At 39.8% G+C, this 288358-nt stretch overlaps 4 protein-coding genes across 16 annotated transcripts; 1 reads left to right on the top strand and 3 right to left on the bottom strand.

The window, feature by feature from the left end:
* The first annotated feature begins 70823 nt into the window (after positions 1-70823).
* On the top strand, positions 70824-259881 carry CASK (calcium/calmodulin dependent serine protein kinase). Of its 8 annotated transcripts, none has more exons than XM_066314063.1 (26): positions 70824-71075; positions 121340-121452; positions 151318-151423; positions 157933-158010; positions 159320-159392; positions 177271-177373; positions 187320-187495; positions 189599-189721; positions 192026-192109; positions 193675-193774; positions 206448-206569; positions 222153-222230; positions 223556-223636; positions 228058-228246; positions 229436-229514; positions 231836-231921; positions 232984-233052; positions 238579-238647; positions 240030-240065; positions 242823-243019; positions 244218-244333; positions 249113-249178; positions 249272-249352; positions 250779-250981; positions 252792-252875; positions 258415-259881. In XM_066314063.1, the coding sequence occupies exons 1-26, from the start codon at positions 71017-71019 to the stop codon at positions 258589-258591; spliced, it is 2748 nt and encodes a 915-aa protein (XP_066170160.1). In that variant the 5' UTR covers positions 70824-71016; the 3' UTR covers positions 258592-259881. The 8 variants fall into 8 exon arrangements, with proteins under 8 accessions (XP_066170160.1, XP_066170163.1, XP_066170165.1 ...); XM_066314062.1 differs by having other exon boundaries at positions 70826-71075; positions 249098-249178; XM_066314066.1 differs by lacking the exon at positions 240030-240065.
* GPR82 (G protein-coupled receptor 82) lies at positions 164560-165707 on the bottom strand. Its single transcript, XM_066340085.1, has one exon. The coding sequence runs from the start codon at positions 165689-165691 to the stop codon at positions 164648-164650; it is 1044 nt and encodes a 347-aa protein (XP_066196182.1). The 5' UTR covers positions 165692-165707; the 3' UTR covers positions 164560-164647.
* Positions 170584-175703, bottom strand: GPR34 (G protein-coupled receptor 34). The gene is made up of 2 exons (XM_066314061.1): positions 175565-175703; positions 170584-173716 (listed from the first exon to the last, which is right to left on the bottom strand). The coding sequence occupies exon 2, from the start codon at positions 173692-173694 to the stop codon at positions 172546-172548; it is 1149 nt and encodes a 382-aa protein (XP_066170158.1). The 5' UTR covers positions 173695-173716; positions 175565-175703; the 3' UTR covers positions 170584-172545.
* A 15853-nt stretch (positions 259882-275734) lies between the features above and the next one.
* Positions 275735-284119, bottom strand: NYX (nyctalopin). 6 transcript variants are annotated; one of them, XM_066314056.1, is made up of 3 exons: positions 282168-284119; positions 281707-282031; positions 275735-278182 (listed from the first exon to the last, which is right to left on the bottom strand). In XM_066314056.1, the coding sequence occupies exons 2-3, from the start codon at positions 281801-281803 to the stop codon at positions 276783-276785; spliced, it is 1497 nt and encodes a 498-aa protein (XP_066170153.1). In that variant the 5' UTR covers positions 281804-282031; positions 282168-284119; the 3' UTR covers positions 275735-276782. The 6 variants fall into 6 exon arrangements, with proteins under 6 accessions (XP_066170153.1, XP_066170156.1, XP_066170155.1 ...); XM_066314059.1 differs by lacking the exon at positions 282168-284119 and having other exon boundaries at positions 281707-281757; positions 281880-282153; XM_066314058.1 differs by lacking the exon at positions 282168-284119 and having other exon boundaries at positions 281682-281757; positions 281939-282153.
* Between the last annotated feature and the right edge of the window lie 4239 nt (positions 284120-288358).

The following is a 288358-nucleotide window of genomic DNA, read 5'->3' as shown; positions in this document are numbered from 1 at the left end:
CACGCTGACACAGTAAAATTGATAACATCAAAATTGTTCTAGTTTTGCCTTTCATTTTCCTTTTTATTGCCTTCAATAATTTTGAGATTTCTTCATCTTTGAAACAGAAAAATGGAAGAGTCCCTTGTTTGTGTCACACTTCAAGCAAGAGAAAAACTTTTCTACGTTCCAATAGCAACCAGCAGCAGAAACATTTAAAAAAAAAAAAAAATTATGTGGGCAGAGGTGCCTCTTCAGCTTTCATTTTACTGTCCCCAGTTTCAAAGAAATATTTGACACTGTTAAAGTTTCAAAGCAATCAGACTTTGGTGTTTCAAAGGATTACAAGAATTCCTTTGGAAAAACTGTGTAGTGTCAGACAGAACAACGTTCAGAAAAAAACCCTGATGGTGGCAGATGCTGATTATTTGCATTGGAGTCCCAAAGAGCACCAGCAGAAATAACCCTTCCCAAATACTCAGAGAAGCAATGCTCTAATAAAAGGAAATAACTTGAACAAACCCCACAATTTGTCTCTCACAGTGTCTCCTCCTAACTGAGGAGATCTGGTAAGGAGAAATACATTTGTGACTGATTCTGCATGAACTCATCTTTGGACATGCAACATGTGGAACGTTACAGAGATCTGATTTTCACATGTCATGCAAAATCAGACCCTTCAAATGTGTTTCAAGTTCAGAGCCTTGAACCCACCACATTTCTTGGCCCATGCAACACATGCAAATTACACCATGATATAGACACATCTGCACACGATTCCACAGACCAGTACACAGAATTTAAAAAAAGAAAAAAATACAAGAATTCATAAACTGAGAGATTATACAAATGGAATTTCACAGATAAAAAAAAAAAAAAAGTCTAGAACCAAAGCATCCTCTTTTTATTGGTAATGATGCGATCTGATTTTGCACCAGTAAATTGGCTTTGATCTTTGTGTTGCCCTCCTGTGCAGACAAATACAACAGCTGATTTCTGCTGTGGTAGCAGAGGGACAGGGAAGGATTCAGGGCTCCTCAGGCTTGGGCTGGTGCCTGATCATGGATCTGCTGCCAGGATCTGCCTGGAAAAGGGTCTGCAGGAGTCTCACACAGCCCCTGCACAGGGATTGTACCTGCACAGTTCAGAGCACTCAGGTGGAACTGGATGTACTTCCTCAGTTTCCACATACTTTGTACACAGCCAAGAGATGGCCTGAGCCTCACAAGGCATGCTGAGTAAGAAAAAGGGTGGAATTTTAGAGTGGAAAATGTAAAAGGAAATCCTCCTTTGTGCCACATGCACAGGTGAAGGTGTATCCTTCAGTCAGCCTGTAGCTCAAAGCCTGTAGGACAGAGAGGTTTCCAAAATCAGAAAATATCCCAGATTTAAGCAGGCCTGGCTCACCTCAGAACAGCACTGTAATTTTTGAATCTGAGCAAAGCTTTTTTTTAAAAAATGGAAATTGGACAAAGTGTAACTGGGAAGCTTACAGATAAGTAAATACCAGCTTAGATGTACCCTAAACCCACCATGTCTTCCTGCAAGCAGCACAAAATAACACTCTAAGAGACACGAATAACCTTACTGTATCCTCTGCAATATATCTAACTAAGGCATTGACACCGTATCAGTACTTTCAGACTTAATGAGATGTCAATGCCTTTGTTGCATATATTGATCTGTTCACCAGACCACAAAAAAAAGGACATGTGACTACATGGTGAACATCTGCATTGGCTTTTTGGAGGACTTTTCCACCTTGACTTTGGCATGGGGAAAACTTGATATTCATACCATCATTAATATGATTTTCTCCATCTGATCTATGTATTAAGTAATCACAAGTTGCCACATTATTAATTTTTTTCCTTGGAGATTGTTTTTTGAACAATAAATCCTACATTACGTTTTCATGTTGCTGCTCCACATGAAGAACACTTTCTGAGCAAAAATTGCATGGATTTTTCAAATGCATTTGAAGCAATGAAGTGTCTGCACATGTAATCCCTGGGTCCTGGAACTTTAGCACCTCAATCTGAAGGTGAAGCAGTCCCAAGCTGCATGTCCAGGAGAGCGGGGGCTCCCTGTTAAAGTCCAAAAAAATTTCAGATGCAAAATTGCCCCTCCTATTCCGACAGCATCCCTCACCAATGGGTTAATGTAACATTCAATTGGCATGTCCAGTGCTTAGCTTGGCTTTACAACTCCCTCCCACTGTATGCTCAAAATCCACATGGAAGATTTTAACCCAGTCAAACGTCTGCTGTCACCAGGATTTACTCAGCTCTCTTCAGCTGTAAGGCAGGGAACAGACCAAAGGATCACTGGGGTCAGGACAAGTCTCTCACTGACTCAAACCACCTGGCAAAAGCGATTTCCTTGAGTCCAGGGCATGAATCCTACAAATGGCTATAAACTCATAAAAACGTACAACCTGCAGGAATGCGATGAAATAAAACAATGAGCTCAAGCTGTTGAACGAGCAGCATGGCCAGCCACTCCCCAGGATGGCTCCTTGATCAGCCAACACCAGTGCAGAAGAGCTCCACGTGGATAATTTATGGTTCACATAAATATCACATTATTACAACATTTTCCTGTTCACTCAGAGATAATAAGAGACGTACTCCAAATCAATATTTATTATTTTAGCTTTCCTTCCTCCCTGATGTTAAGCTTGACATCTTTCTCCTCCCCCATTTACAGCCTGCCATTGCTGACTGAACCCCTCCACAAGCTCTGAGACAAGTATCTGGAGGAGATTCATATATCATGATAGCAATAAACCAATCCTTCCAGACACATTTAACCACAATGCAGTACTGTCAAGCTCTGAAGACAAGTTGTTCCCTGAGGAGCAGAACTACTGAACCTTGATTTCCTGCAGTTCAATATCCCAGAGCTTTCCTTTTTAACCCCAAACAACACCTCTCTGCTTCCAGCATCAGAAGTTCACCACACGTCCCTTGGGTCCCTGTAATATTTTGCCTTGCAGTTATCTCCAGCTGCCTTCACATTTCCCAGGCTTTCTGGTGACTCCACTCATTTCTCCTTCATGCCATTGTTGCTCTTTTCTGTCTTGACACTTGGGCAGGAGACATTGGGATTGGGGTGGAAAAACAGATTGGAGATTTGTTCTGCCACCTGCCCAGCTGTGGGGCTGCCAAACCCAACACAGAGCACTCATTTGTTCAGACAAGAAATGAAGAAAACTTCTCTCCTGCCAGGTGGGACTGATAAATTAGGATGGCTGGGAAAACTCCTCCTTCTCAGGTTTGGTTTGAAGTGCCCAAGAGGGTCACAAGTCCCCAGAGGGCCATGAGACATGTGACAGAAAACCCTCACCTTCTTCTCCCAGTACCACAAAGCCAAAAACTTGCTGACCCACCCCACACTCTGTTTTTCACTCAGTAGTGAACTGACTGACACAGCTGCTCATGATCTTCACCAGACTAACCAAACTCTTCTTGAGGCAGTTTTACACAGCATCAATCACCTCTTTTATTTTGTGTGTGTGTCTAGTGCTAAATTTACACAAAATATATCTGTTGGTCACTATTGCCAATGTTGCTGGCCCAAATCCATGAGAATGTCAAACTTGGTTATGCTGCTGATGTTTTGCTCTCTCTGAGATGGAGCATTCTTTTCATTGTTGTGTTATTTACACAATTTCCTTGTTCAAAAAGAAAGGAAAAACCCACTAAATATTACTTGGTGCATAGGTAAAGCCTCAAAATGCACAGCTAAGGCAAACAAGGCTGCAGTGTGCACATTTGCTTGTGCAGCTCTTATAAACAAAGTTTAGCTGCCTGAATCCTGGTGATTTATACACTTTGGGCAAATATTGAGCTAATATGTGATTCATGTCCCCAGGCACACTCCAAAGCCTCACTCTGTTCCCTCCACTGTGTTTTAGATGTGTGCAACAGAATGTTACTGTTTGATCCAAAACATGTGTTATGACTTGCTTCCTTTTCCTTTGGTGTATTTGCAGAGGTTTTTTGGCAAACCTAATTCCTTTTCATAGATTTATCAGACTAAAAGGGTCAGATTATAATTTCACTTACTTGGAGAAAACTGAGAGGGTGGGAAAAATATGTTTTACGTCCCTCTGTGAGCCAGTAGCTGTCCCTGTGGGCACTCTCTGGCCCTGTCTTTCCTTCCATAACTTAAGTTTCACCTTCAAGCCTTGCCTTTCACCAGGAAGAAGTGAGAACATATCCTGAAAGACACTTTGACACCAATTGATCATTTTGCTCGCCTTAGACTATCATTTATATGCTAACAGAATGCTCAAGGCTGCCATTCAGCTGCCAGCGAGTCCCCAGACGGGTTCTGAAGTTTTGTTCTGAAGTTTTCTCGGGTCACCTCAGACTCAGCAGTGACTCAAGACTGACAGATCAGCCAGGGCTCCTGCTCCACTTGGGGTTTTTGGGAGGTGAAAAGCAGGCTGGGCTCAGTGGCCAGCTCCAGTGCAGCAACCCAGCTTGGAGGGTGACAAAGAGCATCCTTCTGCAGCATGAGGGACACTGCCCAGGGCAGCCCCTCCCTGAAAGGGGCAGCCTCATTCTCCTTTTTCTTCTGCTTCCCAATTCCCAGCAGAGGCTCCGTGGAGATCAAAAGCTGCTCAAGAAGGACAGCGTGCCAGCAACTGATGAGTTTATTGCTGGAGTGAGATTGAGGAGAAGAAGGGCTGGGGCCGTGGTCTCAGGGGTGGCGAGAGCTTCACTTCAGCCAGCTAAAATCACTCCCAGTGCTATGCCCAGGGCAGCACAGCTGTGTGTGGCCACACTGGGAGACACGTCACGGAACAGATCCAGATGGAAACAGCTAGTTCAGCTCATTTTTCAGATCATTAGACATTTCTGTTGGCAGCCAGACAGAGGGTGACAGGGAGACAGAAGGGACAAAGGAGGGTCAGCGGGGAGGAGTGAAAATGATGCTTAAATGGCATCATGCTCAGACAAGGGCACACAGGCCAGCAAAGCCTAAATGTTATCTTTAAGTCACTTGGCATTCTCCAGATATCACTGGAAAAATCACTGGATTCCACAGGCACACAGGATTTTTCTTTAATATTGCCCAGAATCCATATCCCTACCTTACTGTCATTTCATTTCAGCTTTTGGCCTGGGAGCACACAGAATGTGTGTGTGTGTACATATATAGCTGTTTGTTTGATTATATTTTATATTTATGTGTGTGTTTAATTGTTTGTTTGTTTATATTCCTGTACAAAATGAGCAATGAAAGTAGAAAACAGACAGGGTCCGACTGAAGTTTCCATTTTTTGTGGGTTACTTCAATAAATAAATCAATTTTTCTGGTAAGGACAATCCTCAGTTGGGACTCACAGCGATGTAGTTCACATCACAATATTACTGTATGGCAGATGTTTGACTAATGCTTGAGCAAGTGATAAAATACATGAGATTGTAACTTTTTCTTTGCTGGAAAACACCCCTACATCACAAAGAAGAGAGAAAGAGGAGGATGAGGAATCCACACCTCCCTTGACACTGTGTGGTGCATTTGAACTCTGGGCTTTCCTCTTGCCTTGTAATGAGATTTTTTAAGGAATCCAGTTATTGAAACAACTATAAAATCCTTTCTTTAGCTTTAAATAAAAATAAATCCAAACCCTACTCTCTGCAGAACAAAATGTGAGGGAACACATATTGTGCAGACACATATTGTACAGTGCTGCCAACAGCTGTTGCCATAATTAAAGAGAGTAGTATTTGAAGCAGAACTAAAAATTAGAAAACAGTATTGAAAAGACCACTTGTCACTGGTTTCATTCTGGCAGGCAGCTTCATGTGACACTCCTGAAGAGTAAGAGGCTGTTGCTTCTATTTCAGCACTGAAGTTCTGGCATTCTGAGCTTCAGCAGCTCTTGTTATCTTCATCTTCAGACTTTCACTATCCTTTATATTTATATGTTTTAGAAGTAGATGAAACTACTATCACACCAATATGGCTTTATTTTCTGATAAAACAGCATTGCCTCCACACTGGATAATGTGTTGCTGATGCATCTTAGTAAGCACTTACTCTTTTATGTAAAGTTTTAAGAAAAAGAACATTTTTTTAGTTATTGGGTTAATACGTTGATTAAGTTTGTCAGAATAAAACAACAGCACTTACATTAACAAATGAAAGATCCAGCAAATCTTCACAGGTATTTAGTTTAGACTGATTGTGGATATTCCACTGGCAAGAGATCACATGAAAACTTTTGCTGCTCTAATGATAATCACCACATAAAATCTCACATAATCGTGCCTAGAAAGCAGAATTACAGACTGAATTTTTAATGCAGCCTATAATCTGAAATTAACTGGCATTCTGTTATTGTTTGTAGACTACATTGTCCCATTGGTCTGAATGGCAGATTACAAATACAAATATAAAGTCTTTGTCCCAGGGAATTTGCACTCTACTCGATGAGTTAGCTTAGAAATGATAAAATAACACACCCAGCAAGTAGGGGGTTATTTCTTACTCATTTTGGTGATAAAACAGCACTGTATCACTGATAGGAATTTGCTAAATTTTCATTACTACTAGGCAAACACCTCACTAGAGCATCTGAGAAATGGCTACCATTACAAAAAGATTTCTGGTAATTAAAGACAATGATTAGCTCAACAAGTTGAATATTGAATTATCAGCCAGCACTTGCTGGATTTAAGATTGCTCATTTTAGATGGCATTGCTTTCATATGTAATGTTCTCAGTTATCAAGGCATGATAGACTCTTCATTGAAAACCTACTCAAATTTTCCCACCTGGGAGATCTAAATGAATCTAGCCTTGTTCATATCAGCCAATGTGTATTATTCAACTAAAACCAAGGGCAATTCTCCAGTTCCTTAGAGTTAAAGAAACCAAACATGTCAGTTTTTCTAACTCAGTGTTTTACAATGCAATCTCATTGCCATATAAATCGCCAGTAAATAATAATCTCCTTAACACTATCTTCACTTTCCATTAACCAAAATGTTCCTAACTTTAAATTGCAAAATTAAATAAAGGAATATTGCTCTATCTGGCATTACCTGCACTGTTCATCATTTTACTATTCAATAAAATAGAATGTAACAAAGCAATTCAAACTGAAGGTTCACTCAGAGAATTCTGATCAACTTCCATGTTGGGCTATTTAGCCGGAAACAGGAAAGTCTACAGATAAAATTTATATTTAAAAATATTTCTTGGTACAACTGCAATTTTATTTGGCTAACTATTCGGGAAAAGCAGTTACTCTTCAGAAGTGTAAATCAGTAGTAGCTGTCTTTTTACACAATTGCTGTTGACATTTCTGTTACTTCTAGTAACTCTGCATCTATTTCACATATGCCAATAATATATAATGTGGGCATATTTGCAATGAATTATAACAAAAATGTCATGTAACAGCCTAGCAAAAATAAGACAAATAACACAACTACAACAACAAAAATATATATCAAAACCTTCAACAGGCCCACCACAAAAAAAACCAAAAAAAACTAATGGTTAAAGAAAATGGTTCAGATCTTCCTCAAAGGCCAGCAAACTCAGCTTTGGATGACAGAAAGATTGCACTATTCAGTCGTGAATAAGGTGAGAAACTTCAGCCATTGTCACTGCTTGTCAAGAAAAATAGAAAATATGTGTTTCGGTGGTTTCTTAGTAGATTTCATCCGGATATAATCTTTTCTAAGTGATGGCTTGCTCACGATGAGAACATACCTAATGGCAGCAGCCCTAAATTTGATTTTTTTAAGTTTTCAAACACATAGTTCTAAAGAAACTCTTAAAAGACATGAGTACCCCATAAAATTCATTCCTTTACATATACAAAACCCCCACATATTTCACTTAATTTCCACTCCAGTTTTTCCCTTCTGCATCTTCAGCGAAGTTATTCTGAGCTCCATCTTGTTCTTGATAATTTGTATTGCAGTTGCATCCTCCTCTTTGCAGCTTCTGTATTTTCTTTTTACTTCAGTTGATAATGAAGGTACAAAAAGTCCTTGTCTTGGCAGCCAAGAGTGCACCTGCATTTGTTAAGAGTCACGGTAGTTCTGGATGTTGTAGCCCAGGCATTCCCTGACTGCAATTCTCCCTGGAATCATTTATCCAGCCATTCAGTGTTGGACAGGTGGAAGCAGCTCACCTGTTGCAAGCACCATTTCCAACTTTGTGCTTGGCAGAGCATTATCAGTGCAAGCTGCAGTAAATATCCATCCCTCATATGGCAGAAGATAATCAGAGCCTGTTTCACCCCATTTGTCACAGCAGAGTTGCAAACAGCAGTCACTGGTATCTGCTGGTGCAGCTTCAGGGGTGCACAGATGACTCAAGAATCCCTGCAGATTTTGAAAGCTGCGGAAAACCTCCTGTGTTTGCTCATGATCAGCAAAATTCTATTAAATATAACCCCTTTGCATAGGTTTTAAATTCTCAGAATTCCTCTGTCTCCAAAAATATCAACAGTGTTGCCTCTCTTAAAGGCACACAGACAACTGGTGGCTTGTCTGTGTGCAAATACGAAGCCAAAATATACTTTATTATTCTAAGTGAATCTTTCCCAGGTCTACATTCCGGTTTTCCAGTGCACTGGCAAGAAATAGATTTCCTGAACCCAAAAAAAGATCACTGTTTTCAGCAGTGACTGTGACTGTTTTAATGCACCATCCCAGAGCTGGAGGACAAGCGCAGGAATTTTCTCACCTGCCTCCTCACTGCAAAGTTTGAGGAGTTGAGTTCGTCACAGCGATTGCTGCTTGGCTGGGAGCAGAGACATGTGCCTGAGCTCTAGAGAGTGATGTCATCCCTTTATCTTCCAAATGCATTTTCCTCTGTCTCTGAAAAAGAACTGGATGAGGAGTGACTGATTCAATTTTTCTCCACTTCCGAGTCTTGCAACCCATATCTGCAGCCACAGGCTGTGTGTTTGCACTGGATGCGCCAAGGTTTTCCTCACCAGCCTCTGTGCTGCTGATACTATCAGTTATTTTTAAATGGCTTTGGTAACTGACTGGCTAATGAGTAGAACTGTCTTCCAAAATAGTTTATTATACATAAGAGTCCAGATCATCAAAGAAGCGATGGAATTTTAAAATCACAGCTGGCCTGCTTCTCCAGACAACTTCATTCATTACAATATAAAGTCTATTATATGAATGTAAAAAATGCAAAACACTACTAGGTTTTAGTTTTCAACACCTTTTCATTTATCTGCATTATACTCTAAACTGATTTATAAAAATGATTTATAAAAATGAGCAAAAAGGAGTAAAAGACTTAGTCAAAATGGTCTTGGCAGATATTATCAAAAACATTGTTGATCCATTCGAGCATCGCATCCAAGTGGGCAACATCAAATATAACTATTCTGTAGCCAAGAAAGGAATTCATTCCACACTAATCTAAAGAAGTGCTTCATCTCTAATTGTGTCAAGCCTGACAACACAGGTATTATGCCATCCCTTCAGCAGCTGCTGGATAAAGCCTCAAGCTGTGGTGCCAAATTCTACACCTAATCCTCATGAATGTGTCTCCTGGAAGTATTTGCCAATAGTAAACAGAAGATTGCAAATGGTTTTGAAGTCACCACCCCAGTAATGTTTCCGTGTCTGCTGTGATGTTATGCACATGGCCTTTGCACAGAGTTTAATCAAAAACATTTATATTGGCAGATTCAGCATGTTCAGAGTTGTTGGTACTTAGCATCCCTGCCTATTCCAGAGGAGATGGCAGAGAGCAGGTGGTCTGCAAAGTGCTGATTTATTGCTGGGTTGCTTTTAATATGACAACAAATTAATGTCTATGCCAGGTCTTCCCATGCATGCACCACATCCCTGGTGTGCTCTGTTGGTCTGTAACCTGAGAGGACCCATCCCACCCCTAACCCTGCTGGCTGTCTCTGACATTTAGTCTCCCCTGTTTATGTCTTACAGCAATAAATTGCAAGTTTTCTTCACAGAGTCTTAAATTTTCTGGATATAGTCTTTCAAAGACCAACAGAAAAACAACTCCCCTTACACAGTATCAGGTATTCTCCCAGCCACTCCCTGAGGACTACAGAATTCCTACACACACTGTTCTGGCACAGAAAAAAGCAGCAGCAGCTCAGTGCCTCACTGAGAAGTCAGTGGTAGAAGTTGCCTCCCTGTCCTGCTACTGAATGAGGCACACAATGGCCCAACCTGTTTAGTGTTTAAATGCTGTTCACACTCCTCATTGACCTCGTGATGTGAGTGACTTCCTAAAATGCAGCAGTAAATGTGCTTTAGGAGATGACTTTTTCCGTGTGTTACTGTAAGAACTGTAGTGGCTGAAGAAGTTGCAGTCTATCAAACGAGCACAGAAGGCTCAGGAGTCACACAATTACTGAAGATGAAACTTCTGATCCGCAGACAATGGTGTGAATTCAGGGGTTACTCTTCTGAGCGCCATCCACACTTGCAGTGGTGGGAGCTGTTAGTTGATGTCATGAAGGGCTAATCACCACAAGCACAAAGGCCTGGAGATGGGCAGAGTACCAAGCAGAGGAAACTCCACAGCACCTGGTCCTGGGTACTCCCAGGGAGCTCAGCACACGACAGCCCAGCCATGGTTTGGGTGTTGGACAGGAGCTGCTGTCACCAGACAGCCTTGCAGACTGAGCAGGGTTATTGAGGGTTATTGCCTCCAGGCGTTCAGGGCTCACTGTGGGACGGGCATCTGTGAAATGCTGTAAAATGCACTGCAGGATGTCTTAAGGGAGTTAGTGGAAATGTGCAGGACTTGTGGGGGTTTAAGGGTAAAGCCCAAAGGCAAGAAGAAGAGGGTGAAGGCTGCTTGCACAGGAGCAAGCATGGAAAATACAGAGATAAGTGGATAAAAAGAGGCAGTTGCATGTGAACAGGCTGATCATTACGCTTGTTTGGTCAGGCCATGATTTTCTTGTTCAATTGTATTTCTGATTGCTTTCCTGGGTGAGGGGCCATACTCTGTGTATATATTGTGTGTGTGTTTGTGTGCAGCAACTGGAGCCAAGCCATGGAGCAGAGGACCCGTGTGTCTGGGCACCAGTATCTGGAGAAACCAGTGTGGTTTTGTGTGCTTTTCCCGAGGGAACATCACTCCTGGGAGTGTCCATGCAGGACACTCTGGCTGCAGGGGAGGCTGGATACCAGAGAGACACCAGAGGTCTGGCAGAGAGACCCTGGCATGGCAATAGGTCTGCACAAGCTACAGAGGGACCAGTGTGGGCAGGTTTATGTGTGTGTGTGATTGTCTGGCTGCAGCAACCAGACTGGAGCTGCAGACTTGTCCCTGCAGTCACATGAATGTCCTGGCCTCCAAAAGATCAGCCAAGAGCAGATCAATGGCAGAGAGGCAGAGTTTGGGCAGAGCATGGAACAATGTCATGTGTGACCCGAGGACTGACATCCCCAGTCATTAAACCACCCCCTGAGCTGGGCACAGGAGCTGTGGCCTGGCAGAGAGGAGGGTGTCCCAGTTCCAGGTCACAAGGAGCACAGTTCCTCCCTGTGCAATTCTTCCCAAAGACAGAAGGAGCAAGGTCCTGAAGCAGGAATGGCCACACAAGAGCAGCCCCGCAGTGGAAGGCACACGTGGGAGCTCAAGTGCTTTGCAGGATTGCACTGCCCAGAGACAGCCTGTGCCCACAGGACACCCATGGGACAGTCAGAACTCACCTGTCAGACAGTCTGATGGAAAGTCTGGAAGTGGCCCGGCCGCTCCCAGGTGGCCCATGCTGTGTCCCAGGGATGTGGGCTGCAGTGGTGACTCAGCTCCCAGGACAGGGCACAGCTGTGAACCCAGGCTGTCCTTCCATCTCTGGCTGCAGTGGCACATCTGTCATCTCCTCACCCCACAGGCTGTTGGCACCAAACAGGACAGTGGGGACACTGGCCCCCAGGCTGCCCTGCTGCAGCTGCCCCTGTGCCCTTACAGGAAAGCTCTGTGCTTGCTGTCACTTGTAGCTGGGGCGCCGGTGCTGAATTCTTAATAAAACAGACTCCGATAGGTTGTAGCTAAGATGCAAACAGATGGCAGAATGCTTTGGGCTCAGCTGATGTGAAGAGCTGTCAGAAGGAACTAGGAAGTGCTTTCCCTTTTCAGGGTGGTGGGACGGGGTGGCTCCAGGCAACGCCACACATCCTTGCCAAAGGCATCGCACCTTCCCACTGCTGCATCTGCAGCTCTGGGTTCCCAGGGAGCTTCCTTGGAAGGCAGCAAGGGATGGCTTTTAATGCATGGAAAGGTGAGGGGCAGAAGATTTGCTTCCTTTAGCAACTGGCCTCACTCCAGAACTCCAGTCTGATCCAGGACTCTGTTCCTAGCTCAGGGGTAGAGGAGGATTTTAACTGCCCTGAATTTGGTATTAAATGGAGCACGTTAGAAAATCCTGTACACATCTGAGAAACCACAAGCCTAGGCATTAAAAACACCCTTCCTGAAAACTTGCAAAAGTAAGAATGCTCACCTTTGAGCTCTCAGTTACAAGCATTCAGGGGACAATAGAGCTGTGCAAGGAACAGGCAATTTGTAATTGATGTGATTTATTAGGTTGTTGTTCTGCTCTATGAATATCTATAAACCTGCTGCAACTGTTATGTGCATTTGTTTATTCAAATATATTTGACTAACTGTTCAGAAGCTTTGACAAGGTGGATTGATCATAAGTAATCAAAACCTGGGTAGTGTTGCACAGTAATTTGCTATAAGAAAAAAAGAAATGTGCTAACAAACGTGAAAAGCACAGAAGTACTTGTAGGTAGTAGAAGTTGCTTTCAGTGTTTGTTTTCTGTGGTTTCAAAACTGACTCCCAAAACTCCTGCCAGGATAACAATTGATCCTATAGACACAGCATGCAAACCTTGAAGTTGGTAAGCATGTTCCCTCAAACTGAATTCATTTAAAAACTCAGCCACTGTTTGCCTACTTTTAATTACATACAAAGAACTGGCAGTGCAAGTAACTGAAAATAAAGAAAAAAAATGCAAAGAGAAAAGTTATGCCTTAAAAATTAAGCTCCTTGTTCAAGCCCCAGTAGACAACATCAGAGCTGGCCCAGAAGAATAAAGAGCAGAAAAAAGAAAAGCAGAAAACTGTTCTCATTTTTCCCAACTTCCCAAGTTGCATCCAGCGAGCTTTCTTTGCTTTGCTCTCACTTTGTGCAGACCACTACTGTGATAGTGAAGCCATTTTCTTTGCCTGGAAAATGTGAATATTCCCTCTGAAGAGCACTTGAAGCTTAGCAGGAGGAAATACTGCAGGGAAGAGAGGTTTCTCTGAAACTAACCATAATGGATTCCTTTTCATTCCTGCACCAAGGGACTTGCTTCAGAGCAGAAGAGTAGCCTGGCTCCCTCAGAGATAATGTTCCCTGTATCAAATACAGACTGAAAGGGGAAATATTTTTTCCTTGAGGCACCTGTCTCTGGTCCTGCATTGTATAGGGCCAAGGCAGGTGAAGGATTTGTGGTCTAAGAGTTAAAGCAGAAGGAAAGAGAGACAGGACCCCTGGATTACAGCCTTTGCTCTGGCACAGAGGTAAATAGTCACTTACATTCAAATAAAAACTTCCCTTTTGAATTATTTTTTCCATTCCCTACCAATCCCAGCTTATCTCTCCATAATGGTCTTCACTTCTAAAATCAATTTATAACCGATCAGACAGCTAAAATAGCTTCTTACAGTAGGTGTCTCTAGTCAATGACTGATTTGCATTAAGAAAGATATGACAGCCAAGTGTGAAGAGAAAAGAATGATAGTTTAATTTTAGAAAAATTCCACATTCATCCGAGAAACGATTACTAAGCACTGTGTATGTTCATACATAAATTACTTCTAAAAATGTGAAAAAAAGATATTAAAATGCTAAATATTTTCTTGCAGCGGGAGCAGGAAGGCCCCAGATCAGATGCCGTGGCCTTTTGCAGGAGGGGATGGAGGAGAAGCACACACATCCAGCAGCCCTGACTGCGGCACTGAGGAGGGGAGCAGCTCAGGGGGATAGGAGCACAGGGATGCAGGAGGAGAGGGAGGCTGAAGGAGAGAGACCAAAGCACCTTTAACCCCTCTGGGGAAGGGGGAGAAGCCTCGTGCTCCATGTGTGAGCACTGGGACACCCCTCCAGAGCCCTGGGGGACAGCAGGGACATGGCACTGAGGGAACAAGGAGCCAGGTTCCCACCCTGGGAATGCCAGCCCCCTCCAGCTCCAGCCCCTCCAGAGCCCTGGGGACAGCAGGGACATGGCACTGGGGGAACAAGGAGCTAGGCTCCCATCCTGGGAATGCCAGCCCCCTCCAGCTCCAGCCCCTCCAGAGCCCTGGGGACAGCAGGGACATGGCACTGGGGGAACAAGGAGCCAGATTCCCACCCTGGGAATGCGAGCCCCCTCCAGCTCCAGCCCCTCCAGAGCCCAAGGCAGCGTGACACAGCCACAGAGGGACGTGCCAGGAGCCAGGTGCCAGCTCCCAAAATAAGTCCTACAGCTTGTCAACAGAGCTCTGTCATCTCTATCCAGAAAAAGACTAATAGTGGGCTGACGCCTGGCACTGACAAATTACCAGGTTGCTAGAGCTGGGGTTTGGATTGGCCGCGGAGGTTTGTTGTGATTTTTTAAGCGTGTCTTTATTTTACCAGGAAAAAGCTTTTTTTCCTTCGTCTGCTCGTGGTCCAAGCTGGCAAAAGGCAGCCTCGGATCTCCCACAGAGGAAGCCCAGCCCCTGCCAGGGACTGTGCACAGGAATTCAGAGACCAGCAAGATAAACTGGAGCCTCAGAGCCTACAAGGGAAGGGAGGGAAAGAGTCAAGAGGTGAGAAAGGGGCATGAGGAGGCAGAAAGACAAGGAGAAAGTCACTGCAAGACCATTAGAGCATATATTATGTTTTCTTACTAGATGTGTCTCATTTTTCAGTGTCAAGAAGAGGATGTGTATGCAGTGTTTGTCCTACACACACCCTGAGAGAACAGACATCAGTCACTGCCTGTGTCACGTTTTTATTAGCTAAGTTTCACAGAATCAGCCCTCCAAGTACGGAATAACTCCATGCATCACAGCTCAGGTTTGACAGGAACATTAAAGGCAATATGTCCTTTGATATATCAATCCAAATTTGGAGGCAGCAGAGGCCAGACTTGATGTAAAAAATTATTAAGATTATTTCTTATTAAAAGGTAAAGTTTGTGGCCCTGTAATGAAGATCTCACTATCTTACATAAAGGTCTGTTTCAAACAAACCAAACTTGTGTTATTTGACATTTTAATTAGTTTCATTTCGTTGCCTTGGATTCATCCTGTCTTCTTGCATTATAAGTCCTAGAGCGTTTGACACTCTAATGTATAAGATCATTTCAGAAAGACAGCAAACTTTTATTAATGTTGACTTGGTTTCTACACACTAAAACCCTGTTTTTTGACATATCTGCTCTGCACATCACTTCCCTGAAATGTAACAGGAAACTCTTTTCTGGCTTCATTCAGGAGAAGAAAATTATACTGAAAATTACTGTATATTTTCTGAGAAGGAAATACTGTATATTACTGTATAAATCACATGGAGGGCGAGATCTTTTAAAGATTTTTGCTCTTAGGAGACAACATAAAACAGGAACTTCTCTTCCCAGAACTGCATAGCCATGAGTACCAGCAGAATGGCTCCAGGTTTCCTCACACAGAATTCTCAATGCATTTCCTACTAGAGGCAGGAATAGATAATTCTTTCATATATGGACTGGTGTAAAGACTGAATAAGGCAATAGGAATCTCCTCAGCAGACTGGAGAGCTCAGCTCACTGAGAGCAGTGTGATGCCATTGTCTCAGTATGAGTGAAGACACTTTTTTGTGTTCTTTTGCAGATACAGCACTGTGTAAGGTTCTTCTTTGTCCCATGAAAGTAATTTAACTAGACCTTAAAAAAATCATACCATTGTAGCATGACACTGAACAATTTCAGTCCTTTCAGAAGCACTCTGAAACTATGGAGAACTCAAGCTCTCCATAGTTCCTCAAGTTTAAATGGTAAGTGCTTTATTTTGCACAATTTCATCTCAAAATTTTTAACGGATTTGTCTAAAACAGGCAAAGATGAGTATTAAGGAATGCATTTTAGACAACAATTTCACACACTCACAGAGAGGTCAAAATACTACATAACAGAATGATTCCATGGTAAAAGGATTATGCTGGCTTACACCAAAAGCTCTGTGTCTAATTTAGGACTTAAGCACTTTGAGCAATAAATTTAAAAAATCATGGGAAATTAAATTTTTTCATCAGTAGTGCCAAAGTTTTATAGGTGAGTTTGAATCAATTGACTGAAATTGGAGTTGAAAACCACCATCCCCCATCCAGCAATGGCTCAAATTTTCCAACCTTCAGGGCAGAGCCAGATTCCAGGAATTCACCTCTCCAGATTCACGTTTGTTAAATCTGTGTTCTTAGACACAATGTACGGATTTTCACCCAGGACTTCTGTGCAACAGAACATCCTCACTGCCTTTGTTTCTGTTGATCAATTATTGCTGAAATTACATTCCAGTGCTTTTGAAAACAGCTCAGCTGGCTGAAACCTAACAAGAGCCACATGCCAGAAAGTTCCTCAAAGATGTTTTTCCCTCTCTGGATGAAGCTAACAAAAAAACAACTTTTGCTTTCTTCCCTAGGTAGAAGCTTCTTAATCCACCATGTGGAAAGGAAATTAAATTATGTCTTTTCTCTTTAGATGGTTTGCTCTTTTTTCAGTGCTTCAGGAGGAATAGTTTGCTCTGGACCCCTGGCCCCATTTTTTGCAGCAACTGGCAGTGCTGATTTGATGGGCTGTGTCCCTGTGGGAAATGAAGGAGCATCCCTGGGATGGATTCTCCCCACCAGGAGTCTCAGAGGCAGGAGAAGGGATCCACTCATCTCCCTGTAAGTGCCCCAGGATGTAAAAAATGCTTTCAATCTTCTGCTGCTTGTCTGAAGGGCCTGTGTAAAAAATAAATGCCTTAAAGATGTGGGTGATTAATTTTTGCTCTTTTGTCTGAGAACACAGATACAAGGCAACTCCAGCTCAGACATAAACCCCTGGAGGTTTCCACAGGACACACACTGGAGGACTGGCTGCAGGTTCAGGGAGGACATTCCACCATCTTTCAAGGCTAACTCTGTGAGGACGGTAAAATATGACACATTTCTTGCTCTATTCTATTTGTTGGTGTCTGGAGGCAAACAAAACACATCCCTCACATTGCAGTGCCAAGTGCCCTGCCATGGTGTGCTCCCTGCTCTGGGAGCCTCCTCCTCTCCTCCCTGGCTCTGCACTCCCACTGTCAGTGTAGAGGCTGAAAACCCAGCCCTGGACACCCCCCACAATCACCTTAAATGACTGTCTGGCACAGCCAAACAAACTTTTCCAAAAAATCACCTTAAATGACTGTCTGGCACAGCCAAACATACTTTTCCTTTCCAGGCACATCTGAGCAAGGCTCTGGACTTTTCCGATGCAAGGTGACATTCTGTTGTTAATAAGTGACTCCAGGAGCCAAAATCCTGCTGGGTCCCACCGTGACCATGAAAGGTACCTGGCTGCATGAAAGCAGCACTGCCCTCCCATTTACCCAGCTAAAACTCAAATATTTACTCCCAAATTGAGCTGAGTTGCAGCTCGCTTGTACCAGCTGGTTATCCCATTGAGCAAAGAAAGGAGGGAAATAGATTTCTTCCTGTTTTCCTTGCTGGTCAAAAGATTAAAAGCAATATAGTGGTGTTGGTCCCTAGGTATTGTCTGATTAATACCCTGCTAGCCTGCTGGCAAATTGCCAGAATCACTTCTCTTTAAATGAAGTGCTGTTCCATGAGTTTAAATGGAATTTATTAGCATAACACTAATAATTCAGCACTTAAAACCCAGAGAAAATATTAAAAGTAAATATAGGCATGTGGTGCCTACTAAGGTTCCTTCTTTCTTTCCAGGTGGGAAAAAAACTAGAGTGCATCAGATATTTCACCACTACAGTCAGGTCAGAAGGGTCTAACTTCTACAGGAAAGGGGCTAGGAAGCCCAAAAGATAGCAGCCCTGAGAAATTAATTTTTCCCAGCAGCATCTAGCAACTTGTCCCGACTGGTTTTAAATGGTGTCAATCAGGTGAGGTGTAACATTGAAGTTTTTCTTCCCCTACCTTCAGTTTTCTTGGCCACAACTCAGACTTTCCCAGCTGAACCTCAGCTGCTGACCCATCTATCATCTCTTTCTCCTGCCTGGCTCTCCTAGCATGTTTCACATTAATGACCATTCTGAATTCTCCAGCTTGTCATTTCCTTCAGTCATCTTTGCAGCAGAGGTTTGTAGCCAAGGTCAGTTTAGAAACCACTGGCATGAGGCTGGAGTCAGCAGCCCATCAGGAACCTGAGACTGCTGCATTTATTCAGTGTTATTCATGTGTTTGGAAATGCAGCTATGGCAAGCCTATCTTTTGGCTACTGTCAGCATCAACCACTCATGTCAACAGGGATTTCAGAGGAGATAACTCCTCCCTGTCACCTCTAGCAATGGTTGCTTCCCAAATAATGCTCCCTGAGGGACTGACATGCCATAGAAGAAGATAAATATTCTGAGGACACTCACTAAAAATACCATGTGTTAATCCCCCAATTAAAAGCCTCTGGAGGAGAATAATGAGTGATCTGTTAGCAGCTCTGTAGGTTTGCAGTTGTCTGATATCCCACATCTGGGAGTTACTGCCCTCAGGTAGCAGCTAATTGGCCCCAGTTTCCACAGTGCCCCGCAGTCCTTAATGTATGTATCATCACTCCTGCTCAGTAAAGCAAAAAAGGGCTGATTTCAGCTCGACAGACTTGGAGCTGCATTTCAGAGAAGGCAGGGAACTGACTTTACAGCATTATACTCCATGTATAAATCACAGGACGAGGCAAAATCCAGGTCCTGACAAGTACTTTCTACCCAAGGGAGAAACTGGCTACAGATGTTTCTTTGGGTCAAATACATTTATTTACGAGGACTGCAAAAGTGCTGCTTCCCTGTCAAAATCAAACAACCAGCATGTTCTTCACCTAGCCCCTCTTGGCCAATTTTGTAACCAAAAAAAAAGCTGTTGCAAGGCCTTTTCTTGAGCAAAGATCCAGTGATTGCTCCGTCTCCTCGGTTTTGTGTTACTTTCTGCCTCTGTCTCTGCAGAAGTCCTGCTCCTTAAGCTCTGGCAGGCACACAAAGATCATTACCTCTCCCTCCAGGCCTTGCTCTTTTATTCCCTGTGTCATTCAGCTCTTGTGGGATCTCAAGAACTTGCTCCCACAGTTTTGGAGACTTGGTAAAACCAGAGATGGCTGTTATTTGTGAGGCTTATCTCTGAGCCCACTCACCAACCCCTGCAATGCACCCAGGCTGGAACAGTGCTGAGATACCTCAAGATATATATATATATATATATATATATATATATATATTTATTTATTTTATTATTATTATTTTTTAAGGACTCCATCTGCATTGATTTCAACAGGAGCTGGATGCCTAATCTGCTTATACACTTTTGAAAATCCTATTAAGTGCCTCTTTACTGCTCTAGGTGCCTAAATATACTTTTCTTAATTTGGCTCTAAGCGATCTGCATCCGTCATCGAGATTTTTGAGAGCGTGGCTCGAGGGGAGAGGCCTCTCTGTGACAGCCCCTCCGTGCAGTCTGTCACTTGCTCAGATCCCCAAACTGGGAGCTGAGCTCCTGTGAAGATGCTGTGACAGTGTGAAATGTCTCTATTAAACTGTGAACACTCTCGCTGCTGCTGTTGCATCCTTGTCCCTCCTGCGCTGAGCACACGTGTCCCCTCCCAGCAGAGCCCTCCCCATGGGCTTCTCACGGCCTCATCTCCCTTCCCACCACTGCCTCTGACACAAACTGTGTCCTGCAGCTGGAGACACAGCTCCCTGGGGAAAGGGGGGAAATGGATTTTGGAAGGAGGGAAGGGATGGTTTGGCTGCTTGGGGGCAGCAGCCAGGACAGCATCAGTGTCTCGCCTGGCAATCCTAGAGAATTCACTGCCTGTGGCTCAGAAATCCCTTTGCTCAGCTGTTCTTATCTTCCTTGGTTTGCACTTCCTAAAAGGAAGTCACAGGCAAGAGAAACTGTGAGAGGGTATAGATCTGAGAGGCTGAAAAGAGCAGTTTGTGCTAAGCACTTGTCAGTTTGGAGAAAGGGCACTGAAAATGGGTCTGTGCCTTCAGAACCAACACTGGATGCTTCCTGCACTCCCTGGACATTGAAGTGGGGCCAAGAAAGGAAACTGGCCATGGCCAGGCTGGTACCCACCTATGGACACTTTGGGAAAGATGAGCTCTGCTGGCATCCTCAGCAGCACTGCAAATCTCATCAGAAAGAAGGGAGGAAATTAGCACCTCGAGAATTACAGTTTAAACAGTCCTCAGAGCACCTTTAGCTGTTCTGAAGATGAAAAGAAACTTTGAAAGAGGGATTAAAGGTAGGATGGTCTGGTTTTGATACAGCAGAACAACTATTTTAAAAGAGCAATGAAAAATGGGAACATAATTCAAGATCTAAGCATACGCTCAGAGAAATCTAGAAAAGGGCAAATATGGAAATGTTCTGAATCTGGTCAGATCTTTCTCCTCTTTCAGGCCTTATGCTGCAGCCCAGAAATCCTTGATAAACCAGAGCCTAAAAGTCCACTTGGCCTTTGTTACTGATTTCTCCCTCTATTAATTGTTCACAACTAATCACAGGCAGCACCCGGAGCTCACCAGCACTCAGAGCAGCCCCATTAAGGATTCAGCAGTGCAGGATCCAGCCTGTGAGCTTCAATCCGCAATTCTGAGCTCTTGGATCTTTCTTTGCAAAGTGTCAGCTTGGGCAGGCCTTACAACACATCTGTGCTCCAGTCCCTTGTCTGCAATACTGGAGAAATAATAACAGTGGCCCCACGTATCCCTTATGGATGGTTTAGTTACCATTTGCAGTGGATATTCACAGCTGTACTGAGGACAAATCACCTTTCTGCAAAGAGTGAATTTAATGTCCATGCAAAAAATCTAATCAGTTACAACTTGCTGGTACACACTGAATAGGCAGGCAGTTCAAATCCAGAAAAAAACAATTTAAAAGAATAAAAAAATAAATTATTTGCTTGTCCTCCCATTGCAACTGTGCAATGAGCAGAGGGAGAAAGAAAAGGTTAGCCTTGTTCTTGATGGAAAGTGATGAGAATATTCCTGCCCTTGGATTTGCCAGGCTTTCAAGGAAGATCCCTGAGCTGGATATCCTCAAGGAGCAAATGTTAACTAACAAAGAGAGGGTTGGACAGGCTCTCTTTCTTGGGAGAGGAGCAGGGCTTCCCTCAATGCCACTTTGCATGAGACCTAGAGCCAGCGGCCAGAACATAACCTAATTAGGCCAGAAAGGGTGATTAGCTGTTTATTTTGAGGATGTTCAAACCATGCACTCACATTATACACTGCCCTGGGAGGAAAAAGGATGCTGTTTATAGTTCCAGGCCTACGGGATCAGCAAAGTTTATTTTCCCCTACAAATGAAGGCTTGCTCTACTTACATTCTTTCAACTCAGATTGGATCTGTTTATTTTCACTCATCTGCAGGAAATGAGAATATTTCAGTCTATTTTTTTGAGTCCAGGGAAGCAGTTTGGATTGCTTAACCATGGGCAAAGGCAAATTAGTCACAGCCCTCATGTGCTACCTCAAAATGTTTGTTTAATACTAGTACTATTAGTGGGAAAAGAATTTACAAAACTCCATAGTGCAAATTACGCTTCTTGAACCTTTTCTGGAATCATGAGAAACTTTGTTAAACCCCCTCAGATGACTGGTATTCCACTGTGGAATATGGAGATGGTCAAGTTGTCCCTCTTCCCAGCAGGCACTTCCATGTATTTATGAGCTGAGGGGTTTAATGCAATATTTTCAAAGAAGCTATCTGCTTCTTTATTGAATTTAGCTCCTGATGGTCTTGAAGGAGAGCATTGCACAAGGAAAATGCTGGTGGGGGAAAAGGGAGGTGCAATGATGGTCCACACATGTGGCTTCTGGTCAGAGCAGTGACAACAGGACAAAAATGTCCTCATACTATATGAAGCACACCCTGCCAAAAGCTACAATGGGATCCGTCTTCAGTGTTTCCAAATATTTGTTTGAGTTGGCTCATATTTAGTTATAAAACAATCCCTGTTCACTAGAGTATGTTAACAGGATTTGTTTGCGTGCTTTAATCTCTTATTTTTAATCATCTCTCATGTCCATGAAGCCTTTGGTAAGATTGTCCATTGATAAAAGTGCTCAAATTATAGCAAATGGACTCTGAGGTGGCAATGTATCTTAGAGAGGGGTTTAATTCCTTCGAAGTTAAGCTTTTTAGATGGTCAATTAAATTATTTTAATTGTATCTTACTTACTTTAAACTTGAATCAAGATCGTTTTTCGACTGCTGGAATTTAAAAATTCTGCAGGAGCCAGGCAACTGCAAGTGCTGTGAATGTAAATGTTATCTGTTGCATGCATTCGGCAGAAGAAACAATCAAAAAGGAACCAAACACTATGATGAAAACAGAAATTACTGGCATCCAATTATGAAGATATGGAGCAGCAGAAGGTACAGTGTGTTACATACATTATGGGGCTGCCAGAATAGGCTACTTAGGGATGTACAATAATAATTTTGATTGTTGATCATAATAATCTCAGGCTGGCCGTAACTGTCTGGCAGTTACTTTATGCTTCCCCAGACTGTTTGCTGGATCTGTTTGCTGATTTCTGCACTTGTTTATAGTTTGCAAATTGTTTGAGGCGAAGGGAATTTTGCTGTTTGTTTGTTTTGCTGGCTCTCCAGAAGGGAACGGGAACCTCCGTGATCTCCTTCGCTGAAAATAACTTTAAAATCCCTAATGGATGCTGTAAAAAATCTTCTCTAGGAAAAAAAAAACAAACTCAGCTGAACTCTAGCTAAATTAACTGATATCCCTCATGATCCACCAATTTTCATGATGGATTACATGAAGCTTTATGAAGTTCAGATACAGCATTGTGTTCTCCCTCCTCCTCCTCCTCCTCCTGGCAGGGTCCTGCTGGCTGCCAAACAAGCAGAACTTCCCCACTGCACTGGACATAACCCTCCAGTTCCCTGGTTTCAGGGAGCCTAGAAGGATCACTTTTCAGACTGCCTCCATGGGGTTTTAAGATGAGCCAGTGCTTGAGAAGTCACAAAGTGCCTGTAGCCTTTACCTGGGTGTTTTTTCTCTTTTCCTGCTCTCAGACATCCAATTTCCTGGGAGCAGGTTTCTCATGCAGACCCCTGAAAAAAAGACTTCCTTGAGGTGCACACATTTTTCTTGTTTGTTTTCTTCCAAATAGCTTTCTTTTTGGACTGTTCTTTTGAAAAAAAAAAAAAATATATATATATATATGTATCTATATCTTCCATTTTCAAATACTCCCTGTGATTGCCAGGACAACAAAATATACCCAGGAAGAATCAATTGATTTGCAGAGGTTTTGTATAGCTTTCTTGTAGAGATTTGGTTGTTCCTTGTACATGATCAAAAAGTCCAACACAGACAGTCATTTAATCAGAGGTTTGGTGTCAGCTCTTCTGGGGGAGGAATATTTCAATATTTCAGATTATTCTATTGTTCATAAGAAAAAAGTAGTTAAAATCTGATTAGCTAGTTAATTCTCTGGCAATATATGACTGACAAGTATTCATAATATTTACTTACAATTATTAAGTCATTTCTAGCCTTGATAAAAAATTTTTATATTTCTGTGGAATTGACTTGTAGGTTTTCTGAGGCATTTTGACAAAATCCATTGGAGTATAGCTGTTTTCTCCCAATACACATAGGAATTTATGCTAAATTGGATAACAAAGCTGCTTGGGTTGGAAAACAAATTAATCCACCCAGTCATATATGAAATGCCCAGAAGAAACAGAAGAATAACAGCTTTTCTACATTTTACTTCTGTGAAGAGAGAATGAAACATTCTTGTCTCCAGGGATCTTCAAGTCCCCACTCCCATCCTTCAAGTTTTATCTTCCCTCCCCAGATTCAGAACTTAAGGAGCAGAATTAAATGGGTTTAATGAGAAGAGGTGATGGTGGCAAGAAGGGATACTGTCAATCAAGGAACAAGTCCATGGCCACGTGAACATCCAGGATAAAACGCTCAGTGAAACCAGGCAGGCAGTCCAGGGACTGCTGGGGGAGGGCAGAAGTGGGATCTGAAGGTCTGATAATCAATGGCAAGGTGATGAGTGCAGTGATGGGGGTCTCTGCTCCTGGCCATCTCAGGCCAAAATAGAAGCTTAAATGCAGAGATTTCCCTCCAGGGACCTGGACCTCTTGCTCACATGAAAGCATCTGCAGTCAGCAAAACAAATCCCACCCTCTCCTAAGGCTGCCTGCATTCCCTGAATTGCTCAGGAGGGAACACTCTTCCCTTTCTCCTGCACTTGCAGCTGCACAAGAGGAGCGTGGGTGCTCAAACTTTGTTTTGCAAGAGCAGTGCCTCTGATGGGGAGCACTCGCCAGGATTAAAGGAGGAAGAAATTGCATGTGCTCAAGTAAAGAGTTCCTAGCAGAGTCCAAGGGAGACACAAAGGCATCAGAAATTCACCTCAGGGGAAATCCTAGGCTGCATTTTCTCCGAAAAAAACCACCTAAGCTTTATATCACGGATGTGCCTGACAAAGGAATCTGACTGGCAAAGTTCATCCACGTCTGCTGTTTTTAAAGAAAGGGGTAAAAGTATATTTGATGCAGTGTTCAGTTATTTGCTCTTTGGAAATCCAGTTCCCAGGGAGTTACTCTCTCATTCTGCTTTATTGGTTTTCACTGTCTCCCAAGATCTGTGCAGTTCAGCTCCATGGTAACTCAGGAACTTCCTCAGTCGCTTACATATTGATGTATACAAAGAAAGCACAGTGCTAATTCACTGTCTGAGCATCTCTAAGGTGTATTTAAAATATCTAAGAAGTGTGGCAGAGTAGGATTTATAGAGGATACAGAACAGTGCTGCCTTGCCTTAAGTGGTAGTGATTGTCTCTTGGGAAGATCTACCAAGTCACTGCAGGCTTTGCAACAACTCAAGTCAAGCTAAACTCCTGTCCACACTGGTAAGCAACATTTGCTCTCCCTGTCCTCCAGAGACTACAATAAAAAATTACAAGGTGCTTAAGAAGGGGAAGCCAAACAGAGGAAAAAGGACTTGCCCTGCAGTAATTAGCTGTGTCTAGGCTTACTAGACAGGTGCTACTGATTTAACAGGCAGGATATGAGCCCTGTAATCCTCATTCTCTACTGATCTACAGCCCACCACCACACTGCTCAGCCTGCCAGGCCTGGGGTTTTCTTACAAAGAACAGAAATGCTAAAGGGGCTGGTGCCTGTCCACCTTCTGCTCAGACATGTGCATGCATAATCAGAAAGCACTTCAGGCATTAGGAAACAGAAAAGCCATAACCATTCCCGCACAGACCTGAAATCAGATCCCTGGTTCCTAAGCTTTCATCCTGGTGCCCAGCTGGCTGCTCCTGCACATGACACAAGTCCAGTTGCTTTGAATATCTTTGTGTTGATTTTTATGAATTATGATGGGCTCCAGACAACAAAATGCTCGGTGCAAGCTGCAGTTCTGGAGGTGGTGTGGGGATTGATTAGTTAATGCCACAAGGACCTGGTGTAAAGCATTTAAAGCTTTAGCAGCATTCTGCACCTTCTCATGGTTGTTTGCTTTGAATTTCCTTGGGATTAATTTTTAAATACTTCAGAGAAGATGACTAGAAAAGTAGAAATGACTACCAGAAGGGGGAAAAGATTCCCACATGTTTTGGGAGAGAAATAAAGCTGCATGTTACCCTTTAAATCTTGCACTGAGAACAGGAGAAGGATCCCCTTCTACTGCTTCAGCTCCAGTGAGAGACCTGTACTGAGATATTTGTACAAACACAAGGGCAATGAGCTAAATATCTGTATTAACATGTCCTGAGAGCCTTTGGAATGTTTAACTTTTCGAGGAACTGTTCTTCACTGAAAAGCCCCCCTTTGAAAATTGGCAATGAGGTAACCAAGGATGTCAATCAAAAGACCCTTGCAGCTGGCTGCGCTACTGAACAACATGCCAGAGTGATCACAGGATCCCCACTCCCTCCTCTAACTGGCAAGCACATTCACTGGCTTCAGATCTGGAGATGGAGATCCTCCCTGGAGAGTCTCACTGAGACTCCAGCTGGTCTACATCCTCCTCCTGCTCTGGAAGTGCTTCCTTCTGAAGGAAAATGCTGTGGTACACCAGGGTCATTTGAGTTGAGGTTCAGCTGGTGGAATGCAGCTTTCTGCATGGTGTATGTTTATCTGTAATCCCACAGCTAATTTCTGAAGCTGAAACAAAGCCAAATGCAAAATAATAATAATAATAATAATAATAATAATAATAATAATAAAAGGTTGGGGTTTTGTCCACGTTATAAAGTCTGTACAGGCCATTAGCATGAAGCTCTTTATTCTTACTGATACTTCTGTTGTTATTATATTTTTCATTTTGAAGCAATAAGAAAAGAACTAGGAGTTCATAATTTATTTGATTAAAAGAAGGGAAACTTGCCCAAGTATACATGACATATATATATGTATAACTATACTACTGCTACAGAAAATATGTCTACGTGGCCAGAATCCAGATCCAGCCTGTGCAGATAAAAATGGGGAAAGAAAAGCTACTTTACTTCTGGAGACATCTGTTGTCTGCTGCTAAATAGGAAACTAACTTCTAATTAGATAGATGCTACAGAAGATGTTTGGCAATATTTGAGGCATCCTGCATGCTGCATCTTGTTAGAGCTACCTGACTCATCAACATTTTGCTTTTGCTGTTAAGTTTATCCACATGATGCTAAGGCAAAAATAGTCATCTGACCCGTAAGTAAATAACAATAGAGTCACAGGAGCTACTTCTTACTTAAGGTTTCAGAACAATTTTGGTTTTAAAGTTCATTTAGTTGGAATGCTTCAGCACATTCCTCTCTGCACAGCTCTGTGGTTAGATCCCAATCAGAGGAAAATATTTGAAAGTTGCAGGTTTTAGGAGGAGCTGCTCCTTCAGAACACAAAATCAGCAATTTTGAGACTCTCCATACTGAAAGTTTTGTGCATTTATAATTCAAAATAGGCAAAATTGAACAGAAGTTTTCTCACTGGTCATGCTGACAATGAAGACATGGAATAGTTTTTGCCAAGACCCTGGGGGAGAAATAGGTGTAAAAGTGATCTCCTGACCCAGTAAAACCCCATGAGAAGTTTAGTAAAAGGGTTAAAGTACATCACCTGTCCTGGTTCTAATTCTATCCTACTTTGATGGCTGGAGATACATTATATATTATATATGTCTGGGGGATTATATTAATCAAATTTCCACAAAAGTCCCCTAGCTCTGCCCTTGTATCTATCTAATAGAAAGTGAAGGCCTCAGCCTACAAAGATCATCCTGAAATTCACTTCTAGCCTGTCTCCTTTCATGAATATTCTTGGCAGATGCTGGCAATGAATACACTCAAGCAGTCATTTAAATTCTGCTGCTTTCTCAGGAAGGGAATTCTTTACAAATTATATTTGGTAGCATCTACTAATTCATTCATTCTCTTTCAAATGCCAGCTATAGCCTGATCCTATATGAATGTTCATGTAAAAACATCCCCTTTAAGCATTCAGAGTCTAAGATCAGCAGTGAAAAATACTTGAATTGCTGATTTTATTTTCAAAAAAAAAAATTATCCTGAAAACAGCACATTCCTATGTGATGTTTCCACCTTGATTAAATTACACACTTCCCAGTGGAAGAAAGTCCATTTTCCAATCTCTGTTTATGGAGGAATCAGCCCACCTTCCTGAGGTTTCTCTGCAGTTCAGATGAGGGCAGTTGGCACTTTTCACGAATCAGCTGTTTACTGCCTTAAAAAATTGGGCTTCTATAGGATGTCACCAGGCACAGGAGAGTCAAAGATCAGTTCCTGGGTCCCAACCAAGGGAACACTTTACTGTGCCTAATTTAATTGCTAAAGTCTATTTAAACCTTTCTCTGGCTTGGAGTTCTTGGTTTAGACCACAATTTAACATTCAATGGACAGCAGGTTTTGGTGAAAATGCCATTGTGCAAAAATCAAATGCACACTCTGGAGTGACATTTCCTGTGACAGCTAATTAAGGAACTTCAGCTGATAGATGATGGACCTGGGGTAAAACTAAGGGCATTGCAGACTTTGCACTGCCTGATTTCTAATACTTTTTCATCTTTATTAACCAGTTTCATTATTTTGAAGAACAAGAAATTGTTACAATTAAATCTTATTTACCATTATCTTGTTTGGGAATTTCTTTACGGATCACAGTCTTTCCTGAAATTACACAGGAAATATTATTACTTGGGAGATGGGATTAGTGAGTAAACAAAATAGATGCACAAATAGACATTCTTCAGTGAGCAACTTCTTTCTGAATAGTTCTGGATATGTCCATTAATTTGTCCTTCTGCAGGCAGTGAACAATAATTTCACCACCCCAATTCTGGACACTGAAGAGCAGAAGGCTTCAGCAGTCCTTAGGCAGCCTTTTAAAACCATCCACATTTTTAAGCAGAACATGAAATACTTTCTAAGCAGACGTCTCACCACAACATGCATTTGTTCAGAAACATCCGTGTGGTTATCATCCCGTAAGTGCAGTGTAACAGGCAATAAAAATCATGAAAACTTACTTACTTGCATCTGCTCAAGTCCTAAAATCACCCAATTGCAAAGCTAGTTATGAAATGAAGAGAGAGAAAGTTAGAGAAAACTACAATAAACTCTGAAGTCAACACTGACAGAAAAAGGTGGCAGGTGTCAAATTAGATGAAATAACTTGTGATTGCATCCCACGATGTGACTTCATTAAAGGTACAAACAAATTTAAGCCTGAGGTTATGGAATTGACTTTAATTTGTCTTCATAACAACATCTAAAACTTTCAGAAAATGTTGGCAGAAAAAGAAAATAAAGATAACTGTAAAGAAGCTCCAATTTTTTTTATTATTTTTTTTTTTTTGTCAGTACATAATCAAAATTGAAATAAGCCTTAGGTTGAAAATCAGAAATAAGATCTGGTTTCTAATTAATTGGGTAAAATCATGTAATTAGGTAAAAAATAATTTGGGCTACTTTGAGCTCGAAAAGAAAAAAAAAACATATCTAAGTGAAGAAACGCATTTTACTTGCTGTGCTCAGCTGAGTTCATGTTGCTTATCCATTCAAAGGCATTTATGTTTTTTTTACCAGAACCATGTCAGCAAAGGGAAATCTCTACTTTTTTAAAAGATACCCACCGATCCATTGCAATCACTGATCAGGCCCGATGATATATCACAGTTAACTCCTAATGTTTTGCCTTGAAAGTTCTGTTTTGGGCCGTTCCAGCCAGGCATTTCCAACACAGGATTGCTGCTGGGAGACACATTCTTACCATTTTATAAATTCAGGACTCAGCTGCAGAGTCCTCCTCATCTCCTTTCACTGAACCATCCAGGCATGGTCAGGGTAAGCTGCATCACTGCTTTTCAAGGGGTTTTCTTCCAAGGGTTTTCTTCAAAGAGTGATCAGGGCAAGGCTTTGCTAACTCAGCCACCCCAGCAGAGATCCTGCAGCACAGGGCTGCTGCTGCACCCTCAGCACAGGTATGGATCTGGAGGGTATGGCTCATTTTGCTCATGAAAATAGAGCCACTGGAAAGTTCCTAGTGTTTTTGTTTTGATGTGTTTTGCTTTGTTTTAATCAAGTTAAGCTACAGCAGCCAAGTTCAAGCTGCACAGCATAAACAGGGGGATTTCTTCAGCTCCTTCCCATCCATTGCATCGTGCCACACTCTTGCTAACATAAGATAGAAATACTAATTTGTGATTTTAAAACCCAAAACATGATTTTAAAAGCCAAAACTTTTCTTTCTGACTGGCTTCTACTTTATACAAATTCCACACACCTGAATACAAAGATCATTCCAGTACAGTTTTAGATATGAGGTTTCATTATTAAACATTACCGAGGTATTTAATCTCTGTTTGACAAACAAAGAATATTAAAAAAGATAAACTGGAGTATCTGAGCCACAGGAGGGTCTCAAAAGGTTCATTAGATTAAAAAAAAAAAAAAAAAAACAAAAAACAAAAACCCAGAAATTTAACTCCTAGCCCCAAAGGATAACAGCAAATTGCTTCTGTTGGCATTTCAGTCAGATTCTTTTTAGATTTCTCTACAGGTTAAGGAAAAAAAAAAAACCTTGGAAACAGTGACTCCTGAAACAAACTGAACAAAGATTTATATCTATTTGCAGAAGTATTAGTTCTCAGTGGGTCTGTCTGCATTCAGCAGTTTCTACAATATTACATAGTTTCAGTGTTGCCAGAGTCTGTTTGGTTACTGTAAATCTCTTTTCCTCAAGTATATATTTTATATCTGCTGATGGGAGAATCTGAGGCTTGTAACTTCCTGGGCTACAAATTCCTAAGTGACAGTCAGACATGAACAAAATTTCTTTCTCTCTTCAGTGCCTCAATAAACAGGAACATGGAAATGATACTTTAAATGTGAGCAGAAAGTCCTGATGTTAAAGTGTTGTTTCAAAAACTGTCAGGAAGAAACAATGAAATTCACAGCTATTCAACACAGAAGACTGAGAAAGGAGACTAAATTAATCTATTTTCAGCCAGAGAACATGACAAACTTTAAGAGGCCAGCAAAAGCTCATGAAATAGGATTCCTCTAGATGGAACTCTTCAATTTGAAAGATGACAGTCGTGTAACCAAAGCATCAAAACTTAGGGAATTATTCTCTTCCTTCACTGATTATTTCTCCTTCTGAAACACCTCCTTAGAGGAAAATGAGTGTATCTCACCTACTCAGCTCATGGCACGATGAGATACAGCTCTCCTGTGCAGAAGACTTGAATTCAAAGGATTTGAATAATGCTGTAAAATAAATAAGGTGATGACTGTGACAGAGGTTTTGACAGGTGCCAAGAGCTCTTTATCTGTGTAGTTCTTTTCATAGTGGCATTAAAGCTGCTAAACAAAGATCTAGATTTTACTCAGCTCTTGCCATTGAATTTCCTACTAAGACTTGTAAACGTGCCTGGACTAGAAAAAAGATTTTTTTAAAACATTCTTTTAATTATTCTGTAAGTAAAACAATTATATAAAAATACTTGGGAAGGTAATGGGCAACAAAAAACTCAAATTCACTTACATAGAATGTGATTTTTTCAAGTGATATGAAGTACTCACAGAGCCATAGAAAAGTATTCTACACCAATTTTGTATGCAGCATCAGAACAGTTCTGCAATAATCTTTAAGACAAGTGTGATATCCTTTAAAACAAATCATTAAAAATATATTGGAGAAAATGGGATATATCTACCAGTCTACGTGGCATCCTTCAGCTTCAGAAAAACACAAAGGTGCCAGCAGTAACACCTAGACACGACAAATATATTCAACGAGAACACAAGTGCAGATAAAGCACAAGTGCTAAAGCAGCAAAGAGCTTTGCAGGATAACGTGTCCCAACTGAAGCACTTGCAAGGTAAAACAAGATACTGTGAGGCAGCTGCTCTTAAAGCCTCCACACTCACACTGAGGGCCCAGGAACCAGCTGGATGTCAGAACCCTCCATCAGCACTGCAAGGAGAGGAGCTGCCACAACCAAGATCTCAGCACACGCTGCAGAAATAACAGAAACATGTTAGAAAACAGAACGTGACAACAGGTACTGACTGCTGACCTCTGCCAGTGGCTGTGCAGTTTTTAGTCTTTGCATTTTTAGCTTCACCCCTTGCCTGCTGAGAAACGCGTTTTCTTCAGGCTGCCTTTGGCACACACAGAGAAATATCACCTGGCAGAAAGCATAATGTGCACGACCTCCTGTGGGCCACACAAGCATGGCTGGACTCTCTCCTCACTGTCTGCTTGCTTCTGGCTGTGTTTGGAGGTGCCAGTCGCCCTCCAAACCCCCCACTGCATTTGGAACACAGTTACCTTCAAAAGATTGCTTCCCTCATCGAATCTCTCACAGCAGCAGCAGTGCTTTGGCTCCCTGCTCCTCTGGACACATCTGGAAATGCCAGTAGCCAGAGAATCTCCAGCATGGGCCACAGTCCAGGAGCTGCTTTTCCTCTCTCAGGGCTCCAAAGAGCATCCCAGCTCCTGCAGTCAGTGAAACATCCAGTTCAGCTGTACCTCACAGCAAGAACTGAAAACTTGGAATACATGTACAGAATCATTTCAGAGACACTGGATCATTGCTCCAGTGAGGAACAAAACCCTGCACACAGGAGAAAATGGTGGATCAGACACAAAACGTCTTAATTGATCTATTTCTACTCTGACCTGAGCACTGAGGAGGATCAAAGCCACCCTTGTGGTGTAACAGAGACCTTTGTTACTGCTGCCAGAGGAAATGTCCCTACCTGTGTGTCCCATTGCTCACCCTGGTGCAGAAGCAGATCCCAGCTCTGGTACAGCTTGAACCAGAGTTTGGTCTGGGCCCTGGGTGCTCAGCAGGAGCTCCTGAGCCAGCAGGTGCCCATCCAGCACACACCATGCCAGGTCCTGGCTGCTGCTCCCCAGGATGGGGCTGGCTTCTCAGGAGACGTTTTGTAATTGCCACCACGAGTTTCACACACATCAGCCAGATGCTGGAGGGGCAGGGAGGAGGGGAGAGCTATAAATCTACAGCTCAGTAATGGAGGGTTGGGCTATGAAATCCATAGATTAAGCTGGGAGAGGCTCTCTCGGTGGCTGCATTAAGGCCAGCACAGCGTGCAGCTGTTTATCGCTCCCAAACAGCTCCTGCTTCCCAGAGGCTGCACGGGGCTTGTCTGGCCTCCTGCAGGCTCCTCTCACACTCACCTCTGGCCAGAAAGAATTAATTCATCACTGAAATGGTATAATCAGGATCTCAGGCTTCACTAACACCTGCTTAAACAGTATGACTATGCCTCAAATAATATGACTATGCCTCATGTAACACCAACCCCTCTGGTCTCAGAGTGCAGCTCGGTGCTCATTGCTTGTCTGAGAAGCTTTGAGGGAACAACAGACACAAGGGACCACCTCAAACTTATTTCTCCTCTCACACTGAGCCTACCCTTGTCATCAGACACCCCAAGGTCACAGCAATATTACACACACTTGAGATAAGTCCGTAAGAGGATTTATTGGTCTTGCAGAACCACTTGTCTTAGATGAGCCACTGGTCTTGGATGAGCCACTCCTGGTTGTCATGTAAAGATGGATCTAAACCCGCAGGAACCTCTCCAGGTACTTCCTTTTCAGGGAGGAATTAAAAACTCCTTAAAGACACCATCAGCAGGCAGCTGCAGGATCAGAAGGTGCTGGTGCTGTGCCTCCTGGACCACCCAGCAGAGCCACATCCACCTTCCCAAAGATTCCTGCCCCACAGCCCCCTCTCCCCAGGGCACCACTGGGATTGCTGGCACCCCTGGAGCAGCAGCTCACCCAGTGGGAAGTCCCAAGCCTGTTTCTAGCCCGTCTCATGCAGGGACAATGCACACTTCTCCTTGTCCTGGTGCCCAGCTCAGCACAAGACCTTCCTCCAGGTTTCCCTGCTGAGGACAGAGTCCATGGAATGTGGGATCCTGCACTGTGCAGCAAAGGTACCTCACCGTCCAGCACCCCAATCCCACAACTTCTCTCCATCTACGTTTTTTCCTATCTCTTACCCATATTTTAGTGCTTCTCTGACTGATTATCAACTTCCATCATGAAAATATCCACGTGCTTTGTAGTCAGTCACTTTATTCCTCTGCCAAGGGTGCTCTCAAGCTCCTGTCACTGGAAGCACCGTGTGCTCTCTTTGTGCCACAGATCTTTAAATGCAGTAGTTATACATCACTTAGGCTGCACATATTTATCCCTAAAATAACACAGGCGTCTCTGCAGACCTTCACTGGGCCTTTGATGCACTCCAGACATCTTGCTCTCCACTCTATTATTCAGTAGCACAACTGAAATAATTGGTACTTTCCAAGCCTTGGCTGTGTTTTTTTGACTCCTAACAGTGTGAGTGGTCAGGTGTGATACTGAGCTCGGAGGGAGCTGGAAGAAAAGAGAATAGATGAGTATGTGAGGAATGAAGCTAGTTCTTGTTGTTTGCCTCTGTAGAGGCTGTGAGGCCTGCTGAGGAGAAAATCATGAATAAGTACCATTCTGAAAGCAAGTGAAGAAGGTGAATGAATGACTTAGGGTTAAATGTTTTATTAATAAAACCGGAGAAAGTCAATACATACCTTTTTAATGCAGTGAAGATTTGAAGTATTCTAACTTCAAGAGACAAATTAAAGAACTGAAGGGAAAAGCCACAAAAAAATCTGCTAAAAATGACCCAGAGTTCGAAATAGGATGTACTGGTTGCAAACATTATTCAGCTGCACCAAGGAAGCTGCCATGGGATATGCTCCTTACATGGTCTGTTCTTTGCCAGGTTTAAGGAATCAGAACTGCAAACAGAGTTGGAAAAAAAGATCCAGCTTCATCCAAGGCTGTCAGATAAAAGGTCAGGAAGTTTTTTGCTGAATTTGGGTAAGGGAAACTGGGTAATGCCGCAGGATTTCTTCTCAAGCAAAGTGTAGCACACAGTATTATTCAAAACAGAAAATGCTACATCCTAAAAAAAAAAAAAAAAAAAAAAGAGGGAGAATAACTCTAGAGGCAGGCTCTTGTTTTATTAGGTGTAAATCAGAGGTGATATTAAATCCATATGGTAAAGGTTAACATGTAAGAAGGATTACATATTGATTGCAGCACTTTAGAATTGGACCATTTTCCATTAACATTTTCTCAGCTTCACAATAGGCAGCAACAGTGCTGCAGAATGCCTAGCAATTAACCACAACAGTAAATGCTAATGCAAGTTTTATAAAGATAATAATGCCTCCCTTACATCTGTGACAGTAACAAACAAGAGTTCCCTAATAGCAGCATCAATTCTGTCTCACAAACAAGGAAGAACTAAGAGCAGAAAAAGAAACTATCTAGACCTACTAATAAAATCATAAAGCTGAAAGTAAAATGATTCATCAGCAGAAAAAAATGCAAGATCAATATAAAATATACTAATTATTGCCTTTTCCATTCCGCTGCATATATGTCCTACTCTGCTGCTTGCAAAAGCAGGAAAGATTGTGGTATCAGGGCTCCAGACTCTAAAGCTCATCTTTCTGTGGCTGAGCAATTGTCCCTGAAGACCACTAAATTAAACAGAGGGAGACAGAGCAGTAACACTTTTTTTCCAAGGATATCAGTGGATGGTAGGATTAGACATCTTCCTGGCACTCCGCTCAGTGGAACTGTAACACCCTGCTTCCTCTTTTTCTACATGTTAATATCTCAAACCTTTCAAAATTCCTCCCCAGTGGGTGGACTCCCCCTAAGCAAAAAGAGTTAGGTCAGACCCTGTTGCTGTGCATGTAAAGCTTGGAAAAATTCTCCTTTTGGCCTGCTTTCCCCCCACCAGCACTGAATTTCACCTGCTGTTCCACTACATGGTCATGCAGTGTCAACTCTGCAGACAGAATTGCACTGCCCTCAGAAATTTGGTACCATCACCCAGAGATGAAGTTATTTTGGCAAGTTATCTGAAATGTCTTCTTCTCTCCACAAAATAAAATCATTCTGTCAAATAAACAATCTCTCTTCTATGAGCACACCACTCCAATTAATGGAGGTTAATTGTCTATAACAAACAACCATTCAATGTATTCATTACACTAATGAGATTTCCTTTTTAGAGGATTTATGAGTTGAAAAATGCAGTTCTGTTCAGTCAGCTTTTAACTGCAGGAAGGAAACGTGCTTGAATTTGGGAAAATTTTTCACTCCAAGAGAAAATGACAACCTGCTCTTAAGAAAAAATAGATATTCATCCACTAGTTGTCAATTGGATATACCTGAGCAAAACACCAAAAGAACTGCTAATATAAACATATGTGATACCACAGTTGCACCCACTTGTTACAATGACTATGAAGATCTTTTTATTTTTTTAAAGCATAACTGACCCTGATGAAGGAGTCTGTCTTCTTGTGTCACTCTCAGATTGCCACCACAGAGCTGAAGTCACCCAGTTCTAACAGCAATGTGCTGGAAAGCCAGTGGAAAGTAACAGCTATGGTATTTTCAGTTCTGTTTCTTTAATGCTTCCACAGTTAAAATAATTTGCCTGATTAACCACTGCCTGTTAAAATTAAAAGGCAAGTATCATCAGAGAAATTACCCTGGGTTTGGCGCTGCTACAGCCAGACCACTACATCTTGTTAATTTACAATTAGGCTGTGGATTGCTGTTCTGCTCTCCCTTCACACCCGTGTCTGCAATGCAGACTATACCCCAAATCAGGACCTAGTGCTTTCAAGATTAATAAGGATATATTGAAACTAGTCCATAAGAAAAAAAAAAAAAAAAAAAAAAAAAAAAAAAGGTATTACTGTACTGGAGAAAAGGAGGCTCAGAGGTGATATTATTGCTCTCCACAAGTCCTTGACAGGGAGGGTGTAGCCAGTCTGGGGGTTGGACTCTTCTCCCAGGTAACCAGAAGGAGAAGGAGAGGAAATGGCCTCAAGCTGTGCCAGGTTAGGATTGAATATTGGGAAAAAATTCTTCACAGAAATGGTGGTCAAGCACTGGAAAAGGCAGCCCAGGGAAGTGGTGGAATCAGTCCCTGGAAGTGTTCAAAAGGACACATAGGTGGGGTGCCTGGAGACAATTTAGTGGTGAACCTGACAGGTTAGTGGTTGGACTTGATGACTTTGGAGGTTTTTTCCTACCTTAATGACTCTCTGGTTCTATTCTTAATGATTCTCTGCACAAATGTCTGTGCTGATCCCTCCACATCAGTGTGGGCCACGTACTGAGCCATTCTCATCAACAAGGCTCCAGGCTAAGCAAGGTGTTTGTTCTGCAAAGGCCTGTAAAGACACTTTATCCCAAGAAATTTGAAACTAAGAAATCTGAAAAGCGACCACAGTGGTGACAAGTTTTAGTCTCATGCAGATGACTTTGTGGTATTTACCTGCCACTGGCCCAGATTGTGCTTGGCATCACATTTGAGTCAAACTCACCATGAAGGGAAGTCCCTCCAGTGAGGCTGTCCCCATGGCAGTGGACATGCAAAAATCACTTGTTAAAGATGTGTGAAAGCTACATGACAGTGTATGAGGGAGGTGCTCTACAGCACTGAAAACAATTTCAATTTGTTTGATGATAAAAAAGACATTTATACCATGGCAAATATCAAGAGAAATGGGAGAGGAAAAATAAGAGAAGCCCCACAAAAAAGATAGATTGAAAGCCTCAGGTATTTCACTATGCCAGAAGTCAACTCATTCTGGCCACAGGGCCAGTTCCACTTATCTTTTCCAAATAATCTGTTTTCAGCTTTCAAGAAGGGCTTGGCTGTGGAGGCTGAAAAGTACCATGGGCCACAGGGCAAAGAATGGTGCATGAATGTTTATGAGCATGCCCACTTAAAAGTAAAAACTCACTTTCATTGTATGTGCAGGTTCATTTCTCACTCCAGCTACTTGTGGAGAATAGATCATCAAGAGCACAGGCATGAGAGATGAAAGTATTTGACTGCAACTAGTAAGATGTTAAACGGAATGAATGAGATGTGATGGGGAACACATCTCTGGGTTCCACCACTGCTCCATTTGAGCTGAAGGAAACAAATACCAGTTTAAAATCAATTGTTTTAGTCCAGGAAAAACTGCTGTGGCCTTATTCATTATGTTCAATTGTCCTTCTCTTCACATCTCCCAGACAGCTCCTTCTCCATGAATGGAGAGAAGAGCCAGATGCCCTCTGTCAATTGAATTACACTGTGGTATTTTTACCAAACACAAGTTCCAATATGTTCTTCCAGACAGTTCTGATGTAGAAATAGTTCTAATTATAATCCACTTCTCTCAGCCCCCCTTTCCAAAGTTGTCCCACTAGTTCCATAAGCAATAAGTAAAACAAATATGAAACATTACCACATCCAAATTTGTACTGACAATACATCCTGAGAGTCTGCTGCCATCCTGGCAGGACAGTTTCTAGGATAGCTTCTTATAGCTACCATTTCCAAACCAAACCTTTATCATATGCCTTAGATATGTGATGCCTTCCAGGTGAAGGGGATTGGGAATATTTACATTTTATTAATGCCAACGAAACAGCAAGAATAGAAAAGAGATAGATGTTTTAAAATGAAATATTTAGTAAGAGTAAATAAAAATAAAAAAGTGCAAAAAAAAACCCCTCACTATCGCTTGATGAGGTGATACTACTCTAATCAGCAAATTGCAATCATTTCAGACTGACGATTGTTACCACGAAGAGCATAAGAACAAACTAAATCATCACACTTATTTAAAATGCTGCAACACCAGCAAGCTTATTGCAATATAATACAGTAGTAAAGCAATTACGCTCTGAGATTAATATTTATAGAACATAATCAGGTTTTCCTTATTTAAAATTTTATTCAATAACTTGTGCGCCGTAAAAGCATTTTCAAAGTCGAAGTAGGTTTTGAAATAAGTCTTTAAGGAAAGGTACCAAAACCCTGGCAGGAGTCTGGAACAATGTTCACTGCCCCTGGGAGGCCACATGTGGTGTGGCCTCTGCAAGTCTGGCACTTCAGGATTGACGACATCACTTGTGACTTGAAGGAATAATCACAAGAGAGATCAGGGAATGGGTAAAAAAATGGCATGAATTCGGTGATGTGAAAGGAATTTGCAACATGGGACAAGTGGCCATTCCATGACCACATGAACACAAAAAACCCCAACAGAAGTCAGATGCAGAACCTCACTAGAAGGAGGGAAGGGAGGGCATTTTTTGAATCCAAAAGACTGTGACAGTGATGCACCAGCCAGAGCCTCAGAAGATTAAGTGTGGACCAGTGACACAAGGACACAGTGACACAGTTCTCCAGGTTTCTTCTCTCTTGGCTGGCTCCTTTCCCAAGCAGGAGCTGTTGGTCACTGGGCACACACGGCACAAAGCTGTGACCAGCCAGGGCAGAAGTCTCTGTGGGCTATTGCAACACAAACTCTGGGCAGTAATGGCTATTATTTCTGGAATACAGTTAAAACTAACATTGGAGAACTAAAACTATTCACTTTCAATGTGAGAAAGGTGTAGGCCTTGATGGGCTCATCTGAGTCAGAGCAAGAACAGTGCCCAGATCAGAAAAAGGGAGATGGAGCTACCAGGTAGCAAATCCCTTATAGCCACAGCACGGGGGATAAGTGTCTGCTTTCTGCCAGCAGGAACTGACAGTACTTTAAGGTTCTAATTGTCAGTACTGCCAATTCTGGGAAAAATGTCTTCTGCTGCAACAAGCTCTGCTTCAAATTCCAAAATGCACTTTATAACAAGGTGTGGGAGGGCTGTTAATTGCTTAACTGCACTCTTCAGGAAAGCATTTCTTACAGCTGAGTGTGTATAAATCCTGATCATTTAAACTTTTATCTTGTAATTCTCACTTCTTTTTACTGTGCAGTAAATTCCCAAAGGTCCTTACAAACCTGGTGTGTAATGCAACTGATCAAGGCATGATCTTGCTTTGCAAGCATGTGGGGAGAGTCCTTCCGTTTCCTTGTCTTCAGGGCATGTCCTGCTTATAGACAGGACAAAATATCACCTGGTTCTGGGGTGCTCAGCATCCAGTTTCTCTGGTATTTAAATAGAGATTGTCCAATCCCACTCCTGGGACATCTCAGTCACACTCAGTAGCCAGGTAGTGCTTGTCACTGTCCATTGAAACACGAGTTCAGCCCAACACCCCCTCAGGTCAGCCTGGTGAAAACCCCTCCTCTTATCTCTGGAAATGGTCTGTGGCAGCAGTGGAGCAGAAGAAAGACAGAGGAGCAGAAAGTGCAACCAAGCATCTTCATTGGGCGTGATGATAGGTCACAGCAGACACAGGAATTGAGAAAACAGAACACTTGAGATTAAATGAATTAACTTCATCGCTGACACAGCTTCTGGCTTCAGCAAACTTGTGTTTTCACATCTCACCAAACACACAGATCCTGAGCCTCCCTTTTTTTTTCTTCAGATTGTTAGAAGGAAAAATTTCTTGGGTTTTCTATCTGGTCAGCTTCCTGGCAGTGGCTGTCAGCAGTGCACATCCCTTGACACTAAGTGACTAATGGAGACAGCTTGCAAAGTATCAGAGCAATTCAGAGCAAAAAAGTCTTTTGGATTTCATTTTAGGAATAGAATGTAGCATCTGCCACGTAATTCCCCTCCACAGTCTCTGTTAACTGCTCAGAGGTTCTCAGTTCTTTGGAAACCATTGAAATAAAAGGGCATTTCCCTCCTGTGAGTTGATCCAGACAAGCCCAGGCTGACTGGGGTTGTTGGTAGAACTGAAAACAGTTTTATCCTCTGCATTTTTAAAAACAGCAGCCAGCCACATCAATCCAGCATTATTTGTGACACGAGTAGAAGCTACAACCAAGGCACTTCTATTGTTTGGGGTTTTTTTTAATTTCCCTCCATCAAACACTACTTTATTTCCTTACACCTTCATATCTTGCCCAGCACTCCAATGATTCACAAATGTATCTTTTTCATATCTTTAACAAAGATATTGTTGTAAAAATATTAGCCTGACTTGGGTGAACAATGCCAAAGTGTACTTCCAAGTGTTAAGTCTGGATTGAAAATCAGAAATTTCTTTGATATTCACAGCACCTTCCATCTCTGTAAATATTCCTATAAAGGCTTTATTGCAAAAAAGGCAAAGGCAAACAATATGTTTGCAAGTTCATGTGGAGATATATGGTCATAAACAATAACTACAGAACAAAACAAACGGCAGAGGACTTAAGTGGCTATTCTAGCACTGGAAAGAGTAAGGTACAAATGGATGACAATATAAATATTAACTCGTGCAGGAGAATAAAGGTGTGAGTTCTCCTCACCTCTGTCAATACATTAATCCATATCTCATATATATGGGTGAAACTAGAGAGGACTTGGTAAATTCTGTTTTCAGAAAATGGACCAGACTATTCTGGATGACTGATTCTGCACCAGAGCTCATCATTTCACACAACAGAATATCTCAAGCTGGAAGGAGCCCATAAGAATCACTAAGCCATTCTCCCTGCTCCTTTCAGAACTGCCTAGAATTAACCATATTACTAAGGATGAGGTCCAGATGCTCCTTGTCCTCTGATACTCTGGCAAGTTTGGTGCCACGATCATTTCCCTGGGGACCCTGTTCCTGTCACCAATCACCCTCTCCTAATGTCCAGTCTGAAGTTCCCTGGCAAATATTCAGTTCCAGGTATCTGCAAGCTTTCTTTTTAACTTTTTGCTTCAATTGTTCCTCCTTTTTCCCCTACTTCTTTTTTTTTTTTTTTCTTTTCTTTCCCTGTCTGAAATAATCACTTGTGTTTTGCATGTGAACCTGGAGGCTGCATCAGCCAGAGCATATTAATTTAACAGTTCGACTGGAAAAGTGCATTCTTGAACGTAGACTCATTCCAGAATGCCAGCTCCTGGTGCCTTGTGGAAGGTAGGGAGAACACTTCATGGTTTGTGACTTGTATCTTGAAGGGAGAGCCCTCACAGCTCCTGATGCTTATGCACTCCCCAGAAAACCATACCAGGCTGCAGACCCAGCAAGGGCCAAAATCTGAGCTCCTCACTGGAGAAGCAGGGAAGCAGAACAAAGCAGCACACGGCAGTGCTGCTGCAGCCTGCTCAGGGTGTCTGCCCCCTTCTCCTTCCTCCTCTCCACAGCTCAGTGATGAGAAGTCCTCTGCAGCAGGGAGGATGATGGGACCAGTTTGTGACATTTTTTTGCTGCCTATGAAATGTTTTCCATGAAGTCTTTTTGACAGGTAGAAGCTCCTGTGCACTCCAAAGCCTTCTTTTCTTTTCTTTTTTTTTTTTTTTTTCTTTTTTTTTTTTTTTTTTTTTTTTTTTTTTTTTTTTTTCTTTTTTTTTTAAGAGAAATCCTTGATTTTAACCGGAGGATATTGGCTGCTGCAACCAGGAGAAAGGTTATGTGGTGTCAATCTCAGATATGATGTGGAAGGAACTTGCACAGAAAACACTGCAGGCAAATTAATGCACGCTGTCAATCTAAACTCACTGTTGCCAGGCATTTATAGCCTGTATCTAAATTATATTAATTTTTGACTGTCCATACTGCCAGCCTGACAGATGACTGGTTCATCTAATTGTTGTGTTTCCTTCTCATTAAAAGATACTTGCAAAAGCACCTCTAAGCAAAATACACAAGCTGCACAAGGAGAAGGTGGTGTTTTTCCAGCAACTTTTGCACTGCACGTTTCTGACAGGTTTTTGCACCACATTCCACATCAATAATGCTGCAGCAACCAAAAGGCCATGTAGGCATTTAATCTCTGAGTGCTGAGGGCACACAGCTACGGGCCCAACACTCTGCAAACATTCTTCAAATTGTGCTTCTGCTCCAGGGAGTTGCCACTGGAGACTCCTCAAAGTCTAACTTAGACTCATTTTAAAATAAAGAGCTTTTTTGACACTAAATAAAACAAACTCCTAGCTTTATTGAATTACACGCAGTGCTAGAGAAAGAAGAAGAAAAATTATGCCTTTAAACCATATTCTTGTGTCATCTGAGAACAGCTACCAGAAGTAGAACTAAAACTTCCAAGTGATGGCAGGTAAAACACCCTTTGTCCCACTTATAATTTGTATCTACATAAATAAATGCAAGAATCATCTTTCTTACTGCACCCAACAGAGCCACATAACACAGGTCAGCAGGGGAGAAGGAGCACCAAGAGACAGGGGAGAAAGGTTATGGAATGAAGAGAGTAAGGGACAGACAGATCCTCTCTCACCCAAGAAGACTAAAGCAATATAAATTGTTTTCTCCAGTGGTGTCTCCCAGAAGATGCTTTTTTTGACCTTGCCGTATGCTTTGAGATTGTTTATTTCATTAGACCAATACACAAATACAAAAAGCAATTATTTTTGTGAAACCTGCCCCAAAGAGTGAAATATTATCGACTATAGCTGGTATCCATTCTATACACATTGCCAAAGTGCAATTAATCATAGGCAGACATTGTAAACATCACAGTTATCAGCATTTAAAATCCATATAAATGCTTTTCCAGGTAATTAATATAAGGAAAGTATTCCCTCAGTTAAGGAAAGAAAACACCTAAGGAATAGTATGGTAATTTTATATTATCTCAAAGGCAAAACTCTAAAGATTTTAGTGGTGACACTGTCTGAGTAATAAATGTAGGCTGCCTGAGATGAACACAGGAGAATACATATATATATATATATATGTATATAATGAAATTTTAAATAAAAGTTAGATTGTTGCCATCAGAAAAATAAGCGGGTTTCCATCTTTTTTTGTTTCTTTTGGTACTTTCTGACTCCTGAATACCATAAAGACGAAAAAAGCAATTAATAGTAAAAATTACTGTCATTACATAGCAAATAATATTATATACAATGCCTCTGACATTAAATCTTAGATAAAAAACCCATTCCACAAGAGGATCTTCTTGGAAGAGTTATTGTGCAACTGCAAAAAGAGACACAAAACCCTTGTTTTTTCTTCTCAGTCCCAGGAGCAGAAATAAAAATAGAAACTCCAGGGGGAGAAGGGCCAAGACAGCTCAGAGGGCGAGGAACTGGGTGGCCTTCACCTCTTCCCTCTAATAATGTCACAGTCATCTGCTCCTGCTGGGGTCCTAAGGATATTGCCACTGCAAGGTCCTTTGGAATAAAACCACTGTGGTTTAGCAGAGGGAAAAGATACTGAGAGTAATGGAGTGAAAGGACAGTCCTCCCTACCCATGTATACATGTACTATAATTCATGTGTGGTGTTTCCAGAACACCCAAGGACTTAGTCTTTGCATGTTCTTTGAAAAAGGAGGTGTAGATGAACATATGGCAAACATGCTCCCAGAAAGAAAGGCAGCTGCTAATAAACAAGCACTGTATGAGGCGACAAATAAACGGATTAGGTGAATTTGTCACTGAATTAGGTGACAAACCACTGCAGGGAGAAGCAGTGGAAAGATCAAGTTGTAGCCCCAGTGCACTGAGGGAGCTGGAATTGCTCCTGGAAGTGCAGCAGTGCAGGTCTGGGCTTGGCAGACCCAGCTGGGCTCAGAGCTGGTGGCACCGAGCTGCTGCAGCAGCTGTGAGAGTGGATTTGAGACTGACTTGAGCATCCTTCCAGCACAGTGCTGCAGGAGCATTGACTTCTGGCACTATTAAAAAGTATAATAGCTTTATACATAAAATAATACATAAAATAATGATTCATGTACAGCAGGTAGATGGATGTTCCTTGATTACTTTTTCACATAAGCCAGCACTAGGACAGTGTTAGTAAAATAGGAAGCAAACACTTCAGACTCGCACACAAGGCATAGTTACTGATAGAGTTCACATTGGTAGGCATAAAAAAATAAAATAATTCCAAAAAAGAGTACAAATTTGTATAACTTAAAAGAATAGAGTGGAAGAGACAGATCACATAGCATTAAAAAACACTAGCACAAAGCAAACAGCAAAAACTCCCTTTTAACTCTGAGAATTTAGGAAGACTACACATGATATATTTCATTGTTGTTTTCTGCACCATTTTCTAAATTGTTTGGCGTGGGCTGGTCTCAGAAATTGCCAGTGCAGTGGAAAAGGGGGGTTTCCACCAAGGGATTCCATAAAGGAAGTGCTAATGATGCTGGGAATGAGCACCACAGTTGCTCAGAGAGAATTCCTGAAGCTGCTTGTGAGCACAGTTCTCCTGTTGTGCAGTGATACATCCAACAGCCTCCTCTTTCACTGTACTGTTTTTATGGTCTTTAAAGGCCTGAATATGACTTTCCATCTTTTCAGCAGTGCTTTTTCTTTCTTGCCTGCATGAGTTGTTCCATTTCATTATCCAGTGGCATTGTAGATCTTCCTTGTTTTGACAGGGACTGTTCTGTTACAATTACCTGCTGTCGTTGTGGTTCAAGTGAAGGTGCTGCCAGCTGGACAGAGCTGTAAAGCAACATGAGTGAATTTCCCAGTGTTAAAGATTTTTTTTTTTTAAATCCAGGAAGCAATTAGCCACTGCTATATTTAGAAGCCTGCTTGTATTGTAACAAGACACTGCCAGCCAGAGGTTGGGAGCAGACAGAGCCTTGGTGCCTCCCAAAATTCAGAGATGCTTGACTTGCACATGACATTTAAAAACCCTTCCTCTCAGCTGGAAAATGTTCAGCATGCAGGAACATGTGACACTTCGCCACAAAACTACATGGGAATAAACTGCACTAAATCTTTCAAGAAGGATGTTCCACACAAGGGGAAACAATGAGCAGAAAGTGTTTGTTCATCTGATGGGCCTCAGCACCTCTTGTCTCAACTAATCAGAGTAGGAACAGACTCTGAGGGATTTCCAGCACTGCAGGCCTGCAGTCAAAAACACAGAAAGGAAAAGAAGAGGAGGTGGGATTTGGCAGTGTGGGCTCATACAGGTCACCTGCTCCTCTACCAGTAGAAATTCCTCATGCCCCTGTGCACTCTCCTAGAGGGACACTGCCTCAAGGACATACATGACACCTGTCACCTCTCTAAAGGTTTGCTCACGCACTGGAATCATGGAAAAAAAAATAATGCGGCCTCATTTTAACAAATGAACAAGCACAGCACAATATTTCAAAGCCACTTTTCTAAATGATGACTAGAAGGTGTTTGGAGGCCATGACAACCCCAAAGCCTTCTACCATTAAACCAGAATTCGCAACAAAACATGCAGCTTCAGCAACAGATGAGTACAGAAAGCTGAAGCCACACATGAGAGGCCATGATCCCACATGTGGAAGAGCAGTCTTGAAGAAAGGGAGGAATTTCAACTCTAATATGGTAACTGAAGCTAATCAAAATCTGGTACAATTATCTCAGTGCTTTTTGCCAAATGCCTCAATTATATAAATTATCTTTATTTGCCTCAATAGGACATAAGGATGGTTTTTGACATTTTTGCAACTAGTTTCTATTGAGCTACAAAGTACAGAAAAAATCTTTACTATCTGAAAAATGAAAATTAACCTGACTTACTAGTTAATTCTAAAAGTTCATGTGTAAGCTGTAACTACAATATTCTTTCCTTTTTGCAGAATACACTAGGAAATATTTTCCTTCTCCAAAGCAGCTTTGGTTTCATGGAAACCTGGAGAGATTTCTGTAATTTTCCAACTATTACAGTCCCCAAACACTTTACTGTTGAACACGATTATTAGATCCACCAGTTTTGTCTTTCATCTGTGTGTTCCTAACAGATGAGCTAGTTTTGTGCCCCATCATAAGCTTACAAATTAAACTCCTACATGCTCTCCTGCTTCCTAATTTGGTGCTTTGGGACAGCACTGCTGTTAGCTCTCTTAAGAACAAAACCATTATTCAGATGAGCTACAGCAAGTAGTCTTCAAACAGTAAACTGCAACTTAGAAAACAAAATTGGATTGCACTCGGTATTAGCTTCAACATTCAGCTGAATACAATACAAGCTTCAGAACATTCAATTTAACAATACATGGAAGAAATTCTTGCCAAAGAAGAAAAGCGAAATTTCCAGCAGAAGCCTGGGGTAACCTCGTGTTAGTGAAAATGTTTTCGATGAGTCGTTTACATCCAGGTTCATCACTGGTGCCCCTTTCAGGCAGTGATATGGGCAAGGGAATATGGGCAATTGTTCTCAGGAGCAGCCTATAATTGTCAGTTCATACAGAATAAATAATTGCTTAGGCAGCAAAAAACAATACACTGAACTATGCTTTCTCTAGATTCAAACTGGACTATTAGGTTTTTTTCAACCTAGAGAGATATATTGCTGACTCTCATTGGAGTGTGATCTAGTAATGAGGTATAAGAATAAGGAGACAAGTTAATCCATAAATCCTAGAGGCAATTAGAGTACCTGAAAGTGCCAGCTGCCAGGATGCTTCCAGTGGTGTTCCAGTAATGCTCAATAAACAGAAAATTCAGGGATAGCAAGAGCCATGTCTTTACAAGCTCCCGTATGCTCCAGGCCCAAAACCACCAGCCATTTTAGGGGAAAATAGAGTGATATTGGTGTCCTTGGTTACAGAGTAAGAGTGTGCAGGGTCAGGCTGAATCTTGCTTTTTCCCTAACCCTACACTCTTGTTATGTGTGGTCAGAAACTGGTCAGAAATATTTGGCTGCATTTTCTAACACTTGCATGACTGCAAAAAGCAATAATTATTGACACTGCAGAACCTGCTTTGCTTCCAGGCGGGTTCATGTGCCATGGGGAGGGAAACCCCCCATGGAAAAGGTTTGGTCCTTCAATTTCTTTCCAGAGATAAGATCAGGCATTCAACACTCCGGTGTGGGTCTACAGACTCAGGGACAGAAGTAAATTTGGTCTCCTGGTGGTGAGGTTCAGAGATTAAACAAAGGACCCACATACCAAGGGCAGCCAGGATGTGAATGTGATGTTAGCTGAATAAAGCCTCCATTTCTTCAATTAAGAATTGTTTTCCTTTCAGGAGAGACCTGGGATCCACAAACCTGAGCACCCAAGCTCAGGTCCTGCCTGAGACTCAGAGGAGAAGAGCCTTCCCCCTTCTGATGAACAAACTCGTCTGTCCTGTGTCCTACCAGGGTGGCCTCTGGACAAATCCCAAGGCAGGAGCCAGAACAATACTAGGCTGCTGAAAGAAGTTCAGTAATGAAGGAAACAAAAAAATACCACAAACAAATAGAAAAATCCACCACCCTCCAAGAAAAACCAACCAAAAAAAAAAAAAAAAAAAAAAAAAAAACCAAACAAACAAACAAAACAAAAAAAAAAAAAAAACAAAAAAAAAAAAAACAAAAAAAAAAAAAACAAACCACCCCAACAGAAACCCACCAAAAACCAAACACCACAACCAAAATGAAAACAAAAACAAAACAAAAAACCCCAAACAAGAAGCAAACAAAACCCCAAACAACCAACCCGGCATTTGTTAAAAACTCCAGAGCTAAAAAGTGGAACTTTGATTATAGAAAGTTAAAATCCTTCTCCTTCTGTTTCAAATGCTTCTTAGTAGGAGTACAGGGAACTACATGGAGGTTTTCATAAACCAAACAGCACTGCATTTATGAGGGCTTATGATGTGGCAATGCCATTTGAGTAATAATAATAGTCATGATTATCATTTTAGTTTTGTAAAAATTATCTCCTAATATGATTTGTAACTCAGCAAAGAAGCCTCTTGTCTAGACTGCAATTTAATTTTTCAAAAGAAATTACCAACTGTGTTAGAATTTGAATCAGTTGCTATTGAAATATACACAGTGCTTTAAGCACATCATTTTTCACACAATTTCATTTCATACGTGTGTATATATATCCTAGGGAGAAAAAAAAAAAGTCAATTTTGTCTCTTTGGACTGCTAGGTGATGGGTATTGCTCTTCTCTGCACCCTTATCCAGGGGAAATGAGGTAATAAAATCACTGTACCACAAGGAGTCTGGGCACCTGGGGTAGGGTTGACCCTCCTGTCTCCCTGCTCCTGTCCCCTCTGTGTCTCCCCTTCCACCTCTCATCTCTGTGAATCATATATTTAAGAATCATCATTAAAATCCACAACCTTCATGGATGTCAACAAACCCAACCAACCAAAAAAAAAAAAAAGAAAAAAAAAATTCCCCACACATAAAAACCAAAATATCATTGCAATACAGAACGAAACGGGCAATTTACACAAAAAACACTCCTTGACCTTTCACCACAATTACAACAGATGTTCCCTATGATCTTTCTACTCTCTAACATCGTTCAGCCCATGTTTTGCCCATTGTCTCTCCCAATTACTATGCTTGCTTCAAAATCCTCATGATACTAAGTTTCAGCACCAAAAAGACTGTGGGGGGCTGACCCTGGCTGGATGCCAGACACCCACCAAAGCCACTCTGTCACTCTCCTCCTCAGGTGGAAAGGCACAGGAAATATAACAAATGGTTCATGAGTTAAGGACATGGAGAAATCACTCACCAAAAACCATCACAGGCAAAACAGACTCAGCTTGGGGATATTAACCGAATTTATTAGCAACAAAATCAGAGCAGGATAATGAGAAGTAAAAATAAATCGTAAAAACAACTTCCTCCCAGCTCTCCCTCCTGTCCCCCAGTGGCACAGGGAGACAGGGAATGGGAGTTACGGTCAGTTCATCACACATTGCTCCTGCCACTGCCCAGGGAGAGGAATCCTTCCCCTGCTCCAGGGTGGGATCCCTCCCACAGGAGACAGCTCTCCATCAACTTCTGCAGTGACAGTCCATCCCAAAGGCAACAGTTCTCCATCAATTGCTTCTCTGTGGGTCACTCCTGCACGGGGTGAGTCCTGAGGGCACAGCCTGCTCCAGGGTGGGATCCCTCCCACAGGGTCCCAAGTCCTGCCAGGACCCTGCTCCAGGGTGGGCTCCTCTCTCCACAGGTCTGCAGGTCCCTGCCAGGACCCTGCTCCAGCACAGGTCTCCCAGGGGTCCACAGGCTCCTCTCCCAGCCCTGTGCCCCACTGTGGGTCTCCTCCAGGGGCTGCAGTGGGTCTGTGCCCCCCTGTGCCCTCCCTGGGCTGCAGGGGCACAGCCATCCCACCACGGGCTCCCCGTGGGCTGCAGGGGAATCTCAGCTCCAGCCCTGGAGCAGCTCCTGCCCCTCCTCTGCTCTGACCTTGGTGTCTGCAGGGCTGCTCCTCTCACAGCTCCTCGCCCTGCTCTTCTCTGGCTGCAATCACATCTGCACAACAGCTCCTTATCCTCCTGGAATTTGTTATCCCAGAGGTGTTCCCACCTTTTCTAACTGGCCCAGCCCTGCCCAGCAGTGGGTCTGTCCTGGAGCTGTCAGGGACTTTCTCTGCTGGACATGGGGAAGATTCCAGAAGCTTCTCACAGAAACCACCCCTGTAGCCCCCCAAAACCTGGTCACACAAACCCAGTACAGTGCCCGACCAAGTTAACAATGACATCTCAAAGCAATGCCATGAAACACAGCACTGTTAATTCGTTGTCCTGGAAGGCACAGGATATTTGGGAAGGAGCACTCACACAGTGACTGATGGCCATAGATGTACATCTCCTTGCCCTGGTTTAAACTTTACCACCCTTAGTTCCAGGACACCCACTTCTACCCATCTCTGAACTAACAAGTTGTTATATTTCATGCACCTTTCTTTCTCCCCACCTCTTTTTCTGCACAGTTATCAGCTTCTATCTGCTGCAAACCCACTTCTTATTTCTGGGATGAGAACTGTGAAGTTAAAGCATTCTTTTTTAATTTCAAGTCCTGGGAAGAGTAAACACTCCTAGACTGGATGAAGCCAGGCACACGGTTTTGAAGTTTTTTCCTCACTCTGCTATTTTTCCTTAGGGAATAATATTTTCCCCATTGTTACATCTCCCATGTAATTTTCCTTTACTGCCCTCTTCTGATTTAGCACTTGGATATTAGGCAGGTTAATAGTGAATAGATAACCTGCAAGTTGTCCAATATTGTAAATATATTGTAAATACCACTGGCACTTGCCTCACTCTGCCCATTAGCAATGCTCACCATTATATCTCCAATGATAGCATACACATAAAACACCACCAAGGCTGCTAGACAAAAGAATCCCCAAGTAGAGGGGATAAATCAGGAAAATTTAAACAATATAAACAGGAACTTCCATACCTTCTACAAAGTTTCATTACTGCCAGCAATACATTTTGAGATGATGTCATAACACATACATCACAAACACCCAGATAAGCAAGGCTTGTAGCAATCTTCCTCCCAAACAGCCAGCCAGCATGTATATTTGAATATCTTTTTGACAGTACTTGGGCTGGAGGAAAAAACAACATTTTTTCCAGCCTCATCAAAAAGCAATTGACTTTTAAGCACATGAGTTTCATCCTTGGCTGTTTATTTAGGGGACTTTATTTGGTTTAGTATTTTGCCATTTCACATTGACACCGACAACTTATTCTACGTATATTTGAATTTTTTTCTTTGCTCATTATGAAATTAAATAGCCTGGTACGGAATTTGAAATTACATGCTTTTATTTCTGTGTAAACAGCATCTCCCAATAAAATAACCTGTAATACAGTTATGGAAGAAAATTATTTCAGAAATTACAATTCTCAGTTGAATTTGTCTGCTTCCTTTGCAGACTGACTTAGCAAATCTTTATAAACAAATGTTAGTCTTTACTACATTTTGCTTTTGAAGTACTGTGTAGACTCCTTGGAGCCTAAACTGGGGTGTCTTTATCAATCATTGGACTTTAGGATCTCACTGCAAGTCATTAACTGTGTCCCCAGTTCAGAAACGCTGCAGCTGGTCATTCACAAGCCATAGAGAAGCTCAGTGGTCACTTGCAGGATACATTTGTTGGGCTGGTGTCTCACAAAACACACCTGACCCAGGAGCAGCAGGCAGGCTGTCTGGAGCCCTCAGTGCCCAATTTTACAACTCGGTCTCAGTGTAGAGCTGCAGAGTCTTAAGAGCATTTTTGGCCAGGGGTTTCTTGAGTGCACAACAAGCTGGTGCCATCCCTTGGTTTGGAGCACAGGAGCCAGGCTGAATGAAGGCTAACCCAGCCAGAAACAGGGACCTCAGCGCCTGCCTCTTGGGAATTCTTATCAAAGCAGCTGATTCCTGGGAGGGGACCGTCTGAAGCCAACCCAGACAAACAGGAGATCCTTCCCCAGTCTGCCAGACAATCTTTAAAGCAGCTGCTTTAACCTCGCTGAACCAGATCTAATCAGAGCAGGTGAGACTCATCTTCTAAACACTCAGTCAATGAAAAAAAACCCTTTGTGGCACCATGTGAGAACTCCCCTGTGAGCACAGAGGACAGGCAGAGGGAGAGGCAAGGGGACACTGAACAGCACATGCATGTGGCCCTAAAGAAGCTGAAAAGCCCTTACTACACCCTAACATCAGGTGATTACTTGATCATCGTGGGCTGTCACCTCTTGCTGGTGGCATTCGGCCCTGGCACTGCCAGGCAGCTGCATTGAGCCACAGGTAGGGATGTAATTGCTCACACCCTGCTGCCACCCTGAAAAAAACTCCTACACTGTGGGTTGGAGTGTTTCCAGGGCCCCAGGCAGTGTCTCACTGACAGTATTTCTCGTGTTTAGAAACCACTTTCCCTTAATAGCCAAGTTAAGATTCTGTGTGTTATTCTTACAGCTTTCACTCTCTGGCTTTTTAATGGCTCGCCTATTAAAACCAATGGAGTTTAAATGCAACAAAGGTAGAGCTTTAAAAAGAATCCCCAAAGCCTTACTATTGGTAGGTGGTAACAGCTGAGTTAAAAGGGGTGGTATTTCTGGGAAATGATTGCTCAAAGGGAAATTAGGAAATTCTGGAAACCTGAGCTGTCCATGAAAGAGAAGGTCCTGGTAGTAGGAGTGAAGTGTGACAAGACAGACACTGGCTGAGTGAGGTCCAGGCTGTGGGATAAACTGAACAGAGAGAGAAGGGATTGTAGGGAGGTATGAGAAAAAATGTAAGAAATTAGGTAAAAATGAGGCACACAGACAACGATGGGAATACTCTCTAGGAAAGGTTTCAAAAAGGTGTACCTGGGATCAGGATTAATATGGACAGAGTATCACAGACACCAGAGCTAAGAGAAAAATGTTTTTATTTACAGGTAAAACTGAAGAACAAAACTATGCATTTTTTGGACCAAAGAGAGAACAAAGGGAGCTTAGGAGTACTAAAAACCTGAAATTAACTCTGAAGAACTGTAAGGACTGGTTTTAAGTATTGAACTAAGAAAAGGGTGGGTATAACTATGAGCCTTGTTTCTGTAACAGGAGACCAAGCTCTCACAGCAGAATCCCTTCCTATTTAAGGAGCTCAGCTGTGAATATCCCCAAACAAGGATTCACCAGCTTATGTCCAGTCAACTTCAGGTCTCTAGAGCAAGAGCTATAACATGCCATAGGGGATGAAGGTGTTTCTAAACAAGTTTTAACACCTGACGAGGTGTGGAATGACACTTTTATGGTTCCAGGATTGCTGTGGAAATACTAACTGGTGGTTTGGCAGAGTTAGAGTGCACTCATGGAGTGTACTTCACACTGCAGAGCAGCAAATGGCTAAGCAGACACATGCCCATGTCTTCTCTGCCTAACATCTCTTTCTTTCTTCACCCTGGTGGAGTCTGAGCAAACTCCACTGCCTTTGGAGCACAGCAGTGGAGCATGATCAGCTCTGGCAGGAGAGCAAAGGGGTCCCAGTTCAGCTGCTGTGGTGCAGCTGTCAGCTGAGTGCTCCTGAAGTCCCTGCATACTGGATAATACAGCAGCAAAGAGGAACCAGTTGTTTTTCAGGAGAAATGGAAAAAAAAAAAAAAAAGTAAAAAGGTTATCATATGGACTGAAGAGCTAGAGCAAGCTACTTAAATGCAACTCTAAGTGCTAATTGAGCTATGTACTAAAAACAAACTATTCCTCATTAGGAGAAAAAATGCAAACTTTTCAAGGTTCTGCTGAAACAAAATTCTTTCATGGGGGCAAGGTGACTACTTTTAATAAGGTGCTTAAGTAAGAGCAGGGTGGGGTGGAAAGGCTTCTGTAACACCTGGGTCAGGAAATCCTTGGTTATTTATACCCAGTTACACCCAGCTGGAGGCAGCCCCAGGCAAATGGGGGTTCAGAGCTTGGCAGCCAGGGCAGTCACTCCTGCCACTAACCTGAGGTGCTGCTTAGTCTTATGTGACCACACAGGTCCCTTTAGTGATGTATTTTGCCTGCCCAGCACCCATGGCATATGGATCTCTTTCTGAAGGGAATATATGCTAAAAAATCACATCTGTGCTGCTTAATCTTTGCCTCCATTCCAATTACATCAGAAAGTGAAAGCTGTCTTCCAGGAGATGTATGGCCTTTATTTCACATTGCATCCAGCCCATCAAAATTTAAGATCAATTGACAAGACACAGCTCCATGAGACTTCTTAGTTTGTGGACATCCACACTATTAGGGAAATGGAAAAGACACAAACTCAGTGGTACAAAAAGACAAGATAATGAGCTGGGACGCACCTGAGGCACATTCTATTGTTCCCTTCCGCAGGATGGAAAACCCATCCACTAAGACAGACAGGAAGAAAAGAAAGATGAAGACAGGAGTCTTTGTAGCACTGTGGGATAACCTGCTATTCTGCAAATGATTCCTTATTTTACATGGAAATATCTCTGACTTCTGGCTTGCTCTGATAGCTACAGCCGTGGTCACGGTGCAACAGCAAAACCACTTTGTTCTGATCCTTGTTCTGATGTTTAAAGACAGTTGAAGATTTCTGGTTATTAACAAATTTGCCTTAGCTGCATTTCCTTTCTTTTATGAAGTAGTTCAGTGAGGCAGATTTACCTTGGCGTAAGAGATGGGCAGATGGCAGGGCTATATAGGTCATGTGCTCCTCAATGCTGATCAAGGAACTGCTCTGTGCCTATGCACTGACTGTCTCCTGCTGACTGAGGCTGAAAATAACCATTAAAGTATTCCTTATAAACAGAAATTCCTGAATATAAGTGTAAACATACAGCCTAAACTAATTGTTATGGTCAATTTTATACATCCCCCGTGAAAATAAACTCCCTGATTAAAAAGAATGAAGTATCTGACTATTCCAAATATGAAAGTGGCACAATCTGTTTTTTCTATTGTTAATATTGATTCCTCTAATTAGTACCTTTGACTTCCAAATGGGTAGACTCAATGACACCAGCTCATTTAGGGTCATGTCAGCAGCTGTTGACAGTCCCTGGTGCTTCAGATGAGGAAGATAAAATCCAATTTTTTAATGCAAAGATGAAATAGTCACTCCATTTCCTTATTTTAAGGTTTGTTTTTACCGTCCTTTCTCTTCAGTTCTATGCATCATGTTGTATGTTCTAATTGAGGACATAAATATCTTTTACATTCCTCCATCTGGTTCTACTCCTGGCCTCAGAAGTATAGTACAATATTGCATCCATTGCTACCTATTATCCATTCTGTCTTCAGTTAAATATGATAAGTTTTATCTTTTTTGTTTGATATTTGGATAGTTTGAACATATTTTTGCTCTTGTATTACAATTAAAACATAAGAACATGAAGTATCTTCCCTTAACTTTTTTAATGTGCACTCTACAGCTACATATTCACTTCTTATCTGGATAATCCTAATATGGAAATCCTTTATATGAAAATTTTTCCATGTCATTCCTCCCAGTTGCTTCTAAACTCTTCTGCCATTTATTCTTTTCACATGATATCTAGAATTGAAAGGTTCCAGATAAACATCCCACAGATTTATTCCATATAAATCCATAAGTTCTTCCATGCCACACCTAGGTTTGCACCAACATTTTCATTCAAATTTCTTTCTTTTTACTGGTTGCCATTAGCTTTGACCTCTGACAGCAGTTCAGGTAATTCTTCCAAAATGCAATACCCACATTAATTTTCATCTGATGCTCAGTGACCTAGCTTAGCTGTCTCTGTAGTCCTCTTTGGTCTTCTCTTGTTTTAATTATCCCAGACAATTTTGTCGTATTGCAAGCGTTGCCACCTCACTGATCATTCTTTTACAGATTGCAAATTACATTAATCACCAAGTACTGGTACTCAGCCTCAGGCCATTCTGCCACTTCTTCTGACATTTCTGTATCTGTCTCTCTGTGTTTCTATAACAACTTTCTCTTCCTCCACAACAACTAGCTTTTTTCACAGGGTTCCTACAAAGAATTTTTCAGAAATTAACTATTTTTTATTATTATTTATTTTGGTAGAAAATCTTACATTTTCCCTCATGGAAAAATGTTTGTCCTTACCACATTATATCCTCTTAAGTGCCTCGTACCTATTCATAATTGTTTAATCCAATTTACCCAGCAGTTAAGCAAAGCTCACAAGGGCTGTAATCACAAGATTGTCCAGAGCACTTACAATCTGTTCAGCTGTCTAATACCTTTGCAGTGTCTCTCATTTCCCATTTGAGCTGGAGCTCCCTGGAATAAAAGCCAGCCCAGTGATGCAGGCACAAGGCTCAGAGTTAACACCGGATTCTTGCTCTGGCTCTGCCAGCTGCTGGCAGTGTAACCTTCCAGTTTCCCAATCTTTCCACATCTCTCTCTCTCCTTTCCCCAGTGCAGGTGGTGCTCAACAACATCACAGATTTGCCAAGTCTCTGTTTGTCTCAGTGCTGATTCCAGGGGGTTTCTTTGATGCCTCCATCAGAGCATCACAAGCCAGGGTACATGAGCACAGGGCAAGCAGCATCTTGCTCTTCTGCACATCCCTGAATACTCTGACAGCTGTCCAAGGATTTCCTTTCTGGGTGGAACAGGGAGCACTGAGCCGAGGCACAGCTTCAAACCACCTGCCCCCAGGAGCAGACACATCTGGAAAAGCTGTGCTTTAATTTTTTATGAAGCCTGATTATTAACGTTTTGTAAAATGCTTGGAGATCTTGGTAGGAAAATTTTACCACCTGCTAAGCATTAGCCTTCTATAAATATTTCCAAGCAGGGCACAGTTGCCAAATGTTTGGGTTCAACTTTAACCATTCTAATGCTGGGCAGGGGGGAAATTCTCATGAGAAACCAAATATTCTTGCTGAACAAATGCTTTACACCACTCATTTTTCTGGTTTCCATCTCAATAGCCTCCAATGTTTCCTGTCCCTTAAATGGTCCTTGTAACCATGTATATAAACATTTTTTGTCAAATGTGCATCTTCCCCTTCAAATCCAGAACTTGATAGTACTAAAACACCGATGTGTTGCATATATTAGTTTCAAGGTCTTAACGTACTTAACATAATTAAGGAATCTGAACAGTTTGTTCCAGTATTATCAGTTTTGCACTGTATTGGTTTTTGACTACATGAAGTATTGCACAGTACCCTAACTGCAGAAGGTCTGAGATAAATTACACCACTTGAACTTCTAATGTATTTACTCAGGCAGTAGCTTGAAGGAAAGTTCCTAGAAGCAAATCTATTAGGTAAATTAAGGTTGTAACTTTTTGGCAGCTTCATTTAAAATATTAGTCAAAATTAGTGAAGCAATTTAGTCCCATTCAAAATTATGCAAGACCAATATGCAAATAGAAGAGAGAGAGCTTTAGGAATGTAGAACAATTACTCTTTAAATATATATGTATTTAAATAAATGCACCACAGAGAGACCAGCCAATGACAGCTGGTTATCCTACAGTGTAGTCTGGCTTTGATCTCCATGTTCCACGTATTTCTTTTCCTTATTTCAGCAGAACTTTTGACTTTCTCTCTGCCAAAGTATCTAAATGGCTGACTTCAGAGCAAACTTTTTTCCTTTTCTTTTCCACATGCTGATACTTGAATCAGAAAATATTATTCTGATTTTGTGTTATATTTGAATAGGACACAATTCTTTCTTACCCCTGTATGCTGTGTTAAAAACAGATTAGTAAAATTGTTTGATCACTCATACTGAGTTCCTGGCAACAGCCTGTCACACTATGAAGATAACTTTTCACTGAGTATCTTCACTGAGTATCTCTCCCATAAGTGTATTAAGAAGACAGGATAAAAAAAAAAATACACAGAATTGTGTTTGGGAGTAATAATTTCTTCATGTTTATGTTCAGTTTACATGACGTGAAGGTCCACTCTAAAGGCCTGGCATTCAGCAGCAAGAAGCAGCAGCAAAGAAATTACCCAGGGCAGGCTATATACTGAATTTGGTGGGGGATTCCTCAGTTAGTATTTCCCCTGCATTATCTCCCTCTTGGAGAAAGGTTTTTTTACTGTGGTGGTTGAAAATGAGCCAGGCACGCTTTCAGAGGGTACTTGAATTTAATTATCACCATCCAGAGGGCTGATTCAGGTAAACAGACAACACAAAGTTTTCAGATACCTAAACACACACTTAGCCCTATATATTAGAGGTCCTAAGTTTAAAGAGCAGATTATACATGTGATCTTTCACTGTGCTACAGAATCAAACCCCAGGGCTTTAGAACTGTGTGGGAACAAGATTCCTCTGTGCTATTCCTCCTCAAAATGTTTTCCAGAACATTGTTCCTATCTGTTGAAGAATGACAAAGGTGCTTAAAATTGACCTTGAGTCAAACAAAGAGGAAAAAAGAAGATTTAATTTTTAGTCAAGAACCAAGTTTAATCAATTATTTTAATAAGATTAATTTAAGAGAGTCTCATGAGCAATCTTCTGCTATATTTAGGGCTACTGTGTCATTTGTGTAATATGGAAAATCAAAGAATAAAGAGGAAAAGGTAAAATAAAAAACCAGGCAAATGCATAATCCAGTATCTAAAAAACAGGGCAAACAATGTTACCAGCTTCCCCTTATTTGAAGTGAGAGGTTAAACTTACAAGAAAACAAAAATCAGAAGTTCTTTTGAAAACCTTAACTTTTTATTTCAAATGTACTTCTAATAAAAGCAGGATATGCTGAGTAACAGCACAGTGGTCTGCTGAGGGTGACAGCTGCTGAGACCTCTGATGTTTTTGCACTGAGGATGGAAACCCTCAAGTGTTGAAAAGGAAAAATTTTAATTACTATTAAGTTGCCAGCAGTTTTTTGCCTATCGACAGTAAATTATTTCTGTAAACACTTTCAGCATTGGGGAGAACGTTTCAGAGATGAGTGATTAGTTATGAGTGACAACCAGAGACTTCAAAATGCAAGACCTGAACGATTTCTGAGCCACAGCAACTGTGAGCTGACAGCAGCAGCTGTAAAGTGGCCAGGGCAGGGAACCACAGCTTTCCAGAGCTCTGGAAAATGCCAGGAGCTGGTGCACAGAGCCAGGTTAGGCCATGGCAGTCAGAGATATCAGGCAGGAATTAATCACTCAAACCTCCTGGTTCTGCAGGCTTCAAGAATAAAGCCCAGGACCAAAAAATAAAACTAGCTAAGGGTGTAACTTCACTGAAGACTGCAATGGACAGCACAGATATCTGAGGCAATCTGGAATCAGAGAGCTTTCAGGGGATGCACAGCTTTGTGCTTTCATATACAACTAGCTTAGCATGTGTGCACACTCAGAAATTTTGTCATAGCTGCTTTAGTTTATGAGGTTTGAACCAAGGCATATAATCTTACAACTGGGATGTGCTGGATGCTTTGGGAGCAATAGACATCCATTCTGGTTGTAGCAGTCATGGCAGAAGCTCCTGTGTTCAATCAAAAATGAGCTGGGTACCTTCAGCAATTTAAATAATAAGTCTTCATTAATCCATCTCATTTTCTAGAATGGTTTAGGAAATGATCACACGAGGGAGGTTGATGTTATCATTAGTATACCTAGCCTGACAGACAAGAAAGGGTTTAAAGATTCCTTGGAGAGACAAATGTTGCATGCAAATTTGTGCCTGACAGAGCTGCCAGAACCAGCTTTCTAAGCCTGGCACTCTGCAGAGCAGAGGACACAGAAAAGCACTCCAGAAACAAGTGCCTGTGCCAGTGACAAAGCTCTTGAGACGCTGAAGGAGTGAGAGGCCCGTGAAAGTAACCACAACACAAAGTTTTCTTCCACCTACTCCAAGAACGACAATGGTGCAATTTCTCTTACAGTGATGGTGCTGAAGGCCCTGGCACAGAATTTGTGGCTGCCCCATCCCTGGAAGTGTTCAAGGCCAGGTTGGATGGGACTCTGAGCAACCTGGGATAATGGAAGGTGTCCTTGACCATGGCAGGGGGGTTGGAATGAGATGATCTTGAAGGTCCCTTCCAACCCAAGCCATTCTGTGCTTCTCTTTGAGCTGCATGTGGGTGTCAATAATTGCCAGCACCACAACTAAAAATGTTCATGCTCTAATTCCCCAGAGATAAGTTTTAGCTGAAATTTACTGTCTGCCACAGGGACCTGGGAAATAGTACTTCAAAGAACAATATTCAGCTACAGAAACACAACTTGCAAATTAAATGCAAACCTAGGAAAGTTTTAGTGGCTGCAGGCACACTCCTAAAAACTGGGCTGTGGTTCAAGGTCCAGAGTCAGATTTTACATGAATTGAGCAGATAAAAAAAACCCAGCAGTAAACACAGAATACAGACTTAGTTTGTCAAACCTGCTCTTACGAACGAGTTTTTTACAAAATGTAATTAAAACTATTTACATACTGTGCCCAGTTTATTTTTGTCTTTAGTGATAATCTTTATCAAGCTCACCTTGGGGGGGAGGGGGGTGCTTTTAATGTCAGATGCTTAAAGAGACTGGAGTGGTCATTTATAAGTCACTGAAAAATTATAAAGTTATCAAAGGAAATTTATTTAGGGATTGAAAATACCAAGAAAAGGGTATAGAGATTAGTCCTGATCCTAAACAAATTAATTCATCAAGGAAATGGTAAGACTTGTCATATGATACAGCAAATACTTGTTCCCAATGCAAAGGAGAAACGAGCTTGCATGTCCTGGCTGGAAAGGAAAATCTACAGTCAGCAGTCTCTTTTCCTAGATCATTTTCCTGGGACAGTGTTGCTAGAAAAGATAACAGCTTAAAAAGATGACATCCCAAATTTCAACCCTTATGCTAGGCTTGGCATGCCTGATACAGGAATGTCTGACATTTATCGGGGTCCTGTTTAACCATTCTGTTCTGAAATATAAGTTTAGTCCTATAACCATAACCTCCATCATCTCCAGCCTCTACAGGCCAGCAGAAAATATTAAAGGATACACAGGAATGGATGGCAATTCTGATCCTTACCTAGTGCTGGTAATAATGGGGTGGTACCATTGTAACATGACTTGTTACTTGCTTACATTTTATTCCACTGGAAACTGAAAACAAGAGTGCCTGCTCTTGAGTGCTTACCAGGAATTGATGTCAAAGTCACAGCAACCAGCAGGTACATGGGGAAAAAAAAATGAGGCGTGGGAAGGTAAAAGGGAAGCATAATCTGGGATACCAGGAGCTGTCACCATTTTGTAAGAAACAACGGTGGGAATGCCTATAATGAAAAGCAATGACTGCAAACAGCAATAAAGTTGTAAGAAATATCCTGTGGCCAGAGACAAACTTGACACACCAGGTGGACAGATGCAGAGGAATACGTGACACTTTCTCCAAAGGAGAAGTATCAGCGCTGCCATTTCACCTGAGAAACTCTGACAGCCTCAGCAGGTTGAGATTAATTCGTTTCAGGACATGGCACAAGTGGAGCTAACAGACTTGCTGCCATCTGACAGCAAGAGTATTGATACTCTGGGAGATATTTCCAATTCCATGAATCAGTGCAGAGTACCTCAGAGACTAACTGAACATGTGCTTGTTCATTAAGTTAGATTAAGTTAGGAACTGAACTTCCTTATTATGTTAATGTTTAATTTCATGATGCAGAGGGAAGTTGCTGAGAACCTTTTCTTTAAGAGGTTCTGGCCTGAACCAGTTGTTAAATATGAGCTACAAATTGCACTGCTCTTGTTAGGAGCTCACACTCCAAGTCAGACAGATCCCTATCAAACTCCGTGGTGCCTGCTGGTTCCAGAACACGGAAATATTGAGGAGACATTTTTTCATTTCTGTGAAAGCCAGACAAAGGAAAAAATACCTTTCTCATTCCTTTGTTAAGAGCTAGTAATCTTCTCCTTTTCTTTTAGGGCATCTATCACTACATTAACAGAAGAGTTTAAAGAATCCCCCTTTGAAAGATCAAAGGAAAAAAACTCTATTTTTTTAAGGGAAAGTTGCTGGCGTTCCTGGCTGCCTCCCCAGCATATACAGAGTGATTATGCCTCAGAAATGTCTCTATCTGTTGACTGTCTGTAGAGGAAGCCCAGACAATCAGCTCAGATGGAAACCATTGAGGCCTAAAGTTAATGAGATGATTTGTGTATGATTCTCTGTCAGAAACCCACAGGATGAGAAAACAGAATTGACCACTGCTTGTCAAAATCTTGGTTTACCTGACCAGCTGGGCACTGGATGCATCTGCACAGCAGAGGCAAACCACGGGCCTTTCCCTGTACATAATTCATTCCTGGTCTTTGTGCCCTTCACATCCTTGAGCTGGCACCCTTCTGGAGAGGTACAGCTACTCTGGGCCACATCTGCTCTCTTGATTATCCTCATACTTCCAACCAAAGGCACCAAAGGAAGGACAGCAAAAGAACCTCATTCAACTCTCTTAGTACTGTGAGTCACAGCTTTTTCCACTTATGGTAGGATTTACCCACTGATCTGACAGTTACTGTAAATAAGTGCTTAGCAGGTACAACATTTTTTAGACAGCATCTCCTTTCTTCTGAAAGGGAAAAAAAACTTGGCCCTGTCCGGCTCTTGTTTGAAATAATCAATTATTATGACTGAACTCAAGCTTCCAAGTCTAAAAGATGTATTTTATTAACATCTGTTATGACTGAGCACAGGCACAGCCAAAGCCTGTGGGTGTGGAGCACAAAATGGACACATGGCACTGGAAAATCCTCAAAGAGAACTCAAACAGCAAGGGAGTCTGAGGGATCTGGATGGTGACAGCATAGGAAGGACACCAGTGTGCATTTCTGCTCTGGGCTGGCCTCACAGATGCTTCTCTGTCCCTGTGCCTCTTACAGGACAGAGATTTAGGTGGACTGTCTGCAACATGTGTTACTTCTGGCTATTTTCCTCACAGAAAAATTAATTATTCCTGAAGTTTTGCCCTTCTTAGGTTCCTGTAAAAATATAATCCCCAGAATTTAGTCCTGCTAGATTCTTTTGTATTCCTTGTGCTAAGGATATCACCAGCACCAGCTTCTGATTAGGAGTCATCACGCATGAGATGAGGTTAGAACAGGCATTTGCAGCTCTTTAGAGAGTGTTTACATATTTCCATGATCCTTGGTTTTCCTCTGCTTCTATGATAACATACTTTACATTGGTGAAGGAGCAGAGAGATGTTTGATGATGCTGTACACCAGGAGCTGAGAGAAAAGTGAGGGCAAGTCTTGTCTCCAGATGAGCACTGGTGGCCAAAAAACCCCTGAAGCTGAGCATATTGTAAAAACACCAAGCAAAGCATCACTGGGGACCACATTTTTCTACAACATAAATGACAATTTGCTCACCTGTGTGCCACTCTCCTTTCCTTACACCAAGATCCTCCTCCCACTTCTTCCCACCTTCTGACGTTCCAATAGTGAGAGCAAATAGGGCAGCAACCACAAAAATAGTCTTGCACTCAGCACACAAGTGCCTCTTCCCAAGGAAAAAAAAATGCCTTTGTGGGAGCATTTTTTCCTTTCAAATGAAAAGGCCTCAAGCTACTCACAGAATTCTCTGCTGAGATTTGGACCATGTGCAGTGCACAGGTGATCATCAAGGGAGAATGGCTCCAATTTCTCCAAAATAAGGGAGAGCCCATAAAGGGAGTGATCAGAAAGATGCTAGGTCCTGAGTTTAGAGAGAGCTGTTACAAAGTGTAAAGTGTGGCAGTCTTTTTCTCTCTCTGCTGTCTCCAAACTTCACTTCCACAGCAGCTTTTCAGCTGCAGTCAGAGTGTCAGGCTCCAATGTGAATGCTGTGGACACTGCCAGGGATGAAGATGCCCTTGGCCAGTCCCCTTGGATGGCTGTCAGAGTGCTGCTGCCAAAATCCCAATTTTTTCCCCCCCAAAAATCCTAATTTTTTCCCAAAGAATCCCAGTTTTTCCCCCCAAAATTCCCGATTTTTTTCCAAAAAAAATCCCAATTTTTTTGGGATATGCCATACCCAAAAAAGGGGCATTTTCCCCCCAGTTTTTCCCTCTGACAGACCTGAATAGAATTCCATGGGACATGGTAAACCTCACACCTTTGCCCTCCAGAAGTTTTTCCTCCTGCTAAATTTCAAAGATGTTTTGCAAACCATCTATGGCTTGGATTCCTGCAGGTAAAAAAAATTTACAAGAATTTTCTCAATGGTCACTTAGCCAGTCTGAATCAGGAAGTCAACACCAACTCTTTCCATTGCAGGTGATTTTGTTCTTGAAGTATAAAAAAACCTTGAAGTTTGGATGTGAATAATTATGTAGTGCCAGCATAATACTCCAGAAAGGGAAAGCATAAGAGGGAGAAGGAAGTGGGAAGTAACTAAATGGTCAGGCAGAGGGTGTTCACTCTTCTGTGAAGGTATTCCCCATCCAAAATAAAAAAAAAAAAGAGAAAAAAAGAAAAAAAAGTAGGTTGAGAAAACCAGGAGGAAAATAAAAAAGCTGGATGACAAAGAGGAAGATGAAACACTTAGTAAATAATTATTTACAGAATTAGTATGCTCTTCTAAAGTTACAAAATGTGGCAAGCTTAGCTTACCCTGAGGCTATAGGATAAGTGGTAAAGCCAAAGCTGTGCCTTAGAAGCCTTCAACTGTAAACCTTGTCAGCTTTTGTGTTGCATTACTGCACATTAATAGAATAGTGATCTGGGAAATGCAGGAAGAAAAATTAGGTATCTTAAACCTCATAAATAGGGTTTGGCAAAGAAATTGGTGGCAGAATGGGGACAAAATAAAGGACAAAGTTTGGGATGAAAAACGAAACAGAATAAAACTAAGAGAGTGAGAACATAAGAAATGCCTTAATGGGTTCACCTAGCCCTCCTTACTCAAGAGGGAAAACTGAGATCAAAAACATGGCCTTCCTGGGTAAGGATATTATTTGAATTCCAGGTGAGCTGACTCTTAGGATTCACCTGAATGTGGAGAAGCTGGCTGTATAATTTGTACTGAAAACTGAATTTACACCTTTGAAAATGAAAACAGAGAGGTGGCAGTAGGAGATAGCTTTGAAAGTGCATGAAAGCCTGGTCACAACCTGCAACCCTTCCACTTGCCCAGCACCTGCTGTTGTTGTACCAGGCCTGCTCCATGGCACAGCCCTGCCTATTCCATCCAGGGGAGTTTTATAATGATGTGTCATCCCTGAAATACTTTAATTCCTTCTGAACCTTTCGATATTACTGGTGTCTACAGCTTCCTGTAGCAGGAAGTTCTCAAAAAGTTTGCTAACCAGTGTGTGGGTACAATATTTTTTTGAATGTAGGGCCTGTCTTGAACAACTTTCCTACTTGCTTTATGGATGATCCCTTAGTTTCAGTAGTGCAGGGTTTGAACAACAATTCTGTTCTCATCTTCGCACTCTTGTAAACCTCCAGTATACCCTACCTCAGGTGTCTTCTCTGCAAATTGACAGGTCCCAGCCTTTTGCCCTCTCCTTGAAAGGCAGCTGGCTCATCCCTGGGTAGTTTTTGTTGCCATTCTCTCTCTGTTCCTTTGCAAACTCCTTTGCCATCCTCCTGGAGATGGGAAGGCCTAAAAAGCCCTCCAGCTGTGGGTGCACCAGAGTTTTCTGTGGAGGCAAAATGACACAAATGACACCTGCCTTATTTTCATGCCTCTCCTGACACACCCAAAACTGCCTTTTTTTTTTTTTTTTTTTTTTTTTTTTTTTTTTTTTTTGTGGTTTCAGAAAACTGCCTGGCTGAGTCTGAGGGATCTTTCCAGAGCTGCAACCATCAGTTCCAAGTTCAGCATCCAGCAGAATCCAGAGAGGATTTCCTCTCAATGAAGTATTCCCTATCATTTTTCTACACCAAAGCTCCCCTGGACACTTCCTCTGCTTTGTGGGGCCCTTCTGGAGTTTCTATTAGGGTGGCACCTGTCCAGCCAAAAGAGCTTAATTATCTTGTACAAAGGACAGAAGAGTGAGAAATGCAAAAAAGAAGGAAAGACATGAAAGGAAAATAAAAAGGTCATTATTTTTCATTTGTTTGTGCTAGCACTTAGCATTTTGATATTGTCCTTATAAAGTGATTTTTAATTATTTTTCTCTATATAGGTGCATAACGTAGCATATGGGTTGCAAATGATGAAAAGATAAATTGGATTTTCAATTGGTTTTATTACCTGGTTTTAACCCCTCTAAGTCATTTTTAATTTAAAAAAGTTTCAATAAAAGCATCCTGGAGAGATTTCCTCTACAGTTCTTATAATTTAATCACATCAATGAAGAAAAGCTGTAGTTGGGGAGAAAAGAAATAAACACCTCCAGTAATGCAATCAAGACACTGTTACATGGTACACAAGGAAAGGGAAAAATCAGCAGAATGGCAAGGAATAGCTAAAGAAGTTCCATTTAATAAGGGTTTGTGTAATTTCAAAGTATTCCTCTCTCTTTTGATCTTAGCTATTCTTACCCAGGACTGTTTCACCTTTGGAAGTTGATTTTGAAAGGTGACTTGTGATGCTTCTGACAGTATCAGTTAGGTCAGCTTTGGTTTAGTTTAATGCCCAATCCTCAGTAGCGTTACCATAATTTCTGTTTCATTATGAGTACGGGCTAATTACAGATGAGGAAAGTGACTTTTTTCCCTTGACCAAGACCTGTCTGGTTCCTGGCCCTGGGTCAGTGTGAGCTGAGTGCCAGAGGAAGAGGATGTTGTCACCACATCTCAAGGGCAGCAAATTCCTCATCCCAGAGAGGCACCTCTCACTCTGCTGCCCAAGGAAACGAGGTTCTGCCATGTTCACACTGCACCTGACTTTCCCAGGAACTTTTGAACCTGGCGGTCAATTCCAACAGATTTACTTGGGGGCAAGGTGCAGATCCCTGAGATAAGCTCCAACTGCTTTTTGAAGAGAAGTGGCTGCAGAAAAGAAACCTGCTGGTGGCTTCAGTGAAGAAAGGTGGCAGTGAGAGTCCTCTTCTAATTGAGCAATGGAGAATTGACACTGTGAAGGAACTTAAAAACAACTCCACTGGGGGAAAGAAATGCAGCTGGAGATTTATCTTCCCAGACAAACATCAGTCACCCGTTCAGACAAGCATTCGTGGGAAACCTTGGCCTCCTTAATTACAGTGTGGCACAACTTGTGTGCTACACCTGAGCTCTGCAGCTGCAGCCTACCCTGCCACATGGCAGATTCCGAGTTGATTTAATTATAGACTTTTGCAAGAAGTCATCCAGACCTATTCCAGGTCAACTGATAGCTTTTTAGGGTTCTTTTCACTGACAGTTTTTACAAGGACTGAAAATGTCTGTGCCTGTTGTGCTCAAACCAGATCTTTCTCTTTTCATTTCAACCAAAACACATTTCTACTGCCCAAAGTATGAGCTATTTTCAGCTCACAGAACTTGCACACCTAAACAATATGGCAGTCTGTCAGAAAACTGGTAGGCCTGCGATATTCTCCTACAAAACACTAACAGCTCATACTCCTCTTCAGTGTCATTCTCAAACTTTGTAAGAGGGAGGGAATTATACCTGGGTTACAGATCAAAGCACCCGGGACCCTGTTATAACTGGAATCTGAGGAACAGGATTTGGTGCTTCCTGCATCTGTGGGATAACAGAACACTGCCAAAGTGAAATTTCTTGTTCTTCATCATCATGTACCTTTTACATTAAACTTTTAAATGAAAAAACCATAAAGGGTCTTTGGGTAACTGATAACTACTGCTCCAAAACCAGCTTTTGAACAACTTAGCTGCCCCGTGGTTCACACTGTGCAGACTGTACATGTAAATATGAAAAGACCCCAGGTGAATAAAACCTGAAAACCACACAAAATTTTAAGACGTAAGTTTTCTAGCACCCAAACCCACACTCAGATACTCCTCAGCTTTTTTTGAATGCAACAGCGTTCAACCTAAACATGCACAACCTTAACCAGCCTGTCCAGGATCCAGCAGACAGGCAACTCAAACACGTGCAGTGCTTTGGGGAAGGCGACCAAGGGCTGCAGCACATTTCCTCACGTGAACACTCAGTGTCCTTCTCTTGCTCTTTTCTGGTCAAAAAGTCCCTCTCCCAGCTCTGAAATGACTCATGCCCCATCTGTTTTCAGACCATTACCTTGCCAGTAAATCATTTCAGGCCTCAAGTGCAAAGTTTCTTCTGCTTGTACATCAAACATTATGGTTATAGACTTTTTGACGAGATGTTAGATGTACATATTTCACAATTTTTAATTTAACCCCAGAATCTATAAGGATCCATACTGGATACCTGAGTGAAAATCAAGAATGCTTGCTTATGAAAGGGAATGACTACTTTTGAACTCGTGGCTGGAATTTCTAATTACAAACATACCTGTAAATGCTTTGCTTGGGTTATCATGCTACTGGCTCCTGGCTGCTGGCAGACTAATGCTCCTATTTTCCTGAGCCCATTCAATCTGAAACAGAGTTACAGCACAGTTCTCAATTGTTCCAGCAACTGCTGATGCAGAGGTATCCTTGCTGTGTTTGCTGGCTCACTATGCAACATTTTATGATCCAGATCTACACACAAATCCTGCTCCAGACAGATTCTTCTCATGCAAACTAAATGGGAGGCAGCACCCAAGTTCACCCTCCCCCTGTACTGAGCATGGACAACTGGCTGGTTTGGTAGATCCACTTGGTTCTTATGAGCTTAGGGAACACTATGGCTGCTCTAACAAATGCATTCTCTGCTCAAGGATGGAAAAAAAAAAGCTCAATCCATCAAATAAAAAGCAGCCACTACCCTCCTTCCTGGAAGGAGGTAGGAGGACCCCTCAGGTCGCCCAGATGCTCACTGGCATTCCCTGGATGCCAGGGAATGGACCACCTCTCTTCAGCAAAAGCACAGTTGTGTTCAGTGCCTTCCAAGAAACTTCCCTCCCAGGACAACTAACCCCCAACCTGTGCCCCAGCATCTTGTCCTTTAGCAGAAAGCCAGATTTATGCGCTGCCTACTCCCAAAACCAACCCAAGTGTCCTCTGAAGTTCTTGAAGGCTTTGCTCTATTACAATATTTTGGCACAAAGGCCCCCATACATTATGCCTGGTAAACCTTTATTCAGTTTAAGCTGTCACACTTGAGCAAGGTGGCCTGGGGTGACACCAAGCACTCAGCATCCAGAGGAAAGCAACACCTCCAACAGGTGATGCTGCTGGAGCAGCCAAAGCATTTGCCCCAGCTCAGGAGATCCCTCACCAGCAATTTTCTTCCTTGTGCACTTTTTATATTGTTTTTTATGCTAACTTCTTGCAATGGCTTTGCAGGCAATTTCAGCTCAAAGCATAAATGAACACTCACTCATATTCTAAAAATTCTTACTGAGTGACCTGTGTGGGACTCAGCCCTGGGGGCCTGCAAAAGGGAGAAATGGAAGAAATTTCACTCCGTGAAATTTAGAGTAGAGTTTAAATATATCGGCATTTTGTTTGCAGTCCAAAGAGCAGATGGTGGTTTAAATATTTTTTAAAGGTTTGTATGGGATGGAGCACAGAACCACAGGAATGTCTCTCACCTTGTAAGACAGCACTGTGCAGTGATGTAATTATTAGACATAATTAATTAGCTGTCATTATTTTCACTGTTTTTCTTGATTTTTTTTTCCTTTTAAATTTATCGGGAGACATGAACAGGGTAAAGTCAGCTCTATGTTTTAAAATCAACCTTTAAACCATTTCATCAGATGATCCTGCTCTGATAGTTTTTTTTCTCTGTCGGGGGGTCAATTCCATAATTTGCCCCTGTTCACGAGTTTTAAGAAGTTGCACGTGCGCTAAAGTATCTCGACAGAAAAAAAATTCTTTTTGTGCACTGCACGAGGTCCCGGCTAATTCCTTCAGGAAATCTTTGCTTTCTTCCACAAAGCAGCCGAGTTTTCAACAACTCGGAAAAGCACACAGGCGGAACGCGTTAAAAACCACGGAACAAGGAACCAGGTAAGTAGTCCTGTGTTGTTAGAACCCACCCGGTGTCCGGCACGTTGTTTTTTTGCGGCTGTTGAGAAACCACGGCCAGCGGTGACTCGCACAGCTGGGAGCGCGTCTCCCGAAAGGAGAATTCACTACTTTTAGGGGTGAAGAGCGGTTCTCCCAGGAACAAAGACGGTTCGCATCGTGCTGCAGAGAATACTCACATCCTGTTGGAATACACAGAATGAAAAATAAAGCACTGGACAAAGCTGGGTGCGCACAGAGGTTCTTTATTGCCACAGCGCGGTTCCTGCAAAGGCGGGTGCGCGGCGGGACCCCCCCCGTGCGGGCCCCGGGCGCTCCGGCCGCGGGGGCGATGAGGGCGATGAGCGACGGGGGCGATAATGGCGATAAGGGCCGTGAGAGCGATAAGAGCGAGCGGCACCCGCGCCCCGACCCCCTCCCCGCGCCATGACGTCACACCCCTCCCCGCGCCATGACGTCACCGCGCCCCGCGCCTGCGCGAGCCCCCACCCCTCCCGCGCCCCCCCCGCCCCTCGCGCCTCCCCGGACCCCTCGAGCGGGCCCTTGGGGGCGTGGCCCCCCGCGCGCGTGCGCGCGCGCCCCCGGCGGCGCCCGCCCCCGTGACGGGCTTGCGTGACGGCGGCGGCGGCGGCACCGGGAGCGCGCGCGCGCCCGCCCGCCTTTCGGTACCGCGAGCGCCTATCGCGACCGCCTGTCGCGACCGCCGCCGCTCCGCCGCCGCCGCCTCCTCCTCCTCGCGCCCGGGAGCGAAATCAGCGCCCGCGCCTGGACTTCCCTCCCCCCCCTCCCCGCCCTTCCCCCTCCCACTATTATCCTCCCTCCCGGCGCTCCCGCCCGCCCGGGAACGCGCGCCCCGCTCCCGCCCGGCGAGGGAGCGACCCGGCGCTGCCGCCCGCCCCGATCCCCTCCATGGCTCCCGCGCCGCCCCGCTGAGCCGGAGCCGCCCGCCGGGAGCCGCGGCTGAGCGCGGGAGGGGGGCGGGGGCGCGGAGGGTGCGACACGCGCGGGGAGCGGCGGCGGGCGGCGGAGGAGGAGCGGCAGGAGCGGGGAGTCCCGGCGCGGCCGCGGGAGCCCCGGGCGGGCGGGCGGCGCCGGGAGCGGCCGGGATTTACCGTGGTGGCAGTGGGCGCTGAGCGGCGGGGGAGCCGGGCGTCCCCGGGGCCGCCGCCTCTCGGGCTGAGCCCCCCCGCCCGGACCATGGCCGACGACGACGTGCTGTTCGAGGACGTGTACGAGCTCTGCGAGGTGATCGGCAAGTGAGTGCGGCGGGGAGCGGGCAGGGCAGGGCAGGGCTGGGCGAGGGGAGCGCTGCCCCGCGCCCCCCGCCCGCACCGGGCACGGCGATGCTCCGCCCGGGACCCACCTGAGTCGCCGCCGCCGGCGGGTCCGTGCGGGGTCCGGGTGCCCCCCGGGGCCGGTGCCCACCGTCCTCGTCACACGGGAGGCGGAAGGGGGAGAAGTGACCCCGTGTTTCCTCAGCCACCATGATTAACCACCTCGCCATCGCTCAGCCTGGCTGCAGCAAGCGGCAACCACTTCCCACCCCTTTTCTTCTCCTCCCCCCGATATCCCATTCCTGGCACACCCATCAAGGATTGCCTATTGGGGAAGGGAAAGGGAAGATAGCTCTCCCTAGATCCACCTATTCGCTGGGTGTCTGCATATCTGTGCGCCAGGTGTTGGGTTTTCCTCCTCTTTGCTGCATAATAACCAGCGTGGTTGTGGCGCTCGGCTAGCGCTCGGTTCTCGTCCACATCCATCACTCTGGTTCCTGTGGAAATGGAGATGTACAAGGCAGGAGGAGTGCTTGGCCTTTTGAGTCTTATTATGCAACTGCTGTTAAACCGATGCTCGAGGCTTGTGTGAAACCTGGGAGTTGAGGCAGTGGCTGGCGTTCCCCAGCTGCCGTTTCGGGTTTCCGTTCGCTGTCGGATGAAAATGACAATTCGAGTCACCAAGAAAATGCAGAGACTCCCCCAAATCAGATGGTGATAAGAATTAAGCCTAAACTCCACTCTCCCCTGCCCCCGTATTTCTGTGACTGCTCAGTTTTGAAATCCTTTCTTTATTTCTTCATCGTCTTTCATGTATTTTCTGTAGTTGTGGCTGTGTTGCGAAAAGGACACGAAAGATACCGTGATACTGAGACTGCCTAATTTTCTGTGTGTCTGATTCCGAAGCTGACATTGCTCTGCAAGCCTTAGTAGTGACACTGTTCGGTGTGCTTGGAGTTTTTCTCTTCGTGACAATGGGTTTTATGAGAATAATTGACCGTGTTTTGATTATAAACAAAGAATGTTTCCTGCATGTATTCTCTTGCCCCGCTCTCCACCCCGATGCTTTTCAGTGTATATGGAGTGCTGTCTGCTTTCAAAGCCAGGGCTAAAAATATTCTAGAATTAATCTTTTCTCGGGATTATACTGAAATGCCGGTCTTGGACATAGCAGGTGGCTTTGTTGTCAGCAGAAGTTTCAGCACTCCGTTCTGTCGTTTCACAAGACATTACCCCCTTGCTCCTAACACAACTTTTAAAAATATTATGTTCCAAGGGCCTTGTTTGCCATCATAAATGGTATATGATTGCTTTGACTTGATGCTGGTGAGGAGCTTTTGTAGGAGAGAACTCTTATTTAAAGGTGTTTTGAAGACAATTTTTAGCACACTTCTTTCACGAGTGGTTTTATGCTAACCACTGCAGTTCACACTCAGTTTTATTCCTGCCCAGTTGAGATTAGAAGGACGGTGCAGTGTGTATGCATGACTGCACACCCCTTCGGAGGATGGATGATTCACAGGGGCCAGATGTTTGCACATCTCCACTGACTTTTTGTTCTGTGGCTGGAGAATTTCGAAGGGAGTGCTCAAAGTCGTGGATTAGGTGTTAGCCGCAGAAGTTCCACACGCGATTTAGGTGGTGTAGGGAGTGTTGTGATGTAACTAGATCTAACAGATAAATATTGAATCACAGGAGCATGGTGATGCCAAGAGCACTGTAGCGAAAACAGGGTGTATCACTGAAAATAGCAGCAGTGGTGGTGTGAAGGGCTGATAGCTGGTTGTGATTACTCAGGCTTTTCCGCACAGATGTCAAGTGAGTCCTCTAAAAAAAACCCAGACATTTAAAATAAATTCACAACTTTCACGTACGATTTATGAGTGGTATTCCTGTTTCTTTGCAATGCTACACAGGTAAATGCCAGGGGACGAGAGGTGCAGCATCTTTATTTAGCTTACAGATTCTGGGTACCACTTTGCCTGTCCATAAGAAACTTGAGGAAAGCTGCTGTAAATCTGCTTTGATGAAATTGCTAGGTAAGCATCTGACCAAACATCTTTCAGTGAAACATACACTAAATGTCTGATTGTTTCTGGGATTCATTACTGATTGATACAGTGATTTAGTTCTTGCAAAGAGCACATCTGCCTCTGATTTGCATTTCGGACACATGAAATACTTAAATGTGTAATTTATCTTTCCTAAATAGGTAGTTGCCACTGTCACTTAGGGTAATAAAAGAGGTACTTTCATGAAGGGTGTGGGGAAGAGGTCTTTGCCTGTAAAATGTCGAAGTGTTTAGTCAAAGTTCCCATACAATTTACTAGAGAAATCAGGAGATGCTTTCTTGGCTGACAGTAGACGGTCCAATTTGTTGAGGCATATTATGATCTTTAGGATAAGCTTTAAACACTTCTAAATACAATAAACTGATAAGACTGACTTTGAGTAAATGCAGCAATAATAGCTTTTGGTGAGGAACAGTTACAGGGCAATAGTATATGAATGAATTGATGGGAATGACAATGATAAACTGTTTATTATGTGACATTTAGTGTGTTTAAGTTCTGCAAGCATGCATTTTTCATTTTTAAGGGGTGTAGGTGGAAAGAAAGGCCAGGAGGGATAGAGAGAATTTCTAGTTCATGTTTTCATTAGAAAAAAATGTTAAGGGGAAATCTTACTTTACATATATTTCCAGTATACCTTTCTATTGCTGAAAGCTATATAAAAATACAAATTGGATTAACAATCCCAATTTCTCTTTAAACTTTTTAAAGTGGCATTTGAGACGCTAACATTAGTCATGTATTTTTACTTAACCAGACGTGTTACATTTGAGGTTACTGTCTATTCAGCTTGGCTGGCACAAACATTCTTCAGCAAGAAATGAATTGGGGATTTCTTTTTTGTTTATTAGCCTTCAAAAATGTGTTAACATATCTCAGGATAAGTGATAGTGATGAAAAATACAGATGTGCCATTTTTTTTCCCAAACTCGCTTCCAGGTGGCTTTGAAGAGATTCACCCTGTGTATTCATTGAGAAGTACAACCTAAAATCTTTAAGGCTGTTACTACGTGGATCAGACCATGTGTTTGATTGACAGCTCACAGATAGTAGTGCTAAGTGTACTTGTTTATTTTTTATTAGAATTTTCATTCAAAATGCTTTGAGTAGTTTATAAAACCTAGTAGGTGTAAAATTGAAATATCTTGGCTGCTCATCTGGGGTGCAGACTGTTCTGAGTTTGTCATAGGAGCTTCGCATACACATGGCAGGAGTTTTCTTTATGCCAAAGAGAGAATGCCTGTCTTTAGTAGGTGTTGAATTTAGAAGAGTGAGGCAAGGTTTTTGTGATAGAGCCTCGTTCTGCAAGGACTTTATTTTAAATTATCTGGTTTTATGTTTTTGTACCTCTTAAGATCCATATCGCTTTATGTTAGCATTAGAGGAGAACCATAAAGATTGTCTGACCTTTCTAACAGTAGGATTGGAGGTTCCTTAAAATTTCTCCAAATGTTTTAGTTGTAAATACAATGAGATAAAGATGATAGACATTTATTTGTGTTTAAAAGGGCTTTGGTCTCAACTGAAGTCATTAATCTTGGGGTGCATTAGGAAGAGCACTGCCAGCAGGTGCAGGGAGGGGATCCTGCCCCTCTGCTGAGGATCACCTGGAGTGCTGTGTCCAGTCCTGGGCTCCTCAGGACAGCAGAGACATGGAGCTCCTGGAGCAGCTCCAGTGGAGGGTGACAAAGATGATGGAGGGGCTGGAGCATGTCGGTGAGGAAAGGCTGAGGGAGCTGGGCCTGTCCAGCCTGGAGAAGGGACAGCTGAGAGGGGCCTCAGCCCTGTGTGTCAGTGTCTGCAGGGAGGGCTCAGGGCATGGGCCAGGCTCTGCTCCGTGGGGCCAGCAATGGGACAGGAGGAACGGGCAGGAACTGATGGCCAGGAAGTTCCACCTGAACGTGAGGGGGAATTTCTGCCCTGTGCAGTGACTGAGCACTGGAATTCATTGTCCAGAGAGAGTGTGGAGTCTCCCTCACAGGAGATATTCCAAAACTGTCTGGACACAATCCTGTGCTGTGTGCTGTGGGATGACTCTGCTTGAGCAGGGAGGTGGGACCAGATGACCCTCTGGTGTCCCTTCCAGCCTTACCCATTCTGTGATACTAATAGTCACTTAAACTGTACATTTTTGTAATCTTTTTCTTCTGTTTGTGGGCCATCAGCGTGTGTGTAGAAGTGCAGTTGTTGGCGTTTCCATTACTAGAGTATAACATGATGTTTGGTGCTAATGCTGTCCCTGCAAACTTGGTTAAGGCTAATCCTCTTCTGCACTGCACACGTGAGGATTTTAGTTGGTTTTTATCCCTCTTTCCTCTGTGATGGGATGAATCTCTCTGCTTGGGCTCCTCCATCTAGTGGAGTAGTTAAAGGACCGGAGCCAGCAGGCATTGCTCCCTTCTCCTTCCAGGCTGCCAACACTGCTGGGACACCACAGGTGTGAGCTGAGGACACAGAGTCGTGGGACAGGGATGGTTTGTTTGTTTTTGCATTAAAATTTGGAGGCGTCTAGCCCACTGAAGTTAGACAAGGGGTGATGGTTGCAGTTCCATCTCAAGCTCTTCCCTGAAGTTGGAGGTGTTTTAGATTTATGCCTCAGTCTGGGAGTGTTCAGGAAAAGGACGACAGAGCTCGTGGATTCCTTGTCCAAGAAATACTTAAAACTTTTAATAATTGTAATTATTGTGGTAACAAAACCACGTAGAGATGTTTTGATGGTTTCAGTGGTATTGTTTTTCATTATTGCCTCCATTTTCATTCCTAGGAATTAGAACGCTGTTGACTCTCAAACATACTTTTATCCCAGTACACTGTTGAGATTTTGTATTTCCTGTAAAACCAATGCACATAACTGATAGGTGTAATTAATGACAAATCAAATGAAAATGTGAAACAACTGTAATGTGTACTCACTGTTTGTAATGGGAGAAGGGAGCTTCTTTGGGGTGTGGCAACTGATTTGTCTAGTTTAGCTTTTGAGTTTTTTAGTGCTGTTTGAAACTCTGCTAATAAAACAGTCTTGGCTGGTGTCTCTGTTGCAATATGTAAGAGTTACATATTATAATAAATATTTGATTTAAGCATGAGGTCATAATGTGCATTGCTTCAGAAAAATACTGGTTGATTACTTGTAGTGTATAATTGCTAGAGTATATCCTTAGCTAAGTTACTCTACCATGGATTTTAGCTGTAGTAGTGACCCATTTCTACTTAAGAGGCTCTGCCTACTTAAGAGAAGCAGCTGAACCCAGGATAGAATGAATAAACCTGATTGCAGAGTACCACATTTCAGTCACTACTCTCTATTTGTATGTCTTTTTCTAATACTGTCTTGATAACCAGCAGCGCTCTTGTGTACATCCTTCTTGGGGAAGAATTCCTTCATGGAAAGGGCTGCTAAGCATTGGAGTGAACTGCCCAGAGGGGTGGAGCAGCCACCATCCCTGGAGCTGTTCATGAGATGACTGGATGTGGCACTCAGTGCCATCTGTGTTCAGTTGACAGGGTGGTGATCGGTCAGAGGTTGGAGTCGATGATCTTGGGGTTTTTTTCCAGCAATAAATGATGCTGTGATTTTTATGATGTGAACAAGACAGCTGTAGTGATTGGGAAGTTCAGGCTTGCCTAAGAGGGGAGTTTGAAGGAACTTGATCTGGGAAAATACAAGCAGAGAAAGATTGTGCAAGGGCTTTGCAAATATGTTTATGTGTTTAAACACTAGAGAGAAAGAACCTTGAAAATGAGCAAATCTGAGCAGATTAGTCCTGTGTAATTTCAGCCTGAAAGTTTGAAGATTTCAGAAAAATTCACTACTGAGATTCTGGAATAGATGTCTGAGAAGTCGTTGGATGAAAAAAGTGACCTTGACTTGAAGATTTGCTACGTTAGGAGTTTGGTCTTTTTATTAAAATAGTATGAAGCTTTGTTGCCTTCAGAAAAACCGGGGCCAAGCTTCAGGACTCCAGTGATTCCTGATTCAATCTTTGAATTTCAATTCAAACATAATACTTTAGATAAAATGCTTTAGGATAAAGAAATATTATGGAAAGAAGAGAGACACCTTTTATATCAACAGCCACTCACCTACTTAGCCCTCTGTCTGATACACTGTGCCTTTTCATAATCTTTTATACAGATGTCACTACTATGAACAGTAATCAAGCATTATTAACCTCAATATGATGTTTCCAAAGATCAGTTCTCCGAAACTTGTAGTCATAATAAATGTGTCATCTAAAGAATGATGACTCCAGAAATGAGTGGTTTTTATAAGTAGATATTTTGCTCCAAATTGTGCAGTTGATAAAAATAACTCTGATGAATGAAGGGTGTATTTTTTTATTTTTTTATTTTTTTAATATGCAGCATGACTATCAGCATGGCCAGAACTATCATCCCTACTTGTTGAAAAATTAGACTTACCTCTTAAAGATAGTGTAGTAATCAACTATTCCCACCAGGAGAACCCCAAGAAACTTTTCTTTGCCTACATCAGATAAGTGTGTAAGAGGATACCTTGGTAAGGCATCTAAAGCATGGGAAGAGAGTGCTTTGAGTTCAGCATCACTGTAAACTGAACTGTGTTTTGTGTGCCAGGTCAGTACCTTCTCTTAGTAAAACTCCTGCTGCATTCAGAATGGGTTCCAGTGTTCCCTGGGAGGTGTCTGTTGGTGCAAGGGATGCTGCTGTCCTTGTTGGAAACAGCAGTGCACAGCAAAACTGTGGCATTTCAGTTACCTTTGTGGTACTGAGTATTTAAGCTCTCTTTTACCAGTATATTCTTCTGGACACGAAAACAGTGAAGTAAAGTTCAAACAAATTTTGGAGCTTGATGATAAAAGACCTTTACATTGTAATAAGGGTTTATTTTTTTCACTTTGGTTTGTATGAGAAGTCTTTCCAGAGATATTACTAAAAAAACTTTTATAGGATAAATTTAGGATTAAAAGGACAGAAGACTATTGCCTAAAGTATTTTCACAGGACAGAATTGAATGTCCCTTGCTTAACAAGTGCCTTGCTCTTTTACTTTCATCCCATTTTTTGTAGAATAGGATAAGAAGGGGTAACCAGAAAGTTACTCCATACCTTCTGTCTTTTGTTGCAGTGTTCAAGGTGCAGTGGGGCTGTGCTTTCCTTCCAGGCTTAGGATTTGTCAGAATTCTTGTGTTGTCAATATTTTTCCAGTTTCTGTACTGACTTAACTTTTTCAGAAGTCAGTAGTTAGAACATGCCTTTGGCGCCTGAAAACATTCATAGTTGATGCATAGTTCTTGCAAACTTACAAAGTGCATTGTGTGTTTAAGAAATTCTGAATGTTTGCCTTCCACCAGGGATTCTAAGTAGCATTTGGTTGAAGAGATTTTTACTTGGCTCCTTCACCTGTTTCTTTGGTTACCCAGTGGCAGGTCACTGCTTGGAGCTACTCTGATTTCATTTTTACTAACATCTCCATTTTCTTTTCTGGATAATGTGGACATAAGCAATTATTCCTAGCATTTAATATTGAGTAAATTTCCTGGGAAATGTGAACTAAGAAAGCTGTAGAAAACTTTCCTCTGAACAAATTTTTTAGAAGTAAAAGCTGGGGTGTAAGTCCTGTACAGGCATTTACAGTGGTTCAAAATGTGTTCTGTTCAGTTGTTTGGAAGCACTTTCAAGGTAAGTTGCAAAACTAGTTTTATCTTATCAAAGTGTCAGCTCTGTTGCAGCTGAGATTAGGAAACCCTTAGAATTTCAAACTGTGCCTTTCCTAGGGAACACATTATTCTTGGGTAACTCGTGACTTTATATGAATTCAGTTACCAGAGTTTGGAAGGTAATTGACTATTGGAAATTTTTGATCCAAAGATCACTAGGAGTAAAGGAAGGAACTCTTAACTGTAGAGAGGTTGAGGCTTCTCAGCTACAGTGGTCTTTAAGATACTCAGAACTTTATGAAATCTTTTTCTAGGTGTCTTGTTAAGTGGGTCTGTGAAGTAGACATAACACCACCAAAGGGAAAAAAGAACTAAAGAACTTCTCCTAAAAGAAAGTTCAGCTTGTCCTGACCATCTCAGAACTTAGGCATGTTCCTCTATTTTCTTTTTACTCTCAGTTTCATTTTAGGGAGAGGGTCTACAAGTGAAACCTTCAGCTGTGTCCTTGATGTTCCAGTTTAGAGAAGCCATCCAAAGGAGTGTGTTACTCCTTTACTTCCACACTGCTCCAAGAAAAGCCTGATAATCCAAATGGAGTTGTCAGCTGCCCATTTTCTCCCTTTTGGTTTTTTTGGGGGTTTTTTTTGGCTCCTGAAGTTGTTCCTGATAGTGAACAGAGGGGAACAGTTCTGAACCGTGGGAAAGCACTCATTTACACTCAATTAGAGGGATCAATACACCTGTAAATGGAAGGGATAGTGAAGAAGCAAGTGAGGGTAATCTTATCTCCTTTCTTCAAACCACTCCTCCACCCCCCTCCTTCTGGTTGGGAGAAGATGATAGAGGAGGTGGGGGTGAGGGTAGCCTGTGAACACAACAAACAATTTTATGTATTAAAATTACGTATTAAGTGATAGGATCTTTTCTACATCAGTAGTGATCCAGACTAGTAATTTTTTCCTAGAAAAAAAGCTTTGTGGAGCTCTTTATGTTTACCAGGGTTGAACTTGAATGCAGCAGCAGATAGGTTTGGATGGGTTTAGAGAAAAGACCTGTCTGCTCAGCGCTGGTCTGGCTGCATGCAGAGCAGGAACCAGGGTGGGAATTGAGGTGAAACCCTGCACCTTTGTGATCCTACAAGCTCTGTAAGTATATCATGATACGTGAAGGAGAGCTGTGACAAGTTGTAGCTGTGCTGGAGGTTGTGTGAACATGGCAGCAGTAGCCCTTCTCCTCTTTGTGCCCTGTGTGAGGGCATCTTGGTGACAGGAGCTGAATTACCTTTGCTGCTGCTGGAAGAAGGAGGTGTTGCTCTCTTTATGTGTTTCCATGCCCTGAGTGATGCACCCTTCCCCTGTGCCAACATCCGTATTCATCTGATCTGTATGAACCAGGTGCACTAAAAAATGTGCATCCAGCTTGTTGGATGGTTATTGTGCTGTTTTCGCTGTCTTGACCAGACCTACAGTGCAGTCAGGGCTTGCTCAAGATAGAGACCTCAGGGATGGAGAGAGAAAGTGTGCAGGCACTCCTCTTCTCACCTTTGACAACAGTGAGTTACCAAGACCATAACATGCTTTGTTAGGTTGATTTTTTTTGGGTTTTTTGCATGTTTCGCCTTTTTTTTTTTTTTTGTATAATCAGGAAGCTAACTTGGAGGCTAACTTCCAAACCCTTTTCTGCAGTAATCCGGACAATGGTAGGGAAAGGGCAAGAAAAAAGGGAAACAGGTTACTTTTTTTTGAGGGGAAAGGAAACATTCCAAATTAACATGCAATTATTAACACACGCACACAAAAGAATTCAGTTGTTTTTATGGTCTTAATTTATTATTTTTTGCTTCTTCTTATACACATAGACTTTCCATGGAAATAAAACCAAGCGCTAACTTTACATCAGGACCTCACTTCATTCAGGATTTTAATTGGTGACACAGCCAATTAGAATTAAAAAGGCAATTAAGTCTGGCATTTTTATTTTTTGAATATTTGAATTAATTCTTTGAAGTGTATTTGCTTCTGACATGGTGAGATGTTCTTTAAATGTGCATGTGCCTTGTTAGGTCCTTCAGGACTTGAAATGTTCACAATTGAGTGTACTCTGAACAGCAAGTGTGATGGATGTTTGTGAGTAATTCTAACCTTTATAGAAACCAAATCTGTTACTTCTGGTTCTGGTGTGACTGTGTGCAAAAGCTCTAATAGCATATTTAGGAATGTTCAAGGAATTCAAAACCAAAGTTTTCCCAAGCCACCAATTTTCTGATTTTGTTTTTCTCTAAACTTAAATGTAAAATGTATTGTACTGATCAAGAACTTGTTTCATTTAAACTATCTGCCTTTCTGTCTATTTGTTTTGTTGGCGTTTATTGTTTGGGTTTTTTGTCTTGGGCGTTTTTTTAGACACATTAGTGCATCTAGATCAAGTTTAGATTGAAAAGTACCAACTTCCATTTACAGAAAATGCTGTTTTCCTTTCTGCAGCCCCCAAACTGGAAGTAACCCTCTTTCTTAGTGTGTTTATGGAAGTATCTTAATTTCTGACCTTCAGCACTACAGACATGAAAGGAACAAAAGGGGCTTTCAAAACTGAAGGTCAGACAGAACTGTTTAGCTCAGTTAGACCTATTAGATTAAGATTATTTTTCTTACTTTTTCCTTTCTGGAAAAAGCAGTTATCTGTTGGCCGAGTTTCTCGGATGTTCAGCCCTTCAGGTTCAATTATCTTTAAAAGCATAAAGTAAACAGGGTGCTTAAAATATCAGAAGTTCTTTCCCTAATCTTAGATCTCAAGTGTGTCAATTTTTTTTATCAGCTGCAGGCACTTATAATTGTGAAGTATTCAAAACTTCATAGCTGCCATCAAGATACACTTTGAGGATACTTTCTCAGCTCTTGCAGATGAGTCTTCTTACTTGGATTCTTAGTTTGAAGTTTTCAAAAGTTCAAGTTGTCTGTTTTCTGTGTTGATAAGGGATGTTTTCAGATAGATTGCTGACTGTAGAGTTGTTTTGTGTTGTGGATTTGAAATACTTAAAAATTTGCTAAGAACAGGGGTTGGGAATCAGATCTTTTATTTTTTTTTTTTTTTTTTTTGCTTTGTGAAGATGATCATCACGGATGCTTCGTTTCCCTTCTTAGTGTGTCTGGTGACTTATAAATGTTTCCATAGAACATCAGCTGGGAGTGTTAAGAGTACCTTTTGTTTCCTGTACCTTGTAGCCTGCTGAGTTCTTTTGCAGGCACTGTGTGTTAGGGAAGGATTTTAATATGAGTGTCCTGACTTTGGGAGGATTGCTCCAAGCCCTGATGAGCTGTAGCTGCCACTACCCTGGCATGGACTGCCAAGTTCTGAGAACACATCCAGCTATTAGTGAGGCAATATCCACAGCAAAACTCTTGGTTTGGCTATTTTCTGTGCTGTTGAGTTACAATGTCTGTTGAGAGGTATTGTGTTAAACAGCAAACTCAGAAGTATAATCTGAAATTACTCTCAGGGATGCAGTTGAGCAGAAAGGCGAGGTCACTCTGTGAAACTTCTGTGATTCTTTCTCCGAATGTTTGTTGTATTTCAGAATGGGACTTACTTTCTCATACTGCTAATGTATTTTTAAAAAACTTAAAATGTTTCAGAAAACTAGTGTGGAAAATTCTCTCAAAACCCAGGCTATATCCAACTTCTCAGTATTTGTTACAGTTGCAAAAACAAGGAGAAGTGTAAGAATAATACCTTCCTGAAATGTGGTTTCAGATATATGGCTGGAACATTCAGAAATCAGCAGTGACTTGGGAGAATATCGATGTATGTTAGAATTTAAATGTGTTTTTCGCTGAACACCGCTTTAAAATTCTTTTTCTCATATGTGCTAAAAATTGATCTGTGAAGTTTCTGCATTTTAAAACAGCCTTGTAGTGTTTTGTAGCTGTTCTTATTGATAGGTTTCCTTTTTTTCTGTTGCTGTTTGGAAAAGGGAAAAAAAAAAAAGAAAAACCAACTTGAAATGTTTACCGTTTGGACAGAGCTATAAGAATTACTCAGAACTTTCCTTTTCATTTAACTTTTCCTCTTACACTCAGACGCTAGGTTGAGACTTTGCTGCCATCTCTAGTTTCTTGATGAAATTTATCTTGAGCTGCTATTTGCTCCTGCATTTTCATCTGTATTCTTAAAAAGACAGATTTTGGCTGGATTTCATGACTGCTGTTAGAAGAATTTGTTTTGTAAAGCTTGTGAAGAAAATAGCTGTCCCCTGTGGTTTTTTTCCTTTAGAATACATTAGAGAGTTTTTCTAAGGAGAAATATCTTCTATTCTTAATATCTTGTATTCTTCTTTGTTTCATCTTCAGATACAGCTGTAGTTAATAAACACACTTCCTGCATTTTTTGCTCTCACTTTGGCTGTTAAAATTTGGAAGTCACGCTCTTGTTACTGTATTTATTGTAATAAAGAAAATATATTCTGTTGGTTAGCATTGAATACAGAACAGTTTTGGATTTTGTTGGTCTCTTCAGTACCAGCATTTTACTTCCAGTTTGAGTGTGAATACACCTGAATGGTTTTTAAGTGTTTCTTTGCCAGTTTTCATTCCATTAGCATTTCTTTTGTAATGTGATGTTCCTAGCTCTGCCAAAGCTTCATTCTGGATTTTTTTTCCCCCTGCTTAGACTCGTATTTCTTTTCCTGTCAAGGAACACCTTTTCCTACCAACTTGTATTCGTTGTTTCACGTGGTGTATTCTGGTTTAGACTGAGATCTCCTTGAGTTTTCTTCAGACTCAGCGGGCTCCCAGCAGACTGTGGGATAGCTGTCAGTCACAATTCTGCTCCCATGGAAACTGGCTTGCTGCAAAATCAAACTGCAATTTCAGTTTCTGAAACCTGAGCTAACAAAAGGTTTCTCCTCAGAGCTGCACGAACCTTTGAAAAAGTGTCATCATTACAGTTTTATCTTTGAATCTGCAGCCAGCTGAGACTGTAGTGTTGAGACCTGTGTTTGTTTTCTCTAGAGGGAGTGGTACAGGGTAACCTGTTCTGTTACTGTCTCAAAGTCCTGATGACAGTTTAGGTATTTAATGTGACTTTGTTTTGTCTTGTTTGCTTGGGTTGGGTTTTTTCCCCCCATAAAAGCTGTAGAGGAAAGTGCTTTTCTTTTCCCAGGTTGGCTTTGCCTCTGCAGCATGGAAAAAGTAAAGTTGTGTGGCTTCACTGCTTCTGCCTAGAATTCAAGGAAGAGAGGTGGTTCTCTGCAGTAGAATTGTGTTCTGTGAGTATGTGTGGAAAAAGGAAGTTTATCTGCTCTCTTCTCACTGGGAGGAAATAAGATCTTGGCATACTTGTCTTAGCAACCATGCTTTCCTACCCAGTCAGTGTCTGGGAAAATAAGGGTTTCTCGGGAAAAACATTTATAAAACAAGTGTTTTATACCTACTAAGTATGAACCTGATCCATGCTTTCCTGTATACTCTAACTAGCAGAAAGTGCTTTTTGTATTTTTCACATTTTCACATTCTCTGCTTTATCTAATCTCTGTGATTTTGCAAGGAGTAGGTCCTCATAAAATGATTTAAAAAATGGTGCTTCTTTTCTTTTTTCTTGCTACTGACTTTAGGCTGATGCTGTCTTACAGGGTAACGCCTAAAATCTCAGGAAAACTTACATGCCTGCTGCTCGAGTTAAAGGACTTCTCTTAGAGATTTTTATTTCTGGGAAGGAGAAAGCTGTATCTCCAAAATCTGAAATGTGTCTTGTGCAGGAGTTCGTGTTTTGTGGAAAATGTTACACCAGTAAACTCATTTAAAGGGGTGTGTCATTCTGCCCTGATAGTATGTCAGAGATGATATCAACACTGTATGTTGGGTTGTTTTTTTTTTTAATTATTTTTAAGTTTATCCACATGTAAATGGGCCGGTTCAAAAAAATGCTTTATTTTTTTTTTTTCCCATTCTCCTTCACTTCTAGCAGACATGAATGTGATCTTCCATCCTATCAGCTTAAATGCTATTTGGAAACGTGTTGTTTCTAAAGCTTCAGATGATATGCAAAAATCTTTTAATCAGCATTCCTCTGAGTGGCTCAAATGCACAGAGTGTGCTAAGTCCAAAATTACATTTAACTAAGGGCTAATTAAGTATTTCACTTGTTTAGAGTTAAAACCCTGCAAAATGTGCAAAGCCCCTGTATTTTTGTCTACTTCAATAGATGGGAGCTGAGTTGTTACAGCCAAAATCAGGAGCAAATTGTTGATCCTGGCACACTTACTGCATGCAGTAGGAGTGAGAAAGTGGACAATGTGGATCTGGTGTGAAAGTATCCTCTATTTCTTGTGTTTATTGTTTTGTACCCCAAGTAGTTTCAGTTTTGTACCCCAAGTTTTCACAGTCCTCCCTCATCCTGTTTCTGAGTAGAGCATGTTTTATGTCACTCCTCTTTTTTATCAGTAGGTTGGGAAGGGCTGTTGTTCAGTATTAGTGAGCTAGTAATCAACAAGGTAAATATGATCCAGTGTCCAAAATTCTCAGTGTATTTATGAATGTTTGGTGCTATTCAGACTGGACTGAAAAAAGGTTCAGCTTCTCAGTATGGTGTTGATGGTGAGTTGCTAATTAAAATTGATAAGCATGTGTTCTTTTACCAGTTAGAATGGTTTCTTGATTTAAGTCCTTGAGAAAATGTATCTAATAATAGAGACCCTAACTATGGTCAGATAGTTCCCATAAAATCAGTTTATTTAAATTATAGTCCATATTAGTTTATGTAAAGTTGATAACATTCATGCAGTGTATGAAAATCCTACAGCTTTCTATTTTCTATATTTCTGTAAAATGGGAATTATCTCCTTGTGAGGTAGTTGACAGCAAATAGTAGAAAATATTCAGAGTATTAGTATCACAGCTCGAGTTTATCTTTGTCTTGTCCAGAAAGGAGTTTCTGTGCAAGTGTTCATTTTCAAAGCTTTCTATCTAGTAAAATGTATATAATGAAGTTCTAAAATAAACCAAAAAAATCTTATTGAGCAGTGTTCCTTGAGATGTGTTGGTCCTTCTTTTTGTCATTTTTGCTCATGTTCTTGCACTTTTAGAGAACTAAACTAGACTGACAAAAAAATCAGGATTAAAAAGTGTCTTTCTCCCCTCACCCCTTTTTGTAAGTTTCCCACTCGGTCATTCTCTTCAGGGATATTCACCAGTTTTCTAACTACAGTCCAATTACTCTTAAAACTTTCATCTTCATCTGGATAGGAATTGGGGAGCAATAGAAGCCATAAAAACTGTTAAACCAGAAAACCAGTTTATCAGAAAGAAGTTTACTTGTCTGTATCTTTGGAAGAAAAGCACAGATAGATTATACTTTGTTTTTTATCTCTGAGACAAATATTTTCTGCTTCTCAATGGATTGATTACAGGTAGTTGTCATGTGCTGGAAAACACATGTGCCTTTCAGTGATGCTCCCTTAGTAGTATTTGGAATCTGGTTTGTCACAGTGAGGTATCACATAGTTAACATAATTATCTATTCCTTGAGTGACACATGTAGAAATTCATTTGTTGGGAACCAGACCTTCAATGATTAAAAAAAAAAAAAAAAAAAGGATATGCAAAACTGCTAATGACCTCCTCTACTTTAAGTGCTTTTAGTTTGGCATAGTATTCCTCCAGTTTGTATTTGAAGTCACATTTGGACTAAACCCTTGACAATAAAGCAGTTTTTTTAAAGCTTTGTTTGGGCTGATACCTGCAGAAAGGACAAGACTGTAAAAATTGAATTTTCTAGCCATATGAAGGAAGTCCTTTCTTCTTAAGAGATGAAATGAGCAAACAGTTGGAAATAATCCGTCTTTTAAGTGTGGCTCAACCCAAGTGCTGCTACCTTGGACATACAACTGAACTGTGACATCTGTGAACTGTGTAGAATGATTTCTAGATACCTTTTAGCACTCTTAATGGATTGTTTTCATCTTGGTTTTGGCCATATGATCTGGTTTTGGCTATAGCTGTTGGTGTTGGGTAAGATTTCCATAATAAACTGGGAGGTGGGAATCACTCTCTTGGTGTATTTGGAGAACAGATCCAAGGTATACAGGAGATTGTCTTTGTTTTGTGTTCCAAGTCTGCACCCAGAGGGAAGGGAACAAGCAAGATCTGAATTCCAAGAGGTGTGCAGTATTGCTTTAGTCTTTTCAGTTGAACTTTAACCCAAAAATGGGGAAGGGGTCTTTGATTATTCAGTCTGTAGTGTGTGTTAGCACTGAGAATCAGGAATGGGATCTCCATCAGCAGGGGAGGTTAAGGTGGCAGCTCTTGACCTGTTCAGCTGCTTCTCACTTGAATGTGGAGAGAAAAAGCAGATAACTGTGACCATCATTCTTCCTGCTTTCTTCTAACACGTCACTGGGTCTTTAGGTAGGAGTAAATCAGACTCATTTTTTTGCAAGGTAGGAGAGAATTGAAATGAATGCTTGAACAAACTGATTAAAGAAAACCTTGCTTAGCTGTTGCAAGTCTTTATTTTAATTAGTACATTAAATTCTGAAATATGGCCTAAGCTTACCCAAGAGAGTTTTATAATCAGCTGAGAACTGTCTGTGGGGGTAAAAATGGGATTGTGCATTTGCTTATTTTTAAAGCACATGCACAGCGTAATTTGCAGTATATTGGGAGAAAAAACCTGAGTTTAATACAAACTGCTTGGCTGTAAATCTTTCCTTTCAGCGTTCAACTGTACTCCAGCTGGGAGAGCTCATGTGGTACAGCCTTGACACTTTTTTCTACTTACTGTAGCTGTACTGAAGCTGCATCTCTGCCACAATCTGCTGTGTCAGATTTATCATCTCCTGCCGTGTCTATAGAACTCTCTGACCACCAGTCACAGTGCATATTTTAGTCGTCTTTTGCCAGTTTTCTCATTACCAAGACTGAGCCTTGTCTGCATCTAAGGCAGGTAGATGCATTTGTTGTAGCATATGCAAGCCTTTTCTTTTTTTAATTCTATTTCTAGGACTTCCCCCCCCCCCCCCCCCCCCCTTGATTTTTCTTTAGGCCTCAACAATGACTGGACGCTGTCATATACCTTACATCAGAAAAAGTAATCTGTATTCAGAGAAAACTACCTGCTGAAATATTTTCATGCTGCTCTGTCCTGGCTAAATATGTTATTTTTGCTTTTTTTGGACCTATCACTCATACTGAGCTGCCAAGTTTTATCTTAATTAGTATTTTGCCGTTGCTGCTTTAAGATGAATAAAACAACTATATTCTTCCAAATATCCCCAGTGCAGATGTTTTTGGAACATATTCATATCTCTTACGGGTTATTACACATAAAAGCAAATTAAAAGTTTGAGCTTTTATATTGTAACAAGCTAAAGGGATACTTATCTGTGGTTTAATGGCATTGAGTTAGTCATTGGGCTTTTTGTCCTGATAGGAGTAAATAGGCAGTTTCTAGGGATGGAGTTCTACATTAAAAAAACCCAAACTTTGTATTTCCAAAATGTCATTTTATTTTTTTTCCTGCTCAGAATTAGCTTTATTCATATAATGTGCCTGCTAAAGTCATTGGTGAGTTCCAGCCACTGCTTTTGTCAAAGAAGAATTCACATCTCTGTATTAAATAATATTGATTCAGGGCTATGTTTAGACCAAAGGTTTTCTCCAAATTCTACTTCAAGAAACCTGGCAGAGCCTTGGCTGTAGGCCATGGTTCACTTTTTAAGTGTTCTGGTGTCATTATGCACTTATTTAAAGCCTTAATTTCACATTGTGTTGACAAAAGTTGATGCTTACATTCTGGAGCAGTAAGTCAGATGTGGAACTCTACAATCATGCTGTTCTAGCTGGGTGATTCTGTACCCAAAAATACACAATTCTACGGGTGGTGGGGAATTTGGGTTGTGTTCTTGCCTGTGAACGAAACTGCAGTGTACAGGTTGGAGCTTCTTATGGTCTTTATTCACCTTGTTCCATGCTGCTGTAAGGAAGAGCTTGTCAGTCCATTAAAGTGTCATGTGCTCCTTCTAGCTGTTGGTGTACAGTTCATCTCATGGATGCTGGGGTTTGGGTTGGTGTTTTGTGGTTTGGGATTTTTTTTTTCTTCTTTGAAAAGTCAGTTTGGTTTATTAATTTTTCCAGGTGAGCTGTCTTTTGCACAGTAATAGGAAGCAATATTTCAGCTTGTATAAAAAGTCATAAGGTGTATCATAACAAAAATAGTAGAGGTAAAAATTGAAGAATGTCACTGAGGGTCATAAAGAGAGCTTTAATAAATCCAGAAAAAATGGTAGGAAAAAGAAGGAGAATAGATGCCAAGATTTAAAGGAATCTGACGTAGAATTCTGTGAAATTGATTATACTTGCATTTTAGATCCAGCTTTTAAAGCTTCTGTAAGGAGGATAAATGCAAAGAAATGAAGACTGTAGAAAAGCAGAAGCAAAAATGTTCTAGAGCTACAAGTGTAAAAACCCCTTTGTTTTCTCACTAAGAATTACTGTATTATAATGTTTTATGGAAAAGGTGGGGAAAAGCAGTCACTGATACATGCAATACATTGGAAAAATAATAATTCTAAAAGTTCCTGCAGTGTAGCATTTAAATATGTGACTGATTCATTGTTTCCATGTGTTTGGTAAGTGGAGGACTTCAAGGTTTAGGGTTTCTGTAACAATCTGTGAAAAATCTACATCCTTTGTTTAAAAATGATACCCTAGTTAAAAAAAAGTGTAACTTCTCAGTGTTTCAGTGTTATTATGTCTTTTTTTTTTTTTCTGTTATTCCTGAAAAGAAGGGAGCAGGAATCATTTAACTCCAGCCAAGTGGATTTTTGGAAGCTTGTTTTTTAGCTGGAGCATGGTCCAGCCTGCTTCTGCTGAATCTGCAGGATGAGAAATAAGGGGAACAGAAGATGGAATAGGAAGCTGCTGAGAGAAAGGTTCCTGCTGAGGGTGACTGTAGGAGGAAGAGAGAGGAGAAAAAATGGGTTAAGTAGGTTCATAGGAAGGAATCAGGAACAGAGTTTCAAAAGTGAAATTGAACAAACAACCAGAGGATATCTTGTGATTGTCAGCCTGCAAACACAGACAAAGTGGGTTGAGGGAAAGAAAAGCAGCAGCAAGTAGAAATTTATTTACTGGTTAATAATAGGAGATTTGTAAAGCAAAGAGGGAGAACATCCCAGATGAGCTAAAGGTTGTGGAAAAGACACAATTGGTGCTGGAGAAGGGGGGAGAGGAATGGAAGCAAGATGAGAGTTGTGAAGGGCAGGATTAGGATTAATGAGGTGATAATCGAACATGAGAGAGACCATTTTAGGAAAGCAAAGTGTGCAGAAGGGTGCAAAAACTGATTCATGAGTAAGGATGGAGCATTTGACAAGGTTATTGCCATCAAGTCTTCAGTATTCGGTGGCTTTTAAGTTGAATGTTCTTTAATTGCAGTGATTTATTTCTTTATTTGCGTGCCATTTAGCCAGAAGAGCAAAGAGAGTAGAGGTTCTTATATGTTAAAATAAGATGTGAACAAAAATGTTGACTTCAGAAAACTGAAGTCATGGGGTAGTTGTGTGTGGTAGTAGTCGATGTTGTAGGTAATAGCCATCTCAAGCTATATTTTCTCTGTTTCTTAATCCTTATGTTTTAACTAATTAAATTACTCCTGCTAAATCTTCATTCTTGCTCTTCCCTTGTCTCCAGTGCTTGTCGCACAGCTCCCTTCATTTTAACGGAACTAGGTTCATTTAGGTGTTTGAAGAACCCTGTGTTGTTAGCCTAGGTCCATCAGACTAAGGCAGGTTAGGGCACAACTGCAGGAATCCCAGGGTGAGGGATGGAATCGTGCTCACCTCCAGTGGAGGAATCAGCACTGATTATAGCTCTGTTTGGCAGCTCTCTGCCAGCTTGGATTACCTGACCCTGTTTACGTGCAGTGTGCTGCACCTGTCTTGTGAATACATAGAAATTCTCAATTTAGCAAAAGTCGTTTGGGCCTTTTTCTTTTAATACAAACCTGCTAACATTATATGAAAACATTATTGGCACAGCCAACCTTGAAGACATTAACTGGACAAAGTTCATCAACTCATGCTCAGTTTGACAGATTTTATTTTTAGAGAGTGTAGAAAATACAGAAGAATTTTGTACCTAGTGACAGACTTTTCTTAAGGTCTTGCTGTCAGAGCGGACCTTCCTTTTGTTTGTTTTGTTCACTTGGGTTTTGGTGGTTTTTTAGGCTTTTTTATTTGGCCCTTTGGGGTGGGGTTTTGTGTGATGGTTTGGGTTTTTAGTCTCCTAAAGTTGAATGATCAGTGTATTAGTGTATTCTCTATAAACGTCAAAATTATGAGTTTTGTGGATTTCAACTTTCTAGCTACTGGTACTTCTATCTTTCTTGTGAAAGAATAAATTTCTCCACTTTTTGTAATTTTTAGTTTTTGTTCTTCGTTAGCATTTCCATATGACGCATGTAAGTCATAAAAAAAAAAAAAAAAAAAAAAATCCTGCTAGCATTGCTAACTTAAAAATTATCCAGGACCACTTAGTAAGTGTGACTTTTAAAATTAGCAAGTGTGACACTTTCTTCATTTCCTGTGATGTGCAGTGTGAATGCTGTAACCAGACTGGCTTTTAAAATCTAGTGTCTAGACTTGAATGGGTTTCACAGGAATCAGCGTGGGGCTGTGAAAGTGGCAGTGATTTCCTGTATCCTCTCCTCACAGTGTTCCTGAGTAAGGGTGGGATTGTACAAGGTCACCAACAGACAGAATTCACCTTCAGCTGCATTTGGCATCTTACAAAGAAAGAGAGTTGATTAAACGTTCTTGGAAGGATGTTGCCGTGTAGAAACACTTATTTTACAAACATAAACCTGAAAATTACCTTTTGAAGCACTGCTTTTCCGTAAAAGAACTTTCTGTATAGACATAATAAAAACCAGCCTTGCTCATATAGTATTTTTGTATAGTGGCTTAGCAGAAAACAGGCGCTGTAATTTTACATTTCCTTCTTAGAAATGTGCAAGATACTGTGATGCCATTCAGCTTTCTATGTCTCTATAGAATTGTGTGATGTTCTTATCTGTCACTGAAAAAGAAGAATCCAGTGTATGGATGTAGTCAGAAGATGGGGTTTTGTGTCAATCAGACAGTTATTTATATTCAGTCAACAATAGAAAATGGTGCTCTGTCCCTCCTCCCTGTGGATTTTTTCTGTCTTTTACACTGCTGGAAAGAAGCAGGTCATTGTCACCTCTGTCTCAGACTAATAAGACTGGAGATGCTTAATGTATTGTAGGAATGCAGTACAAACTGTCTTGCTGCTGGCCTCTTTCAGTGTCTTAAGATTTATGGGTGGGAAAAAGAAGGATATCCCTTTAAGCCTTTTTTGCAGTTGCTGTTTTCTCTCCTGTATAGTGACCCATCATTCCAGAGGTAGTAGAGGGGATAAATAAGATTTGTGCTGCATTGTTCCTTGGGCAAAACAAACAAAAAAAGCTTGAGGATTCAGATTAGTGAATGAAATTTTGGAAATGAATGAGTTATGCCATGTATCATCGCTGTGTGTGTGCTGTTGGATCAAAGCAAAGAGCTTGGCTGTGTCTTCCTGATAACCTCTTAGTTGCTGAAGGACTAGTGCCAGCCAGTCCTTTACACTTCCTCTTCTCTAGCCTGTAAAAGCTCATTTTCCTCAGCTCCCCCTCACGGAACAAATGTTTGGAATTTAATCAGATGCTTGATTTGTCAATTGTTTTCAAGGGTCTTTGGTCCCTACTTGCATCTGGAACTTTTTTTTGCCCTATTAAAAAAAAAAAAAACTTGGTAGATGAAGAGAAAGCAAAAGATACTATCTCTCTAGACTTCAGAACATACTTTGAAAACATATCCCATAAGATTCTCAGAGAAAATAAAGGAATAGAGGCTGGTTGAGCACACAGGGAGGAGCATTGAAGAGGGTGCTTACCAGTGGCACTAAGTCCAGATGAAGGCCAGAAGCCATCATTGTACCCTGGGGGTCAGTAGTGGGTTCAGTGATGGACAGTCTGTTCCCTCAGCAGCTTTGCTGATGACACCAAACTGGGAGGAGTGGCTGGTCCCCAGAGGGTCCTGGTGCCACCCAGGGAGTCCCTGGCAGGCTGGAGCAATGGGCTGGCAGGAGCCTCATGCAATTCCACAAGGAGAATTGTGGAAAGTGCTGCACATGGGGAGAGACAACCCCATGAGCCACAGAAGGGCTGCCTGGCTGGAGGGGGTGTCTGCACACAGTCTGTGCTGGTGGGCACCAAGGTGAACAAAAAAGGGATGGTGGCATCTTGGGCTGCCTTAGGAGGAGTGCCACCAGGAGGCTGAGGGAGGGGAGGGGAGCAATGGGCACAAACTGAAACACAAGACTGACTCAGAGTGAGGAAAGCTCCGGGTTTTTACTGTGAGGATGGCTGAGCACTGTCACAGATTGCTCAGAGGGGTTGTTGAGTCTCCATCCCTGGAGATGGTTCAGAGAAGATGGTTCTTGGCAGCTCACTGTATGTGGCCCTGCTTGATCAAGAGGTGGGACAGATGACCTCCGGAGTTTCCCTCCAACCTCAACCTAAATCATATACTGTGTTTATGATTTAGAGAAACATTGCTCAAGGTTTTTATGAGCTCTGGGACAAGTTTCTCAGCAGGAGGCTGAAGCATTGAGTTTTTAATTCGATGCAACCAAGGTTTGCATGTGGCAGCTGCTTTTGATGTTTCTGTGGTGCAATGGCCTCTGATATTCAATATCTCACAGTTTATAAAATCAGTGGGAATGAGATGCACAATTCTACATGCTCAGATTTGCTGAGATCAGAAATATGTTGAAAATCTGGCTGTAACACACCTTTAAGTTTCTCATCTTAACTTGGGTCTTTCATTTAGTACTAAAAGTTATTGGACAGCACTCAGACCTCATATCCTTCTAAACCTGAGGGTCATACACATCTTCCAAAACATTTGGAAACATTTCTTACAATGTCTCAGTTCCTAATTGCTGCCTCATTCACTATGTGTATATAGCAATGCTTTCTCCCACAGTGTGGTGCTATTGTGTTTAACTCTGTAAAGCTGGGAACAACTGAAATAAATCATTCTTTAAAAGGGTTCGAGACAATAAAGCTACAGCTAACAGGGATTCTAATGTTTTCCTCCTTTTGAACACCGCATTCCAGTCAACATTTCTTGTAGAAGCTATGAGAATGGACAAGGTTTACATGGAGTTATATGCTAGTAAACCTAATTATTTTTAAAGTTTCAGTGGCTTCTCAGCCTCCTCTAATTTTGTATTGTAAAGAGAAGAAAAAAATGGAATATTTTTCAAAGGTTGTCTTTTACTCCATCCATCACAGAAACATGAATGAACATTCATGTTCCTCTTGGTTTTTTCCATGTGGACTTCTCTCAAGAAGGGAAATAACAACAGTAGGTAAAACAGCTGGGTACAAGGTAGCTTTTCCACTTAAATCTCTGCTAAAATAATGCAGACATTTGACTAGGTTGTTGGACCACCGTTGCTAAACTAGAAGTAAATAGTCATTTCTGCACAGGAGTGGAAAAAGATAAGCTTAACCTAAAACCATTAAATAATTATGGAGTTGATTTCCCCTTTCCTCCCCTTCAAATGATAGTGAAATTTAAATTGAAATGTTAGACCAGGGGGATGTTATACAGAGATACACCTCACATTGGAAGTCAGGTGTAAAAAAAGGGTCATCATTAATTGTTTTATTTCTTGTAACAAAATGTGTCCAGCTGCTTGCAGTTTACAGTTTGTTCTCCTTGTTCTTTTCCTTTTGATTTTTTTTTTCTTTTTTTCAGCCTTAATTGTAAATCAGGTATTTGTGTTTCCTAAGAGGAAGTTGTTTCTTATGACTGATTTACACTAATGTGTCCATGAATGATTCTTAGGGCTTTGTTTGCCTTTCTGGAATGCACTTCAAGTACCTTATTTTTCACTGCATTGCATAAAATTACTTCAGATTCTTTTTCTTTATTTTTAAAAATCTGGTCATCACATTCTTCTTTTTCTGAGTTGTGTCTTTCTACCTCCAGTGACATCTGTGCTGCAGTAATGTTTACTCGTCTCTGTTTTAGCCACGTGGTTCTGAGATTTTAAGCCTCTCTCCTGCTACTGAGACCTAGTGCCAAAGACCAAAATTAGCTTATTTAAATCCAGTTACAAAAAGGTATTAGTTCTTGAATTTGTCTTGCTGATTTAGTATGCACATACAGGCTTTTACTTGAAGGTGATGTAATGAAAGGCTTGTTTGCTGTGATTGTTCCATTTGTTGGAGTTCATGAGGTCCTTTAATGCAGCAATGTTCTGCAGTTATTAAAGGTGTGAAAGGCTTTCAAGGGTGGTGTTGCTGACAACCTTAACAGGGTGTGTTTTGAAGAAACTGAAGCTTATGCAGTTACTTTTAAGTTATTGCATCTTAAATAAACAAATCTTCAAATAACTGTTAAATAGGCTAATAAGACTTATCTGGCCTTCCCCATGTTTGTGCTATAAATAGATGTAAAGCCAGCCCTTGGCAGCAGGCCCCTTAACAGGCTTGGGAGTGCTTTACAGCCTAGCCCATGTGTGTCTGGGGGACCCACCTGGTGAGTAAGCTCACTTTTTAAATGGACCTTTTCTCAGTGGTGAAAGTAAATAAGAAAAGAAGTAAAATTTTTAGTCATGGGAAAAGAGGGATGGGGATGGATCCATCAAGTGATTTTAGCTTTTAAAATGTTCAAGAGTTAGCAGCATGCCTCAGTAATTAGTTGAATAAATTCATTGTCAAATATCCAGGGAGTGTTCAGCTCTTCTCTGAATATACCACACTTCACCCATCACAATTGATACCATTTATCATTTCCACAGTGATTAAAAAAGACGTAGCTATAAATTGATATGTACAAGAGCATAAAGGATCATCTGCTCCAAACTTGCAGTTCCAGAGGAGTAAATGTAAAATACCTTTTCCACAGTTAAATTGCACTTGAACTTGTGTGTTAACTGGAAGAAATGTCCTCAAAATTTGCTACACGAGAATGGGAGAACAGAGATCACCTGAACTGTTTATATATATGTAATTTAGTTTTTTTGAGAAATGTTAAGGTGATAGGGGTGTTGTCAGATGAAAATAATTTTCTTGCCAAGAGAAAGAATTTAAAAATCCTTTCCAGGAAAGCATAGTGCTGTTTCTCTCATTTAAATGACCTTGTAGGCATTTGATGAGTAATTAGGTCTTTAAAGAAGAACTATTTAGTTTAATTTTTGAATCTGATTAGAATGGTTAAACACCTATGTGTAGAAAGTGGCTGAAGTGCGTCAGAACTGTTATCTATTACACCTTATCCATCAAAAATATATTTTTGATTGTCTGCTGTGCACTGTAATTATTTTGTGCAAAGCAGCGTGTCTTGGTTTCTGTACATTACAGTGACACACAGAGGGAGGAATTTCATGAGGAGCAAAGCAGTTTCTTCATTAACAGGGCCAAGATTTGTGTTTAGCTGTGTTTAGTATTGAAACCTGTCAGTTATGTGCTGTCTGTAAGCTGGTTTTGCTTAATAGTGGAATTAATTGTAGGAGTCACTTGCTTGAAATCTTGACTGCTTAGGAGATTAAGGCACGTTTCTGATTTGCAACCCAGGCACAGAGAAATTAATTTTAAAACAAAACTGCTGAGACTAACAGCTGGGAAACTAATAATATCTCATTGTGTTTGTGAGCTGAAAAATAGTATGGCAGCAAATTACAATTTGGGAGAAGTTGGTTTTTTTAAATCTGTGCTCCTTTGTGTAGTGAGTATTACTAATGTCTGCTTGCATTTCCTCTGAATGTAATTTGTTTGGGGTTTAAGTACATGGTTATAGCCTTAGTGCCAGCCATGATATAGAAAACACTGTTATTCCATAACAAAACTGTTTTTTTAATGTAGTAGTGGCCAATAGTTTTAGTGTCAGTACATAAAGACAATTAACTTCAGGAGCACATTCCTCTCCCAATTCTGAGGAGTCCTGCTTTGGCAAGTACAGAGGGAAATAAGGAAAATAATTTCACTAATAATAGGAGAATGTATTATTTGGGGATTTTATTTGGAACGCTTAATTTTTTTTTAGTGTAAGATAAGTGAGAAATAAAAAAGGTACCGTTTTCTCAGGTCCACATTGGTATCTGCAAGCACAGTATTCTAGAGCTGTGTTTGTCTTGTGTACTGTGTATGCATGTAAACATAGTTCATAGGGTCTCTAATGTGTCTCTTTGAAGAATACGTAGAAATATGTCAAAGGTTCATCTTACAACATTATGGAGAAAAATTAACGTTTGTCATTTCATTCTTGCATGGTGTTGGGAGTTCTGTGTGCCTCTGTATAAGAGATTCTTGACAAGAAGCATTACTAGCAGAAGCAAATGAGTGTTATAATTAATCAGATTCTGTTGTTTTGGAAATACTATAACTTACTAAGATGGGCAATGTTTAAGTGGGTTCCTCCTTTGTGTGGTAATGCCTTACAGTCCTTGGACAGTGATTTTAGTGGTTTTATTTCTGTTTAAGGTTCTCTAAACCCAAGGCTGCAGCCTGAGCAGATGCTACTTATGAATGGCAAGGCCATTTTCAGTTAAGTGCAAACAGAAATGAAATATTTTCCAGCTCAGCTACCAGTGAGCAGTGATTCTTTAATATAAACTAACAGTGCTACTGGTTTTGATTGCAAGCACAATGGTGTAAGACACAATGGCAACTTTCTTAACAACTTCCTTAACTCTGAAGTTTTCTTCTTTATAACCTTCCCTGTTTCTGCTTTTCTTATATCCCTTATGGATCTATTTATCTTTCTTTTCAAGACTGAAGAATAATTTGTGATGCTGTATAAAACTAGATGTGAATATGTACCGAAGAGCTAATGATCATTAAAGTGCCTGTGGAATTCCTGTCCAATTTCCAGGCAACTTTATTGCATGCTGTAAAAATTTCTGTACTACTGCTGTTGATTAAAATAAAGTGATCTTCAATGGCTAAAATACATCTCAAAGTAAAACTGAATTTATTTCAGTACAGAAAAAGTTTGTACTTTTCACAAACTGTAACTGAACAAAAACAATTTTAAAACACTACAAAACAAAACACTACAAAACCGAACCAAGAAAAACCCCACAACAAAACAAAACCTCACAGACACTACATACAACCCTCCCAAACTAGTCTGCATTTTGTGTTAAAGAGCCGCATTGTGAGTTTACAGAAGCTCTGCAGTGATTCAAGCAATGAAATAACATTAAGTGAATTAGGTGACCATAAGGAATATGTGGAGAACTTAGTTCTGTGTTTTCTCTGTGTTTTCAGTGTCTCAAATTAAAATACATAGCTCTGCAAGGGGCTTTATTTTGCTGTGACTGTTGAGAGTAGCATCTTATTTTCTGTGTTAGATACGCAGACTCCTGTTCTCTAAACTCCTCTTTTGTGTGTGGCTATTTGAGCGTGTCCATGCCACTGACAGATGGCTCAAACTGGACCAGAGGAGAGAGTGCCCCTCTTTGTGTGGGTTAATGTAATCATTCCTTTCTATGGAATTTTGTGAGTGAGAGCTACTTAGTTTTGTTTCTGAGACAAAACTACTGGTTTCTTGGCATTTTTAATAGTTGGAACATGGATTTTGGCCTTAGACTTTGTGTGTGTTTTGGGAATTGAATATTGTTAGAATTACTGCTTGTTCATGATAGAACATTCTAACAGAATTGGAGTGCAATCAGTAAAATGCATGTTGTTATGGGATCAGAGTTACTTTAAACTCTACTGTCAGAACTCATTAGAGAAAGTATTGTCTACAGGATTTTTCAGCCTGTATGAGTAAAACTTGCATAACTTCTTCCTACAAACACTGATCTTCTATTAATAATCTAGCTGTTATGGCCTGGACATATTACAGTGTTGCCAGAAGCATTTGCTTTATTTCTTTAATATGGGTCTGTCATTCAGACAGACTGAGTCTCTCATTCAGATAAGCAGTAGGACTGTAATTCAGATTTAAGGACATTTAAAAGATTTCACCATTTCTGGACTATGGATTTCTTTATACCTGCAGTTCACATTCGTTGGGTAAATTGAGTTACATCTTGCTCAAATAGAATCCTGTGTTGTCTCTTCTAAATACATAGAAGTAAATATTATCTATCTCAAGGTTGTTTGAATATAACTTAGGGTTGACATTTTCATTGTAAAAAAATCTTTAAATGAGTTGCATTGTTTTAAATAAAAACTGTGCCCTGCCAGTACTAATAAATTGAGGAATGTTGTATCTAGCAGACTTGACTTACTGATTTTACTAGCAGAAGAGGTCTGTGTTTTAAATTTATAACATCCAACGTTATTCTGTTTTAATATTATCTGTACACAGCTCTGCAGTTGAAAGCTGATCCAGCATTCAGTGCAATATCTTTTGTTCCGAGCACTAGTTACAGCAGATTGCTCTTTGCTTTTGGGTCTGACTTTTCCAGCTGAAGAACAGAATGAGTTGTGTGCTGATTTTGTTGGTTTTGTGGCACACACTGAGGTTGCTTTCTAGCTGAAACCTCTCTTTTGTTAGCGGATTCTTACATCCTGATGTTAATTGAGGGGAGAAAAAAGCACATCAAGTCTGTAACTTGAGCAGCAGTGCCTGGGACCAAAACTTCTACAAACTCCTGTGGTGTACAGCTAAACAAATCCCACTTTCCAGAGTGTCGTTTTTGGAAAACTGCTTTCTGCATTGGTCACTGTCCTGGTTTCAGCTGGGATAATTTTGCTCCTAGAGGCTGGTACAGTGCAGTGTTTTGGATTTGGGATGTTGGTGTTGTTGTTGAGCAGCACTTCCAGGGAGTCAAAGGCCCTTTGTGCCCCTCAGCCCATCCCACCAGCGAGAGGCTGGGGCTGCACAGGAGCTGAGAGGGGACACAGCCAGGACACAGCTGGGGACACAGCTGAGCCCAGGGGTGTGGAAGGTGCTCAGTGTGTAAACTAGAGGGGAGAAGGTGGATGCTGCTCGGGCTGCTGGATATCAGTCAGCAGGTGGTGAGCAGTTGCATTGTGCATCACTTGTTTGGCATGTAGTAATAATAATTATTATAGTATTATTATTATTAATAATACTAATTTCCCCTTCTGTTTCTGCTCTATTCATCTGTCTTTATCTCAACCCACAACTTTCCTTTTTTCCCTCTCCCATCCCGCTGGGGCTGGGGAGTGAGTGAGTGCTTTGTGTGGTGTTTGCTCCTTGCTGGGTTAACCCACAACAGGTACCAACATAGTGCCATTATTAACTACTACTGAGAATGTGAGCCAGTGCAAGTAATTTTATTAATATATCTGTATTTTGATACTGATACAGGGAATGTGGATAGAGTTCATGCTGCTTGCATGCATCTTGCCCTCCAGATGCTCCAACTGTATATATTATGTTTTATGGCATGTACCTGTGATCCTAAAAAAAGCCTGGAGATAAGTTCAAATGACACTGGAAATGTGAAAAGGAATGTTACTATTCCTGCTCATAGGTTAAATGGTGTGTCTCATAATAGAGTGTTTTTAGAAGATTGCTGCCAAAGCATTGAAATGTTGAAGTTAATTTAGCATTCCATTTGTGAATTCAGAAAAAAAAAAAAAAAAAAGGAAAATCGAGAGATTAATTACGCAATGTAAATTTGAGAAAGAGCAAATTGAACTCTTCAGTCATTTCTTACATTAATTCTTCAAAGGGAAACAATTAAATTTTTAATATGTGTTAAAAGTTTTCATTTGTCTGATATTTTTTCTTTTTAGTTACTGTTTTTTCCAGATGTCTGCCTAAAAGTGGTATGACTTAGTGTTTCCAAGTCACATCAATATGTATCAATGGTGTTTGAGAGGAGGATGGGTATTAACATGGAGCTTTATCAGAACTGTGTAAACCATATGACTTCTGGCCTTTCTCAAAGCATTTTTAAACACTCCAAAATTTACCCATCAGTGCATGAAAAAAGAGCCTCTTTCCCCAAGAACAGATGTGCAAGAAAGATATAACAATGTTAATCTCGTTCTGTTTGTAGTTTAGGTTGTTTTGAAATATGTGATGTATTTTTCTCTTACTACCAATGTGAGATTTAAATTGCTTTGTAACAGGGAAATATGTTTTTAAAATCAGTGCACCTATAGTATGGGTGTGTCTCCATTGCTGTTTTTTCTTTCTTTTCTCAGGTCATGAGTGCTCTTTTGAATTAGGTCTCTTGATCATCCAACCTTAATGTGTTTTGCTGCATTTCATATGGTAGAGTGATCCCAGAGTGTGAGAACTGAATTAATTTTGTATTAAACTAAGCTGAATAATGCACTCTGATGGTGAACATAATGCTCTGCAGCTACTACTGGGTGTTTAGTCCATGGAACCAGACTAACCCTCGTTCAGAGCAAGACCTCTAAAAACATTTTCAGTGTGAATGTTTGGATTCTCAATACTCTTTTGTTCTGCCAGTCTATTCCTATTGCACTGCAGCTTGTGCAAATGTAGACTTGGGCTCTGGTACAGAATTTGGAATGATTTTGTGCCTGGACAGGAGTTGCAGCAAGTTTACAGGTGACACCAGGCTGGGTGGGAGTGTTGATGTGCTGGAGGACGGGAAGGCTCTACAGAGGGATGTGCACAGGCAAATTGTGTGAGGTTTAACAAGGCCAAGGGCTGGGTCCTGCACTGGAGTCGTAACAACGCCAGGCAGTGCTCCAGGCTTGGGGCAGAGGGGCTGGAAAGCTGCCTGGTGGGCAAAAACAGCTGTCAATATGGCAAGGAGGCTGATGGATCTGGAATGGTGAGGCAGGAGCAGGGCAGTGACTGTCCCCCCCAAACTGGGCACTGGTGGGGCCACACTGCAAGTGCTGTGTCCAGTGCTGGACCCTTTGATTCAGGAGGGGCACTGAGGGGCAGAAGTGTGTCCAGAGAATGCAAACTGAGCTGACAAGAGTCTGCTGCACAACTCCTGTGAGCAGAGCCAGAGGGAGCGGGGAGGGCTCAGCCTGGAGAAAAGGAGGCTCAGGAGAGCTCTTTCTGCTCTCTAACTCCCTGGCAGGAGGGTGTAAACAGGCACGGGCTGGTCTCCTCTTCCAGGCAACAAGTGAAGACAAGAGGGAATGGCCTCAAGTTGTGCCAAGGAGGTTTGGATTGTGTCAGGAAACAAATCTTTACCCAAAGCGTTGTCAAGCACTGGAATGAGTTCCTCAGGGAAGTGGAGGAGTCACCATCCCTGGAGGTATTTTAAGACGTAGTTTTGGCATTCTGGAGGAAAGCACGTGGGTTTGCCTTGGTTAGTGTGGACAGATTTAAGCCTTAATCACATTTTGGTCATATCTCAAATCAGAAGAATGTCTTTGAAACTGCTCGTACGTGCTTTCATAATTTCACAGAAAGAGTTTTCAAACTGACTCTCCTTTTGCTGGGATTTTGGACTTCACAATGTTTTCTCTAGTGCAGCATCCTGTGCTAGCCAGGCTAGATGTCGAAAAGAGACTACAGAATTTTGTTCCTTTGACCTTGAAGTTTTATCTTGACATAAATAGGGTAACTTTTACCAAGAAGTTTTATCATCTGGAAAAAATCAGTGGGGATGGTACCTTACTCCTATTTCTTCAGGAAAACTCTTCTGCACTCTGTCTGCATGTGACTGAATTTTGCCAGGATGAGAGACACTTGACAAACAGCTTTTGATTTGTGACATCCCAGATGTTGGTTGTGATGTGTGTCAAGACTCACCCAAACCTTATGGAGTGACATCATCATGGATATGAAGAGTCAATTTAATGTGTCCTGTTAGCAGAACAAAACAATGTGGTTTAATGTATTGTGTCAGTATTGTGACATTACTGCAGAGCAGAGCCTGTCGAGCCTGGAGGGGGGGAGGCTCAGGAACAATCTCACTAATGTGTGAAAATACCTGAAGAGAGGTTTCAAAGAGGACAGAGCCAAGCTCTTCCCAGCGGTGCCCAGTGACAGAACCAGAGGCAGTGGCACAAACTTGAGCACCAGGAAACAGTTTTTAGCTGGGAAGGCTCCCAAGCCCTGGCACATATTGCCAAGGGAGATTCTTGATTGTTGAAGATACTCAAATGGTATGTGGTCTTGGGCAGTTGTCTCTAGGCAGCCCTGCTGCAGTAGGGACTTGGACCAAATAACCTCCAGAGGTCACTTCCCACCTGAGAAATGCACTTTACAGTTAAAAGCAGATTTGGAAACAAATGTGGAAAGTGCAGGTAGTCTAAAATCTGTGGGAAGTAACACTGGATTGCTTTAAATATTGTGTTGTGTTCTAACAGAAGGGGTTTGTGCACATCATTTAGGAACTTGTTTATATGTACATATTGGAAAGTCTGCCAAATACTGCTCACTTAAAATTATTTTCTATTTGGCTTGTGACTTGGGAGATTTTTTCACGTAGGTGTTGTGCCTAAAATAACCTCTGAACTTGCATATTTACAGAAGTGCAGTGTGGGTTATCTAATTGATAGTGAAATACGTGTTTTGGAGAGCTTCTCTGAAGTGATTATCTGTTTGTATACTGAAACATTAAAATTTCAGGATTTTTAATAGCTGTAGGAAGAGCAAAAAGGTTTATTTCAGTGCTTTGTATCCTGTGATTCTCACCTAATTTAGGTGTGTTTTTGAATAATAGATTAACTCTTTGAATCTAAACTTTAGGCAAAAATGAATTAGCTTTTGGTAGAAAAGTGATGGGATGGGAATTTTGCTGTTATATGGGTGAGATCTTAGCTTTTTTTTATAATTAAGCTTCTGGCTGGAATAATCTTAGTGTAATTTCAATTAGTGTAAAACCGAAGAGTATAAAAGAGAAGCCAAACCTGTTTTGTAAATAAAATTCTTTAAATGTTTTTGAGACCTGATTCTCCTAAAAATCTTTTGTCCTTTAACATTGGCAAGCACTCAAGTTACACTCTCCTTCCCTTTTTTTAAGCTGACTGAAGAAACATCTGTTTCTGAAGGAGATGATCCCTTCCAGGGGCTGTAAGAGAACTGAAAACTGACTCGTAAAAGCCCAGTTCTTTGTGAAGGGTTGTTTTTCACTAGGTCCATTTCTTACCTGTCTCACCCCTGTGGGCACACCTCTGCCCAGGATGATAGGAGGGACCTGGCAGAAGTGGAAGGACAGGATTTCCTCATTTCCTGATTACCTGTATAATAGTTCTTGTTAAAGCACTCATCCAGCCATAGTCCAGGTGGCAGCTGGAGTCACTCTTGGCATTTCTCCAGCTTTTCTGCTCTTGTAAAATGTCCAGAGGTGCAGCAGAGCACAGAAAAGAGTCATTGAAGTCCAGCCAAAATAATCTGCTTGCGTGTAAAGGAGGTACATAAGAGTGGAAAGCTCTCTGCTTGTGCTGCAAATTCGTGTTAAGTAATAGGGTCTTTTATTGGTGGTATTTGGTTTTGACCCAAAACGGTGCCTAAATTGCATTTAAATTACTCTAAGGCATGTATGAAAATTTTTATGCTCTTTTTTTTTTAGTAAATTTGTGTTCTGTTTGTTATTTTAATGTATTGAGGGCAGCTGCTCCTACAGTCTGTCCAATGCACAATCTGCTCTCTGGGTGTTCCTTGGAAGGAAGGTTTCTAGGAAAGCAGCCAGCCTTGAAAATCTTCTGGTTTGTGTAGTGTGAAAGTTTTTGTGCCTTTGGCTTTGTTTTGTGCATTTAACTTTGTCATTCAGTCACAGCTGTAACATTCAAGCACTTTGGTGTGGCCTAAGTTGATCTTAAGGTGCAAGGAAAGATGCTCTGTGCTAGGCAGAGACAGCTTAAAAGAAAAGCCAATGCATTTCCAGGACCTGCAGTTGACAACCTGTGACTAATTTAATTTTTTAGTTTTTAGCTTTTAAGGATAACTTTTTTGTGTGTTGCAAATACGAGGGGAAAAAACATATGCTGAAACTGTAGCTCTTGCATTTAGGAAGTGCCTTCATTAGTAAGATGAAGTCAACCTCAGTCAACTACAGAAGGAGCTTATCTCTAAACAGATTTCAAGTGAATGTGGTGGTTTTGAGTGCTGCAAGGGGGGCAGCTGAAGAAGTGTCATGTTAAGTTTCATGACCATGAAGAGAAGAAGAATTTTGAGAGTTTACTACAAAGTTCTAATATGAAGGAAGTCTGAGCAGGTTCTCATCTGTTGCTGTGTTGGCAGCTCTTGTTGTTTTCATAACTTCCAACATATCTTTTTGCAGACAGCAGAAGAATAAAATGCTGTGAGAAAAGGAGCCTCATCCATTTGTATCTTCTCTGTTTGTTAATTTGTAATATCTGTATTTCTTTATTTCTTCACTAATCGTACATGAAAGCATAGGAGCTGCCTTTTTCTTTGTTGTTGTCAAGGACTGCTTGAATTCCAAATGAAAAACTTCATAAACTGCTTTTTTCTTCTCCTAAACTAGCCTTATTTGCTCTCAGTAGAGCAGCTGGGAACTTTAAGTTAGGCAGGCTATGATGTGGCTTTTAAGATCTTCACAGTTTTTTTGCGAAATATTTAAAAAGAAGGGAAGAGGCTCTCCTATGTCATTTTGGTAGATGGCAAGGTCCTGCAGCTCTGCATTTCACTCCCAGCTCCTGAAGAACTGAGGTAAGGAGGGATGTCCCTGTGATTTCCTTCTGTAGCTGATACCAGGGGTTTAGCCAGGCAGAGGGGACATGAATACCAGATATCATTGCATACTTACAGTGAGCTCTTGTGAATATCTGTGCTCATCAATGTGGAAACATAACCAGTTTTCAAAGCCTTTAGCGCATCTTTTCTGTACAAACTTTGGAAATGAGACTTTTGTGGTACTCGGATAATTTTTTTTTTGTTAGGTCTGTGGATTTAAGTTGTTGTTAAATTGTTAATTTGCATCTGTCGGCTGTGTTAAATAGTCTGCATTCTAAATGTGTCCTTCTGTTTCACTTCTGCTGTCTGTAGAGGAATTTTCTTTTAACTTAAATTCAGGGTCTGTTGTTCCCAGATAAAGATCTGATGCACAACATAAAAATATTGATTGAAATATTTTTGTCAGACTGTCTGTTGCTAGATTGTGATCTGAAGCTAAACCTTTGTCAATAGATGGGAAAGATTGATAGGCAAACAGAGGAGATGGGATGTAACTGTGCGTTCTAACCAAAAATCCAACTTTGTGCTGGACTAAAGAAACTCATTATTATGAATCATGAATATAAACTTCACAAAACTGGAATGGATTCCTTGTGTTGCTCTTTAGCTTGCAGTTTGCAGTAGTGGAGCTTTCCATGAGCTGAAGACAGTGATTTCTGCAAATTAACATCAGTATTTGTCAGGAAGAATGGTAGATTTCAACCGTGCACTGAGTTTACACTTTCACTGGGATTTGACACTTTTAACTTTCCTGAAGAAACAAAAAAAGTCTATCCTTGTTTTTCTATTTGCACTAATGTGCAGATTTAAGTAATGGGTGAAAAGAGTGGAGAACACAGAATGCTAGTGAAAGAACTTTTTGCAGCTGACAAGAGGTATCAAAATCAATCCTGCTGAAATGGGGTTTTTACTGTTCTGTGAAGTTAAATCTTGATGTGCTTCAGAGACATGAGACTTCTCTGTCTTTTAGTCAACTAAAGTCTGTGACTGCTGAATTTTACTCAACTCTAATTTTTACAGGAAGGCTCAATTTGTTGTCTGATCAACACTACATTGTTGATAAAAGCTTCCAAGCACCACTACATTTAGTATCAGTTAAATTATTGGGAGGGGTTCATTGTTGACCCATTGTGTGAGATGTTTTTGTGCTGGTATGCTGTAATAATTGAAATATCTAAAGTAGGGGAAATTGATCCCTCTGATATGCATTTTATGCAAGAATGGATTAAACTGATAACTTATGGTTGTATCAGGCTTTTTTTGTTTGGTTTTTTGTTCAGAAGGCAATAACTTGGTCTGGTATTTGCAAACTTGGTTTTTGAAGAATAGGAACTTCAGTGGAATTAAGTATAGAAGAATGATCTGAGCTACTTAATGATGGCCCAATAATGCAGTCTCAAGATGCACTTAATTTTCAGAGAAGAAAAGCAGATTTTAAAATGATTGCATGAGATTTGTCAGGAACATATATTTGAATTTCTTTACTGTAACACATTTTAATAATGTATGCATATATGGTGGGAGGTTTGGGGTGTGAATATATGCATCATGTGTATCTATGCCAATATATAATATAAAAAATGTACTCATTCAACTCAAGGAAAGGCTAAATTTGGCTTGGGTATCTCCTTGAAACTGCTGTTGTTGTGAGTGAGTTTAGAATACTAGAGCAGTTTTACCAGGGAATTTAGTATAGGAATTTCTTATGCTATGCAGGAATCACTGCTTTGAATATGTTGCCATGTGTTCATTTTAGTCAGAAACTAACTTTAGTACTATCAGCTGGGAAAGTTTCAATCTTTAGGGGATTGCTGAGGTTCCAGTGAAGCCATAACTTGTTGGAGGAGTTTATCTGGGGAGACCTCACCCTACAGTGCTGCTCCTAGCTCTGGGGTCCCCAGCCTGGGAAGGATGTGGATCTGTTGGAGCAGCCCAAATGAGGGACATGGAAATACCCAGAGGGCTGGGTCACCTCTGCAGCCGAGAGAGTTGAGGTTGTTCATCCTGGAGAAGAGAAGACACCAGGGAGACCTTACTATGGTCTTGCAGTACTTTAGAGGGGGTTCTAAGGAAGATGGAGAGAGACTTTTTATCAGGCCTGTAGTGACAAAGAGCGTGTGCAATGGTTTTAAACTGAAATAGAGTAGGTTAAAATTGGACCTAAGTTTGGACATTCTTTGCACTGAGGATGATGAGACATTATGCTTTGGTCCTTATTTCCCTCTCAGTCCCAGAACATAGCCCCATATTAGCTACTATGAAGAAAATTAACTCTCCCCAGCCCGTAACAGCACGTAAATATAAAGTGCTCCTTTTCCAGGGTGATCAGCCTGTCGACACAACTGCTTTGCCCTCATTTTGTGGAACCTGTCCTAACAGGCCTTAGCTATCAGAGTTGATCTTGTGCTTCTAAAAGCCAAATAAACCCTTGCTGTCAACTTCCACTGCATAAACAGTTGTCCAGTTACTGACTCAAAAACTGCTGGATGGGTGTTTGAAGGGACTAACAACCATCATAAGCTTTCTTAAAAGTTTTGAAGGTTGGTCGTAGTTAGGTTTTGGTTTTGACTTTCAGGTGCATCACCCAAAGTATCAAGTGTTGGGTATTTCTGTTGTTACATCTTTACAAGCAGTGCTGTATAGTTATTTGAAAAGCATGTCAACAAGGAGTTGTGTTCTGTGGTTGAGCAATCCTCTGTATTCTCTGCAGTCTATAGCACTTGTCTTTCTTTTTCTGCCTCGTCAAATTGTTTTGACTAGAGAAGCATAATAAAGAAAATACAGTATGATAATTTGATTTCTTCTTCCCATTTCCCTCTCCCCCATCTTCAACTGCCAGCGCATTTCTCCTCATTCACTTTTTCCTGAATGTTGCCTTTCTTAGCAGTTAACTTCTGCTTCTGTTTTGTGTAGCCTTCAATTCATCTAAAAATATGGTCAGGCTTGAATTTTCAGTGCAATTTCTAGTTGAAAGCAGCAGGCTGCTATGGTAGGGTTCCATAGCGTAGGTATGTACTATTAGTCTGAAAGCAACTGGCACTTCTAAATCCTGGTTTTGTTCATATTTGTAAGCCTGTTTTTTGGTTACTTGGGATTCTTCATAGCTTCAAGAATGTGCCATCATTCAAACCAGAGGAGTAGTCAAATTCTCTTATTTTTGCCTTTTTACTGCCAGGGAGGTTGGTGTGGAGATGTGCTTATTTCTCCATGTGTGCAGAGCCTGGAACAAAGCTGGAAGCTGCATTTCTGCTGCTGGGCTCCTTTCCAGTGACAGCAGCACCAGCTGCTTGTGGCAGCCAAATGAGCAACGCTTGGGAATGCCTCAAATAGGCAGCAGCAAGTTTTTTGTTGAACAGTCTCCTAATTCTTCTCTAGGACTTCTACCAGTGTCACTGGATATTTTAAATTTTGTTTTAAGAACATCGGTGTGCAGGTGGTTTGGTGCTTTGAGACAGTAATTTAGGGAAGGAATTTGATTCTGTGGCCCAAATGAGAGGAACCACAGCATTTATCACTTCAGGTGAAATCACTTTTGGTTTGATTTGAATTTGAGGTGATGTGACTGAAAGAATACTGCGACTTTTTGCTTTTTGGTGTGAGAACATAAGGAAACAAACTGAGATCTATTCATGAGCCCAAGGTGTTCCTTAGCTGCTCATTTCACTGTTCAGTCCTTGAACATAAATAAAGGGCAGCTGGAACCTGGTGAAATGTCAGTTGCTGTTCCTGACCTGGACCCTGGATTCAGCTTCCTATTTTTGTCAATGTCCCAAAGGTCAGATAATCACTTGCAGGAGTATGGGATGTTTCAGTGTGAGCACTTTATTTGGCCATGCACCAATGGAGACAATGCTCTGATTCCTGCTAATTTTGTATTTCCAAAATTTTGTAATTTGTTGTTTGATCTTGTTTGAAAAGCAGTAGTAAAACCTTTGTCCTCTCCTGGCAGATTGCTGGCACCCTGGGCTTCCCTGTCAGTGCTTCTGGCACAAACTTCAGTACAGCTGTGCTCAGAGCTCCCTGGGAAATTCATCCAGGCAGCTTTCCCTTTTTGTAATGAAAAAAAAAAAGAAAAAAAAAAGGGGGGGGGGGGGGAAATGTTTTATGCAGCTTTTTTGTAAAGGCTTTACTTAAACTAAATTAGTTTCAGTTAACAATTCTGTTGAATGTTTAGCCGTTAGAAAACATTTTGGGATTTTTAATAAAGGAGTTGTGAAATGATCGTGTAATGCATTATGCTGCATGTGTACTAGTAATTGTCATATAGGAGGCTATAGTTTGCATAGGAATAATTGTCCTGCAGTTAGTATGAGAGATTCTGTATGGCCGAGTCTTCATGGTGGCAAGATTTTGCTATTTTGCTTAAACTTTACTTTGGCACATGAAGAGGAGAGCTGAATTTAAAATTAATGAACAGTTGTTTTACAGGAAGCTGGTATTTTTTGTTTAGATGCTTCGGGAGGGTATTTGTTACCATCCAGATATTTAATTAGGTAAATAATTCTTTTCAGTTTCAAAGTTTTTTCTAGTAGCTGCATTAGCTTTTCCCAGGAATTGTAGAATCATATAGTAGTTTTAGTTCAATTGTTGAAGTTAACAAGAGAGATGATATTTCCCAGAATCACAAAATATTCTGATTTGGCAGGGACCATAGGGATCATTGAGTCCAACTCCAAATAAACTATTAAAAATTAACTTATTTCAATGCAGGAAAAGGCTGAACTAATACAGATGGTGTGTAGACTGATACTTTTCTCATGGAGTTTCCTAGACTGTTGAAATATAATCTATTCTTATATAAAATTATAATCTATACTTAAAAAAAAAAAAAAAAAAAAGAAAAAAATCTCAAACCAGAAAAAATGCCATGACTTCAAATGGTAGTTTATATGCATTAAATGTGTAAAAATACAAGAAACTGTTATTCAGAAACCCAGCAGATCCAGATATTGAAACTAAATTTTCCTCATCTGTGACGGATTTTTCATTTCAGTACATTGTTGAAAACTTCAGACTTTAGGAGATCAGAATTCATTTATTTCTCCCCTGGAAAGAGAATTCAACAACCTTCTATAAATATCATAACTAGAAAGATTTTTTTTCCCAATATTGAGCTGAATGGTCTTAATAAATCCCATAATCCTTCCATAATTTAAAATGTTATGAATGACCCTAAAGGCTGATGATTTGAGTAGTAAATTCAATTTCTGAAATACTGGAAGCTTTCCAACATTTTTAAAAGAAACCCTCAAGTATTTATGCTTTCCATCATTTCACACACAATTTTGATGACAACTGATGAAATTTAATAGTTTTGAAACACACAAGACAGACTTTCTTTCCAGGATCCTTTTCCTAGCACATTAATGTATTTGGCAGTTCAGAGGCCACACTCCTGTAAGTACAGGAAGGTCGGTCTGGATCAAGATGTTTCAGATAATTTGGCTTTATTGATCAATGCTGCACTGGAAAACTTTCTCACTTATAAACCTGGTTTCTCTTACTGGCCTCAGTAACTTCTCTTTGTTACTTCCAAAGGGTCTTGTGAATTGGTATGCACATAGAAATATCCCTGAGCCTGTGATTGTTAGTGACAGCCAGACTGAACTGAGATGTTGGTTTTGGTTTGCTTTTCTTGTTTTGGTTTTTTTTTAAACAAGAATCAATATTGAGCTAAACAGGAAGCAGTTTTGATTGAATTGAGTATCAGAGTAAAGTCTGTTTAGCACTATGTGTGTGTTATGAAAATATTATTTTGTTTGACCATTGCTGCCTTTCAAGTTTTAGACTTTACTGTGTAGTGGTAGAAAATTAAATGGGAGTTTCGTTATTAGTCAGATAGGGAGAACAGAGAGGCCCTTAAAGAAGTGCTGATTTTTAATTTTTTTTTTTTGCATATAATACAATATCCATTTTTGCATATAATACAATATACATGGTACATTTTCATTTTTGAGGAACTGTCATGTGTTACCACAGACATAATAGCAATATTTAAATGCAGTTATTTCCATTAAAAATGTTGATTTTGTTCTCTACTTCTGTAGTGGCCTATGCAAGTTAGATGTATCTTCGTCCTTTGTAGAAGGCTTCTGATTTTGTAAGGAGTAGAGTTTGGGGAGCTGAATTGGGATCTACCAAGCAATGAGAAAAACGCTTTTATGAATCAAATCTTCCAGTGCTTCTCTCTGACTTCCCTCTTGTACTTTGAGTTGCTGGCATTTTTTAAAACAAACAGGATATCAATATCCTAAATCCAAGTAGTCTGTACTGGATTAAAGAAGAAATTACCACCGGGCATTTAGAGAGGAAATAGTGTAAAAATGAAGGTTTGTCATTGGCCAGTTTTGTGTTAGATGGTCTGTCAGGTTATTCTAAAACTAAAAGGTGCTTTAGGTTATTCTAAAATTTTTCTTCTAAAATTCTAAAATTTTGCTTCAGGTTATTCTAAAACTAAAAGTTCACTAAAAGATGAACTGTACTATTACAGTTAAAGTATCCTTCTTGCAAGACAACATTTGAGGATAGTGCAGAGGAGGACCTGGACACCATCCAGAAAGGACTTGAGCAGAGGAAATGACAAAATTCTAGAAGAGGACTCACCACTTGAGAATGGAAAACTCTCCCCCACAACCTGTGGGGAGACTGAGGCTGGTTGACTGTCAACAGCTCAGCAGAAGAACGCAGCTATGGTAATGGCTCAGTGATCTGTGTGTCAACAGGGCAAGTACAGGATTGTGTACCAGACACAGTAGTTCCAGCAGTGAAGAAAATATTGTTAGCATTGTGGAAACTCTTGCTATGACCTCCTCTAGAGTTCTGCTCACAGTTCAGGTTGCTTTTGTTAAGAAAAATTAGAAGTGGAACAGAGCCTAGGAAGACATTCTGAACCGAGAGACCCTGTCATTAAAAAAAGAAAAGGCGTTTTGTTAGGCTTGCATAAATCTGTGAGAGAGAGTAGAGGAAATAGTGTGTAAGCTCAGTTTTGTCAGCAGGACTAATAGATTTAAAGTGGACATTAAGAGTCATAAAGGGGAAGTTAAAACATAACCAGAATGCAGGAGGAGAGATGGTGTAGGGAGTGGTTAATGCATCTGCATTCACCTGAGGGTGCAATTTCATGTCAAAACTCCTGTTTTTTACAACTGTGGTGCCTGACACATTCCTATTTTTATTACTCACCTTGCTGTATGTGCTGCATGCAATCAGAACCTGTTGTAGTTGCAGCACAAATAGCACAGTGGAGGTAGCAGTGTGTGCATTTACCCAAGGCTCTGGCATAGTTCCTTGGTTTATTGCATGAGTGCAGCTGTGAAGTACTGCTGCAGGTCCCACAGGGAGCTGTAGGACCCTGTGAAATATCATCCTGCTCTGAGACAAGGTTCAGCTTTAGCAGCAGCAGTGTTCCTGAAGCACCTCTTGTCCCAGCTCTTCCTTCCTGGCTCTGACTGTCTGGACACAGCTCTTTGCACAGCTTTAAGCCAAACCAAGCATCTGTGCTGACTGAGAAGCAACACAGTAAAAAAAAAAAAGGAGAATCGGTTTTTCTGGGGTGTTTTGAGTAGTTTTAGTTTCTCCTTTGATTTGGTTGAGTGTAACCATACCCAAGCTGTTCTGGGATGATGCAGTAGGCAGAGGGGCTGCTGGTTTGGCCAGTGCTCTGCTGGAGAAATGATGGTGAGGCCACAGCCTGGGATGGAACAAGGCTGTGGTACACGAGTGGGACAAAAAACTTCTCTGAATGGAAAAAGAGAAAAATAGTGATCATCATCTCCAGCTACTGAGCGTAGCCTGAAGGTGCTCCACATCTCTTCTTTTGAAGGCAAAGCTATTATGTTTAATATACTCCCTTTTGTTCCTGTAATTGAAGTGGGGTTTTTTTGACACATTTGTTCAGTCTTGCTGCTTTTCTCCTCACTGTTGAGTGATTCAGTACCTAAAGTAGTTTTGCTTTATTTTTTTTTCTGTTTTCATTCTCTTCCTCCTGATCTTCTGTTCTTTTTCTTCGCAAGGAAGAGAAACAGGCAGAACATTGGTCACATATTAAAGGGTCTGTTAGGAGAACAGCACCAGTTTTTCTGAACACTCTTGAGCTGATGCTTTCGTTTCAGCCACTGGTGTGCTGAGTTTTCCTGTGAAGTGTTACAGAATGTTTGAGTGAAAAAATAAAATTTTGAGGATTTTGATTCTGTGCATTTATTCCAATACTCCCAGTGGAAATTTATCAGTGGAAAAGCTTTGCTTATTTCTCCCTTCTCTTGTTCAAGTACTACAATCTGTGCTTTGATTACCAGTCTTCACTGCCCAAAATCACTTCTTGTGTGAGATATAGATTCTCATCTACTTCAAGGTGAACGAGAGAGAAAGTTATATTCATCATCAGTTTCTTGAGTTCTTTATTGCTGAGGAGGCAGAATGTTTCATTTCAGCTTAATGAACCAATTTGGATTCTTCTTTCATACCAAGAGTTAAAAAATGAGTCAAAAAAACACTTTTGGGAAGTTCCATTCTCTGAGATCCTCATAATTATTTATACCTCAGGGAAATGTCTCATCATTTACCTGTGTATGCTTAGTACACACGTGCCTGAAAATCCTTTTGGTTACTTCTTTCATCCATCTGGAAATGAGACAAATAATCAGTTACTTCCTTGAAGATTAATTCTGGAATCAGTTTTGGACCTGTGTGCTGTATTAGGAAAATGAAAAGAGTGTCCAGTGTGTAACCTTGCAGCAAAAGCAAATTAGCAGTGAATCATGGAAACACACTAACAGCTAAAAAAGGAATCTGTGGAGCCAAGAGCCTGAACTCCTTAAGGACTCCACTTAGTAATTACTTGAATTTGCGGTCTTGACCTTTTGCTAGGAAATGACCTTTACTGAGTTGAAAAATACCAAGTAAGGGAGGATCTGAGGACAGGCTCTTGAAGGCTGCTCTGTGTCAGTAGCTGGTGGTTCTCTTTGGAGCAGTCACCACACTCCAGTGTCACCAGACACGACCTTGCAGTGCTGTGCTGTCACCTCCTCTGGGTGCCATGTGGCCCCTGGGACACCACCCAGCAGCTCCTGTTGGACCCTTTTCCAAAAGGCCTTGACAAAGTGCATTTCCTTTTGCTGTACCTGCTGCAGCTGCAGTGTTCAGAACAATTCTTTTAAGACCATGACACATCTTCCTACAATATTTATTGAAAACAGGTTTTGCTTGTCTGTGTGCTGAGGTAAATAATTATTTGGAAATGCTTGTTTTTGCAGAGGGAGATAGATTGTTTTCTTAAAAAGAAAAACCATGGAAGTATCGTTTTTGATAGCAACATGTTCTGATAAAATTTATTAAGCACATCCCTTCAGAAGTACCTTCCAGTTTAAACAATTTTGTGGCTCTGAATAAAGTAGGAGAATTGACAAGGGTAAGGTCAGTGGTAACAGGTAGTTGTAGAATTCAGAAAATAAAGTATATGTGACCATAAAAATACTTTCTGCATCCTTTGTGTGTGAAGAATTTTGTAGGTGCCTGGTGATGAAATATTCATTTCATGGTAATAGAATAGTGAATTTAGTGAGAATCTTATCTCAGTGTTCTTCCCTTTCCATCCCCTCAATATCCCAGCCAGTCAGTGTAAAAGAAGAGTTGTTTACAAACTATAGATACATTGAAGATATTTTTACATACAGCATCTGTTTATAACGTATATATGCCTAAGAGATTTGGTAGATATATAGAATGACTGATAAAATGATTGTGGCTTTTTCTTTTTTTGCTTGATAAGAAGAAAAATCAGACCACAGACAGCATTTTTACTGGTAGAGGTGGCTGATCATTTAAGGATAGCGTATCCCCCTTTTAGCTTGGAGATGTGAAAGGCAGGACAGCAGAAGAAATCTTTCTTGACTGTATTTTGCTTTTATACTGACAAAACCGTGGAAACAAACTTCTGAATTACTTCAGAAAATCTCTAAAAATGAAGGTAAATTTTTTTTCAGTTCGCTGCATGAATTCCAAGTATACCCTAAGGTTTCCTTGGAGAGTATTTCCCTTTCACATGCACTGGAGTGCTGCTACTTCCCTGTTTTCTTGTGGATGAAAAGCAGTGGTTAAGATTTGGTGTTATTATATATAATATTCCTCTTTTTTTGTCTTGGATTAATATTAGAAGGTGTCTATTAATATGTATCCATATTGTGATGAGATCCAGTGAACTGCCGTCTTGTGCTTTGTTCTTTGTAGATTTCACCCTAAAGCTGAGTTTAAACACAGACTTGGTTTCAAAGATGTGAGCTGTTGAAAAGTAGAAATAGATAGAATGTGATGGAAATATTGCTGTCTGGGAACTCAGTTTGTGACTTGTACTGGGATATCTAATTTTCTAAAGTGTCAGATCTTCAACCCAAATGTTCTTCTGTGCCATAGTCATCATAAGGCATTATTTTAAATTTTCCTTTGAGAATAAAACAAAAAGTGTCAAGCCAGCATTGCCAGCGATGGCTTTCTAAATGTGGATGCCATCTAATCTGAAGTGCTATTTCACAGAAAGGTTCAATCACTATTTTAAGCTGCAGTGCCATGTGTAAATGAACTGATAATTGGAGGTTTAATTAATTTTGGGAATACTTAATTTTCAAAAGAAGTTCAATTAAAGGCAAAGGGAAAGTTAAAGAACAAATACATATTATAAATGGGGCAGATAAGTGCAGAGAGAAAAAATCTGTCTTTTTAAATGTAGTAGCAAATTGTTTTCTTCCCAGTATTCATCATCAATTTGAATACATTTGTTTTGAAAGTATTAACCATGTTAATACAAAGCAGTGTTTGCTGTTTAGGTAAGCAAATGTACAGCCTTTAAATAAAAAAGAAAAAAAATCTGGGTATAAATGGGGGTTTTTTATGTGTATACAGCTGTGGTATCTTATTGCAACAAAGTGATAAAACCCTTTGTAGAAAACACTGATCTTAATCTAAACACTTGATCTAAAATGTTGAATTAAGTTGACTTTAAGGCCTGAGTTGCATGTTTCAATTTCTTAACTATTAAATCTTGTTAAGTAAGGAAAAGGAGTGCCAGGCATTTTACTTCTAAATGGAAGGTCATTTTTAAAGGAGCACTCTGTTCAGTGGAGGAGATACTGCTTATTATTTGGGGGATTTTTTTGTCAAAATGTTCAACTTGTATTTCTTACCTTTTTTAACTTAATGAAAAAGAATTAGAGAGCCAAGACAACTTGTTTTATATTAAGTTCCTCAAAAAATTGAGACTCTTGGGAGAGATGTTGAGCAAGTTCGTGATGGTCTGATATGATCCAAAATCTCAGATTGTGAAGCTCTGAAGCAGAGGGGTTCAGGAAGTGTGTTTACAGGAATTCCATTCCCACAGGTCAGCTCAGTTCATTGAGGGACACAAGAAGGAAACAGGCTGTGATATATTTCAACTACAACCAGTTCTCCTTCTTGCAGACCGCCAGGGATTGAAGGAAAGGAGACAGGAAGCAGAACAGACAGATAACTGACAAGATTGTAGTATAAAAAGATAGTTTGCAGTATATCAGTTTATGCAGTGTATCAGTTTATGTCCTTGAAGTTCCAATGACACACGAAGTAAAATAATTTTAAGTGAAGGAGATGATAAAAAAGGCTTTGATGTTATCAAAGTTTTAAGGGTTTTATCCTAATTCATGTGTTGTACTCCTGAAGGAGAGAGTACTTAATAATTGATTTTCTTGAAGTTTGTGTCTAGCTGATACAAAATGAACTGCTCTGTGCTAGACAGTAAAGTTATCATCAGAAAATAGTTTAAATAGGGTTAAGGTTACATCAGGCCTACTCTGCTAATTTGAAATTCTGGACTCATGAAAAGACATGAGACAGCCTCTTTAGCATTTCAATTCACGTTTTCTGGTCTGTGTGTTCTCCCTAACCTCATTAATGTAACACTTGGATTTCCATCTGCATAAGACAGAAAAACCCCTCATGCATCCCAGCTTCAGTTTAAGTTCATACATTTTGGATTTTGGCATGCATCATAGGTGGGACTCCCAAGTGTTCCAGGTGTTGGACTGTGCTGCTGCCAGCTGTGATAAAACACCAGTGAAGAAGTCATCTGTCCTTACTGCTTGTTTGCATGTTTTAAGGATCCTCATATTTGAGCTGGGGTAGTCTCTAGTGTGGGAGCTGACTGCAGAGAAAGATTTTGTGAGCTCGGGTTATGTCTGCTGAAGGTAGCACAGAGAGAAATGAAATATAAAGCACATGACATGATTACAGTTTGTATGACTTTGAAAATGAAGTCTTATACAACTTAACTCAGTTACTCTTAATAAGCAGTCTTATCTATCTCTGACAGCTTTGATGATCTGTGTCTGGGGTTACAGTTCCTTCCCCAGTCTGTGTCACCTCTGTACTTTAGATCTGTGAAATTCGAGCTGCAGGGTTGGCAAAATGAGCTTTAGAAATTGTCACTTCGTGAGGATGTGATAGACATTTCCCCATCTGCAGGCACAACTGTTGAACAGCTCCTCATCTCAGCTGAGAGATTAATTGTTGTGGTTCCTTTCCTCACTGGGTGGTTTCAGTGCTGAGACTCAGGGTGGCCTGAAAGACTTTTGTTACTCAGCTTCTAAATAAGGCTTGAAGCTCTTGTGTTGGGAAACACGGATTCTTCTTTTCTGACTCAGGTTATACAGCATCACCGTGGGCTGTTACAACTTCATTTGTAAACTTGCTGTGTGCCATTGCAGCTGGAGGGGACCAACTGCAACCATAATTTATTTAAAAGTTCCTTTGTGTTACCTGGCACTGGAAGTGATGGTGTCTGCTTAATAGATCAGGGCATGTCTCGTGAGTGATTTAAAATTACCTAAAATTGGACTATTCAGTTTTAGTCATTCAGAATTTTGTTGTGATGCTATTGTCATGGGATGCATTCATCCGATGTAGTGTCTTAACAGTATTTTGAGGCTGTGTGTAGCTTGAGTATCAGAGTGTTTTGAAAAAGTTGGAAGTCTGAGGTTTGTAAATAGCTGAGTCTTCTTCAGGTTGTGTTTTAAAGTATTTTTATTTCTCTATGAAATTACCGTATTGTTTCAATAGAATGAGAGTTGACTGTGAGTGTCCCTGAATTCACAGAATCATAAAGTGGATGGTTTGGAAGGCACTTTAAAGATCATTTAGTTCCAACCCCAGTTCTTGTATTGTGTGCTTTACAGCACATTTCATTGACTTAAGAGTCTTTGACATTCTTCAATCCAAATAGAAAAGTCTCAGTCATCATCATAGTGAAGTTTCATTCAATATGGCCATAAATTTTGAGATTGTAGGGGTGTCTCTGTATCTTTTCTGTTACAGAACTTGATAAAGTGCTCTAATTTTTTTGTCCCAGATTTAATATGAAGGAAGGAAATTACTCAAGTCAGGATTTTAAAATGTTAATAGATAATGGAAGGAGAAATCAGGGCATGGTTGTACAAGAAGAAGTTGGGTTACACATAGATCTGATTTCTCAGAGCTGCAGTTTGTTAGTTTCTTTTTGATGTATGATTCCTCCAACTCTGTTCGTCTGCTCAAAGCACATACACACATTGTGGTTGCTGGACAAACTCTCCTGCCCAGGCTTGGCAAACCAGGAGATCTAAAAGTAGCTCAGCCAACAGTGAGAAATATTGATACTCATAGAGTTTAGGTGGATTAATAGAATTTGGGGATGTGCCTACAAGTAAGGATATGGTCTTGTGATGTATCTCTGCACTCTGTGATCTACTACTCTGTATCAGAATATGTTAAAAGCATTATTTAATATTTCCAGAAAAGCTTTGTGAGGGGGAAAAACAATGACAATGAAAAGAAAGAGGATCATTTTAATTAAATACATTTAGTTTCTAGTGATTTATGACAATTAGGAGTGAAAGGAGGTGTTGCCAAAGTTATTACAAAGCTGTGGTTTAGGTTTTGAAATGTTTTTAGATTAGCATAATCTAAATGTATATATTCTATTTTAAAGCAATTTTACTTTGAATGTTAAAAGAGGAAGCAGGAACTTGGAATAAGAAGGTGACATTGATCTATATAAAGTGGAACTTTTTCATGGATCACTTTTTGAAATGTGGAGGAAGGATTCCAAGTCAATAGCTGTATCCTTCTGATGACAAATTAAGTCAATTTGAACCTTTTTAATTTAATAGGGAAAGTGGATTTCTGTGTATTAGAGGCTTAATTGATCGTATTTTTAAAAATATCTGCGGTAATTTTTGGTAAAACACCAAATACTGAATAACAGTGGGATGTGGATTCAGAAGAGAAAATAACCATCAGTATGGGAGATTTCATTGTGTTTGGAGCAAGGAAAGAAGGAAAATAAAAATGCATTTTCTTGAGTGATTTGTTCTGCCTGAGTACATCAGATGTCCATAGTTATGCTAATAAATACCTTCCTTACCTGTGAATATTTAGATTTGGATTCATTGACTGCTTTTGGTATTCATGTTCTCAGTCAGAAATAATCCTATTTCAAGAAATCTTTGCAAGTGTGTTGTATGTTGAAAGAGTACAAAACCTGGATTTTAGCTATGTGAGTACAGGTTTGGTGGTGTGATGAATTACACACTTCACATCATCTGGTGTGTAAAGGAATACCAAAGCCCAGTTATTAAGGTTTGTAAGTGCTCTCAGAGGGACATTTCTGCCTCCTCAGGGTACCTTTTATTTTGAGGATGGTGTCGCTTTGCAATCTCATTGCTCAGAAATGTGTCAACTAACTTTCAGTTCATTCATTGTTTGAATGGAAGAATTTGTCTTTCAAGTTATATTAAAGCATTTATTTCACTCAGCAGGTGAATGTTCACTCAATAGACAAACTTCTGAACAAAGGCTCTTCCCATCCTCAAATTTTCCCTCACATCTTTTTGAGAGTACTTCAGAATGGATTTCTTTAGAACTCAAATGTCTGTCATCAAAAAAGTAGCAGTAAAAAATGATTGATTTGCCACAGCTAGTACACTCTTGAAACAATCCTGTTCTGTTTTCATAACATATTTCATGTTTGAAAGCTTGCCCTACCCTGTTAATCTGATGGTATTGGTTGTTGTTAATACTGGACAGAAGATTCCATACTATAAGTTAAGGCACCAAGAACTTAAGTCTGAAAAGTGCTTCCAGAAAAACCTAAAAGCACCAAAAAGTGTTTCCAAAAGTACATATTTGTGCTGGTTGTTTTTAAAAGGTTGCCATTCTTCTAACGGATGTTTTGGCAAATGTAACTTCTATTTCAAAAAATAACTACTCTTTTTTATTTGCAATAGTAACATTTGTCTGACCTAATTCTAATATTTTCATCTGTAATTTCTGGTATTCTCTAAGTGCCATAGATGAGAGAGAATCATGAGCTGTTGTGGAATTTTAGAGTATTGTCATGGAGGTTGTTTGTATCTAATGATGCCAAACTTGAAGTAAACCTAGTTTGTGTAAAACAGACAGACTGAAACAGCTCACAATTCTATTACTCTTGCCACTGCCCATTATCCTTTCAGATTAGGACTGAAAGAAGGAATGGGTTTCTCACCTCTATCTTTCCCCCCTATTTGGATTTTGCATCTAAATAAAGTCCACTTAAAATTTAATAATGATGATGTCAGTTACATATTACATAAGGTTTCTAAGAATATAGCCTTTCTAAAGGGGCAGGGTAAGAGAATATGTCTTCAGTATAAGAAAATACAGACTCACTTGAGGTTCTTTCCACCAGTCTAGAGTGGGAACTCTTAATTTAACATTTAATGGGCAGCAAGGACGAGAGGTATATTCTGTGTGCATGCCACACCTGAATGCATGAACTGAAACCGTGTTGGCAAGTAAGGGAATTGCAGCACAGCGAGGAGGAGAATGGTTGTTCACTGCTGGTTTCTCTGTGTCTCAGGGGCCCGTTCAGCGTCGTGCGACGATGCATCAACAGGGAGACGGGGCAGCAGTTCGCTGTGAAGATCGTCGATGTAGCAAAATTCACTTCAAGTCCTGGGTTAAGCACAGAAGGTAAGAATTAATAATTAATCAAACTCCCAGTGGACAGGGTTTATTTTTTGATTTGTCAGCCTTTCCTCTGTTTGCTCTCTTTATGATGCTTTCTGGTTTGTATTTTCTAGAAGTTTTGAAGCAAGATCGTGTATCTCAAAATTAGCTTAGTGCTTGCATTTCTAATCTTTAGTAGTTACTGCATATATTAAGTGGTGATCATAAATATTAGAAAGGTAGATAGGTCTTAGCCATTTCTGTTTGGAATTTTTCTTAAGAATATGAATTTTCTGAAGAAAAAAGTAGTTCTGAGTTGAAAAAGCATACACAGGAAGTAAATCAAGAACACATGAGTTTTGTTTCTACTAGTCTACATTTAGCAAGTAATTTGCTATAAATGGGTGAAGACTTGCTATTGAAGTGCAAATTTCTATAAAAATATATTTTTGGTATAGTCAAGATTACAGGCAGTGCTGCAGAACTGCTACAGTGTAAACACAAGGCTGTAACTCTCTAAACATTTCCTATTAGGGTAAAACAACATTTTGCTGGTTCTACTAGCTGAATACACAACTTGTGTGTGCATGAAGTTTTTTTACACCCTGCATGGAGAAGAGCATTGGCAGCTGGGTAACACTTGCTGTATTCTCCCTGTCCTGTGTATTTTTTCTGGAGATGATATTCTTTTGTACAGTAATGTTTTTGGGTGTTCCACTGCAGCCATCGAAGTCCTTGTAAACCCAACTTCAGCAAAAAAGGGTTAATGAATTTTGTTGGTATTTGTAACATAGATTGTCTTGAGCCTTAATGACTAGCTTGATTCATCAGGTAAATCACAGGTCTTGCTTCAAATTTTACCAGATATTTTCATTTAATAATGCCATTGCTGTTTCTTTTTCTAGCCCTCTAACAAAATATAAAATACATTTTCCACAATATTCAGCTTCTGCTTACCTCCATCATGGTTTTGGCAAGTTTTATCAAAACCATTGCATTCTAAGCTAGGTGAATGTTTATTAAAATTATTTGATATCTTTTAAATAAGTTGTGTCCATATTCCTTTTTTTCATAAGCCTCATTTGAATTGCTGATAATAGGACACATTTCTGCCTTTAGTGGAATATTGCCATCCTGGCTCCATGGCAGTAAAATTCAACTGTTTGGGGCCATAAAGAATTTCTGAAAGAGAAAAGTCATAGGCAAAAGAGAAGGGGCTCATCAGGAGGAGGAAAGGAAAAGCCAATAATAATAATGGATTCACTGAAAAAAGGGTAAATGTGGATGGTTTGCAATTCTGCCTGTGCCTAAAGAATAGGCTTGGGAGTATATTAAGAAATCTTGGGGTTTTTCCAATTCCACTTCTGTTGTATTGTTGTAATTTTAATTCAAGGTAGCAGGTCATTGAGGTATGATCATAAACATTTTCTGAGTTTATTGGTGCTTTCTTTTGTTTTGTGGTTTTAGATTGTTGTTTGTGGGTTTTTGTTCTTGTTTTGGGGTTGGTTTTTTTAAAGGTTTTGAATTGTTATGCTTTAGATTTGTAATATTAAGACACAAAGACATATAAATGTGTAAAAGAGCGTGGAGCAAGTTCTTACCTCTACATAAGAATGTGAATTTTTCACAAACTCTCCATCTTCTGTACTCTTTCATTTTCCTCTATTTTTTAATTTGGCTTGTTTTTGGTTGGGTTCTGGGTTTTTTTTTTTTTTTTTGCACCTCTACTCTATCCAGGTTCTAGGAGGGGTTTAAAGATTTTTGTTGTTGTTGTTTATTTATTTCTGCTGTGGCATTCCTTTAGCACATTGGTGGGCAGCCAGGATGGTGGTATTGGTGTAAAGTACATATACCTGGGGAGGAAGCTGTTTGTAAGCTGTTAAGTATGAACTGAAATGAAGTGATAAGATTAACCCTTAGAGATACTCTTTAACTTGAAGTTTTGACCCCTGCAAGTTCAATTTGCTCTTGAAGGTTATTTTTGCACAGCTGTCCACCTCCAGTCTTTCTTTGAGGCACAAGAGTGGGAGAACAGGACATTCTGCATGTGAGGGAGCTGATGACAATTCCTTCCATTATTTCACAGATATCTAGAGTGCTTAGAGCTAAAAGTCCCAATATGCCTCCACATTTTCAGATTAAATCTAAAAATTCTTTGTTCTTGAGTGCTTTTACGTAAATACCCCTGTGGGATGATGTGTTTATGGGTAAGAACTTCATTTCTGTTTGTCAGCAGTGTACTCTTGTGGCAAAAGCAGCCAACTGCAGAGCAGAGCATTGCAGAGGTGTAGCCAGCAAGGCAAAGCAAGTGGTTGTTCACTCTGGTCATCCCTTGTGAGGCTGCACCTGCAGCACTGTGTGCAGCCCTGGTTCCCCCAGGACAAAGGAAGCAGTGATGTGCTGGCAGGAGCCCGGCAGAGATGGACTCAGAAGCTGAGATGAGATTTGGTGCTGTCTTCAATTACTTCACAAAAGGATACAGAGCAGATGGAGCCAAACTCATGATTTGGGCACACAGGGAAAAGACAAAAGGCCATGTGGAGAAATTGCAACATGAAAAAATGCCAATTAGAGACAAAGAAGAGAAAAATCTGCTCCTGATTGCACAGAGAGTTCGTGGAGAGCGTCCTCAGAGATGCTCAGAGAAGTGAATTGCACAATGCTCCAAGCTGCTGGGTCTATTTTGTCCTGCTTGGAGCAAGAATTTGGACCAGGTCACCTCCAGAGAGTCTTTTCAACCTGGATGATTCTGTGGTGTTTGTAGCAACAGTCTCTGTGTAATCTGAGGGCCAGTGTAGCTGCATTACTGTATAGGGAGAAAATCTAGGCACAGCAGTACTCTGCTAAAAAAGAGATAATTTAAAACTAGTTTGGATACAATTTTTAAAACTAGTTTTGCTTTCTTTAACCTGTGAGGCACCTGGGCACCAAATATGTTTTAATGGGACTGTTTTTTAAACACTTCATTTAGAAAAACACATGCTGGTGTCTTACAATAATAGTATCTCCTTGCAAGCGTAACAAAAACAAGCTGAAAAGCTTCTTTAGGTTAATGTGTTACCAGTTGGTGTTATTGTGGGCATTTGTGGCATATGATGGAGAAGCCACTAGCTCACTAGATGAACTTTTATCAGGTGTGGTGTTCTTTCCATAAAGACTGCTCAATACTCATAGCATGTATAGACACAGACATCTCAAGTGATTTTTTGTGTCTCGCTGCATCTCTGCAGTGGTTTGATAATAGCAGGGAAAATTAATGCCATGTAACGATGCCTGACAGCTAGCAAATCTAATCTAGGCCAAATTCTATTGGATTTATGTATTAGTATTCATGGTCTTGCATATTGTGTATCATCAATCTCTGTAGTGTTGTAATTCAACCATATTAATGAAATATATTGACACCTCGTCACTGTTCAAGTGGGCACGTGATCAGCTGGATTAATGGTGGATATTTTACATGGTGACAGATTCTACTACAGTTCACTCTCATCACAGAGATAGAAAAAATTTAAAATAAGAAAATGTGAAGGTTGAATATTTTTAGACATAAGAATCTCTTTTGTACTGTTCAGTTGAGAGAATCTGTGTGGAAGAGTACTTGATGCTCTCAGAAGCCAGTAATAGTAGATTCATTGAGGTCTAAAAAATATATCAGTGTAAATAAACTTCTTTTCAAGTACAGCTCTTAGTTGCTATACTCAGAGCATTTGGTATAGAAAGCTGAGAAGCATGTTCCTTATTTCTGAATTGGTTACAGCTCTCATCTTAGTTTGACTGTCCATTTCCCCTGCTGCTCTCTTCACATCCCATGCGTTTTCTCTTGTCTTTTGTTTTTCTCTGCAGTTTGCTTGTCTGATTTTTAGTTACCTGTTCTAACCAAGTATCTCTTAAGTGCAGGCACCAGTTTTCAGAAAGAGAATGGTAATCAGTCCTTACTACAAAAGCCAATACACGTTACTTATCTGCTTTTTCTTAAACCCAGATAGCTTTCTTGTAACATGCTGAGTGTTTTTTAAAGCAGTTTAAAGGGCAGTGTTCTGTGCTTACAGTGCATTGAAGTTGTTTTTCAGGATTTAATTCAACATATATTAGACCTGTAGTTCATTTCTGTAGAAATGTCCTCACAAAGAAAGTGATTACCAGTTCTTCTCCAGCCTTCTAATAGTCTACACCTTATTTATTAGGTTGATGTGTGTGGTTGATATACAGGTTTGTATGCATTCAGGCCACTGTGAGGCTGAATAAGTAAGCTGATAAGGAAAGATTGAGGTTTCCTTCAGAACCCAAACTGGTTCTTCTGGGAGCAGGCTGTGTAGACAGTCTGCAAAAATGCTTTTGACTGTGACAAAGAGCAGAATTGTGGCCAAGAAAGCAGTGTTTTAAGTACAGTTACTGGACTACTTCTAGCACAGAGAGGGACAGGATAATTGAATCAAAACTGGCCTTGCTATGGATATTCCACTTTAGGAGAAGAATTCCAGAACTATTTAATGGGGAATTTGAATAAAAACTGGGAGGGTTTTGTTGTGTTTTAGTCATTGTCTTGTGGGTGTTTTTTTCCCACCAAGGGCCCACAGATCTTATCCCTGACTAACTTCAGTCTGTGACTGATTTTCTTAAAGTTGAGACCATATTCTTGGTCTGCTTATTTCATTAAACAGTTTACTCTTGTCAGTTTTCTTATTTTTATATTTTTTTAATTTGTTCAGACTTTCATTTTTTGGAATAATTTTTCACGGCAGTGTTTTCAGAAGGCTTTATTTAGTTCACAGTGAAGTTGCAGTATCTTTAACTTTTGATACTGGCAGGCTGTAGTGAATCATAAGTTATTTTTCCCAAAAGTATCTGTAAGATTCTGCACTTCTCTCCCTGTGTGTTTTCAAGGGTTTCAGAAAAAAATGTACTGTCAGCGTTGAGCTCATCTCTTTTTGAGTAAAAAATCCTACAAATGTGTATGTCATCACATTTCATGATACTGTACCATATATAGACTGGATTTGAAGAAAGAATGAGTGACACATTGCCTTTGATTTGGAGATACCAACTAATCTGGAATTTCTGGTCGTTGTCAGTTCTGTGTTGTACCATATTTCACAGATCAAGGGCAGTGACTTCCCTCTGTGTGACATTGCTGGGCCCACACCAAACTCCTGTGCCCTGTTTTGGGGCTTCACAGTCTGAGGGATGCCACAGAACTGGAGGGGTCCCTGCACAGGACAAGATAATCAGGACTCTGCAGGACATGATGGGAGAAAAGAGGTTGCAGAAGGTTTGTTTAGTCTGGTAAAGAGGAGGCTGAGGGGGTGGTACAATGTGGTCTTCAACTGCTTGAACAACTACAAAAAATGCCAGAGCCCAGCCATCCGTGAATGGAAGCTACTGGAACACAGGGAAATGGCCAGGAGTTGTTGCTTTGGAAGGCTCAGGTTCAGGTTGGACATGGTTTTCAAGAGTTTGCTCAAGGAAATCAGAGCAATCCAGACCCAGAGTGTGCAGTAATCTCATGTTGAGTCAGGGCTGGACCCAGTGTCCATCATTTCCACCAGCTTTTCTGTGAGTAATGAAAACAGGAGGAAGACACCATTATAGGTTTCATTTCATTGAAGGTAGAAAATATGAGGATATTTCAGAGAGTGAAAAGCTCTGTTCCAGCTTGACTTTGCTTTTGAATTACCATTTTAACCCTATGAGAGGCCATAATCCAGGTATTTAGTGATTGTGGTGTTGGAGGTACAACTATTACACTGGAGTTTTCTTGAAGATTCGTCTAGTATGTGTGTCTCAGTAGTGAAGAGTTTGAGGCATCTTTTTATAGACCACAAAAATCGCATGGTATTAGTGACACCTCTGTTCTTAAGAAAATGCACAAATGTGGAATTTTGAAAAGAAACTCTCTGAAATCTTGGTGGCTGACTGTCATGGAGTTTATGTTGCTGGTACCTTAAATACTGCTACAGTCTGTGTGTGCTGTACAGACAATAAAGCAAGTTGGGGTAAAGAGGAAGAAAGAATTTCAATTAACCATGTACCTGTGGTAATATAAAATCAAATTTAAACCAAATGCTTTTTAGGATTTTTTTTTTTTTTTAAAGAATGTCTGGGTGATGATGGAAGGGACCTGTAGTAGATTGTGCCTCTCAGGAGGGCTTGAAGATTGATGCTTGAAGTCACTTTTGATGTTTGTAATTTCAAGGGTCTGCCTTTCTGGGGAATGCATTGTTCCTATCTCAGTTCTCCTTTCACAAAGGGGTAGAATTGGTCCTGTTTTGGTACAGGGAATGTTACCTGAGCCTTTCTGAGGGGTTTGCTTGTTTTATTTTAATGAAGGATTTGAGTTTTCTTTGTTTTTCTGGAGAAGCTGTCAACTGCCTCAGTTATAAACATAGTTCTCCTTCCTATGAGGAGTACAGATTTCATAAATGTCTGACGTTTATAGCTGTGCTGTAACTTTCATAAACAAAGTGTCATTAGCATTAAATATTTCTATGCAGAAATGTAACATAAGAGATGGAAGGAGGCTTTTCCCCCAGCAGACACTTCTGTAAGTGCAGCAGCATGTTAACAGAGCCAGTGCATCACAGGAATGCATGAACACATGCACTCTTTCTAAGGACTAATTTTTTCCTTGCTACTGGAAGTCGGTGTGGTTCTGACTGAGATGGTTCTTGGTTTTTTTTTCTGGTTGGAAATAGAGAATTCAGTCTTGGGGCCACATTTCGCTCCTTTTTTTTTTTTTTTTTTTTCTTTTTTTTTTCTTTTTTAGTGTAAAATACAGCATTTTATATTAGGGATCTTTTTTTATTTGAGGTTTTCCTGGCATTTGCCCAGATACAGGCTTCCAGGAATGGGATATTCAGCGTCACTGACCAAATTATCAATGTTTTGACCTCCTTTGGAGTCACACATACAAATTTGATTCATCCCAGGAAGCAAATATGATGTTCTGTAGAAAAATACAGCCTATTATCCAGATCATAAGCAAAGAGTTATAGAGATCAACTACATGGTATTACTTCAAGAACATAAAATTTCTGGAAATATTGATGCAAGCATATTAACAGCAGTGTTCATTAAACATTTTTCTTTTCCACCTTCAGCAGGGAAGGCATAGCTTGGGAATTTATTACACCCACTTTAAAGCATAAAAGGATATTTACCGAAGTTTTTTATGCACTGTTGCTTAATAGAAGGAAAATCATTAAGTTTTTATGTGTTGCAAGCAATTGGTTCTTTATTTCTTCTAATCAGTCTCCAAACCAAGGGCAGTTTTGTTTGCTGTTTGACTTCAGTCCCTTGCCTTGTGTCTGGTTTTGCTGGGTTTAGCCCATCACTGAGCAGACAATGGCTCTGCAGGAGTGCACCTCTGCCTCCCTCTCTTTTAATCTTTACTACTTGGCTACGTGCTGCCTCTGACAGCTTTGTTCTTCTGCTCTTGGTTTCACTGTGGTGCCAACATTGTGAAAAATGACTGTTGTGTCCAGTGGCTGAAACCACTGTGGGTTTGTTGCCAGATCTCTACATAACATTATCATGAAGCTGCTTTTGAGAAAGGTGTCATGCAGCTGAGCAGCAAGAGCAGGCAGCATTTCCCAGCTTTGTAAAGAAAAATAAATGGTACACTTTACAGGTTTCTAAATGCAATTACATCAAGTGTATTTAACTGCTATTTTAATAAATATTCATTCTAAGAATAACACGTTGGAGTGCTAATTAAAAAATTGCTGTATCTTGGAATTCGTAGAACACATATAATAATGGAAATGATTATGTAATTAGCACTAACAGAATTTATGCAGCAGATAATAGATAATTTAACTATTATTTTTGTTACATAACTGAGTATTCAGTTAGCCTAGTTTGGGGTTTTCTAACTAATCATAATTGATTAAAAAGTGCTCCCATAGTAACATTTCTGCATTCTTTTTTCTCATTTTATGTGAGAGGCACTAGAACAGGTTACTCAGGGAAAGTTTGGATGCCTCATCCCTAGAAATGTTTAAGGCCAGGTTGGATGGGGTTTCTAGCAACCTGGTCTAGTGGGAGATGTCCCTGCCCATGGCAGGAGGTTTGGAACTACGTGGTTTTTAAGGTCCTTTCCAACCCAAACTATCCTGTGAGTCTATATCACACTTCCATATATGTGAAATAAGAAAATATATTCACATTTGTGAGCAAGAAAATAAGACCAATGCCAATAAATATTATTATGAAAACTTCCTTTAAACTTCATGTAATTTAACTCAGTTTGTCACTTAAAAGTTAATTCCTCTTTGTACGTATAATACAGGGCTTAGGGACCATTTGATTAAAATCTTTACTGAAATAACTCATGAATGTATTTGAGTAGTGTATAATAGTGAGCCATTTTCTCAGAAAATAAGCATAATTTATGCACATTTTCGTCATTTCAAGTGTTACAGGATATTTGCTAATTCAGGAATACTTCAGTGAAGACTCATGTTCATACATCAGCTCATCTGGACAAAAAGTTGGTGGTCCTTGAAATCTCTTGGTAGAATCCCATCTGTTCTCAGGAGCTCACAACCATTTAGAATGCAAGTTTCACTGAAAATTAAACTTTAAAATACTTTAAATTCTTATTAGATTTGGCAGAAACACTTTGAGATAGAGCTTGTGATCCAGCATAAATCACAGAAGTGAAAAGGTATGCTGCATTTAATACTTCTTATTCCAAACAGAATGATGCCTGTGGATGTACTGAATAGCTTACAAAAGTCTTGGAGATAACTGCCAGGTTTGTTTGGGGGGGTTTTGCCAGTGATAAGCCTGTCATTGAAATGTTCATCCCAGTCAGCTACAGGTGCACCCTCAGTCAGTCACTCTGAATGGGATTCTGCTTTGCAAATCATATCTCCCAAACCACAGTGTGAAAGATTGTAGTTGAGCAGGATTCTAAAGAGCCTAATCCTTGCTCTACCCAGAAATAAATATTACAGGCACACTTCACTATTGTTGAAAAAAATCCTTTAAAATCTCACACTATTTCAGCTTTGTCTGTTCCTTTACTGAATATTTAGTTGGATGCATAGGGCAGTTTAAGAGTATGATGACTTACGTATTAGCATTTGGTATTTAAATATGTAAAGCATATGGTAAAAGAGATGTCTGAGAACTCTGTGTTGTCAGTCCAAAACAGGCCTGAAGCAGCTGAGCATAATGAGTTTCTGAAGTGTATTTACACAGACGTGCACCCAGAAGTGCTGACAGAGCTCAGAGATATCACTGAGAGGACATTCAGGATAATCTCTGAATGAGCTGGAATGGCTGGAGGTGATGCCTAAGGACTGGAGGAGAGAAAATATGCTGGTTCTGGTGGGCAACAAGGTGAACATAAACCAGACAGGAGCCCTTGTGGTAAGGAGGAGCCACTGGCATCGTGGGCTGCCTTAGACAAAATATTGGCAGCAGGTGGAAGGAGGTGGTCCTGCCCCTGTTCTCTGCACTCCTGAGGCCACACCTGGACTGCTGGTTCTGGGATCCCTAGTCCAGGAAGAGCATGGAGATACCAGAGAGCCCAACAAAGGGCTGGCACTAAGATGAGGGGACTGGAACATCTCTTCTGTGTGGAAAAAATCTGGAAGAGAAAATGTTCAGGAGGGGTTTGTTGATGTGTACAAATTCATGAAGGGGAAGGTATGAAGAGGAGAGAACCAGATGGTGCCCAGTGACAGGACCAGAGGCAGTGGCACAAACTGAAACACAGGAGGAAAACACAGTGTGTTTCCTGGTGCTGTTCTGCCTCAGCATCAGGAAACACGTTTTTAACTGTGAAAGTGACCCAGGCATTGGCACAGGTTGTCCAGACGGGTTGTGGATTGTTAGAGATATTTAAAAGCTGCTTGGGCACAGTCCTGGGCAATCAATGGGGTCTTGGTGGCCTGCTTGAGCAGAGGGGTTGGACCAGATCACCTCCACTGTTCCCTTTAGCCATTCTGTGATTCCACACAGGCAGTGTCATACATTTCTGATGGGTTGATGGCTCTCCTGTGAGGACCTGGCAGCAACTGAGCAGAGTAGTATTTGGGCTCTCCCCTGCCCTGCGTGCCATTGTTTCTCTCTGCTCCTTTGGGGGTGTGCAGATCAGGTTTTATCACATAATCTAATGTTTTTCTTTTCTAAAACCCTGGTTTAGTTATAGCATCCTTCTTGCTTAGCGAAGCAAAGTGTTTGAGACAGAATTTGAGTAAAGCAGATTTGTTTGAAAAAGAGATTTGTTTAGCTTGGAGGGGTAAGGAAGGATATTCCTTCTCCAGCTGTCCTAGGGAAGTAGACGATGCTTGGAGCTTTTACCAGTACAATAAGCCAAATGACAAAGGTGTGCTTCTTCACCCTCTCTGCAAAGCAAAGTCATTATTAAATTTTTAAAAATCTGGCAGTACACTTTTAAAAGGATTTATTTTATAAACCCTCTCAAGTCTTCATTTTTACACATTGTTGTCTTTAATTTCTGCCGAATTCATGAGGTATGTCCAGCTCCTGTTCTGAAAAATTAAAATGCTTTCCAAAACACTTCTGTCTCTGTACACACTCTGTACTTGTCTAATGAATCCTGATTCTTGCCAATGGTCCAGAAATAGGCTCTAGCTGTGCTTGCTGGAATTCAGGCTGGTTACAAACACAGGGAAGATAATAAGCATCAGCTGTATTTTCAAATATTTTCTGTTTGGATGCTAGCATGTATTCTGTTCTGGTTTGTGCAATCAACAAAATTCAAAATTAATTGCAGCTGAGCTGCAGTTTCTGTTAACTCATTGATCCAAAGAGAACATTTTTTGACTCTTAAATGATGAGATTTGTTGTTTAGTGAATCTAAGAATATATGTCACTGTGGTATGATAAATAATGATCCTTGTGCAATAGCACTTTTAGAATAACAAACCTGTATCCTGCCTTTGCAGCAGGACATGGGTAAAACCCCTGTCTTTTGGTTGCGTGGGTTTTGGTTGGGACAGTTTGAGTCTTTCGCAAATCTTGCCTAAAGTATTTATTTTATAAAAGCGAGATTCATGGTTTCTGATCCACAGATTCCTGTTCTTTTGCAGTGTCCAGAGTTTCCTGCTAAGTTTGGTGGGTACATCACAATTTGGGGCAATTTTCCCATCAGTCAACTACAGACATTCTTCTTGGAGCTTTTCTGCACATACTGATGTTTTAATGGGGTGGCAGAGGATCATGGTTTTGAGCTATAGGCAATGAAAATTTGCAAAAGTCAAGGTGTGTTAGCCAACCTTAATGGATTCCCTAAATACTTGGTTGGGAGTGAGAATCACAGAGCTTAAAATGGGGGCCACATTTTTTATCAGTTGTGTATATAGGTCTGTATATTCATAATAAAATGAACACATGTAGCATAATCCTCCTATGATCTAACAGGTCTTCCAGCTGAAAAATTGAGCATGGAAAAAACTGGTGAAGCTGAAGACCACTGACAAACTGCCCCGATCTGTACTGCAGTTGTAGAAACTGCACAGTGATCTCCATGCAAATTTTCAGTCTAACATCTGCATCAGCAAATACTTATGAGTAATACATGAAATATGTAGAAGCTGAGAGATCTCCATAGTATGTCATTATGTGGGAGAGTTTTTAGTCCAGGGGTACACAGTGCCAAGCAATGGCTGTTTCCCAGGGTAAGCGTTGCTTCAGAAGAGAAAATAATAGATTTGTAATCTTTTTGAGAAAAGACAAATATTAAGAGGAACAATTAGGTCTGCTTGATGTGAAGACAGATGGAAATACTTGTGTTTGGAAGCTATCTTGTAAAAATATATCTTGGCTAACATACACAGTAGAATACTGAAGATTTTTAGCTGCTCAGTTGAAAGAAGCATGAAAATTTAAATAAATGTAAGATCTGAAAGTCCTGAGGAGATCAATGAACTTCAAGACTTTCTGCATTTTGTCTGCTGTTGCAGTTCTACCATCTCTACCATCAGTTTTCTACCAGTATATTACTTGTTTTAGTGGAGTTAAAGAAGTTAGGTACAAGCAATAAATTATTGTGTGTACAGTTACATTTTAGGTAAAAAATCCACTTAATAAAACCTTGAGTGAGCATATTTTATATTAATTACATTTTATCTTTAATACTGCACTGAGGTTTTTTTTCTAGTTCTGTGTTTTAAAACTATTACATGCATAAGCAGTAACTTTAGGAGTGAGACCTGTGCTAACCAGCTCTCTGTGTTACTGAGCACTTTCTGGCATTTTCCAGCTACAGGCCATTTATTTTAATGATGACATTTGTCAGGGACAGTCTAGTCACACTGAATATATTGTATGTATTCGATTTCCTAATATGAATCCAACCAACAAATATACACACAGTGACAGTGAGTAAATTGGCAATGTAAGTAAAATCACTGTGATCTATGGCTGGTTTACTTAAAATCTGACACAGATTTTTGTGAGAGGTTTTTTAAGATCACTTCATATGATGAAGATTTATGGTGTGTTTCTTGGTTGGGCAAAGGGGTTTGTTCTGTGTATTTCTTTTGCCTAAAATATTCAGTGGTCAAAGTTTTTTTCTGTTTTTTTGAAGCTACTGTAGAAGGAAAAGCTCAATTGTAAAAGAGATTGGTGCTAAAAAATAATTTTTTGTTGTTTCAGAGTGTCTTGGCATTTGCTAAGGCAGTTAAATGAGAACTTCATTTTAATACTTTAAATAACTAAAAATTACTTTATGGATCTATTCCAAGTTCCACTGAAAGCTCCTAGCAGAGTGAGGAGTATAAACGCAAACTTCTTGATTTCCTTTAGAAGACTAAATAAATTTAGATTTTAAAAATACAGTGTTATCTACTCTGACAGAACCAGTTACTATAGATTTCTTAAGATCTGTCACTTTTAATGTTGCCTGTGATATAGTGACAATTTACAGTTGCAGGTCTTACTGAAAATACTGCCTTAGTTTATAGCATTTTGAGTAGTGAAAATGACTTATGAAATACTACTTTGCCAGAGCAAAGTAGATTTTTTTTTTCCTCTGCCAAATCAAAGTAAGATTTGAATCCAAGTTGCTGCCACAAAACTATTTATTGCAACATGTGTATGTTACACATGTGTTTTCAGGTCTGTGCAGGTTATCATTGCTGTGTCCTCTTGTGCTCTCATCGTTCTCTTTGAGAAGCTGCACCAAACTGGAGCCTGTGTTTCCAGCACAGGGCTGGACAAGTGGGGCTGACAGGTTTGCAAAGAAGCTTTTCATCTCTCATGTTGTAGTTCTGCAAGAACCAATCTTGTGCTGCAGGCTGATAGGGCACCCATCTCCACCTCTTGATAGATTATCTGATTGAGGGGAAAACCAGGAAGGGAACCAGGATTCCCTGGAAATGTGGGATGGTAACGTCTTAGATGCCACTTACCATCTGTGCAGTGTGTGGGTGAGTATCACTGCTTTGCAGCTCCTGGCTGCTGAAGGGGCAGGGAAAGCCTTATTTCTTCATTCCAGCTTTCTTACTCTGCACTCCTATGGCTTCGTTTCCATTTGCTTTGGTGCTTTTTTTACCTTTGGGCTGATTTATTTTAATTCAAGTTGGGGGAAAAAGTGAATAGAAGACTTGCACCCCAAGTCTCCAGTCTTTACTGTCGTGTTGATTGACTTGCTTCCTTTTTTAAATGCACCTTATTTAGAAACCTGTTAGGGTTGAAGAGGATTTATCCTGTTAAGGGGGAAAGCACAAGCAAACATAGTTTGAGTTTATTCAGTTGAGAATTTTGATATTCCCTTTAAAGGAAGATAATTTTGTGTGATGTATGTTATTCTGGAATCTGAGATAAACTGTTGTAAGATGGTTGGAAAACGAGATTTTCACTTCTTCTAAGGGAAACCAGTGACTCTGTTTAAGGCAGAAATGCAGTCTGGGGTTGGAGTAGGAACTACAGGAGCATGCATTGGGAATAGCCATGGTTGATACATCAGTTCTTTTCTAAATAGCTCATAGGTGTTGTTCCGGGGTTCTTTTTGCCTTAAACTACAAAGACCCTAGCTGGAGAAAGTGCTTGTACAAGGTAACACAATGGAGTGAGAGGAGAAAGCCTCAAATCTTATCAAAGCTGCAATAGCAGCTTATCTGTGTTCTGTGTACTTGGTAGGACTGGTCAGCAAATAAATACCAATTAAAGATTTGAAAATATGCACTTCATTCTAGAAATGGTCTGGGCTACCAGGCTTTTTGCCACCAATTTCCTTGTTCTTCTAGTCATGTCCTGTTTGGTTGGTGTGATTCTCTTACTCTGGATTACTGAAGGTACTTACTCAGCTCCTTTTGTGTCATCATCCTCTCTTTCCTCTGTCACATACCCAAATGAAGAGTTTACTAATTTGGGGAGAATTCCAGTCAATTTAATTGCCGGTTAACAGACTTTTAATTACTCATCCTGGTATTGAAACAAAGGCATTCAAGCTTAGGCAAAACATCCCTTTGCCTCCCCCTCCCTGGTCTCCATCCCAGTGGCCACACGTTGGCTTTTTCACCTGGTCATTTGCTGATGCAGGGCACTGTCTTGTTCATTGCTTATCCCTCTGTGTTTTGTAACACAAGAGAATCTTCTGCCTTGGTTCTGTTGTATTTAGTAACTACTGAGGAATTATGGGCTGTACAATAACAGTCAAAGCTATTCACAGCTTCAGGACATGTTAATCTGTGTTGCAAATGCTGATCTGAGGACTGAGGGCACTTACATGTGCCAGGATCTTTGGAGGAAAATAATATTCTATTATCTGTTCTGGAGGGTTTTTTCCTTTTTATAAATACAATTTACATTTTGAAGGGTTTTTTTCTGTCTTCCATGTAGCAATAACTACTGCAAGAAAAATTGGTTTCTTCAATGTTGTAAACCTAGAGAGAGAGATAAGATATTTTTATAAAATTGTGCCACTTCTAGGTTAGTATTTAGAAATGTTATGTTGTAGAACAGAGTTTTAGAGCTTGTCATGCTGTGGTGACAGTTTGTTTGCTGATAGGAAGGCAGGTTCATGTCCTGAATCAAATCTCTATCTTCATGTGGTATTGCAGTAACGATTCCCCCTTGCTTTCAGCACTACACTCTCATCTTTGCCTCTTGCAAACTGATTGCTGGATTTGCACAGAAGTGGCTGCTCTGGAGGATGTTGTGTCAGGTGAAGAGGAGTCTGCAGTCCTTTGTTTTGCTGAATTTGTGATTACTCTTCTGAAAAACAAGCCTTGGACCTTCTGCTTTGTTGCCTCAGTTCGAATCTGTGTTAGTGCTTGTCCTGGTTTGTCTGCTGGCCCAAACCAGAAATCAATTACAATTGGTCTGGTTCTGAGGTTACTTTTAACGAGGAACTGATAAATGTGGGTGCACTGGCTTTGCTGAGATAAGGCACATTTCAGGATTTATTTCATATGTCTTTGAAGATTCTGCCCTCCTGTATCAATTGATACAAAACTTCTAAGTTTTGCACCACCCCACCCTTGCTCCACTTAGGTTTTGTAGGTACTGGATGCATCGTTGGGCACTTGTACATAGTTTTGTTTTGCCCTTGTAATTAACAAGGAAAAGTAAGAATTCCTTACATAGCTAAGTGAACCAGATTCTGGCTTTGTATCCCTACAGATTGAACTTTCCACTGCAGTTGTCTGAGGCTGTGGGAGCTTCAGGAATCTTGTTCCTTTCATGGTTGGATGGAGCCTGTCTGGCAGCAGACAGTCTTGCTGTGTTGGTAGTAAGTTAATTGATGTCACTTTGACATTTGCATGTAGGAAAAGTTGAACTGACTGAAGAAGGGCCTGATTCCTAGTGGGATTTAGAGATTTTAAGGACTACAGTGATGTAAACACTAATTTTCTTTGCAGTGTGGAACTTGTTGTTACTTGCGTGTGTAAATGAACATCTTGGTAGCTGTTGGTTCTCTGAAGCGCTCTGGGAGGGACAAAGGAGCAGTTCCTAGATTACCCAGGTGTAAATTGTCATTTTCATCTGGTCTGGAGGCTTTTGCACAAAGGCTGACCCAGAAAAGTTTTCTGAGATCTGGTAACTGGCTTTGGTGGCATTCTCTCCACCTGATCTGTTTCCAAAAAGGACAGTGTGTTTCAGGGATCAGGACTCAGGAAAGCTTGTTTAAACAAGCCAGCTCTGTTCTAGACCTTGCCTGAGCCTCCTGTCTGGGCAGGGCTCTGGTGGATCCTGTTGCAACTCCATGGCTCCTTAGATCTTGAAAGATGATAGAAAGTTTTTACCCTTTAATCTGATGTTATCCTGATGCATTATTTCAATGTCCAAGTCCATTCTCCAGCAGATTTTACCCCTTCAAAGAGTGATCCAATTTCTACTCAAAGATCAGTTATTGCTGAAGGTTTTGTAACTTGTAATATCAGGTGAATATGGTGAACATGTTATAGTAGTGAGGAGTGTCTGTATACTAGAAAAAGAAGAAAATTATGTAAGTTTGAAATCTAAAAAAAAATTTGAGCTTTTGTAAATTTTCTTACAAGGTTGGAATTTTTTTGTACTTGCTGATTATAGTATGTGTAAATAATAGATTTGTATCTCAAAATCCTTTTCCAAACTGGAGGTGATGAATAAGATTTCATGAGTACCAGCAGGCTACTGCTTTTGTGTCATTTTTATTATGTGAACCTTATCAGTATTTTAAACATAAACTTGCAGTTATAAAACAACAAAATAAAGAAAATACTCTGCAGAAGAAATGGTTGCTACATTTGTGCAGTATTTATGTATATACTTCCCTACAATTTTCATTAACATCCATTGTAGCTGTCCTCAAAGTTTTATCTGGTACATGTGTTTTTGCAAAAACTCTTAAAAATGGATTATGACAGATGTGTTGTTTGCTTTGATTCCAGTATTCATTGCTGACAGCACACAGCACTTTTGTGTCTATGATTGTTCTTAAGCTGGCACAAGTATCACTTGAATGCTATTGCTTGTGGTAACAAAAGGCTTAAATGGATTCCAGTTTCATGATTTTCTGTGGCATTTGGAAAACAAAAGAGGAAAGCCAGTTTAATTTAATAAATTTTCAAGAATGCAGAAAAGTTCAAAGTTTTAGGCTCAGGTTCAGTGCTAAAGGTTCAAAGCTGTGAAAAATGTGTTGAGCTTCAATTATTCTTTTTTCAGCTTAAGGATGTTATGATGCAGTTTAGTCTGTTTTTAAATCCTACTTACCTAGGAATTATGAATAACCTATCCAAACTGACTGTAATATGTAGTGTGTATATATATATATATATATATAAAATTGTATTAATGTCTCTGTGCTCTGAGGCCATTTTGTTTCCTTAATTAGTTGTTCATGACTGAAGATTTATGCAGTAGGATGATTTAAGCAGCCAAGTCTTGATTCTCCATGGTGAATGGAGACTGAGGTGTACTGTAGCTAATTAAAAAAAAAAAAAAAAAAAAAAGGTGCCATAATACAGGTATATTTAGAAAGCATTTGGATGTGCAAAACATGTACAACGTGCATTTATTTTCTGTCAAGGTTTGTGAGCTCTATCCTAGCACCAGTCCAGAGCTGACCCTTTGGAGAGTTGCCAGCCCCATTTTCCTGGCACTGCATTCCAGGGGCTGTTCATTGGCATTTCCACAGCTTGTGTTTAACTAAGCTAATAAATCCTCGAGAATCAGGGTCCCTGTGACTTTGAGGTGACCTTAAGTGGTGCTAACTCGAGTCCATCATGGTTTATTAATCCAGTATTGACTGGCAAAGACTCTTCTGTATCATCGTGCCCTGAAGCAGCAGAACTGCTACGCATATGCTGCATTTAATCTCATAAATTCTGCTAGGACCTGAGCTGACTTTTAATTCTGTTGCAGATGCATATACAACCTGCATAAACAGCTCATGGGTTTGCAAATTTGAGTTTTTATGTCAAAGTCGCAGGTGCATAATTCATCTCCTTTCTGGAGTGGAGTGTTGCACCCCTCCCTGCCTTGGTTTCTCATCTCCATGCTGCAGCATTCTGGAAAAGTAAGAACAGGTTGTGCAGCCTGAAACACACTGGACAGGTTGCTTCACCAAAAGAAGTTTGTGAGGGGAGAGAGATTGGGCTCAGAAATGCTTCTTCCTTCAAGAAAGGGTGGGGAGATCACCTTGTGCAACTCTGTGCTTCAGATTATTTTCAGAATCTGGACAAGGCTGCTTTCAGCCTGAGTCATGTGTTGTCATGTTAAGAGATAGTTTTAATTTTTGTTGTGCAGACAAGAAAGGTGTTCTAAGAAATCTGAGGAAAGGATCAGGGCCCTCTTTAACTCAGATGACTGATGTGTCATGTTTTACATTTCCATGTATCCTATCCTGCACTGATAGTCTTGATCCTTAACAGGCATTTAACTTGTGAGGAAAGGAAATGTGGGTTTCTTTTCACAGAAGAACTCTGCTAACAGTTTCTTACAGTGCTCTTGTGAGGCTTTTTTTGCAGAGAAGATGCAGATTATTAAAAGTTACTTTACTTCTGTGGACTTCTTAAATATAGTTGTGGATATTTGTTTCGATAATTTTAAATGTATGCAAGCTTATTCTTGCTCTTGCGCTTTAGAGCAAGAAAAATGGCAGAATTTATAAAGGTTTGTTCTTAGTCTAGTGGATCATCATTTCAGATTTGGACACCTGTGAAAGAAATTTGTACAAATTTGAGTCAAACCTTTTAGCACCTGAGAAAGGCGCATTCAATGTGAAAGAGCTAACGTACTATATGCAAGTGCTTAAACAATCTTTGCTGTGTCTAGCAGGAGGAGCAATCCATTGTTCCCAGCTGGCTGCTACAAGACTTTATACATCCGTGTCAGTCCCTCCAAATACCCTGTGACAATGAAGGAAATGGTTGTGTATTATAATGTGATTCTTGCTGTTGGCATCACATGAAAGTTCAGAGGCAGTGGGAAACTCTCTCAAAAGTAAGATAAAAAGCTGTGCAGGTTACTGTTAGCAAGTCTAGTCTCCTATTTTGATACAATTTCCAAGTTCACAGATTTTTTAGCTGATTGAACTGTTTCTAACTCAAACTTTCCCTAAGTATGAATTTAAGGGGGTTTTTTTGCTTGTCACCCGATAATAAGGAAGGGAAATGAAATATTAATTTGCTTAATGCTTGGGTGAGATTAAAGAAGAAAACTCTTCCTGTCTGTATTGGTGAAGAGAAATTGTCCTTTAAATAACATGAGAAGTGTGTGAACATTATGAAAGAAAATATTTCTCTGATGACCTGTAATTGTGCCAGGACTCAATTAATAGGCAAAATTGTCACTGGATTGGTTCTTTATGGGGATATGTTACCTCTGTCAGCTTAATCTGTTTCACAGAGGAAAGCATAAGTGACAGTTTGTGGTATTTTTGGTATTTGTGGTATTTTCAGCCTATTGTAAAATCAGAGACAAGTCAGGCAAGTTAAAACCTTATTATTCCTTGTGCTGTGACCTCAGTGTTGCTAGAAGCAGATTTGAGCTCAGTTGCAATGCTTACACCATTAACATCTGATTTCTGTGGAATGAAAGGAGGGGGGGAGTGTTTTAAGAGCCTTGGTTTTAGAGGCTTGGAGGAATATTGCAACTGCACAAGCAGAAAAGGGACAACGTGCTTCTGAAAAGCATCGCAGACTTGGCATGGAGAAGTATTTTATGGGTATTTGATAAGTAGCAGCAAGTCTAGGTAAAACTTTGTTGGCTTGTTGGTATGGAATCTTGAAAGTGCTGCTTAAAAGTTCATTCTGTAGTGAATTTTTTTAATGACTGAACTAAGACACACACGCCAGTTTTACAAAACTTGCTTTATAACGTGTCAGTTAACAAAAAAAAAATATTCTATGACTTTTGGTAATGACTGTGAAGAGAAGCATGTGCAGAAGTGGAACAAACCAAAATGAAATTTTCTTACGTCCTGGATTATTACTGCTTGAGAAGAATGTTCTGGTTCCTGACATTGTTCTGTCACTGCACCAGAAAACAAGTTTTGCAGAGGTAGTTGTTCTCCAGTGTTCAGACATCAATCCACTACACGATTTCCAAGTAGAACAGAATTGGCATCATTCGTACATTTGCTGGGTATTTGTCTATTACCCAGGGTGCACTGTAGGTGCTGTTTGTGCTGAGTTTCATGTGCTGTGCAGGGACTTGGAGAATTCAGCTGTCCCTTACAGCAGCATTTACTGCAGCTTGTACTATTCTACCTGAGAAAAACTAAATTGACCTGAGCTGTTTGCCAACTAAAACACAGTCAGTCACTGAGCTCTGTGGAGTTGGAGTCATTTCTAGGTGCTGGGGTTGCTTGGTGTTGTCTAGACTTGGGCAAAGTAGATGATTTTCTTTCTAGCATTAGTGTGCAATTAACTGGTTTTGTATTGGCTGTGTGGAGCCCAGCAGTTCAAGACCAAAGAAACTTTGATCAAAGCAAACAAGTCCATTTTGTCTGTATGAGAAGCATCTTAGGCAGTCAGTTCCCTATTTAAGTGCCTTTGGGCTGTTCCTCAGTGTTAGTTTTCAGCAGCAGAAGCAGTGTAGAAATGGATTATTTAACCCTTCCTCGAGTAGGAGTTACAGACAGCTTGTCTAGACTAGCTGAATATGTTAGGAAGAGATTTCCTTTGTGTCTTTAAAATACCAGAGTTTTTCCTGTAAAACTAAGATTCTTTTTTGATATCAAAAAGTAAATTTGCCTGTCATTACATTTAGGTAAAGGCTAAGTCAGAGAAGAAAGGACACTTCAGACAAAGACAGCCCCAAAACCTTCTAATGTAAGAATGATCAGCAAGCGAAATCACTTAATTTTTCAGGATCAGCTAACATCCTCTTCTTGATAATGTTCCATTGCCTCCAAGGGCACTTACTTGATTTTATGTCATTATATTTTAGTACATGAGTACTAAAAACTCACTTAAAGGACTTCAATGTCTATAACCTTTAGTTAACCTCATCAGCCTAAGTGAATTCTGGCCAAAAGATGTCGATGTTTGGTGTAAAAATGTTGTGCCAATCTAAGCATAACATTGGTAATAATGCTTTTAGCACATTCTGAGATAATACATTTCCTGCGTTGCCATGGCCAAAGGCTGGAGAGAAACCCTGAGCACACACATACATAGACACACACCTGCAGCAAAAAGAACCCTCCAGAAACGAGCAAAGGTACAAAAAAATGAAACAAAGAGCTTCACTCTGGGTGATGAACCTTTTAAAAAGGAGAAAATCCAGTGATTTGAACTGAACTACTTGCAGATTTTAGCTTTCTAAAGCTTTTTGCTGGACCTTATAGCAATAAACAGAGACTGTGTTATAGTTTGTGGATTAAATGAAGAACTTCTGGTTTATGAGAGCTAATTAAATGTGTCCTAATTGTGTTAAGCAACTCTCAATGTGTGTCTCTCCATATAATAGGATACTGGTGTGTGGCCATCAGCCCCGGAGGGCTCTGGTTAGAAGTAGAGCAGAGACTGGTCTTGCACAGAACCTGGATAAAAAGGTGCTTAGCATTGGATATACTCTAATTATTTTAGAGTGGCATCTTTTCTTTGTTCTTACTGTGCTCGGTGTTAGTCAGGGGGTATAGAACTGTAGAAGTGGCCAAACCAAAGCCCTCTGCAGCTGAGCCGGTGCAGGCTCCGTTTGTGTTCAGCTGCTGACTCCACACACATCAAAGCCAGAGCTGCGTTGCCACCTAGTGAGAAATCTGCAGGGACATGTGTCCACGTGGAGCTGCACAAACAGGACTCTACAGAGGGAGAAAAGAAACATCACCTGACTTACAGGTTCACGTCTCACTTTTAATCTGAGGCGCAGTTAGAACATATAACTAAGGCAAGTTAGCATTTTGTGATAATTTTGTGAAATCTGGTTTTCTGGCTTCTTTACCCTTTAGGAGAAGGACAGCAATTGAGATTTGACATATTGTCAAATGTTTTCTGCTTGCTGTAATCTGGCCATTTGTTTCTATTGCCAGGCTATCAGTGCTCGGAGGTGTTTGTGCAGGTTCCCAGGGCTCACCAGAACCAGTCTGGTGGAACAGCAGCTCCATCAGGGAACTCCAAGGGGAGAAGGAAAAGGATTGTTTGCAATTGAGGTGGATCAATTCCTTGATCATGTTAATTGGTGCAGTTGCACTGGCATTGCACCAGCATGAAGGGAAAGATGGTAGAGGAGAGGAGAAGGAGCTGACAAGGGGGAACATTAAATTGCTGCATTTAATGTGGCTGCTACTTTAAAGTGTTAGTTTTCATTACAAGAAAGCATGGTCAGTGTAATTTAATGAAATCACAGCCTTCCAGATTATTTCAGTAAAGTCCACTGTGACCATACAGCTGAGAATTTTGCCAGTTCAGTGCTCCAGCCAGCGTGTAGAATTCTTTTATCAAATACACACCTTATGGCCAATTGTTTCTCTGTTTTATTTTTGTTTGTTTTCAGAAGAAATTTCATGGCATACTCTTGACAGATCTGCAGCTGCACTTCCTTCTTTTAAGGAACTCGTATCACAGAGTGTTTAAAATTGTGGTTTGCAGTGTAAAAACCTGTGGTCTATGGTACTTGGGAGGGTGTTGGGTTTCAGGTTGTTACACAGTGCTGGGAAACAGGTGGGGACGTGGGGTTTAATAAATGTGGTTGTAAGTAGTGAACCCACTTTCATAACTTGATTGATCACAACTTGAGAGTCAATGACTATTTTCAATTTCCTTTCATTAATTATTGAAAATAGTGAAACATTGGAAGTGTTTCAGATTTTACAGCACAGGTTGCAAAACGTCTTCAGCAACAATTCCATTTCTATTTGGAAGGCCAACCTTATGACAGAGAGAACTCTCCTTACTTCTTTTTAAATTAATTTATGAAGTTTGTAATCCTGCTTCTGATTATAATATTCTTTCTTAAATTTGTGAAGCGCTTCAAAAACTGCTACTTTGCTGCAGCAAAAAGACAGATTATGCATATAATTAATTAAAAACAATAATAATCCAGAAAGTATGGCTTTCATGTTCTTATGGTTCCTCTTTCCCTTTTCCCCTACCTCTGAACCTGCTTGAGTATTAACCAAGAGGACACAGAATGTAGGAAGTCTTAGATGAGAGATCTAATCTTTGTTCTTCCTTGAAAAATACTAAGGGTTTTTTTTCAGCGTGGTGGGTGCTTTGTAAAAAGTTGCTAAGAATAAACCATTTAATTAAATCAAGTGGGTTTAGATTATCTGCAGTAGGCAGCTGTTAAATACTCTTCTGGGCATTCTTAAACATTTTGTTAGTTCAAGTTGATTCATTTCCTAAAATACATCATCTTATTTATGAAGCATTGCTTATTTGCATGTCAGTAAAAATGAGAAAGAGAATAAAAGGAGAGAAAGTTGTTTTCATGGACACAATCATGCAAAAGAACTTACACTGTCTGTGAAATACTTGACTCTGGACAAGTCTGCTGGATGTATCAGAAGTTGAGAGAAAAGTGGAATTTTTTTACACCCAGTTTCATGTTCATCATAGCTGACAGTGTATAAATTGAGGAAGGAAAATTGCCTTTTAAGTCTCCCAAGACACACAGCTCCAGCTAAAATGCCATTAACGTGTTTGTATTTATGTCCAAACAGAGAAAGAATAGAGTAGCAAGTGAAAGTTACTCAGAATTTAGCGGACATCTACAAAGTCTAATTCCACAAAATGAAGATTTCCACAGTTTTTTTCATGGCATTTTTATCAAGAGCCACTTACAGCTACATGGATTTGTTTCTTTTTGGTGTATGTTCTGGACGTGTTTGCTAAGGTACAGATGGGTTGTGCAGTAAAGATTGGTGACAGTGGGGACACTTTCAGGGAAAGTGTCTTTCACTTGTGTTTTGCAGCATCCTAAGCAGCTTTAAAGGCTGCTTTTCCCAGCTTTGCTTTCTTTCTCCTTCCGTATTCCTTTTCTTTCTTTTAAGTCAAGTTCTGTAACTGAGGTTGCTCATGAGCCATTTCCAGGGCTGAAACTGTAAAACAGCGAGCCACTGGAGACAAAAATAAATCTTTATTTTTCTTAACCGAGTTAGCGCTGAAATGGTTTTGGTGTGTGGTGTGACAAGCTGCAGGCTGCTGGAACAGAGGGCAGGAATGTGTGTGGGATGAAGGGGGAAACAGCCAGCAGTTAAATCAGCTTGGCTACCCTGGAGCCTCAGCCACCCCAAAGTGTGTGGGAGGAGAGGCAGGAAAAGCTTTCAGTGCCTGTTGAGGCAACGAGTCATTAACTGGTGGGATGTATCTGTGTGATGAGGAGTCGCTCACATAGCCCAGGAAGATAGGAAGTGCTGCTTTAATTAAGGGAAATGGGAATACTCTCTCGTGGAAGAGAAAAAAAAATATTTAAAAAGAACAAATCTTTGGGGCAGAAGCATTGCTGTGGTTCTGTAGTTACAGGAGTTTTACTGCCAGTGTCAATACAGGATGTTCCCACCTCCAGCTGCTCATTCCTGTTGCAGTGTGTTGGCTGCACTGAGAGCTTTTATGACTTCCCTGATGTATTATTAGAGTAATCAAGCCTAGAAGTAATTTGCACAGAGCGCCAAGAATGGGCTAAGAGAGGAGATAGGGAAATTTTTTTTGTCAGTCTTTCCCTGGAAGTTCACCTGGTTCTGGAATTGTGACCTCAGGTACGGTGTGATTGGTTAAACTGGAATTTGGTGTTGTGCAGGATGCTCCATGGGGCTGTTACAGGATAATTTGAGGCAGAGGTGTGTAGTGTCTACAGCAGAAAGGGAATTAGATCTGGATTAAGTCTAAGTGATGAAATGTTTTTGATAATGGGAGGGTGCAGAGAGACAGCTTTTGTGGAAGATGCTCAAGGCTGTGGGTTCCCAGACAGCCTTGTGCATGGTGCTTCTGTGAGGATACATTTCAGGAGGGGTAGGAAACCCTGGAGCAAAGTGTAGGGAGTAAAAAGAGGGAACAGCAAGGTCAGGAAAGGAGGGATTCACCATGGCAGAGCAGATGGAGGACCCTGCAGTGTGCTGAGCATGGCCCCCACGCCTGCACCCCTCACAGCTGGGGGCTGCAGTGGAGCTAAGCCCAGGAAAGGAGGGAGGAAATCTCTTGGTTTCATGTTTATCTTGATTGCTTCTACCCTAATCAGTAAGTACTTGTTTTAATTGGCAAAAATAAGTTAATTTCGTCAAGGCAGTTTGGCTGAAAACAGTAGCTGATAAACAATCTCCTTGTCTTTATCTCAACCCGTGAGGTTTTTTTGTTCTTGTTACTTGTATTTTCTACCCTTGCCTGGCTGAGAAGGAGCCTGAGTGGGAGTTTAACATCTGGCAAAGGCTAATAGTCCACAGGACAAAACCCAGTGTGTGTGTGTGTGTGTAGGGTGAAACAGCTGGGATCTCAGTGTGGTTGGGATCTCAGTGTCTCCCTTGTCCATGCCTCAGGTGGTGCATCAGGCACATTCCCAAGGCACACAATCCAGTTTAGCTATTTCTTGAAAAATTTTCATTTGGGTGGTCAGGAGTTTCTCCACGATGTTCACCAAAGGATGGTTGGTGAGAATGACATAACCAAGTGAACAAAGCATCTTGATTTCCCTTTAAAACTTAGTACTGCCACATCTGTTAAAATTATACTTAGTCATGTCTTGCTGTACAAAATGTATAGAAATATAAAATATAGCATTTAAGCAAGAAGCTTACCAGTGCAGAGACTTCCTTTCAAAATACTGTCATACCCAAACTGTGGCTGGAAAACTAATCCTTTAGGGGACTGAACCTAGAAAATCAGAATGGTGTATGTGTAAAAATGACATGTACCTTCCTTCTTGCTAAGAAACTTGGAGCTGTCTGTCCCAAAAGATGGGGCTGCTACAGTCTGTGCATGTCACTTTTAAAATAATGAAATGGGAAATGGTGCTGTTATGTAGGCTGCTAGAGATAATCTAATTCTTCCATGAACATACTTTGAAAGTATGTTCAGTATATTTGAGATGTTTTAAAACCTTGGGTATCAGATCTTGAAAGGAAATTAGGTGTTTGCCAGAACTGTCAGAGATGTGTAGGATATTAGGTTGTTAATTCCCGTGGGAATTTTAAGTGATGCTCATGTTTTATGTTTTCCATCAAAGACTGATTTAGCTTTCTGTGCAGTTATGTAGAAGAGTTATCTTTTTTAGTGCTTCCAGCAATTTACTTTCAGTGTCACTATCCACACATGAGGCTGCTTTTTCTCTGTGTGGTGATTATGGTTGGAAATTCCCTTTTCCATCTTTGGACTTTTCTACTTCGCTACGGAAGTCTGAACTTTCCTGACATTTGAACAACTTCAGTGCCTCTCTAAATAACTTAGCTAGGTCTAAAATGGAAACTTCAACATGTCTCCAGTTACTAAAAAAAACCTCAAAGTTTTGTAAACAGGCTGAAATTCTGAAACATTTATTGGTAACAGTTGTGTAAAAGGATAGCTTGAAAGTGCTTTTTAAATGATGATGTAAAGTATGAGCCTGAACAAGATGAATGGAACACCAGGTCTTTTTCCCTATTCCTGGTTGTGTGGCAATACCTTTCATGCAGCTGGCAGAGAAATTTCTAAAGCTTGTGCTTTTAAAACTTGCAGTCCTATTTATTATCGCTCTTGTCAATTATGTTTAATTTTGAAAAAAATGCTGACAGGGAAGGCCTAAAGAATGAACCAGAAAGTAATTTCTTCAGCCATATCAAGAAGAGAAAAATGAATAGATGAAGGGTTCAGAAATAATTCAAATGAAGTTAAATAGTCTAGCCAGTAAAAGATGACAGTTTGGTTTAGATTCCAAGACCTTGTCTTGCCTGAGGGTGTGTTCTTTCAGCTAAATTTTGTTTACTAGTGAAGGAGACTGCTGGAAATACGGGACACATGACCATTATTAAATGACACATCACCTCTTGCTGCTAAAAGCCAGCTTACTCCATTGGCAGATTCTAGAGTTGTCCTGAATCTTTTGTAGGTGTCTGGAATATGAAAGGCTAATACGAATATGGGATGTGTGTCTGGGACTTTTATTACTACACATCATGGCTCAAATACTCAGCAGAGGTTTGGGAAACTTGACAGGAGGTAGCAAATAGTTCATGCAATGTTGTATTCAGAATGATGCCACAGATAATATTGTGGCTCACAAGATAATAATGGGATTTTTCTTAGGAAATCCTCAACCATCTGGTGCAACCAAACATCTGCTTGGGTTTGTGTTGCATTCAGAACTGGAACCGTGTCTGTGGGTACTTGTGATTCTACTTACCTCTTGAACCTGCTGAGGTAAAATTTAATTCAGTCTGGGAAAAGCATCTGATAAAGGATTGAGTAGATGCTGATGTCATTTTTGAAGTGAAAACAGTGAAACGTATGTGTCATCTCTGCCTTTTCTCCTCCTCCCCTTTCCTTTTTACTGGTCTTAAACATGACTTATTTTGACCTTTGGGTCACGGTCCAAATGTACTTCAGAATCCATCATCTCTTTCCTGCCCTGTGGCTTTGTTGAATCAGTGTGGTATGTACTTGTCTGTCTCTTTATACCTCGTTTTCTTTTTCTTAATAGGCCTACTGTAGAACAAGTCCCTGCTGTGTTTAAAATAGGACTTTGTTCTGCTCTTAGCCCCAAGATCCCTTAGTCATAAAAAGCCTTGTTCTGTAACTTCTGTTCATTTGTTTTCCTGTTTGGAGATTTTATTTTCCACTTTGTTTCTCCTTCCTCTTGTGCTGGTGCTCAGTCTGTGAGCAATTGTTGCACTCATTTAATGTTACACAAAGGAACGAGGGAAATGGCAGCATATACTTTCTTCCTTTCAGTTCTAATTTCTTCAAAATAAAGGGAAATAATACAAAATATTAATAAAAGGAGCAGCCAAAATAAACTATTTTGAACAAAGTTTTTGTCTGTAAATAAAGGAAACTTTCCAGTAATTTCCTATAGGATATTTTCACTTGGCTTTCCATCTGAACTAGGTATGGGATACCACCGTGAAGTGTGGAGGTGTTAAAGTTGTTGTAAAGCAAGAGACAAAGTAAAAGCAGCCTGTTTTCTGAAGATCATAGTCATTCACAGAATCACAGTTTTTCGTTCTCTTACACTGCTCCTCAGTGCTCATCTCTGATCCTGTTTAGGAAGGACTGGATGTGTTCTTGAGTGAACCTCTCTGCCTAGAAAAGGGGTGAGAACCATTTAGTGTCAAATCATTGCCTGTTATGATGGAAGGGAAAGTTACAGTGTGGCTTTGGTAGTTATTCTGCATTTTGGTGGTGTAAGAACTGATAATGTGAGTATTTTCCATAGTTAAAGACATACTGCTGTCTTCTTAGGTTGTAGGATGTCATCTACATAAATAGATGGACAAATAAAGGCCGAATTTTGCATAATTTCTTTATCAAAATTTCATCTGTATCACTGCATGATACTTCTGTTTGCTGTTCTGCTTGCACTTCCTAAGATGCCATTACATGATGGTTTCTAAGGGATTGCCCTGTCATTTCGCTTTTAGATTGTATTTGCAAGGTTGGGAGGGAGGGGACACGTAATGCAGGTGTAGTATGAAAGTTCTGGTAACAGAAATTTGCACTTCATGAATCTGAACATTTTTCTTGGATTGAAATTCAGTCATTTCCAGACTCTCAGCTTTTCATTTGAATTTATAGGTGGCTGAAAGATCCAGAGTCTAGCATAAATCTGAGTTAAATGCTTCACATAAAAGAATGTTCATCTTCCTGCTTGCATTTTTCAGTATAATTGATTCACATTAAGAATGTAAGAGGGCACATGTGAAAATAGTGCATTTTAAATTTCTTTCTCTTGTAGACAATGATATGGTGAATATTCTCAAACCAAGAAATCATATTTTTATTTCTCCATAAATGCATATGTGAGTCCTTCTTGGTCAATGACCAATTGTATGGAAAGAGAATAGAAAACTAATATGTCTGCTTCAGAATTCAGGCTGATATTTTCCTCACTTATCAAATTATCATCAAAGCTATTCATTCAAGATTCTGCTATTCTTTCTAGAATACAAGTAGATAAGTTAAAAAGAAAAAAGCTTAAGGATGATTAAGTAACAAAAATACCAAGTAGTTTCAATAAAGAAGAAAGAAAATCAATTCAGTGTGGTTTGGTTTTTTGCATTTCTTTATCTGCAGAAGGATTGATTTGTAATCAGAAAGAGAGTTGTTTAAAACAAAATCTCTCAAGCTTCGAGAGATTTCAGAGTTGTTTCTTCTGCTCTTCTTTTAGTTGTAACTTTTCCTGCTTTATTCACTCTTCTCTAGAGCAGAGATGCAAACTAATTTATGCTATTTCAAATTTATGCCAGTGTCATTTCATATAACGTGATTTTAAAAGAAATACTGTTAAAGAAGTAAACTGCAAAAGAATTTAAACATAAGTAAAATATTTCTTTACTTACAAGGATAGTCAGGTACTGGGGTAGGTTTTCTGGGCGGTTGTGGAGTTTTTACACCCAGACATGTTCAGAGCTCAGCTGGGCATGGGCCAGCACAATCTGCTCCAGTTCACCTTGCTTTGAGCAGAGGATTTAGAATAGAGACCTCCAGTTATTAATAGTTCTGTGGTGTGGTGAAAGAATGTCTTCTGCGTTTGGAGGTAACTCTGCAGTGTTGTGAAATATTCAGGGTGAAAATCTCACAGTAATCTGCAACTGTACATTAAGGGAATTTACATCTCTAGAGTTCTTCAGACTATGACCAAGGAGATCTTCTATTAATATGTGAATTCAAGAATCTGTTAAGTTTTGAGATATATGTATTTGAATTAAGCATACTTAAATATCATCTTGTCAGTGTTCTTTATAAAGATTAATGAATTTATTAGAAATTTCAAATGTGTACATCTTTCCAAACATTGTGTTCTAAACAGCTTGAATATGTAGCTAATCTGCAACCACCTTCTTGTCTTCCACAGATCTGAAGAGAGAAGCCAGTATTTGTCACATGCTGAAGCATCCTCACATTGTTGAACTGTTGGAGACATACAGCTCAGATGGAATGCTTTATATGGTCTTTGAGTTGTAAGTTTCTCTCCTTGACTCTACCTTTCTGTGTTGTTATTTGCTAAATAAAATCCCAAAAGTATGTCTGCTCTTGCCTGTAGGTTTTTGTAGCTCAAAGCTCTTGAAAGCTTTGAAAATACTTATTTCTGGCAAGTCTAGGTTGTCCCAAATAAAAAATAAAAGTTGTCCCTCTGTCTAAGTGCTGAGCACCAGGGCTTTCTAAAGACAGGCATCATTTTTTTGATGGCTGCAGGGTAAGAGGACAAGTTGAAAATCTGCTGGGAAACATCACCTTTGGGTAGCTGAGGGTGTTTTGTTCCAGTTGTTTATTATTTTCCACACTGTTGCTTCTTTAGCACTACTTTTCTATTACAGATAAGAAAGTAAAGTTATTGGTGTATTTAAGTGTTCTTGTAAATCAATGTACTTGTTCACAATATATGAAAAGAGGCTTTTGTCTAAAAGATTTGTTTTGGAAGTTTGAATGTAAGAGGGAACAAAATAAGACTTTTCAGCAATGGACAGGTATTTTTATTTAACATCAAGAAACAAAGAAGAGAGGCAGCCCCAAAATTACCACATCATTTCTTTGAGAGAAAATTACTAGTTCTTCCTAAGTTAGGTTTTAGCTGAATGGGAAGGATACAACCAGACATGTGAAATGGTCTTTTGTGCATGTTCTGTATTTGATCTCCTTTCTCTCTGCCTACCAGCTCTTCTTTTTATGCTCCCTATATATATTCATTTGTAGTCAGTCTGGGCATATGTGTTTGTACCTCTTAAATATCTCTGATCTTCCTCCATTATATTTTCTGATGGATTGGAGCTCCTGATGTTGGAGTAACATCATACCAGTTTCTTAGGTAAAACTGGCTTGCCCACGGCAGCCAAGAATTTGATTTGGGATGTCCACATGAAAAATACCACGTTTTCACATGTTTTACCATTGAGGTAGTAGAAAAGCCAGAACAAAAACATTAGATAAAACAGAAAATGGTTGTTTGCAAGTCTTGTGCATTTTTTTAGATGAGTTTATAAACTTAAGTTTTGTGAAATAATTGTTCTGTGCTTTCCTCTCTGTACATTTTGATTCAATACTGGCTTTGCTTTTTATTTTGAAAATCCCAAAGCGTAGACCAAGGGGCTTTAATTACCCTATTATGAAATAATTATGTACACCTTAGGTAGTCATACTCAGATAATTAACAAGATTTTGAAATGGAAAAAAAAAGGGGTCGCTTCTATTTTTACCATGCTGATAGCTCAGAAATAGGAGACAAAAGCAGTAATTATTTTTTAATGACAACCCTGTTATAATTTATGTTTGTACACATAAAAAGCAAGTCTGAACAATTAGAATTACTACACAAATACTGCACCTGACTTCAGGCCACATGAAAGAAGGAAGTACAAAGCCAAATTATTTGAGGGATGATGGTTGTTTATCATATGTATGTCCTTGTCTACTTTGTACACAAAAATCATCAGTCTTTTATAGCAGAGACAGAAAATGAGGCAGTAGGAGCACCTGTGCTGGAAATGTGGGAGGGAATGGAAGAGCTGTGGCAGGATGTGTTGTTGTGATGGAGAGGATTTGGTAAAGTGATTCAGCAGCAGACTGTGTTTGTGTGGAGTGAGACTGCATTGTCTGGGTCTGAGCAGTTAGGGGTGCACTCTATAACTGTGGCCACAAAAACAAACTTGGAGTTAGCAGAAAAGCATCTCTGTACATGAAGGTAATTAATTTTCCCCCATACTGCTTTCTGTTCATTATGATGTTATTGTAACCAACTCAACTGATTCACAGCAGATTTCTGTCTGCAGTAATAAAATACAATTCATTAGGGTCTAGTTACTCTAAAGTGACCAAAAAAGGGAAGACAACAACAGATCTGCAGAGGAGACATAAACCCAGCTGTGAATGAGTGATTTGTGGGCTGGCAGGTGCTTTCCATGAAAACCAAGGCAGGTCCAACACATGAAATTCGTGGAATAACCAAACCTAAAGCTTTGTGCCATCACTTGCACATAAATGATGGATTGTTTCATAGGCTGTGAGCTGCAATGGGGCAGCTGCTAGGAGGACCCAGAATACCTTGCCAAACCTACTGATACAGGAAAAGTACAAGTGAAGTAAGCAAATGTAGCATATAACTGGTAACAACTGATTGAACCACTCAGGAAAATGTACAATTGGTGCCCAATTTTGAAAGCTTATGTGAAAAGAAACATTTTAAAAATCAAACTGCGGTTCATAGAGGCACTGATGAACAGTAGCAATGAGGTTTAACACCAAAAAATGAGCTCTGTTTTGAACCCCTTACTCATACACAAACTCAAGCACTCTCTAGAATGGCCTGTATCTCAGATTCCAGTTAGGCTGCGTGGTGCTGCTGTAATAAATTGCACTCAAGCAGGTGGTCATAATAGATGATGTACATGTATAGAGTAAGAAGCAGACCCTATTCCAGAAGGTCCTATTGCTAAGGTGAAAATATTACTTTAGAAGTATTTAGATGCTACAACATTACAAATGAGAGAGGATCTACCTGTGTAAAATGATTTCCCTCACACACATCCCAGCTGCCTCCCCACAGGGACTCTCCTCTGAAGGAGTGATCACCTTGGAGGCTCTGGAGACACCTTACATCTGAAAAAGGCCAGTTTTACTCTGTGTAATAGAGTTGCAATTTTCTTTCCCATTCTTGGTGGTATTTGCTGGCAGCTGTACAGAGTCATGGGGTCATTTAGGTTGGAAAAGGCCTCTTAAGATCATCAAGTCCAGCCATTAACCCAGCAGTGCCAAGTCCACCACTAAACGTGTCTCTAAACTCCACATCTACACATCTTTTAAATAACCCCAGGGATGGTGACTACACGATTAACCTGGGCATCCTGTTCTTATGCTTCACAACCCTCTCAGGGAAGAAATTTTTACTGCTATCCAATGTAAACTCCCCTAGCCCAAATTGATGCCATTTCACTTTTCTGATTGCTTTTGTTACCTGAGAGAACAAACTGACCCTGACCTGGCTACAACCTCTTTCAGGCATTTGTAGAGATTGATGAGGTCTCCCATAAGCCTCCTGGTTTTATTTAGAATACTGTTTTCTCTGTGGTATACAAGTGTCACTTAATATTCTATTGCTTATTACAATTTTTCCTAATGATCATTGATTTTTATTAGTGAGAATATTTTGAGAAGGCTCAGAGCTGTTCACAGTATTTCTAAAAGAAAGCAAATACTCATTTTTAAGGGTCTGAAAACTAGATTTTAGACATATGAGTACATTATTTGCAGTTTATCCTCAGTATATGTGGACTGGGAGGACTTCCGTGCTGAAGAGCTCAGATACAGGAGCAGTGAGTGCATTCCAAATACCTTGGTATCTGATCATATGCAGGCTATTGTCTCACCACTGCACATAGGTGGGTTTGTTTTTCTTGGTGCATTCTAAGAGAGATTTATATCTTGGGACATTAGAATAACTGATCTGTTAGGATTTAGCTGTTAGGATGTATATATAAATATAGTTGTATTCATATAGCTTTGCCATTTAATATAGCTAGCATGTAAAAATGCTTCAGGTTAAAAATCTTAAATTCATAAAAGCAGTACTTAACACGGTTCCAATTGACTTATTTGAGGTAAGTGAAGATGGCAAAAATATAAAAACTGTCTGGGTGAAGGGGAAAATGCCATCGTGCACAAGCCTTGAACATGCGTGGTACAAAACTCAGTAAACTCAGTTATGAGCAGTATGTCAGCTCTGAATTTTTGATCTAATTTTTATTAAGTAATAATTCAGTTCCCTAAATGAAGCAGTGTTTCTAAAGCTTTCTCATTCTTCATCAATAAATTAAATTGCAGGCCACATCCTGTTAAGTTTGCAAATTCAAAGCTATCATACTCCAATATGAGAACACAGATCTCTAATGCAGTGTGCTCTGTTCTTCAGTCAGTGCTGGTGTCAGAGCTGATTTCTGTAAGACATATATATATATATATATATATATATATTTATATACACAATTATTTGTATACACGTCTATTGTGTATATATAAATACTTATATTTAAAATACATCAGTCCTGGTCGGTTCATGTCCCTTCCATGAGCTCCCTCTGCTGGTGTCGGGGAATTCTCTCAGGTTACGACTGTGTTTTGATTTTTCCCAAAATTTTCTCATCATCCACTTATGTCTTCAGCATGAATATATTTGTATGTTTACTTCAGTGGATTTTAGCTTATCTTTTTTTTCTTTTTTTTGTGGCTTTCACATGCTTATGCTGGTAGTTGCAAACCCTTGAAACTTCCCAAACTTTAATTCCATCATTATTCCAAAACTTTATTGCTTTTATATCATACAAGGCTTTCGGTTTCTGCAAAGTCATCTTGTAAGTGGTCGAGCTATTGCTGAGTTTTTAATCTGCTGGTTCACTGAATTTCCTGAGATTTCTTGTAACTGAGGTTGACTCTTTTTCAGCCTCAGCTAGAGAAAAGTCTCATGATTTTCAGGTAAAATTCAATATCACACATTGAATATATTGTATTACATGGAGATATACAAGCCCTCTTTACAGATGAATCAAAATCTAGTCTTTAAAAAAAGATTTTGTCTTGAAAAAATAGTCAATTAAAGTCAGAGATTAAAGTATACCTGACTCATACTATTGCTTGGCAGGCCAACAGAGTTCATCTTAATAGAGTAAAACTTCCAAACATATTTGCTGAGAAGAAATTCAAACTGGCAGTAGCTGGTGCAAAATTTCAATGAAAAATACTGTTATATATAAGTGGGAGGTAAAAATACATATTAAAGACTGTCCTGGTTATAAACACTTTGTATAAAAGGTGTTAAAAAATTAATGTAAAAACATCAATTTAAAAACAGTACACTCGTCCCTCCATGTCTCAGAAACTGTTGATGCTGCTAAAAAGCTTGAGTGCCTCTGGGTCTTTACTTCACTGATTTGTTATAAAGTACAGAAAATAAGTCTTCTAAAGGGTTCTGCTGCTTCATGAGAATGACATTTTATTTTGTGTATCCTACATTTGAGAAAGGGTTGAGAGGTTGACATGAGGGATTTTTTTCCAATGAGACAGTGAATTCCAGGTTTATAGTGCTCTCAGTGAAGCTGCCCATGGCTGCTGTACAGAGTCTGTGATATGCTCTAAGTGATATTTAGCCCTGTGTGCAGACCTGGTGATGGGAGTTATGTGAGACAGAAAAACTGATGGGGGAAAAAACCTACAGAGGAATATATATTGATGCAGTGTAGAACAGATGTGGTTTGGCAATGTGGGGTCCTTTTCACTCTTCAGTGTGCTTTTCTTTTGGTCACCAGTCCCTCTTATAGTTGCCAGTGCTCTACCCAGATCATAGGGTGTTTTGCATGAGGGAAACCTTTGAGATTTATTTGGCAATTAAAGCTTCTGCACATGGCTTGTGACTCCCTAAGCAGAAGTTTGGCATTGCAGGTATGTAACAAAGCAGGAGTGGTGCTGATAATTCTGAACAGTTGACTGAAACAGCCCTGGGAATGTTGGCTGTGCAGATGCCCTGGAAATTCTGCCTTTTGGGTTTTTGGTTCTTTGTGGAGGGTAAAAAGAAAAGGTGTGAAGGCTGAAAATGTCATGTTACCTTCAATATGTTTGCAAGTGCCTTATTAAACATGAGTTACGTGATTTTTATTGTTTCTGTTAACTGTTTTTACTCTCTTCTTGCCTCATCAGGCTGTGAACATTTCTAGATGCCAATCTGCCTTAGGTCCCTTTCAGGAGAGGGAAAAGGAGGGCAGCACCATTTTAGAGAAATGGCAGCCTGATTTCAGACTAAGATCTATGAATATATCTGCATCTGAAGTGTAATGCTGCTCATTATGGGAAGTTAGATGATCAGAAAGATGAGGGAGAAGAGGAGAAAGGTATCAAGTTTCAGAGTTGGTGATACAGTATGTGGGCTGTCAGTGTTTTCAGGTGTCTATGAGCTGTAAAATCTCCTCTTGGCTGCTTAATTATCCAGAGGAGAATGCCAACTGGCAAGATTTTACTGTATTTCTAGAGTATTTTTCCAGGTCTTCATTTAAAATTCAAATTGAGTAACATTTTTTTATATACTACAATTGTTAGTATAGAGTTGCATTTGTAATGCTTGTAAGAACCCACTTTAGCTAATATCAGGAGCCAATTGCTAAATTGGAGTATCCTCTTTGCAGGGCATTGACTTTTCTTGCACACCTTGGTCAAATGAGCAGTTTAAGCAATAAAGTAAATGTTTGGTATTGGTAATGCTTCAAGAGAACTGTTACATGACTTGAGGGACTTAAATGGCTTGCCACAGGTTAACCATTTTTCTGTTAGATTACTCATTAAATGCTGTTTTAAGTGAGTAATGCACTGTGCTTGTATCTAGAGTACTTTATGTAAAAATTTATATAAGGGAAGTAAATAGATTTTTTAAGCATTTTTATGTAATTGATTGTAGCTACCAGTTTTAAGCATTTTTGCCTCTTTTTACCTGCAGTATGGATGGAGCAGACCTGTGTTTTGAAATTGTGAAGAGAGCAGATGCTGGATTTGTCTACAGCGAAGCTGTAGCCAGGTATTTATTATAATTTTAATTAATCCCTCAGGATAAATAGAAAAGAATGGAATATACTGTTGTGCAATCTGTTAGCTAAAAGTTGAAAGTTGGAGTACTATAAATAATGCTGTTTCCACACTCTAGATGTTTATTGCAATAATTAGCATAATCAAAGTAGAATTTTGGAGCATTTTTCCATTTACTAGTTACAGATTTGGACAGGATTACAGAGTAAAATTGTATTTCACATCCAATACCTAATTGGCTCTGCTTGCCTTTATGGATCTCTCATATGATGGCATTGAGTGAGTTGCCTGGCAGGATGAGAGTTTTACTGGTCTTGCTAGATGGAGTTGGTTTGTTTTTTCTTTCTTATGTTTCACTGTATTTATGGTCACTTCACCTTTTCACTTATGAGATAAACTAAGGTGAAAGAGTCTATAAAATTGCTGAAGGGTAATGAAACCCACTGTCCTAGTGGCTTTATAGTTGAGCTCAGAGCCCACAGGATTCTTTGTTTGCTTTTCTCAACATCGCAGATTTTTTAGCACCATAGAAACCAGGTTGGAGGAGACATCAATGTCTGTATTTCAACCTCCTGCTCAGGGCAGGGCCAGCACAGCATTTGTGTCATGTTGCTCAAGGCTTTGTCCAGTGGGGTCTAGAATACCTCCAAAGAGGGAGATTCCACAGCCTCCCTGAGCAGCTTGATCCAGTGCATTGTTATGTTCCTATGGAAAATAACATTGCCTTTAACAGCTGGGGCCTCCAGAGGACAAGGATTGCCTCCCTTAGCCCACAGGAATGCTCTGGTGCAGCACAGGATGCTGCAGGATGTGTTGGCTCTGCTGTGCTCAGTGATCTCTTAGGGCATCCTTTGGGCACAGTGGAGGAAGAGGTTGCCCTCCAGTCTGCATCAAGCAAATCAAGACCTTGGTGCAGTCCTTTTCGAGATAAATCAGGCACTGATACTTTTTTATTTCTTTTTTTTTCCTTTGTGTTTTGTTGCCAGAAAAAAAAAAAAAAAAGAGAGTTCCTGACTTCTTTATCATATCAAGCAGAATTACTGAACATTTGAAACTTTTACAAAAACCCGGAAAACACGGATTTTTCTTTTCTAATTTCCCTTGGCTTCAATCAGAATAATTCTCAAGCTTTAGATTGTATTATTCACTATTACAAACATAAACTCCATTCTACGTAACTCTGTATATTTGAGGTTAAATTGGTTGATTAGTTTTATACTGTTAGACTCTTAACAGTTAGATTAAATGTGTATAGTAATTTCCCTGCAGGTTTGTCATTCATAATGTGTTTGTTTTTTCAGTCATTACATGAGACAGATACTGGAAGCTCTACGTTACTGTCATGATAATAATATAATTCACAGAGATGTGAAGGTAAGGGGGATTAATTACTTTTTTTTTCCTTCATCACAATAATGCAAACAACTGAATTTCAATTTCTATAATTTAGGGAAGGGAGGAGCTGTAGGAAAGGAATCTCTATTTGCTGACTGTGTCTTTATTCTTATTGTGTCATGTAAGATTAAAGCCCACCCTAATTCCATTAATATAGAACATTTAGGAGGTCTGTATTCACAAATTACACATGCATTTGATTACAACTTGCTTTGAAAGTCAGTTTTTGAATATTCATACGGAATCTGCTTGCATTTTTTTCTTGTTAGGAAAATGTGTGTATACATTAATTGCATAAATTAAACTGGAATTGGTAGTTTATTGGCATCAATTTGACAGCATAATGACAGCCCTCATTCACACTAAGATTTCATAGAGATGCCCACGCTTAAGTGCTACAATATTATCTACTTCTTGGAGACAGTCCAATGAACATTTATTATTATGAAAACCTTCTTTAATATAAATAAATTTGGGAGGAAAAATGCAGTGTCTAAGACCAGTGTATGTACATATTGTCTTCGATCTGGTAAACTTTGGACTGTTTCTATGGATATTTATGGAAGTAGTTTATCCCAAAGTATTTTAATGTAAGTAGCTGGGAGTTTTAACCAAAGTGGGCTTGACTCTCTTCGATTTGAATATGCATATTCTTTGTTAATGTCATTGCCTAAAGTAGCTATTCCCACTTCTCCAAGAGTTTGGTTTCATCCAAAGAGAGTAAAGCAGTGTAGGAATTAAGGAAAATTCTAGCAAGCTGTCATGATGCAGTTTGAGAAGTGATTCTTGGAGTTTAGTGAATAGAGAAGATTGAGAGAGGGTGAACTGTGAGGGGAGAGAGTACAGACACTTGAACTGGTGATTTTTATAAGGAGTCATTTGGTTTTCTGTACCCAGATGTTGCCGACCATTTCCAACCTCTTACTCCTTTCCTTTTTAAAATCAAGAAGATTATTATATAACAGGCTTTCTTTCTAAGTTTGATGTTTCAATAGTAATTTTTTAAAACAGATACAAAAAATGGATTCTTAATTGCTAGTAGAATGTCTCATCTTGTTCTGTGTTAAAGATTCTAGGTACTTTTGATTGTTGGGTTTTGGTACCATGTGAATTTCAGACTTAACATAATCTTTATGTTGCTGTGTCTTCCGGAAAGCTCCACTTGTTTTTCTTGGACCATATTCTTGAAAAAAAAAATGTTTTAGCTTCAAGGGCCTCTGAGGGAGGCCCCTTTCACTGAGGGCAGAGTGGGAACTTATTTTAGTGCTTATCCTGTTTCTTAGAACCTCAGAATTGCAGGGATTCTTCATAAATATCATCCTTAGAAATGAACCAGTTCAGATTACATGGGTTAGGAAAAAATGTCCAAGATATCAATCTAAAGCAGTGTAAACCAACAGTGTTTTGTTTTGGCAAAAGCAGTGCAGAGCTGTAGGGTTTGGGAGTAGAATACATTAAACTAACTGCAGTATCCAGGCTCTAGATGTCACTGTAGACATTGTTTTGAAAGGAAGTAGACTAAATGACCACAGAAATTACCTGAATGGGTGAAAGCACTTTAATAAAATCTATAAGGTTGAGACAGACAGGATACATTTTCCTCCCTTTTAGACTGTCTGTGAATGTTATTTTGAGATGTAAAATGCTTGGTCATTTTCTGCTGCACAGGAAAATTGGCCCCCTATAGCCCATGTAAGGTTTTAGGTGTCTTTCAGCTCTTTTGTGCTCCCTTAGCTCCTGGCTGGTTAGGAAGTTAGACAGTTTAGAGCAGACAAAATTAAAGTTTGCTGGTGCCAGAAACTTCACCTGGCTTTTCCAAGTGCCCCACATTCACCATAAAATGACAGAATCAAAACATGAAAGCTTTCACAAGATGGCCTGCAGTTGTCCTAATTGCTGTCACTGCTTTGTGAGACCAGATGTTTCTTGAGCCTGTGTACATCATTTGACCCCCTTCAGCATCGCTTAAAGGCTTTATAATCAGTGGCAATTACACATTTCCTTCACCCTCAGTTAAGGTGATCCTGCAGTTCTTGGAAGTTGGATCATATGGTAAGGAAAAGAGAAGATGCAGGAAGGTAGAAAACGAATGACACCTGTGCATAGGAAATGTGAATGTCAAGAACTTTATCCCTTACAAAAAGATTTGTTCCTCTTCTGATAGAGGACTCAGCCATTCCATTTGTTCTGTCATTACCTTGCTGTGTCAGGAATACCCAGAAGGTGGCTATTGAAAGTAGCAGCATTGAAAGGGAGTCTTTTCCATTACCAAATGTCATTACGGAGCAGTTTGTGTATAGAGAAATCTTCATGTAAGAGAACAACAAAAAGGAAAGGGGAGGGATGTGGGTTTTAAATAAGATTCTTGTCTTTCCCTGTAAAACTCTCACTGCAATTTGAGTATCATTTGTCACTGGCTTATTTTTGTAATAACTTTAACAGAATGGTTTTTATCAGTAAAATGTCAAGTGGTTTTGAAATCTTTTGTGAGCCTCTATTGTTATGTAGAATTTTACATAGTTTTGGAAGAATCTTGTCGTAAAAATACCTTTTAATATAAGTGATGTAAGAGTAATTTAATCACATCAAGAGCTTTAGTTTCCGGGGTTTTATCCTTGACTCGTTCCAAGTACTCCAACTTTGTTTTATGATTTCCAAGTAGTTTGAGTATCTGTATGTGTTACTGATTAGCAAATTGGTGTACAGTTGGGTCAGGGTGAGCATGTCAGCAAAATGCAGACATCCAAAGTTGTCATTGTGGGTGTATCTTGGTAGGTATGGATGCTTGTTTCCTATATGTGATCATCTAAATCGATAAACCTGCTAAAGCAAACATACACATATTCTGCTTTCTCTGTCATTAAGATTCAGTTCAATATTTCTGTGACTGGTATCAAAACCAAGGAGTTTCTCCAGGGAATAGGACCAAGCATTATGCACTCTGCACTGTGTGACATATGCACATCTGAGTTGTTCCAGGTGACCTGAGACTTGATCTGTGGATAGATTTGCATGGTGCTTTTTGCACTATACAGAACTTTACCCGTTATATGAATTCTGAGAGTGCACTCAGTTACCACTTCTGTCTTTCATTGCCTGAACTGTTTGTAGCTCAGCATTTCAGATTTTGCTGGTAGAATTCATCACTCTTACACTTCTGCTTTTAGGCATATCTAAAAAATGAGTAAAAGTAGTATGTATGTGTTTGTGTGTATGCAACTGTATATTTGACTATTTAAAAAATAACCAGAGTAGAATCTGTTCTTTAAGGCCGTCTTCCCTTTTCCCTCTTTGAATACTCAAAACAAGAAATCTGTTGCATATTATTTTCCTTCTACTCTTTTCATTTTGAAACTTCTTTTATGCTTTCTGGGGGGTATTCAGTAAAAATTGGTGGGGTTTTTTCTGTATTTTCTAGAACTTACTAGATCCTTGAGATCCAGTAGCAACTTCTTGGTGAGGAATTTGTTACATGTTAATTGTTTTAAAGGGATTAAGGCTGCAAAACCACTATCCAAGGTGCAGTTGAAGTGTCCTACCTGGCCACCTATTTTTTCGGAGGAACACTTCCTCATTCAGTGTACAAGTTAAGAGACTCCAAAACCAAAATTTTCAGTATTTTTTCTCAGTGTTTCTTCAGGCAATGCTCTTTTCCCTGTGCTTATATTCTCTCCTGTGCCTCTGCTTCCTGTCTCAAAGTCCCCAGGCTTGTTTTGTCCAGCCCTTTTCCTATTGACCTGTTAGTGTGTTCAGAAGCAGTTTTGCTGAGAGGTGTATTTATTCTGCTTGGCCTACCTGGAGTTGAACATTCACAAGCTTTCTGGTCACTAAGTTTATATGATTCAGTCATTTGCTCACACAGTCAAAAAATTCATGTCTTCTAATAAATGAGCTGACTTCCCATGCAGCACATTTGAATGGTTTAACCAAACATTTGACAGACACTTTGGGAACTCTAAACTACTTTGCAAACCGGATTCTCTGCCTGTTTCCCTTAGGATTTTGTGTTCACTGCGATAGAAATTAATTGATTTTTTTTTTTAATTAAATAATTCACATGTCACCTGCTAGCTTCTGATTTTGGCACCAACATGTCTAAACAATGCAAGAAGTTTGCCACATGAGCTGTGTTTTGCTGTAGTGTTCTTCTAACTCTCTCTCATACCTTTGAGTTTTGGGGAATTTTTCCTCCATAAACACTTCTGTCGAGTGCTAGACCAATGCAGGACTCAATTTGTAGTTTCTCAAATTGCCTGTATTGCACAAAAGCTTTTCCACTCTTTGAAACAAGAAAAACTTTGATGCAGTTAAGAACTTTAAAGGACATCATCTTGGGCAGATTATATAGCAAAAAAGTCAGGCATATGTCATTTTTTGGTGCTATGTAGAAGTGTTGGAGTGGGATCTTGCTAAGAGTCTGTCAAAAAGTTATATTTGGTTAGTAGTTCCCGAAGTTTCATTCATTTTTTTGCCTTTTTGATAAGCACTGAGGAACTTGTGGTTGTGACTAGGAAAGTGTAGGAGGAATGTCTTCAGCCTGTGCTGCGCTCAAAAACTGTGTTAAGAGGAACAACCTCAGGCAGGCTTCGTGCTGAGATAACTGCAGCTAAATTCACTGCAAAATGTATTTCAGGAAGGACAGAAGTGGTGGGGTTTGGGGTTGTGTCTGTGCAAATTAGAAAAGCACTTTGGTAGTGAACAGTTCTGCTCACCCAGACATGCAGCTGATGATCTAAAACCAGTCCTGTCAGGAGCACTTTGCCATCTGGAAAACTTTGACTGCTCAGTTCTATCTTGCTGTAGTTACCTGGCCATTGGAAGTGTAGCACAGTTGTGTTCAGCCATCCCAAGGAAAATGTCTGTGCTTTGTTCAACCTTCTTGTAAAGGAAACCTGTGTCCAGAACACCTACTGATAAAAAGAGAGAGCTGGGTCCTCAATTTCAACCTAGTTTTTGCCTTCTTCCTTGACTTTTTAGGTAAAAGAAACTGTCCACAGATCAAATATAAAATGTCTTTTGTATTATGTGGATGAATAGGTTTTACATTGTTCACTGTACAAACTCCTTGGATTCATTTGGATATACACATCGGATTTATTATGGCTAATGTTGGTGTAACAAACAAGATGGCTTGAAAAGAAAATAGAAGATGTTACCATTTTATTTAAATATTTATGATTTTAGATCAAAGCCTGCCTAAAGGTAGTTAAAATTAGTTTATTATTATTTATAGTCTATGAAAATCTTTCCATATTCCTTCGCATTTCAGCGATAATATCGTTGTTGTGTTTTTGATGTTCTGGTGTGGATTTTGTAAACAGGCCATAAAGACTTTTCTTAAAGGTTTTATCTAAAAGAATGGTTATAACTGGATCTAAACTGCTTTTAGCAGCAGCAAGACAAGTAAGGAAATTTTTAATTTCCACTAGATAGTTTAACCTTGGACAGTCATTATCTGTACCCAGTACATAGAAAATTGGCCTAAAAATATGGTATGGAAGAAAGCAGACAGTTAATATTATCTGGATGACAAGGACGTTTCTTTTCACTCTTCTGTAAATTAGATGTTTTTCTCCAATACAAGTGTTTTCTTGTATTCTGCTCAGATGCCTGGTAAGAGAATAGTATGACCACAAAACGGTCATAAAGAACAGGAAAAAGCACACAGTGGCAAGGGAAGTTGCTATCATTTCGGGACGATCACCAACTTCTACCCTAATGTTGTAGCACGTGGGGAACTCTTCTGAAACCCTGTGCTGGACGTTGACCGTGATGGCTGTGGCTGTTATGCAGAGCACAATCATCCAGATAATGACACAAAAATACTTCGCAAACTTCGGCCGTCGGAACTTCTGCAGCAGGCGCCTCTGGAAGTTTCCTGGGAGATCTGGGGAGTGTTGTGTGCCAGTGCTCTTCTTCAGCGTGGCATACTGGCTGAGGGCAATGGAGCACAGGATGGTGATGGTCACGTACATGCTGACGTGCATCACCAGTGCCCCCAGGTGATGGGCGACCTTGCATGCCAGTGACCCGTAGGGCCAGCGGTGCCCGCCGGCAAAGTAGGCAGCCAGGAACGGCATGGTGCTGCAAACCAGCAGGTTGGCAGTCACCAGGTTGGCCAGGTAAATGTACTGTGTCTTTCGGCTGGGCACTTTCCGGGAAAATATCCAGGCGGCCAGGATGTTCCCAAAGATTCCAGCAGGAAGGAGGCAGGAGTAGATGACGGGGAGAGCTACGGTGGTAGCCGGCGATGGCTGAAGACATGATGAGCTGTTCATTTATGGCAGTGTTTCTTGAGTGTCAGAGCTGGAACACAGTTACAAAATTAATATTTCTATAATGTGCATCTGACATCTCTTCTTTGCTCTTATCTCAGCTGTTTCTTTGTCTCCCTGTTTCTTTGTCATTCTTTGATGCTGTTGCCTTAAGTTTGCATGAGGTTACAGTTTGGGCATTCTCTTCCACTGAACTTTTACGAAGAAAAGTTAAACCCCAAAGCTTTTATGTGCATATAATCTAATAAAATAAATTAGGAAGCTGAAGGTTCAAGCTAGGGTCTGGCAATAACTTCTGTAATCTTGGTTTATTTCTCACTCTTCTGGAACGTCTGTAACCTAATTTCGAAACCACTTACAGACCATTTAAAATTAAATAAGCTAATTAAGTGCAAAGACTTACTTTATTTCCAGAAATGCTGAAGAGTATCTGTATCTCCATTTAACTACAAATTAGTCTGTATGCTGCAAGAATCTCACTGTATATATTTATTCTGTGCACACGTCTGTATGTGGTGTTACTTTATCACAGCTCTGTCAGATGTACATTTAGCAACTCAGTCTGTATTTTTTAGCGTATACAACGATGGTTGAAAACTGCAGTATAATAATTTTTTCCAAGTTCGTTTTTCAGTCTTTTTCAGTTTCCAAACTGAAAATAAGAAGTGAAAGCTCTATGCAACGACTGTGTGTAAAAACTGACATTTCAGCTTACAACCCTGTAGTGGAGAGTTTTTACTGTTGTATGCATACATATCCATACATGTTGTAGTGTTGTGTATCCTAGTTAGCTTTTTTTTTTTAATATCGAATGATATGGGAAAAAAAAAACAGATTTCAAACTTGGGGACTTTGTTTTTAAACAGCTGTAAGCAAATGAACTCTGATGCTAAAGAGGATTCAGTGTAACAATGATAAAAAGCCCAGACACCAAGCATAAAAAGTGTGTTGTAGGCGGTGTTTGACAAATTTCCAAATTAAACTAACTTTCATAGCTCTTGCATTTTAGTGTACTCTAAGTTCCATATGTATTGTTCAACCAAAATGTATTAAATTCTTGTATTATAATGAGTTAATTTCACAAAATATTTGTTGAATTTACTCATTTTAGAAGTCTAATGAAAATCTTTATGTCATTGACCAAATTTTGTCAGGTAAAACAAAGAAGTGGTAATTTTAAGCTTACCTATAAAAGCTGCAGCCACCTTCCCTTGCTGAGAGGAAATATTTCTGTCTGGTGTCAGTTTTATCTCCACTGCTGCAGTGAAAATTGATGGCACTGGAACCTGGCGAGTTCGGTTAAAAATTTCTCTCTAACATAAGCAGATTTTCAGAGCGTACACTTTCCTTTTACAAGATCAGGAGGCAGGTAGGCATTTAAAGTTCAGAAAAGATGATGTCTGTACAAAAAAAAGGCTTTGAAATTAAGTCAGGATCAGCTCCATTGGGGGAAAAAATGGCAATAGAATGGAACAGCTGTAACAATCCTTTAGGGTACGGTGCAGAAACACCTTGCAATCCTTTATATAGTGCTTTCCCCTTGGAGGGTGGAGGAGTTCTCTTTGGGGACTGCCCACTTCATGCTGCTAGTTTTGCGAGAAAACTTCTATTTTCAGTGATATTTAGCAGTTCTTCAACTCCACAAGCTGTCACCAAGCTGTCTGTTCCCAAAGCCCACGTGCAGTTGTGCTGTGTCCATGTCTGTCCTCATGTGAGTGACCTGATGGGCAAGTCTCTTCAGTCTGCTCAGGTGATGGTTTGTGTGGAAGCAATTTACAGCTGATGCATCCAAGGGTTCTGGCAGAGAAAATGGACTCACTGTCCAAGAAATGCAGTGTTTTACACAAATCCAGAGGTGTACACAGGATAGTTTCCTTCCTCCACAGCATAGGTGTGATCACAGATCAAACTCTGTTTATTTCTGCAGAAGTGGAGATGTTTGGGTTTTCTGCTTTCCGATGCATAAGTGGTTTTAAAATGAGGATTTTCCAGCACCTATAAATAAGTTCCCTTATGAGAACAGAAGTTTGGCAATGTTCTTTTGCTAGTTTGGCTTTATGTTTAAACATGGACTATGAGAATTCATCTCATGATCTGTTATCGTTGTTCAGTCTCATTGTTACTATTTTTTTACTAAAATAATGGACATGTAATCTTGCTTCCTATTCTAATTTCATAGCTGAAGTAATTTACAATTACATTTATTTGCTGTGAAGTATTAGTAATTAGGTTGTAAAGCTGTAATTAGTTTGCATGTGCTTTAATTCTTGTTCTTTTTAGATTTAATTATACCTTGCTTTCCACTTTTGAATGTATAGTTATATTAAAAATCATGCTAACAGAGAGAGTCTTCTATTTATTACATGTTTATTCATTTCTTAAGTAGTGTTAGAAGTCCTTGTTACTCTGGTGTTCCACTGAGGCTTAGATACAAGAATGCATATCCTGAAAAGTTGAGAGTGGTGTGAACAATTCCGGTTAGCAGGTTTTTTAAATTGCTATTAGTATTTGGTTGGTTATTGACTGTTGCCTGTAGTATTTATAATTTAATGATAAAAACTCATGCTGTAAGAAGATGTAGTTGTAAAATGTAGCTGTAACTGCTGCCCTTTTTCCTGAATTATTGTATGATAATAGATTGTTGTAATGAATTAGAGCCTATCAGGCTTTATTTTGGAGTGGATTGCTGAGAGCAGTAGCAAAGTAATGAGGTATTAGAAGTTTTTTTAAAAGGCCACCTGTCCCAGGAATACAGTCACAATTGGTTCTAAGCTGTAGCGAACACCTTTCTTATTCTTTAAGTGCACCATTTCCATTCACTTAAATTAAAAATTGTGTTTTACCTAAAATGTATTTGAAGATACTCAAATGGAACACATGCTTTTTTTTTATGCCATGAACCCGTAAGTTCTTCATAATCTTTTTTATGTGCATCATTCACCTCAATGATTTCTATTTTCTCTATTCTCAAACCATGATCACTCTTAATTTATACATGTACTAGATTTTATATTGCCAATAGGCAGCATGTGCTGTATTTCATCATTATATGCAGACAGCTTGTTTTCTGGCCCTAAAAACACAAAACCCAGCAAATTCCCAGTGGTGAAATTCCTCAACTTCAGCCTGACTTGACACTGTCTCTCACAGCCTTATATGTGCTGTCAGAGCATCAAATTAAAGCTTCCATATGTGAACTTCCCAGTTCTGGGAATAACGTGGTTCTTGCTTGTTTTTCAGTGATATAAGTTGCACTCCTCTTTTATGGTTTCATTGGCCAGTGTTGTAAGGGAAGTGATTCCATTAAATATTTCCATGTTGTGTTATCAAAATAATTGCAAATAATTTCAGTGCAAAAGTGAAAGTTGATGGTGGTTTAACACTGGTAGGTAGGTGGGCCTTTACATCCGCTCACTGACTCACAGTCAGTGGGATGGGGGCGAGAATCAGAAGGGTAAAAGTGAGAAAACTCGTTTGTGATTTTTTTGCCTCTTCCCCTTTTTGTTCTTCTGGCTGCTGTTGTGCAGAACAGACCTCCCCTTCTGGTGCTGCCTCCTACTTTGTCTGACACCCTCTGATCAAATCAATCCAAAGTAGGTGGTTGTGGTTTTATCCCAGAAAGCACCTAAATCCCATACATTCTCTTACTTCCTCTCCAGTGGGCAGGGGGAGAGAATTGGTAGAGTAAAAGTGGAAATCCATGGTTTGTGATAAAGAGTTTAATAAGGTTGAAGCAAAAGAAACAAGCAGAAACTAAAAGATGAAGTGGTAGGAAGCAGCTCCATCTGACCAGTGCCCCAGTGCCCTGACCAGTGCCAGTGAGTTCCTGACAAATGGCAACACAGCCAAACCTCATTCTTGGCTTCTGTTTATAGCACCATGTGCTCTGGGATGTCCCTGGGGTCATCTGTCCCTGCTGTGTCCCCTCCCATGTCCTTGTGCACCCCCAGGCTCTTGCTTGTTGGAGGAGTCACAGCCAAAACCAGCACAAGACATTTTGGGACACCCGTTGAAATGCAAGTATGTGTTACAGATTTGAGTAAAGAGGAAAATTAGGTTCTTGCAGATACATGGAGATATGTGTTGAGTTAGCCTTTAAATACAGAAAGCAAAATAAATAGAATTACCTTCGTGTGTAAATTAATCTGAAGACTCAGGTAACTAGGAAGCACTGGGAAGAGGAGAAGTAAGACACACTATTTGAGTGACTGATTCTGTGGTCATTTGACACGTCACAGGTCAAATGACTTTCAGCAGGTCTCTCAAGTTGTTCCAGGACTGTTTGTTCTTCAGTAATACTTTTTTGTAAGGCCTAATGTTTTACCCTCAAATTTGGGAAAACTGATGGTCAAAAAAAATATGTAAGGATTTTAAATATATTTTAAAAACATTAAAGATACCTGCTTCTGTTTCTTGGTCAGTAGTAATTGCTTCCTACGAGACAGTGCTGTCTAGTTTCAAATCCCTTTCTGAGCCAGTTGATACATCTGGCCTTTGAAACCTTGAAGCACAGATTTATATAGTTGTAGAAATCCAAAAGTATTTTCTGATGGCTTTCTGTGGTTGTCTCTTTGTTCTGATGGCTCCTCCCTTAATGCTGCACTTTGTCAAGATCATGTGGTTATTCCTGTTCTCTTCTGTGCCATGCCTGCTCTTGGAGATTTTCTTATAGACCTTTCAGATTTTCATTTCTCAGCTGGAGACTTGATGAATTCAATGAAGTTTGGATTTTCAGTATCAAAACTCTGTACTGCTACTTGATCTTCTGAAGAGATCTGAGTCTGTTTTGGCAACACTGCTGCATCCATGAATTACAAGCCTTGTAAATGAAAATTTAATGCTTCATTCAAAAGAATTTTAGAATTCAAATTTTGTTCAAGCTGCTGTTGTTCATGTCTGTCTTTTCCTGAGTTCCCCAGTCCACACCCCCACCCCAACCTGCTGTTCAGTATCATCAACCAGCTGCTCACAGAGTAACCATAGAAAAGAAGGAATGATGAGATAACATATATATATTGTGAAATTATGATTTATAAACTCTATTAGATGTACCAGAATTGATGTATGTAGAACTACAGGATTGCATAATAAAATTGCACTGTACAAATACAAAACCAAGAGAAGCATTAATATAAATAGGATGAAAAAATCATAAAAGATCATGAAATGCAATTACTTTGAGAGTCAGAAATTTCTGTACAAAGACCTCTGTGGTATGCTGAAATGTTTAATTAAAAAGGCAGTTACTCTCATATCTTTATGAAATTACATGTTTGTGAGAATCTTTCTTTTGAAGATTAAGAAACTACCTAATTTTTTATTTTAAAAGAAAGAAAGAAAGAAAACAAAATAGACTGCTAGTCATTGTAATTTGTTTAACATGTTTATATCCAGTTCTATCAAATCTGAATGATGTAACATCACATAAAAATCAAACCAAGTTTATATCTAGCATAGATGAAGCCTTATATTTACTTTGTTCAGTCAGAGTATTAGGAGTATCTTCTGTAAAATCAGAATATTGTGTGGAATGAGTAAAAATCTGCAGAGATTTGGCATTAAAAATCACATGAGCCATTAGAGAAGTTACTGGTAGTCATATTAAAACCAACTTCTTTACACCTCCTTACTTGAGCAGTATTGTTTGTATGTGTCAAGATAATAAATCCCTATTTTACCAAGCTTGATGTCTGGCCTCTATTTCTTTCACCTTTGTCATCTGTTGTTCCAGACATTTGAGTTGTTCATGGTTCTGCTGCTTTAGTCATCTTTTTGCCAGACAGCCCCCACCTTCAGCTCTCTGGTTTTTGAGAAATGTTACAGTTTGAAATTCATTTGTGCCTAAACACATAAAGCTGTTTAGTTTTAATCTAAGAATATAGCTGTAGCTGTGAAACGTTGCTGTTACGTTGCTATTCACATGGCATCAGCAGTTACCAAGATTATTTCAATCACATGGAAAGAAAAGTCTCCTGCCAGGGAGGGAGCATGCAGCTGGAATGTGTGGCTTTGGAAATCTAGGAGAAGATAGGTGGCTGAGCCTGGCTGATCCTTTTGTTTTGTTCTGTGATTTTATGTTCCTTGCTGAACTATGCATAGCTGCAGTCATCAAATTTGTCACATTGAAGGAAATCTTAGGAAATACCCACGTGTCATCTCTCCTTCATTTATTTTGATTTTTCTGAAAGCGTTGCTTGCTTTTCCTCAGGTGTTTGACCTTGACACTCATTAAAATGTTGGAAATGCAAGGGTCTTAGAAGGGTCGAATATTTTAATTTTGCTGCTTAATAAGACCAAGAGTGTCTTCTGAACATAAAACTGAATTGAAAGCTGTTATATTCTTCCCCTCATTTTTAAGACACATGTTGCTAAATTTTCAAATATTTTCTTTAAAAATATATTTATACATGTTGTTAAAATATTGATATCTTGGAAAACTTTTAAAACAGAGAAAACCATAAAATACATAAAGCCTGTAATGGTATCTAGGTCTTTCAAATAGGACAGAATTTACTTTTTGCAAAATTCAACTATTATTTACATACACAAGCTACTAATATTAATATCTGTATAAAAGTTTACTTTTACAGGTTCAAACCCCTTTGTGGAAATCTCCCTAAATGCAGTTAGTGTTCTAGTTTAGTCCAACACAAAATGTCTGAGAACTTCCTAATTTGTTTTCTTAACAAACAAGAGCGAAAGAATGCTTCTGAAAAGAAACTTCTCATTTTCACAAACAGAAGTAAGACTTCTCATTTTTCTCAACAGGAGGAAAGAGGCAGAATGAGTAGCTGTAGAGTAGAGGATTTTGTGATCTGAAATTGGTGACCTGAAGTGGAAGAGATTCATTTGAACATTCAGATTATAGACTTCTTCCTTGAGTAGGTGGAGTGGGGAGGAGTGGTGGTGGATAATCGCTCTTGAGCGTATTGGCCGAGTTTTATGTCTGAAGTGCTCTCCAAGTTTAGGCTTGACTCTCCATGAAGTTTTCTGCAGATCAGTTGGAATACAGTCTTACGGACACTTCTGGACATTAGGAAATACATAACTGGGTCTAGGCAGCTGTTAAATGATGAAAATATGAGCATCACCTCGTTGGACGTGTGAATGATCTCTCTCCAATAGCAGGATGGGGTTCGTAGCTGTGATGTGATGTAGGCAAACCTGAACATGTGATAAGGCACAAAACAGACAGTGAAAATTATGAGAACAATGAACGAATTTCTTGCTGTCTGGGTGTATTTTCCTGCATTGGGAAAATTTGCCCTTCTCCTCGAAATTTTCAGAAGGTTCTTGGCAATTTTAACATACGAAAGGATCAAAAGGAAAAAAACTATCCAAAAAATCAGTACAGTGATGAAGTTTAAAATTGCTTCTATCTTCTCTCCATTCTGTTTGCTTCGGTAATGAAAGCACTTGGTGGAATTGCTGACCTCAGTCATAAGGAAAGATGGTGCAACTACCACTATAAATCCTGTCAGTGCAATCGCCCACACCGTGCAACAAATCTGCACACTCCGGGTAGTGGTTAACATCTTCGAACGCTTCACAGACTTATTTATTTTTATATAGCGATCCAGACTAATTAATCCCAACAGTACTATGCTAATGTACATATTCATGTAAAACTGAGTTCCCACAATCTTGCAAAAAATCCTCCCAAACATCCAGCGGTTGGTGGCATGATAGAGTATCCGGAAGGGAAGACAGAAGATCAGCAGAAGGTCTGCAATAGCTACATTTAGCAAGTAGACTTGGATAGAATTCCTTTTCTGATGAATGCACAGGAAAGCAAACAGGGCTATAATATTTCCAACCAATCCAACGACAAAAATTATGGAATAAAAAACTATCAAAGTGAGTGACAGTGAGTTGTTGTCATCCAAGGAACAGCTGGCATCATTGTGACTTTCTGAGGCATTTATGGTCAGGTTGCTTTGGTTACTCCAGAATTCCTCCTTGTGTGGACCAATGGTTGGTAAATCAGCTGGAGTTGCAGCCATCATTTACAAAGGGTTTTTAGCTGTTCTGCAAAGAAACAAAGAGAGATTTTAAGAATCTCCGTACATTCGTCAGTTTCCTTTATTGTCTACAGTGTAATGTGAAATAAACATGAAATACTGGAGCTAAAAGGAATAAATGCACTGAAATATTAATAAAAGTATTAGTAAAATCTGAATATCTGGTCTGAATAGCTGAATAGAAGGAGTTTCAGCCAGATATCATAAAATAATGTAAGTCTAGGTAATCTGCAGGCACGAAAGAACAGATAGTGTAGAGTACTCACACAGATAACTATTTCTGTAATTACAGCCTTATTGCTGTCTTGTGTTGTTTTAAAAGACAACTGTTACACTTTCCTGCAAACTTAAGTGGGTTTTTTAATCTGTAAGAACAAAGAATTTTTTAAGTTCACTTCTTAGAACCAGCATTTCTGGAACAGAAAATTTTTTAACTAAGGTTAAACAGGGACAGGTAAGTGTAACTAAGTATTTTCAGTGCTGATACAAAGTACATAGAAGTATATCAGAACAAGTCTTAACTCACCTGTGTTGATTTTAAATAATTCAGATCTCTCGCATGCAACTCACTGGTTCGCAATTAAAAAAGCATTCGTGAATTAATATTTATTTGGCTGTGTACTGTGTTGTGAGTAACCCTGTGAGGCAGTATTACTGCAGCAGCTTTTCTTTAGTAATCTGTACCTTCACATAAATTTAAGTGGCTTTTTTCCTTCTCTTGACTATTCACAAATCAGTATTACACAAATAAACTACTGTTAGCTGGAAATCACATTAATGCAGTAACAGGTTGTTTTCAGACCTTCCTCATTTTCATGGTTTTCTTTGTTGATTGGATAGTTTTTAATTTCACTGAGCTTATTGCTGACCAGGAAGGTACAATGTGAAAGACAGAAGTCAGCCTTTACCAAGGAAGGAAAACCAAAAAAGTAATGTGGTTTGGAGAGCATTCACATGAAGGCGTTTAGAGATATGGTTATCACTGATAAGTAATGAGGAAACTTTAGTCTTCAGCTTGTTTATCATAGCAACAAGAAATGCCATTAAAAAGTTTATTTAGGATGTTTTTGTTTTACAGAGGAAAGAGGCTTTTTCCCATAGTCTCACAAAATTTTCAGAAGTGGTTTTGGCACTCTGAATTTAGCTATCTGGCAACTGTTACGGAAAAAAAAAACCCAACAAAAAATACTGCTGTATATGTAATCTTAAAATGGTTTTTATGCTAGGTCTGTGTCTAGGCCGTGCAATTTGCATGCTAGATCTAAAAAAATGCAAATTTACATTTAATTCTGTGGTGCAGCCACAGCAGTGAAAATGACACTACTTTAGGTAAAATTCTTTAGAAGACTTAACGGACTTGCAGAATCTGAATTCTTGAGAGTAGAGTCTAAAATATTTTAATACCCAATGTTATCTGACTCTACAATTGAACTGAACTGGTAGGGTATGTTAGCAGTTTCAAAAACAGCTGTTCCCATACTCGCTACATGATATTGTCAGGGCAAGTAATTCCAGGAGGTTGAGTTCAGACTGCAGTGCTTTCAAATACATCTTGAAACCCATCTCCTGCTATGACTTCTTGTTTAAATTGCTTTTCTGTGAAAATATTTGATCTGGGGACTTGTATAAGCAGTGACAAGTTTAGATCCATGAGAAAGAAACTTGGGTTACACTGCGAATGGGTTGGAAACAAAACTTTTCGCTGTCGTAAGTTGTGTCACCTCTAAGAAAGCAGATGTGCTTAAATCTAGATATACTTAGAAAAGGATTTGGAGGTCAGTAACACTCTGCAGTTAAGAGACATGTTAGTAGAGATTTATTTTACTACAGCTTAAGTATAAAAGAAGCCACTTACCATTTATGTGTTCAGAAGTTCTGCTGGTTCTCAAAACCGCTGGTGAGGATGGAGGAGAAACGTGCAGCTCCTCTTATTAGAAAGCTACAGCAGCAGCTTCTCTCTGAAAGTGGTGAGCTCCAGCTGACTCGTGCAATGGGCAACAAGGGGAAGTTTTGACTGGTGTTGCAACTCATTTGTTTGGTTTTTTTAAAGGCATTTTTAACTGTCAATACCCAGTTTACTTGGGCTCTGCTGAGAGAGGTTCTGTAATAAATTTTTCTCATTTTTACTCTGAATTGGAGATTCAGGGTTTTTTCTCTCAGAGATTTTGTTTCTGGTGAGCAGTGCAAGTGGCTTTTTGGGTGATGATTATGTTGGTATAGTCTGTCATCTCTTTCATGGAAATAGTGTCAGTTTTTCCAGTGTAAGGTAATGATAAATCAGCACCACAGTGGAATGGTACATTTTATTAATGTTTATATCATTCTCCCGTGTACCTTTCTCCTTGCCTGGGATTAGAATTGTTGTTTTTTCTCACTCAAAATGACAATGATGAGAGGATGTGAAAGTGCCCGAAGTGTGCAGCTTAACCATGTCACTAAGGCAGAAGTGAAATACGATGTGCAGCAGTAGTACCACCTGGTAATACTCTTTCAAGTGAGGCATAAGGAATTGAAAATTACATTTGTAAATTGGAAATTTAAGAGTAGGTTCTAGAGGCCTGATGTGACATGGCCTAAATTTAATGAAGATCTCAAGAACATTGTCTTGAAGGTCTTTATTATATAATTTAAACTTTTACAAAAAGACATGGGTGGTTAGAGATGATAACTTTACAGGTAGTCAGACTGAACTTCTGGTAGCTCCTGGGCACTCTTTCGAGTTCTTAGTTTTGCAATTTAAGCAGTAATGTATTCTTGGGAAGTAGTATACAAATTTGAGGTTCTTCATTTTGAATTATGTGGTATTGGTAAGAGAGGCTTTGAGTAAATGCAGGACGTTCTAAATTAAATTAATTGTTTGGGTATGTGTATTTAATACTAAACTGTGTTCTGATAGATTTTATCTATATGTTGCTTCCTCCTGCAACAGTCAGTTCCCATCTGAATTGTTCTATAATATTATTTCATTTTTATACCTTAAACCTCACTTTTATTGTGGAAAATCAAAGGTATAGATGGCTGTGGCTGGAATCCAGTTCAGACACCTAAAGAATATTTCTCACTGGAATATCCCAGGGCTGTTCCTTTTCTTTCCTGCACTTGAGAAGTGCTGAGTGAGTTCTGTGATTAAGGCTCAAAACAGTGTTTTATGTTTTCTGTGGGAAGGATAAGACCCCACAAAATGTATCATAGGCAGGATATTTCAGCTGGACAGTTGAAACAGTGTAAGGGTTAACAGGATGAAAGAAAAAAGAAGTTATAGCAGGTAAGAAAGTATAGATGTGAATTTTTTATCTCTATTTTATCATGATTTCACTTTGTGTTCTGTGCTAGTTCTGATAAGTTCTGAAAGATTTTGCTATGCCTGGGGCAATAGAAAGGAAGCAGTGTAGAAAGAGGAGTCCATGCCAGGAAAGAAGATAACTGAAATTAAGAAATCATTAAAAAAAAAAACAAAAAACAAAATCTAACTTCTGCTCAGAGATTTATGAAAGCAGTTCTAAAATACAGATTGCATTTCTCAAACAATGTAATAATTTGTCTGGATTTTTGTCTTTTCAGCCTCACTGTGTACTGCTTGCCTCAAAAGAGAATTCAGCCCCAGTAAAGCTTGGTGGCTTTGGGGTAGCAATTCAGCTAGGAGAGTCTGGGCTAGTTGCTGGAGGTAAGAAATTTTCCTTCCAAGTTATTTAGTACTGTGGAGATTGTACTGCAGAGTTCTGTTCTCCTGACACTGCCTGAGCTGCAAAACAAGAGCTCAAAAACAATCTTTCACTAAAGACTTTGTTAACATGGTAAATGCCACAGCCAAGCTAAATTGGCAGTGGAATGGAACGTGAATTCACACATTGAGTATTAAATCCCTGTAAATGTTACTCAACAGGAGGTCATGCTGGTTTGATCAAAACAAAACTGAAAAAACCCAGAGACTTTTTCCCACTTTATTCCAAGCTTTGGCTTAATTTTCCATGCTTGGTAAACCAAAGGAAATAAAAATGAGGTCACTGAAGGACTTGAGTAAGGGCTTGATGCAGCATTGTCAGTGCTCCCCTTATTGATAGGCAATTCCTGTCAGAATGCTGTGCTGCTTAACAGCAAAATTTTACTCGTTTTCACATGTGATTCTTTTCTGTGTTTTAAAATTTCATTGTAATTATTGCCTAAAACATCAATATCTTGATACGTATGTATATTTTTTGACTGTGTTTTGTTTTCTGTGGATTTTATTTCCTCTAGCTGCCTTCCATATTGTTCCAGACAATAGGGTTATGCTTTAATCAGCCTGCACAGATGAAGACCCAATCAATTTTCCGATGCTTTCATTGCCAGAGTAGGAGACCACAACAAAGCATTTTGTTAGTTTTAATATTTTTTCTTCAAAGTTAGTAAGGTCCTTCAGTACCCTGCTTCTTCAAAAGCTCAGGTTTCCTGATTTAATCACTTAATGTTCTGTGTCAATTTGGCTTTTGTACATTTTTAAAAATAAAAAGCAAATCAAATATACACACATACCAGCTTCTTCCATTCCCTTCCAGATATTACTGATACCCTGGAAATATCCAAGCGTCTTATTAACTAGAGACATCTTTTCCAAGAAAATACCCATTCAGTTAAGCTGTAATAAAAAGGTCATTCCTTTCTTTACTTTTCTTGTGTTACTCAGATTATCTGTACCTCAGCCACTGCTTTTTTTAGTGGTAGTTTCTACTCTTTTGTTTATAATTATCCCATTTTTCTTCTTTATGTTCTGCTGAGCAACTTTACCCACTTCTTCTGTTTCAGCCACTCTTCTGGAGGCAGTCAGATGCAGTGCACTTTCAGACTACCAGTTGTCTAGCAAGAAACGTTCAAGTTCAACTTTGAAAAAAAAAATTTACTGCATTTTTCCCAAAGTTTGCCTTTTGTGTTCCTGTTCCCAGTCCTGTGATTCCAGTCACTGTTCCTGTGCCCAACCTCCATGCAGTGATCAGTGCTGGGGGTTCTGTTTGCAGCTCTTACAAATCTCAAACTTCATCACTGTGATATTTATCAGTATCTTTTGCTTCTTCCACATTAACTTCTGCCATGTTGGTCTGCCTTCACACCTCTTTTTTTTTTTTTTTTTTTTTTTTTTTTTTTTTTTTTTTTTTTTTTTTTTCCTCAACTAGCATTTCCAATTTGCAGCCTTTTCATTGGCACTTGTTCTTTCAGCTTCAAATTCCACTCATTTTCAGGAATACCCAGAGTAACTCCACTTCATTTATATACTGTGGAAATTCTCCTTAACAGACTCCTCTCTTTCTTCTCATCTTTGCATTCCAGTTTCCAAAGCACTGTTATCTGGCAGTTCTTTCCCTGCTGGAATCCTACCCAAAGACAGATTACCAGACAATTCCCTACACAGAACTGGCAAGGTCTTATTAATTCAGATTTACAATGTAACCCAAATGTGTTATATGAAAGCTGTCAATACTGGCAGTTCAAACTGGGCTACAAATTTCTTATAAATCAGTGTTTATCCACACATTTGTTTAAGGGTGTTGTTCATGTGCCCTATGGATAAGTTTTGTCTTAATAGAAACAATAATTTATAGGCACTTCTTATTTCTCAGTTGTCTCGTAAATAAAGTAGAAATTCTCCAAATAGAGAAGTCTGAGCAGTATCATAATCAACAGGTTCACTTTCACATTGCTTTTCTAATTTTTAGTGAAAAACATTGATTCTTCTTGACATATTCGATTATTTCCCTATTAGCATGACATTATTTCCCTTTTAGCATGGCAGTGCCTACATTTGGTGGTTAATACATCAGAAAAGAAATTTGCTAGTGGATAAAATCTCTCACGGCATTAAGAAAATTTTACTGGCCTGAAATCCCCTGTGCTTTGTTCGTGCTGGTTTTCCTACTTTTGTGCACCTGGCAATCCCAAATTCTGTGTAGCCCCAGGAGAACTAACTAAAGGGAATTTTCTCCCTCAGTGTGTTTGAAGCCAGCCTTCAAGCTTACAGCTTTTGCTTTGTTTGGGACTGTAACATTTTTTGACTTAACAAAGACATCTTTATCAGAGTGTGCATAAATTGCTGGGGAAGGATTTTTGTAGTAAGTTAAATTAAACCCCAGGTATTAAAATCTTTTGATACAAGTCCAAAGACAGACTTGAGAAGTTCAGAAGGATTGTAATTACAGAGTTCTTTCAAGTAGGTAGATGTTCTAGTAGGCAGTTTAACAGAAGTGTAAGAGAGCTCATGACAACAAGCCATGACATCATACTAGATGTCACTGATGAAAATTCATATGGAAAATATTTTAGGAGTGACTGAATTTTTATCAGCTAACAACTCAGTTGAGATTTTTTTAAGAAAAGTTAATTGTTACCTACTTTATGTAAGTACAATAAAGTACCAGAAAAAAAGGATGTAGCCATAACTCATGTCTTCATAAGACCAGAGGGGAAAATGTAAGGAAATACTCTTTGTTCCACTCCATTTGCCCATAAGCTGCAATAAATGGCTAAGAATTGTGTGTTGTCATCTGAGCTACAGGGAATAGGTTTTGTGAGCTACCAATTTCTGAAGATCTCTTCTTGCTTCACATCTTATGATCAGAAGTGGAAAATTGTGCTAAGGGCTTCACTTGAAGCCTTGAAATAAGAACTTTTTAAAGGAACTCTGGCAGTATATATAGGAGTTAGAGATCTTCATAATTTATAATTGAATTCCTTTATGGAACAGCATGTAGACAGTAAACATTCTGTGTTGCATTGTTAGGATGCAGCTGCAGTAGTGGAAACTCTGGGAAGTCAGTGATTTAATAGACTAATCTCACCTTATGATCTCTGTCTCCTTCCTCAGAGAGTTTTTCTTGCGCAGCATAGTATGAATTGTCACAATATTTTCTTAAATGTGACATCAGATTTATCTGATATCAAATATCTCTGACACTAAATCTTCGGGGTTTTAGCTAGTATATGGTATAAAAGTCTAAAAGAACAAAAAGCTTTGAGTTCACAATGGTATTTCCTTCACTTACTCAATTTCTCCTGGTTTCAACTAGTGCAAAAAAAAGATAACTATATAGACCTGAGTAGGATATGAAGTTCTTTATCTGTGGATAGTTAACTTTCACATTTTACCTTCAGCAGCAAAATGTCACAGATACCATAATGTTAATCCAGTCCAGTAGTAATTTTCATGTATAATTAGCCAGATGCCCTAGGCTGCCTCAAAATCCTGTAGCATCTTAATGTAAATTATCATCTTATTGGAAAACATCTTATGTGTTCTTAGTAGAAGTACAGCATATAAATACCAAGTGCTCTTGGTTCCTTGTGAGCTGCATTTTTAGACTTACTACAAAAATGGCAAAGGGAGGTATTTCCATAAATTTCCCTCTAAATAAGGCTATGGAATGGGGAGGAAGGGGGCAGAATTTTTCAAGTTCCTTATTTTTTGTTTTGTTCTCATCAGTGTAAAAATGATCACAGAATGGTTTGGGTTGAAAAGGGACCTTTAATGGTCATCCAGTCCAACCCCATGCCATGAGCAGAACACCTTCCACTATATCAGATTGCTTAGAGCAACCTGACCTTGAATGTTTCCAGGGATGGAGCATCTGCCACCTCTCTGGGCAACATCTTCAGTGCTTCACCAAACTGCATCTTGGTGGTTTTATAAACCTCAGGTTAGAAAACTCTTTTCTTTGTTGTTTTTAATATTGGAGGATTTTTGTGCTGCATATACTCTTCTTCCTTTTCACTATCTGATTGGTGTTTCAAATCTTTCATTTGTTTTCCAAGGAGAAGTAAAATTTTGTAAGCTGAGGTCCTACACTAGTATTCTTCTTTCTCTTACCGGGTAGTCTTTTCACTTTTTTTTTCCTGAAAAATAAAAAAAATGTGAGTCCCTTCACAGCTTTGCCTTTAAGAGACTTTGTTTTATTTAAAAGATACAACTGTGGTTTTACTGTCTCACAGAAATTGCACTTCACTTCTGGGCTGATTTGAGAGTGCTTACAGGAGGCTAATGTGTTGGGAAATCATTTAGGTTTACTTCCTCCATCATAGTTTTATAGCAGAAAAGGCCATTGAAGCAATTACAATTTGTCTCGTTAACATGTGAGCTTTGCTTTGTTTGTTTTCTGGACACTCAAATCCAGTTGTCCAGTTGTCTGCTGATGCATCTTTTAAACACATTTTCTTCAGACAGTCTTCTGTGCTGAAGGTGAATTACCCTTCCCAGCCCCTACTTTTTTTCCTTTTTTTTAATCTACTCATCTTCTCTGTACACATGCTTTAAACATCTCTATTGTCTGGAGTAATGTGGAAAGGAATTAAGAGTAGTAAAGTACTGCCCTCTCTGATCCGTTGTATGTCATTCTTGGATTCCTTCCACATTATTCTGGACATCCCAGTCTTTTAGAAACACCTTAATTTGTGAGCATATTTCTTATTACACTATTGTGAGAGGTCAGATGGTGATGTTTATTAGTACCTCACTTTTTTTTTCCTAAAAATTATTTGTTCCAGTTGTTTCCTTATACATCGTACAGATACTACTGCTGTTGAAAGACTCTCCTTCTGATATCTTGATCATCAGTCCCCTGCCTTAGGGATGACAAAATCTGATTTGGTCTCTGTATATACTCTTCTTCTATGTGGAAAGCATAGCCCTATTGTCTGGAATAATATGGAAAGAGTCATAGAAACTAAATTATCAAAGGTAAGTCAAAATTTATCCTTAGTGCTTGTAAATGATGTCAGATTGACAGCACCTGAAGACTGAAGGTCTCTGTTTATCCACGGGAAAAATCAGCAAAATTAGAAGCTTTATAAATTTACAGGCTGCCAACAAGTCTTAAAAACTGGCTGGTAAGAAAGTTTACCTCTAGAAATAAGGTATCCTTACCAATGTAACCTGGATGTATCTGTCCAGACACTGAGTGCTTCCTAACTCAGCAAACACTTTGATGTGGGCATTTACAGTGAAACGGATGGAGGCAGGTATCACATTGGCTACATGCAACTGTTGACTCTTTCTGTAGTGATGATTTTCAGTTAATTCCCCTCTAGAACAGAGAAGAACAACCTAAAAGCACACAGACAGAAAATTGATTCCAGTGTTCCATATGATTTCTTCTCATATATGGGTACATCTAAAAATCCTCTCTGTGTGCATGCATTCTGTCTATATTCAATTAAAATGTCGTTTATTCATGCACAGTCATTTGAATATATCCATGAGTGTGCTTATATACTGAAGAATGAAAAGCCTGTGGAAGGTAGAAGTTACCTGTTTCAGGGAAAAATGCCTTTGCTTACTGTTCTTTCTCACACTGCCTCCAAAAAGATGCAGACTTTGTCCCAAAATATCAAAGAAAATTAAAAAGTTTCTAAAATATTTTCAAACTGAACTGTAGAGAATTACAAAATTTTACACTGGATATATTTAGAAGGCAGAATTTCTACTAAGTAATTTGCAGCAGAAGTGATTTCTTTGATCCAAAGGGCAGTGAATATCCATGGGTTTAGACAACATCGCTGTCTATTGACTGTATTTATGCTGTTACTGAGAATTTTTACAGTTCTTGTCGTTGTAACATAGGAAAACTCCCCATCTGTGTGCACTTTGTTCATTTTGCTGAGCTAAGTGCAGTTCAAAGGTGCAGCTCAATAGTCCTTGCTCAGGTCAGTTTTTAGAATAACTTAAAAATCATCATTTGCCTCTTTGATGAACCCAGTGGAGTGGTCACAAGGATAGCAGCTGGCCCAGAAATTACTTCTAAGGTGGATATGTATACATATATATGCATTTTTAAATATGGTTTGACTGGACAGTTCAGTCTCAACCAGTTATGTTTCTCCTTCTTCAGGGTTTGCTTTTTCATGGACATAAAATTGTAATTTCCACCACCAAAAGTATCTACCTCATCCCTCCCATCCAAATTATCAGGATCTTGTAATCAGCACAAACAAGGTTACAAAACCAAATCTGTCTCTAACTGTTTCCACTAATTATAATCTAGCAGTGGTAAATGGCAGGATTTCATTAACCTAGCTTAGTCATCTTTTTCATTTCATTTGTAGTTATGAAGTTCTCATTTCAATTTTAAAAGTAAGTTTTAGTGTTTAGTAGCACTAATTTTTCAGTCTGCTTTTAAGTAACATCCATTTTTCATCTGGTTTATGGCAGCAGCCTGGTGGGGACTGAAACAGCTGTGTGGTGTTTCCTTTCACTAAAGCTCTCTATTCCTTCTGCTCCATGACAAGCAGCTCATCAGAGTGGATCTTTATTGTGTCCTGGGTTTGGACCAGGCCAACAAAGATTGAGTACTTCTACCTGTGATGGAAGAAACACCTTCTAACTTCCAGGGGAGCAGAAAGAAGATGTGTGATGATCAGAGAGGGACTGGTTTTAACCATCACTTGTCTGTTTGTAAGAGCCCTTGAGCACTAACTGAAGGTGCAGCCTCACATTCTGATGTGAGTTCACCAGATGAAGCAAAATAGGAACTTTGAAGTATCGAATATATTTGGATTGTGAGAATCATAGACAAAAATTAAACCATGTCCTCTCCTCACCTTCCATGTTCAGCTTCACTCCCTCACTCCTGACTCACCATCCCACCCCAAGTGGTTCAGGGAGGATGGGGAAGGGCAGTTCCTAAGCTCCTCACTTGCTGGGCAGGTTTTTTCCCTTTCTTTACACCCACTTTCCCTGCAGCACCACTGTCCTGACTGCTGGGCTGAGCTGTGCCCTGCAGTGATGCCATTGGAACTATCTGTGTCTGGCATGGGTCACTGAGACCACCCCTGCAGCCTCAGTGCCAGCACCTTGACACCTAAATTCCTACACTCCATCTTGCTATTGGATTGCTTTTATAGCATCTGTTGCTGCAAGATATGCTATTTACACTAGGAGGAAATGCAATGTTTGCAAGGATGCAAGATGTTCTGTAGGTTACCCTTCGCTGTAGTGAAATGCAGCAAACCAGTGCATCGACAAAAACAACCCAAAGCCAAAACCCAAACCTTTAAGCATTGTCAACCTTTAAGCACGTAGTCATTTTTGTACCATGTTCACCTTTGCAGTTTCTTATTGAAACCACAAAAAGTTCCTGAGCTTAGGGGGCTGGCACGTAATTGTTGAAAATACACATTAAATCAACTTAGATATCATTTGATATGTAAGGTTCATGATTTCATTAGCGACTTTATCCAGACAACTGTACCTTAATGCCTCTTTAAGTAGCTTGTTACCCCATGTGGTATTTTGTCTTCTTCTGATTTCTCCTGTTTGTCTTTGGGGTAATCTCTCTTCTCCACACTTGTCAGATTTTATAACAATAATTATAACGCATGATGGGAAGACAGAATTTTCAGAGAATATATGATTTTCCATTTGTATTGATTAAAAAGATTTAAGTGAGCTTTAGTACCACAAAAGTGGGGGGTTTTCCAACATGTAAGAAAGGTTACACCTGCTCCAAAATTGCAAAAGGGTTCCTCTGCACCCAAGTCTCAGTTAAAGTTCCCACTGAAGCAAACAAGACTTGGGTAAGCCAAGGCTGCTCTGTGGTCTCTCTTGCTCTCCTGAGTTAAAGGTTTCCAGTCAGTGGTAGAAACACCAAGGACATCACGTGAGCAGTCTAAAGGATAGAAAAATGCTCTTTGAACAGGCAAGTGTTGCTGCTTATGCACAGGCATAGCCTGATACAGAGCTAGAAATGCTGATCCTTTTCCTGTCACCAGTGATGGCATCCAAAAGGGAAAAAAGTGGTAAAACCTCATAGATACAAATTTTTAGGCACATAAAAAAGGGGAAAAAAAAATCATAGCAGCTTATGCATACTGAATGTGTATATGATTTCTGTTTTCCTTGTCCTCCTTGCCACCAGGCATCTAAAAGAGAGAGTCATCTAAGGAGATAATTCTTTACCTCATATATGGGATCTTGAAGATTTGGCTTTGAGGTTTCTCATTCAGGGTGAAATTACCGTATACCTACGGAGTGTGTGCAGCCCACAGGAAGAATGAGTCATCTTTCCCCATGAGCATCTCTTTCTCTGTCCAGACTAAAGATCCTTCCTCCTCTCTCTGTCATGCGAGGGATGAGCTGCACTTGGCATCATCGTGGTGGTTTATTCTTTTTTACCTCAGGAAGGGACTGTCCCTTTGCTGTCAGGTCAGCCTGAACTGCAGGGACTTTCTAAGATGCCATCTTAGCCTAATGGTGAGGTAACATCCCTTTGTCACAGACAGATCCCCAACATTTGTTTGGCAGAGGAATTCCCTGATAAACTGGGAATGAAAAGGTTTAACAGAAATCTACATGAAGAAGTTTGAATGGTGGTGTTTTTTTCTTTAGAATATTGTTAAAAAGCTGCTATATTTCTGACAATATTTTAATCCTTGAGATGCCGAAGGGACTAATGAGAAGAATATGGTCAGATCATGTTCCTGTGTTAGGTGGGATAAACAGAGGATGGTCTTGACTGAGGAAGCTACTTCCAATAGGTGTTTGTTCCCAGCGCTGTGGCTTAGCTGACTCCCATGCAGAGGGTGAGCAGGGCAGGTTAATCAAGCAAGAGTCTCTGTACAAATACAAGACTGAGTTAAATATGTGCCCTGCAAACACCTCTGATTCTCTGGGCTGCATTTTATGCTCTCCTAATCAGCAGGTGCTGCAAGCCTGAAATGGAGCCTCTGAAATCCACTGTAATAAGTAACAGTAATTTATGAAGGGAGTACTAGTGGTGACAGTTTGCTACATCAGTGTTCTTTTGTTCAGTTGGTACTTGGTGGAACCAGAGTAGTTCAAAGATTTCAGCGTTTGTGTCAGTGATAATCTGATCATTCAAAGTTTGATTTTTGCAGTGGAAACAAAACTCTTTACAATGGGAAACATTTTAAGGACAGGTAAAATGTTCATTGCTTTTCTTTGGCTTAATATGTTACATAGAAATTCAGTTAAGTAATTCTAATCAGTTTATCTGCTCAAAAGATCAGTTGGTATTAAATACATTTTGTTTTCCTAGGGAAACATTAATTACACTCATTGAAAGCACTCTGTGAAACAAATGAGCATTACCTTTTCATCTGCAGCAAGATATTGCCCTCTTCAAACAAATTAATAACACATTTGCTGGCATTTTGTGGTTTTGTTGCCAGTTTCAGTAGCCAAGGTATGGGCAGAGCATCAGACCAGACTCTGCTCTTGCCAATTAGATGCAGCTTTTTCAAGTTATCAGTGTGGACTAGAACTGTAGAGTATCTTTGTATTTGCTCTTTGAATAATTCCTGTTTTGAAGATTGTCCAAATTGATGGATTTACTTTTATATGGGAAGTTTCACTGAAGAGTCTTAATGCTCTTACAAGTATTGTTTCACAGTCTGCCAGCTAGGGTAGAATATTCCTCAATTTATAAAAGTAAAAATGAAGCAAAAGGGAAAATGCTGATTTATCTCACTGCATTTATATAAAAGTATAAACTTGAGGTGAAAAGAATTGTGTTAAAAGCTTTAAACCATGAACAAAATTTATTAAAACCGTTTCTGTTTAATGCCCTGATATTCTTCATTTCTGTGTTGGACGCACATCACTTTGACTCAATTTTCTTTTTATTTCCATTTAGGACGTGTAGGAACACCTCACTTTATGGCTCCAGAAGTGGTAAAAAGAGAACCATATGGGAAGCCTGTAGATGTTTGGGGTTGTGGTGTGATCCTGTTCATCCTGCTAAGCGGTTGTTTGCCTTTTTATGGAACCAAGGAAAGATTATTTGAAGGCATTATTAAAGGCAAATACAAGGTAAATGACAGAATACATGAATCCTTTTCCAGTGAGATGAGCTCTGTTGGTAAAATTTCTGGAAGTTGATTTTTGTATTTAGCCTGATTTAAACTTAGACCTTATGGAAATCTGTCACACAGGAAGAGACGATTTTCCCTCCCCAGTCTGACTTGCACCTGATGTGTTTTATATCATTGCTAGGAATTAGAATATGGAAATATTTGCTTAGATGAAATAATAAATGGATGTTACAACTCGCCCCTAGTTGTACATTGAACCCAGCAGAAAGACAAGATGTTTAGCTGTGAAGTAGAACATACTTTAACCTCAGATTTATACACCGTTTGAATTTTTTGATCAACTAACAGAGCTGTCATAAACATTCATCATTATATTGCCTTGATTTAAAACAAAATGCATGATATTTTACAAATGCAGGCAGGCTTTTTTCTCCTTAGTACAGTGTGCAGTATAGTGCAGCTGATGATTCAAAAGGAGCCACTTGCAACCAAGGCCGTGTCTGTGCACATGGGAGAAGCTCTCACAGCATCAGCCCCCAAACCATTGTGGAGGCAAATTTAAAGCTTCAACTTCACTGTTTCTGTGGGTCTGTCTTAATATCAGCTTTGCTGTACTTTGGAACCAAGGCTATACACAAGCTGTGCATTAGCAAATTACGAGTGGAAACTCCCAAAGCTGTCTGATAGTCTGATTTATTGTGTCACCTTAACAGCCTGCTAAAATGGGAGTGACAGCAGTGTTACTGTACTTGGTCAGGAGCACATACTTCATTTTTTAAATTTTGTGATCCTAAAAACAGTAGCATTTCTTCATGGCACTAGTTTTGGGGTTGCACAGACTGACAGATGTTCCACTTCATGGAAGATTTCTTTATGGAATCTCTTAAGCAGCTACAGCCTTCTGGAAGGATACAAGTTAACTTCTCTTTTTTAAAAAAAAAAAAAAAGTTATAGCCAGCACATTGTGTCCTCATAGTTCCTTTTCTGTTCCTGTTTCCACAATAATTTGTCTATTCAGTGAAAATCCTGTGAAATTTACAATTACCTTCGTTTCGTTAGAAATGAAAAGGAAATTATGAATCACAGCTCTAAATGTGCATTTCATAGCCAGATAATGTTGCTGAGTGCCCCAATTCAAAGTAATCATTTTTTGTGAAGACCAATTTTAAATAAAATGGACCTCTTTAAATGACCAGATTTTAACGTTGAAAAGAGTCTGGTTATAATTTTGAATTTGCCTTTAATACTTTGTAAAGTTAGATCTCTAACGTGCATTTAAATAAAACTTGGCTTCTTCATAAATTAAAGAAATACTAGAAATACCTTAAGGATATAATCATTTATCTCACATAAAGAATATTCTTACTTTGATATGGTTCTATCAGGTGTCCATAATTTGGATTGGTTCAGGACAAACCTGTATATATGCACAAAATGAAAATATATTCTAAATCATCCTTCACATTGTATCTCATAAAGATAAAGTTCTGCTCTGAAAGCGTTGCAATTGCTGGTATTGTCTTGTCTTTTTATGCTTTTCTAGTGGAAAAACTTCACCTGTTGTGAGGAATTTATTGAGAGTAGCCATTGTCCATAGCCCCTTCGGGACAGGACCAGAGTAGTTCACAACAAGCATTCTCTTATTCCCTTCTTATCCAGAATCACTGACATGAGATTGTGGGTTGAAACAGATAAATTCTCACGCCACATATTGATTTCAGGAGTAGATTTAATTTCTGCATTACTCATATGCATAGTTAACAGTTAAACAGAGCTAAATTGTTTTTTTTTTGCTTTATCTAGTGAATGGTCACTTTTATCTGAGCAGAATGTAGAGCAGGTAGAGATTGTACTGTGATTATAACAGTACTAGGGACATGTCAGAGTTTATGTTTTCAATTTTTGTGCCATTTCATTAGCAACTAGCATTCAGTTTTTACAAGCTATTTAAAAACTCAGAAATTTTCTTTTACATTCATTTACATGCAAATGTTCGCAAGCACCAACCACTGTTAAATCTCTGCAATTATTCTACATAAACACTGAGTTCTTTTCTACATTCTTACTACTAATTTAATTTCTTTTTCTTGCTCATAATCAGATGAATCCTAGGCAATGGAGCCATATTTCTGAAAGTGCCAAAGATCTGGTGCGCCGCATGCTTATGCTGGATCCAGCAGAAAGGATAACAGTGTATGAAGCACTGAATCACCCCTGGTTAAAGGTAGCAAAAGCAGCTGTTTGCATGCTAGTTTCCTGTTTAAGGGAGCAAAACATACATTTCTTTGTTTTTCTGAGCTTTTCAAAGTAGACATGAACTGTACAAAATGTGGGATAATGGGCTTTAAATGCTTTGTATGATTAGAGCCTGAGATTTTGGTAATTGCCAGGCTTAACCTCTTGAATAAGAGCAAACTCAGTTGGACATCTTCAGCAGCACCAGAGTGCAGGGAGTAGGGCTGCATAGCATAAAGCTTAATGAAGGTGTTAATGTGTCTTTTTGTGGTTACTCCAGAGGAGTAATTTCTGATCTCCTTTTTGCCTTTTAGTCATATCTAAACCTCTTTCCTGTTACTCATGTAGCCACGCACTCTACTGCTGTTGCTACTGAACCGTTCTGCTTATATAATATTCTTGGAGATATCCCACCAAAAGGGAAGGAAGTAGTGGAGTGTTGCTCCAATGCCACTGTGGCTGCAGAAAATTCTATGACATCTGGTAATCAAACTATTTTTCAGTGATGGCAGATACTTTGTAACACACTTTAAGCCAGTGGAAGAGTAAGTGCTGCACACTGAAGGTTTACAACAGGAGCAGGAGAAGATACATCTGTAGCTTCTCAGCAGTCCATCACTAGTCTGTGCTAAACATTGGGGTAGGAGAATGATGGGTTGTGCTGCAGAACTAAAAAGTGGCAGCACTGGTTCAGAGCACTGTATTTTCTTTGGCAGAAGGTGATGAATTAACTATTTTTCTTAGTTATCTTTTGCTTCTTTTCTATAGTGGGTGTCTAAGCTAAAGAGAGTCACAGTATCATTAACCTAAACAGGGCACTTATTTTGGAAGGGGGCTAATCTGGTGTTTGCTGCTGGATTGTCTTTATGCTCTACAAGAGACAAAGAGAAACCCACTAAAAAAAACCTGGGAAGAACAACATATGCTCTTCTCCCTCCAAGTAAATGGTGTAACCACCGGTGAATGGAGTCATTCTTCCACTTCTCTGCTCTCTTTCTGCCTCTGCCTCTTGTATTCCAAGCTGCAGAGTGGTGCAGCTTGTAAGAGGAGGTCAGGAGTGTTCACCTCTCAGAAATGACAGTGGTTAGGATAGCTCCTCTGAGTGTTGGGAAACTGCAGGTTGAAGCCATTCCGCTCAAAAAGAGCCAAAGTTCATCTGTTCATACGGGATATACACAGTGTATCAAATATCACAGTGTATGGAAATGAACACCATTATTTTGGAACCCCAGAATATCATACAAATACAGGTGATCTGTTTTTACCTGCTTGTAACTGGACTTTATCCTGACTTTGAGAGCATACCTACACTGAGATGCCAAAGCCAGAGCTTGGTTGAGGGTCATTTTGGCAGAAAACCTGTAATTTTTGTTGTTTGAGCAACTGAGCTAATTAGGTTCGTTAAAAAGACAGTTTTAAAACTCTGTGCAGCTTTGCCCTTTTGGCATCTGTGGTCTCTTTCTGATCATGTTGTTATTTGTTGGAAGTCACATGGTTTTGTTTATGACAACTTTTTGTTTGCAAGCCCAGGCCAGGCATCCTACTAGTCAGTCCTCTCATTTTTGCCTACAATAAACTGCCTTCTCTGCTGACTCAGAACTTTCTAAACCATTTATAGATTGGAGCAAATACAGCATGAGACAGAGACATCTTTAGTGCCATAGAGAGACTGCTGTGGTTTCACTCTGATTCAGGGGAAGCATGTGATAAACACATTAAATTGATGATTTTCTCTAGCTTCAGGGAGAAAAGGTAGTTGGCTGCTGCAAGTTTTGTGCCTTCTGTCACTGCAGTTGTTCATTGACAAATTTTTCATCTGCACCTACAATGGAGAAGTCTTCCTGTACCATCCTCTGGCTGGCATTGGGTTGGCACTTCCTGTCCTGTTGGACATCTACCCCACCTCCCAAACTTACTGAAGTATCCAGCACCCTGTAAAAGAGTGCTTCATTGAGGTTTGTGAATTCCAAAAAGCAGAACTACTTTCTGCTTGTCAGCTTCAAAGTTCAGTGCTATTCACAGACTGACTGCACAAAAAAGACTGGGGTCTTACTTACTACTAGGTGGGAAACAATTACAAAAAGAAAATACCCTTGGCCCAAGTTAAGAATTCTGTCGGAGTACTTTAATCCCTCTTAATTTCTTGAAATTTACCTTAAGTTGCAACAAATCCTCATTGTCCTTAGGATATTTATAAGCCGGTACTTTTGTTGTCCAGTTTCTTAGTGTCACGAGGATATTAAAAGCATGTATTTAATGTTATTCTGGTTTGTTTTTTGTGGGTTTTTTCAAGGAGAGAGATCGCTATGCATACAAGATTCATCTTCCAGAAACAGTAGAACAATTGAGAAAATTCAATGCAAGACGAAAACTAAAGGTAAAGTGAATGTAGTGTTAAAACAATATAAATACACAGCTCAAATTTTGTGATACTTGATTAATATGAAAGGTGCTAAAAGAAATCCGTGCTTTGAAATCAGCAATAAAATAAAAAGCTGTTACAGGCCTTCACAGATGTTTATTGAAGTAATGTATTAGAAAGGCTGTTTGTCCTTTCTTTCTTTCTTAGTGCATAGTTTTCAAATTTCAGTGCAAATTTTTAGTATCAGCCAAGGTGGATATGATGCCTTCATCTTCAATCAATTCAGTAATTCTGAGTAATATGAATTTCTGGAGACAGTCATGCAATCACTTCTGTTACTGTTGTGTTACATTTGTACTAAAAAAGAACATAATTTTTAACATCTTAGTTGAAGAAAAGCAAATATGTATTCTTCAGTTTATTGTATGTTTAACTACATACTAGTTTATTTCTTAGCCATATTGAAAAGAATGTGAACATTTTAGCCCAAAACAACATGGTTTTCCTTCTGTTCCTGTCATGGAATGTTTAACAGAAACATTTCTGGATTCACTGAAAGGTTCAGAAAATTATAACAGAAACACGGAGCATTACAGTTCATGGGCTGTTTTGGAATTTGTAATAAAACTCAGAATCGGGTATTCACACTGAGCTGCTGCTTTGCAAAAGTTTCATGTACCAGATGATGAGGATGCTCATTGCCACAGTTCATGAGCAGCTCTTTCTCTTAGGTGGTTTGTATGCCCAGGTAATACTTCCAGTAAAATGCTATCTAGTACATTTTAGAATATGACCTGATTCCTCTTCTAGGTGTAATTTCAGATATTTCCCAGATTTCTTTCTGGGGATACCACTATATTTAGTTTCCTGAGCTTTTATGCCTTCCTTATTTTTTTATGCCACTTTATCCAAAGCACTGTTCTGCAGTATGGTTCATGAAATTTGTCCATATTTCCATAACTGTGAGGCATTAAAACCTGAGTGGTTAAAGTGTAATTTACTTGAACAAGTAAATATATGTCTGAGCAGGTAACCATTTTTCTGGGTTTGTAAATTCCCCTGTAACTCTCGTTCTGGGACTCTGTGATCTGTAACTGTGTTATTTTTATATTGATGCATTATGGGTGTCAAAGTATTCTAGTGCTGTCAGTGTCAAATTACGACAGTTTCTAAAATAAAAACATAGTGTTTTGCTTTAAAGAGTGAATTTTTATTCCTGCTAATCCACTCAGTCTAGGTAAGAGGAAAAGCTAAAGAGATCAGTTATTTTGTTTACATTGTACTACAATGTCAATTTATGCCTCACAGTTATTATTTCAAAACACATTCACCTAAAGAACTATTCTGGGGAATCCCCTTACAAAGAATATTTTTGCTGTTTATTGGTGTATGACCAGCTCTACTGTTAGATATGGTCACTGATAAAAGGGAGGCAGAGCTGAAGACTAGAAAATTTATTTGGTTTTCACTGAAAAGGTCAACCCACAAGAGACCTCAGGAGACTGAGTGATCCAAGGTGTCTGGAAATGTTTAGTTATCCTTCTTTGTGTAATTGAGACTGTGTGGGTATTTTTATTCAGGGGGCAGTACTAGCAGCTGTGTCAAGCCACAAATTCAACTCCTTCTATGGTGACCCCCCTGAAGAGCTGCCAGACTTCTCTGAAGACCCCACCTCCTCAGGTATTTTAACAGAAAGTGTATTTACTGCAGTCAGCATGTCTTAAGTCTATACTGACCAGAGCACCACTTATTTACTAGTTTCTTGAGATTCCATAAAATTGAATATTAAGTTAACATTTACATGTGAAAGAATAAATAATTTTCAGTCACAATGGCATTCACAGCTGGCAAAAAAAAAAAAAAAAGAGAAAATCTTGGCACAATTTTAAGCCTCTACAGAAATTCTGTCTGAGTTTTGGTTTTGGTTTTTTTTTTTTTCTTGTATGTACATTTAGCTACAAATAATGTTATAATCTCACATTTCTCTTTATATTACTTGAGTGTAAAAGCTTATTGAAATTCTGTCTTGAATTCTTAGGCAGGAGCAAACTCTAATACCTTACTAATAGTTAGTTATAAAAAAGAAGCCATTATGTACCAAAGTTTCCTGACCTCCTGTTTTAGAGAACAGTATGATTAAATTGTGTCCTGTTTAAAGTAAACAAAGAAATACTGGAGAGTTTTTCTGACCCCCAGATGTTCAGAGAGAGACAAAACATGTACTCAGGGACCTCCCAGCATACCTCAAAGGGGAAGATAATACTTGTTCTGTGGTCTAGGCCTTGGACAGGACACTGACCTTACCCAAACAATCCTTCTGTCCATAGCCCAGATTCAGAAATTTAAATAACCTGTCAGTCCCTAAACTAACACAGCCCTGTTTTAGTTATGTATCTTAATTTTGACATAACATTGCTCCAGATATTTGCAGTGCAAAAGTCGGGGTTGATGTATCTGATCTAGAATTAGGATTTGGGATCAATTTAAATGAACCTTTAAGAAAAACCTAAGACCAGAATGACTGTCTTTAATTTTTCTAAGCAGCTTAGGAGTAGTGGCAGAATATTTTAGCTATATACTGACTTTTCTAGAAGACATTTCAGGAACGTAATTGCGTGTGTTGATTTGCTGTGTGATAATTCTCTGTCCCAGTATTTTTATAGGTGGAAAATTATGTATTGACTGCATATACTAATTATTTATTTCCTTCCATTTCATATAAGCAAGTAATACTATAAATTATTTCATTGTCATTAATATAAGAATTATGTGCCCCATAAGAATGGGGGAAAACTTTTATTGGTTGAAATTCTTCAATTTCACTTCTTGGAATCCAAGTTCAAGCACTAAAATTAAAAGATGGCTTCATCCTTAGACGTGAGCACTGTTCATAATTCCCATAGAAATGAAGGAGAATCCCAGAGCATTTATTGCAAAAGGGTAATCAAAGCCTCATGGTTTAAGTTCAGCCAGACAGCTTTAGTGTGCTTGTAGTCACAGTTAAGGATGCACCTATTCTTGGAAGAAAGAATAAGTTAGTTTTACTTCACCTGGAACTACTTGCAGTGCCTTAATTTTTGTTTCCATCTACTTCCCCCATTTCAGTGGTGAATGTTCACCAACACGACTGGCAGTGGCAACTTTCCTGATCTGGAAACAGCAGTTCTGCTTTCCAGTTTCAGTCTCACGTCAACAGGACATGTGTCTTCCTCAGAGTGATGTAATTGCAGATATCCCTATAAAAGAAAGTTCCAAGTTCTATTTTTTTCTGCTCACAGAATACCTGAATCCAGTGCACACATAAATTGTACAGAATATCTGGGTTGGATCCATTGTTAGCTTGTGTTCATCTCTGAAATAACTGAAACAAAAGCTTGGAATTCTCAGGAAAACCGTTACCCCCTAACCTGACATTGATCAGACAGATGAGGGATTGCAGGGATGAGGAAACTATGCTAAGTGGGTAGTTTTCATTATGTTTCTCTGACCTGCTCCTTTACCTGATAAAATATTTAATACTGAATACTGAGCCTTGCAAGGAAAGACTTTACAACTCTTTCAAGCTTCTGAAATTCCTAGATACGGAAATCTATTTTGTTTCCTGTTCAGAAGTTCACTAATAATATTTTCAAATATTTTTTTAGCATGTAGGACGGGTCTTATGATGATTCTAAAAACCAAACTAGTTTGGAGAAATTAAACATGAAACTCAAGAATTTCAGTAAAAACCTGATTATCTTAAGGTTATTTAAGTTTCCATACTGATATCTCATAATGTTATTCCAGACCATAAACTCTTAATGAAGAGCATTTAATATTTTAGATGTGTTTGCCAGTTATTCCTCCCATAAAATTTCAGGAAGCTTATCGTTGTAATTAAATGGTTTGTCAGAAACAGGCAAATACAGAGCTACTACAGAAATAAATATACAGAAATACAGATGCTTATTAGATTATGCACATTACATTTCCTGTCTTCCAGAGTTTTCCAAACACAGAAGCAGAAAATTTCAGTTCTCTCTTTTTCCCCAATTAATCTAGAGGTTTTCTTCCTCAAAGTTCAGTTTGGAAACCTGGGATTACTGGAACCTTGAAGCACCTTTCTATGCTACCAGAGTATTATCCTGGGGTAGGAAGGCACTGCAGGCAGCAAGTCAGATGACTTTTGTGGTTGCAGAATCACAAAGGATGTTCTTGTTAGAGAGTTTTCCAGTGGTGGTCAGCAAATTGCATATCTAAATTAGATGGGAATGAGCAGTGATAATTTTCATTTAAGGTCAGCCAGGTTTTTTTCTGTACCCATCTTCCTTTCCTTTGCACAGTGTAACAGCTTTTGGTTCCAAGCACTTGCAGATCACTGGGTGGTCTGTTTCCTCTTTTGTCAGCAACCATCCTCCGAAGAACTTGAATTAATCCTGCTATCATACTGTTGGTAACCTGGCAGAAACCAGTGTTGCCGAATTTTGAGTGCGATAAAACCTTTTAAAATACTGTTAAACCACAATGCTGCCTTATTGCGGACAGTCTGTGTTCAGTAACTTCTCCAGTAAAGCCACCAAGCAGATCAGCTGACAAGCTTTCTGCATATGGTGTTTCCTAAAATGTAAAACATTTGACTTTCAGGTTGCGTGTCTTCAAGACGTTGTAAAATGTGTATTCCCCAAGGCAACACATGTTTTGGATACTTTTAATATGCTGAAACAAACACAAATCAGAAGTTAGCAATCAGCAGCCTTGAAGGCTAAATCTGTCACAGGAGGAAAACTGGCCCAGTAGGAAGTATTTGAAGTGGACCATGAAATACAAAAGATGCTAGAGAAGTTCAGTGTTGACTCTCTGCTGCCCTTCCCCATCTGACTCCCTCCCTTTTCCTGCCCAGTGCCTGGCCCTCCTCATACCTCCTGATTGCACATTAGCTCTAGACAGGTTTCCCTCTCCTTCTGTCATATGCTGGCCACTTGTCCCCCAGCAGAGGATACAGACATACAGTTTTCAAATGTTTTCATAACAGTGCCTCAGGCTGGGGAATGAACATCACCAATGTAAAGCTTTTAATTTTTCCTCCTTTTGCTTCTTGGGATTTGATTTGAGAAGCTGAATTGAGGACAACTGTTTCATATGGAGTGTTAAGTAGATTCATAATGTTTAGGTTTTCAGGCCAACAGTTAGAAAAACTGATAAACTGAAGAGGTTTTTTGTAACTTTATGTTTCCAAAAGCTTTTTGTAGCCACATTTTCAGAACAAAGTCAGTGCTGGAGTTAAGCCAGCGGATAGTCCCTAATCTTTGGAAAACTGCATTTCTAACTTTTAATTAAAGCAAACCTTACCTTTTGGTTAAAGGATGCTACTCTCTGCTGTCTGCTGGAATTGCTTGGTCTGTGGAACACATTTCTGAACCTCTGACTAAGAGGTTTCAGAACAGCTTTTTGCCACAGACAGTTCTGGATTCCTGTAAGGAGATCCTTGAACTTTTATGGGGTAACCTCAGAGCAAGAAAAGAGCCTGAGTAGCCAAATGTGCTGCACCTGTGCTAGGCATTGGCCCTGCTGCAGCATTTCCTGAGTGCTGAGCTTTGTGCTCACTCTGGAAGCACATCAGTGTAGCAGCAGAGTTTTGCACTGCACAAAAAGCAGCCACACTGAGGCTCCTTCAATGCTTCTGTCTCGTTTTCTCCAACTGCAGGGTGCAGATTCCACACAGCGTTTTCATAAATGCTTTTTGGTATTTTGTCTTGAGGTTGATCTGTGCAAATTGAAATTTGCACATCCTATTCTGTGAGACTTTGTGTTGTCATGTCAAACGAGAAGTTCTTAACAGCATGAGATCTTGATTTTCAACTTAGATAATAAAATTGGGAATAAAGCTAAATCTCTTAGTCTTTCAGAGTAAGATCAAACAGCATAGATGGGGACAAGTTGTAAGCTCGCTGTTTCCAACATACATGGACGTAGCTGAACTCACAAGTTAGAATAGTTAGTTGTTTTATGGAATTTAGAATTCATGAAGTACTGTCAATACAAGCCCATATCTTAAAACCCATCGGTTTTATCAACATAAGTAAGAAAAAACCTCACTTTTGTAATGCAAAAATTACCACTGATTCTGTAAATATTTTCAAAGGGTGTTGTATAACATTTTAAAATATAAGTGCATGGGGAAAAAACTACATTCACCTTAAAATTCTTATTAATTCCTTCTCTAGTATTACAAGAACAGTTATTAGTTTTGAGATTGTGAGTTTGTGTGTTTCCAGTATTCCATTAATAATTTTATGATTTTTCAGCTCTTAATTCTTTGCTCTGATATGCTTAAATAAAAAAGGCATTAAAACACTGTTAACTAGAAGCAATAATGAAGTGGTTGTATTTCTAAATGGTTCGCATAACATTACTCACTGAAACTTTTGATTTCAATATAACATTGCTAAATTTGGATTACTAAGTATATGCATCATTTATTACTTACTAAGTTATGCATAATTTGCAGTATGTTGAATTCTCACTTCTTACAATATTTTTATAAATAATAACTTCTTGTCCATGAGTTTTTTAAAATAGTTTAACCAATGTTGGGAAAAGTCTGGTATTAATAGATCTCTAACTCTGCATCCATGTGCTGCCTCCCCAGTGCCAAGTGTTTGTTTTCCCCCATCCCAGTCTGCCAGTGCCATTTGCTTCACACATAGAGAAACCATACTAAAAACTGGAGGGGGGATCCTTGTCACTTTGTTGAGACTATTTTGTGGCTAAATTAGTCTGCTAGGTTGCAGCTTTATAAATCGCTTGTTCTGAAATCTTCATACTGTTTGTTGTTTGTCCAAACGCTGCCTTCCTTCTAGGACTTCTAGCAGCAGAAAGTAGGTATCCCTTTGTTTTCCTTTAAGGCATATCAGTCAGCTTTGGTGTGTGTCTTTGCATGTTTAAAAAAAAAATCCGCTTTCTTTTGCTTCTCTTTGCTCTTTTCAGTTTTAATACTGCCTGTTCAAATAAAATTATATGGTATTGGGTAAATCCGTGCACAGTGTAATACATAATCAATTATAATAATTAAGCAGAAGGATGATTTCCAGGGAATTCTGAAGATTCTTATTTAGAGGCAGTATTAAAATTACCTGAGTTTTGGGGTTTTTTTTCCCAATATTTCATATTTGCAACACAACTGAACTAAAATTTAATTTTCCTTGAATTAATTAAGTATACAATACTGTGGTTTTGCATTTTCATTCTGAAATTGTTTTCATGGGCTAATGGTTTTTTTTTTTTCTTCCTACCACCAAACATATACTGTAATATTAGTCAAATATTATATTCCTGCTCTACGCTTGCATGAACTCTCTTGATCCTTCTGTGTTGATGTGATACCTGATCTATGCATATGCACTGTGGATATGCATACACCTGATTTCAGTAATAGCCCATATGTGTCTCCTCAAGGAAGGAATGTTGTTGGCATGTAGGGAGGAGGTTCTGCTGCAAGGTAGCTGCCTGCACACTGTGAGACAGAGAGGCTGGGAGCACAAGCACCTCTAAAACCTTCAGACTGTACTGGGCAGAGGAGGTGTGAAATTTGAGACCCTTTCACACAAACCGCGACAGTTTCAAAAACAACTAATTCAGCATCTCCAAAAACAAGCTGTAAAGACTGGGGGTTTCCTGCAGCGTTTTAAGACTTGCAGGTTAACAGCTCTACTTCTGTCTGAGGTCACGGCAGGTCAGCAGGAGATTTGTCCATGTCTCCATTTCTGATCAGTCATGGATTTTGTGGTTGTTGTTGTTTGGTTCATTCTTTTGATTTTACAGGTTGTGGGGGAATTTTTCCTTGTCCTCCTATTTTCCCCATCTCAGAATACCTATCCAGTAACATTAGAGTGAAAGTACAATGGATTTTTATATAAAAGTTTTGTGATAATATTATTTTTTAAACAGTTGTAGGGAAAAAAAAAAAAACCACCCTCACACAGAGCCTGTGCCGTGGTTTTTGGATTTTTGTTTGTGTATAGAGACTTTTCTTCTGCAAACTGACTGTAAGAGTGTGCTGCCATCATGCTGGTCAGCAGGGAGTTTTTAGACATTTTTGCAATGAGGAAGAAAGGATCTGAGGAAGGGATAGTGAAGAGCATTCATCTATTAAAATATCGATCTGTTTAGTTGCATGTGAGTGCATTTACAGGAAAGCTACAGGTCTGGTCTGAAAAACAACTCTTCTTAACCAGCACTCTAGACTGGCTTCTGTCGTATCTGTGGCTGAGTTTACAGTGAGGGGTAGCTGGGAAAAGGAGTTAACAAACTGTGTGCAGGTGCCAGGTATGGAGACAGGAGAAAGCTGGAGCTGTGCCTGCACTCAGTGCCTCCGTGTGTGCAGGCTAAAAGGAAGTCTCTCTTCAAATAAAGCATCAGTTTCTGGCTGCCCTCTTTGTCCTCTCCCTCATCACTTTCATTCCCCCTCCCATCCTTTTTCGTTTTACATACATAGTACTGTCCTCTACATTCCTTCTGCTGTTTGGGAACACTCAGAATCTTGTTTTCTTTTCCTTTTTTCTTTGTTTCTCTTTTTTCCTTTGTTTAGTCTCTTTCTCCCTGTTTTTCTCTCCTGCACCTATTTCCTTTAGATTCTTCTCTTTTACATCCCTTTCTCTCCTTTCTTGTATTCCTTAGATTTTTCTTACCTTCTTTAATGTAGTTGTAAATCCCAATACCCTTCCATTGCACCAGCTGTGTTCATTCTGAATTTTTATTGTCATCTCCGTAAACCTCCATCTTTCTAGTTCTTACTACACTCTTCCTGATTGTTTTATATTGATATAGTGTATATATATACATATATTTATATTATCACTGCCTTATTTGGTTCCCAATAGCATTCAGAGAATTGTGTGCATGTAGGAGCTGATTTGTAAATTTATAGGGTGTCTAAACTTCATTGTTTGATTTCAGTCCAAGAAGCAAGAAGTCATGAAATGCTATATAGCTCTAATTTCAGCAGGACAGAGCATTTACTTACTTTATATTTTAATTACACTGCTGTGTATATGTGAAACACGTATCTCCCACCTTATTTTAAACCATTATAGTCATATATATACACCTGCTTTGTCTGTCATCTGTTCCTGCAGAGTCAGTTGCTCTGGAATACAATGAACAATAAAGAGCAACAAATTACTGTGAGATCTGAGGCATCTCAACTCCAGTGATTTTTGCAGATGTTGTTTCAAGTGATGAAGAGCAGCTGGTGCTCAGCTGGCTTTCTCTGAATCTGAGAAGTTACATCAGTTAAAGTGGTGAAAAGACCTGCACTTTATAATAGTGCCCTTGCTTCGTTTTTCATGAGATTATATCCTGTGACTGTATTTTGTGATTCTAATATTTGATCTCTCTAAAATTTAACCATTTCTGATGATTTTTCATCTTTCATTGCTGGATGTACTGCCCTCAGACTTGTTCACAAAAAAAGGAAAATGTAAATCCTGCCTTCTGACATGCCTGTGCTTTAAGAGCCAGGATGGATTTTTAATTTCATTTCCAGCAGCTGCCCATGAGAAGGCAGCCAAGAGATGTGGCTGAGAGAAATCAGCTTCTGTTTATTGTAGATTGGCTGGCATAAGGACTGAACTGTGATATACAGAGAAATTGCAAATGACATCAAAGCCTTGCTTAGTCATTTAAATACCACTGTAAAATCTTCAAGACACAGTTACTTACCTATTCACACAACATAAAGAGTAGTTGAAAAGCTAATCAAATAAAGATAGTTTATAAGAATTAACAAGATTAAAATGAGTAGCTGGTGTAATGAACTTCACTTTATGTGGTTCTACAAATCTAAGAGATTTAGATTTTGTCAATGTCTCTTTAATAATAACATGCTATTATTATAATGGTTATTGTAAGTTCTTCTGCAGAGTTATTTCCTGGCATAGTAATAGCAGGAGACTGGCAAAAAGGTCACAGGTTTGTAGTTTTGTGTTTAAAAAATGTCAGCCTTCTTGAGTTCTGAGTTTTCATTACTCAGAAGCAGGTATTACTAACCCAAAACTTATATGAGCATTTGTAATCTTCAATGTTAAAAAATAAATCAAAGAATTCTTTTGCCCTCTGTCAGAATGTGTTTGCAGTCAGGATGTAGTCTGTGTTTTGTAGCACAAAATATATCTGTATTCTCTTTACCTAAACACTACTCAGCCATTGTAGATCACATGTCACATGAAAAGAGATTCCTAATTCTATTTACTGCCTGTTACATGACAGAAGGAACCAGTTATACCTGCTTGCTGTTCTGAGAAGCCTCAGAAAAGCAAACTTTTGGGATGGTTTTTAGTGGGGAGGCACGACTACTGCAGAATATGTAGGCAGTTCTTGGAATAGTATTTAAAATTCTCTTTTACTCTGTTCGAGGGAGAAGTAAGCAACTTCTCCCTACATTTAAAGTTCAGTTTCTCTGGTCAAAGCACCTGTTGCAGTCTAGAATAGCTGGATGTTGTAGTAACAACACTGTCTTACCAAAGCTTTGCCCACTGCCAACCTGATGAACCAGTGTCTGTAGCAACTTCAGGTGCACTGTATGAGATAGAATTCTAGAGATAGAATTCAGCTGTAAAAGAGAATTATTTCTGACTGGCCATGTCCAAAATTGAGGTAACAGAACCTGCACAGAATACCTGTGGCAAATTTTGACTACACACTGCGTAAAGAGAAAATCCCAAGATTCTGCCTCATAAAGCAAATATATGTCTCTGATAAATAACAGATCTGCCTCAGGAGGTAGGAAAGTGCTCAGTTCATCTCTGAAATTTTGTACCATCCTTGAGAAGCCATTCCACTAACTACAAAAGCATTTTATGTACTAGTACTGACTGCAGGAGACTGTCATAAGCATTCTAATGTGATTTTTCTTCTGTTTTATATATGACAGCTCATAGTTTTCAACTTTTCTGGGTTGGCAGTCCCCAGGAAACTCTGAATAGCTGCAGCCATCCTTTCTTAGGCATTCTTATGGGAATACAGGAAAGACAAGGTTGTGTGCATGGCCCAGAGTGTCGCTGCTCCTTTGGACACTGAGGTCATTTACTGTGCATTTACAGCAGGATCCACAGTCTTCTCACAGAGCCATGTTTGGTGTGGATTTTGTTACTGTTTCTGCAGAGAAGAGTCTTCTATTTATATCACTGGAATTACAGCCTTTCCTGTGCAATTGGATCTGTTTTTATAGTAACATAAGGTGCAGGGTGAGATTCATCTCACCCAAAAGTCAGGGCTACTTGAAAATTCTGGGGCCGTGAGCAGCATTTTCTAACAAAGTTTACTTTATGAAGTCTTAAAAGACAAATGAACACGACCAGTCAAGGTAGTCAACTTCCTGATTTTTCCTGTCTTACTGATATTTATGCAACGTTCTAATCTTCATGTTTTTAGATTCTGTCTGTAACAGCTACATGAGAAATCTGAGATTTTATCTTGTATGACTGTAATAATTCACTTAAGTCTTTCCCTTATCATCTGTGCTGAGGTTAAAATGGGTGCACTTGCAATGTTGAAAAGAGGTTAAATCCTATTTCAAGAGGATATAAGCTTTAATTATAGATATTAAGTGCCTTTACACTTTCCCTAAAGGTTAGACATTTAGCTTGAATATTAATCTTTTTAAAAACAGGTGTGCTGTAAAGGTTGGTTAATTTTATTTTATGTAGTATCTCTTCCCTGAATTTAAAACTCTTCTGAAAGGAACTTCTAGACTTTTTTAACACATGGCTGTAACAAAGAGAGTTTAGGCGTTAAAAAAAATGCCTGTAAAATTGTTTTGTCGTGGTTTTAAGCACTAACATGCTGTCAGTATATTGCTGCTATGCCATTTTCTCATGCAGGTGCACATTATTATTAAATAAGTGAGGGGCATGGCAGTAGATGAAGCATAAGATTATAGGTAAAAAAACCCCATAAGGTAAAACTGTCATTTGAGAAACAAAATCACTGTCAGAAAGTCCCATCAAATTTCTTAAAGACATTCTTGGAAATTTTATTTTACAGCCTTCTATTTAATGTGACCAATGGACAGGAGGAAAAAAAGACTGAATGATCAAACCCTAAGTTTTTTTAAAATTCTCAAATATTCAAGAGGTTATTGAGGTGGAAATATTGAAAAATCATAATTTTCATTTCCATTTCAAAGCCAGCAAAGTATTCCACAAAATAAAGTTTGCAAAGTAAATAATACTTTCAAATAAAAATGTGGTGGTCCAGAGCATTTGGTGTTTCACAATAACACAGCACTGCAGGCAACTTTGAACACACTTCTTACTGGTTCCAGATTTGGCTCAGGTTTTGGTGATTATGGGCAACACTGAGCAGTTATTAGAGACTGTTGACATCCCAGCTTCTCTTGAGTTTTCCTAAATACTCCAAATACACAGAAATGGCTTTGAACCCAGATAAAGAACTTTTGCTTGAAAATAAAATAATTCAAACTCTGAGTTTGAAAAGAGCAGAAATAAAAGAGAATTTTAACAAAATTTCTTCTGCCAACTGGATCTTGGAAAATCAAGCACTTCCCTTCAGGCTTGGAGATCTCTAAGTCCATCAACCTTTAACTGATGTGCTGAACTTGTAAAGGAAACAGTACAATCCTTTTCGGGCCCCTGGGTAGGTTTTTTTTTCCTTGCCTTTGGGGCTTAGCTGTGACCTCTCCATCCTCTGACCAGCAGATCCCCAGTCCTTATATTTTCTGAGGTTTTCTGCTGTGTCTCTGGCAGAGGGCTGTGGGTGGTTCCTTCCAGCTGAGCAGCCTTGTTCATTATCAAAGAGGAAGCAAATTTTCTGTTTTTCAGTGCACCCCACCTCATGCACAGCAACTCCTAAAAGTCAGACCATTTTTTTTATTTGCTGACAGCCACAGATTTTTAAAAGAACATAAATAAGTGCCTCAAATATATATAAGTAGTCAGACACACTTGATGGGAGAGAACTAAGAAGTTTTATTGCTCCTGAGACACGAGTTGTGAGCGAGGGGGGATGTTGTGGTTCTCAGACCTTGTTGTACAGAGAACTGTGAAGAGAATCCTAGGCTGAGGTTTGTACTAAATGTGATGCCAGAGTTTCTAGATCTGTAGTTTATTTCTCCTTCTAAGCCATGAGGTTGCAAGTCTTGTAGAGTAGTTTTTGTGCATTTTGTTATGTTTATTCCATTTTTCAAGATTTTCTGAGAAACAAGTTAACTCCTTGTGTGGTTAAGAGGCGGTTGGGTAAATTGTTTTTATTACATTCTGAAAATGCAGTACAAAAGGCTTTGTGTTATGGAGGGCTGGTGAGAATTTGTCATGCAATAGAAGATAGAATTTCAAGGAATGCAGCAATTTTTTTACATGTTATCTATCTTGTCAAAAGGACACAGGCAAACGTATAAGTAAACAGAATAAGTATATTGATGAGAAATAAGTAAAATAGAGAATGTGTAGAAGTTGGTATCCAGAATTAAGAATTTATTTATGAAAAAGCATTCATTAAGCAAGTTGTTTCACACAGAACCACTATAGGCTGGTTTACTGTGGATTTGTGTTGTGTTTCTTTGTCCTCTCCTGCTGAGAGTTCAGCTTTTCCTCATGGATTTCCACCTTAATACAATGCCTCCTGTCTCTCCTTTTTGTCTCCATAGCTCTCACTTCTCTCTCACCCCCATGCCATATAAAAATCATCCCCATGATCCTATGACCCAAAACAGTGCCCTGGTGAAAAAGCAGCAGGTATAATAGCTGGGTAGGAGATAACCAGGCAAGCAGAACAATCAGAACCAAACCACATTACAGCCTTTTTTTGTCCCCCTGAGAATTTGGCAGTCAGGTGTTTCTCCCTCTTCCCTCCTTTATCCCGATGCCGATTTAAAAAATATTTGTGAAAGCATTGGTTCTTTCTGATTTTACCAATATTTCAGATTTGATTTTGAAATAATTCTTACTGATGTTTCAAAATGTGTTTTACACTATGTGTTTGAAATTGTCCAGCATTTTAGAAGGAGAAGTGAAGGTTTGGGGCGGGAATGGTGAGGGCAGGCCAATATTCCAAGTCGCTCCATAAGACATCGTTGGAATCAAGGCTAAAATAGAACAAAGCTGAGCTTAATAAAATCCAGTTCTAGCCTCTCTCCCATTAAGCCATTTCTTATGTATAATTACATTATCTGTGAACACTTTTGATGTATATAAAATTTTTTCTGTGGGTTTTCTTGTTAAAAGTCCAGCTTTTTTAAGCTCCTGTTCCAGTCATACCAGATGCATTGAAAGTTTCCTTTTCCAAAGTTCAGTTTACCATGAGCCTTTGCTTTATTGATTTTTTTATTCTCTCTCTTTTTTCCCCTGTTGCCCAATAGGAGCAGTCTCACAGGTGCTGGACAGCCTGGAAGAAATTCATGCACTTACAGACTGCAGTGAAAAAGACTTAGATTTTCTTCACAGTGTTTTCCAGGATCAGCATCTTCACACGTTACTAGATGTAAGTTTTCTATGACAAAAATTTGAATGAGTTCCTGTATCTGTTGTTCATTGGATAAGTTTTTTTTATCCTGAGCATATTACCATTTTTTGTTTGATACCAAAATCAGTTTCTTTAGTTGTAGAATGTAAGAATCATCCAGCACTTTATGCAAAAATACATTTTTAGGATTGTAATGTAGAGTATTTTAGAATATGTAAGTGATTAAGAGTTTGAGTTAATAGGTTTGCTTTAAAATAATTCATCAGAATAGCTTTTTGTTCTTTTAATAAGAGTCAGATTTCTTTTTTATTTTAAACATGAATTACAGCTTTATAACTGTACATATTATATTATTAATATTAAATGTACTATCCTTAAGGCAGTTCTGGGGATATTCTTACAAGTGTGATTTTTTTTGTGTGTGAAGTGCCATGGAAGGCTCATTTCTCTTTTACACTTGGTATGTAATAGGCTCAGTCATCTAAAATCTGTGCTGTTCTGTGGTTCTGAAGAGCTGGTAGTCCATAAGGCAGCAGTGTCTTACTGGAGGGCCAAAACACTCGTTGAATGACAAATTCCACAGCACATCATGCTGTCAGTGACTTTGTATATGCACAGCACTGAGGTCTAAAATAAAACTCAAAAGAAGTAGCAGAAAAAAATACTTTCCCTGATGTTTTTCTCTGGGATGTGCGAATACCTAATGTTGAAGACAGAGGACTTGCTTTTCAGACAAAACTAGCTTTTTCTAAAGCAGTCTACACCTTGCACTGAGAAAAATCTCCAGATGGAGGCAAATGCAGAGAGGCACCTTGGCAAGTGCTGTGGCACAGCAGTGGCAGATCTGTAGCAAAAGCAGCTGGCACTGAGGGGCCAGTGCTGACAGTTCTGTGTGTTCTAAGGGCTTTTACTTCAGGCCAGTTGTGCTGCTGTCCTGTGCACTGAATAACCACTGGTAGGTGAACAGCATCTTTTATTTTAATGTTGTTTGAGAGTAAATACGCTCTGGTAACACTGGTATGGTGAAAATGTGGGCATAATGAGATGAATTTAAAAAATGCACTCCTGGGTCAAACCAAAATGCTTGTGTGATCACGTGGATGGTGACCTTTTTAGTACAATGTCTTAAACTGAACAGCTCAGTGAATATCACCTATTTAACAACATGTGTGTGGTTTTCACCCAGTGCAAGAGCCACAGGAGTAGGAGTCATCCAGCTGTCTGATCTGCAGGTGGATGATTATGTTTGTAGAGACTTGAGAGAGTTTTCTGCAAAACTGTTGAATGCTGTGGTTTCTCTGTGCAGCTTTGCACGAGCACGAGCTGAATGTAAACAGTGCCACAGGTCCTTTGGTGTCTAAACTCTTTAAAATGTAGTGAATGATTTGTACACTTGTTACAGTTTGATCAGTCACTCGAATTCTGTGCATTCTTGAAGCTTAAGGGATTCCAGTCCCCACATTTAATCTGGAAGTGGCCCCGGCTGCTGGGTTCTGAGCTGGCAGCACAAAGCTGCTGGCAGAGCACAGCTGCCCCTGGGACTGGAGGACCCAGAGATAGGGAGTTGGCTGCTAAGTGATGGTGGCACTGCTCTGGCACGACACTGCAGTTCTAATCTTTGTTCTCTGATAATTGTTTATGCCTTTTGCATCAACAGTCATTGGATTAAATTATATGAAGCACACAGGAGGAAGGGACTAGGAGCTCGTGACTTTCCTGAATTGCATCTCCAACAACTCATCTTTGCAATTTGCATTAAAATAGGACTTTTGTTCCCCCAATTTAAGTTAATCTACCTTGTGTCCCAGATGCTTGAATTACTTTTTATATGGCATGGTGCAGTATAGAAAGGTAATCAGTTAATATGAACATGAAATAAAAAATCTGGAGAGGAGTAGAATAACATGAGTGTAGTGAGAACCAAAACACTTGTGTCACTCATGCAGAAAGGTTTTGGATATTTATTAACCATTATAATGTTATCATATAACTTCTGGGGCTTTGGTAAACCACGTGGCCTTAGTTTCAGTATTTTCCTGGGTGGAAGGTCTGCCAGACATTAACTCATGCTTCTGCAATGCTTTTGCTTTTTTTCTGCTCTTGACAGTACCAGTCTGGTTCCTAGTACTTCATTCATGACCTCTTTTTGCTGTGATGGTCCTTGGTAGCTTTTCAAATAAGGAACACCAGCAGTGAATTTATAGTTTTCACATTCTTAATCGGTGATTCTCGTAAACAGAAAGGAATGTATTTAACTGCACCTTATAAAGATACCTGTGAGAACAAAATGCCATCAAAAAGCATTTTTGTTTTAATTTGCTGTGTGGAAGGGAGATGATAGAATCTTCCCAAAGATACTTTGTTTAGAAAAATAAAAAATAAAATTCTGAAAGAGTGCAGTGTCCTGAAAAACATATTTTAAAGCCTGAAGCAAGTTACAGCAAGTTAGATTATTTGAGAGAGTAGCTTTTTCATGTCAGTAACTTGAATGTGGGAGATTGGCTTCTGGTTTTGTATCAATATTATTCCAATTACTTACTCAGACTTCGGAAAAAATCCCCAGTTGTACTTGGATGAAGTTCTATCAGAGAAACTTTTCTTCTCAGAGTATTTGGGGTTACTGAAACCACCAGACCAAGTAACCTATAAACCATTTTATCCCACTAAGTAGGAATTTTCTGGTCTGTTGTGAAGTTGTGGATGTCACTTTGCATTAAACTACTGTTCCTCTTCTGTGGCCATTTTCCACAGTTAAATTTGTTCTCATGTTCCTGTTCTTTCTCAAGAGTTATCCTTATTTTTAGATTAAGCACATGATAGTAGATCATGCCTGCTGCTGGAATATCTTATTTTGCCTCTGACATAACTTTTTCTGAAGGCCAAAAAAGAAAGGACAGTCGTTTTATTAAGGGTGCTGGTTACCCATGTGTTGGGTTTTTTTCAGATCATAAAAATAGAATAGAAGTAATTCTTCAATTCTTCTTTCTCAGTAGTTCAGTAACGTGGATGTTATGAGGACAGGCACCTCTGAAGGCCCCAGAAGGCATCATTGCATCAATTGTTTTTAATTGATTAATTTGTTTAGATAACTGTCTTAAGATTCTCTTCCAATTTACATTTGATGGCCAAAGGTGTTCAAAACAAGGGGGGAAGAAAGTGCCAACTACTTAGAAAGTATTTTATATTCACTCTCAGCCAAATCCTGCAATACAGAAGCATATCCTGGTCTGGGTTTATTGAATAATTTCGTTGTGTGGGTTTTTTTCATCATTTTACGGAATCCTCTGGTTTGTGTTTAGTGGGGTTTTTCCTGCACTGCAGTTACACAATTTATTATTAAAAACTTAATTGTGTTTACTGCAGAGAGTAAAGAAAAGGCCCTTCTAGAAACAACCATATAGAAATATTCGCTGCCTAAAAGAATTATTGTTTAATGATTGATTGATTTTTTTTTAAAGTAAAAAAATAACTTTTGTTTGGATAGAATTTTTCTTTTTTCTTGCTTCCGTTAAATGTGTGATGATCAAAATATTGGTGAATGGTGTAGGACATTTCTCTGTGTCACTTAGAAATGTCTGGGTTTATGGCTATATAAAGCTTTATAGACTGTTTCATTCCAGTATCCAATTTAGATGATAAAGAATGCAGTACAGTATATAAATAACTTTATGGAAAAACAGAGTTAAATTGAAGTAGTGAAAGCAGTTTTTTATTACTATGGACAGATTTTTAGAAGCCTTATTAAATGCTTGAATTAAATTCTTTTTTATTGGCTTTCATGAAAGACATCCTGGGAGACACTACTGTCCTGTGTCAGCAGTGCTGATAAAGAAATGTGAAGAGGTTACTAATTTTGGAGGTCATGACAAAAGATTTTACATCAATGGTTATTTATTTTGCGAAGTGTAGTGGGCTTCAAGGTTGTGCTTGGTGGGGAAGAGTTTTACACATTATGTTTCATCCCTATCAGTGCATCAAAAGGAATTTTGCTCAAATATAAACCCAGGAGCTGCTGTTTGGTGCAGCTGCCTGCACTGAAGGAGATAAGAGAAATCATTCTCCTGTTGAGTGGAGTGCTTTGGTCACCTCTGCAGGGCCCTGGCTGGGGCGATTCTGAATGCAGATGTCACTCGATTTACAAGTGAGATTTTCACCCAGCAGGAGAACAATATCAGCTTTAGTGTGACCGGGGCCTCTCTGCTGGCTTTGTCTGCATCTGTCTGTCCCAAGGCGGAGATAGTTCTTCTCTAGGCTGATGTCTTTTGGCTGGTAATTTTAAAAGATCGTTAAATTATTTTCATAAATGGAATCCTTCAGGTAAGTGTTGTTATTTCTGTGATAGAAATGTTACAGGCTTTCAGGAAAGTTTATTTCACCTTTAGTGGCTTAACACACCACACACACGTATGGTTTTAACTAAACGAGGGTAAAAAAAATTTTGCACTGGCCATTTGTATCATATCTATGTGTGCAGCCACTTCTTTCCTTTTTGAGTTTAATTTATATTCACAGTGCATGTATTTAAGGCCTACTGATTTCTCAAGAGAATCTCACTTCTGTGTCTGTTATCCTTTGTTGCTCATGGTAGCATTTCACAGGAACCTGCATCTGTGCACACTTCACAGTTTCCTTAGGATTTCTTTTGAATTCTGTCATCCAGACAGATTTGGTCCTGAAGTCCAGACTTTTAAGGAAACATATTTTCTCTTTTGCTAAAATGAATGTTGTTGGAACCTCAGTTTAGCTTCTTACATGGTTGGCTAGAGCTTTCTGCTGGGTTTATTTTGGTTTGTTCTGTTTACCCTCCGAGTCTAGATCTTGGCACAGTAAATTTGAATGTCTGTGTAGAAGTTGCAGTTATTCAGCAGTGTCCAGGCATGGCTGATACAGTATCCTCTGACAAGTTTTTAAACTCTCCATGCATTTATCCCTGATCTCCTCTTTTTTGAGCAAAGTGTATTATTTTAACAATTTTAATGTATACTTGAGAATTTTTTTAAAAAGGGGGGAGGGTGAAGCAAAAAAGAAGTTTTTGATTTTTCTCTTCAGGATGCTTTCATTGCTTTTTTTCTTTCATTTTAAATCATTAACAGACTGGTGGAATATCTGTGATGTAGAAAATAGAATAAAACTAGCAGATGTGCATAAAAAGCTTAAATATTTTCCTAGATCATCCAGTTTTACTCTGTTTTGATTTGAATTAGAATGACTTTCTATGTGAATCACATGGTGTGGTTCGAGTTTTTTTGGATGCACATTGGTCCTTACCCTCTTGAATACTGATTCTGTTAACACTCATAGGGGAACATGTTTCAGTGAAACCTGAATGCTTCTCTTTTGCAAAAACAGATCACAAAGTGTGGGATGGATGTCTTGCTTAAAATCTCTAGGAACGTTATGCTTAAGTGAAATAATACTTCATCATTTTTCAAACACATTTTTTCCATATTTTTAATTGTCATTTATTCATATCTTTGTAAGACAAAAACACATGGAAAATATTTATTAAAAAAAAAGACCCAGAAGAAACTATGTTGGCAGGAAGGCACCTTGCTATTTGGGGAATCAAATCTGGCTTTTATCCCAGTGCAGAGGCAGCGTGCTCAGCCCCAGGGAGTGGGAGGGACTGTCCCACACTGCAGTGGGAGCTCCTTTCCCAAGCAGTGTAGATGGAACAATGACCAAGCCTTAGAGAGAACTGTGAGGAATTCCTTCAGCAGGTGGGCTGGATCATCACCACCACTGCAGTGCATTTGTTCTCGAACAGGTAACTTCTCTGGAAGCTCTGTCTGAAGGAACACAAAAAGCAGAGGCTATCCTGAAATTCTTTCTGCATTATTTCATAACCATTCTCTGAAATACTTTCCATTTTCATCTTCCACCGTACCTTTGCATTTCATTTTCTCTGCTGCTGGGATAGGTGGATCACTTTGCCACTCAGCATCATCTCATTGTTTTCTTGTTCTTCCTGTTCCTCTGCCTTACAGATTAAATGGGGGATGTATTTTATATTTAGTCTTCAGAGCAGAAAACATTGTTGTTCCACATTTTATAGTAAGTGAGTGGGTCTCTTAAACCCAAGGCTAATACAAATATGAGCCAACTTTTTATTAATTGAGAGTAATTTTTGAGAAATTTCTGTATCCACCAGTTCCCAACAATGCAAAATTCTGGCTCAGTTTTCCTGACACTTTGAGAGTTACGTTGTTGTGCTTAACCTCTTCTGTTTTTTAACTGATATTCTGTCCTTTTGAGTATTTATAAGCTTGATACTTATGTGGTGAATCTTCAAATGAAATGCAGCTTGATAATGTGCTTTAAATGGGAATTACAGTCCTTAGCCCATTCTTCTTGGCATGATGTCATCTCCTCTGTGTAAAAGATGTGTCATTGTGTCTGTGCACCAACATCTCTTTCTCCAGAATCCACAGACTTCTCTTTTTATGTGGAACTAAACTTTCCTGCTATTTCAGTCTATTTTTGAGTTACTGGGCCCTGATACATCAAAGAGCAGTAGTGTTATACTCCTGACACTTGTGGAACATTTAATTAACTTCACTGATATTGTCTTGGCATAAAGAGGATCAATTTCATTTTAGATCAACTTTCTACATTTTATTCACTTCTTCTTGCATTGTGTGTAATTCAAGTTCCTTTTTAACCATAAGGGCCACCTGATTTGTTTGGGTTTTTTTTTTCCTTATAAACCTACAGATTCTTAGATCTATTATTTCTCAAGAGCTTGGGATCTACTCTGAGAAATGACAAAAATAAAGAAATGCTGTGGCACCTGGGCCAGAAATCTTGAATAATGCTTCAGCAGTTAGTTTACATTCAAATCCCCAAAGGCAATGTACAAACAGCCCCGTGAGCTCTGCTTCAGTGTCTGAATTCAGTCAGCCCTCACTGCCTCCTTCCAGTCCTTTAGGTACCTGGCTGGGACATGTGGACTGTTCCAGGTGCTGGTGATCTTATTGCAGTGTATTTTTATTCTCAGAAGATCCTTGCAGAAAATTTATGTGAATAGGGAGAAACAAAAATAGTTGTTAAATCCAGCATTAACACCTCCTGGTGCAAGGTGTGCTCCATGTCACAAAGCAGGGAAGGAGCTGTGTTCTTGTGCAGTTATTGTGGATTTAACTAGTTTTATGGGTTCTGTATCCCCCTGGAATGAGGTTTGTGGTCATTAGCATTTTCTCTTCAGGGTAATAATCCAGTCCTGGCAAGGTACTTTGGCCAACAGGATTGGGAATTAAGCCCATTTAGGCCTAACCTGACTCTGTTTGTTCCTGTTCTTGGTTATTAGTCCATATTGAAAGGTGGAGGAAAGACAGGAGCAGAGGTTTTTCTGTGGGTTGTAGCAAGGTGTTTTCCATAGGAAAAAAACTTTTATAAAGCCCCTCTGTACTGAGGGAATAGTTTTTCCTGGTGCTTATTGAATCATTTAGGTTGGAAAAAAATCTTTAAGCCATCAGGTCCAGCTGTAAACCCAACACTACCAAGTCCACCACTTCACCAGGCTGCCTGTTCCAGTGCTTGATAACCCTTTTGGTGAAAATTTTCCCTAATATCTAATCTAAAACCTTCCCAAGCACAACTTCAAGCTATTTCTTCTTGACCTATCCCTCTTACTTGAGAGAGGATATCAACCCCCAGTTTGCTACTCCTTTGAGTGACTTGTAAAGAGTGACAGGGTCTCTTCTGAGCCTCCTTTGCTCCAGACTAAACACCCCAAATTCTCTCCTCATTCTGTTTAGACTTCTGCTCCAGTGCCTTTATCTAAACTCCTTCCAGCACCTCAATGTCTTTTACATTTACTTTTATCTGATCAGCTGCATGGTGTCATCTCTAAAAAGTGCTTTGCCTTGGTTTTGTTAAGATCAGCTTCAATGATACCTGATGCAGTAAAAAAGAAAAAAAAAAAAAAAGTAGTGACTCCTCTGTTATTGAAATAATGGGATTTTTGTGTCCTTGAAGTCACTAATATAATTGTAAAGTAATGTTCTAAGCCCAAGTTCTTCCCAGCATTACAACTGGTATATTCCAGAGTGAGAATGATTTGCTTTTTTTTTTAAATGGGACCTTTGAATTTTATTGTACTGGTTTTCCAGCCACTGTGCTGGTTTTGTTGGTGCTGCCATGTACAAAGCAGGACCTTTATCTCCTCCTGGTTTGGCATATTTCATCTTTGCAGAAGATGTTAAAACATTTGCAGTGTGAACAGAATGAAGCCTGGTTATGTCTATGTACTGTCTGGCATGTCTTTAACATCTGCTGTCGCTTGTGGAGAACTCCAGCTTCTACAGTCAATAAATTTTTTATGATGAGTATTAATATGGGTTTTCCTCAAAATAGGAGCCAAATTACTAGGCTGAAGTCCTACTTTGTAAGAAAAGAAAGTGCTGTCAGACACCAGAGTCTGGGTTCATCATACATTAATGAGGCATTTAGGGACACCCGAAATTAACTGGGAGAAAATAATGTCTGCTGTGATTTTGAGGAGTAGCACAACCATTCATTATCAGGACTTCTGTGAGACAACTTGAAATAAATAATTTTTTTTAAATCTTCTTGGTAACTGTGAAGCAAATCCAGAGGCACAATTCAAAAAGTCAGTTGTGGGAGAAGAAATGCACACACCCTGGAGTTTATTTTGTACAAATGTAGTCCTTTCCTTGGCTCTTTTGCCTCTGAGGTGTTAAGGCTTTGATTTTACAGAGTAAGTGCATAGCACTTGCTAAACTCTGCTAAAAAGGAATATGTTTTATAACAGAGCTAAAATTTGTTTGTAGCTCATGTACACTGAAGGTGGAAACTTCACCCCTTACAAAGAAATAAAATATAAGTCATGTAAGTCACATATTGCTGAATATCTGTGGAGTCTGAACCAATGTAAGCATAAATGTGTCCTTGAATCTGTTTTTCACTGTATCAGTGTGTGGAGCTGCAGAGATTTGTGTAGTCTTCGTTTCAGACCGAACTTTGTGTGATTTCCCCACAGTTCATGACTGCCTGCAGTTTTGCTACAGCATTATAACCTTTTGAGAGAATTCAAACTTGGATACATTTTTCACTTTTTGAGGTTTTGATCAAAAGATAAACAGGTATGCCAACTCTTAGCTACATAACAAGATGAAAAACCTTTTCAGTCTTCTTGACCTTAACCTTCTGGTTCCCCTCATGTTTCCAGGCACACAAAATATGTCAATGGAAGATATAAATGATAAAATATTGACTGGTAATGTCTAATACCACAAGGCATCTCTCCCTGTTGCTGACACAGGTAAAGGGCTGTGTGCTTTCCTTACATCTCTCATGTCACCAGATTGCCACTGACAAACACTGTGAAAGCAGAGAAGAGAATTTCTTTCTTTCTCTGGGATCCTTTTTACCCTTTGGATCACTACAAAGGCAGTACATGCACAGTCCTTTGGCTGTGGCTGAGGGATGTGTTTTCCTCCTCAGAGGAGCCTACAGTCATTGCAGGGTTCCACTTTGACTAAAGAGATACCATATCTCTTATATTATTATCTCTTATGTGATAATTTATCTTCATCCTCAGTAAAATAAACCTTCATCATTTGTGTTTTACTAGGATGCTGTTCTGGCAGCTCAGTAGGACCATGTCTGACAGGCAGTCTGTTGTCATGTATAGCACACTCACTGAAGGGTCAGGAATTTTATTCTATCAGTTCTTGAAGCAGATCAGTTCATATATCTCCTTCTTCTCCCATAGCAAGGCACTGACCCCTAAGAAACAGGTATTACCTTCTCTGTGCGTCAGAAATGTGGTCCATAACAACCTGTTAATGTGTATTAAACATTCTCCAGTTGGCATTTAGCGTCACTGATGTGTCAGGATTTCAGGGTTTGTGCAGAGAATTTGTCATTCTCACTCTCTAGAATACACTTGTTTGCCAGTCACGTGCGATGGGAACTGAACTAATGCAGAGAAAAATGGTTTTCCCAGTTGAGTTTCTCCGCTCTATTCTTACCTCCAAAAATTTACATTTCAGTTTAAAACAAAACAAGTGAAGAAGGCCAGAGGAAGAATGGTCCAAAAGAAAAGAAAGCAGCTTTGAGTAAAATCTGAAATTGCATAGGGCTGACTGAGTTTAGCTGGCATAATTTCCTCTTATATGTAGCAGGCGAAGGTGTAAGAAAACCTGGTTTTATGTTTATTTCTGATACAGACAGTACCAAGTGTGGCTCTGTTCTAAAAGGCACAATATGAATATGTAAGAATATAGATGACTTCTAAACAACGTACAGTTGGTCTGCTTTTTGCAGATAAAAGTTCCTTTCAAAATTTGAAGAGTGTATATCTCTGTCATGTGAATAATCAGACTTAAAATTGAAATTCGGGGTCCAATTGCTACTGCAACATTTTTTACTAGAAAGATTATTCAGATGTTGCTTGAATGTGAATATGCACAAAGGAATTGAGTATTTCAAATCTGCATAACCCTTGTCAGGGTTACTGAAAGTCTGAGTGCTTCCAGTAAGAAGCTGCAGTGTTGGCAGCTGCCAATTTTGGGACATGACAGAAACAAACACTTGTTTGTTCAGACAGAATTAATGTTCTGCTTCAGACTGTCTTCTGTGAACACTCTGTCAAGGGATCTAGATTTTAGCTGATAAACTGCTTCCTGAACCCTTTTGTTGAATTAATTTTGTTTGCATTGCTCAGCATTTCACTGGGTTAGGAACTGGAATGTGAATGTTGGTTTTGCTCCTCTTCTTCAGCGAGTGTATCACAAAAAAAGATACAAAGCTGTGGAGGGCTGTAACCTGCAATGCTTTACAGGCACAGACCAGAGTCTGAAAGATGCTTTGGACTTTGATGCAGGATGGAACTATAACATGTTCTGTAGAATTTTGTTGGGAAGCAAAATTTAGGTCTCTGATGCTAAAATGGTGAAAATGAACTTCATGCACAGTTCTTAACAGTGGAGAACTGAGGGTTTGAAAGAGTAAACTGTCCTTAAACAAAGTTGAAGATAAGGCCTCTGCTGTGACCTTGCTACTCTGTGTTTTCCAGTGGTTATTAGCTTCAGGGATGTGTTTCCTTGAGAGCTTAGAATCCCAGGGAAAGAGGCACCCATGGGAACATTATAATATTTTGCATGGGAAAGAAGATGTGAAACAGAACTAGCAGAAGAAAGAATGAAGTGATTTAGCATTTATCTAATTGGCCCTTTAATTTTAGCTGTGCTTTGATACTGCTACTTGTGAGTATTATATATTCAGTGGGTCGTGAATTTCTTTCAGTCTCTGAGCACATGAAACCTCTGGAGTGGATGGAGAACCAGGATGGGGAGCTGTGGGAGGTGACAGAGTGAAAACCCTCTTTGTTATTAAGTGCTGCTGTGCAAGGGGCAGTACCTCTAGATCAGAATTTCTTAGATGGTACAAAAACCTAAAAGTAATGAAAAACGACCCTCTAATATCACTGTGTTGCCTGTGGTTAAACTGCTCAGAAAGTTAATTATTTAAGGACAAATTATAATGATTATTTTTAGATGTTTCAGTGTGAGGGTTTAATAATTGAGGTTGGCAGCCAAGTATCAGGTCTGAATTGCAACTGGATCCCCCCAAAAAATGCATTTGTATTGAATCATCAGGGGGCTTTATGCTCTAGCAGTTCAGTAGCTCTTGTTTTAAGAAGTTTCTCATTTGCCTCACAGAAACTTCGAGGTTTGGGTGGATAAGATACTTGCTGATTTCACTGTGTGATCTGATCTTTATTACATTCAAGATCAGACCAGGCAGTGAGGCTGAATTTCTGCTACTTGTGACATACCTAAAATTTCCAGTGTGACATTGAATAGGGGCTGTGTTGGGACAGTATTCTGACTCCTCTTACAGGAAATGGTTAAAAAAAGAATTTCTGCACATCTGAAAAACTAGTCAGAAGAGAAGAGTTTATTGTTTTGTCTTGCCTGCCTGGTTGTGTTTTAGGCTTTGGGCTGTCTGCTTTAAATATCAGAAGATACAAGCTCCCTTTGTACAGCAGACAGCAAAAAGTCTCAACACTGCAAAAGCTGGTCAACTGATAGCAACTCAACTTGTGGGTATTCTCTTTTATGGCATTTGGGTTCTAACATGCAAAATTTAAATCAAAGTTTTTGATAAGCAATACTATTCTGTTTATTAGCTATAATGTCAATGTATGTTTGTTATGTCAAGTTTTGTTAATACATCAGTTGGGATTGTTAATCTTGTCTAGAGCAAGCTCTCAGTTTCAATTTTCTTTCTAGGAAATGCAGAATAACATGCTGAGGAGTGAGACTGAGGTGCAAAGTATTCAAAAGTCTGGAAATGCTGAAAGTTGCATATGCTGTGGCATTTTACTTTTTTTTTAATTATTATAAATTTTTAATTGATATTTTTACACTTACTGCTTAGTATAATCACTGGAGGTTGGGTTCCTGGACTGAGGGGGCAGTTATTTGCTGGAAAATAGAGACTCCCAGCAAAAAGAAAGCCCATGGTTAGAGCACACATTTTGTCCTGCTGTAAATCTGTTGGTATAGCATAGAAAAGCTTTCTGTAGAGGACAGTGAAGAATGAACCAGTTCATTCTGCTCCACAAGAAAACACCTTTGGTATGATCCCTGTAGGACTTGGATTTGCAGGGCTGCTGAAAGGTGACAGCATTGTGAACAGGATGGGTGTCTGTGATTAAAATGTTGTAGCTAACTGCACAAAGAACTGTGTTCTGTACCACAGGGAACATGCAGAGCCTGGCTGTAAGTGTAATTAATGTTCACTTCAATCTGTGGTGAGTGCAAACAGGTTTTAGTCAAAGTTTTTTTACACACTTTGTAAAACAGTCGTGTAAAGGTGTATTAGATTCTTACATCCAGGGGAGCAAATGTTCCTTTTAATGTGTCTGAATGAGACCTCTACATTGAAATGCTTTCATAAATTGATTATGTAAGCTGTAAAGTCCTTAATTCTAAATTGCCTTTGCTACAGCTAGGATTTAAGTGCAAAAATATTGAAAAGTATTGCAAAGCCAGTCTTTTTTCAAAGATTGCAGAGGAGGCAGGACTGCTTCACCAGTTCTGGTGCATTAGTGCACATTATAAGCTTTGCTCCTCTTGCCTCATGTTAAAAAAAACTCCATTAACTAACTTGTATTAGACTATGCCATTTCAAAATTAATCTCCTCATGCTAGTGAATCCACCAAATCCACATCCTTTGTCTGGGTGGGGCCGTGTTCTAGCTCCACAGTGAATAGATCCCTTGCCTTGGGTAATATATCATCCCTAAACCTTAATGCAAATATGAAGATTTTTCTTTTAAGTGCTGTCAGAGTTCCTCCTAATAGTTTGGTGCCTTCAAAGCAAACCTCAGTAAGCAGAAGTCCTAGAAGATGAAATTTAAGTGCCATGCCTCAGCATGAAGGCGCTATGGAAAAATAAATGCATCCTTGTTTAGTCTGAACTTTGCCTTGACTTTTTTTCTAAACATTCTTTGAGGAACTCTGTTCCCTAATTTTCTTTTTGCCTTCTTCCTAATCTCAGAAGATAACTCTCCCATGTTAGTGGGGAAAAAATTGTTTCTGTAAACTGCTGGTTGTTTTGGGTCACAGTGACAAGGGAAATCAGCAACTTCAGTGACTTAGCTTTTCAACCATTGCTAGAAATAAATGTAATAATAAATTATTAATACTTTATTAATATTACTAATCATCATATTACTGTATTTATATTAATAAACTATTTAAAAGTACTTTCAAGGTAACTTTTCCTAATTTCATTACTCTTAAAAAGGAAAAAGGCATTCAGTAATATCCGTGGTGGGTATCATGCATTTTCTGCTGTGCTTTGGTCAGTCCACAGTTCTCAATGCAGTTTCTTAACAGACATAGAAGGTTGGTACTTTGTAATTTGCTGGAGTTTGGGTGTATTTTGTTAATTTATTTAAGAAAATGTAAAACAACTAAGTGTGTACACAAATAAAATATCTCCTAAACTACAAGCTAGCAGAAAACTTTTATCTCGAAGCATTCAACAGTGGTCAAGGCTGGTTAAATTGTGGAGTTTAGTGGTGTTTTGGCTGCATAAGGTGAAGTTGTTGCATTGGAAGAAACTGATTTAGCTTGACTTTTCTACTTCTCTTTCCCCAAAAGAGTGGTGTAACTGTCCTGCAGGGAATATATTTTGGAATTGACACTGCTGGTTTTGTGCTTATTTATGTATGGGCTTGAAATGTTCAACATACTCGTTAAATTGTTAACCCAGGAAAGTGATGGTGATGTTGGATTGCATTTCTGGCAGTTTATATATCTACTACAGCTGAATGGTATTTCATGTCATGTGAGAAAGAGAAGAGGGCAGTTCTGTGTCCTGGCAAGATTCCCTTTTTCAAACATCCAAGGCCATTCTAAGCCAAACACTGGAGCTGTGAAACTTCCCAGAGGAAGCTCCTGAGCACTCCTTGCTGAGCAGCCTAAATGGTGTTTTTTTGTCACCTCATCCTTGACAGTGTCAGGACCTGCTGAAGGTTTTAGAGTCGTTTTTGTCTTTTGAATGATTTTTTATTTTGAATTTCAGTTAAAATTTGAGTATTTCAAAAAGTTGAGAGATTCCCCAACTTCCCTGGGCAACTTGTTGCAGTGTTTCACCACCCGTGTGATAAAAATGTCTCTAATGGCTTAAAAATGTTATTTGTGCCTTTTTTCTGTCTTACATATTAAAGAAATCATCTAACATAATTAGAAAATAATTACAGGCATGACCATCTTTATATCACTTGAAATGTAAACCAAAAGGTTTTATTTGAAAATACTGCTTATTACCTGGTTTGTCTTAAGTATCCATTTATTTCTTTAAAACGTGCACAATCTGTTAGGTTTGTATGAAAAAAAGCCTGTAATGTCTTATCTCTATTTTGAAACTTGAAGAAAGGTCTTTCTTCCATTGTGCTTTACATAGTTAAATGGTTTTTAAAGGGTTTAAATTTTTTTTTTTTTAATAATTCACATGGAAGGCTTGCAGATGCCTCTTTAAATACGATGACATTCTTCTGTCTAACAGAAAATCCTGGTAAAATAAGGTTACCCTTTTTATGAATACTCATTCTTGGAAGGTTTGTTTTTCTGTTCTCAGAGTATTTAGCTTTTGTAATACTCTATCTTCAAGAGCATTTTCCCATATTCCAAGGTTTATTTAAATTACTATTCAGAATGTTTGATGGTTTGATTTATTGAGATATGCAGGTTGACTCGATTTTACAGGAGAATGTGTGGTTTATAGCATTTATCCAAGATTCATAGGCTCACTTCTAGTAGAGAATATAGTTTGTGTAAATCTGTGGCAAAAGCATGGGAGGTTTGCAGAAGCCCTTAACCTCTTGAACTTTCCCATGTCATCCTATGAACTTGGAATCTATGGCACTGTTCAAATCAGGAAATGTTTAAAAATTGAAAGCCAAAACCCTAGGCTGCTAGGTTTTGTATACAGAACATCTGTGGGTTTTGCAGTTTAACAATCATCCTAATCCTGGTAACGTAAGCAGGCTATTGTAAACACTCATTAATTTATATAAAGTAGCATATGATTTCAGTAGTTTGTTTTCTTGTTGTTTCAGCTTTATGACAAAATAAACACAAAATCTTCACCACAAATCAGGAATCCTCCAAGTGATGCTGTACAGAGAGCCAAAGAGGTAATGGCTTTAAAGTATGGGGTTTTTTACTTTTAAAGGCTGATTGTATTTAAGCTGTAGCTTATTTTTCTTCATTAAGATGTGTATTCTGGCTCATTATCTGAATTATTTCTGGAATGCTACCATTGCTTACTCAAGTTATGTAACAAGTTGCATAAATTTGCAGAATTCTGTTACTTGTGTAAGGATTATGAATATTACTCAGTTTAATATTTAACCTTTTCTTCAACAATAGTGGTGTTAAAAGGAACACTCCTGCTGGGAAATTGCAGTATCTTTCCTGTTCAGGTTATTTATCTGCAGCAGAAATCTGATGTTTATAAAATTTAGTCACAAAAAGAAGTATTTTGAAGTATCATGTTTTGAAATTGAAAAAAAACCCAAGTTTGTCATAGATAAGTCTAAGAGATATCTATGAATGCAATGCAGTGAAGGTGGCCCACTAAGACCAAAGATGGACAGAGATGTTCTTAATTCTTATACCTTGCAAATAGTATGTTATTTCCTTATTTATGGCAAGTACTGAAAAACCCAAACTCATTGTATTATGTATTATCAGTAAAAATTTGTGCAGTTGTTAGGGGTTACATCATAGGAAAACTGTTTATTGTGCTATTAAAGGAGGAAATGTTTAAAATTCTACGTAATAACTAAAGTCACATTGATAGATGCCCTCAAGTCCTAGTCTGGAAAATTTGCTGTCATTTAATCCTGGGGGATGCTTCCAGAAGCAAAATACTCTGCTTTCATTGTCCTGCTTAGCTCCATGTGAAAAATAAGGTGTAATAATCAGGTTGCAGGCAGATGAGCTAAAGCTTCTTTAGTCCTCCTTCCCCAGTGATGAAGTGACTCAGATTTTATAAAATCTGGAGTTCGGAGGTGGGGTAGCAGATGGTATCTTGAACAATTGGTTTTATGTGGTTTTAATTCTGCTTTTAAACCAATTGTTTTAATAAATTGAGACCATAAGTGAAAGCAGCAACTGGTGGAGGTCTTGTGTGTCACTTGTTAACACTCAGTTCCTGTCCCCATGTATTTAGCTGTTGGTGGAATGCTGTCAATTTAAAAAAAAAAAAAATCCAACCCCAAAACTTGTTTTCTTCAAATTTCTGCTTTAATCTGTTTCAGAGAGAACATTGGAACAAGGTATTTTATTCTCTTGGGGCAGCTGGGTGGGGGCACATTCTCTTAAGCCCTTTCCTGTGTCAGAAATGTTGGTTTGTATAATCCTTTGGGGATATTCTGACTGAGAAGTGAGGGGTTTCGTTTCTTCAATAGCTTTAAAAGAAAGTTACAGTGGGGCATTTCTCCTGCTTATTTTGCAGGTATTGGAAGAAATTTCATGTTACCCAGAGAACAATGATGCAAAGGAGCTAAAGCGTATTTTAACACAACCTCATTTCATGGTAAGCAGATCCTACTCTTATTGGGTTTAATTCTCTATGTTAGAAAACTTAAGTCAGTAAATTCTTAAAATCTGCAAGTGATGGAACTGCGTACAATACACTTATTCATAAATATTTCTAACCTGCTGCTCTGGCAAAATAATTAGTATTGCTGCTACTATTGATCCTCATTACTGTGCTGAAAACTGTCAGCAGTTTGGAGTAATGTAATTATGGAGCAGTTTCACTGGGGTTTTGGAGGTCTGTGTTGCACAGGGAAAGAAGAATGAATCTTTTTGGATGTCCATAGATACAGAGCTGGGATCATCATTTTTCTTTTTCCAAAGGTCTTCTTAGGATAAAGGTGTGTGAATTCATTCCAAAATAAGAGTTTATTTAATATTATTCTACAATCAATCAGTAGTTTGTACAGTCTGTTGAGTATGTGTTACATATCAACACTTACTCTGTGTGTTTCCCAAATCTGATTTGAGGCAATAATTGTCCTAAATTCAGGGAATGTTACTGCTTTTTAACTTGGTTCAAGTTGCTGAAGTCCAGTAATTTGAAGGACTTCTTTTGTTTGTGCTATAGGTGAAGTTCATAAATTGAGAAATAAACATGTTTGCCTAAATCTGCTGTACACGACTGTCAGCTTAAAATCATGAATTTGACTTTCTCTAACACAAGGATTATATGCAGGGGGCTTTGTGGAATTTGCTCACCTGAAAGGTGAATTACTGTAAGTCTGAAGGATAAACCTAATTTCCAGGGAAGTGTGAGCTGAAACCAACCTCCTCCTCAGGTACAGAATGAAATCTGGGTAGCTGCATGTCCCAGTGTGTTCTTTTGATGACTCCTCTAGCCTTGGCCACATTTACTTTTGTACTTTAAATCAGATCAGGAGCGTGTTTTTAAAGTGAATCTCCTGATTGTCCCTTAACAGTGTTTGGTTTTCAGCACATCAGGGTCTCAGAGCATGCAAAACAACCTTTTTCAGCTAAAATTAAACTGAATTGTGTGCCAGGAGCCAGTTTAATCCAGCAGCTGATGGATGCTGTCCACAGGGCAAGTTGGAAGCTCATCAGAAGAAACTCCTGCAATGTGTTCAAGTGTGTACATCAGGTCCTGACTACTCCAATTGTTTTACTTTTTGATTCATTCCTATTTCACTGTACTAATTGCTAATGCAGACATGGACTTCATGCCTGTTCAGCAGCACTCTGATGTTTTTCCCTGGAGATGGTACCTATCCTATCCTAAAGTTTGTAACAGCTCTGATGCAGCATTTAACAGGAACACTTGCTTGAAATAGAACATAAAGCAAGATGGAATGGTACTCAGCCATATTGTAAGAAAGATTTTTAAAAAGGCTTTTTCTGATACTTAGCTTCATTTAAAATCTGACAGGTTCATTTGATTTACTGTTTTTGTGTGTGATTACCCCACAGTGGTGCTAAAACATTACGCACTGTGGAGAAAAAACATTTTTTAAGTATAAATTATTTTCAGAGTAGGCATCAATAGAAGTGATCATGGTGTATAGAAATTTCATGTATCAAATCAAGTGACAGGAAAATTGAGTTGAAAATCCTCTTTTTTAGGTATCTCTGTTCCCTGATACACTCATAAATCTAAAACCATTTGTCAGAATTCTTTTGCTGCAAATCTGTGAAATGTATTTTTCGTAAGGAGTAAGCTGCAATTCCAGAACAAGTACTTTTGATGAGGAGTAATTTCAGCAAGTGAGTCTGTGGTATCCCAGAATAAATTGCCAGTTGGTGAAGTCCCATCATCCCTTTTCCCCATCTTTCATCCTCTCCCGTGTAGTTCTGGCATTCATCTAGAACTGCACTTTAATGTTGCCCTGGGCTGAACCAGTAGAAAATTGCTGCAGAAAAAAAAATGCAACTAACCATTTACTAAAAAGAATTTAGGATAACAGGAATTCTGAGGCTGCCAGGGCCAGAAGGAGCAAGGGAACAGAAACAGTTTGTGTTAGGGAGGGATGTAAAGTAGCAATTAAAGCAGCATAAGTTGGTGTGAATCCACACCTGCAGATGCCACGGTCTCCAGATGCCAAAGGGACAGTTCCATCCTCTCCATGATTCCCACTCCTGCTCCCAGATGCACCTTTATGGGTTGCAGACTTTAACAAAATCATTCTCATATTTGTTGCGTTCTGACTTCCCTTCAGAGCACAGCCTTTATATTTTAAAGGAAACTATTAAGAAAATGAATAACTGTATAAAACAATGTTGTCAGCCCACACTCCGTGTGTTTGCCAGGTGTTACGGACCAAAACCCTGGTTATTAATGCACATTAACTCAGTAATCAGTAAGGTGTAATAAGTAGGAGTGTGCATTAACACCTGTATGATAATGTACTGTTTTAGTTGTTTCCTTTTTTTGATCTATCCATAATCAGAAGAAAAAAGAGTATAATCTGTCTTCTTTACTTAACCACAGTGTTAGTGGGTTAAACTGTGTGCAGGCCTTTACAGAACCAAAACCTGTAAAGTGTGTTTGTAACAGATCTTCATGGGGTTCTGTTCTTCTAGTTTTCTTTTGCCCTCATGTGCCTTATGTCTGCAGAAATAAATTATAAATTTATTCTGTGCATGTTTAACATTTTCATTTAAAGAAATGTATGTAAATTTTGCATGAAGGTCGTTCAGTAGATAATTAATTTAAGAATTCTTAAAGCATTGTCAAGTACCTCATTTGTTATGTATGTACATACTTCAAAGAGCTTTTATTCCATTACACAGGCTTTCAGTAGATTCTCAAATACACCAGTTTCATATGTAAAAGTTCTATTATATAAGTTTAGTATGTTGTAGAAATCGAAATACTTTCTAGGAGACTTTTGCTTAATGACACATTGAAGTTTTATCCATCATCATATGCTTTCCTATGCTGTTCTCTGCAGACAGTGATCCTGCAGTACAGTAGAAAGCAGTTGTTCTCATTAAACTAATTTTTAGGAGGATTATCATGTTCTGCAAAGGAAAAAGAGACGGGAAAAAAACACATTATCAAAATTAGCAGAAATGCATGAAAACAGGCATCTTTAAGTAAGGTCCAATAGGCATCTTTTTGTTAAATGTTTTCAATGTTAACTTGAGCTTGCTGTACTTTAATGTATTTCTGAATTAGCGTTCATTTTTGTGAACATATTCAGAAGTCATTGAGTATAGTTATGGACCTGTAAAAATGCTGGAAGTGCCATATTTTAACCTCCTACGGGGTGAATATTAATGCTAAAAATCATATAAAGCAGGGCAAATATTTGATGTGATAAAAACATAAGGACCTGGATAACATAAGAAATGTAATATTAAAGTGTGGAGAATGTAACAGATACGGATAAGGGAACAGAATCACCTCCAAGGTCATTGTGTCCAACCATTAACCTACATTGGAGTAAACAACACATAAATGGACACACAAATAAAGCAAATTTAATTAAATATTGTTAAGTGATTTAACTTACTTATATAGTCCGAGTCTCTATTACAGAATGTTGCTTTAGTAGTGAAGACTAATGCAGAGGAACTGTTGCAAGTTTGGGCTTAGTGGTTGACAAGATAAGATGAAAAAGAGGAAATGCAGATACAGCTTAGTATCTAACTGAAAAGAGTGTGTGTGTAGATGGGCTTGAAACAGTGGAAAATGGGAGGGAATGTGGGCAAAGCATTATTAATGAAGGGAATTTTGTTCCATCAGTGTAGTGCTGACTTCCCAACTATAGTTTCAAATCGATCTGGGAAATGGGAACATAAAGTGTTTAAGAAATCACCTTTTGTAACATGGTACACTTCAGAAGTGCTGCTAAAGTAGCCAGTGAAAGGTAATGAAGCAGTGTTTTAGCAGTTTGTTGATTTGCGCTGTAATTTTTGTCAAGCATTGTGAACTCAGGGTGGTGGGTCCAGGTTCTTAGGGGAAGGGGAGAGTATGGAAGCAATTACAATAGTAAACAACAAAAAAAAACCAGTATATCATTCTTTCAGTCGGTATTGATCCACAGCTGCCTTTATTTGAGTGAAATACCGTGGCATCTGAGTAACTTCCCATTTTACTAGAGTAATTATTATAGTTTGCACACAAGGGTAGATTCTTGATTCTCTGTCTATGCACGTAGAGATGGACGCCCTGCAGGTGTTGAGAGGAAGGGAGGCAGCATCATTCTCATCAAAGTACCTACAGTAAAAATCACATTAACTCATGCAGGTTTTAGTGTCTCAGTGTGTGTATGTAAGCATTAGCTGTAAGTTTATCTTAGACTCCTTTAAGGGAAAAGCTCTTCAGTAGGAAATGTGGCGCAGAAATCTCATATTTCCTTGACTTTCTGAGAAGCTTTAAAAACACTTACAAGGACCGAGCAAGGGACATGAGAGGTGATAAGACACCTGACATTTTGTGGCTGTGCTCTCCTCCAGGCCTTACTTCAAACTCATGATGTAGTGGCGCATGAAGTTTACAGTGACGAAGCGCTGAGGGTCACTCCTCCTCCCACCTCTCCGTACCTGAACGGGGATTCCCCGGAGAGCGCCAACGGCGACATGGACATGGAGAACGTCACACGGGTCCGGCTGGTGCAGTTCCAGAAGAACACAGATGAGCCCATGGTATGGAGGGGAGCTGTCTTGGTTTGGAAAGACAGGTGTCTGCCAGGGAAAGCTGAAGCTTCCCTTGGAATGGAGAATGTAACCCCCTCTCCCTCCGAATTACTATAATTTTGCAATTAAAGGGCTTTCAGACAAAGATATGGGAATAGGAATAACAGTTCTTTACTAGGAATATTAAAAATAAAAATGTAGCAGTACAGAAAAAAACAAAACAAACAAACAAAAAGAAAACACTGTCAGAGTCGGAATACAACCTGACACACTCTTGATCAGAGTGTTGGGGACAGTCCAATCGAGTCCTCCTGGAGTGACAGATGTGGTTCTGTTGGAGCAGAGATGATCCTGTAGAGAGGTGTAGTTTTCCTCTGAAGTTCCAGTAATGGTGAGATGGGTCCAGTATTCCTCTGTGAATCCAGTGCAAACAGGCTGTGCTGGTGTTCTGAATCTCAGGTTTGATCCAGGTAGGAATGCTTGGCTCCTCCCCCTGGGTGGAGCATCTCCCAATGGGATGATGTAATTGTATCAGCCCTGCAGTGAGCCTCGATTGCCCATTAACAGCAGATATCCCGGGGGGGCGGGGGGGAGGATGGGTCATGGGAGAGATAAAGAACACTGCCCCAGCTGGTTTAACAGATGGCTATAGAATACATACTTCTGGTTACATCTTGCATTGCAACCCAGGACAGAAGCTCACTATTTCCCTTGACTCCGTGCTGGTAAAGGCCAGCGTTGTAATAATTTTAGTGTCAGATTCGTCACTTTGAGGTGGGATTGTCAATTAACTGGAATAGTTCAGCAGCCACTGTAGATATTTATCCTCCTTGAAATGCTTTGTGTGCACTCACACTGTTTCTGTGCCACTAGGGCTGGGTTTGTCTAAAAGCAACCTTGTAGTATTAATAGCAAATTAGTCCTTAAACCCACCTGGAGCCTTTGCACTTCAGTATAAAATCACATATTAAACAAACCAGATCCTTATATACTCATATGTTGAAGTATTGCATTCTCACTTATAAATAGTATCTGGTTTTTTTGCTCATCTTGAAGTGAGTGGCAAAGATTTTATTTTAACTTTAAAATTTATACCCTGCCTACAGGCTTTCAGGAAAAGTGACTGTTCTTAACTACTCAAGAATCACAGTGCTTAATATTTTATTTTAAAAGTATAAACATTACTTTTTTTTTCTAGGGAATCACTTTAAAAATGAATGAGCTGAACCACTGCATTGTGGCAAGAATTATGCACGGAGGAATGATTCACCGGCAAGGTAATCACATCTCGTGTAGAGTTTTGTCGTCAAACACAGTTATTTTAGATCCTTTTGTACAAACTGTGTACATTCTCCTGATTCTGATTGCTACTATTCCATAGCAGTGTCTCTCTGTGCCTGCATGGATTCCTGCTAACTGCTTTAGTTACCTTCCAGTTGCAGATGTCTGCCAGTGTTTTGAGGTGAGGGCCCACTGTGTTTCATTTAGATCTTAATTAGGATAATTGCTGTCTTACTACTGAGTATAGCTCAGCAAGAGATGGAAACACCAATACTTTCTGGAGCTGTACTTATTTAATCCTCTGTTTAAAAAAAGGAAATCCTTACACAAGTAGCAGTATTTTCCCTTGCAAAAATGAAAGAGCTTTGTCCACACAGTTCTTGATGATCTTTATATTTTTGGATAGAGAATCACAAAAATGGCGTTTGAAATAAAAATAATACTCATGCCTAGATTGTACATCTTTATTTTCAGTTTTCATTACCATAGAAAATCCTGCAAACATGCTTTTTATTCTCATCTCCAGTCTTCTCTTTTTTGACATTTTGTGTGTTCAGATCAGATGTCCAAAAGTAATTGGGTTTTGTCCTGCTTTAAACAGATGAACTTCCCTGCTACATTGTTGGCTGCAAGTTTGCATTGCAGCCATGAAAGGGTTACTTCAGTTTTTTCAGGCTGCTGTCCTTTTCTTTTGGTGAAAACAATAGTTTTCTTAATTGTTCAGACCAAAGTTCCCTCTAACCTACTGTTCTGTTTCAAAGGAAGCTAGGAGCAGGTAATTGGGAAGACAAAATATATATTCACTTTGTCTCACTGATATGGTAAAATCTGTCAGCAAGCAGGAAAGACAAAAGTTTTCATACAAGCAAAGATGCAATTCAGAGAGAATTCTTTATGCCTTTGGAAGACCTTCTGAATTTAAATTGATTTGGCTTCTGAAAGTGAGTTTTAAGAGGAGATAGCTCTAAGATTCACAGAAAAAAGATTTTCTTCCAACTGTGCTTAGGTAGTGGTGATGTTCTGCACAATATTGCTCCGCATGACTGTGTTCCATAATGAGGCTAATAAAACTTCTAAAACCTGCTAAAACTGGGTAAAGTATCCAACTGTGCCCATTAAGACTCTTCTTTTTAATTATACAGTGTCATTTATTTCTAAAGATTTGGGAAGTTTAACCTATTCTCTCTGTGCTTCCCCTAGCTAAGGTAGTACTTCTGCACTAGGTGTAGTTTGAAAATGAGCTGTACTTCAGTGTTTCTGTAGTATGGTCATCTCTTTTTTTAATGCTTCTAATTCTGTTGGTGTTCTAGATGCCTCTTAGTTTCACTGCTTCATTCAGCATACCTGTATTTAGAATGTCTTTAATGAATAGAACAACACAAGTGTCATTTTAAGGTGATCTCAAGCACCATCTTTGAATCCTTTTGGTACAGCTTCTGTCTTGTATTGGTTTTGGGGAGTGTTAGGCCATTTTTGTCTGCTGTCTCTTTTTGATGTAGGAAAAACTGCCAGGCAGTATCAGCAATGTCAAGATAATAAATCTACTGTGAGGATTACAGGAACTGTGTAATTTCAGGTCCAGCAATATTGAACACAAACTGTGCAATTCCCAGTCACAAAATCGTAGCTGCTGTGAAGTTTCCTCCTGTCTCTAGGCTGTCTGGTCCTGGTGATTGAAATTGTTCTTACTCCAAAGGTGGCAGAGTTGAAACGGGAAGAAAGGCTTTTAAAGATTCCATCTACTCCCACCTTCCAGAGCATTCAGTAAAAATAGAACACCAGTGTCAGTCAGGAAAAATTGTCTGTTTGTTGTTGACATGTCTGCCAAATGTCCATTCTTTATTCCGAATTTTTATGTGTACTTCTCCTTACAATCACGCAACAATATTCACTTCTGTCAGAGTGACAGAAATGGAAAATACTGCAAAAAAGGAGATTTTATTTGAGACAGGGATGTTACTGAATCTGATTCTCAGTCTAATATGTAATTCCATCAGTTTTATCTTTTGAATAATATCAAAGAATCTTTATACTGTTCTAGGCCATATGGTGCTTTTGATTCAATATTATTGTTTAATAACAAAAACATGTTTTTCCCATTTACTTAGGGAATGCCTGGGCATCTCTTGCTGTGTATTCACTGCACTCTGAAAGACAGATTCATGGCTAATACAAACTCCTTTGCTAAATCTAGCAAAAAAATTAGTTTAATATTGTTTTCTGTTTATGCCTTTGTATGAATATTAGTGCTGTGTTATAATTATTTCAGTTTGTAGAATCATGTCCTGAGGTGGTTGTGTGTTTGTTGACTCTGCAGGTACGCTACATGTAGGGGATGAAATCAGAGAAATAAACGGAATCAGTGTGGCAAATCAAACTGTAGAACAACTACAAAAAATGCTTGTAAGTGCCTGGAGGCTTCCTCATGTCCTCTATAAAAGTGCCTGTCTTATTTCATCAATAATTTCTGTGTAGTTGTGTTCTAACTTCCCCTTTTTTTCTTATGTTCTTGGTAGGCTACGTGTCCATGCAACATAAAGTTTTTTCAATTTATAACTGTTGGGCTCACTGTTACTAATGTTACAAATTTAAAAAAACAGTGCTTTGAGCTCAGACAGGCTGCCTTTTTCCAGGAAAACTCCACCTTTGGCCTTGCTAGTAGAGTCTAATATTTCCATAACACTTGTTATTTTTTCTGCATGCAACCCTAACCTTGAGATCTTGAATGGTATCACTAATCTTAGACAAGCTTAAAGGGAAATGGCTTTTTTTTGGGATCACAGTAAGCCAGCCAAAGAGAGAAGGGGGGGAAACTCTGAGATCTTTTGAAGTGATCTGCTCACATTTCTGCCCAGATCAAGTCCTGCAGTTGTCAGCCATGTGGTATCCACAAGTATTAAGATTGCCATTTAAGAAAATATCACAATAAATATCACAATCTGCTGCTATTCTGGAGTTGCTACTTGTTATAAATATTCTTACACAATAGTAAATGCAAAGTGGCAGACCCCTTATTTATTCTGTTTTGATAAAAGACTGTTTTTGACATTCCTACCTGCAGTACAGTAAAATGCAGCTTTCCAGAAACTGAATACAGTTTTGCTATTTAATATGTGTGATGAAAGGGAAGAAAATGCCACTTTGGTAGAAAAAGCTGTAGATGTCAAGAATATAGCTACAAAGAAAAGGTTGACCTGGAAGAAACCTACACATCTCTGAATCTCTCACATTAAAATGCAATTCTGGATTCTAAGCATTCAAAACCTGCTCAGGTGAACAAAATGATAATGCATGTTCATCCTTTGGATTAATGAGGATCATTTCAATGTTTGTTTACAGGTATATGAGAACTTATCCATAGCATTTTAGCTTTTCATACTTGGACTGTGATGTTTTCCTTTCAAACATTAACAATTCAGAGATTTTCACTTCAGTGTTAATGTCGAAGTGCTTCCTTTTCCACAGAGGGAAATGCGTGGAAGTATTACCTTCAAGATTGTGCCAAGTTATCGCATGCAATCTTCATCCTGTGAGGTAATGGATTTAATGACCCATCCCCTTTCTTCCTCAGTCCTGTAACTAACTGCCTGCTGATGGCTGAATGTTACTGCTTTCTGGGAAATTGTTTCTGCCTGTCCTGTTAGATCACGCACACCAATTTTACAACAAAGATAACGGAACAGGAGTAGGTCCCACCTACCTACTCAGCCCTGCCTTCATATTCATCTCATCAGCACCTTAACTAACTCTTTACAGCCTATTAAAGAAAAATAAAATAGGAAAGGGGATTCTCAACTTATGCAGTTAGGAAGCCCCTTTAAAATACGACCACTTAAACTCGTACTTCAGGAAGTCTTTTAAAGTTCCTAAGCTGAGGAACGAGCCTCCTCTTTTTTAGGCTTTAAACATTATATTGCTGCTTTGGGCTGTTAAGGGTTAATTGAAGAACCTGTTTCTGTATAACCCTGTTGAGGTAAATTTGTGATGGTCGTGTGTAACAGTTACATGTGGCTTAATATTATGTTTCCATGAAAAAATAGTCTTTGTCACTACAGAAGAAAAACAGATTCCGAGTTGTTGCTGGACTAGAAATGGTACTACAGCTTTTGCACAGCAACATTTAATTCCCTTCTGCTCACAAAGTTACATTCCAGATTGCATCTGAAGGGAATTAAATTGTAGAAAATGGCTACTTGAGAGCCACTGTTCCAGCCTGAGCATACAGATGGCATTTGCAGCGAGTGGATGATGCCAATCTCTCCGTGCCACATGCTTAACTGCGCAAACAGCTCCCGAATTAGAACTCCCCGAGTGAAATCACAACCCCTGCTGAAGTCAAGCACCTTATCTTAATTAGAGCTGTGATTTCACCATAATTGTTCTTGTGTCTCAGCAGATGCTAGAATACACAGAAACAGCTATTGTGGTTGTCAGAACAATCTGTTTTGCAAGGAAAAAAATTACTGCTTTTTGGTCGCCTTCGGTACTTCTCGTAGAATTCAACAAAACTAAAAGGCTTTAGAGGTAGAAGGTTTGACAGGTTTTCACCTATGAGGCCAATCTACTTAAAGTAAATATGAAGCAAAAAGTTTTTTATGAAATGCAAAGGCTTTTAAAAAAATTACAGTGTGCTGACAAATTCGTGTATTGACTTCTGTACTGCAAAAAGGAGCAGTAGTAAAAAATACCTCACTTCCCAATATTGAAATATAGAAACTGGTGAAACTGCAGACTTGCTGGGAAGATGATTGTTTGGAAAAACTCAGCATACAGCTTTAAATTAATACTATTGTCATTTTAGTAGTAGAAGATCATCTCTTTTCTTTAGCTTTATGTAATTAGGCTTTTCATGACTATTTACGTCACATAAGAATGGAAAATAGACTCTTACCTTCCTTTGGAAGAAAATGACTAAACTAGAAATGTGTGATCAAAGAGAAAAAGAAATCATGTCTAATTATTCTACTTTGTAGCATTTAGCATTCATTAAGTCAGATATAGGTGAGCCCTTTCCAGGACAGCCACGTTAAGACTTTGGCTTGATTTTCATCAGTTATATGTGTACACAAAGCCCCCAGTTTTTAAATCATCCTGTTAAAGCATCACTACTCCTTTGATACACAGAGAATTATTTTTTCCACAGAATTTTTCAGGAAGGTGATTCATATGATGAATCAAGTTCCTAACCATTGATAAAGGCTAAAAATTAATGTAGACTGATATCAGTAACACAGAAATCTTGCTTCTCGTGCCCTCCAGCAGGATAATAGAGAGATATTTGGTCTTCACTAATATAGTCTTCCTAGTTAAGGTATTTTTTGGCAACAGTTCAGACTGTATTTATGTTTGATTTCCCCTCTCCTTCAGTCATGGATTGGTGCTCATGTATTGTAGTTTCTTGAAAAGAGGAATATAAAGCAGAATTGAGGACTGGGGTCTTTGAGGCTTCTACCAGGATCACATCATTGGATTGCAAAACATCTTGTTAACCTTGAATAAGAAAAAACTACTTATTAATAGAATCAGAGATGATGTGCCTTTTATTTATGATCTTAGGCCTTCCCAAAGATGAGGGGAGCGTGGAATATTTTTTTTTTAAACTGGGATTTGAATTTCACTTGCCATATTTGTCTTCTTTTATAGTCATTTAAAATAAATTAAATAACTAATAAAATACTAAATTATAACTAAATAAAATATTAAAATAATTTAAAATAACTGAGCCATTTCTGCATGTATAGAGAAGTCTTTTTCCTACACTGTGTAATTCAGGGTCACTAGGCAGTTTTCATAATCTCAGCTGAATAATTTCAGCTGAGGCATTTGTGGCTTTTCCTGCACCCATGCCTTCCATTCAGGTACCATAACTTCTGTTTCATGGAGGACACCTTGCTTGAAGACATAATAATTTAAAATTCCCTTGAGTGAAAACTGGAGCAGCTGATCTGGTGTGCAGTGACCTGTTTAGTCACTGGCGTGGCAAATGACCTGAGTTATCACTGATATGTGGATAACAAGGGGCCAGGGCGTTGTTTGCTTCATCAGATACCAAGAAAATTGCAGATTTACATAAACATGAACTTAAGTAACTATTGCAACACATCCTTTCTTATGGCTGATGGCTGTTTATATGTTTCAGTTCCATCCCAATGAATAAGCATTTTGCTCTGACTGTATTTGCATTCTTGCTTTGTACTGACATAACACCCCAAATAACTTTATAGAGTGTCAGATACATGAGTGTGGTAAGAAAAGTACTTTTTTTTTTTTTTTTTAAACAAAAAATACTTTTAAACATTATTTATGTTTCAGATTGCCTTTGTGAAAGTCTTAAGTTCTTTCATTTAGAAAAGACTTTCTACATGAGATTTTAAAACCCTGGAAAACACACCATGAGGTTTTTTTCCTTTATCTTCCATGGTTTCCATTACTGCTCAGACATCAGGAGTGTTTATTGTCTTAAACTTTTTTCAAATTTTTATTAAAAATACTGACAGAAGTGCTCCTTAAGCAAGACAGAAATGTAAAAATATTTTCAGAATTTTTGGAGTCTGTCTGTTTTTGTTGGAGATTTTGGTTTTGTTGGTTTTCTTGTTTGGGTTTTGTTTTGGTTTTTTTTTTTTTTTAATATATCTGGCAACAGTGTCATTGATCCAGCTGTTTTTTGATCTAATTTGATCAGGTCATATTTACTAGACATTGAGTTCTATATAAGGTTTGCATCTCAAATGCATTGCTTGTCATTCATAAACCACACCCAAACCCAAGGAAACAACAGAAAACTGGGTTTGCCATCATTTGGAAATAATTGTGGTTGTTTCCTCTAAGGCTCTGGCTCTGATTCTTCAGCTGAATAGTGATGACCCTAAAGATTTCTGTATTGCTTTTTGTCTTGGGGCTGGAGAAGGCTGGGAAGTCCAGACAGTCAAATTTACTAAAATAAAATGATAATAACCTTTCTACGTGACTCAGAATCATTGGATCCTCCAAGTGGTTTTCTGCCCCTATTCCCAGGAGAAAGTAGAGCTTTTACTAATTTATTGGAGAAACAAGCTCAGAACCCAAACTGAAGTTTTCCATGCCAGTCCCAAGCAGTCCTGTTATTCTACAAGGATCTCTGTGCTCATTGATTTGTCTCATTAGATTGTTCATAATAAAGTTTTATTCCTAATTTTTGAATCTGGTATTTTTCAAAAGAAAGGCCTGTCCCTAGAAAATTAAGAATCTAAATGCCTTTGAAAATGTGACAGAACAGCCTAATTATGTAAAAGTCATAGATAAAAATATGTCTCTTGACTAACTTGTTGGATCATTTCTGACAGTACTGAAACCACCAATAGCACTGAAAATGTATATTTTCCTCAGTATGTTATGATGAACATTTGCTTTCAATAATATGCTGTCTTGTGTTGGGAGTTGCTGGAGGAATACAAATCAAAACATTCTCAAACCAAGAAAATTTCCTTCAAAGGCAGAATCTTTCAAGACAGTCCAGAAATAGTGGCATTCTCTAGAGTTGTTTTTCTCCAAATGATTTGGGTACTTGCATCAATTTCCAAAGCTTTCCCTTGCTCCCTTACTGAACCATCGCTGACAACAGATCAGTGATAACAAAGCATATTTAAAAAAAGATAGTTAAAATTGATTTTTCACCTCATGAAAGGGAGAAAATAGCAGAAACAGAATTGCAGAGCAAGCAGAAAATCTCTTTATAAAGCAAGGAAGCCTTTTTGAAAAAAGTTCTCCTGGTTACAGTTTGATAAAGGTGAAGCTGGTAATCCATACATATTAAAAAAAAAAAGGAATACTGATTCCTTTAGGCTCTTTTTTTTTTTTAATATATATTTTTTCAGTAATGAATAGTTCATTTGCTCTCATTTTAATATTTTAAACTTGTTGTGATGGAGTGATTTTGTGATTAGAATTAGAGCTGATTTCCCCCACTCCATTACACATTGCAAATACTTGTGGGAGGCAAGTTTTGTTCTTATGTTTGTGGCATTAATCCCTGATTAATGTTGCATGAACAGTTTAGCTCCAGATTTTTAATTGTTCACAAAAGGTACTAGTATTGATAAAATATGACAGGGTTCATTCTGCCTAGAAAACTGGTTTAGCCCTTTTTCTCTGCTGTCCTTGATGTTACACAAAATGACCAGACATTCCTAAGCTGACCTTTGACATGGAATATTATATTCCACAATTCCTTTGAGGGTTAAAGGGATTTTTTTCTGTTACAACATATGAGTGGATTAATTTATTTTCAGAAGAGATGGCTCAGTTATCTGACCTCGTGGAATTAAGCACTTTACAGTCAAAATGGCATGTGAAAAAGATTGCTCTGAAAAACCCAATCAGAAATTCTAGTCCTTCCTGTAGAATTTCCCATTGTGCACCCTGTGTCTGCTGTCTCTGAAGTGTAGGGCCACACTGGTAGTCTGGGGCAAGGGAAATGGCTTTTTTATACAGTGCTATATTTTTGGCAAGATTTGGAACTTTCAAGGCCATACAAATGTGGGAGGAAAACCCTCATTGTGCTATAGAATTGATGAGAAGGGAGGAGAGAGAATCCAGCTTTCTCTCAGACCCCAGCCTCAGGGTCTTGGAGGCTCTGCAGGGAGATGCATCTTGCTGAGTAGAGACTGATCAACACTGACAACCACCACATAGCTGGAAAAATATTCAGAAACATCTTTAAAACAGGATATGGGCCTGATTCTGTTCCAAGCTCTGTTCAGAGAATGACTTTCAGGTACTTTAACCAAGACTGGTGTATGACTGAGGGCTGGTAGCATTGTCAGCCACATGAGATCTCAGAAGTCCCAGTTATTAGAAAGTGACATGAAAATAGTTACTACCTCAGATAAATCAAAATGTCAAGCCTGAATCTTTAGCTATGGAAAAGCTTTTCAGATTTACAAGAGTTTGTAGTGTGGAAGCTTTCACAAATGAAGCAGCTAAGCAAATGGTTATAAGGCTGTGGATGTAACTGTTCTTTGAAATTTATCTGTGTTCCTGTGCTAGTGTTGTGTTGTTAATGAACCTTGTGTCTTATTTCAGAGAGATTCCCCCTCTACATCCAGACAGTCCCCCGCTAATGGTCATAGCAGCACTAACAATTCTGTTTCGGTAAGATTTCCAGTTCCGCACAGAGAAAGTGTGAAAGTTTTGTTGGTGCTCATCTGCCATTACTGTTATACTTATCGTGTGGTCAGTGGAAAATTTTGTCCTGCTGAGGGAACCCAGGTTATTGCATACGTAACTCCCCGTTTTCTTTTGTTTTGGTTTGGTTTTTTTAAGGGCTTTTTCCAACATACTCTTCTCATTAAAAGCCATACAGTGAGTTACATGTTAATAACTGTACTGTGACACTTCAGTCATCTTTAAATCGCTGTCAGCACTTTCCTCAAAAATGAGCAGAGGTTTAAAGTGGAAGCTTTTATTTCCATCCTGAACTTTGGAAGCCGAGTTTGAAGGAAGAGTAACCGTGCAGTTGGTATCCCAAGACATTTTAGATTCTTTTTTTTTCTTTAAGTTTTGTGTTTTGAGAGCCCTCTGGAACGTGTACTGGTTTCCGCTATCTGAGTTAAGGAATTGGTGTGCTCTCTGCTGTCGTGGTACGTGCACATACTGTGTGAGACATGAGCCTTGCCTGGATATGGAAAGCAAAAGGAAGTGGCTTTAAACTGCACTACAAACCAAGCTATTACCATCACATCTTTAACACAAAGTACTTCTGTTTTGTATGTCGTCAGGTAGAAAGGTGCTGTCGATCTCCTGTTCTTCCTAAAGTACATTAATTGTTAAAATTCGTGTCGTTGATCATTTGTTGTTGTTTGCACCAATGTAGTAACTACACACAAGTTTCTTCAGTGAGTGCTGTCAATATCATGAGTTCATGGGACTAGCTAAAAACAAAAACAAAAAAGCCAAAACCAAGTAACTATTTCTTGAACTATTAATAAAAATTGCAACTTAGACATTATTTGCCACAAGGTAACGTGCTTATTAATTAGTAGAATGAAAAATAATTGTGTGAATGAAAAATTTAAGACATTTCTGTGGATTAAATTTATAACATGAAAGTAGTTGTAATCTTAATTCTCAGCACAATTGATCACATTATACATTTTTAATCATAGGGGGTTTTATATTTATAATAGCCTCTCTTTTAAAAGCAAAACTTGATACTTAAGTGGAAAAGGCATTCACATAAAGAGCCTCTTTCACTTGGTGGTGCTTTTGTGTTGAAGATGCTGAATTATTTATTAAAAAGCACATTCTCTATCTGCTTAAACTTTTTACCTGCTTTCTTCAGCTTGCTGCTAAACAGCCTGGGTTTGACTTTTCTTTAAGAAAAAAGTTATATCTAAACACGGGTCAATGCTTTATACTTTTTGTCTAACTTACTATTTTACTGTAATGTAGTATGAATCACTAACAAATAGTGTTTATGTACCCTTAAAAAGTAAAATGAAAATTTCTTCTCCTGGGTTGACTTTATTCTGCAGGACTTGCCATCGACAACACAACCAAAAGGACGACAGGTGAATAGATATCCTCCATGGGAATTTTTGTAAACTTAGCTGCTAGCAAACATCCCTTCTTACCTTTTCCCCCCTCATATTCTGTATGTGCTGGACTAAAACATTAAAGCTTGAAAATATTGTTCCGTTTTTTTTTTCATTTTTCTTTTTAACTCATTTGTTTGTGGCTAATTCAAAATAGCTTTTTTTTTTTTTTTTCATGTGTCCACATGTGTGAGAGTTAGAAAGTCATAGTGAATCTAACTGGAGATACTGATTTAGTTCAAAATGTATTAATAGACTTCCTGTTTTGCAGTGATCTGCAGGTTTTAATCTTAGAGAAAAGCTCAAATTTCTATTTTAGCTGGAATGGTGACAAGTAAAACAGGTCTCTAAAACTCCGAAATATTGTGCTGACAAAGATTGTAAATGCTGAAACTAACTATTAGCATTAATGAAATTTTGCAAAGAAAGACATTGAGGACAGTTTCTGCAGAGATTTGGTAAATATGAAGATGGCCTCTTAAAATTTCAGTCCTAAGTCCCATATTTAATAACCTCCCTTAACTTTGTAACTTTGACCTGGTGGTTGTGCAAGTCAGCACAGACCAAAGAAAGATCTTTTCTCTCCAGAAAGTTCCAAGAAAGCACATAGGGCTCTTCAGAGGATTCCTTATCTTTCTCTTTGCAATTTTAAGATTTTTTGTTCTTTTACTGCAGCCTTCAAATGAACACATACTGTCAAGTGATTTGTGATCCATCTCCAGGAACTGCTCCAGTTATTTTTAGTCTTTCCAGAATCTATCTCTGAATTTTTAACTGTATAAATCATTAGCCTCCTTCTCTACCAGGAATTTTTATAATACCTCTTGCAATTCCATTCAAGAAGTCAATCAGCTACATTAACTCTTGTCTTCGAGAATCTTTTTATTCTGCTGTCTGGTTGAGTTGGCTGGAACTTGTATTACAAGAATGGTTTGCCCTCACTTCACTTCCCATTTTCAAAGCTCTCTGTGTTTCTTTCAGCTTCCTATTTTCTTCTGAAGCTGCCTGAATGTAAACCTGAAATGGCTCCATGAAAGACCTTCCAAACATTTATATTAGGTTTCCATAAGGGTTTTTTTCCCTAGGAGAAGAAACTTTGTTCAAGGCAGTATCAAAATAATGGTGTTTCTCTTGCTCACACCATTTATAATTACCTGATTTTTCCCATTGAACCAGCATATTTTTCTTGTCATCCTGGAAAACAGTGAGGGCTTGGCTAAAAGATATATTTTTATGTGTAAGGAAGTCTGTTATGTTCCGTGAACTGCCAATATATGGTGGGTAATGGCCCAAACTGGAGCAGGGACTTGAAAATCAGGGAAGTTTCTAGATAGTAAAAATACTGCTGATGTTTCTAGATCTATATGAATAAGCTTCAGGCAAAATAAGGGACTGGCTCAATATTGATTAGTTCATGGAAAGCAAATTACTAAGTAAACATAATTGGTTTCAAAATATCCTGTTTCTCAAGTAATTAAAAGAAGTTGAGTTGCTTTTTTAAACTCAAATGCACAGCAGAGCAAGGGTCAGATTTAATGCATTAAAAGTTGAGTTCTGTATTGGTGTTGTCATCTGATGCTCTCACTGCAACCAATAAAAATACATCAGATGTGAGAGAAAAGTGATTAGCCATTTTAAGTTAATTTTATTCGTATGTCGAGGTGCAGATTGGATTACTTCTTTAAGTGCCATGAATAGTGCTAACACTGCATAGTTACAGCTATTATTGAGCAGAATCTGAGCAGAGTTGAAAAGTGATTGTTACAGTTTCTAAGAAGGATATTACATTGCAATTTAATTGTTGGAGATTTTAAAATGTAGTCCATTCTTAGTAGGAAAATCAGCAGTGTGTTTCTACAAGGCTGGCTGAGATGCTGTAGGGTGATGTTTGAAGTTCATGAACTGTAGAAATTACCCATCTAGAGCATGACAGTTTTGATTTTAAGATCCTTGGGTGCATCAGGGCTCCAATTAGCAGCCAAAACTGGAGATGACTTTTATTTCCTAGGGTTGAGACCTCAGTAACACACAAGGAAAGGATTGGTATAATCTTTTAAATTGTGAAGTCAGAGTCTGGATTCTTTCTGTTTGTGTTCCTTAAAGAATAACTTGCTCAAATTATGAATTTTATTACACTGGAGCAGACTTATACTGAAAAACCCATACAGAGAATTTCCACATTCCTTCTGAGTAACTCTGTGATAGTTACAATACAGGACTTCCAAAAAAAGATTTTTTTTTAATGTCTGGAATCTTAAAAATTCCCATTCTCAAGATCACTAATAAAGCCAAAGTCCTTTATAATGTCCAGTAAAATTTCCTGTCATAGAAATTTTTAAAACATACCATGGGACTTCAGTTGGAAAGTACATTACAGATTGAGTTGTAAGGTGCTGGCTTGTGTTCTGTAATGATTTGTGATAGTTAGTAACTGTTTGAGGGGCTCCATGAGTCTATTACATTTTTGCTGTTCAGGTTCTATAGAATGTAGCAACCATGAGCTGTTGAAATAACATCATATGTCTCCATCATTTGCTGGATGGAGCATGTTCATTTTCAACTATCACTTACGCTTTGGCACCTTCCTTTTTTTGTTTCTTTCTTTGCTTGTTGCAACCAATATGTGTAGCTGCATTCACAGATCAGATTTTCACCTGTTAACTCTGAATACCATACCAATAATGATATTGCAGTGTCTCTTATAAACTCTGGTTTTTTTCTTCTTTTTGGTAGATCTATGTAAGAGCACAATTTGAATATGATCCAGCAAAGGATGACCTCATTCCTTGCAAAGAAGCTGGCATCAGATTCCGAGTTGGTGATATTATCCAAATCATTAGCAAAGATGATCATAACTGGTGGCAGGGTAAACTTGAGAACTCCAAAAATGGTACTGCAGGTCTTATTCCTTCTCCTGAACTTCAGGAATGGTATGACTTAAATTTTATGTAAAAATGAACTTAGTTTTGATTTGTATTTGTGTCTTTCATACTTTCATTGTTGTATATCTAGCCTTGGAATTCTTTTTTCTTTTTCTTTCTTCTTTTTTTCTATATCTATATATTTACTCAATTTGTGTGATATTGATTTTTTTCCTCATTGTAGGAAACTAGGATTGAAGATGGCTACATGCAAATTGGTTATTTAAGAGGGTCAAATCAATTTCTCTTTCAGCTTCTAATCAGGGATTTCATTAGTAGAAATGAAATGACTTGTAGAAATGAAAAATGAAAAAGTAGAAATGACTTGTTTACATGCAGGTGCTGCAGGAATAGGGCTTTAGCAAGTTGTCAAGCAGCAAGGTCATCGAGGGAGTTTTAGGGTTTTCTTTCCTTTTCATTTCTCGTGTGAATGTCAAAAAGCAGAACAAAATCACAGTGCCAGTGGCAGGTTCAATGAACAGCAATGGCACTGAGCAGTGCCGAGCCTTTAAACAGCCTCTTGCAGGAGCTGTTTGGAAAAAAAAATTCAAATGTATTAGCACAAATTCTATCCAGAGAGTCCTGGGCCTTGGGAGGTATGGCCATAACTCAGTACAGTTTATCTACGTGGGAAATGTTTCCAAAAATACTTCATACGGGGTTTGCTACAGAAAAGAACTGGAGTTCCCCACAGCTCCTGTGCCTCCTGGACTGGCTGAGGGAGATTTTGCCAGGAGACAGAGGCAGACGAGCTTCACCACCTCCTGAGCTCTGTGCAAGCCCTGATGTCAGGGAGGCACGGGTGCACATTGCAGCAGGGTCCCTTGCAGGGCTTCACCCTAAAGATCAACTTCCAAACTGTCCCCCAGCACAGCACCACTTGCTCTGCAGTAATTTACACCATGGTGTAAATTCCAGACCTTGTGCTCTTCCATTCTGATCTGCTGCAGAGTGCTCTGGATTCATTCCAGGAGCTGCCCTTCCTGCCATGCTCACTTCCTCTGTGAGCTTCCATCATCTAAGAAAATATTCTTACATCAAAATACCCCTGCATATATGTTCTTTGAAGTCATTAAAAAATGTTTTTAAAAGTTTTACTGTATTCATGTTCCATAAAAAAAAAATCTTGCTTTTCTAATTCGTTCTGTGCAGCTTTTTAAAGATCTTTGATTACAACAGAAAATGTTTTTTCTCCTCCTTATGTCAGGCGAGTTGCTTGTATTGCCATGGAGAAGACCAAACAGGAGCAGCAGGCCAGCTGTACTTGGTTTGGAAAGAAAAAAAAGCAGTACAAAGACAAATATTTGGCAAAGCACAATGCAGGTATGAACAAAAAATGCAGGTATCTGTAACAGGTTACATTTTTTGCAGTTTTAAACCTTGCCATTAATTGTTCAGCTGGCACTATTATATAAAGCTAATGAGTTACTTAGGAAAATATAAGTAAAATTCTAATTACGCCAACATTACTCTGCTTGTTCTTTGCTATTTAAGCTTAGAGCTTTGTCAGTGAGAGGCAAGCTGCCACAACATCAGTGCATCATAGTTTATCCTGATAGAGGCTTAGATTGTTTGGGGGTTTATGTTTAAAGCAGCATTAGAAACAAACAGGATATGATTTTTGCAACCTATATAACTGTACTGTGCTCTACAGAAGGCAAGGTTCTGTAGCATCCTGGTTAATATGTATTTATAGTTACAGATTACATATGTGCAAACATCATGAAAGAGCATTTTTGTTGAAGTGGTACAGCTGGAAGTGGAGTAAGAGCCATTGCATAGTCAGTGTGTTATTTTACAGTTACCAAATAGACCCAGCTGTGGAGGTTTATCCTCCTTGCAGTGATTTCTGCCTGAATCCTCAGTTTGGGGCTTCTGTTTAGATTGCTGAAAAATGAATTGTTTTAGAAAATTTTAGAAGTGTAGGGTAAGAGATCCTTGTCAAGCAGAATTCATTAGCTGTAGTAGTAAATAAGACAGACCCTGTCATTTATGAGCTGAATTTGCTTCTTTTGTTTTTTTAATATAAAATACTTAATATGCTGAAACTGCTTTTCAACACTTTTCTGTTGCTTCTGCATTGATAGCACATTCTGTGATGCTTTTGTTGTTGTGGTCTCCTGAGAGACTTGCAGAGATTTTTATTAGAATTAGAATAGATACCTATCCAAGCAGTGTAATGAAAGTATTTTATATTACATTAATTTCTGGGGTTTTTTTCGCTTGCATTCTTGAACACACCAATTAAACAATATAAATCTATATTTTCATGTATTTGTCTTTACCTGCACAATGTGTGCAGTATCAGAGCTCATAATATGTTACTAGTACAGAATATTTCCTTTTCCTTAAAAGCAGTTTGAAAGTAAATTCTAAGAAAGTTAAAGGACAGTAATTGTTGTTTATACTCTTTAAATTCAGCGCTGCACAGGTGAATATAAAACTATTTGTTACCCTGAAAGCTCTCATAAGCAGGGATTGAAAGCTTTAAGTAGGTTTCTTGCTTTTTCTGGTGTAACACCCTGCTTGTTATAATGTTTCCCCTTCATTGCAGTAGCACTCAGCCACATTTTAATAATTATAACAAAAGCTGTGGAGAGTAAACTGGATTTTATGAGGCAGAGTCTTTCACAATACTGATATCAACTGCTCCCAGCACACATTCCCAGAGCCTTGCTCCTCCCTTCAGTTGTGGCCATGGTGTGAACTGGATCAAGAACAACCCCAAAAAAATGAATGTTTTTTTTCTTCAGGGCAGATACATTTCTTAATGCAGCTCTCAGTGCAAATACAGAACTAAAAATGTCCATGTGAGTGAGCAGGGCCTGCTACAAGGGAGTGAGCTAAAGGAAGGATAGCCAGGGAAGGAGAAGGAGCAGGCAGAACTGGCTCAAAGATTTCCTATCAGTTAAATTCCTGAAAGGAATCTCGACTTTGCAGTCTTGACATAGGGAGACATTTCAGAGTAGGTTGATGACTCTTTGATTCACACAGCTCACCTGCCTTCACCAGCAGTGTTACACCTTTATTTGCTTTATAGCAGAACAAGTGTTTGCCAAAAAATTAGAAATACAGAGATTAAAAATTATGATAATGACCATAAAAAAAATTGTTCCTTTCAGAGTACAACTTCCTCTTTCCCTGAAGTCAAAAAGTCAGTGTAAGCACAGATGGAAATCAAGATTTCTCCTAGAAGTGTTCTTGATCTTAGTGTCCCTGAGGTACTGAAGGTGATGCCACTAATATTGCAGAGAATGACACCAAATATAAGTTATTCAATATATGAGTACTACAGATTGCTTTGGTGCTCATGTGAGTTCTTGTTTAAATGAGGTGACACTGAATTTACATTCCTCAAAGTGCTCTGTCACATCCAGGATTGTTAGTCAGAAATAGGGCAACACTTACAACCTTTCAGTGCTTCTGTTTCAGAATAAAAATCAGATCTTTTCTTCTGCTGGACCCAAAACAAGTATAATCATTGTCAAAATGTCGCTCTTACAGGAAAGTAGAATTTATTTCTCTTGCATCCTAGTAAATAAATTGATCAGCAGTGTGTAATCTATTTGGACTTGTGTTGTTATTTTTCTCTTAGAGGTGAGACTGAACTGGAGTGCTGAGAAATCACCCAGTAAAATAATTCATAGTCAATTCAGATTTGTGTGGCCAGCAAATGATTTGAGAGCTGGTGTGGTATATGAAATATTATTACTGGAAGCAGAAACGAGATTATTCTGCAAATCAGACATACTTTATGAAGTAAACAGGAAATTATTTGAGTTAGTTTCAGAATTATAAGCAAATACATTCTTCTTTACAAGAAAAATACAATCCTGTTGTTCTTTCCTCCATGCTTCATATTAGAGTATTAGGCAATTTCATTATGATATGTTTCATCAGTATAAAGTCAGTTTTAAACCAAAGCCCACAGAAAAAAAAAATGAAATATCTTTTCCACTATTAGATTCGTTGACATTTTTATAAATGCTCTAGAGATATGCTGCAGTGATATCCAGATATATTTTTTATTTATTTTGCTGAAAGATTGTTATTGCAGGGCTTCAGAAAAGAACAGAACATACCAGAACTATGCTCTATATTATGCATAATGTAGAAAATTGCCAAGCTTTTATAAAATATGTTTATCATTTCTTAATGTGATTTATTTGCCTTGTGTTTAGACTATTGCATGGTAAAGTTTATTTTGTGCATATACTTTTTATTTTACTAATATATTACAAGCCATATCTCAATGACCCCTGTACATTTTTCATGCTGTCTTACTCCCAATGGCCTCTGTGCATGTAAGTAACCTGTCAAGTGACAATGCCTCTTTATTTGCTTCTTGCTGTTTCCTTTCAAGAACTCCTTTTCTTTTAATAGCTAGTAACACAGAAGCATTGAAGTTCAGTCTTTAAGTGTGCCCTCTATTCCTCCTATCTTTGTATATTAAGAAATTATTCATTTTTCTTTTGCATTTGAGAACCCCACAACCATTAGTTAAATCCATGTAGACTGAGACACATCTCCATACTACTACTTTGTGATAAAGACATTAATATGTGTCCTTTCTGATGTTTGTTCCTGTTGTTTGTATCTAACATAACATGGTTTTGTTCAAGAAGAGAAAAAAGGATTGATTTTTTTATTTTTATTATTACTATTATTAATTTTCATTGGAAAAAGACACTTGCAGGCTTAGATGGTTAGCATGGTAAAGTTGTTTAGTGTGTTGTAGATCATTATTATGAAATGAATTATTAATTTGCTATTTATTTGCTAATTATTAATACTGTGAAGTTGCAAGAACAAGAGTAAGAATTCCATTGTGGAATGGAAAAAAAATAGGACTAAATTCTTGCTTGTAGTATTTGGGGAAAGGTTGAAAGAGATTCTACTTGAGGATGAAATTCAAAATGCTTAAAATGGACTGGGAAGATTTCATGTCCTTATCTTTTCAAGGCCTTAAATAGTTGAGTGTGTCAATTGGCTGATTTGTAGTTTCACTAAATTGAAGCCTTTGGACTTTTAGGTAAAAAGACAGCCATCAAATTGAAAAACTGAGATATATCCACACTCATCCTAAAACGTGGATATGTCTGAGGTGGAAATACCACTTAATACTTGGAAATACTCAGAGACTCCATAGTTTGGTTGGAGTCTCTCCTCCCTCCTTTTCATAGCATGCAAAAATACAGAACTGAAAACTCTTGTTCGTCATTCTGCTCCACGGTTGCTGGCTGCTGTAATCTTTACAAATATAAATAACTACCTCCTGGCTGCTTCTTTCATTAGAATTCAGCAGGAGTCACCAGAGATGATGTGTCACTGGGCACAGGAGGAAAAAGCTGTTATTAATGAACAAAACTTGATTTGTCAATCATTATATTCCCTGGCAATTGACAACAGATTGATAGGCATGATGGAATTCATCCAATTTCAACTGCTGTTGAAATGATATCTGAAATAATACCTTTACAATTTTTCCCTAAATATGGTGGAGGTTCTTTTCTGTAATGCCATCACTTTTCATTAGAATTCTTCATTCTGTCACAAGTTTTAAAAGCATGTCACTTTAATTAGCACCTGTGTTTAAAGAGAACTCTAATTACAAGTAAATGGTGTGGTTTGAAAGAATAAATACCACAAAGTATTAACACTCTGTGCATTTCTCATAGATCTTGTTAAAACATTATTATGAAAGTATCCCTATCTTCAGTGTAAATAGATGTTCTCATATTGTATTCATGTCAGTCACTGTCTACAGATTTTTCTTTAGTATTGCTATTTCTTAGGAATGCGAACGTGAATGGCATGCTGTTAGAGCTGATTTTTGTGGTCTGCTGAACACTGCATGAAGGGACATGCAAATTTTGCTGAGCACCTCAGTAGCTTTGTTACTGCTCGTAACAGTTTTTTAAATGACCACTCTTGTTTAAATTGCATAAGGAATGAATGGTTTTATTTTCCATAACATGTTACTTTGTATTATAAGTCTAAAACTTGATAAAATTATAATTTGTAGCAGTTGTCACCTTTCATATGTGCTTTTTTTCTTATCCTTTGGGGCTTTCTTTTGTGTTTTAGTGTTTGATCAATTAGATCTCGTCACATATGAAGAAGTAGTAAAGCTGCCAGCATTCAAAAGGAAAACACTAGTCCTACTAGGTAATCTTCATTTATTTTTTCAAACATAGCATCATGGTTTTGAAGCCCTTCTGGTGGAATATTTCTAAATTATTTTTTTGTGTTGTGGCTCAGGTGCACACGGTGTCGGAAGGAGACACATAAAAAACACACTCATCACAAAACATCCGGACAGATTTGCTTACCCCATTCCTCGTAAGTAGCGGGTTTCAGTGTGCTGCAGGATTGTTTGTGTCCTCCTTGACAACACCCCCTTTGTTCTGCTGCCTGTGTTGAGCTCAGCTGAGACAAATCCTGCCTTAAAGCTGGGAGCTCTGTAGGGCTGGGTGTGTTTCTTTGGCTTTTTCAAAGGGCAGGGTGGAAAGTAGCACCACTTTTGTATCAAATGTTCCTTCACAAAACTTCTTGTTAGGCTTACTTCTCTCTACCCCAAGTGTTGGGTAATTTAGAATGAAGGATAAAAGATTTCTCTTTTTTAATTGTGTGTAATTCCCATGAGAAGAAATATGAGCTGGATTTAGAGGAAACCTTCAGTGTTTTAATTGCTTTACATGGCCAAGTCTTAAGGACTGATATTGCCCTAACATAACTTCAAGTTTCCAGAGATGCCACTAAGTAAAAAAAAACACAGTTAATTTCACTGCTTGCCAGTGGGTTGTTATGAAGAGCACAGAGGTGTTTTCCATTCATGACAATCTCTATCTCTATTGAGATAGAGATTGATCTGCAGGAATTGCAGATCCATTATATGATCTCTTAGAGATACATCCTTTTTCCTCAAGCTAAGCACACCAAAACAAGAGCATCCAGCCCCTACCTGTCCACTCTATTTCAAACTGACCTCAGAAATGCCCTACGTGGCTCAGAAGTGACACTCATTTAATTTTCTTCACAGAAACCAGTTACTTTATCTGCAGATGCTTTTAAAATTGACTCACTTATACCATGATGAACATGCCTTAGGTTGCCTGCAGTAGGTTCTTGCACTGTGGAAGCACTGAAATTACTTCACTGATTTTATAAGACTAAAAAAAAATGCATTTTCTGCATTCCTTTACAAAACCATGGTGTAGCTGGTAGCTTTTGAGATGGGCCTTAAATTAAGTGAGGAGTTTGGGAGAATGTGCTATGAAGAAATTACCTGCATACTGAAAACCTGATCAAAAAGATCAGGTCACACACCATGGCAGTTAATTCGAAAGATTGGTAGGCCATACTTCTCATTCAAAAAATATGTTATTCCTAATTAGGTTTCACCTCTTTTTACCACAGGTAATCAGGTTTTTAAACTGCTTTTTAGACTTAGCCTTTTCACACTTAAAAAACTTAAATTTAAGAAAAAGGAAAATGCAGAAATGTTTTTTAGGACAGAAGAGGATTTAGAAGAAATACAAGTATTTTAAGTTCAGTAGACCCTACAGACTCTACTTCTGCTTTTCCCAACACATATCCCTCAAACTCCTGCTTTTCCCAGTGCCTGTCATTCTGACTGCCTCATACTTCATTGCTCTATATGTGATTTGACAGGTCGTCATTCAGTGAATAAGTATGGATAAACAAACAGAAAAAAGAATATATAACCCTAACATTGCTTCTGTACTAAAATATTTTGTCTTTTCAGACACAACCAGACCTCCAAAGAAAGATGAAGAAAATGGCAAAAATTACTACTTTGTATCACATGACCAAATGATGCAGGATATATCAAACAATGAATATTTGGAATATGGCAGCCATGAGGATGCAATGTATGGGACAAAACTGGAAACAATACGAAAGATCCATGAGCAGGGACTAATTGCAATACTTGATGTAGAACCTCAGGTAACTAATCAGAAGTGTATAAAAATGAGACTCGTCACAAATCCTTCAACCTTATTTCTTGAGGTGTTTGTAGTGATTGCACACTAGGTAAGTGCTGCATAAAGTGATGTGAAACAAAAGTCCTTGGACCACGAGGATAGCAGTCTGTGGAATTCTGTAATCATAAGGTTAGAAGAACAAAGAGAAGAAAGAAAAATCAGGCTCTCGAGAAACACTAATAGTTTATTTATTCATTGTAGAAAATCTGTAGAAAATTCTGATGTATTTCCTTTGAAACATCTGTGTAGTCATTGCTTTCAATTCACGGGGATCTGTTTATATATTTTGGTAAGTGAAACAACATGAATATAGACAATTGTGATGTTTATATTATTCTAGCAGATGGAAGGAAATGGGAGGAAAGACAAAATCGTGACCGGTGTTATCTACTTAAATTTGCTGACTTGTTTCTTCTTTCTGGATGGATTCAGGAAGTTCAAACTTTTCTAAGAATTTCATAACAGAAATTAGATACCTGACTACATTTTTTAGGACAGTTCAGATTGTCATGGTGTGGTGTTCTTTAAAAAAAATCCCACATTAAACAGCATTCAGGGAAAGCAGTATTTGTAGTTAGTTCAAATGGAGCAGCTGTTAACAGCAAAGTCTTTATGTTAAACTTTTTCAGTATGCATTATTCAAGAGCTGCACAATTCTCAGAAGTGATCTTAATCTTTGTTAGAATGCATTTACATTTGGTAACAGCTGCCTTTGCCACATTTCCTCCAGCTGGTGTCCAGCAAGCCACTTTCCTAACCAGCTTCCTCATTCGTCCATCTCAGCTCATTGAGGCCAACCTGTTTGTGGATTTACTCCTGGTTGTCTGACACCACTTGCCTGTTTTCCCTCAGGCACTGTTAGTTTTATGGGTTTCTTGCATTTCACTTATGGGGTGTGTCTCTTGTTTGGAGCAGGTTGGCAGAGGTGGTTCCTCTTGGTGGGTTACCAGCAGCAGAGATAAAAACCTTTTATTTAGCTCAGGGGAAGGGTGAATTGTGGGGGGATTTGTTTTGTGGGTTTCTTTGAAAAGAAGAAGCTTTGGAGAAGACAGGAAATCGAAAGAGCAAAACCAGAGTGACCTTTAGTAATCTGACTTTATCTTGTCCATCCCTTTGAGTTCAGCTGAGGTGTTTAACCTACTGTCCTGCACTGCAGTCGAGCTGGGATCTGTGACAGAGTTTCACATCTGGCAGCTCTGTGTCACTCAGTTCATGAAGGCAGCTCTGCAATGAGAACTTTTCTCTTTCGCACAGATTTGGTTCAGGAGAGTGGAGCTGTATTTACTGCATTTAGTGCTATGCTCCATTTTTAAGCACTTCAGACTTCTCACGTCACATTTTGGGTTTTTTTAATAATAATTTTGCAATAATGAAATTTATATTCTAATCAATATTCCAAGACACAGTTGGGTCTTTTACCTATTTATGGCATGGCTGAATTTTTTTACATGGTGTTTCATCATTCAGTTTAAATGTTAACAGAATTCCACACTCTGAGACTGTATGGGGAAAGGCACTCTGAAAATGCTAAAGCTTTTACTGTCTCATAAACTCACTTTAATTAAGGATAAATATATGTTTTGACCACCAAAAAAGTAAAATAATAGAAAAAGTTAGGTGTCTGTATTATTAAGGTCTTGACTCCAGTTCAGTTAAAAACAAATCCAGCATTGGTAGATCATGAATTTGTGTCTTTTGCTTGTGTGACTAAACTTACTTCACATTGATTGTTGGAGGTTTCTTCTAAAGTATCTGATTATTTTTTTCCCTAGGCATTGAAGGTCCTGAGAACTGCAGAGTTTGCTCCTTTTGTTGTTTTTATTGCTGCACCTACAATTACCCCAGGCATTAATGAGGTATGGCATGCTGCAATCTGATGTCCTGGCAGAGACAGAATTAAGGATGAGATTCAAATGTGCAGATCAGACTCTTAATTGTTTCCTTGTCTGTAAATGAAGAGGCAGAAAAATAATTGAATGACAGCTTTATTAAGTTGATTGACATACATTTATTGTTTATGAAGTGATAATTGAAAATGTGGGCTTCAAGAGGGTGGATCCATGTGCTTTATTCTAAAAGTACATATTCTTTTATTTCATTCCCTGCTCCAGCTCAGAGATCTATTTCCAAATCATTGGCACAAATTACTCAGTTGTGAGTTCCAGTGCCAGCACTGATCCCACCTTTAGCTTTAGCATTTTCCCTGCACAGCAAATATGTATCAGAAATAGACTTATTCGTTTTGACAACTGTCCTCTAAGAATTTGCAGCTTTGACCCAAGGGGTAATTGCTTGTGGAATAATGCTCAGTATTCATGGAGGTCCACATCCATCCATTAGTTTTTATAGGGTATCTGCTCTGCAGATTGCTGCTGATTTCAAGGATACCAAACAATTCTGGATTTAGCTGACACTAAGGCAAACTCCATTTTCACAAACACTTAATTTGCTCAGTCTTCCTTAAACCGTGATATTAAAGTATTTAATCTGTTGAATTTGATCATGAATCTGTTCCAAATATCCTAAATGTCTCCTTGATCATCAAAACACAAAGTCAGAAGCCATGTCACTATAGCAGGTTTCTATAAAAATGTAATTACAATATCATAAGCATGAAGCTGTGACTTCACTGCAGAGGCTTGCAGGAAAAGAAGGAGCAAGACAAACGTATTTAAATGCAAATACCCTGAATGATGATTCAAATCAAAAGTGGAAAGTGAAGAAATTTGGCCTCAGCTGGAATTTTAAGGACAGCTGAGGCATTCTGCTCGTTCACTATGATGCTTTAGTGGGCTACTTTAGCTCTAAATTGGAATTTTGTCAGTTTTTAAGCTAAACAAGCAGTGAAGGAGGGATGGGAGGGGGCAGAAGGCTCTGTTCACTTTTACAGCATTAAGTTATGTCCTTTCACTGTGACTTAGGAACCCACACCCTGATGGTACAACCCAAGAGTGTAAAAACAAAGATCTCCCAGCACAGCACAACTTGCCATGCTAGTGAAGTGACACTCTGTGTAATTGCTGGTGATGCTGTGAATCATTACAATATTGATAAAATACTAGAGTTGTGTCATCTACACTGAATTTTCCTTTGTATAAACAAATAGCATTACCATACCTGTCTCAGCTCCCAGATGTCTTTCCTTGACCTCACTCATCTGCCAGTGGTACTTAAATTTTAGTCTTCCAGTTGGAGGATGTAATACAGAGATATTTGGGACAGTTCATATCAGGGAGAAAACATTTTCCCTCATACAAGGGAAGAGAACAGAAATGTTCCTTTTATAGTAGTGGTGGGGAAATACTTCATGCCAAAGAATTAGTAGAAGTAAAGTATTGTGTTCTAAATATTTGCATTCATGCTGTAAAACCTTTCCTGTCTTTATTTCAAGCTCCTGTGACAAAAGTCTCTGTGCCCTCTGTGCACATGAATTGCTGAGCCAAGGCCACACCTACAAAACATGCTAATTTATTAATCAATTAAAGTTAAGGAATGGGAGGGGCAGGCAATGGTAATATAGCAACAGACTTTCCCCAAACACAGGATCCCGTTTCCCAAGGTTTTCTGGGCAGATAAGCAAAGTGTGTCTGTGTGGTAGCAGCCTGCAAGGCAGCAAACAAGGGAGAGGAGTGTGTGTTTCCTATTTCCCATTCATGCTTCCCTTTTGAAAAGTTCATTTGCATAATGAGTGTCCTTTTCTGTTGATCCTCTTGCCCTGCCTCGTTTTATTTTACTTGAGCTTTTTGAGAACACTTCTGTAAATGACTGTCCTTTTTTCCCTCCCCATGTTTTCTTAAATTTCATCTTTGCTTTTCTTTTCATTTTCCTGCATTCGTACTAATTGTACATAGCTGCCAAAATGGTGCAGAAAACTGCCTGTAAGTACCAGCTAGGGGCTCACAAGGTAGTCCTGGTTATTGCAGTAGTTCTAGAATGTAGATATGCTTGTTCCCATTCAACATTACTTTTGCCATTGGAGTCAAAATTTAATGTAATAATGATTTTTGATATCTGCACTAAAATTACCTGATAGTGAAAAAAGAGGCTATGGAGTAAAATTTCTGCTCTTACAGATATGTGTCTGAACACTGTGGTAAAATCAGTGCAGAGGCCTGACCCTAACAATGTCTCTCTTGAGACACTTTAGCCTGTCAAAGACCTCACAAAATGTCTCAGTAATCGAGGCCCACACAGCAAGAGTCAGAAGACAAAATATTATCCTTTCCAGTGAGTGTAGCAATGCACTGAGCAGCTACACTCAGTGTAGAGTGAGCAGCCCTGCAAAGCACAAGACCAATTTAAATCACTCAGGGAATGTCCCAGAGTGCACCCACCTCTCTGATCACAGAGGAGGCTTCAGTGAGATGATTGTTGTGCTAAAACAGAGAGAGGAGAGTGCATCAGAAAACTCTGGGGTAGTTCCTCTTTGCACCAGCTGTTCTGCCTCCATTGCCCAGACAGCAGCAAATGGATCACAGGCTCCATTTGTTTGATGTAAACCTTATTGAGACAAATGCTTCAGACTTTTAGCTGTGCTTCCTCCCTTCTTACAGCCAAAGAATAAAAGGAATTTTTCTTAGGAAGTGTGGAGCTCACCAGCTGTTTAAATTGAGAATTTCTTTCTGTTGAAGCAAAACTGGCAAAGGCTGATGGTGTTTACACATTGTCCACAGCCTTAGAAGAGAAGATTAGTCATTTTTTGGGCCGGGCTTTGATTGCCACAAGTGGCAGCTCTTTGTCCTATGCACTTTCAGGCCAAAAAAACCCAGCCCTCAGAGGGTGAAGATGCCCCTGGTGGCCTTTATGTCCATGGGGGTATTTCATGGATAAAGCCATGTTTCACTCCTTTCAGCTATGGTGGAAAAGGAGAGATTAGGAATGTGAATTGAATTAGGAAGAAAAAGTCTGATCCAATAATGGACACACTGCAACTGGACCAACATGAAATTCCTATTGCACAAGAGCTGGGGGAAGAAAGAAAGGCAGATGTTGTGCTCACAAATGTTAAATTTCTGAAGTTGTGGCCATTTGTTTGTCTGAAGCTTGCTGAACATTTTGATAAATATCTTCTTTCTTGAAGAAGAAAGAGAGAGTTGTGCTACACTGTTGAGAGCCCAACTGCTGAAGAATTTCCTTTTGAAATTTAGTCCCAGAATGAAAGAGAAATCAAAAACTTTGGTCTCTTTTCCTTTTGCTGAGCTTAGGAAAGTTTGAACATATTTGAAACTTGTGGCCTATCCCAAACTTATTACTTTCACATGCCGATAAAAGTATGTGAAAGAATTAATGATTTACATTTCCAACAGGCTGGGAAATTTAGATATTGCAAAATACAGACCACTTTAATCCCAGTAAAGTTGGATCTAGGAGAAGCTAAGTCACAAAAATACTGAAATTTAATGAATTCTTGAAACATTTAGTTTTGTGGAATCTGTGTGTGCAGGGTAGACTTAACCAGTTGTCTTTTTTTAAGATGAAATAGGTGTGAGATTTGCAGATTTTCATTGTCAGTCACAGTAAGATAGATGCTCTAGTGAGAAAAGTCCATACCTGTAGGTAAAAGTAACATCAACGGGAAATCTGAATAATAATTCAAAATCTGCATAAGGGCTTCACAGTTTTAAGGCTTCCAGGGGCTTTTCAGGTACTGTTAGCCCTGTGTGATGAAATCAAAACTCTTTTCAAGGTGTAGTATAACTTGGACAAGACAGACTATAAATACAACATTAATCTTAGCTGGATACATTTAAAGCACTGAAAATACTGTGCAGGACATTCTGCTGGCATTCCTTTGTAGGTTAATTTAAGCAGGAAAGGCTTGATGCTCAGCTGATAAAAATTGATGTCTCTTTTGGAATCCATGAGAAGTTGGAAGTTTACCTAACTAGGGTTTTGGCTTTAAGACACTGGGCCATATGAAATATTCCACAAAAATATTTAATACTAGTATTGATCCATATTGTTCTGTTTGTTAATAGCATAAATTAAACCTGCACACACTGGAATTTTCTACAGAAGTTCCAGGAGTTGCTGATGGTGGTGCAAAATGGCCCGTACAGGGAACATCCCTTGTACAGAAATGCATGTGAGCAATATTCCCCTGACTTGGAATGAAATTTGTAATAATTTTCAAGTGAAGACAACCACAGCACACAGCCCCCTCCTCACTTGAGGCTGCAGCTTCAGGAGAGAAGCAGAACTGTAACTTTGGCAGAGAACTTCTCCTCCAGAAGTGGTTGGTTTCGTTGCTGCAGGGAAGGAGAACTGTCTCAGAGCAGGTTGTTTCCTTGAGGGGACCTGAAAGCTGTTGTTCCACAGTTCCTTGTAATTACAAATACTTGGGAAGCTGAAGCAGAAATAAAATAAAGGTGGAAGTCATCTTAACAGCCAGATAAAAATCTGTTTCCAGTATCGTTTCTCGTGAAAAAACCTGTGAGCTTTTTCACTAGAAATTATTCTGGAAACAGACACTGCACACGGTACTGTGTCTGTACTTCTTCAGCCTAAAACTCTGCTTTTAGAGTTTAAAAAAGTGTATCCCAGCTGATTGATCAAGTAGATTAGTCATTGAGCCTATGGATACTGCAGAGCAGCAGGACTCATTTTGCACCACATTCACCCCAAACCTGTGGGACAGGAAAGACTTGATTGCTTTCCTGTGGCTATTTCAAGTTTCCTGCAAGCAGCAAATGGGTTTGTTGGGGGTTTTTTTTAATTCATAAGGAAATTTGCAGGAAGAGAATTCAAACTTATAATTGCTGCAGAGCCCTGGGAAGAAGTTTTTTGTATCCACCTCCCTCAGGCAGGCAGACCTTGCTAACCAAAGTTCTGATGTCCAGGCTGCCTGGTTCATCTCCAGGAGCTCCCACGGAGAGGGGCTGGCAATGCCCTGCTCTGAGATAGAAACCACAGAGGAGTGATGCAGAGTGAGAACTTCCTTATCACTGAATTGTCATTAAAGGAAGCAGACCCAGAAGATTGGTGTCGAACAGAAAACATTACCAAAACTGGCTGACAGCCTCTCCCCTTCTGTTCCTCATGTTCTCACTGGAACATCGGCCCAATGCTTGTGCACCATGTCTGATTTATTCACATGTGATCTCCATTGCTGCTTTTCCAAGCTTCCAATCCTCTGCCTTGCTTTTTATTAACTCTAGAGCTGTGTTTTGTCTCCAAGAATGTCCATAACCGAGTGCTGTTTGAGTGTCAGCTCCCAGAGGGAAACTGTGCCCTTTCTCCCATGTGATTCCCATAGCTGTAGGTGGGAGAGCCACAACACCTTGACTCCCTGAGGCCTTTTTGCCCATTCCCCTCTCAGCTGAGATGTTGTTGTGGAAGGGCACGAAACGATCCAACTTTTCTTTTCTCCCGTTTTCTCTCCTGGCCACCCAACAGGATGAATCCCTTCAGCGCCTGCAGAAGGAGTCAGAAATCTTACAGAGAACATATGCACACTACTTTGACCTTACAATTATCAACAATGAGATTGATGAAACCATCAGGCACCTGGAGGAAGCCATTGAGCTCGTGTGTACAGCCTCCCAGTGGGTCCCGGTCTCCTGGGTCTACTAGACCGGGAATGAGAGAATTGAGGAGAAAAAGAAAAAAACAAGAAAAAAAAAATCTGTCATTACTGGGAACCACCTCATACATGGAAAACCTCTTCGTTATTGACCTTGTGTCAACAGGTCTTGGCCCCTAGAGACTACCTAGATGTAGTGTGACCTAAAATATAATTATTGTCATGTCCGAATAGATAGGAGGAGGGGGAGAGAAAGATGAAACACTAATTTAAAGAGACAGTATCTTTTTTTTAATCATTTCTCCTAAACTTTAATGAAATGTATCTTTAAATATATGTATTATTCAGTCCTTTGGAATGTTATATTTTTGGAAATCATAGCTTTTTATTTCAAGGGCCCCTAAAAACTGCACAAAATAGATGCTGCTTTCTATAATCTATTTTAATAGTAATAATAATATGATTCTGTTACCTTAACTTGGGGGTGGAACACTACATTCTTTTTAGAGTCTGATTTTATGGATTGGAATACTTTGCTTTCTTTTATTTATTTGAAGTAATTAGTCTAGTGGTTACGAAACAAATTCATAAATTTTTAAAGGCCTTTTTTTCCTCGCGCGCTTTTTTTTTTTTTTTTTTCCTCTCCTAGGATAGTATTTTTAAGTACATTTGTGTAACATCCAGATAATGTGATACTGTCTCTTTGAAGAACTCTGTAAAAGTTTTAGAAATTTGAAATTGGGTCTTGACTCTTAATGCATGTGGACAGTCGCAAGCGTTCATGCCGTTGGTGTATCTGTGTTGATAAAACCTGTAATCTACAGCAAAGTACATTCCGTTCATGGGAACACGTACCCAAGGGAATAAAGCAAAATATTATTCTGACTAAGTTGTAAACCTATGCACATCCCTTGCATTTTGGGCAACTTTATAAAAAAAAAGGAAAAAAAAAAAAGAAAAACTGATTTTTATTAATAATAATCATGTAGTGAAATGTGTTTGTAATTTTGTCTCAATTTAATTTGTTGTAAGGTGGGAGGGGGCAATTACTGGTTTCACCATTTCAGATCTGTGTTGTCTGAGAGTATTAACGTTTTAATTAAGTTGAAGCAAAGAAATGCTGATTTTTAATATGTATGTAATTGTTTAAAGATGCACACATTTTAAAAGAAAATACTGTGCAATGAAGAAACCAGTTTAGACATTGCGATAAACTGACTATTCCAAAAGACTCATCTACAACAGCCCTGTAAATTCCTTTAAAAATGGTAATTGACTCTACAGTCTGACCAATTTTTTTTATTTTAAATATACTTCCTTTTATGTGTTCAACAATTAAATGCTTTTGGGTCCTTCATTTCATCACAAGGAGTTTCAAGAGCAAATCAGTGGCTCGTGCAGTGAGGAAAAGTGTCTTAAATTCTGTAAGGGAAGCCTTTGTAGGGGCACAGCCTGCAAGTCTGTCCCAGGGGCTGTGTTCCTCCTGGATCAGCACAGGCTTCTTTCCACAAAGTTGGAATTAGGGCAGAGCCAAAAAAGTGTAGCCATGGACTGACCTGGCACTTCATTTCCCTTCTTCATGCTCTCGCTGGCCCACATGATTTGTATGTTCTCTGAAAAAATGGTCAAGGGCAGTAGGCATTGCCACCTCTTTTTAGGTGTCAGAAATACACTGTTCCTTAAAATGACTTCTCCTCAAAGTTTGGTTGGCTGTGCTGTTGTATAGTGTGAATTTTAGTGTTTATATTAAAATGATACAGTGATACAGGATTTTTCCTCAAAGTGGAACTTGCACCTGGAATTGGGCTGTTGGCTCTTCCAGTTGTTCGGGACCATTGCACATGCAATCAGAAAAAGGTTCTCAAGGTTGAATCTTTCTCACAGGGGTAATTCTGTTGCTACTTTTCTCCTGCCTACTCCTTCTGCAGGTTGGGGTGGTCAAATTCTGTTTACAATTCTTGTAAAATCCACAGCTGAAATCTCGGTCTGGCTGTGCCTCCTCCCACCCAGCCTGGGCGGGCAAAGGGGTTTATTTCCTGCAGCATTCACAGCCCACGGAAGGGAAATTCATCCATCACTTTACCCAACCTGCTGAATGCCCTTAATGCCACAGCTGGAATCACAGTTCTGTGGCCGCATCCCAAAACAAGAGCTGTACCTGAGTCCCTTGAGGTTATAGTTTTGTGGGAAGCAATGGATGAGTCAGTGTGGGTCTCACATGCACAAGAGGGAAACAAGAGGGAACTGTCAGGGTAATTGTAGGTGCTCATCTGTTCTGGGCTTAGCCCTGGAAGAAGGGGATGGTGCAAACTGAGCTGTTTCATGAGTAAGAGGTAATTTTTGGAGTGGTTGTGTCATTTAGTCCTGGGTGAAGCGTAGCTGATGTCCTGTAGGCAGCTGTTGCAGTGCTGAGTCCACACTGGCTGAGCTCATGGAAGTGACAGGTTCATTCACTCTCAGAACTACCTCTTTTCCCAGCAAAGCACAAAGATGGGAAGACCTGCTGAAAATCAAGCAGTGGAGTGTTTCTGATGTTAGAAATACAAACTTCTCTGGTGAGCATTGGTGTCTGACACGTTTTTCATCTCAAATGTTTATGGCATTAAACAGGTAAAGTAATTTTGATAATTCAAGTATAGTCCATCATAAATGTTGTAAGTACACACTTTTGACTCTGTTAATGTGAATTTCTTGGAGTTTCTGTGTATCCAGCTCATACGGAAAGAAATCTCACAAGGCCCATGAGGGTGCTTCTGCCTTATGTAGATGACAATAAGCAGTGATTTTATGTAACTAATACTTTTTCTTCTCTTAAGTGGAACTACTCTTCAGTTAATGCTACACAGTAGAAAAATTGACCTGGAGAGCTTTGTTTCTTTTATTCTCACTGTATAACCTTTTATCAAGAGACAAAAACTGTAAAGCACATAGTTAGCATCCTGTCTTGCCTCCTCTTTACCACAGTCTCTTTACCTTTTAGGAACCTTCAGTAGCAAAAGATTGAATTGGAAACCCCACCTAGGCTTTGAGTTCAGCAGATCCACAGCACACACTGAGCTCCATGAGCAGGTTTCAGCACAGTCCCAGACACAGCAAGCCCAGCACTTGTCAGTCTGTCCAATCTTCCTACCCTGCTCCAACCCTTCTGAAGTGTCTCTGTGTTTTGTGTGGTACATAGAGGGCAAAAGGCTGCACAAATTGAGCTGGAAGGCTCGTGTAGGTGCAAAGCTAATGTTACAGGTTTTTTGTTGTTTTTTTTTTTCAATCTCCAAGTGGAGAAAGGTCCTCCTGGTACTGTAAATATCACTGCATAATTTAGAGTGCCTCATGGACTTCTCTAAATTTATGCTGAATGTGACCTCAGAAGCAGCCCTGGGATTGGGAAGAAACAAATGTTTCTGTTTGCCCCTTTTATACTTTATTTTTGTACAGGGGCTCATAGATTTGTAAAGAAAACTTGATCTTATCAGTATGCTGCCTCTCAGTCTGACTGATGCCTGTGATTTCAAGGTGTTAAGTTGGTCCAATAAATGTTCATTAATCTCTGCTTCCATTTACCTAATAAAAGTACACTAGGTTACTCAATGTCTCAGAGTGGTAAGATTATTGCACAGAAATGGTAGCCTAGTTTAGACTCCTGGGCACTGCCAAATGGACGTTCCAAAACTCACCACTAAAACCAAATTCTTCCATGTGTCTTAGCAGTGGTTTTCTTTTTATGTGGTTTGGTCAAGAACAGTGCAGTGCCACTCACCTCTAAAAGAAAACATCACCACCTACGTCAGAAACTTCATGAAGAATGTCACTCAGTTGATTTTGAAACTACAACATAGAAGATGAGCTGTTGTAACCTGAGCAACATTGGGCTGGTTTGTGAACTCCAAAAAAGCCTCTAGGAAAAGTTAATGCACAGCCTCACCAGTATTTGTTCCATTTTTATTCTTTTCTATAAGGAAAATATTTCAGAGTGCTGTTACTTAAAGAAATACTTTGCAATGCTGCCAGAGCTTCCAGAGGTGCTTTGCAAATCTGCACTGAAATGCTAGATGCAAACAGTTCTGACCCTGTTCACTTCCACTGCAGATAGTATTCAGCAACCTTAATGAAGGCTGTTAGAACTCAATTTCAGCCTTTAAAATACATGGTAGAAAAGGATTTTTGAAAACTACAGAAAAATATATATATATTCCCTGACTGTAGTAAAGAGTTATCTGTTTTTATAAGCTAAATAGACAGAGGATGAGCTAAAGCAGGCACCATAAAAAGTCTGCTTTTTTATGTAAAGCATATTCATTTCTTTAATAAACCTGTCTCTCTGACTAATTTCTTCTCTGCCTTTAATGAGCTCAGAGGTAGTCATAACTCTTACCAAGGAAACTGCTGCACATTATGTCAAATAGTCACATATAAATCAAAATATCTGCACAACAGGAAGCACATCACTGACCAACAGGAGAGAAGTAACTCCTGAATATTTGTGCCTTGTGTCCACACCATGGGGATGAGTGCACAAGCTCAGCATAGGCGATACTATTTTTACTAATGCTACACAGAAAAATACAAAGCCATTTCCCACCTTTCAATGTTTGCAGTGTTTGGGAAGTTTTCTGCTTGCTGATAGGTAAGTGCACCCATAGTAATTTTTACTTTTTTTCCCCTTAAATGATTTTAACAGTCTCCTACTCTAATTCTGTGAAAGCTGGACTGAAGCAAGTACAAAATGCCTCTTGACTCCTTACAATCCTAGCCTCAGAGTTAAGCCTCTTTCCCAGGCCTGTACATGAATAAATAATTAATTCTTACCTCAGAAATCTCAGTTAAGATTTTGGGCAGAAAGTTGATGGTTTCTCATCTGATCTTGACCTTTCTAAGCAAAAACCGTGGGAGGGGGAGGGTTTATTTATTTCCATGCATTCTGCTGAAATCTCTTAGCAACTGCCATGGCACAATCAAGAACATTAAATCTGGCCACATCTCTGTGTTCTTATTGAAATTGAGCTTGAGCCTGCATTTATGTTGTGGAAGGTAGCTAAACTAGTGTCTATATGCTTGAAAGAATCTGTGTTGATTATTAGCAAAGTAGTACTTGCAAATTTTCCCTTAGCAGCAGCCTTGGCTTGTTTTAGTGTCTGCATAATGGAAACACCATGAGGAAGGGTGGAATTCACTTTTTTAAGTGTAGCCCATCTCAGAGCTGAAAACTGAATCTGTGTTTCTCACTGTTGGCCATCCAGGTGGAGCCCTCAACATTCTTCCCAAAATGTAAATAGATGCAAAAGAGTAGAATTGCCTCATACTTGGGTCTGTCTTTATGTAAATCTGGAGGAGCAGGTGGCCTCACTCTTACAAACTTGATGTTAAGGTGCATTTTCATACCAGTCAAAAAATGTGGTTTACCCCTCAGTATTGCTTGGTATCCTTCATTTAAAAGGTCTCTGAAAGTTCATGTCCATCTTAAGCAAAGGAAACCTTCTGTGATCCATGGCACACACTGCAATGGTCTGGAATTCTGGTTTCCAGCAAGGAAAAGATGTTCCTGCTCTTTAAGGCAGAGCTCTGAAAGGGCTGAGACCCAAGCAGAGCAAGATCTCATAATGACATTTCATGACCAAACTTCATAACTTCATCAAGGGCTGTTTTGGCACATGGACTGGGAAAAATGATGTGGTGAGGCTCTTTGGCTGCGCTGCCAGAGGTACAGATGGACACTAGGAAAGAAACAGAGCAGGCAAAGGAGAGAAAGGAGGACACAAAGTGCACTAAGCTGAGAAGGTGCCACTCTGAAAACCAAAGTGGAAACCTACTGAAAAGGAATGGGACAGAAGTCGAGAATTCTGAAACTTTGATTTACCATCCAAATACAATTTCCTCCCTTGGTAACAAACCTCCTCCTGATAACTACAGTCACCCAGCATGGCTTTCAGAAGGTGCTTGGTTCTGATGGATGTTGCAGGCTGCAGACACAATGAAACATGGAATGAAGTTTTTCCTCCTCTCAGCAGAGCACGATGAGGCACCAGGAAGAAAAAGGGCAGCTTGTGTTCACCCTTCAACAGGATGTGGAGGGGCAAAAAGGTCTCCAGAACTCTGTAGCTGGTCCCTCAGTGATGTGATGGCTGATCCCAAGGGTCACATTAAGGGCTGCCTTCATGATCACTTGATATGGAAGAGCAGTGTGAATTAAAACCACACATAAAGTTGGTTTGATTCTGTGGGTTTTTTGGATAGGGTTTTTTGTTTGTTTGGTGGGGAGTTTTTTGAGAAGCAAAGTGTAACAAATATTGTTGCCCTCTTTCAGAAAGCCACAAGCCAGCTAATGAAACCCTAAGCTTCTTGCTCAATAATTACTGTCATACATGATTTTAATGTCATACACAATGTTTCAGTGTCGTTGTTTCAATGACATATTCCAGTATCAATTCTTCAGTTTTCTGATAGTAAAAGTTTTATTGAAAGTGTTAGCTACACTTCATGGAATTCTTCCCAATCACACTGTTTGTTTCAAGGGTCTTACTCTAACCACTGATATATTAGAGAAATCAGGGTTGCAATTTATTTTAAAACCCTTCATTTAATATAAAAATTTTTGAATTATTGCAATGAATTTAAATAACTTAACATGTAAACAAAATAAATGGATGAGGCTATCAGGTTTCTATTAACATCAGGAACTTAATCTCCACTAGCCTTTAACAGAAGCAGGAAATTGCCTTAAGGAAAAGAAGAAAACTTACATTAAAGGAAAGCATACATCTGGAAATAAATTATAGAGAAACTAATTGAACTAATTGAATATTAAATTATCTCTTCTGGTTTCATTAGAAAGCCTTTTTTAAGGCTTTTTAAAGGAAAAAGTTAATTTACTTATTTTTATTTAAATATTTTACTGCAGATAACTAAGCCTGTTATCAACTTACTGATTTTGCCTTTTTTTTTCCATTTTCATATTTTCTTAGGCTATTTGGTCTACCAGACTTAGTTTTTAATTCATGCATTAAGCCATTCTGCACAATTAAAGAGTATTTTGAGACCCATAGCAGAAGGCAAGAGTTCATATGTAACAGAGTCAATTTCCCAGAGAAATTGCAAGCTCTGTCCCTGGAGATTTTAAAGGACTCATGGGGATAAAATCTTGAGCAATCCAGCCTGATGCCAGACCTGATCCTACTTTAAACCTGAGACCTCCAAAGATCTCTTCCAATTGAATTACCCTATTAAAAAAATCTGAAAAAATCAGAACTATTACTCGGCTCAGCCATCTTCAGTTCACGTGAATTTTTGTGCCAACAAAACCACATAAACATGAAAAAAAAGATTTTTAGTTGTGGTCAAAAAGCACTTCAGTATTATTCTACTACAACTGTAGCAGAGGAAATCCAGTTACTGGAATGGTAGATTCCAGGTAATGGACTTTGTCTCCATATTTGTTTGTATTTGATATATACAGGCAACTTTAATTATTCATATTTAGATTATGTCATTATGCTACTGCAAGTCAAATAGAGACTTGTGCAGCAGGTATTAAAATTTCACCCCAAAATTAATATAATATACAGCACTGAATGTCTTATCCCAAATCTAACCACAGTAAAAAATAAGAAATCCAACACCAATCCACAAAAACAATAAAGCTCAGCAAGAAAGGTCTACAAGAAAGGGGGAAAAGGCAAGAGGTTTGCCTTTGCTTTGACAGAAGTAAATGTGGACAGAAACCACTCTCATATGTGAGTGGTCATTCAGAATTGCTCAAAGCAGTGAAGGACTGTGAATAAAGCACACATAACACATCATTCTTCTCTCTAGAGCGTGGTGGAACTTGATGACTGACCTTTCCCCTGAGCAAGAGAAGATTTAAAGCCTTTGTATTAAATTTGGCATGGAAATTAAGATCAGGCAAATGGGAGAGAAAATAAAGAGGTATTTTCAGTGAACATGAAATCATCCTAATAAAACATAAATTAAATGCAAATTTTTTTAAAATAGCTGCAGGTGCAAAAAGGAAGTAACTGAGAAGTTCTCAGAAGATAACAAAGCATCTTTGATGCAAGTAAATAATTAGAGCATCAGGTATTTTCTAAATTACATAGAATCATAGAATCATTAAAGTTAGAAAAGACCCCTAAACACATTGAGTCCAAACTTGGACATCATTATATCAAATAAACCATTGCTCCAAATGCCACATCCAGTCATTTCTTGGACACCTCCAGAGATGATGATTCTACCACTTCCCTGGGCAGCCCATCCCAATGCTTAACCATCCCTCCAGTGAAGAAACTGCTGCTGATATCCAGCCTGAGCCTTGGGTTTTTTTAAGAGCAGCTCGACCTTCTTTTAAAAATAGTATTTACAGCAGCTTTACTGCTGGCTGCTCTCTTTTGATCTGGCCAAGCCATGAATGTTGCTGGTTTTTTCAAAAGTTGTATATGCTGTGGCCTGCTCTTTTATTTTTAATATCCCAAAGTCACTGTCTTTGTTTTACTTGCCATGACAAACCTCATTTAAAAAAAAATAAATTAAAATATGATACTGAATTTTATAGAAGTGTTTGAAGGTAGAATGCCCAGCATTAGCCAGTTGCTTTTCCCATAAAGAAAAATACTTTGTTTCTAGTATTAATAGGCATATTAATTGTAGTTAAAAGTGAGGCAGCAAGGCAATACTAAAAATATATACTAAAATATATGCTCATTTTTTCATGCAGCTTCACACATGCCTCATTTATTGCATCATATTTCTGTAGACTTCCAATATATTTGTAGTTTTCAAGAGATACCTAATCTTACTGTGAAAAAACTGAACTTTGTGAACAGGTACCAAGCAATTTTAGCTAACACTGCTTGCAGGTAGGTCAGATTTTGGAACCTGACATGACAACAGCTCCAGGGGTTTTCTTGATAAGTTGCAGCTACACATTAGAGCAGTTCAGAGCTTCCAACCCAAACATGCCACAGTTTCCACTGGGAAATGAGGCAACCTGTGATGAGCATGTTTAGGGAAATACTTATCTCGAAAAATCGAGGGTCTGCAGCATGTACATAAAACCTTCAGAAGGTTTTCCTGAATTCCTTTAAAACCACCATTTAAAAAAAAGTCTTGAAGAGCTTTAATTCAAGTGCACACAGTCCTGAAAAACCTGTTGCAGCCACCATTGCTTAAACCGAGGGGGTTTTACTAGATGATATTAAGAGTTGAATTCCAACCTAAATGAGTCTGTAACCAAAACTGGAATTATCACGTGGAAGTATTTTAATTGGAATTGAGTAAAAACTGCTCCTTTTTGTCAAGGATGAAAAAGGGTCATTTGTGGAAGTGGGCTAATCCACTAAATGAATTTTCAGATTGCTTCAACGCAATTGTCTGCTTTGTATCTGTACAAAAACAGTTTCCTGAAATGAGTTCAGAGCAGGGGGATGAAATTACAGGAGCACTCTTAACCAACATAACTGTGGAGTGAGAGATGGGTGAATTGTTGTGTAGAGTATTTCATTAATAAGCAGTAAATATTACAGGTTACAGCAATGTTACAGGACATACTACTCAATGCTGAAGCATCCACCCCAGGGTTATGCAGGAATTAAGTTTTTCAAACTCCATCATTTTTCACTAAATTCAACAATTTCAATGTCTAGACATCTCCCTACTTTGCCTTACAGCCATTTTTGTTTACTAGGATGGATGTAACAAAAGCAACAAATCTGTGTCAAAACCACAACCCGGTAAAGATTATTGGATAATAAATCAGTAAAGATTTATGAAGTTACCCCATAGGTGAAAGAAGATAAATCCCACAAGGTTGTTTTCTATTTATTACAAAAACTTTGAAAACTTTTTTTTTCATTTGTTGTTAGGGGAAAAACAATGCAGACAAGTAAACTTTATAATGGACAAAAAAGGTCTGTCTGAAATGTACAAGTTACTGATCATGCCAGTTCTCCTAAAGTAAAATATTCTGATTCTCCACTCATCAAAATAAGCATTTCAATGATGGCTTTAGGGTATTTCCCAAGTGTTAAGAAAGGAAGAGGAGAGAGATCCTGCTTCCAGGAAAATACCTTGTTGATTTGAGCAGCTGCCCCTGCCTGGAACAGCCTCCAAGGGATTTCAGTCCTGGCTGTTTGAAAGTTCTACTCTGCCAACATCATCTTGTTACAGTTTGCAATTTTAAATTAGCAAGATTTCAGGTAGAAAATAAAATGTTTAAATTGTCTTACAAGTCACTGAGCTCAGTGTTATCCCCTTGGCAGCAATTTGTGATATTAAATCTCTGAGGGCAATGGAAAGACTCATAATAATTCAAGAACCTTTAATTTTCAGTCTTGACATGTACTTTTAATATTTTTTTTTTAACGTATTTATCGGGTTTGATCATTAAAACAGCTAAAGAGTGACAGATCACTGGGGTGTCACTATCTACTTCCCATTCCTGCCTGTTGTCCCAGCTGTGCTGCAGCTGGCTGGTTCTGTAGGCTCTGGGGCTGTCTGGGGTTCACATGCTGAGTGTCACACTAAGAAGGACCTTTTAGAATCCACAAAGTGATGGAATCCTCCCTGCCCAAGTCTCACAAACTCAGTCCTTGCTGTGTGCAGTAATAAAGCATGAAGGAAGGGTGACACTGCTGCCCAATCTAAGCTGATACTTCAGCTGTCAGGTTTTTTTATCTCTTGTCACTTGAAAATTCCTGAACTTCACTTTGAGTAATCCAAATGCTCATTTCAAGAGTTCATACCTAACCCAATTTAGATTTTTAAGGTACCTGTCAACAGAAATGAAACAGAAGGATTGAATGAACAGGTAGAAAGGTAAGTTGTCTTACTCAGAAAATAAATAGGCAAAGGCTCAGAAACAGAGCAGCAGGTTTTGGAACCTGAGAGTTGTGCAGGACAGGGTTAGTCCCATCACCTCTTCCTGCACTGTCACCTGTGACCTCAGGATGTCATAAGGACCTGACACCACGTGTTTTAGAGTCAGTCAGGGCTGTGAAGTGCTGCCAGAGCATGAGGTGTCAACAATTCCAGTGGTGAGGCTGAACACTCCCAGCCCCTGAGCAGCGTTTGCAGGCACTGTCCATCTGAGGTGACCTGGGGTTTCATCAGAGATTTTACCCCATCACAGTAACTTTGGTATTGAAATCTGGATTCCACTGGGTGGTGCAGATGCAGGTGGGGCATCCAATGCCCCAAGGACAGGCAGGTTTACTGAAATACTAACTAGCACTTTTAATACTGAGCTGCACAGGCAGCATCCTGTGTAAGATCTTCCACTGGGGTCCCTTCCAGCTCAGAATATTCTGTGATTTTGTGGCCAAAGACTGAGAGATGAGAAATTCCCAGGGCTGGAAGATGAGAGCATGAATGTTCACCAGTAATGCTTCACTGAGCCAAGGAAGCTGCCCACAGACCTTAAAATCCAGGACCTTGCAGTCTGTGAGGTGGATGTAGGTCCCTTTGTAGCTGTTGCTGGTAGCAAATTGTGGTTTATTTCCAGTTCATAGATTTGGGGCATTTTTTTTTTCTAGACTGTGTTCTTCAGTGTGACACCAGTTGCAACTCTCCTTCTCCTGCTGACCTGCACCTGCCTCCTGTCTGGTTTGTCACTTGTTTTCCAAATTCTTTCTGACAAACACTTGTTTTTTTAAGGGGAGACCTCACGATAGCCTTCCAGTACATAAAGGGGACCTACAATAAAGGTGGAGAGGGACTTTTTACAAGAGTATATGGTGATAGGACAAGGGGGAATGGCTTTAAACTGAAAGAGGGAAGGTTTAGATCAGGTATAAGGCAGGAATTCTTTACTGTGAGGGTGGTGAGGCACTGACACAGGTTTCCCAGAGAAGCTGTGGATGTCCCATCCCTGGAAGTGTTCAGGGTCAGATTGGTGGGGACTTTGAACAACCTGACCTAGTGGAAGGTGTCCCTGCCCATGGCAGGAACTGGGTGATTTTTAAGATCCCTTCCAACCCAAATGATTCTATGATTCAGTGATTCCTCCTGTTTTGGTGATTTAATCCAAAAAAATTTCCTCTCAAAAAGGTAGGTTCCGTATCCTTGAAGGCTACATGGTGATTTTTATTGGTTGGTGTCGGCACAAGTGCCTCCTGTGCTCTGTTAACCTTAGGCCAAGGGGTTGTCCTGAGCTGGCCCTCAGGTGTCACAGACCCACAGTCGAGATTTGGTGATAAAGGTTGGAAGTAGCACTGGAGGAGCCACCACAGACAGACAAAGTCTGAGCCAAGAACACAGAACCCCAGCCCTACTCTTAGGAAAATAGAAAAGCTCTATGAATCAAAATCAACTTCACATCCTCAGGAAATCCTCTGGTGCAGGTCATTGTGCCCTGTGGCACAGAGCAGAGATGTCTCACCCATCCCTAGAATTTGTGGCCATTTGTGTCCCACATTGCCCATGGGTCCCTGCCTTCCTCACAGGTGCTTTCAGTGGAGACAAAGGGATCTCCACAGCTCCCACAGGACTTGCCACTCTCTAGGTCTCTCCTAAACAAAACCATCTTTTCTCCCCTGGTTAATGACAAATCCTAATTCCACGACTCATTTATTTCTGCCACCAGATTTATCACTGATATGCTTTCGGATGTGGCAAGACATAAGCTGCACATTTTCCAAATAAGATGTACTGGTAAAGACATAATAACCTATGATATTATATACTGATTTTCCTATTCCTGCCTCTGTTACTTAGAGTATATTTTTGTTTATGCCAGTGGATCTACTGGCTCTTCACAGCAATTCTCAGGTCTTCCTTTCCCTAAAAGGCTCAGCTCTGCCTATCAACAGTTCAGGTTGTGTCTTCCTATATGTGTTACCTTGCATACACCAGCATCTATTTTATTAATCCTATTGCTCCAAATTACCTGACTTCCAAGTAATTCAGAATTCATCAATGCCTCCTTTAAGCTTTGCTGGCCTACAAAAATTCTGCATCTGCAAATTCACTGCTACTTTTTGACTACTGGAATAATTAATTGTCAGGTTCAGCAGAGATATTTACAACCAGCTTTGTCTGATTGCACGTTTATCATTTATTTCTGTGCTCTGCCCTCTGGCTCTTTACCAGCCTCATACATCAGGAAAATGCCTGTCCACTTAGAGTCTGATGTATTTCTCATTGTCACAGCACGTTGAGACATAATCACTCAGCACTGTGAGGAATTGCTGCTGCCAATTCCATCCCAATTTATGTGTGCACAGCTGGTTGTCCTCTGCTACAGATTTATCACATTTGGCCACCCTGGCTCTGTGCACTCAGCCTTGTTCTCATCATCAAGAGCCCACAAGTCAAACCACGTGGATTTTACACATATTTTTACACCTGCCTGCATGCCACACTTCATTGGGAGCCCAGCACATCCTCGTCTCACCAGGGGTTTGGTGCTTTCTTGCTTTTCCCCTGATCTGCCCTCACAAAGCCCAAGAACTCCCTTGGCCTCTCCCCAATATCCTTGTGCCTGTCTGCCCTCAGTCTGAGCAAACTGAGCAGCAACTGAGCACCATCTTTCTCATTTAGCTTGTCCCCCTTCCAGATATAACAACAGCATTTATTCCAGTTATCCCCAGTTTAACCCACCTATGGCCCAACCCAACTTACATATTATTAGGGGAAATAATAGGGAACCTAAACATCAAAAAAAGAGGGAAGGGTTGAGTGTTGGTTTTAACTGAGCCATTGCAGTGATCTAGTTCCCATCAGAGCTGGCCCTGCTGTGATGCTTGGAGCAGCAACAAGCAGAAACAAGCAGAAACAAGCAGGTGAGGAGAGGAGGAGTGGAAAGGAGGGTGTGGAATACAAAGGGAGGCAGGACAAGGATGCCTTAAGCCTCTTTGCAAACCTCCAGCCACTTTAAGAAGCTCCTGACACAAGTCAGAACCCACTGAACAAGCACAAAGTGAAATCAGCTGTTAATCCACCAAGCAAATACATAGAACATGCACAAAGAGTAAATCCATCAGGTGTGCACAGAAAAACTAATGGTAGTTTTAGGTCTTTATGAATGCCTTGGTATTTTTCATTGAGAATATAAGATTTATGATGGATAAGTTAACAATTAACTCTGAAACAGTCTTTTAAAAGGCAGATGAAGAAGGAAATACAACAAAAATCAAAGGATGTGGTGAAGGTCAAAGTTGAGAAGAACTGCAGAGGAAATTAACTTCCCCCACTCACGGCTAAAATTAGGCACAGAATACAAGATCAGACTGGTTCCACTAACCACAGAATGGTCAGCAAAATCAGCCTTTGGGTGAGAGGCATAGATGAGTCTCTGTCCAGAAATACCCATTTTCTGTATTCATCTTTATATTGGAGTTTCACATACCAGCCTTGCCCCATGAGAAATGGAACTTTGGTGCTGATCATGCACACGTTCAAGTTTATGTTTTAAATATTAGCTGAATGCTTTTCTTTGAAGTAATACTTGTGATACCTTTTTTTTAAATTATAATTTCTGGTCTTTATTCCATGGTTAGAATTTTCTTTAAAGTTCTTTTAAGAATTGCTTTGAAGGTTATTGCAGCAGATCCTCCAAACTCCACCAATCCCTGGCAGATTTGGGTGGGGGAAGAGGAAGGACGAGTATTTTTAGTGTTTCTGCAGCAATCCCATACACTGACTCTGCAAAAGCAGGAATTTACAAGCACTTTTATCTCACCCAAACTACCTCTGTCTTCTGAAGCTCACACTGGAGCAGGAGTGACCATGACAGGCTATATTCTTGCAAGGTTTAATATCCTCCTGAGCAGGCACACCAGTTTTCTGGAATTTGACTCAGCTGATTTGGTTCCTCTTCAATTTGTGGCCACAAAAATCATCAAAGGAAAACTCAAAAAATTAAATTTTTTTTTTTTTTTTTTTTTTTTTTTTTTTTTTTTTTAGGGCTATCGGCCAGATGTTGTGAAGACAAGAAGACAAGAATTAGCCAAAATACAACACCCTTGAAAACTGGCCATGAAGCTCCTGAGACTTGTCTGGCCAGCAGCTGTCAGTCTCAGAGAGCAGCTGCTGCCTCTCTAGAAAAGGACAGTGATCCCTCATGTCCTCCACTTCACGTTTCTTTGCAAAGCAGAAAAATATGATAATCCACAAGAGAAGCAAAACAGCCAATAGCTTCATTTCACAGGAGGTTACTGGCAATAGCTGCAAATTTAAAGAAAATAGAGGGGACATAAAGGTGTTCATGTTAAAACACTGAGTATGACCCTAGGGGTGCAACATAGCAACAGAATTCTGAGACTCAGAGGTTATATCCAAAATCGAATTATTTCTTTCCTCTATTTACATTGACATCTCCCCTCTGCTCTAACAGTAACTCTTGTAAAGCAAGAAAAACATTTGCACCAGTGAAGAGCAGTGTACCAGAGGTAGCACACATTAAAACACCAGGTATCACACATTAAAACAAATTGCCTTCTCCCAGGACCTCAGGTGCTTCAGTCTGGGAACACCAGCTCTCTGAATAAACCTCAGTCAGAAGGTGTATCGTAACTCCAGGCAGCTCATGACTGTCCCTTCCCACTGCTTCAAACAAAATGTGAGCACCTCATGCTGAGAGCAGGGCTGGGAGCAGATATTTTACTGAAAAATATCTTCAGTTTTTCCAAACAGACGAAGGTTTGGCATCTTTGGAAGTGTTTCAGTCCAGAGACAGATTTTGAAATCAGCATTGATTTGTGAAGGGACTCCGAGCCATGGACTTGTAACCAAGAAGGTTTACCAGCAGAAGCACAATTCTGCAGCAAGAGCCTGGTCTAAGAGAAAAAAACAAAACAAAACAAAAACAACAACAACAAAAAAAACAAACAAACAAACAAAAAACCCCTATTTATTAAAAAAATGTAATTGTGAGTTGTCACTTGCCCATGTAATCAAGAGAAACAAACCATTTGCTAGGAGTTTAGAAACAAGAATCATGAAAGGGTGAAGCAGGCAGCTGTAGTGTCTCCTCAAGGAATGAGCAACATGAAGTAGAGGAGCAAAGCAAGAGCAATCACAGGCTCACAGACGTTTCCCAATCCATGTGCCAGCTGCTCTGAGCCACTGGAAACACACATTGCTGAGCTCTCAGCTCAGAGGGAAGGGCAGGATTTCAGAGCAGGAGAGCACAGAGTCTGTCCCCATTCCTGCAGGGAAGATGAAGGTCCATTCACAGCTGTGTCAGAGCAGCACAGGGAAAGCTTCCTGGGCCAGGCAGGTGTTTGACCACAAGAGACAAACCATCAACACCAAGGTCAGTGTCCCTGTTGTCACACAGTTGTCACACAGCTAAGTACCACGTACAGCCCTCTTATCCATCACCTGACAGCACAATCTCTGCTAAAGCCGACATTTTAAGACACTTCACGTTCAGATCTGCATCTTGCAGATAAAGCAGGAGCATCTTTGAAGCTCTAAATGACTTGAAAGCCACTCAACAATTGCACAGTAAGGCGATCTTCAGCTTTAATGTGCCCCGGAAAATGAATATGTGGGTTATAAACACAATTCACTCATAAGGCATCCGTACTTATAGGAAGTGAAATACAACCAGTCGTGTCCTACCATCTGTGCCAGGCCTATTGATAAACCTCCCCTGACAGGATGAAATACTGCTCCTGTAAAGGCATCCTTAACCTAATATGCCTCTACAGCACTGGGCTGCACTAGGTTTGAAAAACAGCCTCTTAAAATACACAGATGAATTTAGCACTTAAGAAGATTAATGGATTCATAAATAGCCTGGAAATCCAAACTCATTGAATTTAGTTCATGGAACAGGTCAAATAGGCATTTATCAAACCATCTGGCATTTTGATTCCCTGGGGAAACTGGTTGAGCTGCAGATAACTGAGAAGCCATTGCAGCAGGAAAGGCTTGGTTTTCCCTGTACTCGGCTTTCCCCTGGAAATCTCTGGCGCTAATTAGAAAGCAGTGGATCCTTTTGGACAGAAGTGTATTTCCATATAGTCACTCATATTTTCAAGTGTTGCTGCTTAACACCAACATAAGCACAGTCAAGTTCTAAGTGAAAGTACTTATGTTGCAATAAATAGCTTGCCATTTGCTCTAGGCCATGGAAGAACACTCATGTGCACCCATTTGAGTAGCCTACAAAAAAAATCACCAGAGTTGTTCAAGGATCTCAAAAACAAACAAAAAAAAACAAACAAAAAAACCCCAAAAAACAAACAAAAAATATCACCCTTAGGTTTGAATAGGTAATTTATTTTTGTAAGTAAAATATCAAATTATTTTATTAATATGCTTTGATACATAAAACATCATTCTTTCTGGTAATATTAGCAGCTTTCATAGAAGATTTCAAAGATAAAACACTTAAGATGCTGTATAAAAGAAAATTATCAGTATGGCTTAATATGACACACTACATGGTACATATTAGTGGTGGAAATACAAAATACTTCATAGGGCATTTGTCATCACCGTGCTCTGCCCCTGCTGCCATGCCATGAAACAATCTACAAATAATAAAAAAATGTATTCCTTGAAACAATATATTCACTGAAAAATTAAACACATTGAGATTATGGAAATAAGCAGGTTAAGTTTAAGTGGCTTTGCTTCAGCAAAGAATATTTGGACAAATGCGAGTCCATCCGGTTCTCCCTCACCAGTGCCAGGAAAACTAGGGGGAGAAAAGATCAAAATCCTGCCTGTGGTCACAGCCAAAATACTGTTCCCATCCCAGATCTGCCTGGGGCAGGTGCCCTCTTGGGTGCTTTCCTCCTTTTCGTGAGGCTCAGGGCTCCACCCCAGGGTGCTGCCCAGGACTGCCCTGCTCCCTCCAGCACCCGCTGGGAGAAATCAGGAATAGTTTCCCATTGTTCAGCAGTGCCTGCTGTGGGTGTCTGTCAGGACGTGAAGAGGGGCCTGGTTTTGTGGCCTCATCTTGCTCTCCTGAAGCTGAGTCACCATGGAACACCTTGCTTTTCCATTGGCCCAATGGAACAAACACCCCACAGACAGACCCCTCTTCCCTCCATTCCCAGCAGGGAACATCACACATCCGTGGCAAAATTCAATCTTAGTGCTGTTCCTCTCCCTGGGACACCCACAGGGCAGGTTTTTCACCCGGAGTGGGACCCAGAGGAATCTGGAGCCAGATCCAGCAAACACAACCTGGAAGAGTTTGGAGCCTGTTATATATCAGAGGCCCACAATAAAACTTTTCTCTGATGCCTGAGTAGGTCTCAATGCTTAAGCAGAACCCATGCTCCATCCGGCCCTTGGACTATTCACACAGCAGAACAATCACTGTAAAAAGCGCTGGGAGGTACAAGGAAGAGGAGTCAGCCTCGGCTCTGTCTTCCCCCACGCCTGAAGAAACCCCTTCAGTCTGTCCGTCCAGCTGCGTGGCGTTGCTGTACACTTCAGTGGCATTTGCCACCTCCTCGGGAAGGCCCATCTGGAGCAGGAGTTTGGAGATAAGGCTGTTGAACTTGCTCTCTGTGGTAGGCCAAGGCTCCCCGCTTGGGGTCGGCCCCTCAGACGTGACGTTCAGCTCGGCCGGGTCCAGGCAGTAACCTTCGGGAGACCTCTCGAAGAGCACGTCCATCAGATCGGTGCCAGCCACGGAGGACGGGGAGGCACAGGGGATGTCCCTGACCAGCCTGTAGTTCTCCATCCACTCCTTGAGCCACTCGATGCGGCAGTCGCACTCCCAGGGGTTGCGGAAGAGGTACAGCCGGCCCAGGAAGTACACGGGCTCGAACACGGAGAAGGGCAGCGTCGTCAGGTTGTTGCTGTTCAGGTGCAGGGCCACCAGGCTGGTGAGGTTCTCAAAAGCCCCTTCCTCGATGTAGCTGATCCTGTTGCGGTCCAGGTAGAGGAACTCCAGCTCCCCCAAGTCCCGGAACCAGGTGTTGGAAATGTTCCTGAGAAAATTCCCCCCCAGGTTGAGCATCTTCAGGCGCCTCAGGCCGTCAAAGGAGTTTTCTGGAAGCTCGCTGATCAAGTTGTCATTCAGGTACAGGTACTCCATCTTCTGACAGCCCTGAAAAGCTCGCTCGTGGATGACATTTATCCTGTTGTCCTGCAGATTCAGGTATTTCAGCCTGGTCAGGCCCTGCAGGGAGTTGTAGGCCACCGCTTCGATCCTGTTTCTCTCCAGGTACACGTGGGTCAAGTTCTCCATGCCCCTGATGGCACCCGGGATCCTTCGGAAGTTGTTCTGGAAGCAGAAGAGCTCCTGCAGGGCAGGCAGCTCGATGAAGATCCTGTCTGGGATGTTGAAGAGGTTGCAGTCGGCCAGGTCCAGCCTGACGAGGCGGCGCAGGGCGGTGAAGGTGCGCGTGTGCAGGTAGCGGATGTACTCGTTGTGGGCCATGCGCAGCTCCGTCAGGCTGGGCAGCCCCTTGAACGCCCCCGGCGTGATGAAGGAGATGTTGTTGTGGTTGAGGGACAGCGACTTGAGGGAAGGCAGCGTGCCGAAGGCCCTCTCGGACAGGAACTTGATGCTGTTTTTATCCAGGTTGATGGAGGAGGCTTCGCAGGGGAACTCGCTGGGGATCTGGCCCAGGCCGGCGCGGTCACAGAGCACGGAGCAGCTCCTCTCCGGGGTGCACACGCAGTGGGGAGGGCAGGAGCGCACGCAGGCCCACACCCCGTGGACCTGCGGGACCCAAAGGATCACTGCCGTCCCCACGGAGGAGAGAAAAGAATCCATCATTAAGGAATTAATTAGTCACAGAGGTAAAAAGAAATTACACTGTCTTTTCCTCCCCTCTGGCCAAGCTAATTGTCACCTGTACACCAGTGCTGACTGAGGAGCTCCTGTGTTAAATTCCTTAAAATCTTCTGGGGTTTCTAAACCTGCTGAGAATATATGTCACCTAGGACAGTATCTGATTAATTCCTCTCCCCAAGAGAGGGGCTTGCCTAGAATTCAGAATTTCTCAAGTGTCTCTGTTGGGGCGTCTCTGCTGCCTGATGGGGACATGGTTTGTCCAGGGAGCAGGCAGAAATTCATTGAAGGCCAGCAGCTGTGGGTGGGTTACAGCATTCCTGGGTGTGGAAAAGGGTAGGGCAGTGTATGCTGAGCCTGGCAATGGGCAGCAGAGATCAATTAATTGCCTAAAGTGTGTCAAATTCATACTTTTTCCTTCTTTCTTTCTTTTACTCTTTCAACCTGATGTTCCTCCACCAGAGCCATGAGCTGTTCAGCTCTGGAAGGGGAACTCTCAGCTCTCAAGGCGACGAAATGCCGTGTTTGAAAACACATTCCCACTGTGTACTGGTACGACAGCATGAGTAAAAATAAACTAAGAGATATTGTTCTCATCTCAGAGATGAGAAATTCTGCATCTCCAGCACAGTTTTTCTGCCTTGCCAGTTCTCGAGACAGTCACCATTATGTTTGATGGGAGCAGCCACTTCATCCTTCATCCGCCTGACACGGGATGTGCAAGGCTGTGGTTTCCTCCCAGGTGAGTCCCACACAAGTGGGTGAACAACAAGGAAGAGAAGGAAGCTCTTGGGAGAAATGAGAGAAGAACAAAAAGGAACAAAAGGACTGGGAGACATCAGCCTCCACAGAGAGGAATTTTGGGTGGGGGGAAAAGCATCCAGTCAAAAAAAACCTGAAAAGTGGTTTGAGTTTTTTTATGCAAAATGCTTTTCCCCTCTGAAAGAAAGGAAATTTAGGTTAGAAATATGAAGAAATTCTTTACTATGAGGGTGGTAAGGCAGAGGCACAGGGTACCCAGAGAAGCTGTGGATGTTCCAACCCTGTCAGTGTCCAAGGCCAGGTTGGATGAAGCTCTGAGAAACCTGGGCTGCTGGAAGGTGTCCCTGCTCATGGCAGGGGGCTTGGAATGAGATGATCTTTTAGGTCCCTTCCAGCACAATCCTTTCTCTGATTCCATGAAAATAAACTCATTAGAGAGGAAGAACTGAAGGCAGGTTTTTTTAATTTCTCTCCCAGACACATCCTGCCTTCTCCTCAACGAAATGAGCAGCCACACCAGTGATCTCCACGTAGTCACAAACATAAAATGGTGCTATTGCTGCTGACTGGTTTTCTGCTGCAGTTTATTAGCTCCCATACAAACATGATCCTTTTCTTCTTTTTATTTTCAGCAAAGCAAAACAAAACACGGGATACCAACAGCTTTACCAACAGCCACCTCTGCTACTGCACTGCTGGGGTCAGGGGGGGTTTCCTCCACACTCCTGCTGAGTGTCCAGAAGGGGAAGCTCCCAGCAGCTGGGCTGCCTCTCCCTGTGGTTTTCAGCACAGTGTTTGCCCACTACAGCACTATTCCCATGGGCATTTTTAATAAGACAGATTTATGAGGTAATACACCTGGAAGCATCAGCTTCAGCAAGCATCAAGTTTTATTTTTGCGGTCCTTAAGGCTTTAATGTACAGGACAAATGACAATTTGGGCTACAATTGCTCTCCCTTTCCTCCATCCTTTCTAAAGACACCACACGTGGGACTGTATTTAGGAGTTTACACTGCTTGTGTGAAGGAGACTTGCAAAAAAAAGTTGTTGGGCAAGTCCCCACTGAAGGGCATCAACCCAGGAGCTGCCCTGGAGCCTGGGTCTGTTCAAACCATTCTGGTTATTTCATGTAGGAAAGATACACAGAGAGAGCATCACAAAAGGAGGAGCTGTGGCCTCTTCATCAAAATTCAGGTCTCATCATGCCTGGGCACACTATTGTGACTGGAGAATTAGCAAAACAACATCGCTTCAAGGATAAATGATAGTGAAGGACTCTGGGAGGTGGAAAGGATTTTAGACAGGTTGTCATTTTGTTTGTCTGCTCTTCCCCTTTTTCCCATGCTCTTATCTAACAGCCACAGCTGAAGGGAAGTCCCCTTCAGTCCCCCTGACAACAGCTGGAGTCTAAGGACAAGAAGGGGAACAATATGCTGCTCTGAGATTGCTCTTTCTTTGTGCAGCCTGCCCAGGGGCTGCCTCGTTTGCTCCCCTCTGCACCAGTCCACTCTCTGTGTGCCAACAGGGGCATATGTTGTTTTTGTTAGGCAGTTACATAAACGGAGGGCCAGACAGATTAAGGATTTGCCTGTTCCCAAATGTCTGACTGCAGGTGGTTGTCTGGAAAATGATGGATACAAGTATTAATGCTGGTTAGGGAGCCTTGTGTGGGTTCAGGGTGACATCCAGAGGGGCATTTGTGCATAGGCTGTCCTAGAGGTGAGGCTGACCTGAGCAAGCTCCATGTCCAGCTCCAGGTGCCCCAAGCTCAGTCACATCTCTGGCCTTCGGAGCAGATCTCCACTCACTGCTGTGCAAGTGGTGGGCAGTGCTGGAATGAGCCTGCTGATAACCAAATCTCCTCCTTCCCCTCCCTGCTTCTTCTCTAATCACTCAATAAAGCAAATGTCTGCCCCCAAACCATATCCAGCCTGTTTTCCTCATACACAAGTGTGAAATCTTGGTCTTCTACCAGTGGCATTTCACAACAGACATCTAAGATTTCTATTTACAAGTGCATCTTTGCAATGTGCAGGACATGGAAAGCAAGAGTGGGAGAACCATCCAGTGAGAAAAAATCCCCCCAGCAATAGGAGCTCAGAGAAACCCCTCAGCAATGCAGCCTTTATGGGAAATTTCCCTTTTTTCCTGGAAAACAAGCTGGAAAAAAAATCCTTCACCTGAACCCTACCAAACCCTTGGGAGAGCTGAAGCTCAGGATAAAAGAGATCAGCTCTTTCCTGTTGGCAAGATCTCCTCTGATCAACGTAGCCTGAAACATTCCCATCTTTCCAACCTCACTCCTTCCCTAAAAAAAAGGATGTTCACAGAAAGGGCAGCAGCTGGAAGCTTTCAGCAACTCAGTGACACATTTGAGGACCAAAATGAGATGTGTGTTAGAGCAAAAGGGTGAAATAGAGCAGTAAGGTCAAAAATATTTGTGACATTAAAGAATAAAAAAAATTCCCCGCATGGATGATATCTTTTGCTCTTTTAAATACTACAGTAACTCAGTATTTGGAAGAAAGAGTGAGAGACCAAAGGAAAAGAAACAAAAATAAAGGTTGCAGAGTCTTAAGAAGGGTAAAGAGACAATTATTGCAATAATTGAATATTTAACTGCCACCTTTCCAAATGATCTGTCTAATCCACTACTGGATAATGCAGAATAAGAGCATACTCACCATTTAGAATGATGGCAAACATTACCTTGATTATTCTCTAGTGGCATTTCAGGTCTGGTAAGCAAACTTGAGGGATCTAAAAGCACACAGGGGGAACAGAGATGGGTTTCATCCTCTGTCATTTCCCTGCTTCATTTTTTTCGAAAAAGATCTACGTTTAGAAAGGAAGATGAAGGAAAACGCTCTTCTCTCACACACTTTCAAACTGAAGAAGTCTTCAGCACCTTCCTGGTGAGTATCTTTCTTCCACCACTGACCATCTCAGGGAATCCTGCAGCTTTGTGCCACTGCTTTTCAGGAGCTCATCCACGTCCTTCCCACAAGCCATGCCAAAGGCAGATTCCTGTCATCTGAGGTGGGAAAGGATCACCAACAGTAAGACACTGGATCTATTCCCAGGTGCTGGTACAGAGGAGTGCAACCAGCTCAGCATCAAACAGTGGAAACCAAAATTCCCAACAGAAATCATCTGGATGCGTTGCTTACCTGGCCAGGCAGTGGCTGTGTCCTCCCTCCTGCTCATGAGCCTGCCCTCAGTCATACGAGTCAGCCTCTGAAAAGTTGGCATTTTTTTCTCACAAGCTATCATTTAATGGCAGGAAAATCCTCTGTATCAGAGGAGGATTAGCGGAGATGGAAGAATGTGTCTGTCCTCCAAAGCTCCCACAGCGAAACAGGGATTGCAGACGAACCAAACGGATGCTTCCTCCCCTCTGCCAACCTGTTCTCCCCCCACCATTAAAAAAAAATAAAATACAGTCCAGAATTGGACTGCTGCCACTCAAACAGCATTGCTGGAAGTCGTTACTCCACTCCCCATTATGTAATGGCAGAAGAGGTGGGAGAGTGCTGCCTAAATGGAATTAAATTTGGGGGCAATCACAGGCTTATGGCTTGCCTGCACTGAACCCTCCAAACAAACACAGCTTGAGACGCTCAACCCCCTGCCCTTTTTCCCAGCCCCAGTGTGGCTCACACATTAACAGGGTGCCAATGTGCTTTGCTTCACTAGGAGTTGCTCCTGAAGGACAAGGAGACACCAACAGCATCGGGAAGAGTCAGCAAACACAGGCAGCCTGCACCGTGTGTGTGGCCTTGACAATAATAAATTCTGGCCTGCCTATGAGTGTGTTTTCCTTGTGATGCAGCAGCTGGTGCATGGAAATCGTAAGGACAGCTTCTGTGTGTGGTGATGTTTTAGCATTCAGGATGTGAATTGGGGTTTAAAGCCTTTTCTGACAGAATGATAATGGTTTCTTTGGAGAGTGGGGGCTGAATAAGTGAGTTATCTCAGCCTCCCATGCCTTAGGTAATTGCATTCACCATTTCAGAGGGAAAAATAGCTCCACTCTTTATTTCCAAGTGAATTATTCTGCTTTGTTTTTTTTCCAAGGAAATAGACTACCTGATGAATTTATGCTTGATACAGCAAGAAAGATTCAGCTGGGAACCAGCTTCCTGCTGCACTGCTTTTTCTGCAAATTAAAGCACCCAGCTACATCGATTTTATTTTGGTTTGGCTTTCCCTCAGTCTTAAGGCATCTGGCACCTCAGAAAATTTGTCTGCCCCAACAGTGTGTGAGCAGGCTGTGCTGGGGGCAGGCTGGAGGGCAGGGAGTGACCCACAGAGCACAGATTTTAGCTGAATTTTAGATTTTATGCCTTTCCCCACCACCTGCTGAAATAAACCCTCCGGCATTGCACTTCAGTGCTTTGCACCGTGGTGTTTTGCAGAGGAGGAAAGAGATTTGCAAAGCCACAGTCGGGCACGTTGCAGCCTCCACCACAGAGCTGAAGCTGCTGGAGACCTTGTGGTGACAGATCCAGCATCAGCTGGGTCCTCACCAGTGCTGGGGCAGCTGATGTTTGCCCTGGAAGCCCTGGTTCCCATGGGAATACCAGGAAGCCACAACCTACCTGATCACAGAAAGCAGATCACTGACCTTTCAGCCGTGAAGAAACTGGGAGAGGAGGAGGAGAAAGTGCTATTCCTACTTCTTTCTTCCCCAGTATCTGCAAGATCCTTCTTGGGGAATCATGTCTCTCCCCAGGTGCACATGTGCTGTCAGCAGGGGAGGAGGCAGCAGGCAAGGAGGATGTGTGGGATTTGGGGACAAACTGGTGTCAGAGCAGCTGGCAGCTCCCCAGGGATTAGATCTGTAGTTTACACAGCAACACTAAACCTGCTCACAGGGAGCAAGGAGGGGCTGGTCTGCACCAGGGCACCACAGTTCTGTGAGGCACCCCTGTGCCTCACTGCTCTTCCTCCATGGGCACATATAAGGGCTGGAGGGATGGGATGTGAAGGACCACTGAGCCTCGGGAAGTGTTTTTGTCACCAGCAGAACCACCTCCCTCAGAGGAGCAGCCTGCAGGATTGACAAAACCCATTCCCAGTGAAGGTCACTGGGAACCTCTGGTGGGTGGAGGCTGAAGGGTTGGGGTTATAAAACTGGTGGGTTTGATAAACTGGGAGCTGTGAGCACCTGAGCAGCCCCTTTTGGGGTGCCTACTGTGGGATCAGCAGCCACAGTGCTGGTGAGGCAATGCTGCTGAAGCAGCAGCTGGAGGAAGGCTGCCAGGGAACACCTCTCAGAGAGCTGCTGCAGCAGGCAGCCTCACCAGAGACCAGCACAGACAGTATTTAGTCCTGCAGGAGCTTCTGACAGCAGCTGTGCCATCAGCATCCACCCCACACGCACAGCTCCGTGACTGCAGCTGGCCCAGCCTCACTCTGGAGGTAAAACAGCTGGAAGAGCCCCTGACCTGCCCCATCATGAGCCCTCCCAGCCTCACCAGCCACACTGCAGGCACACCCAGAGCTCCTGCCTGCCCAGCAGCAGCAGCTCCACAGCTCACAGCACTGCATTTCTCTGCACCATCCATGGCCAGGAGCCTTGCACACCTCCAGCCCCCAGCACTAAGACATCAACACCTCAGCATACGCTGGGGGAGGCTGGGGAGCTGGGAGTGGGAGGCAACTGAGGTCCCAGTTTCTAGGAAAGTCAGGGAACATCACCCTGTGAGTGGCTTCAGCAGAGCGCTGCAGGTGCAGCAAGCAGGGCACCTAGTGCCCTGGTGAACTTCTGCTGACTCCTGACTCATTTCCTCATAACCCTTGGCCCCGAAAGGGCATGGAAATGTGAGAAGAAGGCCTGAAAAGGAGAAGTTACCAGTCATCCTAGGTAGGAAAACTGAAATACCAGAGTGTACATAAAGAGGACCAGCATGTGTTCTCTAAAGAAACAAACTTGGGCTCTAAACCACATGTCAGCATTATTTAGAGCATGACTCATGGCTGGTTAATGCTGAGGGCTGAGCACACCAGAGATGCTCAGTGTTGGGAAGCTGCTGTGGCTGCCAGACTGGAAGTAGGCTTAGAAGCTACAGATTGTGCTGCTGCAACTCTGTACTGTTAATTTTATTTTTTTTTTTGCTGTTAATTTTTCATGATCTTTCCTGCTCTTTTTAATCTCTAGGAACTCAGAGAAGCCAGCAGTCAACAGAGCAGTGGAGAGACAAGACCAGAAAGCTACAGCAATATGCTGCCACTGAAAATAATAAAAAAAAAATCAATAGATGTTTATATCCGATCTTCCACCAAAATAATTTGGAGAATTGAGTCCTGATTGAAGGAACCCACTCTGCTCTAGAGGTGTGTGCTGTGGGGACATAAACCTTGGCACAGCTTCATCAGCTGGCAGTGAGGACAAGTCAGCCTTGCAGGGCAATCCTGTGCAGACTCGGTGCAAAAATTGCTTCTAAAACTCATTTCTTCATGGCCAGGGGCATTTCATGTGATGGTGACTTAAGGATCTCTAGGTAGCTCTTATCTCTAATATACATTAATATGATTTTAAATTATCACTGGTGACTCCTTCTTGCAGATTAAAATACTCCCATTATTTTCCAAGTTTGTCCAAGAACAGCTGGTGGGACTCATTTTACCTAACTGGGGGTGAGAGGTCTCATCTCACCCACTTTAGCCACTTACCTGTGGCACCACCATGGCCCTCAGCAGGGCTCACTTTCTCTGACAGAGGATGGCAAGACAGCCCAGGACATGCAGCTCTGATGACCCCAGTGCTGGATTAGCTGGAACCCGGGCATTGCACATCCAAGTGCTGTCTTCCTCAGAGCAGTGAAGGAGCAGAGCTGCTGGCCTGACCCTGGTGGCTGGATATCTTCACTCCCCTGCCTTTTATCTGCATCAGCTGCTTGCATTCATGGGACCAGTGCTGGGGGTGACCTCCTCATGCCACAGAGCACCCGAGCCCCTCCACCTTCCCCAGGCTTTGGTTTCCTGAGCTCCTGTAGAGCGGTCACTGCTCAGTGCACACTTCCCCTCTTGTCACAGCCACAGCTGTATCACTCAGCTGAGCCTTTCCTGTGCTGTCATCACCAGGGTGACCTTTGAAGGAGCTGCCTCAGCGTTTCTCGGCAGAGCTCCCGCTGTCAGCACTGCCTGTGGGACCAGGTTTTCACACAGGACGGTCACACAGAGCCACAGCTGGGCTGAGTTTGGGGCAGGAGGTGTCCTGTGGTAGGATTACAGAACTGTAAGCAGACAGGATGGATCAGTGTGGCCGTGCTGGGGTTTGCAGCTGCAGCACAGCCTGTGCCGCCACCAGAAATAGCACTTGGTACATGTGTGATGTGGCTGCTCACAGGAAATGCAGAAACAGCTGAGGGGACAACCAAGACTTAAAGAGCAAGCAGTGAAGAGCTTTCCCTTGCTCAGAAGAGACGACAGATTTCTGTCTGCAGGCAGGGGTTTCATTTTTGTGTAGACTGGGGTTTTAGCTTTCATGTTTTTCAGATTCTGTGTACATAGGTGTGTAGCTCTGAGCTTCATATTAAGTGTCAGTAAGTCCCCTTCACAGGGTAGGTCGACAAAACAATCGCTTTCCAACTTGAAACCAAGGACAAGCCTTATAAGCTTCAGGTCCAAAAGGTGTAAACAACAGAGAGGTGAAGAGAGCAACAAGAATAATGGAACTTCATAACCTGAAGCTGTAATTCGACAATTAGCCCCGATATGCAAACAAAACAAAACTTACAAAAGTGAGAAACCTCATGACTGATTGTCCATTTTGGGTCCATCTTGAGCGTAGCCCTGGCCAGGCTCTTGTACTGCCCAAGGTGTATCCTAAAGGCCTTTTAATAAATATCTACATTATTCTTTTAGCTCTGTCCAGTCTCTGTTCCAGGTCAGCCTCCCCAAGGCATCAAGGCCCCCAAACTTTGCTCAGGCATTAAGATCCAGAGCTCCCTCAGGCTGCTGTGCCCTGTCCTTGGCAGTCTGCCTTCTCCTGGTCCCAGCCCTGCAGAAGACCAGCACCATTTCCAGACATCCCTGGGACACAAGAGCTGCTGTGTTTCCTCCCACGAGGTCGTCCCTGTGTATCCTCAGCCAGGAGGGCCTCAAGCTCACCCCAGCCCCATTCACCCTCCCTCCTGAGCCATGTCCCCACCACACACACACACGGGCTGCCATCACAGAGTGCTCAGAGTGGGGACAGGTTCCTGATGGACACCTGACTGGGGTCTGAGAGCATGTCACAATGCCCAAACCCAGCCCAAGGGCACAGCAGCTGGCAGCTGCCTCGCAGCAGGCTGCCTGCAGGAGGAATCCTGCAGGAGGATTCTCCACCACCTGCTCTGTGGATGAGACAAGGCAGCCAGCAGCAGCGCTTGGCAAGAAATAGCCACCAAAAAGCCACTTACCATGTAGTAGGTGATGATTTAAAGCCAATAAAACAGCAGGAAGAAGAGAGGGTCAAGCTGGGCACCAGAACTCAGCCCCAGCCCGGGTGCTGCCCGATAGCAAAGCCGTGCTGCAGGAGCCTGCAGCTGCAGCAGGAGCATTTTCTGAAAGGGAACAGCACACTCTAGGGTAGGCAGCCTGAAGCAGATGCAGTGCAAGCAAACCACGGATGAGTTCACTCATCTGTCAGCCCAAACCTCTGCCAGCAGCCCTGTAAGACATCACACAGACCCCACACAGAGAGGACAAGGAGCCCTGGGGATGGTGTGTAGCTCCATCAAGGTCAAATCCTCCCACTGCTTGGCAAGGGTGGGTCAGAGATCCTCTCCAAGTCTGTCCAGGCCACTGGATTTTATATCAAACTATGAGGTCTCCCCCAGCCCATCCTGCAAATGTGGGTTCATGTCTCTCTCATACCAATCAAACAGAAACATTTCCAGAAAATAGGAGCAGTGAGGGCTGCTCTGTAGGGAGGGGCTGGGTGTTTGCCATGGAAGCAAGCTCCTGCTTCCCACTGCAGTACCTGTGTATGGATGCAGTGCTGAAAATCAACATCATTTGGGGTGCTGGATAACTCTCCACAACACCCAGAGCAGTCTTGGGGAAGGGGAGGGAAGCTGGGCTCAGATCTGTATTAATTAAAACTGAAAAGGGACTTGAATCCATATTTCCCACACCCACTCTGTGACTCTTGGCCTTGGCTAAGCCTGGCCAGCCGTGCTCAGGGTTCTCTGTTCAGGGAAAAAACCATTGCTGTTGGAGCCTGAACAGGGCTGCATCATCTTCCTCTGCAGGGTGAGGGAAGCAGAATATGTGGCGTAAACGTGATGGGGCATGCACAGCCAGGGAGCCCTGGGAGTGTGTGGGTCATGCCACATTTTCCAGCAGCTGGGGAGCTGCTCTGCTCTGC

Source organism: Sylvia atricapilla, chromosome 2, assembly GCF_009819655.1.
Source record: "Sylvia atricapilla isolate bSylAtr1 chromosome 2, bSylAtr1.pri, whole genome shotgun sequence".
NCBI classification, from domain to species: Eukaryota; Metazoa; Chordata; class Aves; order Passeriformes; family Sylviidae; genus Sylvia; species Sylvia atricapilla.
This window is presented reverse-complemented; position numbering and strand designations above follow the sequence as displayed.

Excerpts from the sequence above, each read along its gene's own strand:
- CASK (XM_066314062.1), top strand. The coding sequence starts at position 71,017 with ATGGCCGACGACGACGTGCTGTTCGAGGACGTGTACGAGCTCTGCGAG. Across the intron at positions 223,637-228,057 it reads TAACACAACCTCATTTCATG|GCCTTACTTCAAACTCATGA; the intron begins GTAAGCAGATCC and ends GCTCTCCTCCAG. Across the intron at positions 240,066-242,822 it reads CACAACCAAAAGGACGACAG|ATCTATGTAAGAGCACAATT; the intron begins GTGAATAGATAT and ends TCTTTTTGGTAG.
- GPR82 (XM_066340085.1), bottom strand. The coding sequence starts at position 165,691 with ATGAACAGCTCATCATGTCTTCAGCCATCGCCGGCTACCACCGTAGCT.
- GPR34 (XM_066314061.1), bottom strand. The coding sequence starts at position 173,694 with ATGATGGCTGCAACTCCAGCTGATTTACCAACCATTGGTCCACACAAG.
- NYX (XM_066314056.1), bottom strand. The coding sequence starts at position 281,803 with ATGACAGAGGATGAAACCCATCTCTGTTCCCCCTGTGTGCTTTTAGAT. Across the intron at positions 278,183-281,706 it reads GCCACTAGAGAATAATCAAG|TGATCCTTTGGGTCCCGCAG; the intron begins GTAATGTTTGCC and ends TGGGGACGGCAG.